The sequence below is a fragment of the Schistocerca cancellata genome, chromosome 7, assembly GCF_023864275.1.
Source record: "Schistocerca cancellata isolate TAMUIC-IGC-003103 chromosome 7, iqSchCanc2.1, whole genome shotgun sequence".
Lineage (NCBI taxonomy): Eukaryota > Metazoa > Arthropoda > Insecta > Orthoptera > Acrididae > Schistocerca > Schistocerca cancellata.
This window is the reverse complement of record NC_064632.1, coordinates 221,603,161-221,891,518: the sequence shown is the minus strand read 5'-3', so window position 1 is coordinate 221,891,518 and position 288,358 is coordinate 221,603,161.

Here is a 288,358-nt window from a genome sequence, read left to right as displayed (position 1 = left end):
TCCTGGTGTGTCCGCTGTGCCGTGCGTGTGATCATTGCTTGTACAACCCTCTCGCAGTGTCCGGAGCAAGTATGGTGGGTCTGACACACCGGTGTCAATGTGTTCTTTTTTCCATTTCCAGGAGTGTACTTAAACCTAACTAACCTAAGGACGTCACACACATCCATCCCCGAGGCAGGATTCGAACCTGCGACCATAGCAGTCGGTCGGTTCCGGACTGAAGCGCCTAGAACCGCACGGCCACCGCGGCCGGCATCGTAACCAGAACAACGCTTTACACAAGAAGTAAAATACCACCAACAACAGGGGCAACACTGAACTAATTCGAAACGGTATACAGCAAAGAGATGATGTTCCGCCCTCTTAGCGCTTCATTTGTCACAGAAAACAATGTAGCCAACCCTTGCACACTCGCTGTATGCGTAACATAGGGCGCTGTATGCGTAACAGGCCGAGAAAATCCCAAGCAGTTCGCCAGGAAGTCACGAGAGGGTGTTAGATGCATTCAGCGGCCGCCCATTTCCTCTGCAGGCGTGGGGGAAAATGGTAATAACTCCACTTCTAGGGCAAGTAGAGCAATAATTCAAAGTTTACATTAAAGAGGAATGTTCCAATTAATTTTCAGTAGCAAAAAAAAAAGATCGTAATTTTTTGGATTTGACCATCTCCGGCTCCCCTTAAACGTACGTTGAAAACTGTGTTCTTTACTTTTACGTCCGTCATAATAGTCATTACTATACGACGCATCGCGATTGTAGTTGAAATGATGTGTTTTCTGTACGTAGTGATTTCCTTGTCGTTGTGCATTACTATTTGGTGGAGCCAACGCTATACGTGTAGGCGGCGAAACATTAAAGCTTGGTTGACCTTGCACATTATATTGTTGGTTAGGTATGCTAACCGGCTGGTTTTGTTGCTGTTGTGGGGAAAGACCTTATTGTTACCAAAATGTGTCTGCGATTGCTGAAAATTTTGTACATACTGATGATTAAACTTTTGTCTGTTGTTAAACTTCTCGTGGTTGTCATTTCTGGAGCGTATAATGATAACTGTCGCTTTCAGGCAAAACTTGTTGTATCAGGTTTTCTTTAACCATTCTTAATCCTAGATAGATCCATAGCTGAAGAGTTGTTTTGAAAGATGTAAAGGATAGTAAAAGAGAAGGCAGCAGAGCAGAAAACTAAAGATGAAATAGCACTACTACGGCTCGGGGCCCCGTGCACGCTACGGCACATATTCATCAAAGTGTAATGAATACCCTGAGGTCAGTTACGCGCTGCAAATAAATTTTAGTTTCTGCGTTACAGGCCAAGCCGGTGCAAAAACAAAACTTAATTTTTGTATCCAATTCAAAGGGTGAATCTGTGTTGTGTCATTTTTAAATACCTTAAATTTCCTAACAGATAGATAGTGCTTGTAATCAAAATTATCGTCTCTGAATGTCTGAGCAGGCTCAGGATCGTATGATAATCTGTTTGTCTGTGATTGTGTGGAATCTAAGTCACGTACTCTCTGTAAATTACCTAAGTTACACTGGCTGTGTGAGTGTGACAAATGTTCGGAAAGTGGCGTATGCTGTGACGTGTTTAAGGCTGAAACATTTTTCATTTCTGTCATTTCTTTCTGTAAAGATGACAATTTTCTAAGCAATGTATTGTTGGACGAACCTAGCTCACTGATTGTCCGCTGTAAATTTTGGAATTCGTGTGTTTGATTGAAAGAAATTGGTGACGTATCGTCTGATTTGGTGTCATTGTTATTTTCGATAACATCAATACGACTGGCCAAATCATCATAATTTTCAGTCAGTGCTTTTATCTGATCGTCATTTTTAGTGTCACAGGCATCGATTTGTTTTTGCATTTTACGTGTGGTTTTATTCAAATTCTTAACGTCTGCTTTAATGACATCGGGATCCTGTATTAGTTCCAACTTTTCAAGTCTGCTGGTCATTGTCTGAAAGTCTACTGTGTGAGTGTCTGCTTTTGTTTTAAGAGTGGAGATTTCATCATGCAATTCAGTGTTCAACTGTTTGATAGTATTAATTTCGTCTGATACTGTCGCAATGTTGGTGTCCACGTATGTTTTTGCTTTCGTAAACAACTTACGCTTATCTTCCTGTCTCTGTGCCGTAACTGTTTCCATGACTTGTTTCCTTACTTTATTCTGTTCCGGTATAAATTTACGGTAACGCGTTTCACTGTTTTGTAGGTGGTGATTAAAATGTTCGTCAATTTGGCTGTTCTGTTGTTCGAATTTCTTGTCTACTTTCGCATCTAGTGTGCGTGAAAGTTCAGCTGACATCAATTTAAATTCGTCGCGTAACTGTGTTGCGTTTTCTGAACATTGTTTAGCAACTGTACTAATTTCATCTCTAAGTAATTTTGTTGTTGCTGCATGTGTATTACATATTTCTTGTGCAACGGATCTGATTTCTTCACTACTATTCCTAGCACTAGCCTTAATTTCCTCACGTATCTGTTTTTTAGATTAGTTACATTGCTCGGCAACGTCTGTAATCTGTTCAGTAAGCTGTTCAGTAGAGGTGTCAAGTTTTTCATTAATCTGAGATTTTCATTAAGTTGTTTGTAATTGTTGTCTTGTTTTTCATTCGACTGTTTGAGATTCTCATTAAGTTGTTTGTTCGATTCATTTAGTTGTTGTTTGAGATTTTCATTATTTTCATTAATTTGTTGTTAGAGATTTAAATTAAGTTGTTTGTTCGATTCATGAAGTTGTAGCAATAATCCCATAACTTGAGCCATGCCAATATTACCTACTCTATTCTTTGTGCTGTGTGATGGTGTATCTGCATTTGTTACGTTTTGTGTAACCATTTGGTCATGGATATGCACTGATGGTCACTACACCGCAATCAAATAAATCTGACGTACTTTGTGTACATTGTTCACCTTCGTTAGAAATATTTATCCGTTCGCTATGTAAATTTTCCAAATTAGGCGTGTCAAACTGGACAGCGTTCATTGTAACGGAACGTGCCGCGTCATCAATTGTCGTTAAATTAAATGTGGACAGAACTGAATTTGTTAGTTCATCATTTGGAATAAAATCATTGCTGGTGGTCGGCTTGCACTGAATGTCAGTAATTGGAGGATTACCATTAAGACAGTGAGTATCGCTAGTATTATCCGTCAAATTATTCAGGTCGGCTTTTTCGCTCATTGCACATCGCGATGTACTGTTAGCAGTTTTTCGCGGCATTTTCACAAATCAAAGGTAAGCACAAAATCAAACAAAGACAAAGCAAAAATGGAGCAAATACAGCGACAACAAAGAGCAATAAATTGCCGATTATCTGTGAAAGAAAGAGTAACAAATTAGTAAATGCGTTGTGCCAGATGCAAACTACATTTAACAATAGTGTAAATAAGACCAGATATATGACTACTTCTCAGAAATTCACAAAAATAGGATCCTAGCCGGTTGTCGACAAGTGTAACCTCCCCACAGTAAAATAATATAAATAATATTCACATTTTGTGTAACCTCCCAACAATAAAAGTTCCGAAACCTCCCAACAGTAAAAAATATAAAAATAACATTGACATTTAGCGTAACCTATCAACAGATAAATTCCGTAACCTACCAATAATACAATGTGACTAACCTCTCAATAAAATTGTCGCTCACTTATAACCTCTCAATAATGACTGTGAATTTAAACTAGTAAAGTTTGGACGTCAGCAATGCTGCTTCATGGCCCTGAAAGATCATTCTGAATAAATTGAAAATTCTTACCTCAATAAGGTCGCCGGATAACGCATATATATCTGCTCCTATAAGAAATTTTTCTGGCACAGCCGAGTGCAATGCTGGCCGATAGATTTGTCATGTATAAAATGAAACACCCTCCCCCCCCCCCCCCATGAACCATGGACCTTGCCGTTGGTGGGGAGGCTTGCGTGCCTCAGCGATACAGATAGCCGTACCGTTGGTGCAACCACAACGGAGGGGTATCTGTTGAGAGGCCAGACAAACGTGTGGTTCCTGAAAAGGGGCAGCAGCCTTTTCAGTAGTTGCAGGGGCAACAGCCTGGATGATTGACTGATCTGGCCTTGTAACACTAACCAAAACGGCCTTGCTGTGCTGGTACTGCGAACGGTTGAAAGCAAGGGGAAACTACAGCCGTAATTTTTCCCGAGGGCATGCAGCTCTATTGTACGGTTAATGATGATGGCGTCCTCTTGGGTAAAATATTCCGGAGGTAAAATAGTCCCCCATTCGGATCTCTGGGCGGGGACTACTCAAGAGGACGTCGTTATCAGGAGAAAGGAAACTGGCGTTCTACGGATCGGAGGGTGGAATGTCAGATCCCTTAATCGGGCAGGTAGGCTAGATAATTTAAAAAGGGAAATGGATAGTTTAAAGTTAGATATAGTGGGAATTAGTGAAGTTCGGTGGCAGGAGGAACAAGACTTTTGGTCAGGCCAATACAGGATTATAAATACAAAGTCAAATAGGGGTAATGCAGGAATAGGTTTAATAATGAATAAAAAAAAAAGGAATGCGGATAAGCTACTACAAACGGCATAGTGAACGCATTATTGTGGCCAAGATAGACTCGAAGCCCACGCCTACTACAGCAGTACAAGTTTATATGCCAACTAGCTCTGCAGATGACGAAGAAATTGAAGAAATGTATCATGAAATAAAAGAAATTATTCAGATAGTGAAGGGAGACGAAAATTTAATAGTCATGGGTGACTGGAATTCGGTAGTAGGAGAAGGGAGAGAAGGAAACGTAGTAGGTGAATATGGATTGGGGGTAAGAAATGAAAGAGGAAGCCGCCTGGTAGAATTTTACACAGAGCACAACTTAATCATAGCTAACACTTGGTTCAAGAATCATAAAAGAAGGTTGTATACATGGAAGAAGCGTGGAGATACTGACAGGTTTCAGATAGATTATATAATGGTAAGACAGAGCTTTAGGAACCAGGTTTTAAATTGTAAGACACTTCCAGGGGCAGATGTGGACTTTGACCACAATCTATTGGTTATGACCTGCAGATTAAAACTGAAGAAACTGCAAAAAGGTGGGAATTTAAGGAGATGGGACCTGGATAAACTGACTAAACCAGAGGTTGTACAGAGTTTCAGGGAGAGCATAAGGGAACAATTGACAGGAATGGGGGAAAGAAATACAGTAGAAGAAGAATGGTTAGCTTTGCCGGATGAAGTAGTGAAGGCAGCAGAGGATCAAGTAGGTAAAAAGACGAGGGCTAGTAGAAATCCTTGGGTAACAGAAGACATATTGAATTTAATTGATGAAAGGAGAAAATATAAAAATGCAGTAAATGAATCAGAAAAAAAGGAATACAAACGTCTCAAAAATGAGATCGACAGGAAGTGCAAAATGGCTAAGCAGGGATGGCTAGAGGACAAATGTAAGGATGTAGAGGCACATATCACTAGGGGGTAAGATAGATACTGCCTATAGGAAAATTAAAGAGACCTTTGGAGAAAAGAGAACCACTTGTATGAATATCAAGAGCTCAGATGGAAACCCACTTCTAATCAAAGAAGGGAAAGCAGGAAGGTGGAAGGAGTATATAGAGGGTCTACACAAGGGCGATGTATTTGAGGACAATATTATGGAAATGGAAGAGGATGTAGATGAAGATAAAATGGGAGATACGATACTGAGTGAAGAGTTTGACAGAGCACTGAAAGACCTGAGTCGAAACAAGGCCCCGGGAGTAGACAACATTCCATTAGAACAACTGATGGCCTTGGGAGATCCAGTCCTGACAAAACTCTATCATCTGGTGAGCAAGATGTATGAAACAGGCGAAATACCCTCAGACTTCAAGAAGAATATAATAATTCCAATCCCAAAGAAAGCAGGTGTTGACAGTTATGAAAATTACCCAACTATCAGTTTAATAAGTCACGGCTGCAAAATACTAACGCGAATTCTTTACAGACGAATGGAAAAAACTAGTAGAAGCCGACCTCGTGGAAGATCAGTTTGGATTCCGTAGAAATATTGGAACACGTGAGGCAATACTGACCCTACGACTTATCTTGGAAGCTAGACTAAGGAAAGGCAAACCTACATTTCTAGCATTTGTAGACTTAGAGAAAGCTTTTGACAATGTTGAGTGGAATACTCTTCTTTCAGATTCTGGAGGTGGCAGGGGTAAAATACAGGGAACGAAAGGTTATTTACAATTTGTGCAGAAACCAGATGGCAGTTATAAGAGTCTAGGGGCCTGAAAGGGAAGCAGTGGTTGGGAAGGGAGTGAGACAGGGTTGTAGCTTCTCCCCGATGTTATTCAATCTGTATATTGAGCAAGCAGTGAAGGAAACAAAAGAAAAATTCGGAGTAGGTATTAAAATCCATGGAGAAAAAATAAAAACCTTGAGGTTCGCCGATGACATTGTAATTTTGTCAGAGACAGCAAAGGACTTGGAAGTGCAGTTGAACGGAATGGAAAGCGTCTTGGAAGGAGGACATAAGATGAACATCAACAAAAGCAAAACGAGGATAATGGAATGTAGTCGAATTAAGTCGGGAGATGCTGAGGGTATTAGATAAGGAAATGAAACACTTAAAGTAGTAAAGGAGTTTTGCTATTTGGGGAGCAAAATAACTGATGACGGTCGAAGTAGAGAGGATATAAAATGTAGACTGGCAATGGCAAGGAAAGCGTTTCTGAAGAAGAGAAATTTGTTAACATCGAGTATATATTTAAGTCATTTCTGAAAGTAATTGTATGGAGTGTAGCCATGTATGGCAGTGAAACATGGACGATAAATAGTTTGGACAAGAAGAGAATAGAAGCTTTCGAAATGTGGTGCTACAGAAGAATGCTGAAGATAAGATGGGTAGATCACATAACTAATGAGGAAGTATTGAATAGGATTGGGGAGAAGAGAAGTTTGTGGCAAAACTTGACTAGAAGAAGGGATCGATTCTTAGGACATGTTCTGAGGCATCAAGGGATCACAAATTTAGTATTGGAGGGCAGCGTGGAGGGTAAAAATCATAGGGGGAGACCAAGAGATGAATACACTAAGCAGATACAGAAGGATGTAGGTTGCAGTAGGTAATGGGAGATGAAGAAGCTTGCACAGGATAGAGTAGCATGGAGAGCTGCATCAAACCAGTCTCAGGACTGAAGACCACAACAACAAAAAGAAACATCTGATTTTTCTTATCAATAATCGGGATGACCATGGATTGGACAAATTAGTAAAATCTTTAAATTCAGTTGAATGATTGTCAAAAGTTAATTTTTGTAAGAAAGATTATTATTAAGAGATTTCTTTTTAAAAGCATTTACATGAGACTTGATATAAAAATACTACATATACGCGCGGCTGCTTTTACCTTACATTACAATGCTCAGGCACCGCCACCGCTTCCCCACGACCGGCCCAGCTAACTCCACACACACAACTGCTAGCTACTACTTACTCCTACTGCTACACGGTTCCTACTGCTGACAACACTCTCTGGTCTGAGATTTTCTTATACCTTACATATCGCAGGCAGTGCGTGAGCAATCCATCGAAATTACATCTGCTCGAGTGCGCTAGCAACAAATTCTTTAATCATGGACCTCTTACAAGCTGTATAATGATACAACAAAATAGGTCACAAAGTTTCACGTAAATATCGAAAGTAGTTTTGGACATACAACGACGGAACAAGAAACCGCAAGACCAAGGAGTTGTGCGCCGTAAACGATAACTAGTTGGTAGTTTTTACATCTGCACGAGGACAAATATTCAAATTTCGCACCAGTTGCGTAAGAGTCGCGCTAGTAGCGCCAATGTGAGAATGTAAATCTGGTTGGTTTGAAACAGACGTTGTGGTGGTCGTGAGCGTTAGTTAACTTTGAGGCTGGACGTAAAATGTCGTGTGACTAGGGCCTCCCGTCGGGTAGACCGTTCTCCGGGTGCAAGTCTTTCCATTTGACGCCACTTTGGCGACTTGGTGCGTCGATGGGGGATGAGATTATGATGATTAGGACAACACAACACCCAGTCCCTGAACGGAGAAAATCTCCGACCCAGCCGGGAATCGAACCCGGGCCATTAGGATTGACATTCTGTCTCACTGAACACTCAGCTACTGGGGGCGGACAGGCTGGACGTTATGAGTTATTAGTTAATAATTCCGTTAACTCGACATAGACACCATTATCAAAACCTCACTGAGTTCGAACGAGGTCATGTAATCGGGCTATTAGGAGATGGATTTCCCTTCCGCGATACTGCGGCAAGGCTTGGCAGGAATGTAGCCACTGTGCATGATTGTTGGCAGCTTTGGTCACAAGAATGTACGGTCGCAAGAGTAACGAGCTCCGCACTGACATGTGGCATTATCGAGAGGGAAAACCATCGTGTTTGGCTTATGTCTCTGGGGAATCGTACTGCATGCGCTGCAGCAATTTGGCCAGCAATTCGTACCACAGTGACACAACGAACTGTTACAAACCGGTTACTTTAAGGACAGCACTCAGCCAGACATCCTGTAGCGTGCATTCCGCTGACACCAAACCACCGCCATTTCCAACTTCAGTGGTGTCAAGCGAGAGCTCATTGGACAGCAGGGTGGGGTTTGTTGCGTTTTCCGGTGAAAGTTCGTTCTGCCTTATTGCCACTGAAGGCGTTGTGTTGGTTAGAAGTGCGCCAGATGATGACCTGCAACCGACTTGTCTGCGAGCTAGACGCACTACACCTAACCTAGGCCTGAAGTTTTGTTCGAGGGTGCGACCTCGTTTGACGGCGGCAGCAATCTCGTGGTTAACGCATGCACCCTGGCTGCAGATCTGTACTTTAGCCGGATGATTCGACCTGTCGTGCTACCATTCAGGAACAGCATTCCAGGTTTTTCTCTCCAACAGAATAACTTTCGCCCACATATTGCTGTTGTAACCCAACATGCTATAGAGTGTCGACACGTTGCCGTGGCCTGCTCGATCACAAGATCTCCAATCGAGCACGAATGGGAAATCTTTAAACAACAACTTCAGTGTCATCAACAACCAGCATTAACCGTCCCTGTGTTGGCCGGCAAAGTGCAACAGGCATGGAACTCCATCCTAAACACTAGCATCCAGCACCTATACAACAAAACTCATGCACGTTTGCAAAGGCTAATCTCGCACTGTGCTCTCGCAGTGTTAATGACTTAAATATGTTAGCTAGACAAATGTATTTCCCAAATTTCATTGCTCTAAATTGAAGATTTTTTGCTGTCGCTATTTTTTTCGTCAGTGTATATAGGGTGGTCCATTGATAGTGACCGGGCCAAATATCTCACGAAATAAGCATCAAACGAAAAAACTACAAAGAACGAAACTCGTCTAGCTTGCAGGGGGAAATCAGGTGCCGCTATGGTTGGTACGCTAGATGGCCCTGCCATAGGTCAAACGGATATCAACTGCGTTTTTTAAAATAGGAACCCTCATTTTTTATTACATATTCGTGTAGTACGTAAAGAAATATGAATGTTTTAGTTGGACCACTTACTTTGGTTTGTGATAGGCGCTGTAATAGTCACAAACGTATAAGTACGTGGTATCACGTAACATTCAGCCAGTGCGGACGGTATTTGCTTCGTGATACATTACCCGTGTTAAAATGGGCCGTTTACCAATTGCGGAAAAGGTCGATATCGTGTTGATGTATGGCTATTGTGATCAAAATGCCCAACGGGCGTGTGCTATGTATGCTGCTCGGTATCCTGAACGACATCATCCAAGTGTCCGGACCGTTCGCCGGATAGTTACGTTATTTAAGGAAACAGGAAGTGTTCAGCCACATGTGAAACGTCAACCACGACCTGCAGCAAATGAAGATACCCAAGTAGGTATTTTAGCTGCTGTCGCGGCTAATCCGCACATCAGTAGCAGACAAATTGCGCGAGAATCGGGAATCTCAAAAACGTCGGTGTTGAGAATGCTACATCAACATCGATTGCACCCGTACCATATTTCTATGCACCAGGAATTGCATGGCGACGACTTTGAACGTCGTGTACAGTTCGGCCACTGGGCACAAGAGAAATTATGGGACGAAGACAGATTTTTTGCACGCGTTCTATTATCGACGACGCGTCATTCACCAACAGTGTTGACCGCATCTCGTGGTCGTGCGGTAGCGTTCACGCTTCCCACGCACGGGTTCCCGGGTTCGATTCCCGGCGGGATCAGGGATTTTCTCTGCCTCGTGATGGCTGGGTGTTGTGTGCTGTCCTTAGGTTAGTTAGGTTTAAGTAGTTCTAAGTTCTAGGGGACTGATGACCATAGATGTTAAGTCCCATAGTGCTCAGAGCCATTTGAACCCACCAACAGTGTTAACGTAAACGGGCAAAATATGCACTATTGGGCAACAGAAAATCCACGATGGCTGCGACAAGTGGAACATCAGAGACCTTGGCGGCTTAATGTATGGTGCGGAATTATGGGAGGAAGGATAACTGGCCACCATTTTATCGGTGGCAATCTAAATGGTGCAATGTGTGCTGATTTCCTACGTAATGTTCTACCGATGTTACTACAAGACGTTTCACTGCATGACAGAATGGCGATGTACTTTCAACATGTTGGTTCTCCGGCACATAGCTCGCATGCGGTTGAAGCGGTATTGAATAGCATATTTCATGACAGGTGGATCGGTCGTCGAAGCACCATGGCCCGATCGTTCACCGGATCTGACGTCCCCAGGTTTATTTTTATGGGGAAAGTTGAAGGATGTTTGCTATCGTGATCCACTGACAACGCCTGACAACATGCGTCAGCGCATTGTCAGTGCATGTGCGAACATTACGGAAGACGAACTACTCTCTGTTGAGAGGAATGTCTGTACACGTATTGCCAAATGCATTGAGGTTGACGGACATCATTTTGAGAATTTATTGCATTAATATGGTATTTGCAGGTAATCAGGCTGTAACTGTATGCGTTCTCTGAAATGATAAGTTCACAGAGTTACATGTATCACATTGGAACAACCGAAATAAAATGTTGAAATGTACCTACGTTATGTACTTTAATTTAAAAAACGTACCTGTTACCTACTGTTCGTCTAAAATTGTGAGCCATATGTTTGTGACTATTACAGCGCCATCTATCACAAAGCGAAAAAAGTGGTCCATCTAAAACATTCATATTTCTTTACGTACCACACGAATATGTAATAAAAAATGGGGGTTCGTGTTTAAAAAAACTCAGTTGATATCCGACTGACGTATGGCAGCGCATCTAGCGGACCAACCATAGCACCATCTGGTTTCCCCCTTCAAGCTAGACAAGTTTCATTCTTTGTTGTTTTTTCGTTTGACGCTTATTTCGTGAGATATTTGGCCCGGTCACGATCAATGAACTACCCTGTATATACAAAAAGCATAAAGAAGTAATTTTGTGAAAATCACAATTGAAGTTTAAAGTGACAAGAAAGAACTCACATTTCTAAATTAATGTTGAAAAACATCATCTTTGCAAACCTTCGTCTCTGAATAAACCTTCCCTCTGGATGATGTTCCATCTTTGGTGGTCAACACAGCTGCACCCGCTGACTTGGCAAGACTCAGCTTCTCTTTTAATTTCAACCGATTTAAAGAATGATAGCCTGGGTTGATGTTGTATTTCCATCATTGAATATTAATACAGCATCAGTGACTCCCTATTTCAAGGTACTCAGTCCTACAAACACATTATTTGCCACTCGTGTCCAGATGTTATTGAAAGACTCATTGGGTTTCTGAGTTCATCCATGTATACGCTACTGGAGGAGCTCTGGATGAGGTAGGTCCGTAAAAATTGGATTGGTGGCTTCCAAACCAGCTTCAGAAATAGAGTTCTTGTGTTAAAAACCCACTCCTGAAACTTCAGCCCCACGGAATTTACACCGTGATTCAGGTCCAGGTGATCGCAGCGGAAGTATCGGTTTTCTGTCAGTTGAGAGTTTTTGGAAATCTGACGCCAAAATTGCGTTCTTTGTACTATCTAAATCACTTCTATTATTTCTGATGGTCGTTTCATAGCACTGCTGTAGCTGACCTATTGTTTTATCAGTCAGGTCGCATCTCAGGGGCTTGCCATCCGACAATATTATGGTGCGAATAGTTTAATTTTTCTGTGGCACGGGCCTATCCTCTTTTGCAAATATCCAACATGTATTTTCTGTCGATTGGTGAAATCACAGTTTTCTCTATGGCATAATGTTCAAGATATCCACCTATACAAAGATGTATATCCGGAATTACGTAGATTCAGAGATTCGCAAGTAATATAATAAAATGAATAACAAAATACTTTTAGCCATGTCACGAATGTAATTTATATACCATTTCTATCAGGAAAGACTGAAGATTATTGTACGCCTTTTTTCGAAAATTTCGGTTTGTTGCCTGCAAAATCTTCTTAATACAAAGAAATGAGAAATACACTACTCGCCACTCATACTGGAACACTATGATGATGGAATGCAGCATGGTAGCCTATCTCAAAATTGTCACGTAGCTTATTTGATCATTACTGGTTTTTACATGTCTGAGTGGAAAAAAAAGAAACATAGGTAGCGACTCCACATTTGTACCTCACAGTATACAAGATTGTCACAAGGTGCACTGTATCAAAAACAACTCTGTAAACCTTCATACAGTGAGTGGCCGTGCGGTTCTAGGCGCTGCAGTCTGAAACCGAGCGACCGCTACGGTCGCAGGTTCGAATCCTGCCTCGGGCATGGATGTGTGTGATGTCCTTAGGTTAGTTAGGTTTAATTAGTTCTAAGTTCTAGGCGACTGATGACCTCAGAAGTTAAGTCGCATAGTGCTCAGAGCCATTTTGAACCTTCATACAATGACGAAGGGCTAGTTTACTAACATTTATGCAGAGACATAAATTTACGCTCAGGAAAAGTCAATTAACGAACAATGCACATTGGGAAGCACCAGTGTTTTGAAAATTTGCCGTCCCGTTACTGAGAACACCTTTCCCGTAAGTTCGCAGTTGTAACTAGCTGTTTGTGAACATACTTTTGTAAGCACTCAACGGTTCGCCCAAGTTGGAGGTCGTATCATTTACGTTCGACTTGGACACTTCACCCATTGCAATTATTTTACACTTTTATTAATTCCATGTACTTTTTCGTACGTTTTCTTTTTAAAACGCAATTATAATTATTAAATACGCCAGAATATAACTCCTTTAACGTAAATCATGCCAACATTTTGCGTATTGTACATGTTTATAATTACGACATGCTCGTTTTCTCATGACGTCATTTGGCGCAGAACTTTTTAAATAAACTTGACTTTGTTTTACCGTTTACGTTTAGTATCTGAAATGAAAAGCATGCTATGTGCTTTTGAAACGCTTCAGATAACTCATTTTAGGCTAAACCGTGTTAACAGTTGTAAAGTATCGGATTGTACAGTTTTTATGATTACGACACCCCTATTCTCTTCATGACGTCATTGGGCATAAACCTTTTTTAAATCTGCTTGACTTTTCTTGTTTTTATCATTTGACGTTGCTACTCTGCAGCTTAACGTAAGTTGTGTATTATTTCTGCACTTGTACTGTCCATGTAAAAGCATCGTCTCTTAACTCTTTTTATAAGAAACAATAATGCCTGCAAGAATCAATAATATCTATACGTATTGACATTTGGCAGTATCAGATGCACTTGTAATGGCCTAACATAAGGACCGAAATCGGTCATGTAAACTTAAGAGGGTTCTAAAAAAAGGAACTGGACAGGCGTTTCATCTAATTTGTGATACTATGTGTCCATCCCCATGGCCGATGTAGTCTTTTGACATTATATCACAACTACAGACCATGTTGAATACTGCCAGTGACTGCCCAGCTAATTACTTCTTCTCTCCCACTCTTTTTATTAAGGTGAGGGTCCTGTGATTTTCTGTAGCCTTGGTGAGATCTTTCTAGTTGGCTCGGACAACATATAAATCTACTTAAAACCAGTAGAGGTAATAATTGGTCCAGGGACGAAAGATGTCCTTCAGAGCAGGAAGACAAAGCAGAATTCGCGTTGTCTCATCTCCGCACACCGGGCTGCCAAAGCTTCGTGAAGCCAGACGGAGATTCCAGAACGGAAGAATCGTGGCTCCTGCCGTTTCTCTGCGGTCTTGCCGTAAAAGAACGTCCTTCCAATAGGCACTCTCACTAGCTGACGATAATTATTTCAGTAGAGCGTGTACATTCCCAGTTGTGTCTATGTGTAAGCCATTTGATAGGCCGGGGGGCCAGAAACATATTACGGAGTAAGAGAGGTTTCCTGCCTTCCTCCCAACACCAGGGCATCGTTGGTTAACCGCCAAAAAATCCGTGAAAGTAGGTGTTTGTTTAACTTCTTTACAAAATTATTATTGGTCAGTACTCGCAATCTGTGTTGCAATTTGACCAGCACGACTCCCACACTGGCAGAAACAGCCGTTTCAGGTAATTAAGTGAGAGAACACTTACTGGCAGACGTTTGATGAGGCGAGAGCTGCTTGCAGGCGATTGTCTAGACGAGACTTGCTATCATAAAGAAGGATGTCTCCAGTTTAATAGTGAGTAGAGAGGATGAGGCGGACTTAGAATTGGTAGCCAGTGATGCAACTGCCTTCCAAATTCACTCGGTATAAGAGTGGTAAAAAGGTGCCGACGATGCAATCGCGTAATAGAGGGTTGTGGAAGGCTAGTTAACTTTCATCAGGATTTAGTTGCATACTTCTAATGTTCGCAGCCAGCTAGTTCCTGCCATCATGCAGTTTGGCGTTTCTACTGGTGGTTCTTCTTATTTGCCGAGTTCTTTCTTTAATCCATTAATCATTCTTGCCATCATTCACTGTACCTGTGATTTAGTTTCATGATTATGGTTTTGTTGCCTTCACACTCCTGTACCAAGTTTAGATTTCGAAATTCAAATCCATCGACTATTTCAGTATTCACATATGTATCTCAGTGGGTACTTCATATGTCTGATGTTTTATTGTAATAAATCAAATTGTTACAGCAACCACCAATTTCCTTTTCTTAGACAAATCAACCCCACTGTTAAAATGTCCATGTGTGGTGTGATACCCTAATTTTAATGATTAATAGTGCCACATCAAATAATTTTTCTTCAATAAGAAGTTCCCATTGTGGGACATTGATTTTTCTTCAATTTCTATGGTCTTATGGAGAGCTTCCCCTCTCCGTAGGTTACCAGGGATGGAACACACAGCATCTTAGCGGTATGATAAACAGCTCAATGAGCACCTCACAAAACGTGAAATTAGCATGAAACGCCAATTGAAGTAAAAGTCGACTACATAATCGAGTAAATGTTTTGATAAAGACACACAAATACGCATTCTAAGAAAAGAGAAGAAAAGAAAAGAATGTCCAAATGTGTGTGAAATCTTGTGGGACTTAACTGCTAAGGTCATCAGTCCCTAAGCTTACACACTACTTAACCTAAATTATCCTAAGGTCAAACACACACACCCATGACCGAGGGAGGACTCGTACCTCCGTCGATACAAGTGGACTCGAACCTCCGCCGGGACCAGTGGCACAGTCCGTGACTGCAGCGCCTTAGACCGCTTGGCTAATCCCACGCGGCCAAAGAAAAGAAAAAAATACAACACACCGAGAAACAATTCTCGAAATGAGACCGAAATCGGTAGAAATATGTACATTTACAGACAACCAAATGATTTTGGGAAAAACGACATTTTGTCTATGGAGTGCGTGATTGATACTTTCGTAAATTTATTTTTGTTTATTCATAGACACAATCACATGTTTATGACACGGTCATAACCGGTTTCGGCCATACAATTACCATCTTCAGATGCTAAAGGTGGCATACACTGAACATAGGTTCATATGTTGTCAAAACCCACAACGCATGAACCTGTGTTCAGTGTATGCCGCCTTTAGCATCTGAAGATGGTCATTGTCTGGCCGAAACCGGTTATGACCGTGTCATAAACGTGTGATTGTGTCTATGAATTTAAAAAAAAAATGATTACAATTTCAGAAAAATGGGATGATTTATTCAAGACTAAGAGCTTCACACACTGAGCAAGTGACTAATGCGTTGTCCCACATCTGGCGGTTATGGAAGCAGTTATTCGACTTAGAATTGATTAACAGAGTTTATAGATGTCCGCACGTTAGCTCGTCAAAATCCCGAGCTGGTTGAAGGAACCTGCCCATAATGCTAAAAATGTTCTCAGTTGGGGAGAGACCCTGCGACCTTGTTAGCCAAGGTAGGGTTTGAAAATGAAAGACAGGCAATAGAAACCCTCGCCGTGTGCGGGCGGACATTATCTTGCGGAAATGTAAGCCCAGGATTACGTGTCACGTAGGGCAACAAAACGGGGCGTCGAATATCGTCGACGTACCGCTGTGCAGTGCGGACGACAGCCAAAGGAGTCGTGTTATGACAGGAAATGGCATCCAGACCATCATTTCTGGTTGTCCGGTTGCACGGCAGGAGACATTCAGGCTGCAATCGCACCGCCGTCCAGGACCTCCCCAGACACGTCTTCGGCCTGTAATGCCTTTGACTGGAGTATAAATGTCTTCAGTGATGAGTCTCGCTTCGAATTGACCCCGATGACCAGCGATGACGTCTGGAGATGCCCCAGATAGCAGTGAGACACCAACCTGACTGTCGCCTTTTGTGCGGTCACCAGCCGGCAGTGATGGCCGGGAGTTCCATTTAATTTCACTGCAGGGCCCGTTTGGTTATCATCCGTGGCACCCCTACAGCACAGTAATACGTCGACGCCATTCTGCGCCTCGTTTTTTGCCCTCCGTGGCAAACCATCCTGAGCTTACATTTCGGTACGATAATGTCCGTCCTCACATGACGAGAGTTCCTACTGATTCTCTTGATCACTGTCTAGCCCTATCTTGGTTAGCAAGGTCACCGGATCTCTCCCCAATTGAGGCATTTGGAGCATTAAGGGCAGAGCCCGCCAACCATTTTGGGATTTTGACAATTTAACGAACCAATTGGTCAGAATTTTGCACGATATCCCTTAGGAGGATATCCAACAAATCTATCAATCAGTGTCAGTTCGCCCCCGGTAGCTGAGTGGCCAGCGCGACAGACTGTCAATCCTAAGGACCGGGTTCGATTCCCGGCTGGGTCGGAGATTTTCTCCGCTCATGGACTGGGTGTTGTGTTGTCCTAATCATCATCATTTCATCGCCATCGACGCGCAAGTCGCCGAAGTGGCGTCAAATCCAAAGACTTGCACCAGGCGAGTGGTCTACCCGACGGGAAGCCCTCGTCACACGCCATTATTATTATTATTGATAAGTGACAAGCCGAATAACTTCCTGCATAGGGGACAGAGGTGAACCAACGCGTTATTGACACGTTCAATACGTTAAGCTTTTACTTATCCAGTTTTTCTGAAATTTTAATAATGTGTTTGTATGTTTGTGTACGTCACATCTAACGATTTTCGTCTGTTTCGAATAACTGCGTCGAAGTGTGTCCTTACCTTTTTTCCTTAGAGTGTGTTATCAATGAAACTGCATGATTGAACAAGGTGAAATAAGTGGAAAAAGTGCATACATATAAGATAGGTATTGTTGGACCGGGACACAATGCTACGACAATGAAAGCGCAAAATGATGAAGCAAAACTCGTAATTAAGGCGCACATGTGGTCTGTAGGAGCCGGCACGGTAGCACAGCGGGTGGGCTCAGAGACTTAGCTGCCATCTGCAATTAAAAAAAATTGAGTGACTGGATCACTATAAACTTGAAAGGGTCTCGTGGGACGTCCGTGCCGAACAATAAGTGCAACGGACAAATTCAGATAAAAAAAGTAGCGTCTTTGATCAATAATCAAACAGTTCTAGGTCCCGGGTTCGAACCCAGCAACCGCTTAAATTCTGAATAAAAATCATGAGCATTGGCGGCCGAAGACTTCCGGCAAAAGAAGTCACCCTCATTCTGCCGACGGCCTTGTCAAATAGGGCAGCAGTGAACAACGGTATGAGGACGCTGAGGACACTTCAAAGCACTGTATTAAAGACACATAATGTGTATCCACAGTAAATGTGGCCTGTAATGGAAAAGTTTCATGATGATCTCTCCATTCGGATCTTCGGCAGGAGACTGCCAAGGACGAGATGGCCCTGAAAGAAAGACTGATTAAGCAGCGAAATGATAACGTTATACGAGCCGGGGCGTAGAATGTCAGTAGTTTGAACGTGACAGGGAAGCTAGAATATCTGAAAAGGGAAATGCAAAGCCTCAGACTATAGACAGTGGGGTCCACAGACGTGAAATGGAATAAGACAAGGATTTCTGGTAAGATAAGATGGGGTCGTATCAACAGCAGCAGAAAACGGTATAATGGGAGTAAGATTCGTTATGAATGGGAAGGTAGGGCAGAGAGTGTGTTACTGCGAACAGATCAGTGCTCTTATCAGCAAACCAACATCGACAATGATAGTTCTGGTACACATGCCGACTTCGCAAGCTGACAATAAAGAGATAAAGTATATGAGGATATTGATCGAATAAGTGAGTACGTAAAGACAGATGAAACTCTAGTAGTCATGGGGGATTGGAAAGCGGTTGTAGAGGAAGAAATAGAAGGAAGGGTTACGGTAGAATATGGGTTTGTTCTAGAAATGAGATAGGAGAAAGGCTAATTGAGTTCTGTTATAAGTTTCAGGTTGTAATAGAGAATACTCCGTTCAAGAAACACAAGAGGAGTAGGTATACCTGGCAGAGACCGGGAGGTATGGGAAGATTCCCATTAGATTACGTCATGGTCAGACAGAGATTGTGAAATTAGATGCTGGATTGTAAGGTATATTCAGGAGCAGATACAGACTCAGATCACAATTTAGTAGTGATGGAGAGTAGGCCAAACTAAGAGACTAGTCGGGAAGAATCAGTGCTCAAAGAAGTACATTACGCAAGTATTAGGAAAAAAGAGTTAACTTGAAGTTCTCTGAGGCTATAGATGCTGCGATAATGAATAGCGCAGTAGGCAGTTCGCTCGAAGAGGAAAGGACATCTCGGAAAAGGGAAATCACAGAAGTTGAAAAGAAACACATAGGTACCAAGGAGGTAACAGTGAAGAAACCATGGGTAACTGAAGAAATACTTCAGTTGATCGATGAAAAAGGAAGTACAAAAACGTTCAGAGAAATTCAGGAGTGCGGATGTACAAAACGCTGACGAGTGATATAAATAGTCAGTGCATGGAAGCTGAGGTGAAATGGCTGCATGAAAAATGTGAAAAAATCGAAAAATAAATGACTGTCGGAAGGTCTGAGTCAGTATATATAAAAGTCAAAACTACTTTCTGTGAAATTAATAGCAAGGATGGTGACATTAATAGTGCAACAGGAATTCCATTGTTAAATTCAGAGGTGAGAGCGGATAGCTGAAAATAGTACATTGAACACCTCTATAAGGGGGAAGATTTGTTTGATGTAGAGAAAAAGAAACAGGAGACGATAATTATAGAATCGATAAGAGATCCAGCACCAGAATCAGAATTTAAAAGAGCTTTGGAAGACTTAATAGATAACATCCCATCAGAATTTCTAAAATCATTGTAAATTTCTAGCCCAGCGCGAAGTCCCATGCGACGAGAAAAGTGCAGGTGACTCCTGTGTACAAGAAGGTCGAAAGAACGGATCCACAAATTTATAGGCCAATATCCATAAAATCGGTTTGCGTGCAGAATCCTTGAATATATTCACAGTTAACACATAATGAATTTTATTGTGACCGAGAAGCTTATGTCCACGAATCAGCATGCTTTTCGAAAGCATCGCTCGTGCGAAATTCAGCTTGCTCTTTTCTCACATGGTATACTGCGAATTGTCAGTGAAGGGCAACAGGCAGATTACATATTGCTAGATTGCCGGAAAGCGTTTGACACGGTGCCCCATTGCAAGCTGTTAAAGAAGATACTAGCATATGGAATAATTTCACAGATATGACTTCTTAAATTGTGGAAGGCAGTGTGTTGTCCTCGATGGCGAGTGTTCATCAGGGACAAGAGTATCGTCAGGATTTCACCATGGAAGTGTGGTAGGACTGCTGTTATTTTCTATATACATAAAACGGTCTTACGGACAAGGTGGGAAGCTATCTGCAGTTTTTGGTGATGATGCTGTGGTGTAAGGCAAGCTGTCGAAGTTGAGTGACTGTAGGATGACAGAAGATGACGTCAACAAAATTTCGAGTTGGTGTGATGAATAGCAGCTATCTAAATGTAGAAAAACTTATTTTAATTCTGATGATTGGGAAAAACAAACACGTAATATTCGGATACAGCATTAGTAGTGTCCTGATTATTACAGTAAAGTTTTATCCCTCAGTGAGACTCGACGATGAATTCTTTCATAGGAAGACGTTTGCAGTTGGCTACGGAGGTGTGGCCGTGCCCAGGCGTGCACCTCTTTGTCTGAAGTAAATTGACGGCCACGTATGTCTTTCTTAATGGATCCACTTCTGCAGCGTAGTGCAAACAAACTTGCCAACAAGTGGGCCCGTCTACGCGCCTGGGTGGTTACAATAATAGTTCCGCAGTCAAACGCAAACTTCTTTCTATGAAGACAGTCAGCGTCTTCTCTCACAGTGGAATATATGTATTAACAGTTATGGCGATTACTTTTGAAATAATAAACAGTTTACTTCCTTTGTCCCATCTTCACCGTTTTCATTTGACTTCCCCATATAATGTCGTCGTTAGCCTCATTGGTTATGAGAAAGAAAAAAATAATGGCTGTAGTCACCGCAGTGTCTTTGCATCATACTTTCCAACAACACAAGCACCGCAGTATAGTATGAAGGAAAAAAAAAATTTGTAACCGATAGTCAAATGTTAAGAAAGCATGTAAGATCAAATCTAAACTATGTTGTATTTGTTAGGTATAACTTGATACGTCGCATGTTTTCAGCAATATGCATTTGAGAAACTGGACACTGCCAGTACTTCTTTTAGTAAAGATTTTTATTTAACATTTGAATCTATCTGGAATAAGTTTTGTTTGACCCTGATGTTTCTTGCTTAGTGCTCCTACCTGTATGGTCGTCATATTTGCATGTCTTTTCCCTCCTTGCAGATTGGCTCTGCTATTCTGGATTTGAATTCTGTTAGATCATTTTGTTTATCATGGGGTATTTTCATAATGGCACAGTTCTTCTCCACAGGTGGTACAAGAGATTTGAAATCTCCATTTGCATTTCGTGGAGCATAAAAGGTCGGCGATCCATCGATAATAAAATATAAGCAGTTTGCTAGATTTTCCTCACAGCATTAAAAGTGTTGTGGTTGGATGTTCATACGAATGATTAGAAGCATAATAAATCAAAAAATACATATATCCGTAAATAATGAGTGCCATTGGTCACTGATGTATTCTGGTGTTAGAAATGAGCTGAAGTACCTACTTTCACCTTGCTTGATTTCCTCTCTCGCATGTGCCTTTAAAGGAACATAAACATCTAATGAAGCACATTTTACACAAACAGCGTTCTACAACTAACTGTCACTTGCAACTAATTTATTGCATCGAAGTGTGATATACGTCACGTCCAAGATACTATAGAGCAAAGAAATAATTTTAAGAACTAAACTTGCCTTTGTTACTAACTTTAATTGTTCAAACAATGGCGATAACTTCTCTAGTGTGTCGAACAAAGGACCGAACAGCTTGGTCGATGCAGTCGCACGTGAGAGGCTGTGGTCACTTCGTGAAGAACTTGCACCTACCGAGTATTTGCACTCGAAAGTTGTTAACCTTCAATGTCTTAACTTCGCTTTGATATGATGCGGATTTGCGAAGCACGGAGATAAGCAGTTAATATGGCTTTAATGTCTAATTAACATAATTCTGTATAACAGACTGCAACTACTGGAGACTGTGGCTACAGAAGTGCAACTGTACAAAGTAGTCAGGGGTAGCGACATATGTAAATCGTAGGGGCGATGGAGAAATGGTGGGCTCTTACGGAGAAATCAAAATTACGTCAAAAAATTGGTAGCTTATTTATTAGACTGCATTTTTATTGAAGTATTTAAATTTCATTGAAGTATATAAATTTCATTAAAGTAAATAAATTTCTTTGAAGTGTATAAATCCACTGAAGTATATAAATTTGGGAACAATTTGTTAGGACGCTCTCTTGTACTAAGTGAATCAAAAGAAAAATACTGTTTTGACTGACAGAACCTGCAGATGGGGGTAATAATGGTCACAGAAATATTTTATGGAATTGAGTTTAAGCAATAAATGTTATATTGTAACAAACAATGGAAAAACACAAGTATAACTTTATAATGAAGGAAACCAACTCTCAAATTAAGAGGAATGCATGCACAACCATATTTAAACTCCATATTATGGGATGAAAGAAATATGAAATTCAAAAAAATAATAGTATGGCGAAATTTGTAGAAGTGAATGTTTCCTACGTAGTTTACAATCTTCCACACAAAAATCACTCTTATAGTAGTCTGGTCCATCCCACCCTGAGCTACCAGAATGTGCCATTGACCACAGATTGTACAGCTATACCATATTTCGCCATCCTTTTCATAGTTGCACAAACTAGCTCTTTTCCTTGCCAATTTCAAAGTCGTTGTCAAAATTATCATCGCACAGGTCTCAATGCCCCTCCAGACACCACATGAAGGAGCTAGATTCCTTCTCGGCCCTACAATTTTCTTCGGAAGGAATGGTTTCCCCTTCTGTAAAGCCTTTGCTATCTCTTTCTTTATCTATATCACCTTATTTGCACTTCCTTCTTCAGAATTATTTTCATGAGGGACTCAGGATTAGTGACTGCTGCCATTTCTGTCCTTGTCCGTTCTTCAGGGCGTTTCTAGGACCTGGAATTGGTGGATGATATTTCTGCAAATGGCTTTCTTTTACTGAAAGATATTGCATCTTGAGTTTCATTTACGTTACTGGATCTTTCGGCCAGAAGATCATAGAATATGTATATTCTGCCTTACTGAAGCTTCCAATCCGGCTGATTAATTCTGGCTTCCTTACAGAAATGGTGGGATTCCTCTCCAGAAAACTCTCTAATCAGTCTCTTCGAGGTATATGCCCAAAAGGGTTGAAATTTTTACCTATTTTGTTCCTTTTCGCAAATTCATATGCTTGTATCGTTACAGACGCCGTTTTGAAGACTACGCCATCAATTGGAGCTTCATTAAATTATAGGCTGAAGTGGGAGTGTTCCACAGAGTTCCACAACAAATTCCACATTATTTCAACCCAATGTGGCCGAGCAAAAAAAAGTGCTGCATTGCTTGTGGAATACCCCTCGTAAAAGAAAGTAATGCAAAGTCGTTTAGTTTAATTTTATCGACTAAAATCATTTTTTACATATTTAACTATCTACAGTTGGATCAAAACATGGACCAAGATATCGACTCATTACATCTCCAGTGCAAGAGAGGCACACGTTGCCAGGATATCAGTTCCATCTATTCACTTTCTACCGAAACAATAAACTTCTAAAATAATGTTTTGCACCATATTCCGTGAATTTGTATGGGCTTAATTAAAAGGCGGCAGAGAATGAAAAATTGAATTTGAAATAAAAACAAACAATAACTGAAATATGACAAGTTGTAACACGCCCGGAGGTACAGTGGGGGTGGGGGACCCTTAAAACTTGTTGTCGTTTCGTGACCGTTTCTTGACCATTCGCCCTGTCCACACCACGTACCTGGTAATCCAGCGGCGGTTGTACTGTTCTGCTCCACACTGCTGCTGGCTTGCCTGAAATTATTTATCGAAATATGCAAGCGAATAAGAGGAGCCACTCAACGTTAAGCACAACACTGTTCTACGTCTGGTATGAACATCTATATTCTGAGACGATATGGAAATCACAGCTTGCACTGTTTACAATATAAGTCGTAATTGTTTATCTCAACTGACCGTCTTGATGATTATCTGTCCACTTGGACGAGCGTACGCGTACCGAACACGGGGCGGATGATTGTTGATGATGCGGAAGCCGAATGGTCGCACGAAGATTCATACGCTCGTGACGCATACACAGATATTTGGCACCAGTAATCCTTGACACTAGTAATAAATTTTATCACTCTTCACAAGGTTAAATTTACAGTTCACAGTTCTTCAGTTGTACGAGCGTGCGCGTAACCGTCGCGGCGCGGCTGATTGTTGATGATGCGGAACGCGATGATCGAACGGACGTTTTCACGCTCGCTACAAGACACTGGCACTTAAATGTTTTCTTTTGTAAAAAATAGTATTACTGATTCACATTAGTTCATTCTGGGAGACCGAACACGGCGCGGATGATTGATACAGTACGGTACGACACGCATCGAGAGGATACTCAAATACGTTATCAGCAGCACTGCTCATTTTAAATTACTTCTTGACACACTTTCCTCTGAATCATTTACTTATTTTATCACTTTACTGTAATAACACTAGTAAAAACACTTCAACTTCCATAGTAACAAAGGACACTTCAACTTCCATAGTAACAAAGGCTGTCACATGCAGAGCTACACACTACACAACATCACAGTTCCGTGTCCGGTGCTCGACTCTCTACAGACGCGGCTACCCGCAAAGATACTCCACAACTAAGCCAGCGATATGACAATACGCTTACAAAGTCAATTTGAAAGTGCACAGCTTCGAAAGTCTGGGGTATATTCAACTCCTTTGTTGCACAATCCCGTGTAGTGCAAGACACTTCGATTCTCCTCGGATTTCTGCTCGAGGCTTCCATGCGAATCTTTAGGTTTCATGTGGTCAGTGTGGAAGATTACTGTGACGACGCACTGCAAGTATGAACAGGTCCCAAGCATTAAAATCCCCTTGCTCGCAGTTGGTTACGGACATCGCTCCAGTCGCCTGATCCCTGCCTTGTGGACGAAAGAGTTCATGAAGTTGTGTAACGAACCAGTGTGACAACACAATGGTAAACCTGCATTTTCATCTAGTTGGCTAGACCTCGTCATTTTTTGGTCTTCCTGTCAGGTTTGTTGTAAATTTAGCATCCATTACTAGCTTCGTTACATTGCCGCGCCTTTGATATTTGGGTAGACTGGTAAATACATTTTCAGCTATAAAACAAGTGAATTTTTTGCAATACTATTAAATAACTTCAATAACCTGCGTTTTAGGTGACAAGAATAAATATGGTCACGTATTTTTTTCTGTCTTTTAGAAGAATAAGCTTGTATTACGAAAAAGAAGTTACCTGCTATACCAACTTGAAAGTGACTACTACCAGCCACTAGAGTACATCATGTATACACCGCAAAGACCACAGTTGTTATATCCGTTGTAATTACATACCTTAGGTCGTTCGCTATTGTATTCCTTCTTGAGACATACATATTCTTCCTTTCCAGAATTTCTTTTAACCAGGTAATATGTATTAGACATTTGTCAAAATTTTATGATTAATTATTTTTTGTACCAACCCATTAATTACTTACGTAATTCTAATTTGGTTGGGAAGTTAACTGGTTAAGGCGTTTTATGCTATCGATAGTATTTGTACGTTAATGTAAATGAGTTGCATTATACCTAGTTTTGCGTTAATAGGTTTTTATTCTTGGCTGAATAAAATAAACAAATTATAACAATATTTAAATTCTTCTTACTGAAAGTAACTAAAGAATTAATTATATTTATTATATCATAAATGATAAAAAGTACTGGAATTGAGTATGAAGCAAATGCTACTACATGAGTGTGTAATCAGTAAGCACGATCGAAGTACCAGCGAAACATTTCACAGCTATGCTAGTGAAACATTCATACTATGATTTTAACACCTCATTACGATGTCTGTGAGTATACAGAGTTTTCAGTCACTAATGTGACAGACTTAGGGTGTGCAGTACAATTTATTCATGGATATAGGACTCATTAAAGATTCTTACCAGTTTGTAACTTAGCGAAATTAAATCATTTTAAGAAGGCGATTGTGAGTTTTAGATTTGCCAACCAAAATTCCGAGGTTACGAATAGCTACTTACGAATATTGGAGCACATTATTTTTAAAAAAAGTGTTATTCTTACCTGAACTTAATTTTAAAACTCAAATTCGATGAACTGAATTTCCACAAAGAATGATACTATTTTAAAGTTAACTTGAAACGGAAGCATATGATTAATACCATCAATGTTATTGCCAATTTCGTATGGTTCAAATGGCACTAAGCACTATGGGACTTAACATCTGAGGTCATAAGTCTCCTAGACTTAGAACTACTTAAACTTAACTAACCTAACGACATCACACACATCTATGCCCGAGGCAGGATTCGAACCTGCGACCAAAGCAGCAGTGCGGTTCCGTACTGAAGCACCTAGAACCGCTCGGCCACAGAGGCCGGCCTGTCTTATGGGAACATTCATTTCCCATTGAGGCTCCTCGTTATTATTTGATTTCAGAATATATGTAGCAGTGTGTGCTGGAGAAGTACTTCTAGCTGAGGTGCATTTCTGTAACACAGGATCTGATTTTGGCTATTGGTTGAAGAGTTATGACGTTTTTCACGTAGAAGAAACACCACATCTTAGCCATATATTTCACAGATTATTTGTGATGGTATTATAAAGTGTTAGGCACATTCACTCGGGGGAGATTTGTCATGCTGGTCGACTTTGGTGTTGCTAACAGAAAAAGGTTATTGCATTTAGATTTCTTTAAAGTAATACCTAAGTTGACGCTGGAACAAAGCTAACTGTGTACGTTTCCTTTCCGTTTCTCATGTATAGTGAATTCACAAAATCAGAACGAGAGACATTGTGCGCGTATGAGGCTAAAACCTAACGATCTAGGCGCACAGTACGAGATGGGATGCATTAAAACCTCGCTGTAGACGCTACTTAGTTGTGTGTTATCTTCTTGGACACATTTTCTACATGCTGTTTGTACTGCTGGACAGTAGATGCTGTCCAGACACGGCACTGTCATCAGATTACTCTCGGCAGCGATGAGAGACGTCATCCTCACAGGGTACCACCCCAGTACGTAAATGAATGGCCTTTCAGCTGAACCCATAGGAGTGCTTGCCTGAGACGGGCATTGACCATGAATATAAGTTTTGTATGACAGCTTCAGGCACAATGCTCTCGTCAGAGAAGAGAATCCTCTCCTCAGATTCCATTCCAGGTGATCTCTTGCCCAAATTCTCCGCGTACCTTTTTGGCTGAGGGTGTTTGTGCTGTCGTCGATAATGGATTCCTAGAGACGAAATCGATACTGTGGAGATGCTTGCCTACTGTTCAATGTCTTGCGTATCGCGACAACGGCTAAATGTTTGAATGGTTTTGCAACTGTGAACACTAAATTCGGTGGGCAGCTTCCTTGCGCCAGCAGATCTTACTGTCGTAAAGTCGGATTTCGTGCACTATCCAAGCTTGAAACGATCCTCAGAGACATGTTGATAGACTGAAAACGAGAAACGTTCTCCCGTCGATAGGTGGATACCAGAGGTGTACAAATATTCTTCCCAGCCTTCCTCCCCCTATCTCCGCCGCAACCATTAAAGAAGTTCAACCTGCCGCAAAGAGACACAAGAGTACACGTATACTGAAGCACAGTGGCTAAAGCAGATCAGTTAGGTTTCCTTCAAGCTTGACAAACTTTAAGGGACTCGTGCAGGCTACTTCACCTGACAACACATTGCGCTGTCGATCCATCGTGACTAGAATGGTATTTGTCTTTGTAGATACATTCACTATAACTCATTTATCATTACGGTAGGAGCAGCAAAATGAACAAATCTAATTTAAAGGAGACTGAAGAGCAGAACTGAGAAATATATACCAGTAACGAAACAGAGGCCGAGTCTAAATCGGTAGCTGTCTCGCAAAGCAAATTGTGTAGAATTTACTGAACACTGTTTCCAGAACTTCCCGTTTGTTATATGTTTGTGAATTAGACCAGCAGTTTCTTCTGTCCGTAAATAATTTAAACGAGGACAGACTTCGTGGATGACAGGTGTGTGGAAATTTGTACTAAGGGCTTGCCATTTAGCGTTGTCTAGGCATTCTGAGTCTAGGGCAATCATTGATTGATACAGGAAAAAGCACGGCTCAGTGGATATTCAAAATGACATCCTAGTGATATGTAAAAGAGTGTGAAGGAAGCTTAGTATGAAGGAAAAGTTTCTTCTTTCAGACATGTACTTTTAAGATTAACACCATTTGAAAAACGAGCTTTGTGGATTTGGGAATTTAGAATGAACTACTCTGGCCACTTACAAGGAATTCTGCGATCCTGCAAAAATTGACGGTGGTATAACTTGGGATATTTTTAGCTGAAATACACTAAGGTTACAGATACTAGTCTTCCAAAACTTTATATTAGCTGCCGTTGCAGTGTAATAGACTGCTCTGCGTCGGCTCGTATCGATTGCAGCCTGCAGATCGAACCTCTAGCCGTTTTTCCCTCCGGTCACTGGGCGGAGCTCTTGCGCCGCATCATCCGGTTTGAAATGTTTGCGAGGCTGGCGAGTGCGGAATGAACAGTCACCGGGGACGAGGAGGAAAGAAGTCGATTGGATGAATTGTGTGTTGACACACACTGGTAGTCGGTGTCTTGACCGATTCGATCTGGGTCAACCGTTGCAACGGGAACGAGTTTGATTTTGATTAGCTGAATTCGGTGCGCTGAAAAGGCTGCAGTCAGGCAGTGTTGCGTGGTCTACTTTGCGGCCTTATTGGGCTATGTTGTTACTGCTCTGCCCTTTGTGATTCTGTCCTGAGTTACGAATCAGTGCTTTTCTGGAAGTATGGCTCGGGCCTTGGTGTAGTCTGTGTCGCTTATTCACTGTGTCCAAAATTAAAGCAACAAAAGCAGATATTGCAAGGTAGCCTTTATTTTGCCACAAAACAATGTGAACTGGTGACAGTAAAGTAGATACAATGTAATTAATACATAACGAAAACAACTGCAACATGCGTAACGGTAGACAAAAATGCTCTTCGTTCTTCCAACTTAACAGAGTTGGACACACACTCCGACAACTGGTTAAGTTGCTCAGTATAGGATATGACCGCCTATGGCAGCAGTACAGGCCTGACAATGACGGAGCATGCTGTGAATGAAGTCATCAGTCTCATATTGAGGCACTGACGCCCAGTCTAACTGCAGAACTTTTCACAGTCATGGAGTGGTTGGTGGACACTGAGGTGGTGGAAGCAAACTTCCTAGCGCATCCCAGACATGCTCTGTGGGATTGAAATCAGGAGAGCGAGCAGGCCACGCCATGCGTGCAGTATTTTCCAGGAAAACATCAACCACCCTTGTTCAGTGAGATCGAGCATTATCGTCCGTCAGTACCACGTCTGCACCCATAGCACCTCGCAACCCCCGCAGATGAGGTCCCAAGATCTCTTCACGATGCCCGACAGCAGTTAAGCCTTGCCGATACACCTGTACAATTTGAAGAAGCGGGGTTCATTTGGATTTCAAGAAGAGGGGTTCGTGAGGTAAATATGATCCCCACCCACACCATTAGGGATCCCTCTCGATATCGGTCTCTTTTCGCAATGTCTGGGTTCCGCGTTCCCTCTAGAAGCGAATCCATCGAGAATCACTCTTCAGACTAAGTCGAAACTCCTCTGTGTAAGAAACATTGGCTCACAGTTCGACCTTCCAGGTGGCATGCTGATGACTCCCGTCTAGACGTTTCCTTCCGTGAAGATGCAGCAAAGGTAGACATATAGCATGTCTCCGACAGTAACGGTCACTCCCCCAAAGCCTTCTGCACACCGTTTGTCTCGATACAACACACACAGCGGATGCTGCGAGCTCACATGCTACTTTCCGTGCAGTACTAAGGCGTAATGTCGTCCCCTTACAGCCAAATACAGCTCCTCTCTTCAGAAGGCACAAGTGGCCGGCCCTGGTCTTCCGTATACAGTTTCCATCTCTATAAACTAACGCCACGTCAGTGAAACAACAAAATGATACTCTTTAAGCCTCGGGCCAAATCAGTTTGCTACTGTCCTGCTTCCTTTCTTTCAACGGCTCTCCGCAGCAGAGAGCGTAGGCAACAACTTCTCTGTGCCGTATTGTACCATCTGTGATTGTGTTCACAGCGATTGTGGGTGTGGAGCTAGCCTGCAAACACTAACTCGCTTCATAGCTGCCCTGACGTCATTTTGCCACGGTTATCCGTTGATTGGAATGCCACCTTCCGTGCAGAACACGATCGTAAGGACATCTCGTTGACAATTAGTATTATCATCTGGTTGACAGTATTATTATATCGTGGATTAGACACATGACGGGGCCGGCCAGGTAGCCGAGCGGTTCTAGGCGCTTCAGTCTGGAACCGCGCGACCGCTACGGTCGCAGGTTCGAATCCTGCCTCGGGCATGGATATGTGTGATGTCCTTAGGTTAGTTAGGTTTAAGTAGTTCTAAGTTCTAGGGGATGACCTCAGATGTTGAGTCCCATAGTGCTCAGAGCCATTTGAATCACAAGACGGGGAAACAGCGGTTTGTTGCTTTAATTTTGGACACCAGTGTAGAAACAGTTTGATCCTGCCTATCGCGGTGTTTGCTGAGTGCCGAATGTTGCTTTCCTGAAAAGTAACTAAGTTTTATTCCCCGGGTGTGACGATTGTGGTGACACTTCTTTACCGTTTGGTTTTAAGATATCTCGAGTAATGGAGTTGTTTTCACCATGGTGAAGTTTCTCCCTTAATAGCGTTTCTTGTATACCGGGTGCGCTGCCGGAGAGCTGCGAAATTTTGTATGTTAGCACCCTTGGATGTTATAAAGCGAGATTTCTTACGTGGTCCTTGAAGCCTGATTGGATCTGTCGGCCGTCTTGTACTGCTATCTGACAATTACATTATTAACAGTACCAGGACTTCGACCCAGAAGGGTTGGTTATACTTTCTCTTGGATTTCGCCAGTGTTAAAACTGTACTATTCTTGAAATTCTTAGTTTAGTCCGCTAATCGTCGTCTTCTGTCTAATGTTGTACCCTATTCTCGATTGCTTGTTCAGGCAGCTGTTTACTCAAAGTATGTTACCATGCTAATGGACCTTTTGGTGTCTCTAGGCATCGTCTTTGACGCTTATTTTACGAGTGCCCTGCTGTTGCCTGATGGGTCAGCTACTTGTTCTGCAGTCTATTCGTAACACTCTATCTAATCAAAAAAATCGAAGATGGGGGAACTATCTCCATTGTACTTACGCTGCACCCCACCAGATCCCTCTTCTTTTTTTCCAATCAGAGCAGAGTGTGTCCGAGAGAGTAGATGCCACGCATTCATATAACTGATTCGTCTCGATGGGCGACTAATCCGCAACCTTCAGTGTGGATACACAATCACGTTCGACTTCTTGCATTAATTTAAAATTGGCGTCTATGGAAGACATGGACGGAGATTGCGGATAGGTGGCTCTGGGTGGGAATGTCCGTTGGCTAGGGAGTGTATCGAGATTGTCCGTGTTTTCACGATAAACACTGTGTCCGGGTAGTACAGTGTTTAACGCAACCGCCTAGTAAATAGGATATCTGGGGTTTGAGTCCCAGTTCGGCACATATTTTGACTCGTCACCGGCGATTCCGCACAAAGTCCCGATGCAGCTGTTATCACAGTACATTTTATTTCCTTTCCTTTCTCACCTCTCCACCTACAATTTACATAATACTTTGTGGTGTACTTTGGTGAGAAGAGTGTATGATCCCTATTAATCTCCAACGTCGTACCATGCACTTCATTTATCCACTCCGAAATGACTGGAAGCTGTTTTGAAGGCCAACGGTTTTCCTGCACTTCATTAGACGTGGTAATGTGTTACGCTTTTGGTGTTTGCATATTTTTGCCCAGCCCGTGAATGCAACAAATATACTTGTCAGTAAGCTGATTTCTCCATAGAGTGTTTCACAATTCATGTTATACACTCCTAGAGATCGTACAGGGGACTTATTAGATCAAGTTTTACATAGGAGTCCTGTCCAGAAACGGTTTGTTTCCACGTTAGAAGGAAAACAAGATGTACAGATTTCACTCCGATTTATTGTGATATAACAATAGCTGTTCGATATGACGATCACCAGATTCGGTGCATACAATGTACATGAGCAGTAAGTTTACATAAACTGTGTCCAGCATGGGTGGTTTATGGTTAATCATTTCTGCTGTAGCCATGATCCATGCAACCAGATCTTTCTCCAACTCGTAAAGAAGACTCTTCATATTAAATCTCGGGCTCTTGATGGCCAAGCATGTGGTCCACCTCGACCGATCTATCTACCTCTGTAGACTATGTTCAAATGGCTTTGGACGTGAACTGCAACATGTATTGACATGCTATCCTGCTGGGTCCACAATTAATGCTGAATGACCAATGGCACATCTTCCAAAATCTTTGCCAGCACTTACAGGAATATCAAGTACCTGCCACCTATTAGGTGGGGAGAAAGGATGTGTGATGCAGTCACATAACAATGACAGATACTTGCCCAGAAATAGTGGCTGAAGTTCGTCCTGGGCCATACTGCATTGTTGCGAAATTTTTTCAAGATTGTGGCACCCACCCCTTCTCCCTGGGGCTAGATGTGGCAATGTCGCACTGATGACATCACCACCTCCACTCCATCCCCCTTCCCCACTTTCCCTCCATTCCCTCACATCCCCCCTCCCAACTACCACTTTCGATCCACCACTTTTGATATGCTGGAAAATTACTCACTTTCTGTGCTAAGCTGCTGGAGAGGAAGGATGTAAGGTTAAGTCTTTTAATTATCTACTTTATTTACTTATGTGTGTTATCCTGCTGCTGCTCCTTTGTCCTACAACTGCCTCCAGACTCCGCCACTTTCGCTGCCCCCCCCCGGTCCCACTTATTTCGATCGGGTGTGTATACGTTCATCCTGATATGTGCCCTAGCCGACAAAATCGCTCGAAATTGAGAGGACATTGCTCAAATGATAACTGAACTAATCCCGTAAACTAGTTTACACATCTAAAATTACTTTGTAAACGGGCTGAGCGTAACCGTATAACGCGAAAAAAACTTCGAAGTACATCTACATCTACATGGATACTCTGCAAATCACATTTAAGTGCCTGGCAGAGGGCTCATCGAACCACCTTCACAATTCTCTATTATTCCAATCTCGTACAGCGCGCGGAATGAATGAACACCTATAACTTTCCGTACGAGCTCTGATTTCCCTTATTTTTTCGTGGTGATCGTTCCTCCCTATATAGGTCGGTGTCAACAAAATATTTTCGCTTTCGGAGGAGACAGTTGGTGATTGGAATTTCGTGAGAAGATTCCATAGCAACGAAAAACGCCTTTTTTTAATGATGTCCAGTCCAAATCCTATATCATTTCTGTGACACTCTCTCCCATATTTCGCGATAATACAGAACGCGCTGCCTTTCTTTGAGCTTTTTCGATGTACTCCGTCAGTCCTATGTGGTACGGATCCCACAACGCGCAGCAGTATTCTGAAAGAGGACGGACAAGCGTAGTGTAGGCAGTCTCCTTAGTAGGTCAGTTACTTTTTCTAAGTGTCCTGTCAATGAAACACAGTCTTTGGTTAGCCTTACCCACAACATTTTCTGTGTGTTCCTTCCAATTTAAGTTGTTCGTAATCGTAATACCTAGGTATTTAGTTGAATTTACGGCTTTTAGATTAGAGTGATATATCGTGTAACCGAAGTTTAAGGAGTTCCTTTTAGCACTCATGTGGATGACCTCACACTTTTCGTTATTTAGGATCTACTGCCAGTTTTCGCACCATTCATATATCTTTTCTAAATCGATTTGCAGTTTCTTTTGATCTTCTGATGACTTTATTAGTCGATAAACGTCAGCGTCATCTGCAAACAACCGAAGACGGCTGATCATATTGTCTTCCAAACCGTTTATATAGGTATGGAATAGCAAAGGGCCTAAACACTACCTTGGGGAAAGCCAGAAATCACTTTCCTTTTACTCGATGACTTTCCGTCAGTTACTACGAACTGTGACGTCTCTGACAGGAAATCAGAAATCCAGTCACATAACTGAGACGATATTCCATAAGCACGCAATTTCACTACGAGCCGCTTGTGTGGTACAGTGTCAAAAGCCTTTCGGGAATCCAAAAATACGAAATCGATCTGAAATCCCTTGTCAATAGCACTCAACACTTCACGCGAATAAAAAACTAATTGTCTTTCACAGGAACGATGTTTTCTAAACTCATGTTGACTGTGTGTCAATAGACTGTTTTCTTCGAGGTAATTCATAATGTTCTAACACAATATATGTTCCAAAATACTGCTGCATATCGACGTTAACGATATGAGCCTGTAATTTAGTGGATTAAACCTACTACCTTTCTTGAATATTGGTGTGACCTGTGCAACTTTCCAGTCTTTGGGTACGGATCTTTCGTCGAGCGAACGGCTGTATATGATTGTTAATCATGGAGCTAATGCATCAGCATACTCCGAAAGGAACCTAATTGGTATACAGTCTGGACCGGAAGACTTGCTTTTGTGAAGTGATTTAAGTTGCTTCTCTACTCCGAGAATATTTACTTCTACGTTACTCATGTTGGCAGCTGTTCTCCATTCGAATTCTGGAATATTTACTTTGTCTTCTTCTGTGAAGTCGTTTAGGAAGGCTGTGTTTAGTAACTCTGCTTTGGCAGCACTGTCTTCGTTAGTATCTCCACTGCTGTCACGCAGAGAAGGCATTGATTGTTTCTTGCCGCTAACATACTTCAAATACGACCAGGATATCTTTGGATTTTATAGCTGCAATCTCGGTTTATGAGTCCGTCCCTGGTACGAACTTCGATAGTCTCTGTAATGACGGTGTCCCAGTATTTAGATGTCTGTGCCATGACCCTGCTATGTTGATAGTCCATTTCGTGATTTTGTGACTCTGCGACCGCCATCTTGTTGGGGTACCTAAGTCGAGTGTGCCTCTGATCTTCTTGGCAACGGTCTTCGACGGTGCGCACTGTCCCGAATAATTATGACAAATAATTAAGCAGGTATGTAAAGCTTTTCCTTTCAAAATAAATCAAATTAATACAAAAATAAACTATTAAGCTCATTGGTTACATCCGTTAAAAACAATATTAAAAAAATATATACAATACATGTCTTATGATTTCGTCGTGGTCACGCGCTGTAGTGCAACGTGCTGTCCTTCAGGACCACATGCGGGACGGGAAAGATTTTCCACTATGTACACAACGTTAACAGGGCGCAAGCAACTTGCACAAATTGCATACTGGGATTATATGTCGATGTGCATGCGGCTCGCAAATCTTAAAACGGGCGAGGGAGTAGATGCGGTACTACCGAACACTTAGATTATACCACACCACACCAAACAGCAGTACGGTGGAATATATAAGAAACAAATCAACAACAGTTGCAAGGCAACCTCACCAAGGCAGTAACAAAATATTTGGGACTTAAAAATCTTTGTGTGGGCCACACAAACCACAGAATGACGTCCCAAGCTAAACTATGAAAGTACTGTCGCTGATTTCGCCATGACAAGTAGGACCGCAAAATACCATAAGAAATGAACTACATTTAACACGATTCATAAGCGTCCGACTGAAACGCTCCCCAATCAACCGTTCCATTACTACAAACACGTAACAGTACCACCGAGGTTCACTCGTGGACACTACCAGAATGTAAAATTACTCGTTATAACTGTAGATAATAGAGTTTAACACGCTTGAAGGCGACTTAGGTTTCATTACACAAGCAATGATTCGGTCCCTCACTTGGATCCACCGCCGATTCAAAACAGTCATTTACTTTAAGGCAGCTAAATACATGACAACGCCGATATCAACACTTTCCTTCAAAGCAGCGCTCTAACTGGAGACTGCAGTACCGAATCAAAGCTTACACCAATGACAAGTCTGATATACCCGCCACCAACATGCACTTTTTAGAATTATTATCTTCACCTTGTACCCTAAACTTGCCATAATTCTTCGTCAGAAACAAGGGCAGAACCAAGAAATCACTTCGCAGTCCTTGAATGACCACATGACGACCGGCATCGGGATAACACCAGCCCTCCGCACTAGGGTCTCCAAGTCCACGGTGTTCCGTCTCCAACCGATCTCTTCCGCGGGACCCACCGACCAAGCGGCCTTGCTCTCGACACCGAGGTCGCTACTCATGCACAGTCCAGAGCTACAGAGCTACCTCCCAGCAGCCGTCTTCTTCCTCGTTCTGTCGCCTTGTGGCGCGCCGGAAGCCAACTCGCTAAAGATATGCGGTGACCAGAGACTCCAGTCCGATCTCCTGGAACGTCTCATACCAGACGAGTGTAACCTAAAATGCTTGCGTGGTAGAGTAATTATCCTTGTGACGGAATAATCGAAGTGACGTCACCATATATTTATAGGGTACACCAGGCTCCTCCCACTGAATTCCATGGTAGAAACGTGTTAATCATTTTCTGTCCTATGTGTTTTAGCACACTTAACATACGTGAAAGACCTCGATGATGCAATGTTTATTGAGAATGCCTGTATTACAAGTAAACTGGTATCTTCTGCGTACGCTATGTATGCAACTTCTTTAATTATGAACCTGAGCAACTGCGCTGATGTTTATACCTTCAGATAACATTGTGGAATGCTCTGTGCATGGCGCATCATATGTTCATTCATACAGTTCGTTGCACGACACCAGTGAGTGGGCAGTAATTATTCACACAGTCGTGTAGAACTAGAGCACACGCTTCAGTGTACTCTGGGAAATTTGCCAAACATTCAACTTCAAATCGTACATCTATAGCTCCAGATTTAATTATCTCGTTCTGTTTTGAGCATCTTTTACGAAGATTGACACCAACTCCTTGAATTTTTGTGGACTTGGCAGGCATCCTCCCTCCTCACAGTAAGAAGCACTGTCTTCGTTGATAATGCAAGGACGCTAGGAAGCTGGTGGCTGCTGCGAATCCCGGCTGGTTAGCGGTAATCACCGCTTCTGGCCCCCACAGATTTCAGCAAATTGAAGGTCGTCGTCATTGCTTCCCCCTTCGAAAGGTCCTGGGTAGTTGAAGGTCACCGTTGCTTCTGGGTCTCTGCACGATCGAGGTTAGTGCTGATTCCTCTTTAGATGTAGTCGTACAATGATTTCCTCACTATGGAAGTCAACAAGTTGTTTACCGTGTTCCACAATATGCAGCTCTAGATAGTCCAATGTCTGAGCTGTTACTAGGTGGTATATACTGTTGGTAGGGATCTTAACGATCTTATACCATATTCCAACTGATCAGGAGAATACTTAAATTGTATGATCAATCAATTGTTGAGATAATATCTGTAATGTTTCATTCTACATGGACGGTACTGACAGGAAGTATATCCACTGACTGGTCAGATATGTAAAATTTATTGGGAAACTTTTTCAAAAGTGTTTTGATTTTATTAAATTTTATTTTCACGTCAGGTTCTGTAGGACCAAATTGAGTAGCAAATCTCCAAGGTCACGGAACGTGTCAGTACATGAAATTACAATGTAAAGGTAATAACAGATAAAAATTAAATGTTTATGAACCTAAAAAAGTCAATCCACAAGTTAAAGTACACGCAATCAACAATACAACAAGAATCAGCCTAATTTTTCAAGGAATTTCTCGACGGAATAGAGGGAGTGACCCATGAGGAAACTCTTCAGTTTCGATTTGAAACCGCGTGGATTACTGCTAAGATTTTGGAATTCTTGTGGTAGCTTATTGAAAATTGATGCACCAGTATACTGCACATCTTTCTGCACGAGAGTTACGGAAGTTCGATCCAAATGCAGGTTTGATTTCTGCCGAGTATTAACTGAGTGAAAACTGCTTATTCTTGGGACTAAGCTGATATTGTTAACAAGAAATGACAGTAAAGAATATATATATTGAGAAGCCATTGTCAAAATACCCAGACTCGTGAAAAGGGGTCGACAAGAGGTTCGTGAACTGACACCACTTATTTCCCGAACCGCTCATTTCCAAGCCAAAAATATCCTCTTAGAATGAGAAGAGGAATAACATACCATACAAGTGAATGAAAATAAGCAAAGTAGACTAAATTTCACGTCGAACTATCATCTACTTCAGATACCTTTCGAATAGTAAAAATGGCAGCATTAAGTATTTGATCAAGGTCCTGAATGTGGGCTTTCCACAACAGTTTACTATCTACCTGGAAACTTGAACTGCTCAGTTTCACTAAATATGCCCATTATGTGAAATTAAAACGTCAAGTGACATTAAATTGTTTGTTAGAAACTGAAAAAACTGATTATTACAGTGTTTTAGCGTTAATTTATATTCTACAAGTCATGAACTTGTAGTAAACTGCACTATTTGAAACTAAGCCAATGTTGCACACAACATCGTTTACTGCCAAGCTAGTGTCTTCAGCAAACAGAAATATTTTAGAGTTACCCACAATACTACAGGGCATATCATTTATATAAATAAGAAACAGGAGTGGCCCCAACACTTATCCTTCGGGCACCCGTCATTTGACTGTACTCACTCAGACCCCAGATCAGAGCCATTCTCAACACACCCTTTGCTGTCTGTTGCTAAAGTAAGAAATGAAACAATTGTGAGCTACTCCCCGTATTCTGAAATGATCTGACTCCTGGAGCAATATTTTGACATCCACATAGTCAAACGCCTAAGTTAAATCAAAAAATACGCCTAGCATTCGAAACCCGTCCAGTACCTCACAGAGAAAAGAGAATATAGCTTTTTCAGTTGTTAAACGACTTCTAAAGCCGAACTGTACATTTGATAGCAAACTGTGTGATATAAAATGATCAATTATCCTTACATATGCAGCCTTTTCAATAACTTTACCTGCACGGGGTAGCCGTGCGGTCTGAGGCACCTAGCCACAGTTCACGCGGCTGCCCCCATCGGAGGTTCGAGTCCTCCCTCGGACATGGGAGTGTGTGTGTGTGTGTGTGTGTGTGTGTGTGTGTGTGTGTGTGGGTGGGTGGGTGTGTTGTCCTTAGCCTAAGTTAGTTTACTTTACATTAAGTAGTGTGTAAGGCTAGGGACCGATGACCTCAGCAGTTAGGTCCCATGAGAACTTACCACAAATTTCCAATAACTTTAGCAAACACTGATGGCATAGAAGTAGGTCTAAAATTTTCTACATTATCCCCTTCTTCCTTTTTATAGAGCAGCCTTACTACTGAGCACTTTAATCGTTCAGCACATTGTCCATTCTCAAAGGAAAATTACAAATATGGCTAAATACAAGGCTAACATGTGCAGCCCAGTACTTTAATATTCTGCTAGGCAATCCATCATATCCATGAGAGTCCGTAGTTTTCTGTGATTTAATTATTGACTCAACCTCCCCCTTGTCTGTTTCACAGAGGTGTATTTCAGTCATCAATCTTGGAAAGGCATTTTCCAAGAGAGTTGTATGATTCCCTATGGAGACTAAATTTTCATTTAATTCAGCAACAGTGCTAAGAAAATGATTGTTGAATATTGTACATATATCTGATTTACCAGTAACAGAAATATTTTTACTACGAACTGACTTTATTTTGTCAACTTTGTGCTGCTGACCAGACTCTTCCTTCACAACTGATCATATGGTTTTAATTTTATCATGTGAATTAGCTATTGTATTTGGGTACCACATACTCTTTGCCTTCCTAATAATATTTTCAAGCACCTTACACTACTGTTTGTAATGGGCTACTGTAGCTGTATTGTGACTAATTCTTACATTCTGATATAGTTCACACTTGGTTCTACATTATATCCTTATCCCACTAGTCACCCACCCAGCTGCATTTTACTGCTAGTACCCCGTTTAGAAAGATCTAATGGAAAGCAACTCTCAGAGAGCATGAGAAATGTGCTAAGGAAAGCATTATATTTGTCATCTATGTTATTGGCACTGTAAACATACTGCCACTCATGTTCCTTGACAAGGTTTAAAAAACTCTCTATTATCATAGAATTAGCATTCCTACATAATTTGTAATTAAATGTGACATTTGCTTGAGCACAAAAGTCTTTTATGTTAAAATTCATGAATCATGGTGTGAAAGGCCATTCACCATTTTACTGACAGAGCGCCCATCTAGTAATGAAGAATGAATAAAAATATTATCTATGGCTGTGCTACTGTTCCTGTGCACCCTAGTTGGTAAAAACGTAGTCTGCATCAGATCATATGTATTTATGAGATCTACCAAGATCTTTTCTCTTGCACCATCATATACAAAATTAATATTGAAGTCACCACATATAACTAAATTCTGGTACTTCCTATAAAGTGAATCAAGAATCTTCTATAGCTTGAGCAGAAATGCTATAAACAACAAATTCAGCTGCCCCTGCACAACATTCAAATATCTGTTCAGTTCAGTGTAGTATCCTGATATGTATATGGACTCAAATTGAATATTGTTTTTTTTTACATACATGGCCACTCCCCCACTCCTCAAGGAACTCCTTTAAAAATTGCCAGCTAATCTGTATCCTGGTAAAGGAAGACTCTGCATTGTCAAATCATTTAAGTGGTGCTACGATATACCAATACTTTCAGAGTCAACATCTGTAAGTAGTTCACTAACTTTATCTCTAATAATTCTTATAATTTGATGAAACATGCTAATTCCTTCTCTACTTGGAAACATGACGTCCTCTGAAGCTGACTCCTTAGTTAGAGGGACTTCCTTTAAGGAGATATACCTATCAGCTGACTTCAATCTAAAAATGGTTTAGCTTTAACACCAACTATTACAGGAATTTTTCCATGAGTGATCCCACCATCACCCCCTACAGTATCACCTATAATCTTTGCCAGCCTCCCCTTCCTACATCTATTGAGGTGCTGCACTTATCGCAACACTTCTTCAGATCGTTTTAAAACGTCGCTTAAATCACCAGTATCGTATGCACTAGGTCCTGCTTCCACAATTTATTCTCTACCATTAATTTCCGGATGAAGTTTGTTGTTAGCCTCTGTGATATTTGGAAACCTGTTGTATTTTCCAGTCCAATCTGTCCAATACTCCGTTCTCCACTGCTTAAATCAATTGGTTGGAATTAATTCGCACATAATACTGACGATCGTTCTTCTACAGTCAAAGTATACGACCTCAACTGAGGGGTGGACGTTTACTGCACCTCATTATATACATGCTTCTTCGTAAACGTTAGGAGGAATATAGTGCGCAGATGCCGACACCAGTACGTATTGAAGTCTTGACAGTGATGAAAGTTGTAAAACATACGTCTTCTGTCAGTGAAATATCGTTGTAACACTTCGGGCAGCTGCAAGTCTCCAAATGAATCGAAACAGTAGACATTATTTTTATTTTTCTTAACATACGCCACCCATTGGTTTCCTGGTACCCCAGCAACTTCTAATTTCACATTTCTACATTCTCTGAATTTCCACGTAGTCTTCGGTAATGTACCCCTTATGAACACACCACGGGACCTCGGAATGCTGAATTTTTGCCTAACAAACTTGAGCAGACCTGTATATGTAAGCGGCCTATCCGGTAGGATGGCTAAAGAGCTTTTTGTTTTTATGAAGAAACCTAGTCTTTCTTGTATGGTTTCAGGTATAGTCCTTCTGTGATGGCTGCTGCTTCTATCATGCGGTTACATCTTCGTGCTTCCTCTAGCTGTTCCTGGGTATTTTGTTCTGGCAATAGCTGCAGCATCGCCGGCCAGAGAACCCATCACTGAGAGCCCCACGACAGCAGGTATGAGGAAGGAGATAATTCCTAAATATAAAATAAAAATAGTCTAGATACCGTTTGCAAATTTTTTATTTGTTAGCAGCCTTTTCCTCAGACCATCTTCAGGCTTTTATCCTACCTTATTCCTCCTGATGTCGTAGGTATCACTGGAACGCCCAGTGCTTTAATTGGCCCTTTAAGCTCCAGAGCGCTTTTGTCTGCATACATCGCTGTTAGGGTACAGTTTTTTTCAACACCGCTGCCTTGGCTTCTTCTTCTTCATCGCCTTCTTCTTCTTCCTCTTCTTCTTCTTCTGTGCACGAAGTGTGGTGTTCATAACTTGGTTGAAATTCACACCCAAGAACAACTTAATTTTATCGCCCATCGTTTCATCAAATAAAAATGCTGAATTGGGCTGCCCTATACCAATATCCTATCTTGCACCTATTGCTTTGGCCTTTTCAGATAAAATTCTGTCTGCAGCGTGACATACTATGAGATGTTTGCGTTTTGCATATGCAATATCGTGCTTCAAAACGTCTCGACAAGCAGGTTAATCCCCATATCACCACAGCTCAAAAGTCTTTGAAGCTTTGCACCAGGTCCATAGTAGTTATGCCCCAGAATGTGCAAATCAATTGGAGGTTTGTTGAGAAAATGACCACTTCTCTTTATCATGCATGTTATGCTACTGTGCTGGTTGTCCTCTGTTCACCCAGTTATACTGTTTTATGATGCAGGAAAAATTCCTTTTACTTGTGCTCTATTCACTCGACGTCTTACGACACATACTGTGAGAAACGTGTATGGTTCTGAGCTCTTCTGCATTTCCTCGGTGTAAAGGATCCTGAAATTTCAGTGCCGTAGTTATCCTTTAAGACTGTGATTTTACTCTGCAGTTCGGATACTAAATAACTCACTCTACCAATTTGGGAGGTATGACTTCTCAGATGCTGTCTTGTGTTTTGAGGTACGGACCAACACTAAAATTATGTTTAAACGAATCTAGCATTTTTATAAGAAATATATATATATATATATATATATATATATATATATGAAAGAGGCTGGAACTTTAGCATATATAAGCAGTGGACATGTAGGTCAAGCACTTCACCCAATAGGATGGGGCCACATAGACAGGTAATTCGTCTATGCACAGATGTAAAGTTTCGACCTCTCGAACGTCGAGTTAATGATCTAGAGACGTGTTTCCTACAGCAACATCATTAAATATTGTGTTTGGCTTTACTTTTTCTGGCGGGAGGATTTCACTACATTGACCGAATGTTTTGGATGTTACACCATCAACACCTTGTAGTATCTTTTGCAGCAGTTAGTACTTGGACTGAAACAGTGTTTTTGGAAACATGCATGATTGCTCAAATCAGACTCCATCCAGGTGTCTTAGCAGTGACATGAGAACATTTGTCTTGCCACAAGTGGATGGACCTACAACTATCACACGTATATTATCGGGGAGGAGCGTCCCATTCTTCTACTATTTCTTCTGGTCTTCTTCTGCGCTGTTACAGGACTAGTCACTCACAACAGATTCCTTGTGTTTTGGATGCTTACTGACTACACAAAGTGTCGGTGTGCAATGGGCTTTTATAGGAAACGTATGTCCTCAAATAAGCTACAGGGTGTATGTGCACCTAGACATGTCGTCTGTTATTCAGTTTAATAACGACTGAAGAAGCTGGCGAGGTTCACACAGCTTGCTGCTGTTGCTGTATTCTAGACAGCGCATTGAAAATACTGATAGCTGCAACATTATTATTATAAAACACAGTTTATATAGTCGTGTACAAGATGCACAACAACAACAAAAACAATTGGTTCCTTCTTCATTTTCACACCTGCACAGAATTTGGTAACTAAACCTTTCTTGCAAGCACAGAATTCAGCATATATTTCCCTCAAAGTGATGGCATTCCTTTAGCCTCCTCTTTTGGCATGGTATTGATGCAGTGTTCTAGATCGTCTACATGGGCACTAAGCTTATGGAGATAGTTCACAATGTCTTTATACACAGTTTGAACATACGGCAACCATCTGTTAAGTCTTCCCAGCACAATGGATGGCACCAGCTGTAGACCAAACAAGCCTGTAAGGGTGAAGTGCTACAAAAAAATGACCAACTACCTGATCTCAGCATGAGAGGAGCACCATTGTACAGTGATGTTATAGATACATTTAGGCAAGCAAAGCAAATTTCTGGGGCGAGAATGGGCTTTATTATACTCAGTGGTCGTCTGTTTGTTGATGTAGGGTTCCGCATTACACAGTTCATCCCATTCTAACTCTCTAAACTACACCTTAACACTTATCAGTGCATTTTCGGTCTCTAACACAACATGACAGTTACTGTCCACTGATGGTTCTATATCAATATTAAAGTTATTTGAAGACCTAGCTGTTAAATTATAACTTGAAGTGAATATCGTTAGGCCACTGGGAGGAATTGGCATCTTCTCATGCATCACATCTACACTCTGTCCTTGCAGTAATTCTGGAATGTTTTGTGATGGTGCATATGTTAGAGATCAATGTTGGCCAGCATCATGTGGATTAGGACCTAATGCACACTACTAGTGGGGGTCAGGAGCTGGATGAGTATCTTCATTACACAGATCAATGTGTGGGATGAATAATAGAAGCTCACTTCCTGCTTCAGTATGCTAGTGAAGTGCACTAATGGATCCCATAGTGCTGCATCTCTGGTGCACCTGAGGTCAATGGAGGTCCCAATAAGCTGGCAGCAGCTGCTGCTGCCAGTCTGGACACATGGGAGGCTGCTGAACAAAGAAGAGGAAGCCATAAGCATCCAAAGACAAACATATGGAGTTTACAAAAAAAAATGGAACTTGATAAAGAAGAGGAAGAACTGCTGTGTGTGGTAATAGTAGCAAAGACAATAAATGAGTACTTGCTCTTCTGCATCATCCTAATCTGCTGGGAGGCGCAGGATGACCTCAGTTGCTGCTGCTGTTGATGCTTCATGACCACTTCTCCACTGATGGAGGTCATTAGGCTACTGTGTTCACTTATAGCCTCTACATCACTACCACATGACAGCACATAGGGTACCTGCATTCCTATTGGAAGAAGGAATGGGTAGGGAGGGGAAAGTGGTGGAGGGGAGGGGAAGGGGTGAAGGGAGATGAGTGGGAGTTGTTGTATCATCAGTGCATTGTTGTCACATCTACCCCCCCAGGGTGTGTAGGTGGAGGAGGGGCCGCCATCTTGAATAAGTTTGGTAACAATGCATAGAAGCTCAGGACGAAGTTTACCCTACTTCCAGAAATTGATGCTAAAGGTGTCCTGAAATCTTCGTGTATATGTTTTCCGGTTTTCTTGATCCCAATGCGGCTATTTCGAGCTTTCCTACTGAAATGTTCTTAGTTGACGGACAAAATTCGCCGTGGAAACCGAGGGAAATCTACAGAACAGTGTATAAATCATGTATAGAAATTGGCACATTAAAAAAAAAAAAAACGCTGGGAGCATGGGGTGTACATTCTGAGGGTGATTTGAGTGGAGTTGCTATTCTGGGATGTACATTCTGAGGGTGATTTGAGTGGAGTTGCTATTCATGTAGAACACGGCAGGGAGACGCGTGAGACGCATACAACTAACATGTAATCCCTGGAATTCTTGTCCGTAGGTTCTCTTCAACTTGATGAAGCATTTACTCTTAAAATACGACAATGCGCCGCCTTCTTGGAGCATCACAGTTTGTTCTGTCGCTTCTGAATTTCCCACTATCTCGCAAATGATATTCTACTCTAGGAAACGTGGGATGAATTGAAGTCACAAGATTTGGTATGTGCCTGTCGTATGGACGTTGAGCTTCTCTTCTACTACGGCGAGCTTCACCGTAATTTAATAACACGTCAGTGTACTCTGCGAAAGTGTACTCAGGCATCCTGTTACTGCAGAATTAGTCACTGTAATGTCGACTTACTCATCACCAGGAAGCATGAAAACAAGGCACATGGAAACAGAGGACATCACGTAAGATCGCGTCATCGTACCTTTCATGAATGTCGGTAGCCTATCATTCCAGAAGAACTGCGTAAGAAACATCTAGCTCGCAATTGATTAGCTCTTGTTTTCCTTGTGACGTGGAAACGAACCGTTTCTGGAGGCGGGTTCCTATGTAGAAGGTGATCTAACAAGTCCCCTCTACAACCTACAGTAGTGGGTAACATGAATTTTGAAATTTCCGGTATCGTTGTAAAATGTCAACCTTCACGGCCGGAAATGTCATAGGTAATACACTCCTGGAAATGGAAAAAAGAACACATTGACACCGGTGTGTCAGACCCACCATACTTGCTCCGGACACTGCGAGAGGGCTGTACAAGCAATGATCACACGCACGGCACAGCGGACACACCAGGAACCGCGGTGTTGGCCGTCGAATGGCGCTAGCTGCGCAGCATTTGTGCACCGCCGCCGTCAGTGTCAGCCAGTTTGCCGTGGCATACGGAGCTCCATCGCAGTCTTTAACACTGGTAGCATGCCGCGACAGCGTGGACGTGGACCGTATGTGCAGTTGACGGACTTTGAGCGAGGGCGTATAGTGGGCATGCGGGAGGCCGGGTGGACGTACCGCCGAATTGCTCAACACGTGGGGCGTGAGGTCTCCACAGTACATCGATGTTGTCGCCAGTGGTCGGCGGAAGGTGCACGTGCCCGTCGACCTGGGACCGGACCGCAGCGACGCACGGATGCACGCCAAGACCGTAGGATCCTACGCAGTGCCGTAGGGGACCGCACCGCCACTTCCCAGCAAATTAGGGACACTGTTGCTCCTGGAGTATCGGCGAAGACTATTCGCAACCGTCTCCATGAAGCTGGGCTACGGTCCCGCACACCGTTAGGCCGTCTTCCGCTCACGCCCCAACATCGTGCAGCCCGCCTCCAGTGGTGTCGCGACAGGCGTGAATGGAGGGACGAATGGAGACGTGTCGTCTTCAGCGATGAGAGTCGCTTCTGCCTTGGTGCCAATGAAGGTCGTATGCGTGTGTGGCGCCGTGCAGGTGAGCGCCACAATCAGGACTGCATACTACCGAGGCACACAGGGCCAACACCCGGCATCATGGTGTGGGGAGCGATCTCCTACACTGGCCGTACACCACTGTGATCGTCGAGGGGACACTGAATAGTGCACGGTACATCCAAACCGTCATCGAACCCATCGTTCTACCATTCCTAGACCGGCAAGGGAACTTGCTGTTCCAACAGGACAATGCACGTCCGCATGTATCCCGTGCCACCCAACGTGCTCTAGAAGGTGTAAGTCAACTACCCTGGCCAGCAAGATCTCCGGATCTGTCCCCCATTGAGCATGTTTGGGACTGGATGAAGCGTCGTCTCACGCGGTCTCCACGCCCAGCACGAACGCTGGTCCAACTGAGGCGCCAGGTGGAAATGGCATGGCAAGCCGTTCCACAGGACTACATCCAGCATCTCTACGATCGTCTCCATGGGAGAATAGCAGCCTGCATTGCTGCGAAAGGTGGATATACACTGTACTAGTGCCGACATTGTGCATGCTCTGTTGCCTGTGTCTATGTGCCTGTGGTTCTGTCAGTGTGATCATGTGATGTATCTGACCCCAGGAATGTGTCAATAAAGTTTCCCCTTCCTGGGACAATGAATTCACGGTGTTCTTATTTCAATTTCCAGGAGTGTAATATGTTCAGGACCATTATGCCGTGGTCGAATGGATTTCACCTCAAAACCAAACGTTTCGTCCCCATCTGCTGAGGAGATTTTCAAAGGGGATTGTAGCTTCTTTGAATGTAAGATTGACATCATGACTCGCTACTGACTACTTCTGAGTGCTTCCGAGCAGTGGCGTGACGTCGCATGTTTTAATATACGAGCGCAATTGGCTGTTGACGACTCCGTCGTCGCTTTGCTGTCACCCCATGGCGGAAGACTGGTGCACATCTTCTTCAGCATCGGAATCCAGATGTCATTCAGTTTCACGCTCTCCTCCTTCCCACTGAAATTCCTGGGGTGCTTTAGAGTCTTTGTGGCCCCTCTGTATAGTCTTTCATAGTATCCGCCTGTGGCTGCTATTACTTGAGTCCTGTCAAAATGAATGTTGTTGTCTCCTGGCTACAAACGTTCCGCAACAGCTATTCTGTCAATGTCCCTTCTTCTGCAGTTGCCCTTACGCTCTTTTAGTCTTTTCTTGGCCGTTCTTTTTGTAGTACCCACGTACACCTACCCACAACTACACGTATTCCTATCAATTCCTGCTTTTTCCAGCGGTTGGCGAGCATCCTTGACCGATTTTTGATGATGTTGTTTCTTCCAGGTGGGTTCGTAGATTACAGCGATGTTCCGCTTTTTCAAGATTTTTCCCATGCGATCAGGAAAGTCCTTTATGAAACGGAGGATAACTATCGATTTCACCGGCACTTGAGGATCGCTATGATTTCTACGCCGTTGTCTTAACGCCGTTTTCACCTCAACGAGGGAATAACCATTCTTGAGCAATGCCTTGGTGAGATGTTTTAATTCTGTGTCAAGCTGCTCTTGTTCGCAGATTTTTCTTTCTCTATTCGCCAACAGTTTTATGATGCCGCTTTTGTTGTTGGATTGTAAGGTGAAATTTATTCGACCACGGCATAATAGCCCGGAACATTTTATTAATTGTCAAATCGTATCATTCTCTCAGTTATCACGGTTTCCTTTTTTAAACTATGTTATTACCTTTGCTTGTAGCCATGCCTATGGGATAGCTCCATTTCTCCCTACTTAAAGTAATAATAGTGTCAGCTATAGTAATTTGAGGTAGATCATTTTTATTATTCCGCCATCTGCGTGGTTAAAGCGTCGTTTTGTCAGAACGGAGAACCGTCTGGTGGTCCGCGACGTGTTCGCAGCTCTGGACAGTTGCTCCCCGACCGTCGTACAAAAAGGGAGGACCAGTCGTGTCCCCACACTGCGCTATACGTGACCGGCCGGCCGGCTGGCTCCCGCTCGGTAGCACCGCTTATTGTTGTTTATCGGCGAGCTGCGAGCTGCGGGGGCGGCTTAGTTCCCGCTGGGGGCGGCGGGGGCGGAATTTATGAGCGGCACGTCGCACAGCGCTGGCCCGGCCGCAACTGCGCCGCAACTTGCGCCCCCGGGGGCGGCCGGAGGAGGATTTTTGCTTCCGCAGAAGTGTTAGCAGGGGCGCGCGATTCCCAGCACGCGTGCGGCTGTCTGCTATCGGGCGGGGCGTGGCCGCGACTGCGATGGCCAGAAAGCGAGCAGTCTGGACGAACAGCGGAAGGGTGGAGGTGCCGACGTTTTGAAATACTCTATTTGAGCTGAAGTATCCACATACCCGTATGTAATGCGTAACTGACCACTAGATGTCACGACAAATGGAGACTCCAGTATAAAACAGTTCGTTGAACAACAGTAAGAGCAGAATGGGCCGGTCAGCAGAGGTCAGACACTTCGAAAGTGGATTAGCCATTGGATGTCTACAGCTAAATCAAGACTAGACAGACCTCATGAACTGACGGATAAGGTCCGTCGATCATTAGGGAGGGCGGTTATAAAAAAATTGCATGAATCAGCATAAGGACTCTTTCGTGAGTGCTAAAGTGCTACCGGCATTCCAGCTAACGCAATGAACGTGCGTAGGGAGGTAAAAAAGAATAGGATACAATAGTCGAGCAGGTCCTTAGAAGCGACACATTTCTGTACTAGATGCTAAGCAATGCTTTAAATCATGTGAAGAGATGCGGCGGCATGGTTCTTTCGTTCTTTTTCCTGCACCTACGGCCGGCCAGGGTGGCCGAGCGGTTCTAGGCGCTACAGTCTGGAACCGCCCGAGCGCTACGGTCGCAGGTTCGAATCCTGCCTCGGGCATGGATGTGTGTGATGTCCTTAGGTTAGTTAGGTTTAAGTAGTTCTAAGTTCTAGGGGACTGATGACCTCAGAAGTTAAGTCTCATAGTGCTCAGAGTCATTTGAACCATTTGAACCTGCACCTAGCAGTGAACCCGCTGCAGCAGATAGCCAGTAGGAAAGCCAAACAGAAACCTACCGCACCGCAACTCGCACCAGATGCATACAAACTATTCTAAGAATCGGGAAAAGATCTTAATTTGGAATGAAAGGTGAAAGTACTGGAAAAACTTCGGTGTATTCTGAAGTCGAGAATCACACAAACTATTCTAAGAATCGGGAAAAGATCTTAATTTGGAATGAAAGGTGAAAATACTGGAAAAACTTCGGCGTATTCTGAAGTCGAGAATCACACGTTCACTGACAAGCCCGTGCTAATCTTAACACAGTCATGGGCAAACTCTTTCATTCACGTTAGCAAGTTTATGGTAACGTATTTCCCGAAATCTAAACAGCTACTAAGCACGGATTGTTTATAAATGGAAATGCTCGCCATACTATTATCGGTGTCTAACGAACTCAAGTTCTTAGTCACCGAACTGCTCAATATGCCACGCGGAATTACTGTCTTTTCTGATACACAAAATTACTTAAAAAATCCGTACTTTCTAAAAAAAACACGCTTTAAAACATTTTTGAGGCATGTAGCACAATTAAAACCGGCAAGTTATAACTTCATTCGGAGCTCATAGTACACATGACCATACCGTTGAATGGCTGTGCTCCGACTACTGAGACTGCTATGAGCATTCTACAGGGTGAAAAGTATTTAAACCGACAAACTCGGGGAGGTTGTAGGGGACATCAAAACAAATATTTTTCCCTAATGTAATTTTTTCCTACGAGGAGTATTTAAACCGGTGGAGGCCGTATTACGCTCTTCAGTTGTTAGAGGCCGTATTACGATCTTCAGTTGTTAGAGGGCGTATTACGCTCTTCAGTTGTAGGCAAATGCTGTCCACCATTGTAGTAGTGCATTGTCTCTGTTTACTAATGGAGCGAAACACCTGGAGTGAGTACACTGACATGCTTGGTGCGTACTACGTAGCGCACCTCAACGGACGAGCTGCACAGCGGGTTTATCAACAACAATATCCTAATCGCCGTATCCCTCATTATGCGACCTTTGCTGCTGTGTACCAACGTCTGCGTGAGACCGGGTCATTTAGCAGATTACCTGGACAGGGACGCAGTCGCATGGTAAGAACGCTGCAATTTGAGGAAGCTGTCTTGCAGCATGTGGAGAGGGATCCTTCAATCAGCACTCGTTCAATTGTACTTAACATGGGGACGAATCAGATGAATGTAAGAACAGCCGTTCGAGAGCAGTTGTTACGTCCATTTCACTTACAGCGTGTCCACAACCTGGAACCAGTTGATTATCCACCTAGAGCACAGTTTTCCAAGTGGTACCTGGGACACTGTGAAATGCATCCTACATTTCCATCCTCTGTGTTGTTTACCGATGAAGCAACGTTCGGGCGTGATGGGGTCTTCAACAGGCACAATTCGCACGTTTGGAGTGAGGATAACCCACATGCCACAGTTAATGTGTGGGTCGGTGTTGTTGGGGACTGTTTAACTGGGCTGTATCTGCTACCTAGGCCATTATATGGCAGGCACTATTGCAATTTTCACCCCAGAGCATTGCCAGAATTGCTGGAAAACGTCCCGCTCCCTACAAGACAACGCATGTAGTTCCAACATGATGGGGCACCGGCACATTTCAGTCGTCGTGTGCGTCGATTCCTCGACCGACGGTTCCCAGAAACGTGGAGTGGCAGAGGTGGTCCCGTACCAAGGCCAGCTCGATCCCCAGATATCTCCTCCCTGGACTTTTTTGTTGTTTTAATTAATTTGTCGCCAGAGAAATCTTCCTCTACCGGTTTAAATACTCCTCATAGGAAAAAATAACATTAGTGAAAAATATTTGTTTTGATGCCCCCTACAACCTCCCAGAGTTTGTCGGTTTAAATACTTTTCACCCTGTATATCTCCAAGAGAAAAGACGCTCGAAGAATACTCCGTTCTGATTGATCAGTTTTCTTTAAGGCCAATAGAAAACCATTATTTTCCCGCGTTAGTCCGCACTTTTCGTGACTAACCAATCAACAAATAACACACTTTCGAGCTGTACCTTTTCCCGGAATAAATATTTAACAGTTCGAAATTTTGTTTATACTTAACTATTTTCATTTGCACTCGAATTAACTTTCCTTTTACTATAAACTTACTTTACATATTATGATAAAATATTCCCGCTCGTCTGCATTTGCACTGTCTTAAAACTTTCTCACACTAGTTCCTACTGCATTCATTTACTTCAGACCACATTCACGCATCATTCACACTACTAAAAGCACATGCAAAACTGTACAAACAAAAATAAACAAAAAAGCCTTCAAGAAATAAACAGAACAATTCACAAAAACGTTCTGTTGACCTGTATCTTGAAAGTCTCTGTGCACTACTGTACTCCGGTGGATGAAAATTAGAACTACGTACTCGACCAAACCCGGTTCAGACAATCTGTCACTGTGCATGCATGAGTCATTTTCCCGATACACATTCTCTAGACAGGAGCGATTTAACGCGCCACACCTCAAGCGACTCCACTCAGCAGTGGAGGTGTGGTAAGCGCCATTGAGGAGCCGCAAGATGGCGGGTTAATAATAACTCAGACATCCATTACAACAAATTTATTTACAAGCAATTCTTTCTCAACAGTTGTTGAAAAGGAACGTATTGCTCTACCCCTTTTAGTTTTTTCTTCTTTTAAAGGGTAACCATTAAAATGCTTACCCTTCATTAATAAATTTACTCTGATCCAATATCAAGGGGAAAATACCGGTGATACAGTAACATCAAATCTGAGTCCAAAGCGATTATAGCATCGATGAAAATTTTCAACTGAAGCTCAATAACTTCTTGTGATAAAAATTTAAATTTCCTAATGGTATCTTAAAAATGAATGTAGTAGCCCTTAAACAAATTTATAATAAGGAATCGGCAGGAATTCGAATGTATAAACAGTATTCAAATAAATCAAGGTTTAACAAAAGCACTTGAAATTCACAGCAACAAATTATAGAAGGACCGCTTTATCATTAGTTCTGTACATACTAGTTTTCTCAGGCCACAATCTAAAATTTGCTCATTTACTGTACAAGAGTACCGAACAATTTCAAAACAAGTTTAGGTACAAAACTCCTTCAGGTGAACTCCAAATTAACAGCTGTGAACTGTTCAGTTAAAAATGGCAATTAATTAACTCAAGAACAAAACTACATCATTAGAGTTCATCTACTGCTACATCAGTAGATCTATGGAGCTGTAATTTTGCGGTCTTACGTTATTTAAAACGTCAGTCTTGCGCACACTTCCTGGCAATACATTACACATATCATGAAAGTCGTGCGATAAGACCTAAAACAGATATCAGTTACCGCTGGTCCACACTTGTATAATGCCCCCCACAGAGCCAACTCAATGACAACCTCTAAACATGAAGAGTTAAAACAAATGAACAACAAAACAGTGGAAGTAGTGGAGCTCCACAAGGGTAGACTCAATTACAAATTTGGAAGACGTACGACTAAAACACACAGAAGGACGAGTACTCAATAATGAAGTTACTCAGCTCTACGTGGAGTTATCCAGTACTCTTGTGTAAATGAAACTTGGGCGCAGCAACAGGGTAGTGAAGGCTGTACTGACCTTCAACCGTTTCTTTAATCGTCGATCTCCTTTGGGTGACATCAGTATTGTGTAACTCAAGCGCTTCTTGCATGCAAGAGGGGTGCTCCTTTCCAAATTACAGCTTTCCAAACAACGGCTCGAAACTACAAGTAAGCCGATCTATGATCCAGGTGCGGCCAAGTCGTTTTCTGGCACATACACGGTCCGCTCCTAGTATAGTACTCAAAGGCTCCTTCGCTGCTCGAGCCACGTCACTTCGCGCACCACATTTGCACTACAAACCTCTCTGGTAAAGAGATTCTACACAACCAGCGATTCCTTCAGACAGACACAAACTCGAACAATACCAAAACTTCGCGGAATGTTTCGACACACCGCGCAAGTGGATAAGTGGAAACATGTGGTTTGAGTGACGAATTACGCAATATGTTGTGGCAATCTGATGGAAGCGTCAATGTTTTTGAATGGCTCGAGAACTTTACCTTCTATCATCGGTAATGCCAACAATAAAATACGGAGTAGGTGGTGTAACAGTATGGTGGTATTTTTTTGCGGTTAGTTCGTGTTCCTTTATTGTAAGGAAGGAAACGCTAAATGCAGGACAGTGCATTTTGCGGACAGTGGAGGAATAGTTCTGAGCGATAACTGCGCATATCAACATGGAAATGCAGCCTGTCATAAAGTGGGGCAATGGTTCGTGCACAATAACACTCCTGACACCTTTTAAATGAGTTAGAACGTCGACTTCGTTCCAGTTCCCAGGGCCCTACATCACTAGGTTATTCTAGATCACGTAAATTTCCTTTTACAATTCACTATTATCGGTTTCTACAGACTTTGTCTTCATTTCAAGACTAGCTCCTTTGGTTTCAGCTTTTGAAGAAGAGCAGGCCACCATTCCACCACGATGTACATGCTACTGAAAGTTGAGTAGTATTCAAAGAACTGCGACTGACGCCCGAACAACAGGGAACTAATATGCATAGAGATTAGAAAATGTTGCATTGGTAATGGCTAGGCACTAGCCGAAATCTGGATTTGCGTAATAAAACCTACAAAAAAGGACGACTGATTACTGTGGTCTAGAATTTATGAACAAAGATTATGTGAAATTAATTTTGTTATTTATTGGCGTCAAACATCTAATAAGCCATGGACTTGCACTTATGCAGAAACAAAAATGTACCCATGAGAATTGTGGATTTATGAAACTACAAATATGCAACTGTGAGATCTTCTCGATTTGTCTTAAATATACATTAGGTTGTTCTCAATGTCTCTAGAGTGTTGGTGCACGCATGGGTTCTTTATGTCATCCTGATCCACATATTCTATCTTCTAGTGTTATGCTGAAAATATTACGGTCGAATTCCCTCTACATATATGTAATATTTTCCTGTTTGTATGTGACAGACCAGATCTGGGGGCATATGCGTAGGAAAGGTTAATGCACAAAGATCTTTCTTTTTACACAGAATACTATGTCACCCATCATAAGAAATCTCAGGCTTCAATATGCTTTTCATACACTACTAGCACAGGTCAGTTGCTAAACTTGATGTTGGTGAATGAAAGGAAAATGAACGAATAGTGCTGCATATATTCCAGCCGACTTATCGGTATGAATGATTCATTCAGGTCAACAGTCCTGATCTTTGTCACTGAGAGATTAATATATAGTCCAGCCTAGTTACTGATTTCGTTGAGTTCCCTAGCATTCGTGATCGAACACTCAGAACTGTAAATGTCGACAATCTTCAGCAATATCGCGCCGAGTCTTACAACTGACTAGTAGCATCAACCATCCCTGATCGACAGCAGCATCGGGAAGCAAACCCAGCCCAAAGTTTAGAGTGTAAAGTGCATGAAGAAAGATTGTGATGCGTGTGACAAGGTAATTGTAACATTTCAAAGAGTGGAAAATATAATCACTTCAGCAAGGAGTTGAGACACATGTAAATATTCAGTCGCACCTCTACCACTGAGAATGTGCACTTTATGGGTTTCATTTGTATTTTGTAATTCAATTTCTAAGTCATTGAAGTATGTTCATAAATGAACCATGTTTGATATTTTGTATTTCATGTGTAATTTGTAAATGTCCATACAAACTAAATAAGGATTTGTGTATATTTTGGAAACATGATTTGTAAAGATTAACAATGTCAGTGAATACAAAGGATGTCTTATATAAAAATATTAGCTAGTTTACATATATAAATACATGTCTGTTTATGAGGATAAATTGTAATATTTGTGTAGTATTTCCATGTTCAGAATAGAAATAAGACAAACAAACAATCCCTTAACTTCACTCATCTTTCATAATCATCAATATAATGGATGTTTGAGAAATTGTGGAATGCCCGAAGTTATTGTAAAATGACAATCTAAAGGGTGAATGAAACATTGTAATAAAAGTTAATCACAAATATTAGAGAGAAAAATGTTGTAAGATCAGTCAAAGAGCCGCTATAAAGTACTGTAAAGCCATATAATTATAATCTAAATAGAAAATACCATGTAAAGCAGTACATTTCAAATTAAAAAAATAGCACATTCAAAAGTCATCATCTACCATAACACAGACCAGTAGCTGGACAATAACTAAAATTAATTGAGCTTATGATTTTGCACTGCAATGAGCCATGTCTCAGTCATTGATCACAGCAGCATATTATTCGGAATGGGTGGCATGTGTAAGGCGTCCAGATTTTATGGACCTTACATGAGCATGGTCCATAACAACAGTATGATACAGTATGAGATCCTCAGAAAAATATATTATCAACAAAAAGCAATTGCAGTTAACAAAACAATATCTACCAATATAAGGGCAGAGGTGTGAATAAATAAGTTAAAGTGAAATGCATTTGGGAGGCGAACCGAGCAGGTGGTTAATGTCATTGGAAAACCCCACTTAACAAGAGAACATCGAACTTCAGTACAGAAAGGGATAAATCCAGAACAACACATTATTCCTTTTAACGTAAATACGACCGCGACAGAGGGTAGGTGGCTGCACGTCTTTAACAGGTCTAGTGGAGACCCTGCAAGAAAAATAAAAATTCACCTCTAATGAGATGGTGGTTGGCTGAAGCAATACTGGGCAATGCAAACGCGACATGGTGGCAAGATCTCCGTTACATAAAAGCATTTTGAGAACTGCAAGTATCTCTCATCACATGGGAGACCACACAAGTGTGTGGAAAATAGTGAGGGCATTAAGAGCTTTGCAGCTGCGAAGTGTGGGTGATATGCTTCCCATATTGTGGCGACAGATAGCAAAGAGGTAGTTAAACTTCTGCGGGCAGTGAATTTGTGTACGTCGCTCTAACCCTTAGCGAGTGTGCAATGGCCATTATTTCGACTAGGGAAGCATTTACATTCCACAGAATGCAGGAAAGTTGAGACTGACTGGATTCAGTCAAGGCCAGAGTAGGGAATTAGTGTTTCAGATCCAGCATGGATACAATGCTGTTGCAGATCTCGATTGGTAAAGTACCATCGCACATTAGGCCACAGTAAATGCTGACTTGAGATTTTGCTCACTCCAACCTGCATATGCTTTGACCATTGAATATCAAAAGTTAGAATACTAACCTAACCTCACATTGAGTACATGAAAGTTTTTCATTGGTTTAAAAGGTATATTTATTCTCCACCAGCTTAGTGTATTGATCAGCTATGATGTCGTAGAAGTAAATTAAATAGAGGAAGATTTTTGATTATTCTTGCCTATGATAACATTTTCATTTGTAGAGATTACGATTTAATAATGCCACTTCAATGTCCAAAAGTTAAAATTTGGTTATTGAGTGTTGAAAGTAATTGAACATGATTGTTTTGTATCACTTGACCCCTGAAAGCACAGTTGATAAATTATATGTGGAATGAAAAAGGGAACAGCTGTTTAGTCTTTCTAGACTAGATCACAAACTTTCATTTCTATTCATTCATGCATTCTAGTTACGTGACAGCAGCATTTCTAATTAATATGTTATGATCGCACCTAATATTAGTTGCCTTACAGGGCGAGCTTCATATTTCTGTAGAATGTCTGTTTAACACCCTAGGCTTGAGAAGCCAATTCAGATGCATTTGTGCACATATCGCACAACCATATTACCATCTCTTCACCGTACATAAAATATGAAATAAATCTGACATGAAAATAACTTAAGACAGTGCAGTTAGTTGTTGAGGATATTATCCAGTTGGATAACTTATGTGAAATAAGTTATTTGAACATTCAGTAGGGTGAGAGCAGCTCAGACTCAAATATCTATCATCCTATGCATGTGATCTAACAAAAAGTAAAAATTAGTAGTTTAAATAACACAGAACAAAAGCAACAGAATTCTAGATGAAAACCAGCCATCAAAACTGATGGATTCAGAAGATTTTCAGTAATGAATCACCTTCAAATTTTGAATTGAATCATGTATCAGACAAATAAGGTCCACAGATTATACAAAAGCTTTCAAATTTGTATTTCATAACATTATGTTGGAAGCCTTTAAAAGGAATACCTCCAAATTAAATTAGCACAATAAAACAAGCTTATATCTGCTAGTTCCAAACATAACTGGAGTAACTGTTTTGACGATAAACTGCTCACCTAAGGCAATGACATGATGTGATAACATATGTGGCCTTGTCCTTTATTAGCGTCGTTGCTGTTCGATTTTTGATGTCCCTATTATGCGTACTCTGTTTGATGGTTTGATGCCTTCGGTTGGTTTGAGGGCTAGAATTAAATAACTGCCACGGTTTTGTTGAATATTGCTTTTTGTGGTTTCTGCCCAATCCCATACTGGTTTAAGGTATAGGATTTAGAAAGGAATCTCGCTGTATTCTGCCCTCATCTTGCGACCCTTTCCACTCTTCATTTCTTGCTGTATCATCATGTCTTCTTTGGTGGAACTTGCAACTCCTCAGGCATAGGGATAGGATATGTTATTCACTGAAAGTTACTCGAAGGATTACCAATTATGTTGTTACGAGATACAGCCAAGCTTGAATATATATCTTAAGAAGTGATATGTCTGTTTTCAGTTATCAGCTTCTCCATTTGGTATTCGAGTTCTCTGAGTTTATTTTTATCCTCCCACTGTTGAGGTGAGGCGTGGGACAATATTCTTCAAAATATACGTGGCTCGGTCTCGGCTCTAATGTGAAGTGTGAGTCAGTAAATTCCTTACTTCGATCTCTGGTTTGTCGCCAGTGCTATATTGTGCAATCATATAACCTCTCACACTCAGACGCATAGATTCCTTTCGACTTTCTGCTTTTGTCATCACCTTGTCTTCCTTCCCCAGACGATTGTAGTGACGTGGCTCTGTGTGTGTTCTCTGTTTCACCTACCACTACTTACAAGTTTCTTTGTCTAAATTTACAATGAATTTTACATCGAATGACACAGTTAATATTTATATATGTGTGTCTCAGTACTTTACACAAAATTTATCATTTTATTTTCTAACGGTTCCTTTTCTTCATGAATGAGTGTGGATTGATGATGTGTAGATTAGTTAGTACATCATGCCATTATTTTTCTTTTACTTTTTTGATCTACCTTAATGATTAGTATTATTTTAATTATTTTTGAATAATTACGTTTTTGTCGCTCGTTGTCTGCCTCTTGAGATCAGCTGTTACCTGAAACATATCTACATTTGTTTTGTGTTATCTGTGATCCATTTATATTTTTGTTTTCATGGCTAACTGCTGTATGACCACTGCAAGAATTCTCATTCATTATAAGCCTTAAGGTGGCTGACATGATGTAGATCTCTTTTTTCCCCATTCTTGGGTTCACCTATTCTACTACATTTGCATGAACCACGTGACTAATTATCATGGGTCCCTTATAAACGGGATAAAATTTATGACAAACCTGTTTTCCTTTATTAGATAATAAGTGAGTTCTAACAAGAACCAATTGCCCCACAGTGAATACGTATATGGACACATCTCTGTCTGCTCTGAGCTTTCTTTTTGGAGCTGCTTGTTCAATGTTTTCTTGTGTTAATTTTATTATCTGCTGGTGTGATGGTCTTCTAGATTGAGGGGGGGGGAGGGGGGGGGAGGGGGGACTGTACAACATCTCTTACCCTATCCACTTGTCTTTTATTTTTGAGCACTGTGACTGGTGGTAAGCGTGTAGTGCTGTGCGGCATTTCATTAATAATCGTCTGTAAATTATGTAAATTGGCATCCCATGTGGCATGTCGTGAACTACAGTACAGATGACACCATGCCCCAATATCCTTCATCGTTTGTTCTGCACAACTGGCGCTTGGTTTGTACCTGGATCTGAAGATGGGTTTAAATTTATGTCTTTTTAAAGTTTCCAACCAAGGTTTAGATCTATATTGGGACCCATAACCTGAAACCAACCTTTCTACATGCCCTAACTGCTTGAGGAAATTACGTTGTAGTGCCTTACTGATCGTAACACCAGTTGCACGTTTCAAAGGGGTCAAAGTGACATACTTAGATGTTAACTCTAAAACTACAAAGATAACGTGTTCCCATTCCTTGTCCATGGTAACGGTCCCATCAAATCTGTTGCTGCTAGATGTTTTAGTTTTCTCGGTATTATGGGTGATAATGGTGGTCTAGACTGAAATGTAACGTGTCTGGTTCGTTGGCAAGCCTTACATTTTCTGAATACTTGCCAAATAAATCTTTCCATGTTTGGGGAAATGTGCGATCTCTTTAAGTTTCATAAAACATGTCTTCACCTCAAAGTGGCCATTACTTAAGTGAGCGTACCATATATACTTGTTTACGAGTTCATCAGGAACATATACTGTCCATAAACTTGTACTTGGGTCTCGTCTGTAGAACAGCACACCATTCTTCAGCAAATAATGCTGACGAATGTCAACCGAGTTCTTGTCTTTCCAATTATGCTTGACCCTTAACACTTCTCGATCTTTGTTCTGACGTTTGAACTGTTTGAGAAAGCTGTTGTTTTGTAGTTTTCAAAAGGAACTCTTCTTAAATAATATATGCAAATTTGGTCTTCATCTGCACCGCCGCGCGGGATTAGCTGAGCGGTCTCGGGCGTTGCAGTCATGGACTGTGCGGCTGGTCCGGGCGGAGGTTCGAGTCCTCCCTGGGGCATGGGTGTGTGTGTTGTCCTTAAGATAATTTAGGTTAAGTAGTGTGTAAGCTTAGGGACTGATGACCTTAGCAGTTAAGTCCCGTAAGATTTCACACACGTTTGAACATTTTTTTTCATCTGCACCGAACTTCGTGTTACTAGGGGTTGTACCATGTGGACACCGGGAAAGAAAATTTGCTGAAGCGGTTGCCGGTCCTGGGATATGTTTTACACGGAAATCATACTCTCGTAAGCTGTGAGTAAAAACTCAAGAGTTTTATGATCTGTATGTACAATGGTTTTCCTCACGAATAGAAAATATCTAAACTTTCTGACTACCGCTAATGCTTCCACCTCCGTAATGGAATAATTTATCTCGCTTTTTGACAAGACCCGACTCCTAAATGCAATGGTTTTATGCGTTATCCGTCCATAGTGTTCGTAGTGTTGGAATAATACCACGCCTAACCCAATCTTGGCGTTGTCCGGTGTCATACAAAAATCTTGCGTAAGATCTGGGTGTGACAGTATCGGTGCTTCCGCTAACGCCTTTTTCAACTTCTGAAATTTTTGTTCTGGTGGTCTATACAGATGAACATTTTAAAAAGCGTTACTAATCCCAGGAAGCTTATGAGTGTCTTCCTATTATATGGTGTTTCAAAATTTCTTGTTGCCTCTAATTTTTCTGGGTTCGGTTTCATTCCCTGTGCAGATATGACATGTTCTAGAAAGTTTATGTGCTGTGTTCCAAATTTGGATTTTTCCAAGTTTACCGTTACTCCATGTTCTTTAAGTGTTTTCAGTAAAGTATTCAAAATTTCAGTATGTTTCTCCCATGATGACTCTGCTATGAGGATGTCATCCACATAAATTGTCAGTCGCTCCTGAAACTCCTTAGGTAAAATACTTCCTAGACCTAGAATAAAAGCTGTGGATGAAATGTTCAATCCTAAGAGGAGTCTTTTAAACCTATAACACCTTCCAAAAGCAATAAACGCAGTAAATTTCCTGCATTCTGGAGCTAATTCAATTTGCCAAAAGCTATATCGTAAATCGAGGGATGAGAATACTTTTACATTATGAAATTTTTGGAGCAAATCTTCTAGTCTCTTGGGATGATCTGTTTCTGGAACTATATTTGTGTTAATTTGTCTTGAATCCAACATCAAATGTATCGTTCCATCCTTCTTTTCCACAACATATAACGGGCTGTTATAAGTTGAAGGTGCCTGTTCCGTCACACCATCTTGTTCCATCTTATGTAACTCCAAGAACACAGCAAATCGGTAACTCAATGGGATGTTATATGGAGCTACTCTAAAAGGCTTATGGTTCCTAACCTCGAATCTGTATTGTAGATCTTTAAATGCTCCAGATTTCGGTTCAAATACAATCGCATGCTTGCGTAATATTCCAACCTTTACTGATCTGTTAACCCCTCTAGACTTCGTATTTTTTTCTCGATATCTGTGTAAATATCTTCGAGTATTCCCAAATCCATTGGCCCTGATTCGGTCGTCCTTGGATATCGCGGATCATCCTCACAAGCAATATCTCCATCTACGTACATTTGCAACTGTGTATAATTTCCACAGATTTCTTCATGTCTCAGGTTTTCCTCGAATTTTAAGGTGATTTCTCCTAAAGTGACACTTCCTCTGCCCATAACCAACACAGCCTTATGTTGATTGATGAAGTCAGCTCTGATAATCATATCGACTGACATCTTTGGTACTATGACAAAATTTGCTTTTATTACATGAACCTGGCAGTCAAATGCAAGTCTTGTCTGCCTTGTGACGTTCGACGAACGTCCCATAGTTGGTCCGGGTACTTTGACCTTTCGTGCTTTTAACACTAATAAATCATTGTCCTATTGCAACGATTGAATAACGGCTCTTATATCTCCGTTAATTCACTCCAACTATCTACTATTGCGTTAACGACAATACCCTTGACTGTTGCACGAAGTATCGGACTTATCTCTGAAGCACTCTCGCCTTAGACTTCCTCCATTAATATGTTCTCAATTACTTCGTAATTTTACCGATGTATGTAAATTTGTTCCGTCACAGCTAGATGTTTATGGGCATCCATAGTTGCCTCATTTTCCATCAACATTTGATGGTCTTCATCGAGAGGTTGTGGCGAAGTATTTCCCTTTTTTAAATTGTCCAACTTTAGTCTCTCTGCTTCTAGCTCAGCTTCTACTGTAGCCAATCTAGATTTTAAATCCTCATTTTCACACCTTGCTACTTCCTTTGTCTCCTCTTCACACACCCCAGTGATCATGTTTAATTTGGATTTTAGAACCTGGCAAGTATTCTTTAAGTGTGACAATACTTCACACATAGATTCTGGGGATTTGTCAGATTTTACATCAATTGTGTCTGTACTCGCACCCTGGTTAAACTCGTTATCATATATGTTCTCTGCCACTGAGAGTTGCAGATTACAATTTTCAGCTGTGTCGTTATTATGCGACGCTGTTTTCTGTGTCTGGTGTGATGATTACATAGTCTCGGTAATACTTCCGTACTATGTCCTCATATGTGCCAGAACTCTATACCTTTGAATATATCAGACTGTTCACATACTTTATTATCTAGTTCGTTTTCCGATCCGTAGGAAATATTTGCCCTGTTATTTTCCTCTCCATTATCGACTTGTTTTTCCCGATTTTGTTCGATTCCCTCTATTCACAACGCCTCAGACTCTTTCTGCTTTTCTTCCAAAGTTTTGTGGAAGGATTTTAATAGATCTTGTATCGTGTCAAACTTTTGATCAGGTGTACTTATCCGTACTTCCCTCTTTTTTCTATGACCCATATTAGCCGTATTTTGTTGGTTAATCCTATCGTCTTGATCAATCGTAGCGTTACCGGTTACAGTGGGATTTCTATTATCCTGCTGAAAATCACTTTTCGTCTGTGCAGAACCAAATATCTGTACCATATACATTAATGTTTCGTCGTAATCAAATGGTTCATTACTGGCTAATGCTGGGAGTTCATCCTCATCGTCAGTGTTAATCCACTCTCTCTCGTCCCAGCACTTCAGTTGTGGCTTCCTCCCTATTCGTAGTATCTGTGCGAATACCTTTGATGATCTTTCTGTCGTTCCTGTTCCCAATTCCGGTTCTTGTACATCACACCTTAACGTATTTATTGCTGCGGTCGCCTTGTTATTCGTTTCTGCAGAAAGTGTATTATCTGCTGAACTCCTGCAATACCTAAAGTCAGTCACTCCTCACGCTTCTCAGGATTTGGTGGTCGTAATTAAACCTCCGTCTGAGGTTTGTTTCTCCGGTAATTACCCAAAGTATTTGCCTGTGGCTGCGTTCTCGCACCACCTCCTCATCTGCTTTCTCTCCATGGACCTGGCGATCACTAATTAAAATCAGTCTGTCGGTTATCCCGAGTTCTCCAGCTTTCTTTCCTATTTTCATCTATATTCCGCCTGTTCCAACCATTATTAAAACCATATCCATTACGCTGTGGTCCAGCATTTCCACTGCTCCCATTTCCGTAATTATTTCCATTTCGTCCAAAATTCAATCCCAATATCGGCCCACCACTGCTACCGTTATACTTTACTATTACGTGTTCTTTCAAAATTATTCTGTCCTGAAACGCGTCGTATGTGAGCGTCGTTTTCATACATGAATTCTACTTCTCTCGAAACACCTTTCAAAGTTTCTACATTATCGCCCCCACGTCCTATCAATTCTTGTTGATACTTCATTGGCAGTTTCGTTTTGCATATTTGAATCAATTACCCGTCGCTATATGGGTTATCTAAGTATTGGTTCCTTTTAGCCATATTCTCAAAGAGTTTGACTGCTGTTTTCTCGAGTGAATTTTCGGATGAGACATTTTGTAATATTCCATATTTTATTCTCATTTGAGCCTCCGGTGACCAATATCTTGATATAAAGGCAGCTCTAAACGAATTATACGAATCGCAAGTTTCCGCTATCTTCTGCATGGTTTCAGCAACACTTCCCTCCATATGTGCACAAATGAAATCTAACTTTTGTTTCAATGACCAATGTGTCGGTGTTCCTACTTTAAATTGGTCAATGAATGTGCGGGGTGGAGAATATTTGATCTTCCTTACAGTGCTCGCATTTCCGCATTGTAAGAAAGTGGTTATGATTAAAACCTCTCGCTTCTCTCTGCAATTTATCTGCCGCGTTTTGAAGACTGGAATTCTGTCCTTTGATTGCGTCAAGTTTACGCAAACCTGTGTAACTCGGTTCATTCCGTGATATTTGTGCTGTACAGTCACTTGCAGGTCTCATTGCGCAATATACGTTCATAACGCCCGCTGCCGGCTCTGTAATCTTGACGTGCAAGCAATTCCTGCTCTTTAAACGCCGTACTGTAACCCGTCGGTATTCGTCCTACAGGTTGTGGCGTTGCGTAACGCGTCTCTATGGTTTGATCAACATATGTCACGCTTTGTGCTTGACGTACTGAACCTTGTTGCAAACCACACTCTTGTATTCCGGATTGACCTGTTATTCTTTCTTGAACAAGTGGTCGCAACCCACACCGTCCCTACGGTTACCGTGATGTTCTGGCATACGCTGTTTTGGACTAATTTCCCGTTAGCAGTCTGCGGTTTCGGACTGGCATCCACATGTGCCTTTCCGTCTTACATCACACATAATTTCGCATACCCTTTCTGTCGTATTACCGACAACTGGTGATTTTGCAGTATTCCCAGTAGTATCTACTGACACTAAAGTGGATTCTGCCGTCGTCTGCGACTCCTCACTAACGCTTTATACGTCACCTCTACTTTCGATCGAACGTAAGACTTCCGATCTCAACCGTTGAAATTGATGTTCGTCTTCCTCCTGTATTTTTAAAATACGAGCATCGATTTTCTTTAATGCTGCTTTTGTCGTCCTTTTGTGAGACGTCGTCTCAGCAATAAAATGTTTCGCTTTCTTCGTCGCTTTGATGGCAAAAGTTTGGCCTGTTGTTTAAACTTCTTAACAATTTGTTGCGTAACTTTACGTTCCGTAATAATGTCTGTTTGGACAGTGTTAATGTCTGGTCTCCTTAGCTTCAGTTCGTGTTTGATCTAATTGGTCTTGAATATTATCACGCGTTTTTTGTATTTCCTTGTTAGTTTCTTTCAGCCCCAATGTTACGCGCCCATTTAACCCTTTTTGCCCTTGTGTTATGCGCCCTTCTTTATGCCTTTCTTGTTCCTGAGATTGTTTTAATAAACGTTGCAACATTCCAAATATGTTGGCGTTTTCATCCACACCATTTTCGCCTGTTGCCATCTGATGTAATCGTTCCCTATCTCGTTTTTCGTGAACCATTTCCTTCACTTCCGAACATATTGTTGGAGCACTAACATTTGTTCTTTAATGCAATTGCAAGCCTGACTGAATCAATATGATTACTTTTCGTTCAATATACTGTAAATCACTATCTACAGACTCAGCGTCTGATTCATCAATAACCCCGTTCTCATGTCCATTCTTTGGACCACACTGAACATCATGTGTTGCATTTTCAGTCTCATTTGGTATTTCTACGTATTCTGTCTTGTGTTGTTCACGCTGATCTACCAGTCACGTGTCCAGCTCGATCCTATCAAGATCTTCCTTAACTTCTCTTTGTCTTAATCTATTATTTTCTGCCATTTTTGAGTGTTCCTCTAAGCAAATTAATTAAAAATGCTGCTGTCACGTAACTAGAATGCATGAACTAGTAAAAATGAAAGTATGGGATCTATTCTAGAAAGACAAAGCAGCTGTTCCCTTTTTCATTCTACATAAAATTTATCAACTGTGCTTTCAGGGGTCAAGTGACACACAACAATCATGTTCAGTTACTTTCAACACCCAATAACAAAATATTTAACTCTTGGGCATTGAATTGGCAATTATTAAGTCGTTATCTCTATAAATGAAAATGTTATCATGGGCAAGAATGATCAAAGATCTTCCTCTATTAAATTTACTTCTATGACGTCATAGCTGGTTAATGCACTAAGCTGGTGGAGAATAAATTTACCTTTTAAACTAATGAAAAAACTCTCATGTACTCAATGTGAGGGTAGGTTAGTATCCTAGCTTTTGGTATTCAATGGAAAAAGCATACGCAGGTTGCAGTGAGCAAAATTTCGACTCAGCATTTACTGGGGCCTAATGCATGGTGGTACTTTACCAATCGGGATCTGCAAACGGCATTGTATCCATGCCAGATCTGAAACGCTGATTCCCTACTCTGGCCTTGACTGAATTCAGTCAGTCTCAACTTTCCTGCATTCCATAGAAATTTAATGTTTCCCTAGTCGAAATAATGGCTATTGCATACTCGCTAAGCGTTGGAGCAAAGTGCACAATTTGATTGCCCGCAAAAATGTAACTGCGTCTTGGCTATTGTCACCACAATACATGAAGCATATCGTCCAAACTTTGCAGATGCAAAGCTTTCAATGCCCTTACTATTTTCCACACACTTGTGCCGTCCGCCATGTGATGAGACAGATCTAGAAATTTTTAATTCTCAAAATGCTTTTATGTAAGGGAGATCTCCCCACCATGTCGCGTTTGCATCACTCAGTATGGCTTCAGCCAACCGCCATCTCATTAGAGGTGAATTTTTATTTTTCTTGCCGGGTTGCTGCTAGCCCTGTTATGCTGTGCAGCCACTTACCCTCACTCCCAGCCATATTCACAGTAAAAGGAATGATGTATTGTTCTGGTCTTATCTTTTTCTGCACTGAAGTTCAATGTTCTCTTGCTAAGTGGGGTATTCCAATGCCATTAACCATCTGCTCGGTTCATCTCCCAAATGCGTTTCACTTTAACTTATTTATTCATGCCTCTTTCCTTATATTGGTAGATATTGATTTCTTAGTTTTCGGTACATGAGATTACTGCAATTGCTTTTTGTTGATAATATAGTTTTCTGAGGATCTCATTCTGTATCGTACTGTCATTATGGACCAAGCTCATGTATGGTGCATAAAATCTAGATGCCTTACATGGTATAATTAGCTTTGTTATATTGAATTTTAGATGGGGAGCGCTGTTATGTGGCACACTTCAATCACTTGCAATGTCTTACCATCTGCCCAGAGACCTTGTTATTTTTTAAATTGTGGGTGCTGTTTTGCTTTCATTGTTATTGGTGGATTAATAGTAGACTGTGTTGCTGTTTCCTTGTCTTTTTGCAATTATGAACCGACACATTTGATTTTACATTTCACCTTTGTGTTGGAACAGCTGATATTTGTGTTAGAACTTTACTTTAGTGTTGCAAATATAATTGTAGATTATAATGTGGTTAGCCATTTCAGTATCTGCTAAGACTCCATAATACACATGATCCAGGAACAACATAGTTGTTGTAATAGTTTCCTGTTCCCTCCAGGATGCACAGTATTGTTGAGTTCCTGTTTTCTTTCACCATTTGGTTGCTTGGTTTCAGTGCGTCCCCTAGCCTCTCACAATTCGGATTCTTAATTTTGATGATTATCCGTGGTAGCTGCGCCTTTTAGTATCGCTTCACAGATATTTTACCTTATTACAATGCTTATGGTTTTCATTATGGCAATTGGATGGAAGCACACACCGAAATGAGTTACTCTGATGGCAGGGTTCGAGGGCAGCCACCGAAATCAAGCATTCCGATGGTTTCGAGACGCACAACAATAAAATCTTTAGGGCACAGAAAACTACAGTACCACACAAGTAGCTTTTTTGTCAGAATTTTCGGTTTCTAGCCTAATTATTTGTGCTTTACGATCACATTTGCAACAGTCAAGTAACGTTTGAATATTAGTATCAACCGTAAGAAGGCAGAGAATGTAGAATCAAATACATCGGTTCTTATCAGAAAAAAGAGGGACACTTGATATTTGTCGATTACAGTGCCATCTACACGAATAGAAAACAATGGATTGAGTAAACCGTACGTGTTTCTGGCGTAGAATCCTACTATGGGAGAGGAAGTTTCCGTATGAAAATACGAAGTTGGTCCTGTCATCGCAGGAGGTATGGTTAGGAGGTGGTCATCTGTAGCACAGACAGGTATCCCCTTTACTGATGCTATCTTTTCACTTAGAACAATTTTTTCATACACTTCCTCGTTTTCGAGATATTTAGTTTTCTCTAGTTAAAACGAACACCTTTTATATTACACACAGTTGAGCCCGCAATTGCACGAGGGGACACAGGCTCTTCAACATTCATTAAATGCTTAAAAAATTAGCATATTTATTTACTCTGATTAGAATATATAAAGAGGAATAAGATAAATGCATAACTTTCTTCTTCTATCCCAGTCTGACAATTCGATACTACTGTGGACCACTGATTGTCAATACAGTTTTCAACCACTTGCCGAATTAGTATCAGATGCTAGATGCATCCATTCCCACTGCGACATTTGCGAGATCTGGGAAGAATCCCAGTGCACAGCGACTGAAAAAGATGCGTGAAGGATTATATTTGGTTGTAGTGTCGAAGCGATGAAGATGTACCCTATTGGCGTACGTGGGCCCCCTGTCGGAGGGCAATAAGCTCTGCATAGTGGTCCGCGGCGGCACGCTGGAGACTATTTTAAAACTCTTCTTCCGAGGTAATATGTGCAGCGCATGTTCACGCCTTGTGCGACTGACCAAGACACCATCGATACCGCATTCCTCCCTCCTCTCCCCCACCCCCTCCTCCGAGAAAAGGATAAACAAAAAATGCATATGGGCTCAGGCAACGACCTGAGGTGCTGCTGAAGGAGTTAGGTGTGGCGTCATGACAATTGGTGTTAACCAATTTGCGTCCCAAGATTCGCCTCACGAACCGCCGGAAACATCTGCAACAAGCTGAAGGTAGGACCTCCATCTAGCGGCACAAGTGCGTGTTGCATTGGCGTTGCTGCGGACGTCGAAGGATGAACGGTTGACGTGAGCTTAATGTCCGTGACTGACGCTCAGAACGGTTGCGTAGGTGGGCAGGAGTTGAGCTCCCTGGCAGTTTCGTCCATTGACTCATGTGGCACTGGGAAAGCCTGCTCGGCCATAGCAGGCTAGGTGGCAGCTGGGGTTGCTGAAACACGATAATCTTCGGCAGGATCACTATAATCGCGTAAACGTAACTGGTTTTGGTGTCATGGATTGGTGCCTGTTTGGCAGCACACTTTGCACGCAGTTTGGCCAGTCATGATGATGTCGGATTCGAAGTCGCGAAGAATTTTACAGACATGGTAGAAAACTTCTTTCTTCATGTGGAACTTCCTTGCGATGGTGGAGCGTGAAACAAGGTATCGAGGGTTAAATACATGCTGCAGAGAGCGGTGGCGGTAACGCTGTAACAATCCTGGTAACTAAACATCGTGAAAAGTACTAGTACTTGTACATGACTGAGTTAGACTGCAACATGTGTTATTATAAATATGCTCAGTCTAACTGACTACTTATAACACACTGATGTTACTGTACTGTCAGATGAAATCTAAATCTGCCGTGCATTACGATCGATGCCGACCTTTTTTCTGTCCTGGTTTACATCAAAGATGTGGGGCACTATCATTCCAATGGAATCGAACACGACGAAGAAGTGTTGTGTGGCTGCTTTCGCTGCATCTACAGTGTGGAAGAACATCAGGACCACGTGCTACAAACATTGGGAAGAGTCCCGTCAGTGAACACGTGAGAAAGACACCAGTTCCCGGGTCACGCAAAAACCCACGCAAGACAGAAAATTTCCACCTGCACTGGGAGGCATGATCACCAAACGGCGATCAGTCATTGAGTAGCATTGAAAATCTAGTCCACCAATGACAACACCTAGAGGAGAAAACATTTGAGAAGTCCGTGATCTAAGGAGAGTGATAGGAAGCGGACAGACGACGAGACAAAGCGGAAGCAAGGCGACACTGAGGTTTTCTGGTCATCGTCTGCATGGTCTGCCTATTTTGGACCCGTTCCTTACTCCCATCCTAATGCTCATCGTAACTTCGTGATTCTTTCGCTAATACTTGTTAAATGGATGAATCCTTACGCTCCAGTGCTTCGGAATGAAGCACTCGACTGAGTACTGCAATTCCTTGCTTAAAATCCGCTCTCGAGACCGTGATGTCAGTATTGGGACAGGGCCGGCACCATTCCAAAATACCGAATGTATCCGGCACGTGTTGCCTCTCTAGTCGTTATTACCATAGCGGGTTGCGACATAGAGAGAGTCCATTCCAAAGCATCGTTAGTAGACAACAACAAGGTCGCACGCAGTGTATCCGGCAAGTGTTGACTCTCTAGTCGTAATTACCGGCGCGGGGTTGTGACATAGAGAGAGAAACCCTTTCTGGAACTCGAACCCTGCTCCTCCTGGGTGGAAAGGCCAAGTGCTCGCACCTAACACAATTAAACCACCAGACACACATGGAATTGATGGGAAATTAAAAATGCCGGAGCCCTTTCTGGGACTCGAACCCTGGTGCTCCTGGACGGAATGCTCAAGTGCACCCCCAACACATGAAACCTGTCTAGATGCGGGAGACGAAGGTTAGGTTAGTGTACTTTATTTATTTTGGTCGAGAAACTGACGCAATGATCGATCCTAATTGCGTAATTAATCACAAAGATAGGTCCTAATTACACAACTATATGCAAAGCACTACAGAAGGACGGCATAAAATCGCAATACGCCGCGAAAACTGACGATACCATACAACTGGTGTTATCCTGCCAAGAAAAAAATTCGCAGAACCACTCGAAACCAGCGACAGAAACATCGAAACTCTACCCTACACCTACAAGCTGCCAGAGTCGATATTAGCTAACTTTGAGACGAGTGTATTTCCTGCTTTTCATGTATGCGTGTTTCTACTGCATTACAGAGAAGTTATTATCAGAGTTTTTTTTTCTTTGTATACGTCTACGGCATTGCATGTTTCGAATTCTTTAAGTTCAATGGGCTCCATGTACAATTAATCTTAAATAGAGTGATGGTAGTACTGCTGTCTGGACGCTTCCATATGAGGTCTACTTTTTTCGTATTTGGTCTTCGTGGTCCTTATGCGCAATTAATGTTAGTTGCAGTAGAGTCGTTTGGTAGTTACCTTGAAATGAGGGTCTCTAAATTTTGTGTTTACAGTTCCTAGGAAAGAACACCGTCCTCCAAGGACTTCCGTTTGAGTTCTGAAAGCAGCTCCATGGCACTTACAGGTAACAAATCTAGAAGCCATTCGCCGAAATTCTTCAACATGACCTAGAACGGATCAATCCTACCAGTGAAGTAAGCAGGACGATAGTAATACTTCACCTGAAAGTTACTGGTTTATTATTCCTACTCATCAGCATTAACTTGCATTTTTTCCGCATTTAAGGCTAGCGACCATTCATCACACCAAATGGAAATTTTGTCTAAATCGTCTTGTGTCCTCCTACAGTCACTCAGCTTTGATGACTTATCGTAGACCGCTGCATCGTCGGCAGACTACTGACCCGCCAAATCATTTAAGTATAAAGAGAACAGCAGCTATCCAATTGCACTGGGCTGCATATTGGATATAGCCACTCTCTTATCTCTGAGCCTGTTACATATGCTCGTGCCTTCGTTAACGGGCTGCGATGGGAGATCGTGTCATATACCTTCCTGAAATCTAGAATATGTAATCCACCTGTTACCTTCCTTTATAGTTCTAGATATATCACGTGAAATAAAGGGATGCCGAGTTTTGAACGAATGATGCTTTCTAAAATCAGGCTGATTCATCAACATAAACAGCTTAGCCTCAAGAATGTTTATTATATTCGAACTGAGAATACGTACAAAGATTCGGGAGCAGTCCGAAGTTAGGGATATTGGTCTGTAATTTTGCGGTCTGTTCCTTCATCTTTCTTGTATACTGGAGTGACCCGCGCTTTCTTTCTTTCCTTTATACCATTCGTTTCGATCTTCGTGTTGGACGAGAAAGAAAGAGAGAGGGAGAGAGAGAGAGGCGGGGTGATGGACCAATTCCCTGGAGTACTCCTTCTAAAATCTAACAGGAATGCCATCCGGACCAGATGATTTGTCTGTTTTTCAAATCTTGACGGTGCTTCCTTATGTCAGTTACACATCTTCCATACGGGGGTCCGTCCGAAGGTCAAGAGACTGCATGTTTGTACGGTTTTCATGCTTGAACGATGTCTTAAACGTGAAATTTTAAACTTAGGTTTGGCTTTTGCTATCTTCAACTGCCGCACCAGACGTGTCAACAAGGAACTGAATGGAATCCTTAGACTCGCTTACCGATTTTACACACGGCCTGAAAGTTCTCGGCTCCCTGCCAAATCTTTTGCTAAGTTGTGACGGTGGCAGTTACGTGCTTCACGCATTAATATTTCGGCAGCAGGCTAATGACTTACGAGGCCTCGATTCAATCTATTAAACGTGCTTGATTCGATTATTCTATTCCCTACAGCTTACAGCCATGAAATATCGGTCAAATTATACATCATCTTCGTTTTCCATTAATGTCGATGGTACTTCATTCCTAAATATACGGCTTACAAGTAGTATTGCTTAGTGCTCGTCGCAGTTATGAGTACCGGTAACTACAAGCGAGGTTCATTACAAAAGCGATTCATTACAAAAGTGATACTGTCTGACTCGAAATAGCCAGGTATCTATGACAGGGTATGCTAATACACAGAAAATTCGGTGCATAACTGATTCTTTGTCTATGTGATGCACAAAACTAATTTCATTTTGTTTTGATGTTATTTACTTATTTATTGATTTTAGTTTCAGAAGCTATCCCCGATAGCTCCGCATCGCCGTCACCACTACCATCACTGCCAAGATGGTACTTACTTCCGGAGGAGGGGTATGGAAAAGATGATAATGATGACGATGATGATGATGTAATATTTCTCTGTGAAATAATAAATATCGACTAAAAGCACTACATATTTTGGAACACAACCTACGAGCAGCTTAGAGACAGACGTGATGACACTTTCTGCGGGACCTGACCATCATTTTGCAGAACAATGCTCAAGCACGTAGAGTGCAAACTGTTACTGATTTGTTTGACTGATGGGAGTGCTGAGTGCTGTACCACCTACTGAGGTCCCCTGACGTAAGTCCTCGTGAGTTCAACTCGATTTCTGACTGAAGGAAACACTTCACGGCATTTGCTTGACGACTGCTGCAACTCATCTATTAACAGACCGCTCCACTCGAACTGTCGACACATGTGACACTGCTAAGAGCATCACTGGCAAGGGTTATACACTATGCTGGAGACTACTTTGAAGGTCAATAAAACTTTGAAAGACATATTTATTTTGTACGAGCTGTAAGTAAATAGTTTCCACTGTTAAATTTACAATCCTCGTATATAAACTCTCTCCTAGTATCCACCATCTTCTACAAGACGAGTCCCTTACAACAGAGTATACCACAGACGTGCATGTGTGTTTGATGCTTTAGAAATACGCAGTGTGTTGCCTCTACAGTTGCTAAATTCATCATAGCATCCACAGTGAGTAAATGATACACTGACACTGTTGCGGCCAAAGATGCCAATACAGAGATAGAATGTATTGTACTTAAACTGCCAACAGCCTTGTTCAGTCTATTTCAGTAATGTCCAGCCTCGTACCTATCCATATATCCTCAATTTACACTATAACTTTGATGCCACTGGCTGATCTCCATGACAGCAGCAATATCTCCCTCCCTGTAATACTATTACTTGGAGTGCAATAAGACTCTCTTCACCAACTGTTCGGTGTTGTAATCAAGGAAGAAATTAACCGCATATTTACCTTCTCAGAGGAACCGAAAGTATAGGACCACTCGGATTACGTTTCGCAGACTCATCCATCATTCAATTTGATTTCGTTTGGCTCCCATACAGCTCAGCTGATGACGCCATTCTTACGTGCTCTCCGTCCCACTCAGCAACTTGTGTGATGAAGACGCTCGATCTGCTCACCACACAACGAATTCAACCACTGATGGTGTTAAAGATTAATATGTTTTAGAACAGTTAGTCTAATTCTGAAGACGACGCTAGTTTGACTGATTATGGCATTGGTCTTCCGCTCCTAGTCTGCTTCTGTCTGTAACGGCAGGCTCAATTCAACGTCATGCTTATCTGTTGAACAAAACAAGAGTTAGTTTTACACGTTACAACAAGTAAAAATCAGTGATAGTGGTCAAGGTTCATGGATGGACTTGAGAGCATCTATCTTTTGTGATGACCTTCATTATCATCCTTTAAACTGACTGGCGTGTTGTTTTAGCGTCTCTGCTTAACTCAAATAGTTAAGCCTAGACTCGGCTAGCGTCGCTAATACGTCTCTACAACACTCCTACTGCCCAAATCATCAATAAGCTCTGTCGATCACGCTATTGCGTGCGACCAGCCACCTGATTTACGTCTTTCTATGACGGCTCAAAACTCGTCTTTTCACACAACATCCTCATCGCACCGATTACGAATTATCCATGTTTGATGCGTCCCTATCGCCTAATTTCGATTGACTGGCCACCGGATAGTCGTTTTGATCACCGTACTCACACTATCAACACAATTGAGATAACAGGTGCGTCTCGAACACTACTGCGTCGGACAGACCACCTCATAATTATCACCCGAAACACCCACAATCGCCATACGCCGATAACGCAACGGTTGGGTCCTGAACACTACCGCATCGGACGTCATACCCTGCACTCGTCTCAAGAAACGCAACACATTCGGTGGGACGCAATATCCACCTACCACATCACAACACGCTCAACACACCCCAAATCCATCCACCACAGAGCCAGATTTTATCCTGAAAGCTCTCCTGTCCAATAGCCTTGCCATAAAATTTTGTATAGGAAGTTATCTACATAAGATAACCCCTTCTATAATTAATCTAATACTTCTAAATATTGTTTGTGTCATAGCTGAAGCAAATTTTCTATACTAAGCGACCCAGTGCTCCCCATACAACAAAATTTAACATCAAACACATAATATACACACAATCCATACCAAAATAAGACAAGCACATGAAAATAGGAAAATAAATACACACAACATAAAACAAATAATCACAAAACACAAATAAAACACTGCCTATACTAATACAAATAAACATCGCCAACAAATCACAAAATCTAATCTAATTATACACTACTTTGTTCCCGGCCGCGTTCTTCCGCTGCCGAGTGTGCCGCCCTAGTCATTATTGTCTGTTTTGCGCAGGGTTCGCCGGACGTATTTTGATTATTTGTGTAGGTTCTGGATTGCGGTCTTCACTCGCTCTCCAGTTCTGCACTGGTTGATCCCTTCCATTTTTATTGGTTGGTTTCCAGTTATTATTACCCTGGTTCCACCTACGTTCCTGTGACGGACAATGTTTGTCCTCTATTATCGCGTCACTGTGGATTGTTTCTTCAAGTTGCATGCTTTGTGGGCTGCACTGCGGAACTTACCCGTAAGATGACAATGGTCTCTACGAGGAGTCTCAGCTTTTCTATCTAAGGCCAGCCCGCAAATATGACAATTAACAGCCTTTTCATACAAGTCATCATTTTCCTTTGATTTGGTCATGGGAATATTGATGCTGTAGAGCTTGTGAACTTGCCATGAAAGTTTTCCAAGCTCAGTGAGAAGCCAAACCGCCGGATCGCCCCCTACATAAGACTGATAGCTATTAAGTTTTACAATCATATGCGCATACAACTTGGAACACAGCCGCATAAGGTACGTGTTTTTGTGTGAAGGTTGTGTGTGAGGCTAAGGGGTTCCCTTCACAACGAGTAATAGGAGCCAGCAAGCATCAAAATCGGCGTACACAACAAAAGGACAACGCTGCTGGTGGTGAGCATTTTTAAATTTAATGAAGTTATTTTCCTCAGTGGGCATAACAACATGTACCGGGTCCATGCATGCACAATCTAATAGATGTGTCGCTAATAACTCTTGAGATGAAAAAGAATTCAAACAACGTATACAAATATGTTGTTTATGTTCATTTTTACTTAACTGGGAGGAAATGAGTCGGGACATGTCTTTGATCCAGACGTAGTGATTATCACGTTTGGAGAAGAGCAGCATGTTGACATGCAACTCTCGCTCACATGCAAATTTTGAGAAATGGAGGGGGCCTACTACTGTATGCTTGTTCTGCTCATCTGACTTGCTTTTCCTCTCCAAGCCACAAACGTGGACCGATCTTGCGGTATTCTGAGCTTAAAACTTAGGTATGTCCTGGATTCTTAAAGGGAACTCTATTCCATCAAAGTCTTAATATCTTTGACTTTGTAACTGCTGGGACGCTCGGGATGATGTTTGTAATTGTAATTTCTCTCGCAAGCTAGGACTGACCATGCAAAACACGCATTATCATACTTATTTTGAACATTAATGCACGCCTGCTTTTTCTCAATATCTATAGGGAGTTTAATATAACTGAACCCTCCATTCATTGGATCATAGACATGTATATGGATGTCGAGGTGTGGTATACTGCTGAGCGCTTTAGCGGATCCACGTACTTCCATCTCGGAAAATCGGGCCATAATAGCGCTCAAGGTGGATTCTCGGTACAACTCAGCAATCGATGTGCTCCGAGAAACAACACCATTTTCACCCCATATATAATGCAGAGTAGCCGTCTCCGCGTCACCTTGATGTTTAGGGGGGGTGACTCAGTTCACTGCATAATACCGCACTGCATTTAAAGTCGTTAAATTCCGGATCTTCTAAGAGTTTGAGGAGCTCGGTCTCCAAGACGGGGAGGCACGCCTCCAAAAACCTTACAGGATCGCGATACCTCCCGCATGGATTCTCAATTCTGGTGAAAGAGATTCGCCCATCAAACGCTCTAGCAACTGCTGAGTATTCTAAGGGAGTCATTACGCCGTTATTCTGATCGAATTCGTTATCGATAGGACGGGGGAGAGAACTACCGCTAGCCATAAGGAAATTACTATTATTACTGTTGCTACAACTAGGAGTCCATCCGATAGATGAATGGACTGGTGATGGGTGATCGTAATCATCAACATTTGCGGGGTAAGGTATACGTCTCGGAACGCATACCTTGCGTGGGCGGCGAGCTGCTGCTTCTAGAGGAGGACGGGGTGACAGCCGGTTTGAAGGGCCAGGCTGTGGCGACGGCGGACGGGCTGCGCAGCCAAACGGTTGCGACAGCGCTGGGGGAGGAGATGGCGCTAACTCCTCCCCCAGCGCTGTCGCAACCGTTTGGCTGCGCAGCCCGTCCGCCGTCGCCACAGCCTGGCCCTTCAAACCGGCTGTCACCCCGTCCTCCTCTAGAAGCAGCAGCTCGCCGCCCACGCAAGGTATGCGTTCCGAGACGTATACCTTACCCCGCAAATGTTGATGATTACGATCACCCATCACCAGTCCATTCATCTATCGGATGGACTCCTAGTTGTAGCCACAGTAATAATAGTAATTTTCTTATGGCTAGCGGTAGTTCTCTCCCCCGTCCTATCGATAACGAATTCGATCAGAATAACGGCGTAATGACTCCCTTAGAATACTCAGCAGTTGCTAGAGCGTTTGATGGGCGAATCTCTTTCACCAGAATTGAGAATCCATGCGGGAGGTATCGCGATCCTGTAAGGTTTTTGGAGGCGTGCCTCCCCGTCTTGGAGACCGAGCTCCTCAAACTCTTAGAAGATCCGGAATTTAACGCCTTTAAATGCAGTGCGGTATTATGCAGTGAACTGAGTCACCCCCCTAAACATCAAGGTGAGGCGGAGACGGCTACTCTGCATTATATATGGGGTGAAAATGGTGTTATTTCTCGGAGCACATCGATTGCTGAGTTGTACCGAGAATCCACCTTGAGCGCTATTATGGCCCGATTTTCCGAGATGGAAGTACGTGGATCCGCTAAAGCGCTCAGCAGTATACCACACCTCGACATCCATATACATGTCTATGATCCAATGAATGGAGGGTTCAGTTATATTAAACTCCCTATAGATATTGAGAAAAAGCAGGCGTGCATTAATGTTCAAAATAAGTATGATAATGCGTGTTTTGCATGGTCAGTCCTAGCTTGCGAGAGAAATTACAATTACAAACATCATCCCGAGCGTCCCAGCAGTTACAAAGTCAAAGATATTAAGACTTTGATGGAATAGAGTTCCCTTTAAGAATCCAGGACATACCTAAGTTTTAAGCTCAGAATACCGCAAGATCGGTCCACGTTTGTGGCTTGGAGAGGAAAAGCAAGTCAGATGAGCAGAACAAGCATATAGTAGTAGGCCCCCTCCATTTCTCAAAATTTGCATGTGAGCGAGAGTTGCATGTCAACATGCTGCTCTTCTCCAAACGTGATAATCACTACGTCTGGATCAAAGACATATCCCGACTCATTTCCTCCCAGTTAAGTAAAAATGAACATAAACAACATATTTGTATACGTTGTTTGAATTCTTTTTCATCTCAAGAGTTATTAGCGACACATCTATTAGATTGTGCATGCATGGACCCGGTACATGTTGTTATGCCCACTGAGGAAAATAACTTCATTAAATTTAAAAATGCTCACCACCAGCAGCGTTGTCCTTTTGTTGTGTACGCCGATTTTGATGCTTGCTGGCTCCTATTACTCGTTGTGAAGGGAACCCCTTAGCCTCACACACAACCTTCACACAAAAACACGTACCTTATGCGGCTGTGTTCCAAGTTGTATGCGCATATGATTGTAAAACTTAATAGCTATCAGTCTTATGTAGGGGGCGATCCGGCGGTTTGGCTTCTCACTGAGCTTGGAAAACTTTCATGGCAAGTTCACAAGCTCTACAGCATCAATATTCCCATGACCAAATCAAAGGAAAATGATGACTTGTATGAAAAGGCTGTTAATTGTCATATTTGCGGGCTGGCCTTAGATAGAAAAGCTGAGACTCCTCGTAGAGACCATTGTCATCTTACGGGTAAGTTCCGCAGTGCAGCCCACAAAGCATGCAACTTGAAGAAACAATCCACAGTGACGCGATAATAGAGGACAAACATTGTCCGTCACAGGAACGTAGGTGGAACCAGGGTAATAATAACTGGAAACCAACCAATAAAAATGGAAGGGATCAACCAGTGCAGAACTGGAGAGCGAGTGAAGACCGCAATCCAGAACCTACACAAATAATCAAAATACGTCCGGCGAACCCTGCGCAAAACAGACAATAATGACTAGGGCGGCACACTCGGCAGCGGAAGAACGCGGCCGGGAACAAAGTAGTGTATAATTAGATTAGATTTTGTGATTTGTTGGCGATGTTTATTTGTATTAGTATAGGCAGTGTTTTATTTGTGTTTTGTGATTATTTGTTTTATGTTGTGTGTATTTATTTTCCTATTTTCATGTGCTTGTCTTATTTTGGTATGGATTGTGTGTATATTATGTGTTTGATGTTAAATTTTGTTGTATGGGGAGCACTGGGTCGCTTAGTATAGAAAATTTGCTTCAGCTATGACACAAACAATATTTAGAAGTATTAGATTAATTATAGAAGGGGTTATCTTATGTAGATAACTTCCTATACAAAATTTTATGGCAAGGCTATTGGACAGGAGAGCTTTCAGGATAAAATCTGGCTCTGTGGTGGATGGATTTGGGGTGTGTTGAGCGTGTTGTGATGTGGTAGGTGGATATTGCGTCCCACCGAATGTGTTGCGTTTCTTGAGACGAGTGCAGGGTATGACGTCCGATGCGGTAGTGTTCAGGACCCACCCGTTGCGTTATCGGCGTATGGCGATTGTGGGTGTTTCGGGTGATAATTATGAGGTGGTCTGTCCGACGCAGTAGTGTTCGAGACGCACCTGTTATCTCAATTGTGTTGATAGTGTGAGTACGGTGATCAAAACGACTATCCGGTGGCCAGTCAATCGAAATTAGGCGATAGGGACGCATCAAACATGGATAATTCGTAATCGGTGCGATGAGGATGTTGTGTGAAAAGACGAGTTTTGAGCCGTCATAGAAAGACGTAAATCAGGTGGCTGGTCGCACGCAATAGCGTGATCGACAGAGCTTATTGATGATTTGGGCAGTAGGAGTGTTGTAGAGACGTATTAGCGACGCTAGCCGAGTCTAGGCTTAACTATTTGAGTTAAGCAGAGACGCTAAAACAACACGCCAGTCAGTTTAAAGGATGATAATGAAGGTCATCACAAAAGATAGATGCTCTCAAGTCCATCCATGAACCTTGACCACTATCACTGATTTTTACTTGTTGTAACGTGTAAAACTAACTCTTGTTTTGTTCAACAGATAAGCATGACGTTGAATTGAGCCTGCCGTTACAGACAGAAGCAGACTAGGAGCGGAAGACCAATGCCATAATCAGTCAAACTAGCGTCGTCTTCAGAATTAGACTAACTGTTCTAAAACATATTAATCTTTAACACCATCAGTGGTTGAATTCGTTGTGTGGTGAGCAGATCGAGCGTCTTCATCACACAAGTTGCTGAGTGGGACGGAGAGCACGTAAGAATGGCGTCATCAGCTGAGCTGTATGGGAGCCAAACGAAATCAAATTGAATGATGGATGAGTCTGCGAAACGTAATCCGAGTGGTCCTATACTTTCGGTTCCTCTGAGAAGGTAAATATGCGGTTAATTTCTTCCTTGATTACAACACCGAACAGTTGGTGAAGAGAGTCTTATTGCACTCCAAGTAATAGTATTACAGGGAGGGAGATATTGCTGCTGTCATGGAGATCAGCCAGTGGCATCAAAGTTATAGTGTAAATTGAGGATATATGGATAGGTACGAGGCTGGACATTACTGAAATAGACTGAACAAGGCTGTTGGCAGTTTAAGTACAATACATTCTATCTCTGTATTGGCATCTTTGGCCGCAACAGTGTCAGTGTATCATTTACTCACTGTGGATGCTATGATGAATTTAGCAACTGTAGAGGCAACACACTGCGTATTTCTAAAGCATCAAACACACATGCACGTCTGTGGTATACTCTGTTGTAAGGGACTCGTCTTGTAGAAGATGGTGGATACTAGGAGAGAGTTTATATACGAGGATTGTAAATTTAACAGTGGAAACTATTTACTTACAGCTCGTACAAAATAAATATGTCTTTCAAAGTTTTATTGACCTTCAAAGTAGTCTCCAGCATAGTGTATAACCCTTGCCAGTGATGCTCTTAGCAGTGTCACATGTGTCGACAGTTCGAGTGGAGCGGTCTGTTAATAGATGAGTTGCAGCAGTCGTCAAGCAAATGCCGTGAAGTGTTTCCTTCAGTCAGAAATCGAGTTGAACTCACGAGGACTTACGTCAGGGGACCTCAGTAGGTGGTACAGCACTCAGCACTCCCATCAGTCAAACAAATCAGTAACAGTTTGCACTCTACGTGCTTGAGCATTGTTCTGCAAAATGATGGTCAGGTCCCGCAGAAAGTGTCATCACGTCTGTCTCTAAGCTGCTCGTAGGTTGTGTTCCAAAATATGTAGTGCTTTTAGTCGATATTTATTATTTCACAGAGAAATATTACATCATCATCATCGTCATCATTATCATCTTTTCCATACCCCTCCTCCGGAAGTAAGTACCATCTTGGCAGTGATGGTAGTGGTGACGGCGATGCGGAGCTATCGGGGATAGCTTCTGAAACTAAAATCAATAAATAAGTAAATAACATCAAAACAAAATGAAATTAGTTTTGTGCATCACATAGACAAAGAATCAGTTATGCACCGAATTTTCTGTGTATTAGCATACCCTGTCATAGATACCTGGCTATTTCGAGTCAGACAGTATCACTTTTGTAATGAATCGCTTTTGTAATGAACCTCGCTTGTAGTTACCGGTACTCATAACTGCGACGAGCACTAAGCAATACTACTTGTAAGCCGTATATTTAGGAATGAAGTACCATCGACATTAATGGAAAACGAAGATGATGTATAATTTGACCGATATTTCATGGCTGTAAGCTGTAGGGAATAGAATAATCGAATCAAGCACGTTTAATAGATTGAATCGAGGCCTCGTAAGTCATTAGCCTGCTGCCGAAATATTAATGCGTGAAGCACGTAACTGCCACCGTCACAACTTAGCAAAAGATTTGGCAGGGAGCCGAGAACTTTCAGGCCGTGTGTAAAATCGGTAAGCGAGTCTAAGGATTCCATTCAGTTCCTTGTTGACACGTCTGGTGCGGCAGTTGAAGATAGCAAAAGCCAAACCTAAGTTTAAAATTTCACGTTTAAGACATCGTTCAAGCATGAAAACCGTACAAACATGCAGTCTCTTGACCTTCGGACGGACCCCCGTATGGAAGATGTGTAACTGACATAAGGAAGCACCGTCAAGATTTGAAAAACAGACAAATCATCTGGTCCGGATGGCATTCCTGTTAGATTTTAGAAGGAGTACTCCAGGGAATTGGTCCATCACCCCGCCTCTCTCTCTCTCCCTCTCTCTTTCTTTCTCGTCCAACACGAAGATCGAAACGAATGGTATAAAGGAAAGAAAGAAAGCGCGGGTCACTCCAGTATACAAGAAAGATGAAGGAACAGACCGCAAAATTACAGACCAATATCCCTAACTTCGGACTGCTCCCGAATCTTTGTACGTATTCTCAGTTCGAATATAATAAACATTCTTGAGGCTAAGCTGTTTATGTTGATGAATCAGCCTGATTTTAGAAAGCATCATTCGTTCAAAACTCGGCATCCCTTTATTTCACGTGATATATCTAGAACTATAAAGGAAGGTAACAGGTGGATTACATATTCTAGATTTCAGGAAGGTATATGACACGATCTCCCATCGCAGCCCGTTAACGAAGGCACGAGCATATGTAACAGGCTCAGAGATAAGAGAGTGGCTATATCCAATATGCAGCCCAGTGCAATTGGATAGCTGCTGTTCTCTTTATACTTAAATGATTTGGCGGGTCAGTAGTCTGCCGACGATGCAGCGGTCTACGATAAGTCATCAAAGCTGAGTGACTGTAGGAGGACACAAGACGATTTAGACAAAATTTCCATTTGGTGTGATGAATGGTCGCTAGCCTTAAATGCGGAAAAAATGCAAGTTAATGCTGATGAGTAGGAATAATAAACCAGTAACTTTCAGGTGAAGTATTACTATCGTCCTGCTTACTTCACTGGTAGGATTGATCCGTTCTAGGTCATGTTGAAGAATTTCGGCGAATGGCTTCTAGATTTGTTACCTGTAAGTGCCATGGAGCTGCTTTCAGAACTCAAACGGAAGTCCTTGGAGGACGGTGTTCTTTCCTAGGAACTGTAAACACAAAATTTAGAGACCCTCATTTCAAGGTAACTACCAAACGACTCTACTGCAACTAACATTAATTGCGCATAAGGACCACGAAGACCAAATACGAAAAAAGTAGACCTCATATGGAAGCGTCCAGACAGCAGTACTACCATCACTCTATTTAAGATTAATTGTACATGGAGCCCATTGAACTTAAAGAATTCGAAACATGCAATGCCGTAGACGTATACAAAGAAAAAAAAACTCTGATAATAACTTCTCTGTAATGCAGTAGAAACACGCATACATGAAAAGCAGGAAATACACTCGTCTCAAAGTTAGCTAATATCGACTCTGGCAGCTTGTAGGTGTAGGGTAGAGTTTCGATGTTTCTGTCGCTGGTTTCGAGTGGTTCTGCGAATTTTTTTCTTGGCAGGATAACACCAGTTGTATGGTATCGTCAGTTTTCGCGGCGTATTGCGATTTTATGCCGTCCTTCTGTAGTGCTTTGCATATAGTTGTGTAATTAGGACCTATCTTTGTGATTAATTACGCAATTAGGATCGATCATTGCGTCAGTTTCTCGACCAAAATAAATAAAGTACACTAACCTAACCTTCGTCTCCCGCATCTAGACAGGTTTCATGTGTTGGGGGTGCACTTGAGCATTCCGTCCAGGAGCACCAGGGTTCGAGTCCCAGAAAGGGCTCCGGCATTTTTAATTTCCCATCAATTCCATGTGTGTCTGGTGGTTTAATTGTGTTAGGTGCGAGCACTTGGCCTTTCCACCCAGGAGGAGCAGGGTTCGAGTTCCAGAAAGGGTTTCTCTCTCTATGTCACAACCCCGCGCCGGTAATTACGACTAGAGAGTCAACACTTGCCGGATACACTGCGTGCGACCTTGTTGTTGTCTACTAACGATGCTTTGGAATGGACTCTCTCTATGTCGCAACCCGCTATGGTAATAACGACTAGAGAGGCAACACGTGCCGGATACATTCGGTATTTTGGAATGGTGCCGGCCCTGTCCCAATACTGATGTCGCTGCTTCGGCTGTGGCAACACATGGCGAGCATGTAATCAATTCCATGTAATCCATTCGATGTAAACGCAGCCCACACCTTTATAGAGCCAACAACTGCTTGAACAGTGCCTTGTTGACAACTTGTGTCCGTGGCTTGATGAGGTCTGCGCCACACTCGAAACCTACCATCTGTTCTTACCAACTGAAATCGGGACTCTTCTGTCCGCACCACGGTTTTCCATCCGTCTAGTGTCTAGCCGATATGGTCACTAACCCAGGAGACATGCTGCGAGCGACGTTGCCCTGTTAGCAAAGCCACTGGCTGCAGTCGTCTGTTGCTGTAGCCCACTAACGCCAAATTTCACAGCACTGTCCCAATGATACGTTCGTCCTACATCATCTACATCTACATTTACATCTACATACATACTCCGCAATCCACCATACGGTGCGTGGCGGAGAGTACCACGTACCACAACTAGCATCTTCTCTCCCTGTTCCACTCCCAAACAGAACGACGGAAAAAATGACTGCCTATATGCCACTGTACGAGCCCTAATCTCTCTTATCTTTGTGGTCTTTCCGCGAAATATAAGTTGGCTGCAGTAAAATTGTACTGCAGTCAGCCTCAAATGTCGGTTCTCTAAACTTCCTCAGTAGCGATTCACGAAAAGAACGCCTTTCCTCCAGAGACTCCCACCCGAGTTCCTGAAGCATTTCCGTATCACTCGCGTGACGATCAAACCTACCAATAACAAATCTAGCAGCCCGCCTCTGAATTGCTTCTATGTCCTCCCTCAATACGACCTTATAGGTATCCCTATTCTTGAGTAGTACTCAAGAATAGGTCGCATTAGTGTTTTACATGCGGTCTCCTTTACATCCCACATTGATGTGTTTATTTCACGCGTTGTTGCTTGTCTATTAACACTGACCAACTCTACGCGAACGCTGCTGCTCTCGGCCGGCCGGAGTGGCCGAGCGGTTCTAGGTGCTACAGTCTGCAACCGCGAGACCGCTACGGTCGCAGGTGCGAATCCTGTCTCGGGCATGGATGTGTGTGATGGCCTTAGATTAGTTAGGTTTAAGTAGTTCTAAGTTCTAGGGGACTGATGACCTCAGAAGTTAAGTCCCATAGTGCTCAAAGCCATTTGGACCATTTTGCTGCTCCCGGTCATTAAGTGAAGGCCATCGGCCTCTGCGTTGTTTGTGGCGAGGGATAATGCCTGAAATGTGATATTCTTGGCACACTCTTGACGCTGTGTATCTCGAAATACTGAATTTCCTAGCGATTTCCGAAATGTAATGTCCCATTCGTCTAGCTCCAAAGTCTGTCAATTGCAGTTGTGCGGCCATAATCACGTGAGAAAACTTTTCACATGAATCAGCTGCCTGCAAATGAGAGCTTTACCAAGGCACTGACTTTTTATATTATGTGTACGTGACACTACCGCCCTCTGTATATGTTCATATCGCTATTGCATGACCTTCGTCAGCTCATTGTAATGTAGAAGAAATTGATATATCAACTCCAATAATGATCAAAACAGAGAAGACATAGATTATAAGATTATACAGGGTGGTCCATTGATCGTGACCGAGCCAAATATCTCACGAAATCAGCGTGAAACGAAAAAACTATAAAGAACGAAACTTGTCTAGCTTGAAGGGGGAAACCAGATGGCGCTATGGTTGGCCCGCTAGATGGCGCTGCCATAGGTCAAACGGATGCAACTGCGGTTTATTTAAATAGGAACCCCCATTTTTATTACATATTCGTGTAGTACGTAAAGAATATGAATGTTTTAGTTGGACCACTTTTTTCGCTTTCTGATAGATGACGCTGTAATAATCACAAACATATGGCTCAGAATTTTAGACAAACAGTTGCTAACAGGTAGGTTTTTAAAATTAAAATACAGGACATAGGTACGTTCGAACATTTTATTTCGGTTGTTCCAATGTGATACATGTACCTTTGTGAACCTATCATTTCTGAGAACTCATGCTGTTACAGCGTGATTATCTTTAAATACCACATTAATGCAGTAAATGCTCAAAATGATGTCCGTCGACCTCACTGCATTTGGCAATAAGTGTAACGACATTCCTCTCAACAGCGAGTAGTTCGCCTTCCGTAATGTTCGCACATGCATTGACGCATTTTGTCAGGCGTTGTCGGTGGATCACGATAGCAAATATCCTTCAACTTTTCCCACAGAAATAAATCCGGGCACGTCAGATTCGGCGAACGTGCGGGCCTCGGTATGGTGATTCGAAGACCAATCCACCTGTCATGAAATATGCTATTCAATACAGCTTCAACTGCACTGGAGATATGTGCCGGACATCAATCTTGTTGGAAGTACATCGCCATTCTGTCATGCAGTAAAACATTTTTTAGTAACATCGGTAGAACATTACGTAGAAAATAAGCATACATTGCACCATTTAGATTGCCATCGTTAAATTGGGGGCCAATTATCCTTCCATCCATAATGCCGCACCATACATTAACCCGCCAAGGTCACTGATGTTCCACTTGTCGCAGCCATCGTGGATTTTCCGTTGCCCAATAGTGCATATTATGCTGGTTTACGTTAGCGCTGTTGGTGAATGACGCGTCGTCGCTAAATAGAACGCGTGCAAAAAATCTGCCATCGTCCCGTAATTTCTCTTGTACCCAGTGGCAGAACTGTACACGACGTTCAAAGTCGTCGCCATGCATTTCCGGATACATAGAAATATGGTACGGGTGCAATCGATGTTGATGTAGCATTCTCGACACCGACGTTTTTGAAATTCCCGATTCTCGCGCAGTTTATCTGCTACTGATTTGCGGATTAGCCGCGACAGCAGCTAAAACACCTACTTGGACATCATAATTTGTTGCAGATCGTGGTTGACGTTTCACATGTGGCAGAACACTTCCCGTTTCCTGAAATAACGTAACTATCCGGTGAATGGACCGGGCACTTGAATGATGCCGTCCAGGATACCGAGGAGCAAACATAGCACACGCCGTTGGGCATTTTGATCACAATAGCCATACATCAACACGATATCGACCTTTCCCGCAATTGGTAAACGGTCCATTTTAACACGGGTAATGCATCACGAAGAAAATACCGTCCGCACTGGCGGAACGTTACGTGATATCACGTACTTATACGTTTGTGACTATTACAGCGCCGTCTATCAAAAAGCGGAAACAGTGGTCCAACTAATTGATGTTTCTTTACGTACTACACGAATATGTAATAAAAATGGGGGTGCCTATTTAAAAAAAACGCTGTTGATATCCGTTTGACCTATGGCAGCGCCACCTAGCGGGCCAACCATAGCGCCATATGGTTTCCCCCTTCAAGCTAGACGAGTTTCGTTCTTTGAAGTTTTTTCGTTTGATGCTCGCTTCGTGAGATATTTGGCCCGGTCATTATCAGTGGACCATCCGTGGAGTCCGAAGATTTCCAGCTGAAGTACTGCTCAGAAACGCTCATTTTCGCCAATGTAAACAAATGGTCGTCGAGAACCGGATACTTCCACCGTCACTGGTGAATGTATGAGAAAGGCGCGAACGAGACAAACGAACCGAGAGTAGGCGATAACCCGTGGCGGCGCGGCATCTGTCACTTCCGCTACATAAAGGCGGGCCGGATCGCTCGCGCGGCCTGGGATGGGCGGTCCGGCGCTGGCGGGTGCGGCGCTGCGACCGGTGTTGATGGAGACCGCGAGCCCTGGCCCGGCCTGCCTAATTTATGGGCGGGCGTGCTTTATTAGCTGCCGCCGTAATTAATATTCAGGGCGGCGCGGCGCCGGGCGCCGCATTAAGGCACGGTGCAGACGCCGCCCCGCACTTGTCGCCACCCACTGCCAACACAGCGCCGCGCGGCAGCTGTCGGGGCTGCCAACGTTACAGAACGCGACGCACCAGAGATCGACGGGCTCTCCGAAACTGTTTGCCGGCACGTCCCGTACGGCTCGATACGAGGACCGTCGGAATCTGCTTATCCGAGGCTTTTCCCTGTAATGGTTTAGCCATTTACGAGGGGCGTTCAATAAATAATGGAACACTTTTTTTTCTCTCCGTCAGTTTCTGTTGTAAAAATGCTGATTCGTTGTGCAACATTGCGGAATATTCCCACTTCAGCGTCTGTAGTTTCACGAAGTTCCGATTGGTGGCGGTGCTCTAAGTAGCGTCTGTAACAGAAGTGTGTTCCAAGCAGGGAGCTGTCATTGAGTTTCTTTCGGCGGAAAGTCAGAACACGGCAGATATTCATAAGAACTTCTAGAATGCGTATGAAGACCTAACGTCAATAAAAACACGGTGAGTCGTTGGACAGCTATGACTCGAGTAATTTTGAAACGTGTGTGCACTAATTGAGATGAGGGACGGGTCACAATCAAACACCTCGTTGCACAGCTCGACGTCTTTTTTGGTAGTGCTGACACGTTCGTACACCAGTTAGGGTATTCAAGGGTGTATGTCGACTGGGTTCATCGCCTCCTAGCAGAAGACCGTAAAGAGCAATGAGTATGGCGCAATGAAGGATGCACTCCGCAAGAAGCAGTCCTTGATGATGGGGAAGACGTTGGTTCTGTCGTCGAGCAGTGGAGTGGTACCATGCGGGCATATAGGCCCTTCCATTAAGTTGGAGTAAGGCCATCGCATTGAACAGATTTTAATCTGCCAGGAAGTTTCGTATCAGCGCACACTCCGCTGCCGAGTGAAAATCTCATTCTGGAACCATCCCCCAGGCTGTGGCTACGCCATGTCTCCGCAGTATCCTTTCTTTCAGGAGTGCTAGTTCTGCAGGGTTCGCAGGAGAGCTTCTGTAAAGTTTGGAAGGTAGGAGACGAGGTACTGGCAGAAGTAAAGCTGTGAGGAGGGGTGTGCGTCGTGCTTGGGTAGCTCAGTCAGTAGAGCACTTTCCCGCGAAAGGCAAAGGTCCCGAGTTCGAGACTCGGTCCGGAACACAGTTTTAATCTTCCAGGAAGTTTCGGAGGTTATACAGGTTTGCGACATAAAAAAATGTTTCAAATTTATTAAGTTCAAATGGTTCAAATGGCTCTGAGCACTATGGGACTTAACTTCTAAGGTCGTCAGTCCCCTAGAACTTAGAACTACTTAAACCTAACTAACCTAAGGACATCACACACATCCATGCCCGAGGCAGGATTCGAACCTGCGACCGTAGCGGCCGCGCGATTCCAGACTGTAGCGCCTTTAACCGCTTGGCCACCACGGCCGGCTCAAATTTATTAAGTGATTTTTATAGTGTTTTCAACGCTGATTTCAGGAAAAATAGCGAAAAAATTCCATTAAGTACAGTTATTTCACAAACTACTTGTCAAATTTGTCTTTTTTCGATATTTCAGCACTCTAGCGAATTTGAATTTTGGTTTTTAGGATCTCCTTAAACTGTTATTTAGCCGTTTTTATACTACATATACGTAAAATAAAGCGTAATTAGGTGAAACCAGCAGTATTTTCGTGTCAGTGCCTGTCTGTCGCGCTGCCCCTTCCCCCGCCATCGCCTGTTGTCGTTCAGTTCACAGTACCTCTTCACTCTGTGCTGTTCGCGTGTTGTTGCTAGTGCTTTAAAGTAGTGACTGTTTTCTTGTGTTGTGAAGAGGATGTATAAACTCTGCTACATTTGTGGTAACTATGCAGTTAAATAGCAATAAAGAAACATTTCCGATTTTGTTGATAAAGTATATTCCGTCCATTTGGTATAAAGTCAGGCGCTCAAGTTAAGCCTTGGCCCTACAAAAAGTTTGTTCAGTGTGTGTTGAAGAACTGAGGCAATGGTTTCAACGTAAAAAGTAGTCCTTACGTTTTGGAATACCAATGGTTTGGAGGGAGCCCGAAAATCATAGTGATGACTGGTAGTTTTGTTCTTGCAACGTATGAGGTTTCAATTTGAAAAACAAAAAGGATATTTCTTACCCTAATATTCAATCAGCCATTCCACATGTTCCTCATCGACCTGAAATACCAATACCCTCTCCTCCTAATTCTTTGGATGATATATATGATCACGAGCCTTTGGCTCAGCAAGGTGATAGTGAAGAAGACAGAGATTGCTACTATCCTAGCACAACCGATCCCATTCCATTCTCACAATCTGAACTGAACGATTTAGTTAGAGACCTAGGCGTTTCTGAAGAATCGGCAGAGGTTTTAGGATCTAGATTGAAAGATAAACATATGTCGGCTCCAGGTTTCTTGGTATCGATCACGGGAAAAGGAGTTTGTATCTTTCTTCTCTCAAGAAGGTGACCTGCTGTTTTGCAGTGATGTTCCTGGACTTATGGCACGTTTCAAAATAGAATATGCTCCTGATGAGTGGAGACTTTTTATTGATTCTTCAAAAAGAAGCCTGAAAGCAGTACTTCTACACAGTGGCAATAAGTATGCTTCTATACCAGTTGGACACTCGGTTCACTTAAATGAATGTTACGAAAACCCTGAACTGGTTTTAAGCAAACTCTGCTATTCAGACCACAGACACTATGTGGTGATTTAAAAGTTATTTCAAAGCTGTTGGTCAACAAAGTGGCTATACAAAGTTCCCTTGCTTTCACTGTTAATGGGACAGTAGAGACAGAAAGCAACACTACATGAAAGAAGCTTGGCCTTTGAGAAAAGCCTTACAGGTAGGGGTTAAAAATGTTGAGAGGAAAAGCCTTGTGGATCCCAAAAAGGTGTTACTTCCACCACTTCACATTACGTGGGGGCTGATGAAACAATTTATGGCATTGCCGAAAGAAGGGGAGTGTTTCAGATATCTTTGTGGACAGTTTCCTGGTTAATCCAGGGCAAAGCTAAAGGAAAGAATCTTTGTCGGACCAGACCTTAGAAAACTGATGACAGATCCAACTTTGTGGACAAAATGGAAACAAAAGAAAAGGCAGCATGGACATAAATTAGTTGTTACCCCTTTCCTAGGAAACAAAAGAGATCCACACTACAAGACAATCGTCGCAGACATGCTCGACAACTTTAAGGAGCTTGGGTGTAACATGAGCTTTAAAGTTCATTTTCTCCACTCAAATCTTAACTACTTCCCTGCAAACCTTCGTGATGTAACTGAAGAGCAAGGCGAAAGATTCTACCAAGACATCAAAGAAATGGAAAGAAGATATCAAGGAAGATGGAACATCAACATGATAGCGGACTACTGCTGGATTATAAAAAGAGATGATCCTCAACGAGTCTACAGCCGGAATAGCAACAAAAGAAGCTTCGACGAAAGCGAAAGCGTTATTACCAGGACTTATGAGCTTAAAGAGAAATTGGAGTGTACTGGAAATGTAGTTTAGAGCATGATTTATAAATAAAATAATATTTTATATCATTGGAAAAAATGTGGCAAATTGCTTAAATATGGTTATTATACCCAAAAATACTCACTTTTTTGTGAGAAAATCTGACCTGCTACAGAAAAAAGGATTGAATTTTTGAACTCTGCGCTGAAACTTACATGGAAGTCAGTTATCAAATTTCAAACAACTTTCAAAAAATATTTTTTGCAGACCTGTGTTATTTATGTTGTAAAATAGGATTTTGTAAAGAAATCCTCCCAGAAAAAAAATACCTTGCATTACAATAACCAGCGATTACACGAGATAAATCTACATTTCACGCCACGACTGAAAGAAAAAGAAAAAGGTAATAGAATGTTGGGTAAAGTGGCTTCAGTTTTTGATGTACAAGTGTTGGAAAAGAAGATTTTAACACAAAAATCGCAATATAATACCATGCCTAACCCGCTGACATTCAAAACAGCTTCCAGTCGTCTCGGAATGTGTGGTTTCCTTCCCACAAGAGTGTAGCATATTGAGGTAACATTCTTCCCGCAAAATTGTGCCAAGATCAGGAAACGAAGAAGAAGATGGATAGCGATCACTCATTATTCTCCCAAAAATAGACCACAGAGGCTCAATAATATTGTTATGTGTTGACTGTGGTGGTCAGGGGAGATGCGACATGTGAACAGGGACCGTGTCTTCTTGGAGCACAGCGTCATGTTGCGGAACAAACTTCATATCACGGTATGTTCGTGATCAGCCAAAATCATCAACAATACTTCGCAGTGATGCGAACTTGCTGAGTAACGGTGGGGCCCAAGGAACATCACGATGTAGCTGCCAAAATCATCACCAAACCCCCGCCAAGTTTCACTTTCGGGATGTAAAATCGGAAAAAGTGTGAAACAAGACTTAGCCACTCCACAGTTCAGGTTTTATGGCGTCCGCACCATATTTTGTTTTCTGAGGTATTTGCATCACTGTCAGTGATTTTGAAATCCCATGGGGCACCCTTCCCGTTGCTTTGGCGCTGAGAGAATTTGCGAGTGCGACGGTCAGTTCTGCGGTGACTTTTGCATCTATCGACCTCTCCTATTTTCGTCACAACCCCTTTCAATGACCGTCTGTCACCATCACACAACACACACTTTCGCACGCGTTGTGACATAACGGACGATGTCTTTCCATTTTCCCCACTTGCGGTACAAATCTTCGATTCGGTGACTTTTGAAACACCAAACACGTCGGCTGCCTTGGTTAGGGAAGCGCCTGTCACAAGAGCATCGAACTGACTTACATCCGGCATAACGCACTCTCGAGTACACACACATTGTGAGACTTTAGTTTGTCCTGGCACATACAATGTACAGACAACTCACGGGAATGTAGCCGGATGACGTCCTCGACAATTCTCGATATTTCGACCGGAGCCTTGAAAATGGCAGGGATGTGCTCCCGTCGAAATATCGGTGGTTGTCGACGACGCCACCCTGATACGTTCACGTAAGATATCTGAACACACAGAATACTGTTCTATCAACGACTGACAGTTGCAACGTACTGAGGCATTGCACGAGTGCCATTTATTGCCAGATACAATGGCACACCTTGCATGTATGGTTACCATCTACATTTATGTTGAAGCATCCGTTGCTAGCATTGGTTCCACATTACCGTTGAATCCTTGTGACAATCGCAAATGTCTCTAGTTATCAACGGTAATAGCAATGGTTAAACGAGTGCTCTAAAAAATTTTGCTTAAATTCAGTGTATTTGGCAGTATCTCTGAGTGCGTCTCGGTTTGTTTTCTTTTTAGTTAGTGAATTCAGGTTTTACGTTTGATGCGGTGAATTTCCTATCCACCCATGTATGTTGAGTATAGGCGAAGGAGGTGGTGATTTCGATGCCCCTACAGTACAACACCGACCTGCGGTTGCATAAGATTCTGTTCCCATCCAAGCATCTCCATCTCCAGGAACTATGTTGGACTCCCATTCCCATTCGTTAGCGGTTGTTAGGAGTCAATCTGCAATACACGCTGAAGAGGAGACTACTGAGGTGTCACAACGGGAGCCCTCCAGCTTTCACAGCACGAGAAACAAGCGACAAAGTGAGGCTAGTCTGAATTTAAGGAATCCAAAAACCATCACTGCAGTAGGTACCATCTATCACTATGGTTTCAAATGTATCTCGCCCCCACGTAAACGCAGTTTCTCCCTCTGATTCTTGTCAACCAAATATTAAAAACATACTTCCTGTAGAGTCTCTAACGACTCAGAAGCTTTGTAATTTCTACAGACGAACAGATAATGGCCCGTATGTAGTTTGTATGGAAATTTTGGATAAACACTTAGACCGCTTGCATCCTATACTGAGCGAGGTGAGCAGTGGTTAGCACACTGGACTCGCATCCTAAATTAGGTTTTTCGCGATTTCCCTAAATCCTAAATCGCTTCAAGCAAATGCCGGGATGGTTCCTTTGAAAGGGCACGGCCGACTTCCTTGCCATCCTTCCATAATACGATGGAAGCGATTATCTCGCTGTTCGGTCCCATCCCCCAAATCAATCAACCAATCGGCCATCCGATGGCTCTAGAGAAAATTTTGCATCTCTCTCAAAAGAGCTTAAGAATGCTATAATTAGCACACATTGATCAGACAGAACATTATGACCACTGATCTGCTACCGATATAAATCCATCCAGGCGACAGCAGCGTCACCTGGTGAGATGTAAGGCACACGCACGGGGCATCAGTAAAAGTGCTCTCCGTATGTAGAATGGGGAAGGCGCGCGAATTATCTGACTCTGACCTTGGGCAGAGTGTGATGGCCCGAGGTTCGCCACGAGCATTTCGCAAACTACACGACTTGTCGCGTGTTCGAGGAGTGCTGTGGTGAGTGTCTTCAGCATATGGTGAAAATAAGGCGAAACCACGTGCAGAGGTCGAGATGTTCGGCGGCCACCCCTCATTACAGATGCGACACCGTGAGCTGGGTTGACTAGTAAAACAGGATAGGCAGTGAACTCTTGCGGAACCAACATCAGACTTTAATGCTTGGCAAAGTACAAGTGTGCCTGAACAAACAGTGCACCGAACACTCCTGACGATGGGCCTCCGCAGTCGGCCAATGTTAACACCACGACGTTGGTAACTGAAATAGGCGCGTGATCATCGGCACTGGACGCTTGCACAATGCCAAGCGTTGCGTGGTCTCATGAATCGCGATACCCTCTTTATCATGCTAACAGGAGGGTGCGAATCTGTCGTCTTCCAGGGGAACAACTCCCTGACACCTTTACTGCGGGACGGAGACAAGCTGGCGATGACTCCATTATGCTTTGGGGACCATGTACGTTGGCATCCACTGGTCCAATGGAGCTCGTGGAAGGCACCATGACGGCCAAGAAATATCACATAATGGTTTGGTACCTCGTACACCCCTTCATGGTGATCAGATTCACAACGGCGGTAGTATTTTTCGACCCGTTAATGCGCTATGTTACGAACCTTGGAGTCAGATGGAGTGTTTCGAGGAGAACAGTGGGGATCACCAGTTGATGTGCTGGCCCCCCAACACGCCAAATCTGAACCATATCGAACGCATCTGGGCTGGAATTGAACGTGGCGCCAGAGCTCAGCCCCCTCCCCCCGCCACCCCCTGCCCCCCCCGCCCCCCCCCCCCCCCCGGAATTTACGGGTATTAGGTGCCTTGTGTGTGCAGGTGTGGTGCCAACTCCCTCCAGCTACCTACCAAGGCCTCATTGCTTCCATGCCGCGACGAATCACCGCCGTTATCCGTGCCAAACCCACGTTACCAGGTATTAGGTAGGTAATTATAATGTTATGGCTGATCAGTATATCTTCTGTGGGAAAACCAAAGTGAAGGTAGAAATAAAAACTCTAGGTAAGGCCAGTTGCTTAGTGAACAGCGAATTATTAAAATCTGAAAATGTAGAACCTTGCATTCCTTATATCTTTGTCCACAAACATGGAGTAATAAGCAAAGTTGACACAATTCTTGAAGTAGCAGAGATTTTGGAAGTCGTCTAATCAATTGTCCCTGCTACAGGTATGAGTACATTGAAGGCCTCTTTGAGGGGGCAAAGTTTGTATAATGTGATGAAGGAAGAAACAGGAGTCAATTTAGAAGACACACGGGATCCAGTATTAGAATCAGAATTTAAGAGAACTTTGGAGGACTTAAGATCAAGTAAGGCAGGAGGGATAGATAACATTCCATCAGAATTCCTAAAATCATGGGGGGAAGTGGCCACAAAACGACTAGAATGTATGAGTCTAGTGACATACCATCTGATTCTCGGAAAAATATGATCCACATAATTCCGAAGACTGCAAGAGCTGACAAGTGCGAGAGCTGTCGCACAATCGGCTTAACAGCTCGTGCATCCAAGCTGCTTACAATATACAGAAGAATAGAAAATAAAATTGAGAGTGTGTTAGATGACGATCAGTTTGGCTTTGGGAAAGGTAAAGGCACCAGAGAAGCAATTCTGACGTTGCGGTTGATAATGGAAACAAGACTCAAGAAAAATGAAGACACTTTCATAGGATTTGTCGACCTGAAAAAAAAGTTCGACATTGTAAAATGGTGCAAGATATTCGATATTCCGAGAAAAATAGGGGTACGCTAAAGGGAGAGACGTGTAATATGCAATATGTACAAGAGCCAAGAGGGAATAGTAAGAGAGGACGGCCAAGAACGAAGTGATCGGGTTAAAAGGGGTGTATGTCAGGGATGTAGTCTTTCGCCCCTAATGTTCAATTTGTTCGGTGAAGAAGCAATGATGGAAATGAAAGGAAAGTTCAGGATATCAATGATGCGATTCGCTGATGAAATTGCTATCCTGAGTGACAGTCAAGAAGAATTACACGATGTGCTGAATGGAATGAACAGTCTAATGAGTATAGAATATGGGTTGACATTAAATCGAAGAAAGACGAAAGTAATGAGAAGTACCAGAAATGAGAACAGCGAGAAACTTAACATCAGGACTGATGGTCACGAAAAGCACTGGCAAAAAGGCGTTACTGGCCAAGAGAAGTCTGTTAGTATCAAACATAGGGCTTGATTTGAGGAAGATATTTCTGAGAATGTACGTTTGGAACACGGCACTGTATGGATGTGAAACATGGACTGTTGGAATTAAGTGCTACAGACGAAAGTCCAGAGTTAGGAGGACTGATAAGGTAAGGAATAAGGAGGTTCTGCGCAGAATTGGAGAGGAAAGGAATATGTGGAAAACACTGTCAAGGAGAAGGGACAAGATGATAGGACATCTGTTAAGACATCAGATTATAACTTCAATGGCACTAGAGGGAGCTGTTGAGGGTAAAAACTTCAGAGGAGGACAGAGATTGGAGGACATAAAGCAAATAATTGAGGACGTAGGTTGCAAGTGCTACTCTGAGATGAAGAGGTTACCACAGGAGAGCAATTCGTGGCGGGGCGCATCAAACCAGTCGGAATATTGATGACTTAAGAAAAAAACGAAAGAAAAAAGGCGTTATACAGCTTGTAAGTAATATGTAATGGACGGTAAACGACAAACTGTGAAACTGTAGACCTTCGACTCTCAGACTTTACCAGGCCCTGTGTCTGCCCATGGAACAAGATGTCCTATAGATCCCTATGTGGCAGCTGTCAGGAAGTGCTTTAAATGCCTCCGATACGGTCACGTCAGCAAACAATGTCCGTCTCAGGTGAGATGCATTAAATGTAGTGGGCCCCATTATTTAGAATTCTGCGCCTCACCTGCTGCTATTTGTGCTCCCTGTGGCGGTCAACACTCATCCAAAGATCGATCCTTTCCTGAATATCATAAACAGTGCAAAGCTTTGGAACTAATTACATTTAATAACTCAGACTTTAGGGATGCGCTGAACTTGACTCGCTTGCCAACCTTCCCTTCCGTTACAGGGTGGACAATAAGTTTTCTATCCTGGGTTGATTATTTCTTTTCAAATAAACAACCGTGTGACAGATCACCAAAAAAAGAACTTTACCTGGCACTGCCCTCGGAAAGCTTGCATCATTATCAGCGTGCAAATCGAATTGGTGCTAAAAGGATGGACTGGCCTCTTCAGTCAAACATTGGTCATCGACCTTACCGCCGACAAGCCAAAGTAAGTGAACGCCAATGTATATGAGTGGTCTCAGTACCGAAACCTGCTATACCCCATGCAACATGCAATCATTCCTGTATGTCAGAATCCCTATGTGCCTACTGCCCACAGAGTAACAACTGCCCAAGTGCCAAATCAAGAATAGCCTCTAGCTCACAATGAACTAATCGATAAGATAATAAATGTTATAGCCATTATCAATCAAAATCAGCGACGAAACACTGCTATAAACGATAACGGTATCAGGATTCTCGTAACAGGTATCTTTGATTGTCTCCCAGCCTAAATTATGGAGCTTATAAAAGTACTGCAGCTGAGAACGCAAGATCAGTTAACTTCGATGTTTAAAGCTTTCCCGGCGTACTGATTGTTCCATAAAAACACGGGAGAACTGCCGGATATCAGTAACTTCCTGCCACGATATTTCGGCGCAGAGTCTTCTGGCCATCTTCAGGTGAATGCCACTGTAGTAGTACTGGCGAGTACTATGTGTACTATTGTACACATAAAGAAAATGTACTATTGATTCAATAGTACATTTTCTTTATGAATTTTGGGCAATCTATAAAGCCTCGGTGGTAGCGCTACAATTTACAATGGAGGAGGAGGTAGACGGCAAATTACATTTCCTCGATGTGCTTGTTTTTAGAAACGAAAATGGTAGTTTGGGCCACTCAGTGTATCGCAAACCCACGCACACGGACCGTTATTTGCACCGGGATTCGAACCACCATTCACAACAGAAGCGGGGTGTTATCAAGACGTTAGCGGACAGAGCTAGAAATATTTGTGAACCTGAGTTGCTCGACGCTGAGATGGAACATCTCCACAATGCACTAATGAAGAACGGATATTCGTCCGCCGAAATAAAACGTGCGCTGAGGCAGCCACGCAGAAATCATACTGACGTACAGGCTACTGCAAAATCTAAGGTTTTCCTGCCGTTTGTTAAAAATGTAACGGAAAGAATAGGGAGGATCTTGACGAAGCGGAATATTACCGTAATTTACAAGCCCACCAGGAAGATACAGGAATACCTTAAGCCTGCCAAAGACGCTCGCAAACCATTGGAGAAATCTGGAGTGTATAGGATCCCATGCAGCTGTGGTGATGTTTATGTGGGTACCACTAAAAGAACTGTTTCTAAACGTTTGGAAGAGCACAAGGGAAATTGTAGAAGAGGAGAAACGGAACGATCAGCTGTTGCGGAGCATGCTTTCCAGCCAGGGAACCACAATATTCGTTTCGAGGAGACGCAAGTACTAGTGGCCACGAGCGGATATTACGAAAGGCTCTACAGGGAGGCAATCGAAATCGCTAAACACCCAAATAACCTTCCATCGAGCTACGGACCCCCTTGAAGATGTCTCCCGCAGTCGGAGACGAAACGTTGGGAATCACCACAGAATTCATCAACCGACCACGGCATAACAGCCCGGATAATTATAATGGACATGATATTTCCGGCCGTGAAAGTCTACATTTTAGTATCTGACTTACACTTTCTTCTACACTTTGCGCGAATCGCTCACTATTAGAGGTGCTCGATTAGCGCGGTTCGAATGTAATGATATATATATATATATATATATATATATATATATACTGGCGGAGCGGATGCCAGGCATGTCTGACCCGTTACCGCGGGCCAGATTGTTGGTGTTGGCTCATGGACCGTAGATTGAACACCTATGCTCTAGAGAAGTTCCAAAACGTCGACTTACTCTGAAAACCTATCGCCAGGATGGATGCTAATTTGGATAACTACTTGGAAGTGAGAATAGTAAGTGCCCGTGTATACAAATTCCTGGAAAAAATGAAAAAGGAAAACTGGATTAAATTTTGTTCTTCACTCAGCAGAAAACAACTGACACGAAACAATTGCTTTTAGAAACAGCCGTCTGGCATCCACTCTTTCTGGATAGAGGGATTCATCGATTCGTTCGCTGATGTATCGATTCGCTCGCTCCTCCAACGGTCCCATTCTAGCATTATGCACCTCCAGTTGAAGATGACTGTCATCATATCTTGCTCCATCCATTTCTCTATAGAAGAAATAAACAATGCAATTAACACATCGTGTGACAGCTGTTCTGGTACTGATTATATACATTATTCTGTGCTTGAGAATGTGCCCATGGAAGGAAAAAATTGGCTTTTGTTCATTTTTAATCAGTATTGGATGAAGTAGGACCTATTGGAAACTTTGAAGCCGCAGGGTATAATTCCAGTTCTGAAAATTTGGAATGATTCAAATATTTCCTCTAACAATCGCTTCGCTCTATGTGGACACCGTCTCAACCTTTCATACGAAAAAAATGAACGGTCGTCGCCGCTTTTTTTGACGTGAATGGAACTTACGATCACGTGCAGATACCGATGTTCTTGAACAAGCTGATGGATCTTGGTATTCCTTCGAGGATGATATATGGCGTCATTTGTCTGGTCGCATCAGATTTAAAGTAACGCGCTCGTCCGTTTCTTGTCTCTCAGGACCTGCCCCAGAGTACAATTTTACGCCCCCTCTTGTATGCTCTGTATACTTGTGATTTAGAGTGAATAATCTCTTTCTCGACAAAATTTTTACAATATGCAGATATTATGTTCGTGTTTATTCAACTGTAGACTCAACCTCAAATTTCTACGAGCCAGTGGTTTACCAGAGCGCATTTGGACCGATCTACGATTTCCATCGTCACTACACTCCGCTACAACCGTGCGTCGCTTCCTTTACATCTGTATAGAATCAACATTTAAGATTTCCCTGCATGTGAGTGTTAATCGAACTCACAAGCTCATGTAAACTACATCTTGTTTTCGTGTTCCAAATTTGACAATGTATGATAGTAATTTCTGAAGACTTTGATGAGTATGGGTTACCTGCTCCCTCAATCAGTTAAAATGGCTCTGAGCACTATGGGACTTAACATCTGAGGTCATCAGCCCCCTACAATTTTGAACTACTTAAACCTAAGTAACGTAAGGACATCACATACAGCCATGCCCCAGGCAGGATTCGAACCTGCGACCGTAGCACTCACGCGGTTCCGGAATGAAGCGCCTAGAACCGCTCGGCCACCGCGGCCGGCTCCTCAATCAGTATCCTCTGTTTTGGTTTCTAAAGACTTTCGCCTGTGTAAAGTGATTGTCACTTTTCTTAAGAGTGTAAGGTAAAATCTCGAGCACTCACATTTTCATTTATCTGTATCAGTTGTTATTAAATTTTAGTAGTGTGAACTGATTCATAAATGTGACTAGTTTAGTTCACATTCTATATGTTGAACATTACCGTGGTAACACTTACTTGAGCTTTCAGTTGTCTAAATAGCCGTTTTCCTATTTTCTACATGCAGTTACGTAATCTATATAAGCATGTGTTATCGACGGCTAAATAGAGTGCAAACTCTGGAGGCATGAATAAAACAAAACAAAATAATACCCTATAACAATCAATATTTTCTTCTTGGTCTGAGGATATAGTTATTTATAAAGTGATCGAGTTTTTGAACGAGTAGCAAGATATTTATCGAAAAAGGAGTAAACTTTACTGGTAACAAATTACCAATATATTGTAGTACCTCTTCCATTACCAACCGTTTTTTATTAATCATTTTGTACCATGTCTTAAGGTAGACCGCTGACAATCCAATTTAGAAAATTAGGACTAATTCGTAGGGCAGCAGTACATAATCAGTTTTTAATTGCAATATTGCATGCCTGTGCAATGGCTGTGTAGAGCTATACCCGTGTGGCCTGTTCCCACGCTAAGCATGCGTCAACTGGCGTAATCCATAATGCGGTACGAGTGTGTAGACGCTTCAATGAACCAATTTTAATGACACGGCAATATTTCACCCATGTGGGAAACGTAAGGATGAAAGGAGCTTGCGAATGATATGTCACTGCGAAGAAAAATAGAAAGTTGCATGATACACAGAAAGAAATGCTACAGTATAGTACAGAAGATAACTAAAAGAAGCAGGCAATAAAACGTACAGAAATTACACCTTTATTCGAAGACAATAATTACATCGAAGTCAGCGGGAGTTCCCTGGGACAACGTTCGTAATAGAATGTTTGATCATCACGGACGGAAGTTCTTTCTGTGTGTGGTGCAATTTTCCGTCTTTCTTGGCAGTGACACCTCATTCGCGAACTACTTTCGTCCTTAAGTTTTCCACATCGGTGAATTATTGCCATACATGTCCGCCCCCTGGTAGTTGAGTAGTCAGCGCCTCGGAATGTCATACCTAACGGCCCGGGTTCGATTCCCGGCTGGATCGGAGATCTTCTGCGCTCAGGGACTGGGTGTTGTGTTGTCCTTATCATCATCATTTCATCCCCATCGACAAGCAAGTCGCCGAAGTGGCGTCAACTCGAGAGACTTGCACCAGGCGAAATGTATACCCGACGAGAGGTCCTAGCTATAAGACATTTCCATTTCCTTTGCCATATATCACTGTCGTGTCATTAAAATTGGTTCACTGAAGTGGATAGAAGTACAATCACAAGTTGACATTTGCAACCTCCTCCGATCTAAATCTACATCTACATTCACACTCCGCAAGCCACCTGACGGTGGCGGAGGGTACCTTGAGTAACCTCTATCCGTTCTCCCTTCTATTCCAGTCTCGTATTGTTCGTGGAAAGAAACATTGTCGGTACACCTCTGTGTGGGCTCTAATCTCTCTAATTTTATCCTCATGGTCTCTTCGCGAGATATACGTAGGAGGGAGCACTATACAGCTTGACTCCTCGGTGAAGGTACGTTCTCGAAACTTCAACAAAAGCCCGTACCGAGCTACTGAGATTCTCTCTTGCAGAGTCTTCCACTGGAGTTTATCTATCATCTCCGTAACGCTTTCGCGATTACTAAATGATCCTGTAACGAAGCGCGCTGCTCTCCGTTGGATCTTCTCTATCTCTTCTATCAACCCTATCTGGTACGGATCCAACAACGGTGAGCAGTGTTCAAGCAGTGGGCGAACAAGTGTACTGTAACCTACTTCCTTTGTTTTCGGATTGCATTTAATTAGGATTCTTCCAATGAATCTCAGTCTGGCATCTGCTTTACCGACGATCAACTTTATATGATCATTCCATTTTAAATCACTCCTAATGCCTACTCCCAGATAATTTATGGAATTAACTGCTTCCAGTTGCTGACCTGCTATATTATAGCTAAATGATAAACGATCTTTCTTTCTATGTATTCGCAGCACATTACACTTGTCTACATCGAAATTCAATGCCATTCCCTGCTCCATGTTTCAATTCGTTGCAGATGCTCCTGCATTTCAGTACAATTTTCCATTGTTAGAACCTCTCGATATACTACAGCATCATCCGCAAAAAACCTCAGTGAACTTCCGATTTTATCATTTATATATATTGTGGATAGCTACGGTCCTACGACACTCCCCTGCGGCACACCTGAAATCACGGTTACTTCGGAAGACGACTTCTCTCCATTGAGAGATGCTAGCCCCAAGATTAATAAAGTAATAAAGTGGTGGGGTCGCTGGTCCATGTGGACGTGCTGTAATACGCCTCCTAACGCATCCCAAACGTGATCGATGGGATTTAAGTCGGGGAGGGGGGGGGGGGTGGAGAGGCAAGTCTATGCGTGGAGTATCCTCTCATCCAAAAACTCCTCTACATGCGCAGTTCGATGCTGTCGTACGTCGTCAGCCATAAAACTGAAGTCAGTACAGAACACACGTCTGAACCGACGTACATCGGAGAGTATTACAGCGTCACAATAACGGTGACAGGTGGGTGAACTATGTTCAAATATTTGGATGTGAGAACGCCAATGCAACATCATAATTCTCCATAACAAAACAAGTGGACCGCCAAAACGGTCACGTTCTACAATGTTCTCGGACGCATTGCGTATCCTCATATGGTGAGAGGTGCGAACACATAATGCAGCCAGGAACTTAGTGCAGCACGTGCGAACACACCAATGATCATCCAGCAGTTCAACCGCGCTGGCTGAGGAATGGAACGCGCTACCACAAAAACGCTTTAACAACCTTGTGGCGAGCATGAGAACACGTAGCGGGGCGTGCACTGCTCTCTCTGGTGATCACACATCCCATTAAGGACAATGTTCCGCCTTTTGCAATGTCCGGGGACCATCATAACTTCTGGTGATTTCAGTATAACAGTTGTCCCTGAATTAAAGTATCATTTCTGTTCTTCTCACTGCTCATTTCTTTCGTTTACCTTCTATACTGAACTGTAGCAGCTCTTTATATGTATGGTCCACTCTTTATAGAGCTATGTTACTTACCAGTGACACATGATGCGAAAGCTACTTCAGCCGTGGCAGCTGGCGCTAGGGTGTTCTACTTGTATCGCTGATATCGATATTCGGCTGTCTTGCTATCTTTGACTGCTCCCCCCGGTGGTTTTCCGGGTGAAAGTGTGACGGGAGAGTCTCCGGTCGGCGTCCAACGAGCCAACTTCTGTTGAAAACTAGCCGGCGTCCCTCACCGTGGTGCTTGGGCCTCGCCGTGCTCGCCGCCCCGTATGTACGGTGCCGATCCTTGGGCGCTTTGACGTGCAAAATTGTGGTGGGTTCGTCGTCTCACGCTGAACAGCTTCCAGTTCGTAATTGTAAGCTCCAAGTTACGTATGACCTTATTCTGTGTTTAACTAAGAAGACTGTGGCATGGGTAGCTGCAGGAGATGGTTCTGAACTTGGTTCCACAGTTGCTACTTTAAGGAGGCTGGTGTTCCTCATTTAGTTTCTCATTATCTGTGGAGTGTGTGTTTTTAGTTGTTTTCATGCAGGTTTTAGCTTGTTTGAGGACATATTGACCGCTTGGGGACTTGTTGCAGTTCTGTATGCGCCCGGCAGCCGTAGAGTTAATGGTTTAATCATTTGTCACGGCAGCATTTAGTATGCTTATTTAATGTTGAAAGTGCCTTAAGGCAACTGGAAGCGATCTCTAAGTTTCCTGCTAATTTACTCGGAGACGGGTAACGTTAGAGTATTGCACCATAAGAATTTGGGGTCATGCTTATTATATACACTCTTGGAAATGGAAAAAAGAACACATTGACACCGGTGTGTCAGACCCACCATACTTGCTCCGGACACTGCGAGAGGGCTGTACAAGCAATGATCACACGCACGGCACAGCGGACACACCAGGAACCGCGGTGTTGGCCGTCGAATGGCGCTAGCTGCGCAGCGTTTGTGCACCGCCGCCGTCAGTGTCAGCCAGTTTGCCATGGCATACGGAGCTCCATCGCTGTCTTTAACACTGGTAGCATGCCGCGACAGCGTGGACGTGAACCGTATGTGCAGTTGACGGACTTTGAGCGAGGGCGTATACTGGGCATGCGGGAGGCCGGGTGGACGTACCGCCGAATTGCTCAATACGTGGGGCGTGAGGTCTCCACAGTACATCGATGTTGTCGCCAGTGGTCGGCGGAAGGTGCACGTGCCCGTCGACCTGGGACCGGACCGCAGCGACGCACGGATACACGCCAAGACCGTAGGATCCTACGCAGTGCCGTAGGGGACCGCACCGCCACTTCCCAGCAAATTAGGGACACTTGCTCCTGGGGTATCGGCGAGGACCATTCGCAACCGTCTCCATGAAGCTGGGCTACGGTCCCGCACACCGTTAGGCCGTCTTCCGCTCACGCCCCAACATCGTGCAGCCCGCCTCCAGTGGTGTCGCGACAGGCGTGAATGGAGGGACGAATGGAGACGTGTCGTCTTCAGCGATGAGAGTCGCTTCTGCCTTAGTGCCAATGATGGTCGTATGCGTGTTTGGCGCCGTGCAGGTGAGCGCCACAATCAGGACTGCATACGACCAAGGCACACAGGGCCAACACCCGGCATCATGGTGTGGGGAGCAATGTCCTACACTGGCCGTACACCACTGGTGATCGTCGAGGGGACACTGAATAGTGCACGGTACATCCAAACCGTCATCGAACCCATCGTTCTACCATTCCTAGACCGGCAAGGGAACTTGCTGTTCCAACAGGACAATGCACGTCCGCATGTATCCCGTGCCACCCAACGTGCTCTAGAAGGTGTAAGTCAAGTACCCTGGCCAGCTAGATCTCCGGATCTGTCCCCCATTGAGCATGTTCGGGACTGGATGAAGCGTCGTCTCACGCGGTCTGCACGTCCAGCACGAACGCTGGTCCAACTGAGGCGCCAGGTGGAAATGGCATGGCAAGCCGTTCCACAGGACTACATCCAGCATCTCTACGATCGTCTCCATGGGAGAATAGCAGCCTGCATTGCTGCGAAAGGTGGATATACACTGTACTAGTGCCGACACTGTGCATGCTCTGTTGCCTGTGTCTATGTGCTTGTGGTTCTGTCAGTGTGATCATGTGATGTATCTGACCCCAGGAATGTGTCAATAAAGTTTCCCCTTCCTGGGACAATGAATTCACGGTGTTCTTATTTCAATTTCCAGGAGTGTATATACCGCCTGCTAGTGAGCCTGTGAACAAACCGTGGTGAGTGAACGCTGTTATTACTTGCTGGTCGTAGCGTTATTGCTTCCAAATACTGCTGTGGGTCTTAACGCTGTTCTCTAAAGTTAAGTGAGGCCACTTTGTTAATATTAGCGTTTCTGTAAGTTATTTTACTGGTTGAGTTATTACTAGCCATTCTTATTTAACACCTATGTTAATCACTTGTGTATCTTTAATGGATGTGCAAGTTGTTATTTTTCCTGTGTCCCAGTTTTGCGACCTTGGTTGGCCGACTTTGCATTTTTAGTATAAGCATGTTTCACTGTGGACCTTTATGTGGGCAGTTCAGTTTTATTAAGCTTTAAGATCTTAGATTTTTAATGAAGTTGTGGTATTATGTATCTGTGTAGCTTTGGGTTGGAATTGTATAGTGTTACTAGTCTTTTGAGATATGGTTAAACAAGTACGATTGTTCATGATTGATTATTCACCGTGCCTACTACCTAAGATTTCGGTTGCTGACGCAAAATATGATTCTCATTCGTGTTCATGTAATTCAGTTAAAGTGAAGACTTGTATATTGCATCAGTAAGCTGGCAAATGTCCCAACTGAAGTTTATTATAAAGTCTGTTTTGAGTCAAATTAAAATTGTAAAACAGTCACAAGCTTGTCCATCACGGTGATCCCAGGCTTCCTATTTCCTTTAAATAATTTTTGATTTTCTGAAGAATTGAATGGTACCACGGTTCACTACTTCCAACCTTAAGTTTTGCACACCAGTGTAGTTTACTAATTCAATTTCAAGTCAGTATCTTTGATAGTATCTGAAGTATTTAAAATTACCTAAAACCGAAAATATCTCGTAGTAAATAATAAGACGCAGTCTATGTATTATTGGGATGTGCGTGGAGGAAATGGGAAGTGAGGTGTGCGGAGAGAATGGGAAGTACACCTGAAGAAAGATTCTTGAATTTGTGAGCGATTAAGAATGTCAGGAAGCACGTGTATAAGGTTTCACAGCAGCAGGAGGTTTACATGCGCTAAGTGTAATGCATAACGTAAAAACCAGCTGGTATTTATAGATGCAGAATAATATGTTTACGACTTATGCGTCTGGTTAATTAAATGTTTTTGGAATTTTTGAAAATATATTTTGACTTTAGACGTAAATTTGATTTAAGACATATACTAGTCACATAGGGCAGTTACATAGTTATATGAAAACAGATACGATAATCGTTGGACCTAGTCGCATCAGGCATTCAGAAGAGATCCAGTTCCACGCTCTGCAGCTGCTGCACGGGCTAGCGTATCGAGGAGTTGTAAACTCATCAGTAGACAATAACGTTGTGTATTGGCGGCTATGACAATCCTGGCTCTGACAATTTTGGTAACGTGATAAAAAATCGCATTTGGTAAGGCACAATGTGATTACGTACAGTATAAAGTTGTTATGTGTAATCGTTTCTAAAAATTTATTTTGATGAGTTAGATGTTGGACTTCTTACTAAATCTAGTAATACCACTTGGCATGTTACACACACATCGTTTAGATCATAAAAAACTATTGAATACCGTGCGAAATTCTGTCTATTAGTAAACTGACTTTCATGATTCAGTAACAGAAGGTCTTGAGTCCGAAACTTTCTAATAGATCAAACCTGTCTGCTGCACCGGGGTCGAACCCGCGATCAATTCCTTTCGTGGGCAAGTGCTTAACAAAATCAGCTATGCAAGCTCTGGCCGAAGTGAAACTGCGAGGGCGTGTCGTGAGCCGCGCTTGGATAGCTCAGACGGTACAGCACTGGCCAGTTTAAGACAAAGGTGCAGATCTGTGTCTCGATCCGGCATACAAGTGTTATCTGATCTGAGGAGTGGAATAAATTGCACGCCATGAACTATTCGCCGGAAACTAGTAGTCATACTGCGGATTTGTTAAGAGTTCTTGTGACTTTCCCATTTGAAAATAAAAATCAGATACTCCTCAAAGAACAGATCAGTTAGTGGAGAACCTAATCCCTGAGTGTAGAACAAACTTTGTGGAAATATACTCAAACATGATGCAGTCTAGGGACTGATGTAATGAAATCAGTATTCGCAACTTTTCCTGGCTGAAGTTCTTAGGCAATACTAACAACAACGTCGCCGAATGCTTACGTGAGGGATAACTGTCTAATTAGGAAACACGTACATCAAAAGTACGTATACACGCTGAGACAAAGAAGAAGAAAAAGTAGCTAAGGACGCACCACGAAAGAATTATCCAAATGGGTCGAAGTGGTGTATATGTGCAGACTAAATAATGATAACAATTTTGGATGATATGTTCAACAGAAAGCTTCAAAAATTGAGAAAAGTATCACGTTGTACCACCTCTACGTATGTCTCTCGTATACGTAAGTACAATGAGTAAAGGTTTCTCTATGGCTAAAAAGAATCTACTAGGAAACCCATGGACATCAGTGTGAGAGAACTCAAATTCATTATGTTAATATCTCATTTTTTTACAAATAGAAGACAATTTTAAAGAAATTATAGCAGTTATGAACCAGGTATCTTAAAAGCAGCACCATGCAGTGTCATTTTGATATGAAGTGAATTTAGATCGCTGCGCGAAATATGCTACTAATGGTGGAGCAATCACCATATCCTGTCTTGTATAATAACACTTAATATAGTTATAAATGGATACTGTATCTGCGTTGATTATTCATTATCCAGCTGTGACATTGTTTTATCACTGTCCGTCTCATGTCACTTCTGAGATGTGAATGATGTGAATGATATTCTCAACATTTCCGAGAATGAACGATACGGTGCTGACTCTGTTCAGAGTAGGGTTAACCATGACACCGAAATCGACACCATTTATCATGGCAAGATGAACGGTATCACTTGGAGTTCGAGAGGACCCAACAGTGGTACTAATACAGCAAATCAAAACACAACAAAGATATAGCTTAATCAGAGGACATATGCAAAGAAGGCTCCAGATTCCGAACATACCGGTTAACCTCAGGAGAACTATTTAGACATTGTGGGTGAAGAGCAGAAAGATGTTGACACAACAAAAAGAAAAAGAAGCGACTAACTAAAAAAAAGAAAATCTGTCGTTATTTTTGCTTCACACCGAACAGAATGACGACATACAAATCCTTCAAATGTTATAAACCCAACTAATTACACTGCGCCTTGAAAATATGTAAATGAGTGTAGAAGGTTTTCAATTCTCCCTTTATTTGCCTATATCTCAAGATATTCGAGAAAATACATGCCAGCTTTATAAACCATTTCATTTGAAACACGAATACAGGGCTGATCAAAAAGAAGGAACAGATTTCAAACATTTATAGCTTCCAAATTACAAAACATAGAAAAACAGTTCCAAGGTTCCTGGACAGAGAAAAGTTCAAATTTTATGCATTCAACGTCGGCAACATGTGTTACACGACAGATATCAAAACGGTGGCTCATTTTCTGCATTACACGAAGCAACTTGTCTCTTGGTACCGAATTCACGGCTTAAAGAATGTGATGTCGGAGACTTTCAAGAGTATCAGGCATAGCGCGGATAAAAAACGCGATCTTTTGCGTAACCCCACAGACAAAAGTGGCAAGGTGTAAGGTCTGGAGACCGGGCAGGCCACCGGCGATGAAGTTCACTTTCTGCATCTCCTCTTCCAATTCAGCGACTTGGAATGGTGTCAATCAGGCAGCGTCGGAAGTGCTTAGAGATATTTAATATGAAAAACTTAATTTTGTAACTCTTGCACACTGCATTGCAAAACACAATAAATATGTTAGTATTAATATTACATTAAGCTCTATTTATTTTCAGTACTCATTGAAGTGGACATAAACTGCAAAATTCGGTGATCTTATTCCTCCAGACGGCTGTTAACGTTAGAGCCAATTTTTCAAATGTTACCACCTAAGGGTTAATAATAATCTTATAATTTCTTTGGGAAGCCGTAAATAATTACAGGTGAAATTTGCCGTCGAGTACTGAGAGTTCATTATTATATTTAATATGATAGCATCAGCGTCATAAAACACCACTTACACTACTACTACGCACAAAAGTATACACAAAGTTTGCAATAAAATCGCAAGAGTAAGAAAGGTAAAGCGAGGCCGCAGTAAACCGCAAAAGAACGAGCAAATAGATGAAAACTGGTTGTCGGAGACGTGTGACAACTAGAAAAGAAAATCTTGGAGTGCGAGTGAGAACTAAGAGGGCTCGTATATGTACGAAATCAGGCAAGCTGATGGTTACTTTCAGAAAAGGCGTTCGCCTTCCACTATCGACGAAAGTGTAGAAATTATTCCCAACTCAGTTTGTCATCCAAGACTTCCAAATTTATCATCAAAACTGAATACAAAATAAAACAAATATAAGATGTGTTGGAATTCAGGAACGGAGGAAGGAATTCTGATCTTACGTTTATTAATGGAAAGATCCTAGAATTTAGAAGTGGTCAAGGTACAGAAATAATGTTGAACGTAGGTTTAATAACGGACTGCCAAATAGAACACCAAACCAAAATCTAAAATACATTAATTGACTTCGTAAACTTGGTAAAATGTGTGTGAAGATTGTGTAAAATGAAATAGTGCGACCAGTATCGTGAGATGGATAAGAACGAATCAGGGAGCAGTACGAATAATTGACAGCGCATACAAATAATTAACGAAACAATAATCTACGGAACAGAAGCCGATGACAAAAAGGATGTAAGACAGGTTTCTAGCTTTTCAGCTTGATTATCACTTCCATAGTTTCACCATAGGACTGTTATTTTGATGCTTTATATAACTATTATTATTGTGAATGTACATTTACACAATGAAAACGCGCTTGTGGAAAGAATTACTAGATACAAAAGAAAGGTGGTACGAGAAAATGGAAGGGAGGCAATATGAATAAATGCTATTTCCTCTGGCTCTTAGAAACACCACTTATCAGACAATTTGAAATACGAACAGTGCGCAGTCGCCGTGGCAGGTAATGCGGTACTGAAGCCTTAACAATGTTTGCAACAGAAAGTACCAGAACACATTAAAATTCAGGAACGCTAGTTGCTTTTTCTGGAGTTTCCTCAGATCACTCCAGATTAACGCAACCGTTCACACGCCATCGGCCCACTGCCTTTTATCATTTTTGCGCTGTAACATCCATTACAGTGGTCATTCACCGCCTTCATTGTAAAACTAAGCCACCTCATGTGCTGCGGCGTTGTTGAGGATGCCTAGTTTTCAGGGGTTACGTGCCTGAAATGTCTCCGCAAAAGTTTGGTGAATTCGTGCAGCGTTGACACGAATTCACTCATGTTCTTGATGGTTTAACTCCAGCTTATGCACCTAGAGAAAATAAAACCAGTACAAAAAGACATACAAAGTACTTTTAAGTATCCTAACGATTATATTAAATAAAATGCCTTGCATCAACAATAACATGCAGATTTTGCACAGTCGAAGCAAGGGGCGATATCTTGACTTGCTTGAAGAACTTAAAATATTACCAAAAGAAACGAACCCGACCGGAATCTTAATGGACAGAGTAAGTTTTCCCGTAATGCTTGTTCTAACATTCACGGTGGCGTTTATCTGTAAATACAAAGAGCTTAATGTTCTCCCTAGTTCCGCCAACATGGATGCGTTTATCGTGTTATTTGGCTTTAGATGGAAGATTGTCGGTGCACTATGAGGCCTATGATATACATAAACACACTAGTGCATAGCTCATCAATCAGTTTGCTGTGGTAGGAGGCGCATTCTGGTGGCCACATAACTGAATGTCCGTGAAAAATTCCACAGAATCTTGCCATTATGAAAATTCCCTCTTAACACAAGCAAAGTTAATTAGTGCAACTGTTAATTGGGAATTACAAATTATTTATAATTTAATAGTGCACAAATTCCCTATCACATTAGCTAACACGTGATCCTCTAAAGGTTTCTTACCTTATATCCCAGAGGGAAGGCATGTGTAAGGAGGGTGCTTGGCTCTTGCTTGTTCCTAGAATGAAGCTCAGAACACGAGCTTACTACACAGGTTACACAGAACAAGAGACCGTCATTCCTGCTTTAAAGTTCTCGACGTAAACTTACCTTCTGGAACGTGTAATAGATATACTGGAATACTGCAAGTAATCTCTCACTTTTGAAAAATATATTTAGTTTGAGAAACATTCTGGTGGAAATAATGGTCGTGCAGGTTAAACGAAATCATAATTAATCGTTACACTAAGATTCGAGTGCTCCTAGCCTCATGACTTTCACAAATTTTATAAGTACGTGTTTTCGTATCTCATTTCCCTAGAGATCAACATGTAAATAAATGGAAGAGACTTTGTAGCAGTGAATGATTACTGAAAAGCCACAAGACATAAATTCTTTTACAGGTAACTTCATAGTTAATAACGCGAATGACACGTGGTACCCAAAGCCGAATCAAAGACTTTATCCACAGAGTAGTTGTGAAACTAACTAAATGCAAGAAACCTCCGCTGAATGGAAATCCTGTTTCCTCAACTCGATTATGAATTAAATAACACGTGTAAATAGAACGGAAACAGATCCACATTAATCTCAATTGCTAGCTTTACTCAGCTATTCATATTGCTCCAGCACTCCAAAGAGATTACTTTTCCACTATGCGTCGGCTAGTTGTATTATAGAAATTTAGAAAAATATTACCGTAGTATCCAGAGTAGATGCACAGAGAAAAATTATGTGCAGTTCTCAGTAGAGCCTCATGTATACAAACCCGTGGTTTAGTTCGTAACCACTCTCCTTCCTTCTTAAAATAATTCAAGGCAATACATAACACACACAAAGGAAATGCACATCCCCAACCGCCAGAACAGACTAGAACAGAACGAAGAAAGCTTATTTCCTCTGAATATGCAAGCCATGTGAACGGTAACCACGCTTTCACTTCTCATTGAGAGAGCGTTTGCTCACCTCTAAGATCTTAAACACCAGCGCCACAGGAGGAGAAGTGACAACACGGATAATCGACCAACGTCGAGGATAGTATGGCAAAGGCTGCTCACGAGTAACAGACGCATAAAACAGGATACACGAACGTTGGCAGATCATAACAGACAACTTTCAACTTGGAGGTAGTTTAGAGAGCCGACACTTAGGACGGATGAATAACGATGCCACTGCCACCACCATAAAGAAAACACAAACCATACGGAGTACGAAACATGTTGACATTCAAAACAGCTTTCCGGTCGTCTCTGAATGAATAAATACAGGTCCTGTACGGTTCTCATGGGAATTTTATACTACACTACTGGCCATTAAAATTGCTACACCACGAAGATGACATGCTACAGACGCAAAATTTAACCGACAGGAAGAAGATGCTGTGATATGCAAATGATTACCTTTTCACATCATTCACACAAGGTTGGCGCCGGTGGCGACACCTACAACGTGCTGCCATGAGGAAAGTTTCCAACCGATTTCTCATACACAAAAAGCAGTTGATTGGCGTTGCCTGGTGAAACGTTGCTGTGATGCCTCGTGTAAGGAGGAGAAATGCATACCATCACGTTTCTGACTTTGATAAAGGTCGGATTGTCGCCTATTGCGATTGCGGTTTATCGTATCGCGTCATTGCAGCTCGCATTGGTCGAGATCCAATGACTGTTAGCAGAATATGGAATCGGTGGGTTCAGGAGGGTAATACGGAACTCCGTGCTGGATCCCAACGGCCTCGTATCACTAGCAGTAGAGATGACAGGCGCCTTATCCACATGGCTGTAACGGATCGTGGAGCCACCTCTCGGTCCCTGAGTCAACAGATGGGGACGTTTGCAATACAACAACCATCTGCACGAACAGTTCGACGACGTTTGCAGCAGCATGTACTTCAGCTCGGAGACCGTGGCTGCGGTTACCCTTGACGCTGCATCACAGACAGGAGCGCCTGCGATGGTGTACTCAACGAAAAACCTAGGTGCACGAATGGCAAAACGTCATTTTTTCGGATGAATCCAGGTTCTGTTTACAGCATCGTGATGGTCGCATCCGTGTTTGGCGACATCGGTGAACGCACATTGGAAGCGTGTATTCGTCATCGCCATACTGGCGTGCCACCCGGTATGATGGTACGGGGTGCCATTGGTTACACGTCTCGGTCACCTCTAGTTCACACTGACGACACTTAGAACAGTGGACGTAACATTTCAGATGTTTTACGACCCGTGGGTCTACCCTTCATTCGATCCCTGCGAAACATTTTAGCTGGATAATGCATACCGCATGTTGCAGGTCCTGTACGGGCCTTTCTGGATACAGAAAATGTTCGACTGCTGCCCTGGCCAGCACATTCTCCAGATGTCTCACCATTTTAAAACTTCTGGTCAATGGTGGCCGAACAACTGGCTCGTCACAATACGCCAGTCACTACTCTTGATAAACTGTGATATCGTGCTGAAGGTGCATGGGCAGCTGTACCTGTACACGCTATCCAAGCTCAGTTTGAGTCAATGCCAAGGCGTATCAAGGCCGTTATTACAGCCAGAGGTGGTTGTTCTGGTTACTGCTTTCTCAGGATCTATGCACCCAAATTGCGTGAAAATGTAATCACATGTTAGTGCTAGTATAATAAATTTGTCCAATGAATACCCGTTTACCATCAGCATTTCTTCTTGGTGTAGCAATTTTAATGGCCATCAATGTACTTTCCAGCTAAACAGTGGCATGTTCAGGTAACGATGATGTAGGTGGAAAGACTTTTTCTCCAAATTAGACCACGGAAGCTCAATAATATTCAGATGTGTAGACTATGGTGGCCAAGGGTACACAATTCATCCTCATGCTTTCAAAATTAGTCCTGTACGATGCGAGTCGTGTGAACTGTACCATGTCTTCTTGGAACACAGTATCATAGTTTGGAAACAAACATTATACCGCAGGATGGGCCTGATCAGCTAAAATGGTGACGTAACCTTTGGTAGTAAGGCGACCTTGTAGAGTAACCATATAACCTACAGACTACGAAGGTATGGTTGCTTAGATCATCATCGCACCCTCGACATATTTCACTCATGAGCCGGAAACTCGGGCAGAAGTTGGAAACAGTGTGAAACAAGACTCATCCGACCAAATGACGTCATTCCACCACTCGATAGTCCAGTTTTCACGTTTTCCCGTTAAGGGCGTTAGCATCGCTATTGGGTTGTTTTGGAATTCCAGCTCCATCTGGAATGCCCTGCTTATGGAGCTGGTTTGTGCTGCTTTGGTGCTGACAGAGATCTCGAGTGTGACATTTAGTTCTGCTTTGACTTGTACAGCTGTCGTCTTCGTACTTTCCGTCACAATCCTCTCCAGTGAAACACTATCACCATCTCTCAACACGCACTTTCGTCCTCGTTGTGAGTTAACGGACAATATTATTTCACTTACCCTTTACGGGACATAGATCGTACAGTGCGTCTATGAATAGGAAACACTTATGCTCCCTTGGTTGTGGAAGCACTCACCATACGTCACCAACAATTTGCCCAGGTTCGAATTAACTTAGCTTCAAAACATGCACTCACCACTCTACAGGAAACAGTTCTGACCAGGAATTGACCCTTGCAACAAGCTGAGGACATTGTATAGGAGTCACTCGTAGTCAAATACAACAGAGCAATCTGCAAGCTTGGCTAGCGTCTGCATTTATTTTGAACCATGCTTTTCTCGTGGTGTTTCGAAATGTTTGTTCAACTCTGTACAACTCGCGTATGGACTGTGAAGACAAAGTACCAGTGCTCGTGTTGAAACATACAGACAGTCGTTTTTCTCTCGCTACATCTGCTGACGGAACAGGAAGGGAATAATGACCAGCCGTGGTAGAAGGTAAGCTCCGTCATGCACCATGTATTGGCTCGAGTGCGTCGACACAGAAATTAGATGACGCCACTCTTGCCTCCTTTGTGTCGTAATAAAATGCTGACCATTTGCCACTGAAAGACCTAGGGTCGAAACAAGGCCCCGGGAGTAGACAACATCCCATTAGAACTAATGACAGCCGTGGGAGAGCCAGGCCTAACAAAACTCTACCTTTTAGTAAGCAAGATGTATGAGACATGCGAAACACCCACAGACTTCAAGGAGAATATAATAATTGCAATCCCAAAGGAAGCAGGTGTTGACAGATGTGAAAATTACTGAACTATCAGTTTAATAAGCCACGGCTGTAAAATACTAACACGAATTCTTTACAGACGAATGGAAAAACTGGTAGAAGCAGACCTTGGGGAAGATCAGTTTGGATTCCGCAGAAATGTTGGAACACGTGAGGCAATATTGACCCTACGACTTATCTTAGAAAACAGATTAAAGAAAGGCAAACCTACGTTTCTAGCATTTGTAGACTTAGAGAAAGCTTTTGACAATGTTGAGTGGAATACTCTCTTTCAAATTGTGAAGGTGGCAGGGGTAAAATACAGGGAGCGAAAGACTATTTACAATTTGTACAGAAACCAGAAGGCAGTTATAAGAGTCGAGGGGCATGAAAGGGAAGCAGTGGTTGGGAAGGGAGTGAGACAGGGTTGTAGCCTATCCCCGATGTTATTCAATCTCTATATTGAGCAAGCAGTAGAGGGAACAAAAGAAAAATACGGAGTAGGTACTAAAATCCATGGAGAAGAAATAAAAACTTTGAGGTTCGCCGATGACATTTTAATTCTGTCAGCAAGGGACTTGGGAGAGCAGTTGAACGGAATGAACAGTTTCTTGAAAGGAGGATATAAGATGAACATCAACGAAAGCAAAACGAGGATAATGGAATGTAGTCGAATTAAATCGGGTAATGCTATCGGAATTAGATTAGGAAATGAGACACTTATAGTAGTTAAGGAGTTTTGCTATTGGGGGGGGGGGGGGGAGGCAAAATAACTGATGATAGTCGAGGTAGAGAGGATATAAAATGTGGACTGGCAACAGCAGAAGAAGAGAAATTTGTTAACATAGAGTATAGATTTAAATGTCATGAAGTCGTTTCTGAAAGTATTTGTATGGAGTGTAGCCATGTATGGAAGTGAAAGGTGGACGGTAAATAGTTTAGACAAGAAGAGAATAGAAGCTTACGAAATCTGGTGCTACAGAAGTCCGGTGCTACAGAAGAATGCTGAAGATTAGACGGGTAGATCACATAACTAATGTGGAGGTATTGAGGAGAATTGGAGAGAAGAGAAATATGTGGCACAACTTGACTAGAAGAAGGGATCGGTTGGTAGGGCATATTCTGAGGCATCAAGGGATCACCAACTGAGTATTGGAGGGCAGCGTGGAGGGTAAAAATCGTAGAGGGAGACCAAGAGATGATTACACTAAGCAGATTCAGAAGGATGTAAGCTGCAGTAGGTACTGGGAGATGAAGAAGCTTGCACAGGATAGAGTAGCATGGAGAGCTGCATCAAACCAGTCTCTGGACTGAAGACCACAACAACATTGCCTATATAAGTGTGTAATACACTTCATGCGAATTTTAGATTTGTTGGATGCCGCAGACATGGTGTGTTATTACGAAGTGTATCAGTGACGTCCCACGTGCGGACAGATATCATTTACAAACGCCGAGCTTATCTGGCGCTAGGAAAGTGCCGGCTGTGAGCGGTAAGTAATGGGCTGCGAGGAGAACGGCGCCGCCCGGAAGACGCGTGGAGCGGGACCATCGCCGATGCACAGCTTCCATTAGTCACGGCGCCGGCCGCGGCCGCTAATTACGCCTTCGCTTAAAACACATGTGCCCGGACTCTCGCCTCCTGAAATAATCGCCAACATTTACACTCGTACCGCCCGCGCCGAGGATTAGTCTGGTCCGAGCCGCAATAACTTACGGCACGATTAACGTCCTGCCGTATGATACGCGAGCTTAAGATAATGTAATTAAACTGCACTCGTTGATACATTTGTGAGCCTCTGAACCGCTGCGAGCTTTCGCGAGAAATTAATTTCGACTCGTTCGATTAGAGGAGAGAGATGTGGAAACATCAGAGGCTCTGATTTTACCTTAATTTTGTCTAAGTGCTACAGAACTAATAATTATGAACAAGTAATGGGTTTGATTGTAAAATAACTCTTTCTGCTAGCAGTCACGGTTTGACAAACTGCCTATACGCTTCTGTCCCGGGTTCTTCGGCCGACGTTCATATAATAATTTTTCTGACGTTTCGCCAGCACGAGTGGCTGGCATTGTCAAAGCTTCACCCTCCATTGCCGGTGGTGAACTGGAGCCGAGCTCGCGGCCGCAGACTATATGTACCTGGCGCGCCAACGTCCGAGGGCTTCTCCGCGGTCATTTCCGGTGCGGTTCTCCTCTTGCTACCTGCGACGGTCGTTCGCTGCAGTACGGGAAGCCAGGATCCGTTTACCTTAGGGCTTTCCTCTTTCTTGTTCAAACTGTTCGCGTGTTTTTGTATTTCTACAGCTTCTCTGAACAAGCGCGTGTGATAGTGCTTCTCTACAGCCAGAACTTCCGTGTCGGCGAATTTTATTACGTGGTCGGTCTCATTCAGTGCGTGCTCTGCGACGGCCGATTTCTCCACCTGCCCCAACCTGCAATGTCGTTTATGCTCTTTGATCCTGGTGTTAATGGATCGTCCAGTCATTCCGACATAAACTTTTCCGCATGTGCATGGTATACGGTATATTCCCGACATTGCAAGTGGGTTTCTTTTCTCCTTCGCCGATCTAAGACACTCTTTGATCTTCCTTGTCGGTTTGAAAATCGTCTTTACGCCATGTTTGCGCAATATACGGCCGATTCTGTCCGTCACTCTGGGAATGTATGGCAGAAAGGCCGTACCCGACATTTCTTTTTCTGGTTCCTTACTTCGCCGAGTGTTTGGCTCTGTTACGCTTCTAATATAATTTGTGGAGTACCCATTGCTCCTCAGGACAATTTCCAGGTGTTGCATTTCTCGTTTGAGGTGTTGCGGCTCACATATTCGTCCTGCTCTCGTTACGAGCGTACTAATCATGCCTCTTTTCTGGCTCGGGTGGTGGTTTGACAGTTTGTGCAGGTATCGGTCCGTGTGTGTCGGTTTTCGATACACGCTGTGTCCCAGGTTTTCGCCATCCCTTGTGACCAGCACATCTAGCACATCTAGTAATGGCAGTTTGAACAAGAAAGAGGAAAGTCTTAAGGTAAACGGATCATGGCTTCCCGTACTGCAGCGAACGACCGTCGCAGGTAGCAAGAGGAGAACCGCACCGGAAATGACCGCGGAGAAGCCCTCGGACGTTGGCGCGCCAGGTACATATAGCCTGCGGCTGCGAGCTCGGCTCCAGTTCACCACCGGCAATGGAGGGTGAAGCTTTGATAATGCCAGCCACTCGTGCTGGCGAAACGTCAGAAAAATCATTAGATGAACGTCGGCCGAAGAACCCGAGACAGTTTGTCAACAAGTGGCCACGAAAGCCTTAACAATTTTGTAGTCACGGTTTGCTATTTATTTGTATTTTGGACGACGCGTTTCGGGAAATGACTCGCATTTTCCAGTGCATTTTTTGTGTGCTATGTCATTTATTACGTTGACCTCGATGGTGAGGGTATCATCTGGAGTGCCCCAGGGAAGCGTGGTAGGTCCGCTGTTTTCTATCTACATAAATGATCTTTTGGATAGGGTGGATAGCAATATGCGGCTGTTTGCTGATGCTGTGGTGTACGGGAAGGTGTCGTCGTTGGGTGACTGTAGGAAGAATGGCAGCTAACTCTAAATATAGATAAGTGTAAATTAATGCAGATGAATAGGAAAAAGACTTCCGTAATGTTTGAATAGTCCATTATTAGTGTAACGCTTGACACAGTCACGTCGATTAAATATTTGGGCGTAACATTGCAGAGCGATATGAAGTGGGACAAGCATGTAATGGCAGTTGTGGAGAAGGCGGATAGTCGTCTTCGGTTCTTTGGTAGAATTTTGGGAAGATGTGGTTCATCTGTAAAGGAGACCGCCTATAAAACACTAATAGACCTATTCTTGAGTATTGCTCGAGCGTTGGGATCCCTATCAGGTCGGATTGAGGGAGGACATAGAAGGAATTCAGAGGCGGGCTGCTAGATTTGTTACTAGTAGGTTTAAGCATCACGCTCTTGTTACGGAAATGCTTCAGGAACGCGGGTGGGAGTCTCTAGAGGAAAGGAGGCGTTCTTTTCGTGAATCGGTACTGAGGAAATTTAGAGAAGAAGCATTTGAGGCTGACTGCAGTACAATTTTACTGCCCCAACTTATACTTCGCGGGAAGACCACGAAGATAAGATAAAAGAGATTACGGCTTGTATGGAGGCATATAGGCAGTCATTTTTCCCTCGTTCTGTTTGGGAGTGGAACAGGGAGAGAAGATGCTAGTTGAGGTACGAGGTACCCTCCGCCACGCACCGTATGGTGGATTGCGGAGTATGTATGTAGATGTAGATGTAGATGTAGATTCTTCATGTTTTCGATGTGGGAGATGCTGCATCGTTCGTCTTTACTGTAAAATGCGAAATATGCTCAGTTCTTAATTATTGATCGATTTTGATGTTGAGTTGACGGCGATTTTCCAAAGAACTCTTACCCGTGCGAATGCGTGGGATCGATAGTATACATCAAAGTACCTTTTCTTATCTGGTGAGTACGTGTTTACTTTCGGCGTCCACGGAGGGCAGCTGGCGTACCGCCGGCTTTAGCGGATCGTCGAGTTCGCAGAGTCAGCAGTGTGCTGGAGTGAGTTGTGACATTATCAGCGGTGATGAGCGTGGAACATTGCCACATTACCCTGTGTTGCTGGCGATTGAGGAAGTTATTCTCGGTGACTTTCTACATACAGTGCGTTACCTCCAGTCCAAGCCTGGCTGTTAACTTGGTGAAGAGCCTTGAGAAGGAAGTGAGCCTGAGTTGATTAACACTTTCCCCACCGGTGACACCACAGTGGTGTCGTGCGCGAAATAGCGGTCAACGACCGGCGACACCAGAGTGGTGTCGTGTGCATTGTATCGCTTAGTGGATGGCGCAGTGGCCGGTGACAGCACTTTAGTATCGTTTTCATTCTGTTGGTGTTTTGTTTAGATAACAATAAGTTACACACGTCAACAAGTTCTTTGTTTTATAAGTACTTGTGCACTCTCATGATGGCAGACAAAAGAGACGTTAAGATTATTTACGATGAATGCGCCGAAGTCTTGTCTGACATTCCGGACGACTTGGCCGATTGGGAAGAAGACATTGGGTATCAAAACAATGAAAGTGAAGCAGAATCGTCGGAAGATAGTAAGATACGTCCAAGAATAATTCGGCGAACGCTACGGTTGCCAACAGATTCGGATAAATCAGACGAAGAAGACAGACTATGATTTACTGAGGACCAATAATAAATTTGAAGGATCTCCGGGTCCACACATATTTCCTAAAGATATACAGAGTGTAGTAGATATCGTAGAATTATATATTGGGAACGATCTATCTGAATGTATTAATAACGAAAACAACAAGTATTACAGTCAAAATTGTAATAGAAGGATACTGGATAAAAAAGAAATGCCAAATTTGTCGACGTTACGGGATCCGAACTTAGAAAATTATTTGTGCTTGATATCCTTATGAGAATCGTAATAAAAGCAAGGATCGATGATTACTGGTCAACGAATCCGTTGATAGACACAGCGATATTTCGCAACACGATGTCCTGCAACCGATTCAGACAAATATTATAATTTTTACATTTTTTCGACAACAACAATAAACCGACGGGCTTTGATAATTTTTCCAAAAACTTTAAGAAACGTTTATGCTAAGTCAAAACATCTTAATTGATGAAGAAATGATACCGTGGCGAGGACAGTTAAATTTTAAAGTTTACAATCCGTCGAAAATTACGAAATATGGTATACTCATTCGGATGCTGTATGATTCTAGTACGGGATACATTTCCTCATTCAAGATATATTCCGGCGCTGGACAACCTTTAGCAAAAACAGTGATAGGTCTATTGACACCTTCTTATGGAAAGTGGTATCACGTCTACATGGATAACTATTATAACAATGTAGAATTTGCAGATAAGTTACCTGAAAAGAAAATTCCAGTTTTTGGAACGATACGGCAAGTATTTCCAGAAAAAGCGCAAAAGTCAATGTGTTTGAAGCTTGTCATCAACGGAAAGGTGACAAGCGGCCGGCGGCAAGCCAAGTAATCCGAATTAGCGTTGCCGGCGCCAAGCGAATAAATTTGTGCGAGAAGTGCGGACGGCAAAGGCTAGGAATCAGTTAGCCCAGGCCGACCACAGAGGGAAATTACAACTGCACGAACACTGTTCTCATCACAACTGTCACTTCGGATCTCATTCGAAAAGTGCCGCTGCATCCTTAACTCTCCTGCTTGCCGTTGTTAGCATTTTACTTGTGTTTTTATCAATATCATCTAAATGTTAGAGTGAATCAAGATAATTATCGATGTTTGTATAACACGCCTTATCTTCCTCTTGGTCGGTTGCTGTTATGTACAGTGTTTAATGTTACTGATTTGTTTTCTCAGCTAGGAGCCCATTTATACTGATCAACCAAAATATTATGACCACTGCCCACTGCAAGATTGGACGCTTCCTGGTGGCGTTGTGGGCACAGCACGCACTAAGAAAAGCATGTAAGCCGAGGAGAGACGGATGGGGGATCACCCTATTGAAGGTACGCGCTGCAAATGGAGAAATTCACCGAGATAAGCAACAGCGCAGATTGTTATTACGCAGAGCCTGGTCGAATGTTCACGTGCTACTATCGTGAGCAATTAAAGACCGTGGTAGAAGGGAGTGAAACTGCCATTACGTCCACTATTCTTCACAGAACGAGAGGAGTGGAGGCTAGTCTGCTGTGGAAAGCAGGATAGATGAGGGCCTGTGGCACTCTGACGGAAGAGCACAATTGCGTTGGATGCACATGTGTTTCGGAACACACCATTCACACCATTTTTGAACTACGGGCTCCACAAGAAAAGGACCCCTGCATGTTCACATGTTGGCCCAACGACACATCCATTACAAAGACTGGACCGAGTATTACCGGAAACATGTCAGCTCGTCGGATGAATCAAGTTTTTGCTACACTAGATCGATAGTCGTCTCCACAAACGTTGTCATCGGGGTGAACAGCTGGTCGAAGCGTGTAGTGCCCCACGGACGCTGGCTGTTGGAAACGGTGTTATGCTATGATAGACATTCTCCTGCGTTTGCGTGGCACCTGTTGTGTCTAGACAAGACAGCCTAGACACAATGAGAGGAAGCCGAAAGGCACGCGCTTAAACTCACGCAAGCTGGCGTGAGGTCTGAAACAGGATACGTAATGAATGCTATAAAGAAAAGTACGTAGCTTCTGGAATACTTAACTTTAATCCACATTTGTAGAACATCGCTCTAGATGATACATTAATAGAATCTCAATATCAATTGAATACGGCGCCTTGCTAGGTCGTACCAAATGTAGCTGAAGGCTATGCTAACTATCGTCTCGGCAAATGAGAGCGTAAATCTCAGTGAACCATGGCTAGCAATGTCGGCTGTACAACTGGGGCTGAGTGCTAGGATCCGTCTCTAGACCTGCCGTGTGGCGGCGCTCGGTCTGCAATTACTGTGGCGACACGCGGGTCCGTCGTATACTAGCGGACCGCGGCCGATTTAAAAGCTACCACCTAGCAAGTGTGGTGTCTGGCGGTGACACCACAGCACCTGTGGTAGTAATCGAGGACACCACTCAGCTGAGGACCACCTGCAACATTTCGTGCTTGATTTCTTCCCTGACGACGATGTCATTATTCAGCAGTATAATTGTCAGTGTCTCGAAGCCAGAATCGTGCTACAGTGGTTCGAGAAGCATGATAGTAAAATCATATTAATGTCGTAGCCACGAAATTCGCCTGATATGAACCTGATGGTTCCCATGTGGGTCGCTATCGAGCGCCGTCACCACGTACCCAAATCAGCGGCCAGTTTTTTTAAATGGAAATTGCACGTCTTCTGCGTAAACATCTGATGTCGCATAGCTCCATATATCTACCAAAGAACTGTAGAATAGATGATGCGCTGAATCGGTGATATATTGCGTTATAAAGAGGGTCCAACAAGATTTTAAGCAGGTAGTCACAACATTTTGGCTCGTCAATGTGACTACTGTTTATTCCCAAAGTTATTGTGATATTCCGGGAAATACCAGAACACAGTGTAAGCAGCACTTAACCGCTATTATATTTTATTTATATTCTATTGTAACCTCTTTAAACGTTTTTAAAGTGCATCTGGGAAGTTCAAGAACGGGATTAAGTGTGGGACTAAAATTCAGTGTAAAAAGAATATCAGTGATACGATTCGCCTGTGACATTGCTCTCCTCATGCAAAGTGAAGAAGAAATACGGGATTTGTTGAATGGAATGGACAATATAATGAGTACAGATTATGTACTGAGAATAAACTGAAGAAAGACGAATGTAATTAGAAGTAGCTGAAATGAGAACAGCGAGAAACTTAACATCACAATTGATAGTCACGAAGAAGATGAAGTTAAGGAATTCTGCGACCTAGACAGTAAAATAAACTATGGTACATCCAGTTAGGAGGACATGAAAAGGAGATTAGCAATGATAAAATGGGCATTCCTAGCCAGGAGAACTCTACTAGTATCAAACATAGGCCTTAATTTAAATAAGAAATTTCTGAGACTGTATGTTTGGAACACAGCATTGTTTGGTAGTGAAACATGGACTGTAGGAAATCCGGAACGGAAGAAAATCGAAGCTTTTAAGATGTGGTGCTAAAGAAGAAGGCTGGAAATTAGGTGAGCTGATAAGGAATGAGGAGGTTCTCTGCAAAATCGGTGGAAAAATTAATAAGAAGAAGGTACACAATGATAGGACATCTTTTGAGACACCAAGGAATAACTATTATGGTACTGGAGGGAGCTGTTGATGCTAAAACTTTCGAGGAAGATAGAGATAGGAATACAATCTACAAAAAATTTAAGATGTAGATTGCCAATGTTACGTTAAGATAAAATGATTTACACAGAAGACGAATTCGAGACGGTTCGTGTCAAAATGTTCAGACCACTGATGACAAAAAATGTTCAAATGTGTGTGAATTCCTATGGGACCAAACTGCTGAGGTCATCGGTCCCTAGAATTACACACTATTTAAACTGACTGATGCTAAGAACAACACACACACATCGATGCCCGAGAGAGGACTCGAAACTCCGGCGGGAGGGACCACGCAATCCGTGACGTGGCGCCTCAAACCACGCGGCCACTCATGCTACACTGATGACAAAATAGTCTGTGATGTAAATATTTTGCTTATTTAATCATTAATGGCATCTCACTTGTTTTTCTATAGCCAAATCTAACTAGCTGTCTAAATAGGTGTTTTAAAGTTGCAAATGCTCCTTTCAGTTCTGTTTCTCCGTTATAATTCTGCATCATTTTTTATCCTATTTGTTATTGGTATTCTAAGGTACCAGTGGGCTTGTTATGTCACCGTCCGTGAATCAAATCGTTTCAGAAGTATATGTCTTTAATTGTGCTGAAGTAAAAATGATTTAGTTATTTGTACTAGTGATGCGAAGGCCTCCATTGCTTACTAATTTCACAAACACTACGTATAATAAATGAGTAAATGTTGTTCTCTTATTAAATGATGAAATCTGTTTTTCAGAATATCCTGTGTTGAGATATTCTGTAAGAGGTCCGAGCAGATGTAATTTCGATGTATTGCTCATGCGCTGCCTACGATATGCAAGGTATAAGAGAATCTCTGACCAGAGAGCTGTGTTGACTGCAGTACGAACTGTGTAGCTGTAGCATAAGTTGTTGCTACTCTTTGCAGTCTGCTCTGTTCTGGTCTAGTGTATCGTGTTGTCTGGGCCGGTCGCGGTGCAGCGATGCCGGAGCCTGAGTATTATTGTATAAGGTAAAAAGCAGCCTCGCGCATATGTAGTAATGTCATCTCAAGTCCCATGTAAATGTTTTAAAAATCTCGTAATAATAATCTTTCTCATAAAAAGTAACTTTTAACAACCATTCATTTCAATTTAAAGAATTTACTAATTTCTCCAATCCATGATCATCCCGATTGCTGCAAAAGAAAAATCAGTTGCTTCCTTTCATAAATGACGAATCTATCGGCCAGCATTGCACAGGACTGTGTCAGAAAACATTATTTTAAGAGCAGATATATATGCGTTATCCGGCGACTTCATTGAGGTAACAATTTTTCTCTTTTTTATTCAGAATGATCTTTCAGGGCCATGACGCAGCACTGCTGACGTCCAAAATTTACCAGGTTAAATTCACAGTCAATTATTGAAAGGTTATAAGCGAGTGACAATTTAATTGAGAGGCTAGTTACATTGTATTATCACCAGGTTACTGAATTTTTTTTTTTTTTTTGTTGGGACGTTACACTGAATGTGAACGACATAATTATAATTTTTTACCGTTGAGAGATTTAGGAATTTTTCTTGTTTGAGGTTACGCTAAATGTGAATGAAGTTTGTAGGGAGGTTAAATGGGAAAGAATTTTGTGGTGAGGTTACATTAAACGTGAATATTATTTATGTTAATATCTTGTGTTGAGAGGTTGCGGTGAATTATTTTGTGGGGAGGTTACACTTGGCGACAACCGGCCAGGATCGTATTTCTTTGTGAATTTCTGAGAAGTAGTCATATATCTGCTCGTATTTACTGAAATGTAGTTTGCTTCTGGCGCAACGCATTTACTAATTTGTCACTCTTTCTTTCACAGATCATCGTCAATTTGTTGCTCTTTGTTGTAATTGTATTTGTTCCATTTTTGCTTTGACTTTGTTTCATTTTGTGCTTAATTTTGATTTGTGAAAAATGCCGCGAAAAACTGTTAACAGTACATCGCGATGTGCAATGAGTGAAGTAGCCGACTCGAATAATTTGACCGATAATATTTGCGACACTCAGTGTAATAGTGATATTCCCGTAATTATAGATAATCAGAGCGTACCGACCACTAGTAATGATTTTAATCTTAATGATCAGCAAACAAATTCAACTGTGTCGACTGTTAATTTAACGACAATTGATGACGTGTCACTTTCCATTACAATGAAGGCTGCCCAGTTTGACACACCTGACTTGCAAAATTTACGTAGTGAACAGATACATGTTTCTAACGAAGATGAACAATGTACTCAAAGTACGTCAAACTTATTTGATTCCGATTTAGTGACCAACAGTGCACATCTGATTAGGAAACATTTTCAAGAATCAGAGGATGACCTGATGGTTACACAAAACGTGACAAATGCACATACACCATCACACAGCACAGAATATACAGCAGCTAATTTTGGCATGGATCAAGTTATGGCATTATTACTAAAACTCAATGAAAAATACGACAACCAGCACAAACAACTTAGCGAAAATCTCAAACAACAAATTAATGAAAATAATGAAAATCTCAAACAACAACTTAATGAAAAACTAGACAGCAATTCCAAACAGTCGAATGATAAACAAGACAACAATTTCAAACAACTTAGTGAACAGATTGCAGCCGTTGCCGCGCAATGTCATGATACTAAAGAACAATTACGTGAGGAGATTGAGGCTTGTGCTAGGAATAGTAGTGAAGAAATTAGATCTGTGGCACAAGAATTAAGTAATACACATGCAGCCACGGCTAAATTACTTAGAGATGAAATTAGTCCAGTCGCTAAACAATGTTCCGAAAACGCAACACAGTTACGCGACGAGTTTAAATTAATGTCAGCGAACTTTCACGCACGCTGGATGCGAAAGTAGACGCGAAATTTGACCAACAGAACAGACAAATTGACGAACGTTTTAATCACCACTTACAAAGCAGTGAAACGCGTTACCGTGATTTTTACAGGAACAGAATAAAGTAAAGCAACAAATCATGGAAACAATTACTGCACAGAGACAGGAAGATAAGCGTAAATTGTTTACGAAAGCAAAAACATACGTAGACAACAATATTGCTACAGTATCGGACGAAATCAAACAGTTGAACACCGAATTGCATGATGAAATCTCCGATCTTAAAACAAAATCAGACACACACATTAGACTTTCAGACAATGACCAACAGACTTGAAAAGTTGGAACTAATACAGGATCCCGATGCCATCAAAGCAGACGTTAAAAAATTGAACAAAACCACACGTAAAATACAAAAACAAATTAATGCTTGTGATACTAAGAACGATGATCAGGTAAAAGCACTGACCGAAAAATATGATGAATTGGCCAGTGGTATTGACGTTATCGAAAGTAATAATGACACCAAATCAGACGATACGTCACCAGTTTCGTTTAATCAAACACCCGAATTCCAAAATTTACAGCAGACGATCAGTAAGATAGGTTCGTCCAGTAATACATTTCGTAGAAAATTGTCATCTTTACAGCAAGAAGTGATGGAGATGAAAAATATTTCAGCCTTTAACACATCACAGCATACGCCACTTTGCGAACATTTGTCAGACTCACACAGCCAGTGTAATTTAGGTAATTTACAGAGTGTACGTGAGTTAGATTCCGAACAGTCACAGATAAACAGATTATCATTCAATCCTGAAACTGCTCAGACATACAGAGACGATAATTTTTATTACAAACACTTTCTACCTGTTAGGAAATTTAAAGTGCTTAATAATGACAGAAGACAGATTCACGGTTTAGACTGGATACGAAAATTTGCTTTTGTATTTTCATCAGCTTGGCCTGTAACGCAGAAACTAGAATTGGATTGGATACAACAACTTGTTTTTGAATTTTCACCGGCATTGCCTGTAACGCGTAATTGACCTCAGGGGATTCATTACACTTCGATGAATATGTGCCGTAGCGTGCACAGGGCCCCGAGCCGTAGTAGTGCTATTTCATCTTTAGTTTTCTGCACTACTGCCTTCTCTTTTACTATCCTTTATATCTATCAAAACAGCTCTTCAACTATCGATCTATCTAGGATTAAGAATAAGTGAAGAAAACCCGGTATGACAAGTTTAATGAAAGTGACAATTTTCATTAGACACTCCAGAACTATCAGCGTAATTTTAATGAAAGACAGAAGTGTAATCATCAGTATGTACAAAATTTTCAGCTATCGCAGACGCATTTTGGCAACAACAGAGGTTTTTCCCCACAACAGCAACAAAACCAGCCGGTTATCATACCTAACCAACAATGTAATGTGCAAGGTCAACCAAACTTTAATGTTTCGCCGCCTACACGTATAGCGTCGGCTCCACCAAACAGTAACGCACAGCAACAAGGAAATAACTACGTACAGAAAACACAAAATTTCAATTCCTATCGCAACGCGGAGTATAGAAATGGCTATCATGACAGACGTAAAAGTAATGAGCACAATTTTCAGCGTACGTTTAATAACAGTCGGTCTTACCAGCAACAGAATCATCCGCAACAGCAGATTATCATTAATGAACCAGACAGTAGATATCGTCCCGAACGTAATACGTCAGGAAGAAATACAAATAGTCGAAATGCCACTGCATCCTCCCGCAAATAACAGCACGTCAGAAAGAATTTGACTAGATACAGTACAGGTTGCATCTTCCAGCAACGCAAGCAATACTTTTGACACACAGACCCGGAAAAACTTCAAGCTTTACGTGACATTACTGTACCTACGACGAAGAAAGAATTATGCAGCTTTCTGGGATTAATTAATTTTTTTCGTAAATTTATTCATTACTCTACTTTAGACACCCCTAGATTATGCCAATTGACGGGTGAAAACGCTATTTGGCCTTGGGATAGAGAAGAACAGTCTGAATTTGTTAATCTGGAACATGCCTTGTTGAATGCACCACTTTTATCACACACAGATCCTACCAGAAATTTTTCCATTGGCACCGACAGTTCTAACACAGCTTTAGGTGTACTTATTTTTCAGGAAATTGGAGAACACGGTACTTCAGTAACTAAAAACATCATCTTTGCAAGTCGAATTCTGTCCCTTGCTGAACGCAATTAGTCTGTTACAGAACTTGAAACATTATGTGTTGTATGGGCATTTACCAGATTTAGGCATTTTCTTTATGGAAGACATACTACGTATATACAGACCATAGAGCTACACAGTTTTTACTTTCAGCTAAATTTACACATGACAGATTAAGCAGATGGAAACTTTATTTACAGGAATTTAATTTTACAATTGTTCACATTGCCGGTACACAAAGTATTGTAGCAGACGCACTATCCCGTTCTCTCAGCAACAATCAGCAAGACATCGCAACCAACTTCTGCCAAGAAAATTCTAGCGTCATGTATATTCAACAAGTTGCATTTAAAAATTTCATTTCGTCGTCATTACGAGATATAGCACAAGAGGAGAGTAAAGACAACGTATGGAAAGAAATTAAACTCCTTTGGCAAGATAGGAATAATGTTACCATCAGAAACCATTACACTGTACGCAATAACATTCTGTTTCGCCGCTCTCACCCTAGACAGCAACAACTGGTTACTATGCATTCCTGACGAACTTGTTAACAAATTAATTTGGTATTCTCATTTAAGTTACGCACATTATAGAGCCAGAAAATGTTTTCTTATACTGAGACAGAACAGTTATTTTGCCAACATGGAGAAACGTATACAACGAGTTTTAGCGTCATGTAAAATCTGCCAGAAAGCTAAGTCACACACGACTTCACATATTCCTCCGTTACATCCCATTGTACCTGTTAAATTGAGACACATGGCCGCTGTAGACATTTTTGGTCCGATTCCCAGAACTAATAGAGGTTTTTGCTACATCTTTGTCGCTGTTGAACTCACTTCAAAATTTGTAACCTTCACTCCGTTACGCAAAGCTACTGCTAAATCGATTTCTAATGCATTTGTAAAACATTTTTTATTTCATGCAGGGCATGTATTGAATTTAATTTCCGACAATGGACCACAGTTTCGATCTGCTATATGGACACGTATGTTACGAGCAAGAAACATTTCTCCGATCTATATATCCAGGTACCACGCTTCTTCGAACCCTTGTGAACGTCTAATGAAAGAAATTGGTAAACTATGTAGAATATACTGCCATAAAAAACATATTGATTGGGACACACATGTACTCTCATTCCAGGACGTAATTAACTACATACCAAATGAATCTACTATGCTATCTCCGACTGTTATACTGAAAAATGTTGAACCACCTAACAAACTTAAAGAATTAGTATCCTTTCCTACCTCTCGTCGACTACGACACCATGAAATAATTGACATTGCACTCAACAACATCAAACGTGCCGCAGAGCGCCAAAGAAGACAGCAAAAACAGGTTTGTACACGCCGTAACTTTCACATTGGACAGAAGATATTAGTACGCACACATTATTTATCCAACAGAGGAAAGAGTAGATGCAGTAAAGTTGAGCTTCTTTACGCAGGTCCATATCGAATTCGCAGCATTTCTCACCCCAATGTAGTACACGTCGAAACTTTGAGAATCAGAAAAAGCAAGGGCAATCGCCATGTCTCCAATATTAAACCCTTTATAGAATGAACACACTTTATGATTTATCACACTGTAATGTCATTTCCTGACTTTTATATGACCACTTATGCAATTATATTTATATGAACACTTACTGATGATTATCATATTTTTTCTTGGCAAGTGTCCGGCAAGGTAAGGTTAGCAGGTCGCTTTTCTTTTCGTTATATATCAGACCGTGCACATTTTCCATTTTTCGTATATGTATGATTGTTTTCCTGTTTTGTCTGTATGCACTATGAAGTGTTTAAGATGTAACCAACACCAGTTGACTTTGACATTTTTCCTTATGATATCTCAATACCTTGACTATTTTACATTTTTTTTGCTACTACATTATGATACTCTGTGTACTTTTTTTTGCACTTGAAAACTGTCTATGTTTTTGACAATACGTTTTCTGTCATGCTATGCTGTATGCTTAATTATATCACTAGAAACAAGTTTTTATTTAATGGGTATATGATTTAAATGCAAGATATTAATCCTTATTCATCATTTTCAGAAAGCAATAACGTTTAAAAGAAATAAGTTAATCAAACCACAGTGGATTACTATGAAATGGGAATTTCACCTTCGGAATGAACGAAAGGAAATGCAATACCATGTCATGAAGAGTAAATGGATCAGAATTAACAAGCATTAACAAGAATATACCATACACATCGTATGATAGCAGCCTTAACTAATTATTTTTCTTTCGGAATACGAGGCGTTTGATGCAGGCTGTCAGACAGAACTACACATCTTAGTTTTAGTGATGAAATATGCTATAAATAAGAAACTCTATACTATGAATAGTTGTATGAAGTAAATGGTAATATGAATAATGAATAATGAAGTGTCTTATTTGCAGATGATAATAAATGATGACGAATAATTATATGAAGAATATGCTAATATGAATAATGAAGTTTTTCTTTGCAGGTGATGATAGTAATGAAGTTATGGTAATATGAATAAAGAAGTTTTTCTTTGCAGATGAGGATAATGATGTAGTTTATATATTTACTGTTAGTTAAGAAATGCTATGTAGTTATTTAAGTATTTGTTGCAGTTCGTTTTGACAGTATGTCTTACGTCACATGGTATAATGACTGAATGTTTTGGAAAGGACAGCTAGAGTACATACATATTGGGTACACGTTTCATTACCTGTTGATTCGAAGTTCACTACTTTTCAGCATAATATGCGTTTCTTCTTTCAGATCAATAATCAATTTTGTATTTTTTCTAGGAGAAGCTATTCATGAAATTAATGTGCTATAAGCAGTTACTCATTAAACCTGTTCTAGTACTTGCATTTTTGTACCCATTTGTGTGTGTCATTCATGAATGTGATCGCATATACTCTACTTGTTTCATAACCTTGCTACAGCTGACTCATGACGAATGACGTTACTAATCCTTATATCCAGCAATAAGTCAAAAGCAAATATTTTCATGCCCCAGCAATTAATTATCGATCCCAACGCAATGCATTGCTACCACAAAAAAAAAAATTTTTTTTTTTTACCAGTCCCAGCTATTACCGGTATACAACCAAATATTGCTACTAGTTTAAGAGATATTTCTAGTTCTAAATATAATGCAAATTTCTCAGATGTATTGAATCGATTATATCTATGTATTATTGGACCACAGACCTTGAGAAATAGTTACAGTGTGTTACATTTTAAATATGTCCTATGTCACTTGAATGATGAGTTCTGAGTAATACTGAATGATTTTTTGTAATAATGCATAAATGCTATGCCAATAAGTTCTGTAAATAATATTTTTGTTATGTCACTTGAATGACGACTTCTGAATAATACTGAATAATGTTTTATAAAACGATATGAATACTTTGTAACTGGCCAATGAGTGCCAATAATTATTTTAAATATGTCGTATGTCACTTGAATGATGAAAAATGCTTTGTAATATGCAGTACTTGCTATATGTTTAGTAACTGGCCAATGAATGCCACTGTTTCTTATATTTTAAATTTGTCTTATGTCACTCACATGATATCATATATGAATACCAGTTGCTTGATACTACACTCATTAGCTCCTGTTTTGAATGATGACTTCTGAATTATGCATAAAAATGGTTTGTAACTGGTCAATGAGTGCCAATGATTACTATAATTAGATGAATTATGTAAATGCTATGCCATTAATTAACTCTTGCTTTGAATGATCACTTCTGAACAATGCAAAAAAATGGTTTGTAACTGGCCAATGAATGCCAATGATTACTATAATCCGATGAATTATGTAAATGCTATGCCATTAATTAACTCTTGCTTTGAATGATCACTTCCGAATAATGCATAAAATGGTTTGTAACTGGCCAATGAGTGCCAATATTTACTGTAATTAGATGACTTATGAATAATGTTCTGTAATACTTCATACATAGTACAGAAATGTTTAGTAACTAGGCAATGAGTGCCAACAATTACTCAAATCGGTTGATAGACTAGTGTAATTCTCAATGATGACTAGCATAAGACTTAATGTCCTTCACCTTCTGACCTAATTACCAGAAATTACTGCAATATTCGTTTGTCCTGTCCATCCTCATGATCATGGAGCACTATATTTGGTTTTTGCACTAATTTTACGTTGGTGGAAGAGTATGGATTCTACAAGAATGTGCTGTTGACACATCATACTGTCCACCACCTTGAACGACGGAGATGTTATTATGGTCACACTGTTTGGTGTACCTAACGTACTACCAAAATGATAACATTGAATATTAATACGACATTTCAGTGTCTTGGCTACACAGATTAATACTTCAGGGAAGAGAACTTCAGATTGTCTCACTTGGTGTTGTGCTTCTGTAGAAAGATATGGACTTTCAGTGCAGCTACGTGCAACCTACTGTGCTACAACCATGATGCAATCCTTCCCTTTCCTTTCCTAGTTCTTGTAAAATGGTAAAAAATATATACAGTGCATGTGCACTTTATGTCACAAATACACTAAACGTGAATATTATTTATGTTAATAATTTGTGTTGAGAGGTTGTGGTGAATTATTTTGTGGGGAGGTTACAATTCTGTTATTTTTTCAGAAGGCCAACCTAATAAAATTGTCTGCGCAAACATGCTGGTACAAAATTGTGCTCATTCATGGCCTGAGAACATACAGCTCAATTGTATCTCCCTGATATCTATCAAACTTCTCTTTAAGGCTTTCCTGTGGCGACTTACGCAGAATCTTAAAATGTGGGAGTTTCTGCACAAGTTAACTACAAGAAAACTCCAAGTAGCAATTCTTTCCAAATTCGCCAATAACTCAATATAATGATCAATCATTACTTAAAAGTTGACCGTTTTATATATTCGAGTACGCACAAAAGAACACATCAGTAATAAACGGCGTAGAACATACAAAAAAAAACCACTTCAAAATGGGAATCATTTCTTGCACCGCGTCCTGCGAAATACAAATAAAAAGAAAATTTTACATTAACGTGTATTTTGTAGTGTATTTACTTTGTTTCAGTACAGTGGACTAGATAATACGACAATAGTATTTCGTAAAATACATATCCTAAGAGATTAATATGTTTTCTTTTTACAGTTGTATGTTAATATGCCATTAAATTATTTAAGAAATCCAGTACAACAGTCTTGGGATTTCCAAGCTATGCAACAGGTACTGGTCGTGTAAGAAAAGGTAAGATGCTGTCTGTTACAACAGCGAAATTATTCAGTATCTCAAGAAACACAGTTAAAAGAAGAGTTCTTGAAAGAAACCGTAATGCTACTGAAGACAAGAAGATTCTTGGGACCTTCAAATACGCATTCAACTAAGAACAAGGTGAATGATGCGTTAACCATATTTTTGACACTGAAGGAAGGTGTTACAGCATGTGTTAGTAACTGATTTACCTCACATTCATTTCAGCTTGTTGAACGGAATGTTTACCACACCCATTCAACAAAGACAGGAAGATGGCAGGAAAGAATTGAGTAGGACAGTTTAGTAAGAGCGGTACAGGCATAAGCCTTAGAAAACCAGATTATACTTTTCTGAGTCTTATTTTTCCTTTTCTTTCTCTGTGGGCACTTTGCCATACCTGCAGGACAAAGAGGCCATTTTGCAGGCTTCCACTTAAGCTCACATTTCTACTGCAAAAGGAGGAGTTGAATAACAATAGAATTGTTTTATAGTTACACTATGCATACAGTTTGTACAGATATAATTCACATGATTATCTATGACGTGATGTCACAGAAACACATTTTCGTTATGGTAGCCACTTTACCCATTTTTCCGTATTGCAATTATACATAATTCTGTATACGAGGGTTGTTCAGTAAGTAAGTTCCGATGGGTCACGAAATGGAAACCACAGTGAAAAGCAGAAACGTTTTATTTGCAGCAGTTAGTCATAGAAAGCAGCCACCTGTGCTTTCGGCCAGTTATCTGCACTGGTCTGCAGCTCGTTGTCTGTGGAAAAATTTTGTCTTCATAGCCAGCGGTTCTTGTGAGTAGAGATGAGACTCTGGGGGAGCCAAATGCGGAGTGTATTGTTTGTGATGAAACACTACTCATCGGACAGACTGCAGGAGCGTCTTCAATGACCTAGCAGTGTGCGGCCGAGAATTGGCATGAAGAAGGAACTGCTCGACATTTGTGTTATGTCTGCTGCATGACACAGGCAAAATCTCTAACCAGGCCCTCATACTTGGTGGGAGACGCCTCTTCCCTACGCATCTTTATGTGCTCACTGTTCACTCAAAAGTGAAAAGAGCGACGTGACACGATCGACGGGTATACTGGAGACACTGCCCAAAACATCTTTGCAAATCTTTACCGGATTTTCTCAGTGGTTTCCATTTCGCGACCGATCGGAACTTACTTTCTGGACAACCGTCGTATTCTGGCCTAAGAGTGCTAGCTAAAATAAACTCTACAGAAGACCTCCTGAATATTCTACCGTCTTGTACGCCATCTATCACATTCAGTTAACTTACAGCGCATCATACATAGTGGAGTACGCAAAGTTGTCAGTGTTTTGAAAAGGTATACATATATCACACCAAGTGAAACAAATGCATTGCAAAGTAAATGGAGGATAGTGAACTTGGGAACACATGATGTTTCTTGATCGGTGACTGTTTTTAGAATCACTAGAATGTGCACTAGAAACCACCATAAGCAGTTTATGGCCTTCTCTACAGTTTTTATTGTGAGAGATGAGCTTGTGTTTCCGGAGCGTTTGTAAATATTACGAGTTCTGCATGTGTAAGTGCTGTGTAAAATACACTGTCGAGTCTCGTTAGTGTGACCACCTAACAAAAGTCTAAATAACCATCCTTTGCAACGCGGACTCATGCGAAATGTTCTGGAAGAGAGACGCGGAGCCATGCCAGCTGCAATGCCGTGGCCAGTTGCGCTACGTTTGTCGGTTGAGCATCCATGGCGCGTACAGCCCGACCAAGGGTGTCCCACAGATTCTAGATTGGGCTTAAATCCAGGGGTTTTGGTGGCTAGGGCTCAAAAATGGTTCAAATGGCTCTGAGCACTATGGGACTCAACATCTGCGGTCAGCAGTCCCCTAGAACGTAGAACTACTTAAACCTAACTCACCTAAGGACATCACACACATCCATGCCCGAGGCAGGATTCGAACCTGCGACCGTAGCAGTCGCGCGGCTCCAGACTGAAGCGCCTAGAACCGCTCGGCCACTCCTGCCGGCGGTGGCTAGGGGAACATGGTAAATTCATCCTGGTGTTCTTGAACCACACACGTTCATTGCGACCTATGTGAAAGTAGCATTGTCCTGCTGGTAGATGCCACTGTGGCGTGGAAAAACAAACTGCCTGTAAGGGTCAATTTGGTCCGAAGGATAGATGAATTGTGTCCTCCAGGATAACGAGATCACTCAGGAAATGCCACGATAACATTCCTCAGATCGTAATACTTCCTCATTGTTTGCTTTCAGACATTCCAAGTCGTACATCTGTCAGATGAAGCACGAAACGTGATTCATCTGAAAAGCCCTGAGATCCCCTGCTATACCTGGAGGACAGGACAGATAGTTTAATTTGTCGAAAGGAGCCAAAATGAGTGGCTGACAGTTGCACTCGAACATACTACTTTATTCATTTGACAAAAATTACAACAATAAAGCAAACATTAACAACAGAGAAAGCCTAAATGCGCCATTCAGTCTCACGCCTCAAGAGCAAAACTACTTTAATTTAAAACTGGCTGAAGGCCAATCACTTAAGACCCAAAACTGGAATTTGAATTTTAAAAGGCAGAAAGCCTTATCCTAAATTTCTTTAAATGAGGTTGAAGGCCCACCCAATCTCACACCTTAATGGCAAAACAGCCTTAATTTAAAATCGGCTAGAAGCAATACATAAACAAGCAACAAGGTCAGATAAGAAAAGGCAGCACAACAAACGGCGCTCAGAAGTTTCCAAGGGTCGGCCTGGAATTCAAACACTAAAGCTCTCTTAGGTGAGACAGGCAGTTGGCTCAACCATTCTCGATCCGACGATAACCTAACCGACAGACAATCAACAGACCACACGACAGGATAACTTCCGCTCCACCCAACCAGCACTCAACAGGGAGTTCAATGGAACAACGCTGAAGGTATCGGCGCCCACAACGAATTACACATTCAGCTGTCAAAATACACGCTGTGGTGTGACAGCGACAACTCGACGAGGGAAATACACTGCCTGAATTTACTTCAACGGCCAGGGCAGGTAACTGGAACGTTAACGGTCACAAGGCAGAAGATGCCGCTGGTGCACTTCAAAAAAAATAATCAGGTTTAGTTAAACTCCACAGGAGGGCGGCTAGAATTTCACCAACTTGAAAACACACGTTGATGCTTGCGGGAATGTCCCAACAGCCCACAACTAAATTGAAACGACACAATGTGAGGCCGACTGGTGTGGTCTAGGCGCTTCAGTCTGGAACCGCGTGACCACTGCGGTCGTAGGTTCGAATCCTGCCTCGGGCATGGATGTGTGTGATGTCGTTAGGTTAGTTAGGTTTAAATAGTTCTAAGCTCTAGGGGACTGATGACCACAGATGTTAAGTCCCATAGTGCTCAGAGCCATTTGACACAATGTGAACAGTTGGGGCTGTCTGATAGATTAACTAAAGACTCAACGTTCGTGTCCTGGATCGGTGAGCCACGGACCTCGTAGCAATGGGAACAGCCCCTCACACTCCGACCGCGCATGGACGCCGCCAGCTGCCTCGGCCAGACACGCGTCATGGAGACTCCCTCGCTGCTCCACGCCAACCGACCAACTGCCCAGGCCCGGAAACGGTGAAAGGACCAAATATACGTCGGGCGATGAGACGACCAACCGAAAGACCAACCAACGGTCGTCCCGCTCCAATCTCCCTCCGTTGGACAGTTCTAGTGTGTCGCCAGCGATCGGCGAGCACTGGCTGTCGGCGCCTCACCGGCGCTCCGTCCCCGACTTCACTGCCGCTGCGGCCCGACTGCACTGTTGGTCGCGTCTCCACCTGACTGCCAGACACACGACGAACCAGAAATACTATCGGTCGCTCCAGAGATGATACGACAGTACACTTATCGATACGCGCTTCTGCTGCCGCTTACGGGCAAGTGAGGCAGGAAGTTAGTGACGCCAGTAAATGGAATAAGAAAACGAGGCGGTGGTACGGTAATAGAAGATGACAAACAATAAATGGCATGAAAACTAGCCGTGCACGGCTCAAGCCCACCTGCCGTCACTGGATTTCGTCGCCGATGAACAGCAGTGAGCATGGTTGTATGAATCAGGCGCCTGCTACAGAGGCCAATACGCAGCAACGTTCGCTGAATGGTCGTTGAGGAGACGCTGTTGGTAGACCTTGGTTCATGTGGGCAGCCAGTTGCTCAACAGATGCACGTCTATTCGCCGGCACACATCTCTGCAGCCTTCGTGGATTCCTGTCATCTATAACCCGTGGTGCACCGTAGTTGCCTTTGCACCTGTTGCGGATTGCGCCATCATGCCACGCACGGTATATTACATTGCGACCGCGATGTACGAAGTGTGTTCATTTTTAACCACGGCTGTTCGAAAACAATTTACAAACTTAGCTGTTTTGGAAATGCTTCCACCTTTGACCCGAAAGCCAATTATGACTCCCTTTTAGACGTCAGATAAATCGCTGCGTTTCCGCGTTACGACAACGATTGCGCTGTTGTCTTTGTCCGCCCAATACGCTTTATATAGCATCCACTGCTAATGCTGCTACCTGCCGTCTGTGAGCGTTTACTGCACGTTGACGACGAGCGCAGGAGATGGTCACATTAATGTGACACGACTTGTATTAAAGGTATTTGGAAGATATTGTTAATTCTTTAGTTACACAGTGCTGCGGTGAGTAAAATCATACACACTTTTGAAATTAGTTGCATAACGTGTGAGTGGCTAAGCCATACGTCGTCGTTTTTTAACGATCTAGGGCTTTGAAAAAGAGGATGGTCTTCTACCATGGGAAACGTGAAGTTTGTAAGTGAACTTACTTTCTTTAACGTACTGACAATATTCCACGTTTTCAAACTGGAAGTTTGTGTTAGTTGCCAATAGCTTCTGTTTTAAAATACTTTTGACTTGTACCTGGATTATTATAGGACTTCTGGTTAATTTGATTTCACTTGCTGCTTATTTGTTTGTAGCAGAATAACGAAGTAATACACTATTAACTACAGTATTGCAAGGATTTTCTCAACTGCAACACTTTTCAATGTGAACGGAACATTTGTTTCTATTTGCGTGACCATATGGTACCTTCGAATAGATTTTTACATCAGTAGAAACTTTTTTTTGCCGGACTAATTCTCGTCATTTCAAAAAACGTATTCAGCGCACAGAATGTGAATGCCATCATTTCAAAATGGAATAAGAAAGTATATTAAATGGCCTGCCAGAAGCCAACAACATTCTCCGGTACTGGTTGGGGGACAAAAGAAGAAAGAAAAGATTTAATTTGCCAGTGTATCACTCAGCTGTTGCGTCCCACTCAGTAAGATATTGGAATGTTCTGAATATATCAGTAAAAGAATTAAATTGACTTGTACTGATCCGCCGTGGACAATACTCGAATTGTGTTATCTGAGAGATGAAGTCGAGAATGATGTGGAAAAATACCTTAGAAAATGCCTCAAGTTCAAGCATCTGGGGGATAGCAAATGTAGCTGTGGAAAATGTTAAATACGGGCTGATTTCAGTTTTCCGGTTTTGGTATCTGTAAGGGTCAGTCAAATTAAAAAGAAATGGATGGAAAAAATTAAGTAAACTGTTTATAATTTCAAACTCAATTGCCATAAATGTTAATACATTTAGGCCACTCTGAGACAACATATTTGCGGTTGACTTAGGAGCCACGATTGTACCCAGGGGTGAACCTCTTCGTGCGAACTAAATCGACGGCTACGAATGCCTTTCTTCGGGGCTCCAAAAATAAGGATATCGCAGGGGAGAGATCGGGACTATAAGGAGAATGAGTAAGTGCTTCTCAGCGTAACTTCTGCAGCGTAGTAGCAAGAATATCTGAGAGTGCGTTAACCTGTAATAGAATGAAGCTCTTAGTGAAATTGCGTGCTTGTGGAATATCGTGTCAGTTATGTGACTGGATTTGTGCTTTCCTGTCAGAGAATTGACAGTTCGTAGTAACTGACGAAAGTCTTCGAGTAAAACAGAAGTGATTTCTGGCGTTCCTCAAGGTAGTGTTACAGGCCTTTTGCTGTTCCATATCTACTTAAACGATTTGAGAGACAATCTGAGCAGCCGTCTTAGGTTGTTTGCAGATGACGCTGTCTTTTATCGGCTAATAAAGTCACCAGAAGATCAAAACAAACTGCAAAACGATTTACAAAAAATACCTGAATGGTGCGAAAAGTGGCAGTTGACCCTAAATAACGAAAAGTGTGAGGTCATCCACATGAGTGCTAAAAGGAACTCGTTAAACTTCAGCTACATGATAAATCAGTCGAATCTAAAAGCCGTAAATTCAACTAAATACCTAGGTATTACAATTACGAACAACTTAAATTGGGAGGAACACATAGAAAATGTTGTGGTGAAGGCTAACCAAACACTGCGTTTTATTGGTAGGACACTTAGAAAATGTAACAGACCTACTAAGGAGACTGCCTACACTACGCTTGTCCGTCCTCTTTTAGAATACTGCTGCGCGGTGTGGGATTCTTACCACATAGGACCGACGGAGTACATTGAAATAGTTCAAAGAAAGGCAAAATGTTTGTATTATCGCGAAATATGGATGAGTGTCACAGAAATGATACAGGATTTGGGCTCGAAATAATTAAAAGAAAGACATTTTTCGTTGTGGCGGAATCTTCTCACGAAATTCCAATCACCAACTTTCTCCTCAGAATGCGAAAATATTTTCTTGACACCAACTTACATAGGGAGAAACGATCACCGCGATAAAATAAGGGAAATCAGAGCTCGTACGGAAAGATATAGGTGTCCGTTCTTTCCGCGCTCTATACGAGATTGGAATAACAGAGACTTGTGAAGGTGGTTCGATGAACCCTCTGCCAGGCACTTAAACGTGATTTGCAGAGTATCCGTGTAGATGCAGATGTAGAGGCTCTCCGTCAACATTCCTGGGCGTTTAGACTTCATGGCATGTTTCAGTTTTTGCACGCGTGGGGCCTGCCGGAGTGGCCGAGCGGTTCTAGGCGCTACAGTCTGGATCCGCGCGACCGCTGCGGTCGCAGGTTCGAATCCTGCCTCGGGCATGGGTGTGTGTGATGTCCCTTAGGTTAGTTAGGTTTAAGTAGTTCTAAGTCCTAGGGGACTGATGACCTCAGAAGTTAAGTCCCATAGTGCTCAGAGCCATTTTTTTTGCACGTGTGGAAAAACAGAATAACTGCAAATGCAGGTACACAGACTTGCCCACATAATTTTGAGATCTCCACAAGCAAAACCAAAGTGATTACATTCTTGGGAAAACATCTAAGAAGAAGTAAGATTGTCACTATTGGAAAAATAATAGACCAAAGAAATCATTCTATGTGTGTAGTCTGTAGAGGTGTTGAAACTATGGAAATGTTACGTACAGACTATTGTGCTGAATAATAAGGACATTAGGGAATAAAGTTCTTCAATGAATTTTTATAGAAATTAAGGCAGTTCTTAGTGGAATATATGGAGGCGATGCATGGCTGACGGGGAAAAAATAACTAAAGCAGCAGAAATGAGATTTTTAAGACCAGTAGGGGGCGTACAAGACGGGACAGATTAAGGAATGAATCTATTCGTCAGGAGCTAAACATCTTATGCTGTGTAAGACAGTATAACCGTCTAAAGGAAAAAAGTAGGAAAATTATGTGGGCAAGATGGAGGAACATTGAAAATCCTACAGACCTGGGGGAAGAAAAGATGTCGGCGGACCAAGGAAAAGATGGAAGGAGTGCGGAACGAGTCGAAGCTACAAACCTTGAAGGAAAGAAGAAGAAGAACAAGAAGAAGACGAAGAAGACAAAACGTAACGAACGTAGCGTTAGGTGAAGTGTGAAACTTCACAAAACTATTTTTTACCGTTGCAAAGTAAAATAAAACATCACATTCAGAACATCCTTCCCCTGACATTAACAGTAGACATTTACAGTAGACATTTTTAGCCTGTGCAGAGCACACTTATAATTACCGTCCAAAGACAGTAGTGACTGAACTGACTTTCTCTTGTTCCTGTAATTCGTCACTTTTCTCGTCCTCAATACCTGATTTTCTTAAAATGATGTTCACCTCATTCAGTGTTATTGTATCTGGGGCGATCAAAATTTTTCAGTTTGAGGGTGTTGCCACTGCGTATAGCCAACGTAGTGTGACTCTGATGCGAGTATATAAGCACCGACGCACAGGAGGGATTAGTGTGGCATTTGTTTCTTTCCGACTTACATGCGGTCAATGCGGAATCGTGAACTATGGCGAAGTTATTATCAAACTCGTACAGACGGGACCAACGTGCTGTTATTCTTTTCTTGGCTGCCAATGGACAAACACCAGTAGACATTCACTAGCGAATGAAGAATGTATATGGGGCAACATATGTGTCAAAAAGAAGCGTTATGTACAGGGAATGCTGCTGCTTTATGATAACTAATGTCCTGATTTTGAAAATGTAACAGAATCTTTGTAAAGACATAATCAATCCACTTTTGACTGGGTCCCCTGACACGTAGCGATTAATCTGACAGTAAGAAATACCTGACGCAGTCGCTCTGCAGAGCATATCTGAGAAAATACAGTTGGCGTTCATCCCAACTACAGAGAAATTTTCGAACAATTCCAGCTACACGTGGCGGACTCTAACGCCGTCTGACAACAGGAGGTAGCTACCCCTGGAATGTTATTGACAGCTGACACTAACACCTCTAGGACTGATTTTTTGGCCGTTAAAAGCGTATTAGTCGCTTACGTAGAATACAACGGCATTTAATCATACTTTCAGTTTGACCAATACGGTTCACGTTGCTCCTGCAGGTGATCACTCACTTTACGATCAGTTTTCTTGAAATACGTAGGGGGACTCAGCACATAAGGGAAGTGTGCTGTTTTCCAGACTGGAGAGTGCTGAAACCTGTTTTAGAGACATGTAACTATGTATCTGAATGAAGGTGTAAGGGTACAGTACCCTTATGTAGTATCGATTATGCACTATGAAGAGATCGTACATGGTTTAAGCAAAGACTGCAGTGCAGTCAACAATGTGCGAGTGGGTAAGCAGTAGTCGAGTGTTGGAGTCCGTGGGTGGAAGTCGGGTGTGAGAGGCTAGAGAGAGAGGTTGCTCGGTAGCGAGGCCGGAGGTGAGTGGCAGAATGGCACACAGTGTTTAATGTTCATAAATGTTTATAAATTGAGTGATTTAATTAATAAATTTCAGCATTTAAGAAAGGAGATGTTATCACTTATTTGTTTAAACAATGACGGAAGTGGACAACAATGGGTCTCATGACAAGGAGGAAAGATATATATTATGCTAAAATAATTAAAATATAACTTCACCTACAGCATATGCGAATAATATAGTTTGGTGCGAAATTGGGGGGGGGGGGGGAAATTACATATGGCGACGCGTGTGTCGGACTTCGACTCCACGGCAATCTTCGGAAACGACGGAGAAGACAATACAGCAAACGGTGAGTCCGCAGCATTTCAGCACAGCAGCGCTTCTAAATTAAGTGAACTCAACGTTGTGTGGGAATGAACAGGAACTGGAATAATCAATAGTGTTACTGACTTTTAAGTTGCGAGTGAACTTTTCAATTTAGAGCAACCATAAGTTATAACGAACAGTGATTGTTGTGAACAGTGTTAATATGGCTAATTCAGAACAAAACGTTAGTGTTACTAAAGACGAGGGAGGACAATTTTAATAACGTGGTTGACGGAGAACAAATTAATGTGATGGAAAACACTACAGTTAATTCGACCGAAGAGAGTGGTATTCTTAGTTTTGATTTGCCTAACAGAAGTTCAACACCGATGGTATCCAGCAAACAGAAACTGCTATTGTCAGTAAAGATTGTATATCTCAATTGTTAGAAGCAATCAAAAATGTTCATGAGGAAAATAGACAGGCGCGTGTAGAAATAAAAGCCTTTCATGAAGAAAATAGACAGGCGCATGTAGAAACAAGAGCGTTTCATGAGGAAAATAAAAAGGTGCGTGAGGAAATAACAAAATTTTATGTGGAAACAAGAAATTTCCATCAGGAAATCAAAATTGATTATCAGAAACTAACTAATGCGATTAGCAATTTGCGAACGGAACGCACCAGCTCATTTGTACAAAAGCATGATGAGCTCTGAAAAGAATGTCAAGACAAACATGAGGCCATTGGCAGCAAAATTACAGATCTTGAAATTCGAGTTAACGGTCGGTGTAGGCAAATGGAAGATTTTATTTGGAAAGTTAATGACAAAGTTAAGGCTCAAGATGACGAAGTCGTGAAAATTAAAAGTTCTTGTAAAGCCAACAAAGAGTCGATAATTAAGATGGTTAACGGCGTACAAACGCGATGTGATGAACTAAGTGATGAGGTACATGAGATACGACAAAAGGTAACGAACAACGACACAATGTCAAATGAAATTAATAAAGAAATTTTGCGCGATGAAATTAATGCAGTATTACGTGAACCAGATAACAATATCGTTGGTTTGCTGCAAGTAATTGTTGACAATGGACTGAGCGGTCGAAAATTTCATGAATATGAACCGAAACAAGGCATCCACGCAGTTGCTTTCATTAGACAATTCAGACATGCGTTTCCGAGGCATTATACGGAACGTGCTAAAATTGATACTTGTGTCAGTCACATGAAAATTGGTTCAAATGGCTCTGAGTACTATGGGACTTAAAATCTCAGGTCATCAGTCCCCTAGAACTTAGAACTACTTAAACCTAACCAACCTAAGGACATCACATACATCCATGCCCGAGGCAGGATTCGAACCTGTGACCGTAGCGGTCGCGCGGGTCCAGACTCAAGAGCCTAAAAGCGCTCGGCCACTTCGGCCGGCTCAGTCACATGAAGGGTGAGGCACATATTTGGGGTATAAGTGTATCCGACAATTACACCAAGTACGAAGAATTTGAAACAGAATTAAAAAAAAAAAAAACAGTGGGACGTAAAATTAAAAATTCTCACCTCCCAAATTATGCAAGACATCACGGTACAATGCGTGAGTTTATGCAAAGGTACTGGAACGACAATGCATACTTGGACGATCCGGTTAAAGAAGAAGAGCTAATGCTTATATTAATCCAGAAATTACCATTTTTGGTGCGTGAGAAGTTAGCACTCACACCACAGTTAACAACGGAGCAAGTGTGTTTCCTAACCGACCGAATGGAAATGCTCAATGCCGAACGCGATCAACGTGAGCGACATAGTAACAACAATTACCCGAATCGTCATAACGGCCCAGCGCAGGAAGGAATCCCAAGTTACGAACAACCGAAAGTATTTGATCACCGAGACGATGATACAGGAGAAACGAAAACAGTGTACAAGACGGATTCAGGCCAAATCATCTGCCGAACCGGCCACACAATGACAGAGACAGAGGACAGTATCGATCGCCAGAACGTGCAAGAAGCCGCGATCGCAATCAGCGAGATTCTGAACAGTTAAACTAAGCAAAGTTTCGGAGACGACCCGCTCCGGAACTCTGTCACAAGGGACAAGGGTCGGATATTATGATAAATGCCATAAAGTGTGAACATGTAAATGATGTCAACGAAGATTTGTGTCGAGAAAATGAAGAAACTAATAAAGAAATTCTGATGCTATTTGTGGAAGTCAAAGTATGTGGTATTGTTATGGATGCATTAATTGATTCAGCTAGCGGGGCAAGAGCTATTTCTGAAAATCTATTTTCGCAATTAAACAATCTTGTCGCTATTCTCACATTTCCTGTTAACGGCATACGTATTGTCAGTGCAGTTGTAAACCGAAGCAAACCAATTAAAGGACAAGCATTACTAAAAATTTCGTATTCAAGGGGACGAATATGAGCAGAGTGTGTTAACCGTTGGTTCTATCAATGTTGGGCTTGTTCTCGGAGTTGATTGGTTGTCAGAGATGAGATGCTGTATTAATTTTGAGGAGAATTGTCTGCGGACGTTGAGAGATAATAAAGAAAGAAGAATTGTATTCAAAGGGTTTATTATGGATAATAAGGGCGCTGCGGGCGTGAAAATAGTGATGATGCGTTATAGAGGAGAATATGAATCTGTTACTTTAAACAATTCAGAGAACTGCGCTAAGCTGCAAGAGAGGAAGGAGGAGGATACTCTAAATTGTATTCAAACCACGATTCGAGCGTTAGTGGACTTGACTGAAGCAGAGCGAGAAGAACTGAGGGAACTACTGAGATGCTACGTCGATATATTTTCAAAGATACCAGGATTAATTAAAGGACCGTGAACCATTTCGCAGTAAGTCATACGCAGTAGCATTAGCAAAAAGGGAAGCTGTTAACAAGGAAATACAGAGGATGTTAAATAATCAAATAATTGAGCGCTCAGATAGCGAATATTAAAACCCAATACCTGCTGTAGCAAAGAAGGATGGCACAGTTCGCATTGTTCTTGACGCCCGTGCAATCAATCGCATAATTTTACCACAGCGTGATCAGCCAGAAAACCTGGAGTTTTTGTTACAAAGATTCAAAGGAGTCAAATATCTAAGTAGCCTTGATTTGACTAGTATTTACTGTCAATTAATGCTAGAAGAGAATAGTAGAAATTATACAGCATTTCTTTATGATGGTAGAAGTTACCAATTTCATAGAATGCCTTTTGGCCTCTCGATTTCTTCAGCGGCTTTTATGAGAGCACTGGATAAAGCTTTAGGCGAAGATTTGTTGAAACATGCAACGCTTTATGTTGACGATATCTTGATTAGCACAGCTTCATGGGAAGAACATTTGGAAACCATTCATCGGATACTTGAAGCATTTAGGAAAGCTGGAGTGACTGTTAACCTGGAAAAATCGGAATTCGCCAAGTCGCAAATTAAATTCCTTGGGCATATTATTTCGTCACGAGGGATTAAACTGGATCAAAAAAAAAAAAAAAAAAAAAAAAATGGACACAGTAAGAAATTTTCCGTCACCTAAATGCTGTAAGCAACTTAAGTAGTATTTTGGTTTCTGTAATTTTTGTCGTCGTTTTCTTTATGGATGCTGCCTACCTTCTCCTGTCTTAATGGGCTTGCTGAAAAGGGATGCTATATGGAAATGGACTCATAAACATCAGGAAGCGCTTGATTCAATAAAAAACCAACTGTGTGAAGCATCTATCTTTCACCACCCTGATTTAAGTGAAAAGTTTTACTTTGGCACCGATTCAAGTGATTATGCGCTTGGCGCAGAATTATATCAATTAAATGAAGTCGATGGAGTTATTGAACATCATACTATCGCATTTGCGAGCCACGCACTCACAAGCCGGGAGCCAAAATATACTGTCACGGAAAGAGAAGCACTTGCCATCGTTTGGAGCTTCGAAAAGTTTCGTTTTTATCTATTTGGAAGGAACACTGTCGTAGTGACATATCTCAATGCATTATCATTCTTGATGAATTGCAAATTGATGCACAATAGGTTAACCCGGTGGTCGCTAATGCTTCAGCAATACAGTTTTGAGATTCAGTACATACCAGGAAAGCAGAACGTCGTACCGGATGCGCTGTCAAGGCTATCAGAAGGACAAGATTCAGTTAATGTTGGGTATCCACGCCAGAAAGATAAAAGAATCCGTTTTATGCGAGGTGTCGAAGGCGAGCGTCATATACGCAAGATTCTGCGGAACATCAAACAGGAACAGGACGCAGACGAAATATTGAGGATGGTTAAAGAAAAATATGATGATCCGAATGCCGAGAGTAGTGGCAAATTACGTCAATATTATTTAAAACAAGATGGTATCCTTTACCGGTGAAGCAACTTGAATTCTGATCGTTGGAGGCTATGTATACCCAAGCATGTAGTGGATGAATTAATAAGAGACGTTCACGTGAGCTATGCTCATTTTTGGCCACGTAAATGTATACTAAAATTGCAAGAGAACGTCATCTTCGATAACATGACACGAAAAGTACGATCAATTGCGATATCTGTCAAAAAACTAAAGTGTCTACGATTCAGCACAAAGGTTTCATGCATAGCATTATACCTCAAAATCCTGCTGAAATTTCAGCTCTCGATCTCTATGGATCGCTACCCAGATCAAAAGGGAATTTTAATCAAACTTTAGTTGTGATGGATGTCTTTTCGAAATTTGTACACCTTTACCCACTCAGGAAAGCCAACAGTAAGATCATAATCAAGAAACTCAGGGAAGAATACTTCGTAGATACTGTCAAGACAGAGTGCATTTTATCGGACAATGGCCCACAATTTCGGTCACACTTATGGAAAGATTTTATTAATGATGAAGGTATTCGGCACATTGCAATTTCGTCTTTCAGGCCCGCGTCCAACCCGACTGAACGTTAAACGCGTGAACTCAGACGTTTATTTCGTGCACATTGTAGGAAGAAACATAAAAGATGGATAGAATGATTGACATATTTTGAAACAGTAATTAATAGTTTGTCGCATGATTCAACGGGATTGCCGCCATGTACAGTTATCTTTGGAAAGAAACCTGACAGTATCTTTCATGAATACATTTCCTTTCCGCAAGAAAAGGAAGTTACGCAAGAGGAGCGCTTTAAAATCGCGTTGGAGACGATGAAGAAACGAGCAGAAGAACGGAAGCTGGCACATTACAAGATAGTGAAGCACATTACGCACAAAGTCGGTGATTTAGTACTTATTTGAACTCATACGAAATCATAAAGTGCAAATGAAGAGATAAGAAAGTTTCATCACTACTACAGAGGACAATTCAAAATTAGAAAACTTGTTCACCCTAATTCGGTTGAAATTGAAATGGTGGCCGTCCGGTCAGTATCATAGCCTACAACATGTAGAAAACATTAAACAGAGTCATCTATAAGAAGTGTAGCAAGACAAGAGATGCTCTGTAAAAAAAATGAACATTGTGTTATTTGTGTACGTATCATTTTGCCTGTGTGAAAATAAATGGACAATAGTCGGTAGCTATTGTGAGTTAGTTATAGTGGACAGTAGTAGGTAGCTACTGTGAGCTAGATGCAATCAGTTTTAAGCATTTTATGCCGTCATGTAAACATTGTGCAGTGCTTGCGTCAGAGACACGTCTATAAGTAACAATAGGAACGCGTGGTGCGAGTTTTGTGGTTACTACAGACTGATTGACGTGCCCGCGCAGTTTATTTTGTTTCCCCACTGCCGTAATTCCGTTTTGTGTTTGTATGTTGGCGAGCCGATGTGGAGCCACCGTCGTGAAGCGGTGCGCGCACAGCGCGGTCGTCACATGTTACAGCTGCAGTAGGGGATGTACCAACCCCTACGAGGACCTAGCACGCAGCGTGACTGTCGCCTGTTCCAGCGCTGCGCTAGCCTGTCAGGTTGGAACGCGGAACCATGGGATGCTGACGTCGGCTGCCAGCTGATCAACAACAACAACAAGCTTCACGGCGCGGGAGTCGCTGTTATGACGCTGTTATTACAATTCCACCAATTTGCAGAGACAACGAGTCTACAGTCCCCGGCGGCTTCAATGCCACAGCCCTATAATTCATTGAAAGCTACGAATGCGTATGTTTTGTGTCGCATCATATAGGGAAGTGAAAAAGCAGAGTAAACAGTGAAAGTGTTATTGTTATTGTGGTGGTATATCCCCGGTGGCCTAGATGCCACAAGCCCAGTGCGTAGTGAACCAGCATGTTTGCGTGTGATTTACGACTCAACATATAGGCAGGGACCTAATGCGGAGTAATTAGATAGGAAGTGCTATGTAAAAAAAAAAAGTGTTTTCCAAGGTCATTATATTTGTTTAAGGATTACTTTCCAAGGTATGTGCCTTTTGTCAAATTTCTTGTATTACTAACCCTGTAAACTGTGTGCCATAGATATAACAGTATCGCATTTTTAAAATATGCTGCCACTTGGAGTGTTAATTTATGTGGGGTAGTAACAGAATATTTTCCTGTGAATATTGTGTAGTAGTTAGAGTTGTCTGTTTATTATTTTGTTTATTTTTTGATCACATTCATTCAGTTAGGCCTATGTTTCTATTCATTCAATACAGTGACTATCTGATGATTAGTATTTAACTCATTACAAAAAAAAAATCATGAACAAGCTAATAGATACTTGTTATTCATGTATCATAGTTAGCCATACTATTTATTTGGGACGTTACAGCATTGTGTTTCATGTTGCTATGTTAATTCAATGACATTATGCAGTGTGCACAAGCACAAATGTAATTTTACATTTTTTTCTTTTTTGTCTTTCTATATATTTTTCTACTTTGATTTTCAAATCTAATATCACTATTACATTTTTTCATATTAAAGTGTTATTTTGGTGGGGATATGTAAGGGTACAGTACCCTTACGTAGTATCGATTATGCGCTATGCAGAGATCATACATGTTTTAAGCAAAGACTGCAGTGCAGTCAACAATGTGTGAGTGGGTGAGCAGTAATCGAGTGTTGGAGTCCGTGGGTGGAAGTCGGGTGTGAGAGGCGAGAGAGAGAGAGGTTGCTCGGTAGCGAGGCCGGAGTTGAGTGACAGAATGGCACACAGTGTTTGATGTTCATAAATGTTTATAAATTGAGTGATTTAATTAATAAATTCCAGCATTTAAGAAAGGAGATGTTATCATTTAGTAGTTTTCACAATAACGGAAGTGGGCAACAATGAGTCTCATGACAAGGAGGAAAGATATATATTATGCTAAAATAATTAAAATATAACTTCACCTACAGCATATGCAAATAATATAGTTCGGTGCGAAACTGGGGGGAGGTTACAAAGGGAAAGTGCGGGACCCATTTTGACTTGGTTTGGAGAGTGATTTGTGAGTGAACGATTCTGCTTCACATTTCTGGTTCTATCTTTATAACTTTTGGTGAATTTAGACGCAAGAGAAGCCGTTGCTTGTTAATTGAACATCATTAAATGACGTGTAATACATAGCACGTTTAAATCCGTCAGTTATTACGCCCCATAAATGTTGTTAACCCGAAATGTGTTCCTGGGGCGGAATGGGACTGGACGGACTTGGATGGTATATCATATGGCGTTAACATACACTAGAAAGATTAATAAAACAACAAATGGAAACTAAATTAATGGAAATGGCATTTTCAGCAGTTTTGTCTTGGGAGTTTTAAAAGCATCTGAGGAGTTTAACGTACCGAAATCAACGCTGGGGAGACAGAGTCGTAAAGATAACAATCCCAACTAAGGAACTGACAAATCTGATGGAAATTGAAAAATGTGTTCATTGTAGGACAAAAAAGATGAGCTGGAAGCATACCAGAAGTCAATAGACAGCAGAAGTTCTAGTATGACGATGAAACATATCGTCTTCAAAATATAAATAGGCAGCGCAAAGACTTTGGCCACACAGGTTTCACAGAAAACTTTAAGTGGGCAGAATTGGGTTATAAGATTTATTAGAAGGCATCCTATTTGCAAGACATACAATACCTCTGCTGCACAAGCGACGGGATTCAGTAAAGTAACAGTAGTACAAAATTCGTGCTAAGCATTAAAAATAACAAAATTTTTCAAAGCGACAAAACATTTTCATATTTTCAACGATTTTGTTGAAGTTTCGATATTCCTTAAAGTAAATTGTTCATTAACCAACTTTATGTTAGTTTTAAGATCTAATATCTAATAGTCCTAACGTTTCTGCAACAATGTCACCACTCTACCCTTAACCGATTCTGCTCTGTGGGTGGCGCAGAACTGAAAATATGTAAGTATTTCTTTGACAAAATGTAAAAAATACATAACATACAGTTTTAAGTAATTTTCAAGTAAGGTACATTAGTTCATACGACAAGGTGATTTTTTATATTTTTAAGAAGTGTTTTCTTTCTATCCTTTATTTTACAAAAATTCTTAAATAACTATCCCTTTCGGCCCTGTGTTCCTCTGCCATCTTGCTGCTCCCTAGTCTTAACCACCGTCTGTGCTTACAACTAGTCGCAAGTTCAGAGAGCGTCCAGTCTCACATTGTAGTCGTTCTGGCGAGAGGTACGCTTGAGGTGAGCAAACAAAGCTTACACGTTTTCAGTATTTGTGACGGCATGGACCCTGTGCACAAATGTACAGAGTAACCGTTCATGTTCAGACGGCTAGGAACAGCTACTAGAATGGAAGTACAACACCGAGTTTTAACTTTCTATAAACAGCATGTCATCACTCATCCTCATGACCAACACTTCAAGGAAGAGAAGACTGGCTTCACTTCTTCCTCCACACTAAAAATGTTCAGATGTATGGAGGTAACATGTGGCAAAATGATGTGCAGGCTTTCACTGATGCAAAGCCAGATGACAAGGTAATCATCCTCACAAATAAATAAGCAATTATGTTTTAATGCCACAGACCAGTGGGTGTGCTCTCCAGAATTCTCTGTGATTAGCTACAATAGTGGAGAATAGATTCTTCAAAGCTGCACCACATGTCTATTCAAAGAATAAACTGATTTGTATCATTCTTCCAGGACAAAATCCCATCAACAATTCCAACTACATTAACACTAGATTCGCTGATATTTGGACATATCTAGAACCACAGATGGGTCACTAATGACCTGCGATCTTTTCCTTTATTTCCCCTATGTCAATGGGTTATTGTTACTGCCAATGAATCTATTGTTAAAAGCACTAGGAAATTTAGAATGAAATTAACAAAAATAAACAAGGTTTACACAAATTATAGCTTTATATTTTAAAACTTACTTTCTGAGTGTTTGTACTGGCTGCCATTATATAATCAACACAAATAATGGTCTTTTGATGTACATTTGTTGCACACAGTTTTCTTGCAGATGTGGCACTTTACAAATTATTTGTTTCCTTCACAGTTACACTTTACAAGGCATTGTGTTCGCTTTTTTTGTCTGTCAGGAATATCTTCAGGTCTGACAGGGACGCTAGTCTTTCTAGTCGCTGCATATTTCTCAACAAGCTCCACCCCCAGCTGCAGGATGAAATCCCTGTGTTTCAATTTTTTATCATTTAGAGAATTGAACTATACCCATGCATTTATCCCAGCCAAATCCATCAGATTGTAAAATGTGTGAACAGGCCAACGTTTCGATGGTGCTTTGACAGAGTATTTGCGAGCCATTTGGTCGACCACATCCATTCCATATGTAGAGCAGTTGCCGGCCGCGTGGTCTAGCGGTTCTAATAAGGGAACATCCCAATCGCACCCCCCTCAGATTTAGTTATAAGTTGGCACAATGGATAGGCCTTGAAAAACTGAACACAGATCAATCGAGAAAACAGGAAGAAGTTGTGTGGAACTATGAAAAAATAAGCAAAATACACAAACTTGGTCGTCCATGCGTAAGATAGGCAATATTAAGGCCAATGTGAGGCGAGGAGCTCCGTGGTCCCGTGGTTAGCGTGAACAGCTGCGGAACGAGAGGTCCTTGGTTCAAATCTGCCCTCCACTGAAAATTTTGCTTTCTTTATTTTCGCAAAGTTATGATCTGTCCGTTCGTTCATTGACGTCTCTGTTCACTGTAATAAGTTTAGTGTCTGTGTTTTGCGACCGCACCACAAAACCATGTGATTAGTTGACGAAAGGACGTGCCTCTCCAATGGGAACCGAAAACATTTGATCACAAGGTCATAGGTCAACCGATTCCTCCACAGGAAAACACGTCTGATATTTTGTATACGACACTGGTGACAGCATGTGCGTCACATGACAAGAATATGTTGTCGACCCACCTAACTAGTACACTTGGCGAATGGGTGAAAAGTTTCTTCTACCTTGCCCGATTTAGGTTTTCTTGTGGATGTAATAATCATTCCAAAAAAAGTGATGAAAACGTAAGAGTTTTTCACATAAACTGAAAATAAAAAATTAAAATTTTCGGTCGAGGGAAGATTTGAAACAAGGGCCTCTCGTTCCGCAGCTGTTCACACTAACCACGGGACCACGGAGCTCCTCGCCTTACAATGCCCTTAATATTGGCTATGATACCCATGGACGACCCAGTTTGCATATTTTGCTTATTTTTTCATAGTTCCACACAACTTCTTCCTGTTTTCTCGATCGATCTGTGTTCAGTTTTTCAAGGCCTATCCACTGTGCCAACTTATAACTAAATCTGAGGGGGGTGCGATTGGGATGTTCCCTTGTAAGCGCGCAGTCCGGAACCGCGCGACTGCTACGGTCGCAGGTTCGAATCCTGCCTCGGGCATGGATGTGTGTGATGTCCTTAGGTTAGTTAGGTTTAAGTAGTTCTAAGTTCTAGGGGACTGATAACCTCAGATGTTAAGTCCCATAGTGCTCAGAGCCATTTGAACCATTTTTGTAGAGCAGTTATAAAACGTAACTGTATATGGCTTCTTTTTTATACCATCCTCAATCGTCACGTAAGGATGCATAGTGCTCAGAATCAGGACATTCTTGTTGCTCTTACCCTGATAAACAGTCAGTGTGGTATGATCTTTTTTTAACAATACTGTGCTGTATAACTGTTCGATTGCCTTCTTGATACAGACTGGAATTTCCCTGCGAGATCGATTTATTGTGCCAACAAGACTCGTAGAATTAGCTTTCAGTGTCTCAGAGAGCGCTAAGGAGGTGAAAAAATTGTCACATGTGACATTTATTACTTTGTTGAGGTAAGGGTGCGTGAATTCTTTTACAACAAAGTCGCCAAGACGCTCATCACTCCGCCTAGTGTCATCCTTTCCTAGATAAGGGATAAGATTCACAATACATTTTGAGTTTTTATCTACCGTCATCCAATACTTTAGCCCGTATTTGTCCGGTTTTGAGGCCATAAACTGTGTGAATCTGCAATGGCACTTTCAAGGAAATAGCTGTTCGTCGATTGTTATACACTCCTGGAAATTGAAATGAGAACACCGTGAATTCATTTTCCCAGGAAGGGGAAACTTTATTGACACATTCCTGGGGTCAGATACATCACATGATCACACTGACAGAACCACAGGCACACAGACACAGGCAACAGAGCATGCACAATGTCGGCACTAGTACAGTGTATATCCACCTTCCGCAGCAATGCAGGCTGCTATTCTCCCATGGAGACGATCGTAGAGATGCTGGATGTAGTCCTGTGGAACGGCTTGCCATGCCATTTCCACCTGGCGCCTCAGTTGGACCAGCGTTCGTGCTGGACGTGCAGACCGCGTGAGACGACGCTTCATCCAGTCCCAAACATGCTCAATGGGGGACAGATCCGGAGATCTTGCTGGCCAGGGTAGTTGACTTACACCTTCTAGAGCACGTTGGGTGGCACGGGATACATGCGGACGTGCATTGTCCTGTTGGAACAGCAAGTTCCCTTGCCGGTCTAGGAATGGTAGAACGATGGATTCGATGACGGTTTGGATGTACCGTGCACTATTCAGTGTCCCCTCGACGATCACCAGTGGTGTACGGCCAGTGTAGGAGATCGCTCCCCACACCATGATGCCGGGTGTTGGCCCTGTGTGCCTCGGTCGTATGCAGTCCTGATTGTGGCGCTCACCTGCACGGCGCCAAACACGCATACGACCATCATTGGCACCAAGGCAGAAGCGACTCTCATCGCTGAAGACGACACGTCTCCATTCGTCCCTCCATTCACGCCTGTCGCGACACCACTGGAGGCGGGCTGTACGATGTTGGGGCGTGAGCGGAAGACGGCCTAACGGTGTGCGGGACCGTAGCCCAGCTTCATGGAGACGGTTGCGAATGGTCCTCGCCGATACCCCAGGAGCAACAGTGTCCCTAATTTGCTGGGAAGTGGCGGTGCGGTCCCCTACGGCACTGCGTAGGATCCTACGGTCTTGGCGTGCATCCGTGCGTCGCTGCGGTCCGGTCCCAGGTCGACGGGCACGTGCACCTTCCGCCGACCACTGGCGACAACATCGATGTACTGTGGAGACCTCACGCCCCACGTGTTGAGCAATTCGGCGGTACGTCCACCCGGCCTCCCGCATGCCCACTATACGCCCTCGCTCAAAGTCCGTCAACTGCAGATACGGTTCACGTCCACGCTGTCGCGGCATGCTACCAGTGTTAAAGACTGCGATGGAGCTCCGTATGCCACGGCAAACTGGGTGACACTGACGGCGGCGGTGCACAAATGCTGCGCAGCTAGCGCCATTCGACGGCCAACACCGCGGTTCCTGGTGTGTCCGCTGTGCCGTGCGTGTGATCATTGCTTGTACAGCCCTCTCGCAGTGTCCGGAGCAAGTATGGTGGGTCCGACACACCGGTGTCAATGTGTTCTTTTTTCCATTTCCAGGAGTGTATATGGACCTGGTATGTAGCTAGACTGTGCATTCGTAATGAACTCATTCCAGATTTCTGATACCAAAGCAAACTTGTCTTCTCTTAGTCGCTCTGATCTTGTGGATCTAATGTCAAATCTGAGATAACGCATTATCTCTTTCAATCTGTCACGAGCCATTGTTGATTTCACACAATTATTTCCCCACTTCACTGACCACAATGTGTCTAGTTCTAAGCTCTTAGCCCCAATAGCACCACGGACGTACAATATAGGTATAAAAGCTTCCAGTTATTCAGTTTTTATAGTCCACTCATCTGAGCTCAGTACACGACGTGCTTTAGTTTTTGTACATTTTACATTATGTTTCAAAATTTTATCCGTTATCATTAGATGCCATGCACTGTAACAGGTCTCATTCTCACGTTTCGTTTTGCATGCGGAGATGGTCCTGTTCTATCTTTGAAAACATTCTGTTGTCCATATCTTCCAGCTGAACAGTCACCTATTACTCCAACTTTGTCCGCAGCTCGTGCTCGTGCGGTAGCGTTCTCGCTTCCCACGCCCGGGTTCCCGGGTTCGATTCCCGGCGGGGTCAGGGATTTTCTGTGCTTCGTGATGACTTGGTATTGTGTGCTGTCCTTAGGTTAGTTAGGTTTAAGTAGTTCTAAGTTCTAGGGGACTGATGACCATAGCTGTTAAGTCCCATAGTGCTCAGAGCCATTTGAACTCCAACTTTTCCAGGTTGTTGCATCGTGTGCTACAATATCGCTACATGAAGGAAACTGAAGTAGTCGAGAACCCTGGGCGTTTTGTTGTCCACGCCGACCTTGAGGACGTCCACTTCCTCGAGTTGACTTAGTCTTTGTGGCAGCTGTTCCTGTAATAGTAGTTATGCGTATTTAATATTGAATATATTGTGTAATATAGTAGAACCTTCTCAGGAGTAACATCGTCTTCTGATGAAGAATCCGGAACTATTGGCGATGGAAATTCTTCCTCAGATAAAGACTCCAGCGCTTTCCGTCAGATTCATTATCTAAAATCTCATTTAGAGCATGTATAATGTCCTCTTCTGTGCATAGAAATTTGGCCATAATATATTCGTAAGTTACAAGCACTATCTACGCAGACAGAATGCACTACTAAACCCGTTTTCGTGGTACAAAACTCTGGGTGCGCAATATCTGCATACAAGGTCAGACTTGTTTGAACCTCTCTCCCTCTCGTCCCCTGCTGAAAACTGGAACTTCAGCCGGAAGTGAAGTAAAAACGAGATTTGCGATTGTTGACCAAACAGACAATAATAATAGGCGTGAAGCTACATGGAAAATGCGATTGTTCTCTTTTATGTTTTTGCCATAGAATGTGAAATGAAGTATAATCACTAATTACCTTATTTCATAAAAATTCACAGAAATGTAACACTCTAGGCAATAATACAATAGAGTGACAAACAAAAGAATTATCAAGTGGGTCACGAGTGACCCAGCCACGGTTCTAGTGTTAAATGAACAAACTACGCCCAAAGGAATTACAGGGGAAACACTCTCATGGAAGGACTTGACCCCAAGGTTTTTCAGTTGCATTTACCGTTTAATTTGAACATACCCACACACATTATATAAGGAAGGTTACTTTAAGCCATTCTGAGCACAAGTGGTTGTAGAAAAAAATTGCAACCTTCAATAAAATTAACTGGATGAAAGTGACAAGAAAAATAAACATTTCATCAACAACATCGCCTTGGAGACATAAGTCAGAACAACACATACTTAAGAGAAGACTAGACCCATCAAACTAATAATCATTATAATAACAGACTAAATGCGAAAACATTTGACAGTACAGTAAGCAACTTCTTGGAACGTTAAATACAAATCAGTTTCAGTTATGAAATGAAGTATTAAAGGCCCAATGTCAATTTCTAACCAGAATGAAAAAGAACTTAACTTTGGCAATTAGTTAAGTGGACTAGTTGCAACAGGTACAATGTATAGATGAGTCCCTGTGGAATAGTTACAACAACAAGGTGTGTCGCCCTACGTCTAGGTGTCTCTTTCGGATCGCAGATGTGCGGACTGGCCAGGGCGACCCTCTCAACGACTCAAGCAAATTAGCTTAAAGCAAGCAAGCAAGATATCCCCACGCAAGCAAGTACATTAACAAAATGGATGTGAGGCACACCTAGGATGTAAGAACTTATTAGTGGAGATAGAAGAGAGTAAACTAGCGTTAAATTCACAGAGGGGTAGGAAAAATTTGAGTATTAAACTTGCTTTAGCTAAGCCTTGCACCAGGCCACTACACTTGGGAATGACACAAATTTAAGCAGTCGTCCTAAATGCCTAGGCCTTACTGCCTTGAAACATCAAGAACATGAACAAGCTTACAAACACCATAAAATGCAATTAATCTGCTGATTAGACAGAACGAGAAATTTATAGAAATCTTAAATATATAAATTTCAATAAAATATTGGCTAGTTCACAAATTTACATCACGAAGACTTGCAGTGCTGTGCAGTTTGCTACAAGTAAAATGCCATAACTTAAAACAACTAAAATTAAGCGTAAGTAGCTGACAGTTTATCACAGGTTTAGCAATGAGTCCAAGAGTAAATAACAAGTCGTGCACACCCAGCGGAACAATCGTTCAATGTCGTAAACATAGTTTAAACTTAGCAGTCCACATTGGCAATACTGGAACACACCAAGATCCATCGATTTTTCTGTACAAATAATTGCATGAATTTAAAACAAATAGCTCACATGCAAACCTAAGCAATGTCACATTACTCATGAACCAAAGCAAGTGGAGACAGTCATTTAAAATAGAAGCTCTCAGCCACGCTGGCAATACAAATGCAGAAGGAAGCAGTTACAATGCTCGGATCCAGAGTTCGGGTCAGTAATACTTTCGTTTCCAGGAGATCGGCTTCGTTCTCCGCAAATGTGGCTTCATTAGACAAACGGAAGGCGCCAAAAATCAGTTCCACCCGTCGACCAACGTCGACGTGCAATCAAAATACGTCATGACCACCAGGATAGCGACCCACACTTCGTCGTAAACAGCCTTGACTAGCTCGTTGCACTCGCCTCACTAACGCCACGCAACTCCCTCCCGCTTCGCTTATCTCCCTGCCCCAGAGCGCCACCTAACCAAACGGCGAGCAACGAATCAAAGATGGATCAGCGTTGGATCGACTCGAAACGTGCTGCCAAAGCTTACAGTACAACTCGCTAATAACAGTCAACTGATAACTTTTCTCATTGGTAACAGGAAGTATGTGAATTCACCTCAAAGAATACGTCATAGAAGCCACCACTTGAGGTATAGTAATGGGCGCTAACCAATCAAAAAGCTGCATGGCTTCACACGATGAGGGTTTCCCTCTATCCAGTTTGCTGACTTTCACAGTTTAACTAAACGATGAAACGGAGCTCATCCGAAGCTGAGAAGTTGATACAACATTATTCATTTCCCCAATGAATTCTTCATTCGCCCATTTATGATTCCTCATATCTGATGTTGCCAGAAGGCCAGACTTACCAAATAATCGAGCTATCTCAATCAGGAGGAGGTTAAAGTTGATTCAGACATCTCGTTCCACACCCAGAAAGACATTATAACTGAAATGAATCCATTACAATTCTGGGATGAAAACATGGACTACTTTTCAAAAACGTTGATTGGAGAAAGGTGATTCCAGATTCATATTTCACAAACCAAATGCTATAGTCTGATATGCATAATAAATACGTTAGCAGACAGAAAATAATAACATATGTGCATTTAAACCTAGCTATTTCCACTTAAAAAATTTTCTACAGGGTCTCTGGGGCAGAACTATGGATTACTTCGTGTTGGATTTTGAGGAGAGAACCTTGTTAGATACAATTGTAAATTAGTTGTTTCAAATACGATTATCTTGAATAATTTTTTCTGCTATTTGCCTCCTATCTCTATGAATTTTTTAGGTGATGATGCAAGATTTATTTGGGCACATATTCTTAATCTCCTATTTATTGACATTGTATTTAACTTTCAGTTTTGTAATTTTTTTTTCTATCTCTGGAACTCTCGTGCCAGCAGGTTCAGTCAAAATCTTGCACGGTTGGTGTGAATAAACAAGAGGTACTCTGTGATGAACTGTCTTTCATATTTTGAATCGCTGAAATACACAGTAAAATGAACTTTACCGTAAATTAACGATCTGTAGCTAATAACTGACCTATATATCACATAATTGGGACACATATTTAACCTGTGACTTGTACACTGTACACAATCACTGATTTAGGTCTGTCTTATCTGAGTTTGGAGCAGGAGCATTTAAAGGTTGAGGCTCTATATGTGCGACACGTGTTACTTGTGTAGCTGTCAAGATGTGTATATGACAGGTGTTTTGTCTTGGCAACACTGATCTTAGCCATGTTTACTTCTAAGCCAACGTCTGTTTTCTTACAAAGCAGTAAACAAACAACACTTATATTATGGAAAGATATGTCATACATTAAACTTGCTAGTTACATATGGTAACATTGTTCAGAGCCTGAAAAGTAAGTGGCGATCTCTGCCTGTCAACATCACAGCGAAGCTAAACAGAAGCTTGTGATATCCACCAAGGTCACTCAGAGCTGGTTTCTCAGGATGGGGCAGGATAATGTTACGAATGTGAATGGGGCCGTAATCAGTTACTCTCAGTTGCACAACAAATACGTAAACTTTATTTAAAGATATTAAAATTTTACAACAATCTCTTAAAAACACAATTGACTGTGTGACGGCTGAAGGCCTTATCACAGCAAAAAAATTCCACAATTTTGGGGCCGAAGGCTACCAATAATAACCTCAAACAACAACCGGCTGAAGGTCTGAATTAGAAGTCAGTAGAACAATTCAAAATAGCACACATTTCAACAAATATTTTGCTTTTAAAACAGGTTTGCTTTAAAAAGAAAACTTATTGTAACACGGCTGAAGGAATTATTATGAAGGAAGTGAAATTATTGCTCCGCTGAAGGCCACACACAACTTCAAAGCACTAACGGCAGAAGTCCTGATTTACAAGCCAGAAGAACAATTCCAAATAGCACATATTAAGATAAATACTTCGTTTTAAATCAAACTGTAACATGGCTGAAGGCCGTATTATAAAAGAAGTGAAATTATGACTCGGCTGAAGGCCACAAACTATTACAAATAGCAAAGAGCTGAAGGACTGAATTAGAAGTCAGGAAAACAGTGCCAAATAGTACTTTTAAAATAAATACCTTGCTTTAAAACAAGTTGCTTAAAGGTACTTACTGTAACACGGCTGAAAGCCTTATCACTAAAGAAGTGAAATTATTGCTCGGCTGAAAGCCACACCAACGATAATTAGAAAATTACAAATATTCTTACAACAAACATCACAGTCTAAGGAATCAGGACAAGCAGTTCTCAGCAAGTGTTCCAAGGGTCGCCCTGGAAAGGTAACTCAAACGTAAGGTAAGGTGAGACAGGCAGCAAGGGTTGTACTCACGTAACAGGATGGCAACTCAAACCAGGGGCAGCTTAAGCGCCGCCCGAGCGACTAACTAATCTGCCTAACGTCCGATCACCGGCACAACGATGGAATATTTTTTGGCAAGGGCGAAGAGTAAGACAGCACTACGTCTTCAGAAAACACTCAAGGCCGAAGGAAACACTAAAGAGAAGGTAGACCTCCCAAATAAAAAAAAATGCACGATACAATACAATACAAGAGGCTGTCAAACTACAGGCCGTGTTGGACAGCATAAACATGACGAGGGAAGATACACTGCTGGAAAAGTACGCTAATCTCCAGGGGAGGTAACTGGGGCGTTATCGGCCACAAGCGGAAAATACCGCTGGTTGCACTTCACTAATAAGAATAATACTAAATTCAATGATGAGTAACAAACAGAGAAAGACGGCTGCAAAACTTCACCGCCTCGAAGCACTTCACTCGTTGCCGCTAGGCTCAGTGGCCCTGGGAGCAACAACCTGCCGACTAAAGGCGAGGTCTCAGAATAGTCGAGGCTGCATTAGCAGTTAACTCTTCACTGAACTTAAACGTCCAGGGGTCGGTGTGCAACGAAGTCGCTCTTCGGCAGTAGCAGCACGCTACCAGCGGCCCTGGCTTTCGCGCTGCACGGACCAGCTCGCTGCTGCGCCCCCAACCGACCTGATGTTCAAAAATGTCTCTGAGCACTATGGGACTCAACTTCTGAGGTCATCAGTCCCCTACAACTTAGAACTACTTAAACCTAACTAACCTAAGGACAACACACACACATCCATGCCCGAGGCAGGATTCGAACCTGCGACCGTAGCGGTCTCGCGGTTCCAGACAGTAGCGCCTAGAACCGCACAGCCACTCCGGCCGGCCCGACCTGATGTGATTCGCAACTCCCCACCAAATCCAGTACGCAAACAGCATTAAAATAACTGCTAATTCAAGACCACAAGATACACACGGATCCGGGAAAACAATTCTATCAACAACTTACAATACTAAAACCAGTCACTGTGACACAACACGGATGAATTATGAGTCGACACAGACACAGAGCAGCCAGAAGCGATCGGAAGACCAAATGCACGTCTTCCGCTGCGACGACCGACCGAACGACCAACCAGCGGTCGTCCCCACTCAAGTCAGGCACGGGAAAGATCCCAGTATAAATCGTCGACTGACCACTTATTGCCTTGAGGTCACTTCGAATGGCGGACACACACACAAGTGAAAGCTGCACTACTCGAATTCCCACGCTCGGGTTCCCGGGTTCGATTCCCGGCGGGGTCAGGGATTTTCTCTGCCTCGTGATGACTGGGTGTTGTGTGATGTCCTTAGGTTAGTTAGGTTTAAGTAGTTCTAAGTTCTAGGGGACTGATGACCATAGCTGTTAAGTCCCATAGTGCTCAGAGCCATTTGAACCATTTTGAACTACTCGAATATCACGGTCCATTCAACTAAAACTCGCTGAATACGGTCCCTGACGTGGACTTTCACTCTCGCGACGACATCCTTGTGTCGCCAGCGGTCGGACCTCACTGCTGTTCCATCCCAACTCTCCTCGACCGGGAAATATTAGAGGCCCCTCCAAAGATGGTACGACAGTACGCGCTATCGATAAGCGCTGCTGCTGCCACTCGCGGACAGACAAGGCAAGCAAACGTAGTGGCGCCAGTGAACACACTAAGTAAACGCTATAACAAGATGCCAAGCTATGGACGGGATCATCACGAGCCGCACACGGCTCAGTCTCGGATTTGATGATCTATTTTGTTTACATTCATGAAAGCTTCTATAACTAATGACCTAAAAAAATATCGCAGCATTCATGTTCGCCAACTGTCTGAAATCTTAACAGCTTTTATCTGGCTGCAGTTGTCGAACATGTAGTCGGTACGCATAGTCATACATACCAGTATGAAGATATAATTATTGCTTTTATCTTGGCATCGAAAGCCAATCGTAAATTAACTACAGTACTGTTCTGTATTAAGTCTACAGTATGAATCTGGCATTTCTACTATTTAAATCACATTATTCCTTTTTTCTATAGCAGTTTTATTTTTCTCACGTTTTGAGTATGTAATATTACAAAAAGAATCCGTAATATGCTGTGCTCATTATTGGATAACGAGTACCCCTGTTATCATGTTATTTTATTTATTAGTATCAGAAGAAGCACCATTATCATCTTATTTTATTTATTAGTGTCAGAAGTAGCACCATGGTACATATTATAGTGTGTAGAACGTTCACAGATAAAATACATGCAGAGAAATACAACATAGAATTGTAGATATGGTGGTGGTGATTAGTGTTCAACGTCCCGTCAACAACGAGGTCATTAGAGACGGAGCGCAAGCTCGGGTTAGGGAAGGATTGGGAAGGAAATCGGCCGTGCCCTTTCAAAGGATCCATCCCGGCATTTGCCTGAAACGATTTAGGGAAATCACGGAAAACCTAAATCAGGATGGCCGGAGACGGGATTGAACCGTCGTCCTCCCGAATGCGAGTCCAGTGTGCTAACCACTGCGCCACCTAACTCGGTAATTGTAGATATAAAGCCATGTAAAGATTATAGTACATCAAATATAAAAGTAGGAATACATGTCGTGGTTTCAAGCTAGAGTTAAACATTTCTTGTCCATAAAGTGCCGACTACAGTTGCATTTTGCTTTGCTGCCTTAAGGTCCTATAATGCATTTCGCCGGACACAGTGCGCAGGTGTTCATGAAGCGTGTTTCCGTAAGAGCGTGAAAAACTTCAACACGACATAGAGGATGCTCCACTGAACTATTTGAGGAAGGGAACCTGGGGTCGGAGAATCCAGCTTAAGAAGGTAGTAGGAATAAAATAGGATTATTGTGGACTTCTACATTTACAACTATAGTTAACTGCAAATACCACCATTGACACAATGAACGTATCATCTCACAAAATGTGCTGGAATTGATGGTCATCAAAGTCAGTGCAACCATGACATTGGGCGAACAAGATTCTGACGCATTCTGACAAATACCTCTGTTTGGAATCACATCATATTCAGCTAAATTTCCGGCAAGTAATACCATCTCCATATTCAGTGGAGTCTCCCACACAAGTGACCTTAGATATCCCCTTACGAAATAATCAAGTGGATACAGGTCAGCTGACCTCAGAGGCCATCGAATATGACCTCCCCTTCCAATCCGGAGACGAGGAAATACGGCTCTGAGATAGTTGCGAACATCCACACTGAAGTGAGGCAGTGTATCGTCTGTCGTTGATTCATAGCAAGTTCTTTCATGGGACAATGTAAATTCGATACAATAGAGCCACCTTACGGACAAGTAAACAAAACCTGCGACTTGCTAGTAATCAGGTTCGTCCTCCTTGTTTCCTTGCAGGAAACAAAATGGCTCAAATAGCTCTGGGCACTATGGTGCTTAACATCTGAGGTCATCACTCCCCTAGAACTCAGAACTACTTAAACCTAACTAACCTAAGGACAGCACACACATCCATGCCCGAGGCAGGATTCGAATCTGCGACCGTAGTGGTCGCGCGGTTCCGGACTGAAGCGTCTAGAACCTCTGGACCATTCGGCAGGTAGCAGGAAATAAAGAATGTACTTATAAATAAACATCACAGTACGTGTAAACTTGTACACATGTTAGTTATAAATAATCTCGAAAACAGTAATGTTAGACAAAGCGGTAGACGACTTTACTTCCATATCTCTTTAAGCTGGTTCTCCGACCCCAGGATTCCAACCTCAAATTGTTGAGTGGAGCATTGTCTATATCTTGTTATATCTTTGCCCGCCCTTATGGAAATGCCCTGTATGAAGCTTGGTTTGTAGTATTCCACATTCGCAGAGGTCAGAGTCTACCGGGTAGGCCCATTTACCAACAGTATCTCTTGCTCTTGCGGTGCCCGTACATGTTCAGTTTAGCGCCTCTCAGGTGTCCCAGTTTTCATCGCAGTCTGCTGCTAGTTCCTCTTTCGACTCCGTGTAATGTTGATTTGAGTTCTTGCTCCGAAGGTCCACTCGTGTTTTAGGTTCTTCATAATACTCTGTCTATCTCAGGAAACTTTGCTCTGATTTTAATCGCTGATGAGCAGGTTGGAGACCGCCGAGGCTGTGGCGTTCCGACGCTGCTGATTTAAATAGCACTTCAAATGCTGCTGTCTCTCTAAGGAAGGCTAGACAAAGCGACAGACAAGTTTACTTCCATATTTCCTTAAGCTGGCTTCCTCGACCCCAGGTTTCTTACCAGAAATTGTGGAGTGGAGCAGATAGGTGGTGCATCTTGTCCAGTAGTGTGGGCTTCAGACATTCGGTGATGATTCTGCTAGTCTCGTTGAGGGTGACATTAACGAGCTTTGCGTATGCTGATGCGTACCAAATCAATCATGCATACTTGCCGACACAGCAACAGAGTGAGAGTTGGTTTGGCTCCTCATTTGAGCTTATCGGCTTGCGAATGATATTATTTCTTCTGCTTTTAGTTTGGTACTAAGGCAGTGCTGTTTGTGTATTAGGGCTCTACCTACTGTTACGACGAGGTATTTAGGGCTGGGACAACCCTCTAATAGTATCAATTTCCATTCGATCTGTAGTTTTCTATCGGTATGATTGTTTCGAAGGTGGAAGGCACATGCTTGTGTTTTAATTGGATTGGGCTTGAACTGTGTAGCTCCAGCTCCTTGAATGTTTCCCCTAGTGCTGTAACGGCCCTGACGTCTACCTCTACATCTAAATCTACATACATACTCCGCAATCCACCATACGGTGCGTGGCGGAGGGTACCTCGTACCACAACTAGCATCTTCTCTCCCTGTTCCACTCCCAAACAGAACGAGGGAAAAATGACTGCTTATATGCCTCTGTACTAACCCTAATCTCTCTTATCTTATCTTTGCGGTCTTTACGCGAAATATAAGTTGACGGCAGTAAAATTTCACTGCAGTCAGCCTCAAATGCTGGTTCTCTAAATTTCCTCAGTAGCGATCCACGAAAAGAACGCCTCCTTTCCTCTAGAGACTCTCACCCGAGTTCCTGAAGCATTTCCGTAGCACTCACGTGATGATAAAACCTACCAGTAACAAATCTAGCAGCCCGCCTCTGAATTGCTTTTATGTCCTCCCTCTATCCGACCTGATAGGGATCCCAAACGCTCGAGCAGTACTCAAGAATAGGTGGTATTAGTGTTTCATAAGCGGTGTCCTTTACAGGTGAACCACATGTTCCCAAAATTCTACCAATGAACCGAAGACGACTATCCGCCTTCCCCACAACTGCCATTACATGCTTGTCCCACTTCATATCGTTCTGCAATGTTACGCCCAAATATTTAATCGACGTGACAGTGTCAAGCGCTACACTACTAATAGAGTATTCAAACATTACGGGATTCTTTTTCCTATTCATCTGCATCAATTTACATTTATCTATATTTAGAGTTAGGTGCCGTTCTTTGCACCAATCACAAATCCTGTCCAAGTCATTTTGTATCCTCTTACAGTCAGTCAACGACGACGCCTTCCCGTACACCACAGCATGATCAGCAAACAGCCGCACATTGCTATCCACCCTATCCAAAAGATCACTTATGTAGATAGAAAACAACAGCGAACCAACACACTTCCCTGGGGCACTCCAGATGATACCCCTCTCCTCCGATGAACACTCACCATCGAGGACAACGTACTGGATTCTTTTACTTAAGAAGTCTTCGAGCCACTCTCATATTTGGGAACCAATCCCATATGCTCGTACCTTAGTTAGGAGTTTGCAGTGGGTCACCGAGCCAAACGCTTACCGGAAGTCAAGGTTCAAAAATGGCTCTGAGCACTATGGGACTTAACAGCTAGCCGTACCTTGGAGCACATTTACAGGATCTTTAACTGACAGACTTGTTAGCAGAGGTAAGTCTCGTCAAGGCCCTTAGCTGGCAAGCCAGATCACCTGATCTATCAGCGCGCAGGAGCCCTGAAGTCTAAAGTGTATGGCAACAACGCTCATGGTTTGCAGGAGAACATTTTGGATGAGATTGTAGCAATTCCAGCAGTCCAGCTTCGATCCGCCTTCAGCAGTTTGTTGACTAGAGCCCAGACGTGCTAAGAGATGAATGATGGTCACTTTTAGAATCTGCTATAGCGAACGTAGTACTGTATTTCCTTTCATCTGTTGTGTTTCTGTGTAACCGGGAACTCTGGTCTCCGGGCCAATTTTATTTGATCCACCCTGTACCTGCAGGGAAGGGTTGATCATTGGTAAATGTTGATCAGTAACAGTGACAACACACTTGCCTCTGGCAGGCCATTCCCATTGTTTCTCCATCTGCTACTTTTTCCTGAAGCTCCAAAAGGAAGCTCCGATTGTGGTGCATGTTTCTGATGATGTTTGTAAGGTTAATGCCTCTTTTTGAAGCATGTGCCTTCTGCTTCAGGAGTGGGAGATCGTTGGTATCTTACGTAGTCACAATCTCGATGAAAACGGAATTCATTACATAGCGAGGAAACCATCCTCAAGATACGAGTTAGATTAAGAACTCGTGCGGTACAGCTTTTTTCAGAATGGAATCCAGCCTGTTGCGGTATGAGGATAGGTTTCGCGGCCAATGTGAGGCGGTTTTGTATCAGTCTTTCGAAAATTGGGTGGCGGCTCCTTGTGTTGCCCGCTCCTTTACCCTGTTTAGCTACGATCTTGGCTTTTCGCCAGATGCTAGGAATTTTGCACTGTTGTAGGCTGGCGATGAACGTGTACAATAGCCACTGTTTAGGAAACTGCCCCTAAAGGCGGAAGAATGAGCAGTGATCAACGGCATTCGGATGCAAAAGACAATGGAAACCAGTGCATTAAAGACTCATAATGCGTATCCTCAGGACATGTGGCCTGTTATCGAAAAAGTGTCATGAAAATCATCCCATTTCCAAACAGTCGGATCCCCCAGGAGGGCTCTGCCAAAGGGGAGGTGACCATGAGAAAACGATTGAATAACCAACCAAGGGATAGCGTTCTACGAGTCAGGGTGTGGAATGAGAGAAGCGGTAGGGAAACTAGAACATCTGAAAAGGGAAATGCTAATGCACAACGTAGATGTAGTGAGGGTCAGTGAAGTGAAATGGAAAGAAGGCAGGGATTTCTGGTTAGATGAGTATAGGGTAACATAAACAGCAGCAGGAAATGGTATAACGCGAGTAGGATCCATTGTGAATAGTAAGGTAGGACAAAGAGTGAGTGACTGTACACAGTGGAACGTTAGAGTTATTCTCATCAGAATCGTCAGCAGACCAACACCGACACCGATAGCTCAGGTATACATTCCGACGCAGCAAAACCAAACATGAAGAGATAAAGAAAGTATATGAGGTTATTGAACGGTATAAGGGAGATGAAAATCTCATTGTCATGAGGGATGGGAATGCGCTCGTAGGTTAAGTAGTAGAAGAACGTGTTGCGGGAGAATATTGGCTTGGTACTATAAGTGACAAAGGAGAAAGACTGATTGAGGTCTGAAATAAATTTCAGATATTAATAGCAAATACTCTGCTCAAGAATCACAAGAGGAGAGGTATACATGGAAAAGGCCGGTAGATACGGGAAGATTTTAGTTAGATTACATCATGGTCCGGCAGAGATTCCGAAATGGATTGTAAGGCATACCCAGGGGCAGACCACAGTTTAGAATTGATGAGGAGTAGACTGCAGTGTAAGAGACGAGCTAGTATGAATCAGTGCGCAAAGAAGTGTGATACGGAAGTACCAAAGAATGAAGAGATGTGGATGAAATTCTCTGAGGTTATAGATACTGTGATAAGAAATAGCTCAGTAGGACGTTCAGCTGAAGTCGAATGGCTATCTCTATAGAGGACAATCACAGAATTGGGAAAGAGAAAATTACGAATGTATATCTCTATAGACGACAATCACAGAATTGGGAAAGAGAAAATTACGTACAAAGAAGGTAACTTCGAGCAGCCATGGGTAACTGAAGAAATACTTCCGTTGATCGATGAAAGAAGACAGTACAGACATGTTTAGGGAAATTCAGGAGTAGAGAAATACAAGTTACAGGGGAATGAAATAAATAGTAAGTGCAGGGAAGCTAAGACGATGTGGTTGCATGAAAAATGGAAGAAACGGCAAAGAAATGGTTGTTGGAACGACTGACTCAGCATATAGGAAAGACAAAAACTTAAAAGTAAGGGTGATAACATGAAGAGTGTAACGGGAATTACTCTATTTTATGCAGAGGAGAGAGCGGATATGGGGGAAGAGTACATTGAAGGCCTGTATGAGAATTAAAATAAAATTGAGAATCTGTTGGATGACGATCAGTTTGGCTTTAGAAGAGGTAAGGCGCCATAAGTAATTGTGACGCTGTGTTTGATAATGGAAAGAGGACTGAAGAAAAATAAAGACTCGCTGATAGGATCTGTCGATCTAAAGAGAGCGTACGGCAGTGTAAAATAGTGCAAGAGGTTCAAAATTCTGAGAAAAGTAGGGGTAAATTATAGGGAAAGACGGGTAAGATCAATAAGTATATGAGCAAAGAGTCAATAATTAGAGTGGAAGTGCAAGAACGAAGTGCTCGGATTAAAAATGGTGTAAGAGAGCGATGTAGTCTTTCGCCCACACTGTTCAGTCCCTGCGTCGAAGAAGGGACTACTCTCAAAAACGGCATTCCTAGCCAAGAGAAGTCCATTGGTGTCAAACACAGGCCTTAAATTGGCGAAGAAATTTCTGAGAATTTACGTCTGGAGCACAGCACTCTATGGTTGTGAAACAGGGACTGTGGGAAAACCGAAAAAAAGAGAATCGAAGCATTTGAGATGTGGTACTACAGACGAATGTTGAGAATTGAGTGGACTGATCAGGTGAGGAATGTGGAGGTGCTCCAGAAAATCGACGAGGAGAGGAATATATGAAAGACACTGAAACGACTGAGGGACATGGCGCAGTGGTTAGCACACTGGACTGGAATTGGGGAGGACGACGGTTCAAATCCGAGTCTGGCCACCCTGGTTTAGGTTTTCCGTGATTTCCTTACATCGTTTCAGACAAATTCCGGGACGGTTTCTTTGAAAGGGAACGGCCGACTTCCTTCCCCATGCTTCCCTAATCTGATGGGACCAATGAATTCGCTGTTTTGTCCCCTTTCCCAAATCAACCACCTACCAAACACTGGCAAGAAGAAGGGACCGGATGTTAGCGCATTTCTTAAGACCTGAGGTACCTGTAGAGAGTAATCACTGTAGAAGTAAATAGAGAATGGGAGTACATCCAGCAAATAATTGAGGACGTAGGTTGCAAGTGCGATTCTGAAATGAAGAGGTTGGCACAGGAGAGGAATTCATGGCGAGCAGCATCAAACCAATCAGAAGACTGATGACTCAAAAACAAGAAAGTCCCTGGTATCAGGCATGAAGTTTGGCGAATGTTTAAGTTTCGTAGGCAGTCTGAGGCTTTTCTCTTTCCGTGTTGGCGAATTTTATTGCATGCTGTGCCCCACGCTTGTCTTAGTCTGCTATACCGTTTACATTCGGTGATTGTGGTGTTGATGGACCATTCACTCACTTCAAGACAGATTTTTCCTTAGGGACAAGGTATGCGGTACATGGGCGACGTATGCAAGTGATTTTCTTTTCTGCCTTGCTGATCTAAGACACACTTTAATCTTCTCGGTCAATTTGTTAATAGTTTTTACCCAGATTTTGTGTACATCACCCTGGGGATGTACGCCGGAAGGCTGCAGTCGACATTTCTTATTCCAACGTGTCGCTACTCACAATGCTTTCAATGTGCTACATCTCGCTTCCTAAATGTCGTGGTTTAAATATTCATCTTGTGCGCCTTATGACGTATTCATTATCCCTTTTTTCTGGCTCGGATGATGATCTTGATGATCTGACAGTTTCTGCAGATACTGGTCCGTATGTGTCGGTTTTCTATACACGCTATGCCCCAGGTTCTTACATCTAGAAATGGTAGCTGTTGGTCCTTTTCTATCTTCATAGTAAATTTTATGTTAGCAGAGACACTGCTACATTGTCCAGACGTCTGGGGGAGTCACTGAGCTGTTCATCACTGTGGTCCCACATGTCGAATATGTCGTCGTGGTACCTGTAGAACACCTCAAGTTTACTATGTGCCAAGTCCAGCATTGTTTGTCGAAGTAGTCCATGAACTAACTGGCCACCACTGGACGAAGTGGAACGCCCATGGCGATGCTTTCCAGCTCTCCGCACGAGGGGCGTTCAAATAACAAAGGTGTGTGCCAAGCAGAGAGGTGTCAGTGGTTTTCTTTTTTTTGTGGGAACCAGAACGTCACAGATATTCATTGTCACTGGTAGAAAGTATACAGAGCTCTGTTAATGAACAAAAGCTTTGTGAGTCGTTGGGTGAATCGTTTGTCATCATGGCAACCAGTCCGATGTCGCGCGTGACAGCTGGCCGTACACAGCTGTGACTCCTGCAGAGTTTGAAACGTGCGGACACTCTCATTCGGGACGATCTACGTATGCCAATCAGACCATGAAGGGGTTATTCTGTTTGATCTCTTCACTCATAGGAGGATCAACCCTGAAGCGTATTGTGCTACCCACAGGAAACTGAAGAAACGACTTCAGTGTGTCCATAGCCACCAAAATTAAAACAAACTTCTCCTTTTCCATGACAATGCAAGGGCTCATGCAAGTCTCTGCACGCGAAAGGAGCTCACAAAACATCTTTCTAGAATTCTTCCTCATCCATCCTACATCCCACATCTCGCACTTCCCGACGTCGAACTGTCTGGATCAGTCAAGGATGTGGGAAGCAGAACGTGGAGGATGGGAAGGTTATTGATGCAGTAAAACGTTGGCTTCGACGTCGACTAGCATACTGGTACCTTGCAGGTCTACAGTAAGGTTCGTAAGGACGTCGCTTTGAACGGAGATTACGTAAAAAAATAGGATTTTCAACCAAAAACCAACCTGTTTTGAGAGAAAAAGTGAAGCTTTATTTATCGAACGCCCCTTTTAGAAATCATCATTGCGCATGAAATAGATCGTGGTAAGAGATACTTGAAAGACGCTGGTAATGCCATGTGGGAGAATACAACCGATATGCTTCAGAGAATCACTGAATGCGCTTTGGTAAACAAAGAAACAAAATGAAATCTGAACAGGATGTCGTTTGGTCCAAGTTTTTATTTCAACTTCCCAATGAATAAGGTCTCGAGACGGCAGGCGACTTGTCAACAAGCGGTCTCGAATGCCTCAACAATTTTGTAGAAAAGTACCAGTTTCTGAGAGCACCTCCCAACACTTCTAGCGACTTTGCCTTTCTAGAAATTTGAGTGGCTTGTACTACGAATGAGATGTGGAAAGAGTTACGCGCCCTGTGACTTCGGTTACAAGGTGAGAGGCGAGAAGCTGAAGCAGGGCTTCTCCTGGCGGCAGCCCCACTGTATGATAAGGGCGACACTTGTGAGAGGCGGCAACCCCCAGCTAATTAGCTGGTTACGCCGCCGGTAACGGGCCGTTACTGTAGGCGCGGCCCGCCGTACGCACCAGCCCCGACGGTTCCGCGACCGTCCCGTAAACAAGGCATAATTAGCAAGGCCGTGCGCTCGGAGGCGGCAGGATAACTTATTTCATTAGCACTAACTCGTTAAGCTGCTTCCTGAATTCGGACAACGGTCGCTAGGACTCTGACTCTCATCCAGGAGGGTGACGGCGTGGTTGGAGGGGAAGGGGGGGGGGGAGAGTTGTCGCTCCGTGAACCTCGGGTGACGCCCCGGCCATTCAGCGCCGCCTCTCGGCTGTTCATTGCACGCGGCGCCACACCCATAGTGGCAGAACGCCAGGCGACGGTATCAAGTTCGCAAGGGACTACACCCGCGTTATCACGGGGCCGTCTTATGAACTGCACGTGCTGGCGAATAGTAAAGTTATTCAATCAGGTGCTTGGCAAGGATTCGATTCTTGAGGAAGTCTAAATTTATCACAGTCTCTCCCCCACTCCATAGCAAATATAAAACCCACTCAAAAGCATCTGGATACAGTGGACAGTAATACGGGGCTCGTCTATAATTCGCCTTTATCAGGGCTTGGGATCTGCTGGGGAAAGTGTCAGGAAGGTGTCTGAATGTCTTTGGAGGAATGGCAGCCTATTCTTCCTCAGGAGCCGAAAACAAAGAAGTTCGTGGTACGGACGCTGGCGTGAAGTCGACGTCCTAACTCATCCCAAAAACGTTCTATTGGGCTCAAGTGGAGACTCTAGGCTGGTAAGCCCATTCAGAAATGCTGTTGTCTACAAGCCAATGGCTCACAAATGCAGGTTTATGGCACGGTGTCTTATCATGCTGATACACACTGTGAAACTATCCGAACTGTTCCTCTTCTGCCAGCCGGAGTGGCTGAGCGGTTCTAGACGCTTCAGTCCGGAACCGCGCTGCTGCTACGGTCGCCGGTTCGAATCCTGCCTCGGGCATGGATGTGTGTGATGTCCTTAGGTTAGTTAGGTTTAAATAGTTCTAAGTTCTAGGGGACTGATGACCTTAGAAGTTAAGTCCCATAGTGCTCAGAGCCATTTGAACCATTTTGTTCCTCTTCTGTACGCAATACAGCCTGTCCGTATCCCTCCGTGTTTAGCGTTTTCTTAACCGAAATAAGGAATCACACGCTAACCATGAAGAACATCCCCATACCGTAACACCACCTCCTCTGCACTTCACTGTTGGCACTGAATATGATGGCAGGCAACGTTTCCAGGTGTTCGGCAAACTCAGACCCATCCCTTGGATTTCCACGGGATATAGTTTCAGGGGTAAGACAAGTCTGCAACCTCTCTCCATTGTTGTTCCTATTATTTATGGATCATATGTTGAAAACAATAGAACTGGCTGGGTGAGATTAAGATATGTGAACACAAAATTAGCAGTCTCTCATATGTGGATGACTTAGTTGTGATGGCAGATTCGATTGAAAGTTTGAAAAGTAATATTTCAGAGCTAGATCAGAAATGTAAGGACTATGGTATGAAGATTAGCATTTACAAAACGAAAGTAATGTTAGTAATATCAGTGGGAAAGAGATATAAACGGATTGAGTGCCAAATAGGAGGAACAACGTTAAAACAGGTGGACGGTTTCAAGTACTTAGGATGCATATTCTCACAGGATGACAACATAGTGAAAGAACTGGAAGCGAGGTGTAGCAAAGCTAATGCAGTGAGCGCTCAGCTACGATCTACTCTCTTCTGCAAGAAGGAAGTCAGTACCAAGACTAAGTTATCTGTGCACCGTTCAATCTTTCGACCAACTTTGCTGTATGGGAGCGAAAGCTGGGTGGATTCAGATTACCTTATCAGTAAGGTTGAGGTTACGGATATGAAAGTAGCTAGGATGATTGCAGGTACTAGTAGATGGGAACAATGGCAGGAGGGTGTCCACAATGGGGAAATCAAAGAAAAACTGGGAATGAACTCTATAGATGTAGCAGTCAGGGTGAACAGGCTTAGATGGTGGGGGCATGTTACACGCATGGCAGAAGCAACGTTACCCAATGGGGTTCAGCAGTAGAGGGTAGGAGGAGTCGGGGTAGACCAAGGAGAAGGTACCTGGATTCGGTTAAGAATGATTTTGAAGTAATAGGCCTAACATCAGAAGAGGCACCAATGTTAGCACTGAATACGGGATCATGGAGGAATTTTATAAGGGGGACTATGCTCCAGACTGAACGCTGAAAGGCATAATCAGTCTTAAATGATGATGATGATGATGATGATAGTTTCCGTATAACTCGTTTCCACTCATCCATTGTCCACTGGCGTCGTTATTTACACCGCATCAAATGTCGCTTAGCACTGACTCCAAAAATGTGTGGCTTATGAGAAGCTTTTCCACCATTAACAGAATGAAATTTTAACTCTGCAGTGAAGTGTGAGCTGATATGAAACTTCCTGGCGGATCAAAACTGTGTGCCGGACCCAGACTCGAACTCGGGACCTTTGCCTATCGCAGACAAGGTCCCGAGTTCGAGTGTCGGTCCGGCACACGGTTTGAATCTGCCAGGAAGTTTCTGGTTACCATTGTACACCGTTCTTTTTAATTCCCTAAGTCCAATGTGCTATTTGGACTGCTGGTACCACTTTGCAACTCACGAGGGATTCCTTCCGCTGATTTCATGCGACTTTTTAACAACTGACCTGCGCTATGCTCGATGATGCCTGTTCGTCAGTACATTGCATCTCCCTGGTTTTGGTGTAGCTGTGGCTGTCACTTTGCATTTCCACTTCAAAGTCATGTCACCAGCAGCTGACTGGGGCAGTTTCAGAAAGGTTGAAATGCCTCTGACGGATTTGTTACTCAGACGATATCCAATCAATCGTCCGCCTTCGAAGTTACTGAGCTCACCTGGCAGACCCATTCTGTTGTTCCTGCTTCTCTACTAATAACAGTACACTCCACGACGCCTTTTATACTGGCGTATCCGCCTGTCGTAAGATCTATTGGTCAGTTCCGCACTACACAATGTTCCATTTTTTTTTTTTTTTGATCAGACAGGAAGTGAAACTTGCCGTCACTTAAACGTCACCATTCAGTTTTAATTAACCTGTTACGCTGTTGTTTTCCCCTTATCTGGGGTGGACGGTCGGCTACGTGGGCTTTCCCAAAGTGGTGTTCCCGAACTTTTTGTAGATACCGTGAAACTTCCGATCAAGCAATTTTGCACCACACGTTTTCCAACTAGAACCTCCTCCAATGAAGATTTTTGCAAGTCACTGACCAGCAGAGAATGTATTATCATCGCTAGTCAGCAGCGCCCTCGCTGACAGCCTTCGTTTCCGTAAGTTTCCTAGTCCTAAGCTACTTGAGTTCTATAAGCTGAGTTGTGTGCCCATCCGGGGACGTTCGGCTGCTAAGTGCAAGTCTTAATTCAGTCGATGCCACATTGGGTGACTTGCGCGCCGTTGATGCGGATGAAATGATGATGAGGACAACACAACACCCAGACCCCGAGCGGAGAAAATCTCTAACCCGGCCGGGTATCGAACCAGGGCCCGCTAGCATGGGAGGCTAGTACGTTACCACCCAGCTAAGCAGGCGGACTATAAATACAATGATGTAAAGGAACCTGTATTTTCTCAAAGGCTGTCATCGCTACAGGGTGTACAGAAAATGTAATGAGTAAGAACTAGTTTTGCTTGAATTATGAACATAGTAAGTCTTGTGGGCGTATAAAAATTACAAATGACAGAATCCTGTCTAAAAAGCGACATTCTTGCCCAACGGGCGAAAGAGATGTGCACAATAAAATACCAACGCAGAACTGCAGGAAAAGAGTCCGTGAAAGAAGACAGTACCTGGTTCTGAAATTTTTAGAGAGGAAATTCAACACTTGAAAGCTAGTAATTTACATTTCGCCACAAATGTGCCACAATTTCCAAGACTGCATTGTATGAAGAAAGAAGGGATGCTGTTGGAACGACACAAACCCTGTCACTAACCCAGATATTCAACAGAGGAGAGACGTTTCGAAATTAATGGCAGGTAATATTTTTATGAAAACTGACTGAATTTGTTCCTGCCAAAAGAATCCTTGTGTTCGGTTGTGAAGAAGCAGAGAAAATGCTGGGTGAAAATAGAAATGTTCTTACGGACGGAACGTTTTACTGTTGTTCGAGACAATTCGAACAATTGAACAGCATATACGCTAACGTCGGAAGCAAAGAAGGAGAGAGGAACATATCTATTTGCTTTGTTCCCAGAGAAAAGGCAAAACACATTTTCTGGGTTGAGAAATAAAACGCTTGGGTGGTCACCGAAAACTGCAGCGCTACACTTTGAAAAGGCTACAATTACGGCTACGAAGAAAGTGTCCCCCGGAACGTTCCTCTGTAGCTGCAGTCTCTAACTAAATTGCGTTGATGAAGGGTTGATGGTAATGGTGCACGAAATACCCAGTGGAGAAAAGGTCATGAAATTCGCAGACTATGTAGTTAATCAGTGGATGCAAAATCCTAGTACACCAATTGAAATGAGGATTGTAATTAACCACTGGCACAGGACCATGAATGCTGTCGAAGGGTGTCATAAATCAAAAAACACCCGAGTTTATACTGTCTGATAAATAAGCTGAAGAAGGAAGCAGTAAATGCTGTATTTGAAATTAAAAAGATTCCATTGGCTATGCGCTTCTAAAAAAAAAGGCAATAGATACATTGATTTGCTTGCTCCTTTGCGCCACATCGGCTCAGGGTCGTCATTGTTATGTACGGATTCGGCGTAATTATGTTAAGGAGTGGTCGGATGACGTTCCTCTTGTAGTGTTAATCACGTGTTTATGTATCATGTAACTGAGGAGGGAATTGGGTACCAGTCGGACTGAATCGTCGCACGATCGATACCTCGCGCCACATTTCCTAGAACAGAAGGTGTGACGTGAACGGGGCATGGGACTCTTCCCAGGAGTGACGTTCAGGCGTTTTCCGGGAGAGGCAGTCAGTGAAGCAGCAGGAACAGTGCAGGTTTGCGGGGCAGCGGACCAGCTGTTTGTTCCAACGTCCGTCTGACTTCCAGGTTGGTCTGGTTCAGCATATTCCGGACACAAGGAACGTGGACGGGAAATGGGGGTGGACACATTATTCCGTTGGTCGACCAGATCTGGAGGAGAGTGGTGGGTCGTCGTCATCCACACATCTGACAGCACCAAGTTTTCCACTGTTTGTCATCGCACAGCGGCTTTGTGTGCTCGGTAAACTGCTTTTAGTGCGTTGCTTTGATGCCGAGGTCACGCGGCTTTTATAATGACTGCTGAGCGGTCAGCGTGACAGACTGTCAATCCTAAGGGCCCGGGCTCGATTCCCGGCTGGGTTGGAAATTTTCTCCGCTCAGGGACTAGGTTTGTGTTGTCCTAATCATCGTTAATTCATCCTCATCGCCGGCCGGAGTGGCCGAGCGGTTAAAGGCGCTACAGTCTGGAACCGCATGAGCGCTACGGTCGCAGGTTCGAATCCTGCCTCGGGCATGGATGTGTGTGATGTCCTTAGGTTAGTTAGGCTTATGTAGTTCTACGTTCTAGGGGACTTATGACCACAGCAGTTGAGTCCCATAGTGCTCAGAGCCATTTGAACCATTTTTTTCATCCTCATCGACGCGCAAGCCGCCGAAGTGGCGTCAAATCGAAAGACTTGCATCCGGCGAACGGTCTACCCGACAGGAGACCCTACTCAAACGACATTGATTTATTTATCTTTCTCCCCGCTGTGAGCGTCATAATTGTGACTGGTTCCTTACCGAGGCGTGTTTGTGCCCTACTGCTTCTATACCGGACTCGATTCAGCCTCCTGTTGTTGTTGCTCTTTGTTCCTTTGTCTGGTCAGGCGATATGAGGAGCATGTTGCTCGTATCAACATATAATAGGCTTCATTTGGTAATTGTCTTACAGTTGTGATTTGATTATGTGGTTTGAAATTACTGGGGTTTCCTACATTTGCTTTATGTTCTATTGTCGTTGTTCATGACGCACAACTTTTGTTTTCTCGCGCGTTGTGCTCTAAATCACTAAGTGGTTTTCAAATGGTTCAAATGGCTCTAAGCACTATGGGACTTAACATCTGTGGTCATCAGTCCCCTAGAACTTAGAACTACTTAAACCTAACTAACCGAAGGAAATCACACACATCCATGCCCGAGGCAGGATTCGAACCTGCGACCGTAGCAGCAGCGCGGTTCCGGACTGAAGCGCATAGAACCGCTCGGCCACCGCGGCCGCCCAAGTGCCTTCCTTAAGTTGTTTGGAGGCGACAATCTTATGAGCCTAACAGGTTCAAACACTGTTGCATGTATTTTGGTGGATTATAGTTCCAAGCCAAGCTTGTGTTTATGTAGGCGATTGTCGTCAGCCAACCGTTCGCGACTTCCTTCCACCTACGTTTCCAGTCCCACGCGACGGTTATGTATATGCCGTTTGCGCCTCGTGGCGTGATTAGAAGCTGAATCTCGGTTAGCCTCTGATCTTCTTTACTTTCAGGTGTGAGTGGGAGATGCTGCCTTGGCAGTTACCCTATTATCTTTTAGTGACTTCTCGCAACTGTTTTCTCTACGCTGCCAGAGTGTAATCTGATGACTTAAGGTTTTACGCGTCTTACTTAGAAGTTGTTCATCACGCTATTATTGCGTGTTGGTGCCTTGGAGCGCGTACACACTGGTCACTTAGAAAGGGAGTGGTGTTCTGAGCAGCGTATCGGATCTCCCTTAAGTAATTTCGAGTCAGTTCGGGCTTCAGTTGTTTTTATTTCATTTTAATGAACTCCTTTTTAGGTAAACCTGAATTATTTGTTGTATTTTAGTCAAAAGTATTGAAAATTGTTTCCCTAGAACCTCCGAAGAGATTGTTATGTAACTTCAATTTATGAAATATTATCCTACTTCTCTTACTGGAATTGGCTGTAAATATTGGAACAACTTTAAACAGTGGCACACAAAATTAGTATATTTTGGGAAAGAGAATAAAATTTCTTTTAAATTTAAACTTTCATACTTTATGTTCCCACGAATGGCTTTTGGAGAGTGGGGAGCAGGCATTTGAATTAAGACTGATTTTTTTATTATTTGATCTCAGTGAAACATTTGATAACGTTGCCGATCGATTATAAGTAATTATTATTTAATTGTTTTATCTAATCGCATAGTCTTGTAGTAATACGGCAAGGTCCTCTTGACCTAATTGGTACAGTTATTATTCCTGAGGACTGTTAAAACTCTTGATATGAATGATGTTCATTCTTGTTTTTGTCCGGTATTTCCTTTCCTAGGCAACGTTACACCAGTAGTGCGTACCACCGGCATTCATCTAGTGGGATGTAGAAAACCACCTAAAAACCGCACCCAGGCTGGCCGGCACACCGATCCTCGTCGTTAATCCGCCAGGCAAATACGATTCCGAAGCGGTGCCTCAAAATGCACTGCTATCAAGCGGGTCCATTCCACAAAACATTGAAAGACTGCTTGCCAATTGAAAATGATCAACTGATACTAGCTAAGGAACAACTGCCGACTGTTGCGGACTAACCGCCAACTGCTATGGAACATTGGACCAATGACAGTAAACGGAAATGTAGAGGGTAGGAGGTCTTAACTTCACCATAGCCTGTGCACGAACACTCTGTACGCATTCGACAGTTCATGCAGTACGAATGTTGCTGTGGAAATGATTAATACGACATTTCTATGTGGTATGGCAACACTTCTGCAAAAAGTCATTAGAGCGCATACGAGCAGTTGGTGGCTCGAAGCTGGTCAAATTGTCACCATTGTGGTTACGCTTAGGGTACGTCCAAAAGAGTCATCTCATTGTTCAAAACCGCCGCTGAAGGCGGAAATACTATGCGAAAGATGACGATGTTCGTAGATGGACCACCACACCGTAAGAGGATCGACACGTAGTGATACGTGATTACTCAGTCGTACCACACTTGCACAGTATATCTTAAATACCATAAAAGAGGAAGCGGAATGTAATCATGGTTGGTAGTCACACTTTGTAATTAAGACACTTTATTGGCATTACACCTTTAAAAAATTGAGAATTACAAATTGTGGACGAGCCACTATATAAAACTTTGCAAAAACAATTAGAAACCCAACGTACTCAGACGTGTTAATAAAAAAATTACTAGAAAAAGTGGCAGATGCAGGTCAGCGGATGCTATGCAGTTTACGTTAATATCACTTGAGCACTAGTGCCAAACTAAAATGCCATTACGTAATATGATAGAATCACTTAATTTAAAAAAAGCTACAACAGAGACACTGATCTTAAAAAAAATAAATGTTTACGTACTCAGACGCGTTAGTAAAAAAAATTACTAGAAAAAGCTGCACAAGGAACTCAGAGGATGGCATGCAGTTTAAGGTTTAGCCAGTTGCCAGTCCGTAATACTTAAGAAAACAAGTTCATATACAAACAGGTTACATACAAAATATATATCTACCAGCTTAACCAGCCTTGACGGAAGGAAGATAAATACTAAACTTTGGAAGGGGATATGTGACCAACTCAGGTAGTGGACAGGTTCTTAAACACTGCCAGGCCTACCCCTCGGCCAAGGCGCAGGCACAATTAAAGGTTTCAGTCCGAATGACAAAGACATTCCAATAACTCTGAAACATAGAAACACTGGACATTACCTTTGACTCACTTATAGATGGACAACTGTATTAATAGAGTACAGGCTTTCAAAACAGCAACATAAAATCATTTCACTGCAAGAGACACCAAAATCACTTCTGAGAAAATTTTCAAATAACGGCCACCATTCAACTAGAAAGTCTCCCATAATATTAATAAAGTCTAAAATCTCTGAGTACGTCGGTGAACAAACAATTACGACGATTTACTCCATATCAGGTACACAATATGAGGGAGCGGGCTCCACAGCTTGAAACGTCCCCTTTGAACATTTATACAAGACTGTGCTTAAACTGACACACAATATTTTTAGCGCAACGCAATCTGACTATCAAAGATCCCTGCAAAAGAATGACCCTGAGTAACATTAAACTATACCTTTCAGAAATCACTTACCTCACAAAAATCTTCATTACTCGAACTACTGCAATACAGCGAGCGCCAACACTGCCAGCTAAATAAAAGATTCAAACTACGGAAGGCACTAACTACTGATAGGGATAGTTAGCAAATGAAAGATATTAATAGAGAGCAAACAATGTATTTACCTTAATAGTCATAATATATATAGCAGTTCATGACAAATTACAAAACTCCGCCATCTCTCTCCCCACATCCACCACTGCTGGCGGCTCACCTCCAACTGCGCAACGCTACCCGCTGTTCACATCCAGCTGCCGCTGCCCAACACTACAATGGCAGACAACAATGCAAACTAGCCACAGACTGCACACAGCACAGCCAGTGATTTTCGTACAGAGCGCTACGTAACGTTGCCAATAAGAAAACATAAACAGCCTACTTACAAGCTTCATCGCTTCCCTTCAAATTTTCTTCCCAGCGAAGTCACAGAACTTGTATCTCCAAGATGCCCATGTCGGCAAAACGCCCAACCAATTTCACACCACAAAAAACGCCCAACCAATTTCACACCACAACGTGTAACGGTCATCACACTCGTTCGGCAGCCGTTGACACTCGTCTCTCCCGCGAATGACACGAGATCTCGAGGGTTCCCGTCGAAGGCTAACAACCAACTCGATTCGCCGGCGAAGCCGCAAGATAAGACATGTGAAAAGCAAAGATAGCTTACCTCAGCCACAATCGATCTCAACGATACATGAACAAAATAGACTGGCCCCAGCTCGCCACGGCTCACGTAGCGATAAGGAACTGATATCTCACTCGAAGGCAGATCGCTTCACACCTTTCAACACCTACCGGTACACGTCTCTCTGCCGGAACCATTTCGCAGTGATTAAATCAGGTCGGGTTCATGCTGAGAATGCTTTGGTATGCACCCCACTTGAATCAAGCCATCGTCGAAAAAAGAGTTCGTTGGAGTACGGAGCATATTAGCTGGGGTCAGCAACAGTGGACCAGAATGATGTTGTCTGACGAATTCCGGTTCGCTGTGGCAAGTGATTCCGGTCAACAATTGGTGTGGAGAGAGAGAGGAACGTGGAACATACAACAGATCGTTCATCAACGTAAACGGTTTGGTGTTGACGTTAAAGTTTGGGCCTGCATTATCGCAATGGCCGTTGCAGCACAGTGGTTTTGCGGGGAGATTATTTTGGATCAGGTTCCTCTGCACTTACACACAGGACCGCTGAGGTGTCGGAGATACTGCAAAGGGAAGATACTGAACATACGGCACGGCCTGCCTATTTCGCGGGCCTAAATCCAATAGCGCATGCCTGGGATGCTCCTGGCAGACATATTTCTCAACGAACATCCCCTCTCCATACCATGCAATAACTGACTTCTCAAAGTTTGGTAGCCGGGCATTAACAACAGGTAAAAAAAATGTGCATTGGTGACCAAGGAGGTCACATTCCATACTGAAAGTCCGATATCGACCCGTACACTCGGAGTCTGACCTGTGTCTAAAATGAACGTTATTAACGTCTATTATCCTGTTTTCCCATGTTATGAAATCTGTACCATGTTTCATTGTAAGTATACAACTCTACCTCTATTATGTACGTCCTGCATTTCATGTCGTCTATCATTGCCTGTAATTATTCCTGTCCAACAATGTCCCTGTTCCTTAGCAAATCTCAGGCAGTATATTAAAACGCTATTTAAAATCTCCGGCTTTCTTATAAAAAAACATGTGGGACATTATTTGCTGAAATAATGTTCTGTAAAGGAAAAAGGTGAAAATAAATAATAAAAATAAAAAGATACAAATAAAAAATTTAAAAACAAAACACTTGAATATTGCTATGTACTACGTACATAGTCCTAAGCCTGGCTTAATGCCCGACTGTTGCGATTTCCTTTGACGATCGGAAAACCCACAATTAAAATATTTGTGGTAGGAAACGACACGTTGACGTCACATGTCATAAACCCCACGTGAGGAAAATCCACCTTACCGGAGGGATACGAGCTGCACGAGTGGGATCTTCCGCGGGAACTTGACCGAACAGCAACCACACGATCGGAGTACCCCAGCAGCCGTCTTCGCATTGGTGTGCGGGACACCGAGTGAGTCGGTGACGCAGCCATAGAATGTTGTTTAATTCCTCCCAAAGGAGTAACGTGTATTTCAGCTGTTCATCTTGATCATCTCTTCGCTGATATTTTTAGGTAACAAGCTGATTCCCTAGGTCATCCCCTGAATAATGCTTTTTGTATCATGAAACATTATTAAGTAGGGTTACCAATTACTGAGCCAAGTCGTCAACTCTTAGGCAATGGTGTAATTCTGTATTTTAGACTTTGCAAAGTTAATTTCCAGCCTATGAAGGCTTTCACGACCGGATGTTTCAGCTGCTGAGAATTCTTCCGGGTTGTATGGCCGTGTTCCAGGGAACTCTTCTATCCCTGACGTTTCATCCAAAGCTACGTTGGACATCTTCGAGGTGCTCCTGGTTGTGCTGAGTCCTGCCGACGGACGAGTCGGAAATCGAAGAACGGCCTAAGTACAGGGTGGCACAGGGAAACGGGAAATTTCGAAATAACGTCATTTCCATGAATAAATTCATAAAAGTAGTAATTTATTAACGAAAGTGAATGTATTCAGTATGCCATTATTCAGTATGTCTTTACAATCAAAATGTCCAAAAGTGTCTCTTTACTTTTTAAAGACGACATCGAAAAGATGTGCTCCCATTCGGCGTTCACACTCTAACAGCCTGTTATGAAAACTCTGGAATGCGCGGTGTAGCAAATTTTGGGGAATGGCAGTGATTTCGTTTTCGATGTTCTCCTTCAGTTCATGGATTGTCATAGTGTAACGTCTACGCTCGGGCATACGTTAACTCTTTAAAGCCTGTACTATGGTAAGTTGACGGATTCACCTTATAAGAAAGGATTTTAGTAAATATGTTGACCGCGTGTACCTGAATGGAGGCAAAATCAGACTTACACCCACTCAGTAACAACAATGATACGTCAAGCAAGTCTAAAGTGCAACTACACGTTAGGACGGGCAAGAAACATACACAGCAGATGCTACCAATTGTTAATAATACGGTCGCCAGCCTAATTAGGCACTAAGTGAGTTTTTTCCTTGTACAAGTGGATGTACGTACAAGCATAACAACACGTAGTAATACTGCATTATATGGTAAACTTTAGAACCAGAAAAATCTACTGAACTAATATTTTCACTTTCTGTACTAATTTGGACAAGTTATAAATACACAACATTATACTATAATGATTACTACAAACTGCGTTTTGTCTATTGATCCTACTGAAATCGGGCATAGGTTACCCTAGAAACAGCACTTTTGAAACACACATACAATGTCAATTTTAAGAAGGGTAAAACACTGATAAATTTAGGTTTTATATTGACTTTAACTTTGCTGGTCAAAGCAGTACAGTACACTTCAGGATTAAAATGAATAGAAAAGAAAGAAAGGAGAAGGGGGGGGGGGACCCTGAAACTGTTATGATCACTGTAGTGAAAGTTTGATCATTGAGAGCCTTAAGCATTCTAGATTTCCAATATATGATTTACCACTCTTTTTGTCTTACTTCCTGCTCATTTAACTACCGTTATTTTTGTCTCAATTTAAATAAACTTCCTTACTAAACCAATTTCAATATTATCTTTCAACTTGGTCAGACCTATATTATTCGTCCAGTATTTCGTTAACAACAAAGTTCTTTAAACATCATTCTAACATAGATAGGTCTGCAGGTAATTATTATTAACATAAACTTTAAATCTTCATCTTGGGATACTCGGATTGCACAACATGTGGAAAGGACCCTGTCTAGGTTAGTTGTGAGGATAATTAATTCATAGGACAGCTCTGGTAAAATTTAAGTTATTATTGAACAGTATGTAGCAAAAGTGACACTGGTCCACACGAATACAGTACTGAAAGTTTCAACCTGTTCGTATCGATGAGGCGGTCGGCAGGTGGCGAGATGGCGAGGTACAAAGCACACGTGCAATTACAGCAATGGCTCATGAAATATCGGCACTTTACTTCTTCATGGCGTCGCAATGATTTTCCATTTAGTGCCTATGGAATATTGTCATGTTGTATAGACGTCGGAAACAGCGCATCCGAGGCTCAACGAAACCACTTTTTCCAGGAGAGCCTCCTCGATCCAGCACGTGTTTCTCAGATCGATGCCCAATTCTGACTAACTCTGCTGAGCCTGTTATGCCGTGCAGCGCCCGTGTGCATTTTCCCGCGCTCGCCTGCCTCCACCTTTTACCGCTCCCCTACAGACAGGGTATTCACCAAAGGTTTTACATTCCACATATTCTAATACATTGCCTATGTATGGACCAGGCGTACAAATACAACTTTGACATCTTACAATAGTTTCAACATTAGGTACCATTCCCTTCGATTACAACATTGCTTGAAATTTGACATATATATTAAAATTTACATCGAAAATTGTTTATAGCTTCTTCAACATAATGGCATGAAACAAAAAAAAAAAAAAAAAAAATCGGAACATCGATTATACTAATTTATCGAAATTCAAAAGAAAAAAAATTATTACATATACAGTAGGATAACGTTAGTGTTGTTACAACAGGACGTGTACGGTACACCTTGCCTTTAAGATATCCCCACAGGAAGAAGTCGCACACACTAAGATCAGGGGATCTCGCAGGCCATGCAATGTCACTGTTACGTGAAATAATGCGGCTTCCAAACAATTGACGAACTGCTGCCATCGATTGTCGAGCAGTGAGTGACGTGACTCTGTCCTGCTGAAACCACAAGTTTTCGACGTTAAGATTAAGCTCGTGCAGTATCGGTGTAAAGAATGTTTGAAGCATTTCAACACATTGAGCGGATGTTACTGTCACTGCACTACCATCCTCACGTTCAAAAAAATAAGGGCCGTTAACACCATGGCATGGTACAGCACACCATATTGTGACCTTGGCGCTATGTAGTGGTCGCTGGTGAAACTCACAAGGATTGTCCTGTGCCCAATAACTAAAATTCTGTTTTTTCACGAATCCGTACAGGTGGAAATGGGCTTCGTCTGATATCCATAAGTTACCAAGGAAATTCGCGTCCTCCTTGATTTTAGCCAATATCTGGCTACTAAACTCCATACTTGATGCTGGGTCTCGTTCATGTAAGTGTTGCACAATCTGCAACTTATAGGGATGGAAGTCTAATTCGTGCAGTATTCTTTGTAAGCTTCGTCGCTTAATCCCTAGCGAAGATGCATGCTATCGAACGGAGCGGCGAGGACTTCTCTCGGTTGCAGCTCTAGCAGCTGCAATGTTCTCTGGGGTACGTACCGTTGGAATGCCACCTGGAGGTTTCTTTTTCAAGGCATATCCTGTTTCTTCAAAATTACGCACCCACGTTGTAATTGCATGCGCAGATGGGACACGTCCATGACGTCCAAGCTGGTAATGCTGTCGAAATTTTCTCTGCGCGGCAGTCGCACTATCACCAGTTTTGTAAAACGCTCTCAGAGCTACTACACGTTCCGGATCAGTCCAATTCTCCATGATTACTAAATGGCAATGCGTTCACATCAATTGCGCAAAGTTTCGAACATCTGCCGGCGCTACAGTGCTGCCAACTGTAACGTTCAAAATTTCCCGTTTCCTTGCTTGCGCCACCCTGTACAAGTGACCTGCAAGTGGTGTATACAACAATTCGTGTACATGTGGTAGGGCCTACATTGGAACTACAAAGAGAAGTGTGAATACACGGCTGAAGGAACATAAAAGTCTGTGCCGACTAGGGAAAACAGACAAGTGAGTCGTGGTGGAACATGCTCTTCGGTCGGATGACCACGTAGTGAAAATTTCGGAAACTGAAGTTTTATGTACTATGACGAACAATTATTCACGGCTATATAGAGAAGCCATCGAAATATATAAACATGGGGATAATTTTAACAGAAAAGAAGAAGCTTTGAAACTCAGCGATGTATGGACAGTGGAGCTACAGAATCAATGAGAAGTTTTTATCTTTGACATACTATGATCCATAGTTATATTTATCCTTGACAAGGTTTATCTCTGCTATCACGTGAAATCCAGACCACGCCCACTTTCACAGTATTTAGGCCGTTCTTCGACGTCCGACTCCTCAGTCGGTAAGACTCAGCAAACCAGGAGCACCTCCGAAGATTCCAACGTAGCTTTCGACGAAAGGTCAGGGATAGAAGAGTTCCATGAACCACGGCCATACAATCCGGAAGAATTCTCGGCCGCTTTATTTCCAGATTTTCAAGATAGTTTGTTGTTTTAAAATATAAAAGATTGTTTTACAAAAACCTTTTAATGCCTGGATCACGCTTTCGTAACAATGTAGAAACATGATGACGAGCTAGTAAATGGTTATTGATGGGTGAATGGTAATCTGGAGTGTAATCTGCAACTAGAAACTGGGGGGAAGTTAGCCAACGTGAAACTCTACCGTCTACTGTAAGATTCATGTGTCACAAAAATTTTCTGAGTCTCCACCCAATTTAATTAAAATTTGGAAAATATAGGAACTGAATTCATCACTGAATCGGAAATATAGCTAACGTGTCAATATTAATAAAAAGATCCAAGTGAATAAATGGGGCGCTTCAGAAACGCCAGGTGGGATGCATTGAAAATAATCTTAGAAAATGGGACGGGTTTGTCAGAGAAACAGTCATCACACTTTAACATAGTTTATTAATATAAAACATCACATTAAAAATTCAGAAAGTAATTGTAAACTATGATCTGTCGTTGTCTGTTCTTAAATTAATTAATTCACTTGTATTATGATGTTGAGTGCTGTGGCACATTGCGGTACAAGTGAAAAGGAAATCTTAGGCGCGCATGCGAAAAGCTCACACGAACATGCCCGATTCATACACACGAGAATAGAGATAAAAAGAATTTTGCCCATCACAGTAAGTCACAGGCTCAGAGGTTCATCCCTATCGCTATGACTGAATTAATGTGAATGCGAATTCTATGGAGCACTTTCCGACAAAGAAACTTATCTACATCACCTTGCACATGAAAATAAGCTACGGTGGCGTGAAACATTCGCTAATGCCCTTAAACATTCGTGAACAAAGTAAAATTATTAAGATCCGTGGAAACTTCAAGAACACAAATGTAAATCGTGTAGACACAAATAGTAATAAAACATCACGCGGAATTAAGCATAAAAAAGGATAAAACTTATTCAAGATGATACTGAAATTACATACAGTGAAATGACCACCAAATGTTTTGAAAAAATCTACGCGATCTTAAAACTGAAACGAAATGAAAAGTAGAAGAGACAGAACATATACACACGAGGAAAGTTTACACATACATTACTATCAAGTCAGAAAACTGTATTTTAAACCTGTGCTGGAGTAAAAAACTTCCTACACCACGTGTTTTTCTTACACAAAGCGAGCACCGAAAAAACTTACTACATACAGAAAAATATACTCTGAAAAATGTAAGATTCGACTACCGAACTTAAAACTGAACTAGCAGAACAAACGTGTACACCAGTTGGAACAGGTACACACCATCCCTCTACAACACATTCAGCAGCGCCAAGTCGCTGTTGAGAGTCCCGTCTTCACTCACCAAAGATCCAACCCTTCTTGCCGAGATCTTGCTCTCCCTGCAGCGAACTTCTCTCAGGTAGCCAGAAGAGGCCAGAGGGGTCCTTTCCGCCACCAACTTAACTACTATCGAATGACTGCCTAAAGGATACAAATTTCTTTTGCTTTGACGGAGAAAAGCTGCTTTGGCTACACTGTTGCTACCAAAAAACACAGCCAGATGCTGCTCTGTATCATATACAAGACATATTCAACATTCACACTCACTCACTCGTTCACACAAATAGTGAAGAGAGAAAGAAATTTGGGAGAGCAAAATGTAGGTAATGTACACAGGATTAGATGCCCGTTTGAATATTTGATACGTTAATGTAATTGTGTACAACTATATGGGGACAGACACGAAATTAGAAATAATTGAGCGTGATAGCACGAAATACAAATTAAGTAGTATGAAACAAATCTAAAAGAGACATTTCTCTAGTTTCGGTTGTACGTAAACATTTGAAATACAGAAATTCACCTCAGAGAAACATCTTAATGTCCAAGGCAAAAATGTTTGAAGAAAACGCAAATAACAAATATGACGCCTATTACTCTACTAAAAAATGGTAGTGTATGACATCGTAGGTAAAAAAAACCTCGTATATATAAATAAAAATGAACGAGAATCACAATCCACTTTACAGTGCTACACCAACAAATAAATTTTATATATATACATTTTTTTTGTTGTAACCTGCCATCCATGTATTAAATGGGAGTTGAACACAACCTGTACCAGTAATAATCATGCACTGACATGCATTTGTGTAGAAAGGAACATGAATAAAAAATTTGGAGCTAAAAGAAACAAGAAAACTGAGTCAGGCTGTACAACTGTTTGAATACACACGAAAAAAGATAAAAAACAAATATCTTAACAAAAAATTTTCCGTACCAAATAATCTTAAAAATTTTAAAATGACTGAAGGAGAGACCATTACAAAGTTAAAATTGTTGAAATGGCTCTAAGCACTGTGGGTCTTAACATCTGAGGTCATCAGCCCCCTAGACTTAGAACTACTTAAACCTAACTAACCTAAGGACATCACACACATCCATGCCCGAGGCAGGATTCGAACCTGCGACCATAGCAGCAGCGCGGATCCGGACTGAAGCGCCTAGAACCGCTCGCCCACAGTGTCCGGCACAAATTTAAAACTGTCGTTTATGGTAAAGATGTCATCACAGCACACAGGGAAAAAATATCCTATATAACAGTCATTTGAAAGTAAAAATACAAGCTTGCAGTCAGTCGGCGATCATTTGAGAACATACGATACTCGAGCGAGAAACTGGTTGTATCAGAAAAACCACATCAGCCATTAACGTGCAATTATACGAAAGGCAAGCACGGCAGAGAAAAACTTTTATGCAACGGAACGTAAATTGGGAATAGTTCTGTACCCGTAGGAAACGACCCATACAATACATCGTAAACACAGGGTGATTCAAAAGTCTGGGAAAATATGGAACGTGTTGTGGTGCTGAATGACACATAGAATGTTTCTCGCACTGTCTTTTCCTTAAGTAAACAGTAAATATGGAGGAATGGAACGGTTTGCTGCGTGCCTTTGCAGTAAAAGCCTACTACAAGAATGAAAGCGCGGAGGCCGCACGACGAGAATTTCGGCGTCATTTCAGCATAGGTCGTGTTCCCTCGGCGCATAGAATCAACACCTGGTTCCGCGTTCCTAAAGGAACGGGTTCTGCATTGAGGAACCCATCTGCACGGAGACCCCAATCCGCTCGTACGGGGGACGATATCGAGGCTGCGCGAACTGCTTTTGTAAGAAGCCAGCAGCGCTTTGTTCAACATCACGCAGTCTCTCTACCTTTACACCGCTCCAGTGTTCAACGAAAACAAGTGGATTTGAAGTTCCATCCCTACAAACCCCAGATCGTCCAGCGATTTCACTCAAATGATCTGCTAATTCGTGGACAATATGCTGAACGCATGTCAGCAAAAGTGTACGACAACGACAATTTCGTTAACAATCCGTACGTGTCGGACGAAACTCATTACCACCTCGGCGGCTTTGTCAGTAGACAGAAATTTCCGTAACTGGTCTTCTCAAAATCAACGTGAGCTACACGTGCGTCCATTGTACAGCACCAAGGTTACTGTTTGGTGCACAGTGTCAGCGAATTGCTTTATAGGATCCTACTTTTTTGAAGATGATGATGGATGTTCAACCACTGTACCGTCTATTCGGTATGTCGCTATGCTGGAAACTTTTGTTGGCCATGAACTCCCCTATGTTCCTGCCAACAGATGACGGAGCAACGGCAAATTCGGCACGGATATCTACTGGAGCTGTGCGACGATTGTTTCGTAACTGTGTCATTTCAATGCACGCTGGCAGCGCATGGCCCCCAACATCGCCTGACCAGACAGCACTCGATATTTTTCTTGTGGAACCATCTTAGAGCGCGGTTTACCGTACTCGACCTCCTACCACCGAAGAACTTAAAGCAAGAATACGAGAGGAAATCTCCAGGATTCCTTTGAAATGTTAGATCGAATCACGCATTATGTTCCTATCAGGTTGCAGCAGTGTGTACGCCGCGGGGGAACTCATCTGTCGGTTGTGATATCCAAAAAATAAAAATGCTTGCTACATTCAGTAATGGCACACTCTCTACTTCACATTGACATAATTAAATATGTGTAAAGAAACTGGGCTCATTCACTAATCTACATTCCATTTTATTTTGAGTCATCCTGTAGTAGAAAATGAAATAAGCAGTAATAAAACTTAGGGTATGGACAAACCCCGGTCGATAAAATCTTAGTCATAAAACATAAAGTGGTCATCTTTACTTCATGTAACACGTCAGCAACGAAACAAGATGCTTGTCTGTCCACCAGGACTGACTTGACTACACCTATTCAAAGCTGAAAATAACTGGCAGGACAAGTAGGTGGCGAACAAGTACACGTTTTTACATAGATTTACATGTATAAGAATAAAAGTTGACATATGTACATTTGTGTGTCAAGACGACTTTGCGATGCTTAATAAAATTGGTTTTTTTTTTTTACCAAGCAAGGTATGTTCTTCTACTTAGTTTTGTTACTGCTTATAACTTCAGATTTCATATTCTATTATTTGCTATGTATTGTCTGGTTCGTTTCCTACAAGTGCAGAACCCTTCTCAATTTTCGCGCCGTTTCTGAAAGTGCCTTTCATACAGTTGCAAGTTTATGACCGATATTATTTTTACTAATATAACCAGTTTGCTCAACCTGTGTCCAGCTCGAGTATGATATGTTTCCTAACTATCGGGGTAATAGTATAAAAAGAGATTTTTCTAAGGCGAATTTCCGAATTTGGCTCGTTTACAGATCTGAAGATGGTTGTTACGTACAACAGAAACTAGTTCGTAATCATATTTCAATTGTGTTGTGCAAATGCGAAACCTATTATATTTTAACATACCAAACTATCCTAGAAAGCATTGTACGGTAATGAAACATGGACTGTGGTACAGCCGGAACAGAAAAGAAGCTAAGAATTTAAGATGTGGTGCTACAGAAGAATGTTTAAAATTAAGTGGACTGGTAATGTACGGAAGGAGGAGGTTCTCCGCAGAATCGGTGAGGAAAAAATATTTGGAAAACACCGACAGCAAGAAGGGACAGGATGGTAGGACGTATGTTAAGATATCTCCGAATACTTCAATGGTACTAGAGGGGGATGTTGATGATAATAATTGAGGACGTAGGCTGGAAGTGCTATTCTGAGATGAAGAGGTTGGCTCAGGAGAGGAATTCGAGGCGGGCCGCATCAGACCAGTCAGAAGAGTTATGCCTTCAAAAAAAAAAAAAAAAAAAAAAAAAAAAAAAAAAAAAAAAAAAAAAACCTGAAACCAATGAAACCAACGTGCAAGGTCACTTAATTGAATAGAAATGAGGTACTTCGTTTAGCGATTAAGTTATTAGCTGATTAGTGTCTTTATTTGAATTACGATTTTCTTGTGTGTCTCAGAGACGACAGATTTTATGGAGCAGCCATATGCAACCTCCACATCTTGTAGCGAGTGTCCACCAGAGTGGACGAGCCAGATGGCAAATAGGTGAGCCCAAACACCAAGAAACTTGGCGTTTACAGCTCGCGAGGCACAAATTATCTTCATGACTGACGCGATCGGAAGATTAAAAGCTGAGGTGCATCTTGGAGTTCCACGTTTAGATGCTGCCGACTATTGGCGATACAGAACTAAACAACTAAAACTTGGTGTCGGAAACCTAGGATGAGGAAGCACATCGAGATCGGTTTGAAAAGCATCCACTTAATAAGGAGCGTCTTTCCATTCCTCCTGAATGTATAATACGCATTTTTTCTCAGTTATATGATCAGGCTTTCGATCAGAATGTCGATTCCAAAATGCGGGAGCAATGATTCTCTGCTGGTGCGAGAATGCGGTGGTCTCTCCTGAGATTCTAAGATGTTTGAACCCCTAGTAAACCAGTAGGAATGCTAGGCACTAATTTCACTTGTTCCCATCACTAGGCTCGGAAGAGAGAAGCACTCTACTTCCTGGCTACTCTTAAATCGTCAACGTATGGAGAACGCCGTATCACGCAGTTATTTCGATATTTGTCTAGTGCACGCGATGGAAATTTTTGAGTAGCACACTTCGATGTAATGTGCTGAGATTCATATGGTAGCACGCAATGGGCTTCGTTTCAAATGAAATTTATTGGATTATCGAGTCGTGATAAAATCGTCAGTCGCTCGGGCTGAGTTCCATGTGGTACCTTCGGGAAGCTCTGTTCGACGTAGCGCTTGTGTAACACCTGTGAGGCGAAATCAATTTCAGTGATAAGCACCCTAAACCTGAAGTGACGTACACACTCCTTATCTCAATCTGCATATTATTTTTACAATGTTTTCGAAGATGCAGAACTGGAGACTTTTCTGAGTGAAGACTCGCGTCAAACTCAAGACGAATTGACACGGTTAGTGGGAGTGACATAGCAAGCCAGTTTGAAAATGTCTCAAGGCTATGGGCATGATTCAGAAAGAAGGAACTTGGGTCCCGTGTGAGCTGAAACCAAGAAACGTTGAACGGCGTTTGTTTGTTTGTGAACAGATGCTTCAGGGGCAAAAACGGAAGGGATTTCTGCATCACATTGTGACCGGGGGCGAAAAATTGCTTCAATACGATAACCCTAAACGAAAAAACCATGGGGATATCCCGTCCATGCTTCCACGTCGACGGCCAAACCGAATATTCACGGCTCCAAGATCATGCTCTGCATTTGGTGGGACCAACTCGGCGTCGTGTACTATGAGGTGTTAAAACCAAGTGAAACAATCATAAGTGCTCGTTATGGAACACAGTTAATGCGTTTGAGCAGAGCATTAAAAGACAAACGGCCGCAATACAGCGAGAGGCACGATCAAGTGATTTTGCAGCACGACAACGCTCGACCCCACGTTGCAAAAAAGGTCAAAACGTACTTGGAAACGTTAAAATAGGAAGCGCTACCCCACCCGCCGTATTCTCCAGACATTGCTCCTTCTATCACCTGCTTAGGTCAATGGCGCATCGTCTGGCTGATTAACACTTCTGATCTCATGAAGAAGTCACAAATTGGATCGATACGTGGATCGCTTCAAAAGGTGAACAATTTTTTCGACTTGGGATTCGTACACTGCCCGAAAGATGGGAGAAAGTAGTGGCCAGCGATGGAATCTACTTCGAATGATACATGCGTAACTAATTTGTTTCATTAAAGCCTAAAATGTTGGGGGAAAAACGGCGGAAGCAAGGTTCTACACCTTGTATTTTTCTTTATTTTTGTCTTTTTTCTACGCAACGCTTTTGACGCGAATAAGTAAAGGACTTTAATCCTTAGAACCTGATATGTAAGGGATGCAGTGCGCTAGCGTGTTCCCTTTGAACCAATTTTTAGTAAGAGATTTTCAGATTGTAAGATAAGTTTGACGCTGATGCAGTTTCTCCGAAAGCTTCAGACGGGGAAGACCAACGACTTTCACTTATTACTGTTGGTGAAACAGCTGTGATTTTCAGGTTGTTAAACACTAATGGGTAACGGAAGATTATGCACCTTTTAGAAATTTACAGAACCCATTTAGTCGGCCGGAGTGGCCGAGCGGTTCTAGGCGCTTCAGTCTGGAACCACGCGACCGCTACGGCCGCAGGTTCGAATCCTGCCTCGGGCATGGATGTGTGTGATGTCCTTAGGTTAGTTAGGTTTAAGCAGTTCTAAGTTCTAGGGGACTGATGACCTCAGATGTTAAGTCCCATAGTGCTCAGAGTCATTTGAACGATTCTTTTTTAGAACCCATTTAGGTGTTACTTGTTACGCTTTGAGATAGTGAAAATACGATCTCACACTTCACAATTCATCTTTAATTATCAGGAAGGCTTTGCTGCTAAATGAATTTTCAGCCACTGGAGATAGGACATTTCTAAATGTTTAATACCAAAGCTGATAATTATTTAATGGCCGACTAGTTTCGAGCTTTGCTCATTTTCACAAGGCGCATATTCTGTATTTAGGATACGTTTCTGTGGACTATTTATGTCATCGCACTTACATGTAGCTCAAGTTGTATCACGCCCGGGGTACAGATGGGTGGGGGACCCTTAAACTGGTTGTCGTTTCTGCTTTTCTTGACAGTGCGCCCTGTCCACACCACGTACGTGATAATCCCTCGGCGGTCGTATTGTCCTGCTCCACACTGCTGTTGGCTTGCCTGAAATTATGTATCGAAATATACAAGCGGGTTTAGGGGAGCCACTCAACGTTAAAACACAACACTGTCCTATGTCTAATATGAACAACTATATTCTCATACGATTAAAGAAAATCGCAGGTTGCACTGTTTACATTCTAATTCATAAGAGTTTATCCCAATTAACAATCTTGATGATTATCTGTCCACAATATCAATCAGACGAGCGTACCCGTAACCGACGCGGGTGATTGTTGATGATGCGGAAGCCGAATGATCGAACGAAAGTTCTGACGCTCGTCACGCATACTGATATCTGGTAATAGTCCTACTTGACACTAGTACTGATGTAACACTGATTATAGAGTTAATTATTCAGTTCTCAGTTGTCACTTGTACGTGCGTGCGCGTAACCGTCGCGGCGCGGCTGATTGTTGATAATGCGAAACGCGATGATCGAACGCGCGTTCTCACGCTCGCTACAAGACACTGGCACTTGACTGCACTCTTTTATGGTAACCAATTTCTACTGATTCACATCAGTTCCCTCTGGAAGACCGAACACGGCGAGGATGATTGATACAGTACTGTACGACACGCAAGGAGAGGATACACAAATACGTTATCAGCAGCGCTTCTCATTTTTAAATTACTTCTTGACGCACTTTCCTCTGAATCATTTACTTATTTTATCACTTTACTGTAATAGCACGTCTAGCAACACTTCAGCTTCCATACTAACAATGCCTCTCACTTGCAGAGCTACGCACTACACAACATAACAGTTCCGTGTCCCATGCTCGACACTCTACAGACGCGGATGCTCACAAAGATACTCCACAACTAAACCAGCGATATGACAGTACGCTTACAAAGTCTTCATTAATCAACAAGATCTGCTCCACGTGACAACGATATACCGGTATTATATACAATGGACAACTTCTTCTCATTGGAATATACTGAGTGTCATGCTCGTTTATTTTTCTTAGGTGTTATCGTGAACAGAACTGTCTGCTCTAAACACATAAGAAAAACAATACATGTGTGTTGTGAAAATGAGCGAAGTCAGAAACTAGGCAGCTAATAACAATTAGCAACTTCGGTGTTAAACATTTAAAAATATTTTTTTTTCAGTATTTGAGGGATGCAAGACACGATGCGCTAAAAATCAGAATTTCTCCTCCCTGTTGTTACACTTTTGCGTAAGCTCCCGCTCCTTACGACTACTCAACTCAGATCGTGTTATTCTTTAAAATTCTGTTATCTAGATTGATTTCTTTAGTTGGAAGCGCATATTTGTTCTGTGGCATTGGGGAAAGAACACTTAAACGATATAATGTGAACCAATAGTAATAACGTAACAGCATCGTAAACGCTTGTGTCGCCGTGAGGAAAGGAGGTCCAAAAAAGTCTGGCCTGCTGTGCTAAATGTAATCAAACACGTAACTCAGGTACTGTTCGTGTGTTTAGCGGTGTGATAGAAGGGCTTCTACATGCTCTGCCGTTGTAGCGATCCGATAACTTTCTCGTGTCGCTATTGAGGCTTTCACAGTGTTTACGTCAACCGAAAAGTGGATACGGTTTTCGTTTGCGAGCGATTGCCCTCGAACTGTTAGAGCAGCATGTGCGGTTGTGTACTTAACGGTATTCTCTCATCGTGCCAAGCCCTCATAATACTTCTTTACAAACATAGATAAATCGAGAAACTGGTCATGTTATGAACAAAATACGTCAACGAAAAATAACCACAAGTGACGAGAGAAATACAACTAACAGTTTAACAGTGGTAACACACAGTCCTGATATGACCATGACGCAAGTGTGCAAGGGAGATCAGACAAAGGATAGTTCTGCGATTACTACATTCCGATGCGTTTCACTCCATCAACAGTTTCATAACAATGACTTTCTTAATCAGTTACTACTCTAGAGACTATTACAGCTCTTTATTTGTGGCAGATCCACAGATTTTCTGCACTCACAGCTGTAAATTTGTTTTGACCGAAGTCTTACACGACAAAAGTCACTATATGCCACGGCTTCAGATATATCTGAAATAAGAAGTAAACCAACATTCGTAGCCCACTCCATTAAACAATTAAGAAATGGATTATCATTCAGAAACCGAAAAATCGGGTGAAATAATTAAAAAAAGTAGCCTACCTCGCAGTAATTTGACGTCACGTCCATGACCAGATGACAGGTAGACAAACATCTCTCGTAGGTGGACAGTCAAATAACATTGCAAATTGCGGGTGCAAAGAATTCCACCTTTCAGCCGCGCCCTGTGAAAATGCTCCTTTCCCAAAGTTAACGCCATGAGTAAAAAAAAAAAAAAAAAATAAACCCACCATGAGACGTTAAGTGGTAGTCACGCACTATACCAATGTAAACTAAGTAACGACCCTGTGCTGACGTGTAAGATTTCGATCAATAAAAATATTTGACAAATGTGGCGAATTTGTTTACCGTGAAATCTGAATACTGTCTACAACTGTCATGCCACGTGTCTGTGCACGATTTTGTTTACGCGTGAAGTATCTTTAACAGGTAAACGAAAACTCTGTGGCGCGAACCTCTCGATCAATTGGCCTGCGTGCAGGTGGAGTGCAGCCTTCATATTCAGCGAGACAAGAGGAGGGCGAAAGTGGCGGGTCCATCGTTTTGCTTTCACGCCGGGAACAGCGGGCAGAGTGAACCTGGGGACGTCCTGGAGGGACTGGGACGATGAAAGATCCTCGCCCCTAACCGGTACTGAAATCGGACCTGAAGGATCAGAGTCTCCTACTATAGTCGTTAGGCCAACACGGATCCCTATCGCTAGCAGACCAGGAAAGAATCAGCCTTCGCCGTATCCACGAATGATAACTCAAAATCCACGCCAGCTGAGAGAAGTGGATAAATAACGATGTTAGTCTGTCAACAGGTCGTGTTGGCTGTTCAAGACAAGTACTGCTGTTCTTATACGTATTCTGCCGCAGTCATTGGCAGAAAGGCCATTGGACAGGCGGTACCAAAATGATGGACGTCCCATTCCTTGTTCACAGAATATTTGGACATCATTGACTCGGTCGTTAGGGAATTAAAGATCTCTTATACGCTCAGCACACTTAACACGCCTGGCATATTTTTGGGAGGAAATTTAAAATGCCTACAAGGAAACATTGATGGCTCAAGATGACATGAAAGGCCTTACAATGCAGGCCTATGGTGCGATAATTCTGGATGAAATTCGGTGAGCAGTATTGTATACCCTGGATCGATTAATTGCATGTATCGGCGTCCAAGGTTAATATTTCCAGCACTTAATATAATTACAACAGACTTAGGAACAGGACCTGAATTCAGTGTTTTTAGAATGTGGCACAGTAGGCAGGCGTTTATTGGACCTCTTTTTCAGACGCGACGCTGTCATCATGTCACTATTCGACAAGTTTCACACATGTTATGTTTTTGAAATCCCTTCCCTCGACTCTTTCCAGTGCCTCAGAAAAAGTAGATGAATTAAAAAAAGCAAAGTTGGTCTCATGATTCAGCAATATTTAAACACTAAAAATTGCTTTGAAATGCAGTAAGAAGCCATAGGAAGCATGCAACTACATTATATAACTGGTGTACTGTACAAATTCTTAGTAGGTCACTTAGTTAAACGTCATCAGCTGGTGAAAGAATGACTAAATGTTACGCGTTTCAAATAACCCATCATCAGATACCAGACACATCGAGCTGTACAGATGAACGGAAGTTATATATTACCTGGATAACTGTCAGACGCAGACTGCAGGGTATGCTGCCTCTGACAGTTATACAGGGCGAGCCACGTGCCCCTACCGATGTAGTTTTATGCAACCCGCAATGTTTTCTCTGGCCTTCAAAAACTATTCATGAGATTTTCATGTCCTCGCTCTCTATGCGCAAACTGTTAGTCCTACAGAAGAAATGATCATGAAGTTTTTGTAGGAAGTTTGATTTAATTAAATTTTGTAACTTCGTAAGTTTTTGCTACAGGTCCTACTACAAACGTGAGATTCAAACACACCCCCATCCCACACTCACGTCCGACCGGTCACGATTTCTGGTATGTTGTTCATGGCACTCCCTCCTACCACTGCATACAAATTTGTGACTGCACGAATTATTTCCGATATTAGGACATCTTCAATGACTGGTCTTATTACGCCATCGGCTTAGTCGAGCAATAGCAAATCCTTATTTGTTTGTGTAAATGTTACCTAACAATGTAGCGAATTGTAATAGCATGAAATGAAGAATCACGTAGTTGTGTTCGTCAGGTCTTCTGATTACGAAATTACTGTGCTTTTAAGGGTTAAGTATGGATCGAATTATCAACGTAAATACTTTTACGTGACATTTGAAAAACTCGTTCTTCTTTGATTTCCTTCAGGGGCACATTTAAATTAATAATGTCAATAGCCCAAACAGCAGAGACCGAAAAAGGTTGAATATCTGGGATAGTTCGTGTAGTCGGAAATTTTTGTACACTGGTAGGAGGGAGTGCCATGAATAACATGTTACAAATATTGACTGGTGAGGAATGAGTGTGGGGATAGAGGTGAGTTTGAGGGTAATTTTTGTATGTTTGTCTTGGCTAACTCGGAAAGCTTGACCACCAGCGGAAACTTATCCAAGCACAAAACTTAACTACATTAAATTTCCTGTAATAAGATCCTGTCCATTTCTTCTGCGATTCTAATAGTTTACACGTAGGGAGCAAGAGAATTTCGAGCGTTGTTTTTGATAGCCAGATAAAACATTGTGTGTTGCTTAGAGCTACATCGTTAGGGGCAGCTGAATAACCCTGTACATGTAACATACAGCTTGAGTTCGTTCGATAACTGATGACGAGTTATTCCGAAATGCGTAATATTAATCTCATTTATTCACCAGCTGATGACGTTTTAGTGAGTGATCTATTCCAATTGTTATAAATTACGTCAAAATATTCACCACGCTGGTCGCCGTAAGGTAGTGAAATCACATCGCCCTGCAGGGTCTTTATGAATTCTATACGGTCCCCATTTCAACGTTTAAAATTTCGACGTTGTTGCATTTAATGTAAAGGAATGTACAAAATAGATGAAATAACAGCTGTTGTTGCTGACTGACTTCATACAGGATACTTAAATGCCACTTTTCCTAGGAGATCGACTGGCCTTGCATCGCCAAAAAAATTGGGTTCCCCACTCGCCAGTTTTGACCCCAGTGGACTTTTTCATCTGGATATATTTATCTGGTCTGAGGTGCATCAAGTAATAATCAATAATTTTCAACAAGTTTTGCAGATGTGGAAAAAAGTAACACCAAGTATGTTAGCAAGGCTTTTTCGGGTGCACGGGAAATAAGCTTAAATTAATCAGTTCATCACATTGAAATGCCTCAATGTATGTTCATGTTGTTTATTGTCCATAATGAAATGTTCAAGAGTGAACTAAGCGAATTTATGAACATCTTTTATTTACTTCTTCTAGTTATATATTGGCTTGGTCTGTGTTAGCTGCCTCTCTCCATGTTTTGCATGGTTTCTCATTATTTGAACAGCACTCTCTCTCTCTTACACTCGTCTCAAGTCCGTAAAAATACAGATATTTCTCAAAAAGATAGGTCTGTTAAGCAATGAAACCAGATTTTGGGGCAAAATTTTTCCCTGTTGTAATAAACGTAAGTTCTTGATATCAGTCTACTACAGTTAGCTGATAATATAGCAATAGTCGCTGAAAATGAGGAATAGAATCGGTGTTTTACGGAAATGGGTAAAATGTTAACAGATGACTCTGATGTACATACACTCTCGGAAAAGAATGGCTGTGTTCAGTGGCACCTGGCGTAAAGTCAAGCGCCGGCACGACGGGCAGGGACGTTAGAGCAGAGAAGGCTGTGAGACGACGTCAGCCAATAGTACGCAGGCCGATCCCACTCTATGACGACAACGATGTAGTAGCGCCATCAACAGCAAGAAGACATAAGCGCCGCACTGCCTGGTCGTGGCCCAATTGAAGACGAGCCGTTCTACGAATGCTACAGCAGTGACGTAGGAACAATACACTTCAAGAAACGTTTTGTATCACCCCGGGTCCCAGATAGACGTTGACTGTGGATATTGCTTCACTGACACAGTCCCTTTGACTGTTCAGAGATGTCACTAAACCCTCCCAAAGATGAAAACAATCATGCGTGAGCAGCGCCTATTAGACGGAGAGGGTCCGACAGCCGAACAGTTCCAGTCTTTTCACCAGGAATGAGGTACAAGGATCGTGTCGCCTGTAGTTCAACCATGCCTAGACGGTCAATACCACGGTTCGGTCGCGTCCGCATTGTTACTTTGTGCCAGGAAGGGCTCTCAACAAGGGAAGTGTCTAGGCGTGACGGAGTGATCCAAAGCGATGTTGTTCGAACATGGAGGAGATACAGAGAGACAGGAACTGTCGACGAAATGCCTTGCTCAATCCGTCCAAGGGCTACTCCTGCAGTGGATGACCGCTACCTATGGATTATGACTCGGGAGAACGCTGACAGCAACGCCACCATGTTGAATAATGATCCTAGTGCAGCCACAGGACGTCGTGTTACGACTGAAACTGTGCACAATAGGCTGCATGATGCGCAACTTCACTCCCGACGTCCATGGCGAGGTCCATATTTGCAAACACGACACCATGCAACGCGGTACAGATGGGCCAACAACATGCCGAATCGACCGCTCAGGATTGGCATCACATTCTCTTCACCGATGGGTGTCGCATATGCCTTCAATCAGACAATCGTCGGAGACATGTTTGGAGGCAACCCAGTAAGGCTGAACGCCTTAGACACATTCCACAGCGAGTGCAACAAGGTGGATGTTCCCTGCTATTGTTGGGTTGCATTATGTGGCGCCGACGTACGCCGCTGGTGGTCATGGAAGGCCCCGTAACGGCTTTACGATACGTGAATGCGATTCTCCAATGGATAGTGCAACCATATTGGCAGCATATTGGCGAGGCATTCGTCTTCATGGACGACAGTTCACACCCCATCATGCACATCTTGTGAATGACTTCCTTCAGGATAATGACATCGATCGATTGGAGTGGCCAGCATGTTCTCCAGACATGAACCCTGTTGGAATGCCTGGGATGGATTGAAAAGGGCTGTTTATGGACGACATGACCCACCAATCACTCTGAAGGGTCTACACCGAATCGTCGTTGAGGAGTGGGACAATCTGGACCAACAGTGCCTTGATGAACTTGTGGATAGTATGCCACGACGAATACAGGCATGCAAGAGGACGTGCTACTGGGTATTAGAGGTATCGGAATGTACAGCAGTCTGGACCACCACCTCTGAAGGTCTCGCTGTATCGTGATACAACATGCAATGTGTGGTTTTCATGAGCAGTAGAAAGGGCGGAAATGATGTTTATATTGATCTCTATTCCAGTTTTCTGTACATGTTCCAGAACTCTCGAAACCGAGGCGATGCAAAACTTTTTTTGATGTGTGTATATTGTTTCACTTGTATTACGAATTGTGTATACTGAAGAGACTTCTTAATTGTCTCTCACCCATTGCTTGCGACACTTCTGTATTTCACAAAAGTTAAGTTCTATCAGTTATCTTACTGCACTAAAAATTCAGTAATACAACTTGCTTGAATTGTTGTCTAGCGATCCGAGAAATCAGGTTTCCTTTTTTTTTGGTCATCAGTCTACTGGCTGAATTCCTTTCCTGTGCTAACCTCTTCATCTCAGAGTAGCACTTGCAACCTACGTCCTCAATTATTTGCTGACATATTCCAGTCTCTGTCTTCCTCTACAGTTTTTACCCTACACAGCTCCCTCTAGTACCATGGAAGTCATTCCCTCATGTCTTAGCAGATGTCCTATCATCCTGTCCCTTCTCCTTATCAGTGTTTTCCACATATTCCTTTCCTCTCCAATTCTGCATAGAACCTCCTCATTCCTTACCTTATCAGTCCACATAATTTTCAACATTCGTCTATAGGTTTCCTAGGAAGCGTATATTAGAAGAGTGGGCAGGACTCAGCAGGTATAATATGTGCATTCAGAGGGGTTGTAATGTTACTCATGTTTATCGGTGATTAAATAATTCTCGGGAGGACTGTCTGTGGACCCACTGTTTAGACTCTGCATGCAGTAACATTGCAGAGTCTAGAGGCGAACAGTAGTTACAACATTCATTCCAGGCTACAACTGCGCCCCACCGACGAGTACGTACTCCTGTTGAAGAGCTTCAGCCATTTGAACGGGGTTACATTGTGGGCCTGCAACCAGATGGACAGGCGTATTGACTGACTGCTGCACATTTTGGCCAAAAAGTTTCAGCGCTCCATTCAGGAGTGATCTGTGGAACATTCGCACACCTATAGACTAAGTTCTGGACGCCCGCGTGGTACTAGCACGTCAAAATCGACGCAATATGCGAGCGATGGTGTCCCACTGAACATCATCCAGGGACGAAATCTAGGCAACTGTTGCAGCTGTTGCGTCATCAGGGACCATTGGGAACCGTCTACTTGCAGCTGGACTAAGGTCATGTGTGCCTCTTGCCGCACTAGCACTGACGGCACAACATTGCCAAGCATGCCTTCTTTGGTGTCATGGAATAGTCGACTGAAGAACGAATTAGCGCTCTGTTCGTAAGTGATGAGAGTTCGTCTTTTCAGTATTAGAGTGACGGACTGCACATGTATGGCGTATATATGGTCAGTTGTCTATTCCGTAGCGCATTCGCCTGGACATACAGGTACCATCCCACCCTTCATTGTGTGGGAGGCCGTAAGTTACAATACGCGGACACTTTTGCTGTTTCTGCAGGGTAAAGTAATCAGGGTCCGCTGTATCGTACGCTGTTATCCCATCCACAAACGTCTGCTGCGACGCAGTGTGCTCTTCGTTGTCTAAAACAACTGTCGTGGCCAGCAAGATGCGCAAAAAGATAGGCCTGTACCTCTGACATCGATCTGGAATTTTAAAACATGTTTTTTTGCTCGCGTATCAGGTCATTTCTGGAAACCCAGATCTACTCTGTAGGAATCAACATGGATTCCGGAAACAGCGATCGTGTGAGACCCAACTCACTTTATTTGTTCATGAGACCCAGAAAATATTAGATACAGGCTCCCAGGTAGACGCCATTTTCCTTGACTTCCGGAAGGCGTTCGATACAGTTCTGCACTGTCACCTGATGAGCAAAGTAAGAGCCTACGGAATATCAGACCAGCTGTGTGGCTGGATTGAAGAGTTTTTAGCAAACAGAACACAACATGTTGTTATCAATGGAGAGACGTCTACAGACGTTAAAGTAACCTCTGGCGTGCCACAGGGGAGTGTTATGGGACCACTGCTTTTCACAATATATATAAATGGCCTAGTAGATAGTGTCGGAAGTTCCATGCGGCTTTTCGCGGATGATGCTGTAGTATATAGAGAAGTTGCAGCATTAGAAAATTGCAGCGAAATGCAGGATGACCTGCAGCGGATAGGCACTTGGTGCAGGGAGTGGCAACTGACCCTTAACATAGACAAATGTAATGTGTTTCGAATACATAGAAAGAAGGAACCTTTATTGTATGATTATATGATAGCAGAACAAACACTGGTAGCAGTTACTTCTGTAAAATATCTGGGAGTATGCGTACGGAACGATCTGAAGTGGAATTATCATATAAAATTAATTGTCGGTAAGGCGGGTGCCAGGTTGAGAATCATTGGGAGAGTCTTTAGAAAATGTAGTCCATCAACAAAGGAGGTGGCTTACAAAACACTCGTTCGATCTATACTTGGGTATTGCTCATCAGTGTGGGATCCGTACCAGGTCGGGTTGACAGAGGAGAAAGAGAAGATCCAAAGAAGAGCGGCGCGTATCGTTACAGGGTTATTTGGTAAGCGTGAAAGCGTTACGAAGATGTTTAGCAAACTCAAGTGGCAGACTCTGCAAGAGAGGCGCTCTGCATCGCGGTGTAGCTTGCTCGCCAGGTTTCGAGAGGGTGCGTTTCTGGATGAGGTATCGAACATATTGCTTCCCCCTACTTATACCTCCCGAGGAGATCACTAATGTAAAATTAGAGAGATTCGAGTGCGCACGGAGGCTTTCCGGCAGTCGTTCTTTCCGCGAAACATGCGCGACTGGAACAGGAAAGGGAGGTAATGACAGTGGCACGTAAAGTGCCCTCTGCCACACATCATTGGGTGGCTTGCGGAGTATAAATGTATATGTAGATGTAGAAGATCACCAGATCGCTAGCCAATTGAACTCGTATGGGGAGTGGTGAATCGGGAACTCCAGCGTCTGCAACAAAATGCTCTAGGTGATTGGAACAGTCTATCGCAGAATGCAATTCGACGCCTTTACGATAATTGGCATGTGAGAGTAAACACTTGCGGTCCTGCCAGAGCAGGGTACACTGTGCATTGATGCGACTGTTTGAGCAGCCTTTATTGTAACATGTGTGTTTCATTTGGTCTGCATCTGTCATTATATACTCGTACAACGATCACTGTCGCATCATTTATCAGTAAAATGACCTTGTCCTTGAGGGTTTTGCATTTTTATTTCCAGCAGTGTACGAACAACAAGAATCCTGGCATAATGGAGTTTACACCAACTAGACATGCTGGATTGAAAAAAAAAAGAATGATCTTCACCTTCTGCACTTCAAGGTTTAGGCAATACGCTGGTTCCGACTTCGCGTAATTAACTCCACTTCTTTCCCGGGCGTCCTACACTTCCTCTCCTGGGCTTGTACTTATTTACAGCGACCGGAATCCTGTCCTCATCTATTCTTCTCTGTATATGTCGCTCCTTTCATTTACATTATAAATTCCCAGATGCGTCCGGATGCCATCACTTTTTATGTGGTCTCTCTTTGAGCACCCCCTGTGACTTCTTAAAAAGCTCATTACTGCTGACCATATAGTATTTTCATCCCACTGTCTTTCAATCCAGCATTCGCCGCCATCAAGTAACGCAGGCACTGCCATTGTTTTATACAGTTTTAATTTCGTGGCTTTATTTATAATAATAAATAACAATAAATTGGGTATAGGCCTGTTCAAGAGATTAACGAATTTAACTATTTCGGAAACAGAGTTTGTGGGAGAAATGGAAACGGCAAGGATTACACAAGGATAATAGGTCTTCTATAAAAAGAAACAGCAGCTGCCAAACGGAATTATCAAACCTTGAAACAAGAGATGTAGTTGTTACGATCTTCAGTCTGGAGACAGGTAGGAGGTAGCTCTAGTTGGTAGTCCAACCGGTGCAACGCTCTACATACCTGCAGCAACCCACATCCACTTGAACTTGCTTCCACAGTCGACCTATGTCTTGACTGTCTGCAGTGCCCACGTTTCCTCCATAAGAAATTAAGATTTCCTTGAAGCCTCTGGATATGTTCAATTGGTCCTATCACTCGTTTTAGTTAAGTTATCCATGATCTTGACGCCACGATTCCATTCTGTACTTCTTCATTGGTTAACTGAGCTACGCAGTTATTCTTCAGGACTTCCCTGTAGCACCACATTTCAAGACCTCTTAGTTCCATCTCATCTGTACTACTTATCGACCACGAATCACTTCCATTGAAGGGTACGCCGCAAACACAATCAGTAAAGATTAACCAAAACAAATATTTATGTTCTGTCTTTCAGAATAGCCTTTCATCTTATTGCCAGTCTGGATTTTATATCATCTTTATTTTTGCCATCGTCATTTGTTTTACTTCCAAAACGGCAAAACTCCCTGCTCCCTGCCGCCGTTGGATAAGCAGCTGCAGCAGCAAGTCGTATACTCCTAGCTCACTCATTTGTTACATAGTTTAATTCTTAATTTCTTTGCGTGTTTTTGGTACTTGCATTGTTTAATTCATAAATTTCTGGCGTATTATAGTATTTGAGAGTTGTAGCATCGCGTTTTAGTACCTGAATAGTTAAATTCGCGTAGTCGTTTGTCTTCTGTTTTTGTTTTGAACGGCCAGTGTCGAATGGTCAGAGTCAGTGTGCTCCCTGCCGCCGTTGGATAAGCAGCTGCAGCAGCAAGTCGTATACCCCTGGCTCATTCATTTGTTACATAGTTTAATTCTTAATTTCTTTGCGTGTTTTTGGTACTTGCATTGTTTAATTCATAAATTTCTGGCGTATTATAGTATTTGAGAGTTGTAGCATCGCGTTTTAGTACCTAAATAGTGTAAATTCGCGTAGTCGTTTGTCTTCTGTTTTTGTTTTGAACGGCCAGTGTCGGTTGGTCACAGCCAGTGTGCTCCCTGCCGCCGTTGGATAAGCAGCTGCAGCAGCAAGTCGTATACTCCTAGCTCACTCATTTGTTACATAGTTTAATTCTTAATTTCTTTGCGTGTTTTTGGTACTTGCATTGTTTAATTCATAAATTTCTGGCGTATTATAGTATTTGAGAGTTGTAGCATCGCGTTTTAGTACCTGAATAGTGTAAATTCGCGTACTCGTCTGTCTTCTGTTTTTGTTTTGAACGTCCAGTGTCGGTTGGTCACAGCCAGTGTGCTCCCTGCCGCCGTTTGATAAGCAGCTGCAGCAGCAAGTCGTATACTCCTAGCTCACTCATTTGTTACATAGTTTAATTCTTAATTTCTTTGCGTGTTTTTGGTACTTGCATTGTTTAATTCATAAATTTCTGGCGTATTATAGTATTTTAGAGTTGTAGCATCGCGTTTTAGTACCCGAATAGTGTAAAATCGCGTAGTCTCCTTCCGCCGCCAAGCAGTGTGTCAGCAGTGCGCAAGTAGCAGCATTACTGCATTTACTAGGCAATCTTGTATTTTAATAACCTTTTAAATTTTGTGTCGATTTGTTTGCGCTCTCTGTAGATTAGTTCAGACGTTCCTTGCACAACAGTTTTTAGCATGGATAGGGACTGCAACTGCTGTGATCGGATGCAGGCTGAGTTGGCATCCCTTCGCTCCCAGCTTCAGGCAGTGTTGGCTTCGGTCACACAGCTTGAGGCTGTTGCCAATGGGCATCACTGTGGGGGCCCGGATGGGGGTTTGTCGGAGACGGCCAGCTCGTCCCACGCATCCCCCGATCGGACTACGACTGTGGTTGCCCTGGATACTGCCCGCATTGAGGCTGATCCCTCACCTGTGGTAGAGTGGGAGGTCGTCTCAAGGTGTGGCAGGGGGCGAAAGACATTCCGGAGGGCTGAACGGAAGGCCTCTCCAGTTTGTCTGACGAACCAGTTTCAGGCTCTGTCTCAGCCTGATACTGATCTTCGGCCTGACATGGCTGCTTGTCCTGTTCCAGAGGTTGCCCCTCAGTCTGCAAGATCCGGGCGGTCGCAGAGGGTGGGCTTGCTGGTAGTTGGGAGCTCCAACGTCAGGCGCGTAATGGGGCCCCTTAGGGATATGGCAGCAAGAGAGGGGAAGAAAACCAATGTGCACTCCGTGTGCATACCGGGGGGAGTCATTCCAGATGTGGAAAGGGTCCTTCCGGATGCCATGAAGGGTACAGGGTGCACCCATCTGCAGGTGGTCGCTCATGTCGGCACCAATGATGTGTGTCGCTATGGATCGGAGGAAATCCTCTCTGGCTTCCGGCGGCTATCTGATTTGGTGAAGACTGCCAGTCTCGCCAGCGGCATGAAAGCAGAGCTCACCATCTGCAGCATCGTCGACAGGACTGACTGCGGACCTTTGGTACAGAGCCGAGTGGAGGGTCTGAATCAGAGGCTGAGACAGTTCTGCGACCGTGTGGGCTGCAGATTCCTCGACTTGCGCCATAGGGTGGTGGGGTTTCGGGTTCCGCTGGATAGGTCAGGAGTCCACTACACGCAACAAGCGGCTACACGGGTAGCAGGGGTTGTGTGGCGTGGGCTGGGCGGTTTTTTAGGTTAGATGGCCTTGGGAAAGTACAGAAAGGGCAACAGCCTCAACGGGTGCGGGGCAAAGTCAGGACATGCGGAGACCAAGCAGCATTCGGTATTGTAATTGTAAACTGTCGAAGCTGCGTTGGTAAAGTACCGGAACTTCAAGCGCTGATAGAAAGCACCGAAGCTGAAATCGTTATAGGTACAGAAAGCTGGCTGAAGCCAGAGATAAATCCTGCCGAAATTCTTACAAAGGTGCAGACGGTGTTTGGAAAGGATAGTTTGCATGCAACAGGTGGTGGAGTGTTTGTCGCTGTTAGTAGTAGTTTATCCTGTAGTGAGGTAGAGGTGGATAGTTCCTGTGAATTATTATGGGTGGAGGTTACACTCAACAACCGAGCTAGGTTAATAGTTGGCTCCTTTTACCGACCTCCCGACTCAGCAGCATTAGTGGCAGAACAACTGAGAGAAAATTTGGAATACATTTCACATAAATTTTCTCAGCATGTTATAGTCATAGGTGGAGATTTCAATTTACCAGATATAGACCGGGACACTCAGATGTTTAGGACGGGTGGTAGGGACAGAGCATCGAGTGACATTATACTGAGTGCACTATCCGAAAATTACCTCGAGCAATTAAACAGAGAACCGACTCGTGGAGATAACATCTTGGACCTACTGATAACAAACAGACCCGAACTTTTCGACTCTGTAAGCGCAGAACAGGGAATCAGTGATCATAAGGCCGTTGCAGCATCCCTGAATATGGAAGTAAATAGGAATATAAAAAAAGGGAGGAAGGTTTATCTGTTTAGCAAGAGTAATAGAACGCAGATTTCAGACTACCTAACAGATCAAAACGAAAATTTCTGTTCCGACACTGACAATGTTGAGTGTTTATGGAAAAAGTTCATGGCAATCGTAAAATGCGTTTTAGACAGGTACGTGCCGAGTAAAACTGTGAGGGACGGGAAAAACCCACCATGGTACAACAACAAAGTTAGGAAACTACTGCGAAAGCAAAGAGAGCTTCACTCCAAGTTTAAACGCAGCCAAAACCTCTCAGACAAACAGAAGCTAAACGATGTCAAAGTTAGCGTAAGGAGGGCTATGCGTGAAGCGTTCAGTGAATTCGGAAGTAAAATTCTATGTACCGACTTGACAGAAAACCCTAGGAAATTCTGGTCTTACGTTAAATCAGTAAGTGGATCGAAACAGCATATCCAGACACTCCGGGATGATGAAGGCATTGAAACAGAGGATCACACGCGTAAAGCTGAAATACTAAACACCTTTTTCCAAAGCTGTTTCACAGAGGAAGACCGCACTGCAGTTCCTTCTCTAAATCCTCGCACAAACGAAAAAATGGCTGACATCGAAATAAGTGTCCAAGGAATAGAAAAGCAACTGGAATCACTCAACAGAGGAAAGTCCACTGGACCTGACGGGATACCAATTCGATTCTACACAGAGTACGCGAAAGAACTTGCCCCCCTTCTAACAGCCGTGTACCGCAAGTCTCTAGAGGAACGGGGGGTTCCAAATGATTGGAAAAGAGCACAGGTAGTCCCAGTCTTCAAAAAGGGTCGTCGAGCAGATGCGCAGAACTATAGACCTATATCTCTGAGGTCGATCTGTCGTAGAATTTTAGAACATGTTTTTTGCTCGAGTATCATGTCGTTTTTGGAAACCCAGAATCTACTATGTAGGAATCAACATGGATTCCGGAAGCAGCGATCGTGTGAGACCCAACTCGCTTTATTTGTTCATGAGACCCAGAAAAAATTAGATACAGGCTCCCAGGTAGATGCTATTTTCCTTGACTTCCGGAAGGCATTCGATACAGTTCCGCACTGTCGCCTGATAAACAAAGTAAGAGCCTACGGAATATCAGACCAGCTGTGTGGCTGGATTGAAGAGTTTTTAGCAAACAGAACACAACATGTTGTTATCAATGGAGAGACGTCTACAGACGTTGAAGTAACCTCTGGCGTGCCACAGGGGAGTGTTATGGGACCATTGCTTTTCACAATATATATAAATGACCTAGTAGATAGTGTCGGAAGTTCCATGCGGCTTTTCGCGGATGATGCTGTAATATACAGAGAAGTTGCAGCATTAGAAAATTGTAGCGAAATGCAGGAAGATCTGCAGCGGATAGGCACTTGGTGCAGGGAGTGGCAACTGACCCTTAACATAGACAAATGTAATGTATTGCGAATACATAGAAAGAAGGATCCTTTATTGTATGATTATATGATAGCAGAACAAACACTGGTAGCAGTTACTTCTGTAAAATATCTGGGAGTATGCGTGCGGAACGATTTGAAGTGGAATGATCATATAAAATTAATTGTTGGTAAGGCGGGTACCAGGCTGAGATTCATTGGGAGAGTCCTTAGAAAATGTAGTCCATCAACAAAGGAGGTGGCTTACAAAACACTCGTTCGACCTATACTTGAGTATTGCGCATCAGTGTGGGATCCGTACCAGATCGGGTTGACGGAGGAGATAGAGAGGATCCAAAGAAGAGCGGCGCGTTTTGTCACAGGGTTATTTGGTAACCGTGATAACGTTACGGAGATGTTTAACAAACTCAAGTGGCAGACTCTGCAAGAGAGTCGCTCTGCATCGCGGTGTAGCTTGCTGTCCAGGTTTCGAGAGGGTGCGTTTCTGGATGAGGTATCGAATATATTGCTTCCCCCTACTTATACCTCCCGAGGAGATCACGAATGTAAAATTAGAGAGATTCGAGCGCGCACGGAGGGTTTCAGACAGTCGTTCTTCCCGCGAACCATACGCGACTGGAACAGGAATGGGAGGTAATGACAGTGGCACGTAAAGTGCCCTCCGCCACACACCGTTGGATGGCTTGCGGAGTATAAATGTAGATGTAGATGTAGATGTAGATTTTAATGTCGTATTTCAAGGTCTAAATATCTCAGAATCTGATCTTATTGAAGTATATTTCATTAGTCTACTTTTGCTGATGATTATTTTATTACCTCTTTTCAAGACGATATTCATTCTATCTTCCACGTTCTTAGCTGCCACTGAAATACAACATCATCACCAAACATTACAGTTTATATTTTCTATCCCTAAGCTTTAATTCCTTGTCTTTGCTTTCCTTTACTGCTTGTTCAGCGTACTGGTGAAATGACTAGGGGGGATAGGCTGCAACCCCGTATGAAGGCTTCATAAAAATTTATAGTTGGAGCACAGTTGCCTTTGGTTCTGAAACATCTAAAATCGGCAAGACATCAGAAAGTTTGGAAAGTGGTGTTTCAGGCGACTGTTGAAAATCAGATGAATTGATCGAGCAAAAAATGAAAATGTTCTGCAAGGAGTGGACGGTAAAGAATGCCTAATTAACAATATATTGTATTGAATATATTATGAGGTAAGTGATTTCTGAAAACTGTATTTGATGTACTGGGCAAGACTGGATATGAGTGCATAGGACATATAAATATTTGAGAATATCTATTAAAAGACTACAGAAACTAAAACACAATGTCTGCTGAAAAAGTGCGAAGAAATCGAATCAAAGATTACAACAGTGAACATCATGATTGATAAAGGAATTTGTTTGTTGAACGCAAAGAGATAGAGCCGATAACTGAAAGGGTGGAGGTCAAATAGTTGTAAAAGTCATAAGAAAGAATTCCATATAGATTTGGAAGGCATGATGGTTTGAAAAGACTGCATTAAAACAAGATGAAAAATTTCGGAAATCAATGCGCAAACATAACGAAACGGTTATTCGAGTTAGTCAGAATCCGTGAGACTGAATATGTGCCACCGAACTTTGGGAAAAATATTGTCGAGACAATACCGAAGACAGAAAGGGAAGATAAGTGCGAGAATTGTCACGAAGTCTGTCTATCGGCTCATGTATCAAAATTGTTGATGAGAATAATACACACAGATTAAAAAGAAAATTGAGGGTCTGTTGGATGGTGATTTGTTTGGCTTTCGGAAAGGTAAGGGCAGAAAGGCAGTTCTGAGGTTGAGGCTGATAATGAAAACAAGACAACCCATTAGCGCCCAGCTTCCTAGTTGTAGAACATTTGCTTTCCATTGTTAAATCATAAAACAATATACGCCGCATAATTTCTGTCTGCATTCATCGTTACATCCTTGATTTCAGCTACAACTACAGTCGATTTGGAAACCAAGTGTCTTAGTATGTGTTTGTATGTCTTTAAGTCAACATTACTGAATTTTTTCCTGTGCGTATTATCTGCTTTCTGTTTCGCTAGATGTCTTCTGAAACGGGTAAGTACGTTTGAATGTTGAAAGTCTATTTATGCCAGCTGTATAAGATACCTGATGAAAACTAAGAATTTCGTTCTAAAAAATTTGAGCTGAAAATCGAGTTGTATAAATAGGACACTTACGGCCAATTTCCTCTTCTGTCAAGAATTCTAATATGCATTGGCAGAAAATATTCAAATCAGCAGAAGAGGATGTAGAATACTTGTCTTCTGAGGATATAGAGGAAGATATGATTGTGTTACCAGCTGATATTGTTGAAATGACAAATGAGGGGAATTTCGATGATGATGAAACAGTGTGGCCTAAGTAGCTGGATATTTTAGGGACTGTAGAAATCAAGCTATTTCAAAACATTTTCATGTCGTGCCAAGGAAACTGAAGATCAGGCACAACCTCAGAATTCTTCCTGTAAAAAGAAAAAGTGTGAACAAACAGCAATATGGTCTAAGACAAATCCTAATTACAGTTTCGGCAATGTAGGTGATCTGACACAAATTAAACACGAAATTATTGCGAGCGCTCTAGAGAGTTATATGCCACTGGACATTTTTGAGCAGTTGCGTACTTCTGAGTTGCTAAATAGCATTATGGAAGAAACTGAAAAGTGTACGAACAGTGGAAAAACGAGCCACCGTATTCTACCTAAGTAGATGAACTGCAAGCTTTCATTAGTTTCTTAAGTAGCAAAAGGAAGAGAAGGAAAAGTAGTTGGTGAATATGGACTGTGGGTAAGGAATGAAAGAGGAAGTAAGTCGCCTGGTAGAAGACAGAGATTTCGGAATCAGGTTTTAAATTGTAAGACATTTCCAGGGGCAGATGTGAACTCTGATCACAATTCTTTGGTTCTGAACTGTAGACTAAAACTGAAGAAAACGCAAAAAGGTGCGAATATGAGATGGACAAGAAGTGCAAAATGGCTAAGCAGATATGGCTAAATGACAAATGTAAGGATGTAGAGGCATGTATCATTACGGGTAAGATAGATACTGTAGATACTGCCTACAGGAAAATAAAAGAGACATTTGGGAAAAAGAGGAACACCTGTATGAATAACAATAAGACTTATCTTAGAAGGTAGGTTGAGGAAAGGCAAACCCATGTTACTAACATTTATAGACTTAGAGAAAGCTTTTGATAAGGTTAACTCGAATACTCTCTTACAAATTCTGAAGGTGGCAGGGATAAAATACAGGGAGCGTAAGGCTTTTTAGAATTTGTACAGGAATCAGATGGCAGTTATAACAGTCGAAGGTCACGAGAGGGAAGCAGTGGTTGAGAAGGGAATGAGAAAGGACTGTAGCATAACTCCGATGATATTCAATCTGTATATTAAGCAAGCAGTAAAGAAAACAAAACAAAAATTTGGGGTAGGAATTAAAACCCATGGAGAAGAAATAAAATCTTTGAGGTTTGCCGACGACATTGTAATTCTGTCAGATGATATTCAATCTGTATATTAAGCAAGCAGTAAAGAAAACGAAACAAAAATTTGGAGTAGGAATTAAAACCCATGGAGAAGAAATAAAATCTTTGAGGTTTGCCGACGACATTGTAATTCTGTCAGAGCACCTGGAAGAGCAGCTTAACGGAATGGACAGTGTCTTGAAAGGAGGATATAAGATGAAGAACAACAAATGCAAAATGAGGATAATGGAATGTAGTCGAATTAAATCAGTTGATCCTGAGGGAATTAGATTAGGAAATGAGATACGTAAAGTAGTAAATGAGTTTTGCTGTTTGGGGAGCAAAATAACTGATGATGGTCGAAGTAGAGAGGAAATAAAATGTAGACTGGCAATGGCAAGGAAAGCGTTTTTGAAGAAGAGAAATTAATTGATATCGATTAGATTTAAGTGTCAGGAAGTCTTTTCTGAAAGTATTTGTATGAAGTGTAGCCATGCATGGAAGTGAAACATGGACGATAACTAGTTTAGACAAGAAGAGAATAAAAGCTACAGAAGAATGTTGATTATTAGATCGGTAGATCACGTAACTAATGAGGAGGAACTCAATAGAATTGGGGAGAAGCGTGAAGGGTAAAAATCGTAGAGGGAAACCAAGAGAGGAATATACTAAGAAAGCAGATTAAGAATGAGATAGGTTGCAGTAGTTACTCGGAATGAAGAGGCTTGCACAGGATAGAGTAGCATGGGGAGCTGAATCAAATCAGACTCTTGACCGAAGACCACAACAACCACACATTGCCACATTTGTCTGAAGATGATAATCTGAAGATGCCCCTTGCAAAAATTGCCATACAGCGTAATAAATACCTTGAACTAAAAGCAATGCTCCAAATTGTAAATAATAATGAAGCGAATGCTAACAAAAGGAATCTAGGTTTCAAGGTCAGAAATTTGATTGTCACCACGAATAAAAGTTTCCAGAAGTCCGAAAGAACGTGTACCATCATCATATATACATATATAGTTAAGGCTCACCGGCCATTTGACCATCTTCTTCTGTGCGGATGCACAAACAGTGCCCGAACTCGAGAATCGGCAGTAAAGCCGCGAGTAATGAGTATAATGGGCAGGGGAACTATGAATATAATGCGGGAAAATAAGTTGCGAATGTGGGTCTCACGGGAGGCGTGCCAGAGAGAAGTCCCTGCAGTCGCACCATCCTCTGTGTCCTCGGTAGCTCAGATGGAGCAGGCACGGTAACTCAGCGTGTTCGGTCAGAGGGTTAGCTGGCCTCTGCAATAAAAAAAACTCAGTTAATGGATCAACGACCAACTGGAACGAATGTCTTACGACGTCCGCCACGAGCAGATGCAACGAACAAAATGAGATAAAAAAAAAAGGATAGAGCGACTGCCATGTAAGCAGGAGGTCCCGGTCGGGGCACACATTTTCATCTGTCCCTATTGATTTATATCAACGCCTGTATGTAGCTATGGGTATCCGTTTCATTGTAATTTCACAATAATTCTAATTCTAATTCCACTTTCACTTGAAAAAAGTCTTGCGCCATGCGCCAGCTAACCAAATGGACGTCGGAAGAGTCACAGCAATCACATCTACCACTTGTCTCTGAATATCATGTCTAGGGCGCATGAGATCCATCACGAGTATCGCAAAAGTAGTTCTTAGTTCAGCACTACGACTTGCAGCTTTTCCATTGCAGAAAAGCGAACTGCGGGAAGAACTTCTATGTCTCCGGAAAGTAGGAGAATGATTAATAATAAAAATTTCCTTTTTCACTTTTCATTTCCAGAACTGCTTTGGATAAACGACGCTTACCTAACATACGCGGCATGTAGGCCCCTGTCATGCCACTGTCCATCGAAAAGAAATGGTGAGTAGCGGGATCAAATATCGGGGTGAAAGGAATGGATTCGTTGATGACGTTCCTATCGTCAATAAAAATCAATAGTTGCAGAAGCTCATGAATGGAGCGGCATAGTGTGCGAGGCCGCGATAGGATTCCACATTCCCCACAGAACTGCCGTGCCGCGTGTACTCGCTGGCTGGCCACAGTGCTCTGTGCTGTGAGCTGCAGCGGTGGCAACAGATGGCGGTGTCCGCCCCCAGGGCTGGCCGGCGGCTGCGCGGAATACAAACTGGCGGAGCGGAGCGCCGGGCCGCCTCCCTGGGGGAACCCCCTCTCACCTTGCAGCGCACGTTCCCTCCCTCCGCCCGACCACAGCGGCTGACCCTAAATTAATTCATCTCGTAAATCCGGAGCGACCACGCAGCTCCGACGTCTGGGGACCCCCACCTGCAGCGACGTGGTGCTGCCTCGGTCAGATGTGTATCTAAGGCCAACAACAGTCCACGGTGGGTTTATTCTCCTTGCAGTTGATGTTGGCGCTACACAACCATCATTTGGGCATTATGTTTCATGCCCATCAAGGATGTTACCTGTAGTCTCAATTTCATGACAAATGTGGAGGTGCAAACAAGTTCCGCATTGTGGACAGCGTTAAGTTGCGAGGTTCTGTTCCACCTGAGCATCCACAAACATATGCAGTTGTCGATAAAATTGCGCTATTAAAAACCATAACTTGGAAACTATTAGAGATGGAGATTCACGGTTTGTTGCAAAACTTGTAGGTCTCTAAGTAAATTTTTTGCCTTTGTCCTTTGGCCATTTGAATTGTTCAGTATGAAAAAGGTGACACATAAGAAGAAGGTGCTATGTGTCATGTGCTATACTAAATCCAAATCAGAGACAATTACTGGTGTCACTATGGTAGGGCACCACAGGGAAGAACTAGGTATTTAAAAACTTTAATGAGAAAGGCAATGTCAAAGACCTTCTTTGAAGTGAATGTACCCTTGTATCTCAAACATGTGTTGACAGAATGCAAGCTGTATTTTATGCAGGCCTCAGAAGTCAATTCTTCGTGCATCACACGGATTGCAGGATGCAAGATCGGCTGTCCATAAAGTGTTCCACAAGCCGCTAGGCTTTTTTATGTACAAAGTCTGAAAGGTCCAAGAATAGGAGTCGAGCCTTCATCCAATGCTGTACATGTTTAAGTCCTCCATACTAGCCTCAATACGTGCTACTACGTGAAAAGTTCCTCTTTCAAGATGATGCATCATTTCACGTTTGTGGCCATGTGAACCGCCTCAGCACTACGATATGGCCTGAGAGTTAGTGTTTCCTGTAGCCTAATCCTAAATATGATCGTGTACCAATCTTTCTTTGCAGAGAAACTCATAAAAAGAAATTTACAGATGAGAGTGTTTTTTGTCTGCCATTGCAACTACAAAAATGCGCGGATTTTTCACCAGACGCGTTTCGCTTTATTGAGGTAAAGCATCATCAGTGGTGATGGGTTTTAGGCTGATTTCTCGCTTACATCGGGAAATGCTGTCACTCTGGCCACACAAATGAAGAATTTACAGATGAATTGACGATTAGCAACTGTATGAAATACTATTCCAAATTATTCACTGAATGTTTTAGTTGCAGTAGGTACAGATGAATTACCCAACTGTGCCAGGCCAGGACATGATCCCAGACTTATCACTTTATCTTAAGTGGTCGACTTAACTACTTCGACTACCCGGGCACGCCTCCAGGCCAAACCTAAGCCTCCATACGTCGTAATCAATGTCGTTATATCCTAGTATTATCTACATCTCCCTTTTAAGTTGGCCACATAAGCCGAAGCAAGGGCATTTGACAATAAAAAATGTATCGATTCCTTGTGGGGATGTCAGTCTCCATAAGCGAAAATCAAGCAATGTTGCAAGCTGAAAAGAGAGACTTCCATTAAATTAGGACGTAAGGACGTGGACCGCGAATGGTTCAAATGGCACTGGGCACTATGGGACTTAACATCTGAGGTCATCAGTCCCTAGAACTTGGAACTACTTAAACCTAACTAACATAAGGAATCACACACATCCATGCTTGAGGCAGGATTCGAACCTGCGACCGTAGCGGTCGCGCGGTTCCAGACTGAAGCGCCTAGAACCGGTGGACCGCGACGTATGGAGGTTTGTGTCGAGCCGGTTGAGGCGACTTCTCCATAACTGAAAAATCCGAGTTCAGCCCTCGGTCTGGCACAAATTTTTATGTGTCACAACTGGGTAATACATTTATACCCACTGCAGCTGATTTCATGAAATTAGTATTCAGTAAATAATTTGGAACAGTAAATAGAAATGTTTACCTGGACATGCTCGATTATTTCCTGATAGATCGAAGAACTGCAGCACTCCATCATCTTCCAGCTTGACTATGCTCAACCACTTTAGAGTTTCAACGAGCGGGATGTGCTGAATGACACATTTCCTGAGAGGTAGATGGGCCTTGGTGGTCGTATCGCACACTTTTCTGATGACAACCCAATTACACTACTTTTGGTTGTGTTACATAACCATGAACCATGGACCTTGCCGTTGGTGGGGAGGCTTGCGTGCCTCAGCGATACAGATGGCCGTACCGTAGGTACAACCACAACGGAGGGGTATCTGTTGAGAGGCCAGACAAACGTGTGGTTCCTGAAGAGGGGCAGCAGCCTTTTCAGTAGTTGCAAGGGCAACAGTCTGGATGATTGACTGATCTGGCCTTGTAACAATAACCAAAATGGCATTGCTGTGCTGGTACTGCGAACGGCTGAAAGCAAGGGGAAACTACGGCCGTAATTTTTCCTGAGGGCATGCAGCTTTACTGTATGATTAAATGATGATGGCGTCCTCTTGGGTAAAATATTCCGGAGGTAAAATAGTCCCTCATTCGGATCTCCGGGCGGGGACTACTCAAGAGGATGTCGTTATCAGGAGAAAGAAAACTGGCGTGCTACGGATCGGAGCGTGGAATGTCAGATCCCTTAATCGGGCAGGTAGGTTAGAAAATTTAAAAAGGGAAATGGATAGGTTAAAGTTAGATATAGTGGGAATGAGTGAAATTCGGTGGCAGGAGGAACAAGACTTCTGGTCAGGTGACTACAGGGTTATAAACACAAAGTCAAATAGGGGCAATGCAGGAGTAGGTTTAATAATGAATAGGAAAATAGGAAAGCGGGTAAGCTGCTACAAACAGCATAGTGAACGCATTATTGTGGCCAAGATAGACACGAAGCCCACGCCTACTACAGTAGTACAAGTTTATATGCCAACTAGCTCTGCAGATGAAGAAAAAAATTGAAGAAATGTATGATGATATAAAAGAAATTTTTCAGGTAGTGAAGGGAGACGAAAATTTAATAGTCATGAGTGACTGGAATTCGAGTGTAGGAAAAGGGAGAGAAGGAAACGTAGTAGGTGAATATGGATTGGGGCTAAGAAATGAAAGAGGAAGCCGCCTGGTAGAATTTTGCACAGAGCACAACTTAATTATAGCTAACACTTGGTTTAAGAATCATGATAGAAGGTTGTATACATGGAAGAACCCTGGAGACACTAAAAGGTATCAGATAGATTATATAATGGTAAGACAGAGATTTAGGAACGAGGTTTTAAATTGTAAGACATTTCCAGGGGCAGATGTGGACTCTGACCACAATCTATTGGTTATGAGCTGTAGATTAAAACTGAAGAAATTGCAAAAAGTTGGGAATTTAAGGAGATGGGACCTGGATAAACTGAAAGAACCAGAGGTTGTACAGAGTTTCAGGGAGAGCATAAGGGAACAATTGACAGGAATGGGGGAAAGAAATACAGTAGAAGAAGAATGGGTAGCTTAGAGGGATGAAGTAGTGAAGGCAGCAGAGGATCAAGTAGGTAAAAAGACCAGGGCTCTTAGAAATCCTTGGGTAACAAAAGAAATATTGAATTTAATTGATGAAAGGAGAATATATAAAAATGCAGTTAATGAAGCAGGCAAAAAGGAATACAAACGTCTCAAAAATGAGATCGACAGGAAGTGCAAAATGGCTGAGCAGGGATGGCTAGAGGACAAATGTAAGGATATAGAGGCTTATTTCACTAGGGGTAAGATAGATACTGCCTACAGGAAAATTAAAGAGACCTTTGGAGAAAAGAGAACCACTTGCATGAACATCAAGAGCTCAGATGGAAACCCAGTTCTAAGCAAAGAAGGGAAAGCAGAAAGGTGGAAGGAGTATATAGAGGGTCTATACAAGGGCAATGTACTTGAGGACAATATTATGGAAATGGAAGAGGATGTAGATGAAGATGAAATGGGCGATACGATACTGCGTGAAGTATTTGACAGAGCACTGAAAGACCTGAGTCGAAACAAGGCCCCCGGAGCAGACAACATTCCATTGGAACTACTGACGGCCTTGGGAGAGCCAGTCCTGACAAAACTCTATCATCTGGTGAGCAAGATGTATGAAACAGGCGAAATACCCTCAGACTTCAAGAAGAATATAATAATTCCAATCCCAAAGAAAGCAGGTGTTGACAGATGTGAAAATTACCGAACAATCAGTTTAATAAGTCACAGCTGCAAAATACTAACACGAATTCTTTACAGACGAATGGAAAAGCTAGTAGAAGCTGACCTCGGGGAAGATCAGTTTGGATTCCGTAGAAATACTGGAACACGTGAGGCAATACTGACCTTACGACTTATCTTAGAAGATAGATTAAGGAAAGGCAAACCTACATTTCTAGCATTTGTAGACTTAGAGAAAGCTTTTGACAATGTTGACTGGAATACTCTCTTTCAAATTCTAAAGGTGGCAGGGGTAAAATACAGGGAGCGAAAGGCTATTTACAATTTGTATAGAAACCAGATGGCAGTTATAAGAGTCGAGGGACATGAAAGGGAAGCAGTGGTTGGGAAGGGAGTAAGACAGGGTTGTAGTCTCTCCCCGATGTTATTCAATCTGTATATTGAGCAATCAGTAAAGGAAAAAAAAGAAAAATTCGGAGTAGGTATTAAAATCCATGGAGAAGAAATAAAAACCTTGAGGTTTGCCGATGACATTGTAATTCTGTCAGAGACAGCAAAGGACCTGGAAGTGCAGTTGAACGGAATGGACAGTTTCTTGAAAGGAGGATATAAGATGAACATCAACAAAATCAAAACGAGGATAATGGAATGTAGTCGAATTAAGTCGGGTGATGCTGAGGGAATTAGATTAGGAACTGAGACACTTAAAGTAGTAAAGGAGTTTTGCTATTTGGGGAGCAAAATAACTGATGATGGTCGAAGTAGAGAGGATATAAAATGTAGACTGGCAATGGCAAGGAAAGCGTTTCTGAAGAAGAGAAATTTGTTAACATCGAGTATAGATTTAAGTGTCAGGAAGTCATTTCTGAAAGTATTTTTATGGAGTGTAGCCATGTATGGAAGTGAAACATGGACGGTAAATAGTTTGGACAAGAAGAGAATAGAAGCTTTCGAAATGTGGTGCTACAGAAGAATGCTGAAGATTAGATGGGTAGATCACATAACTAATGAGGAAGTATTGAATAGGATTGGGGAGAAGAGAAGTTTGTGGCACAACTTGACCAGAAGAAGTGATCGGTTGGTAGGACATGTTCTGAGGCATCAAGGGATCACCAATTTAGTATTGGAGGGCAGCGTGGAGGGTAAAAATCGTAGTAGGAGACCAAGAGATGAATACACTAAGCAGATTCAGAAGGATGTAGGTTGCAGTAGGTACTGGGAGATGAAGAAGCTTGCACAGGATAGAGTAGCATGGAGAGCTGCATCAAACCAGTCTCAGGACTGAAGACCACAACAACAACAACATAAAGGATCACGTGTACACAACACAGTCATTGGTACTACGTCCCTTAGTGCAGAGATCAATGAAGCAGTCGGAGCTGCTGATGTTGCAATACTGACCTGTATATGGGCAGAACTTGAATATCGCCTTGATGTTTTACGAGCGACGAACGGTGTACACACTGAAATCCTGGCATAACAGACAAAAAATTCTAAAAGGTGCTAGACGTTTTATGACAAACCACGGTGTTCTTTAGCTAATAATTTCCTAGTTACGACCTCTTGAAATGGTAGAACGAGTGTACAGACGCCCTCGATAACACAATTCTATAGTTAAAGCGGTCTGTCCATCCATAAACACGTACAGCACAATTATACATAAAATCAAAGAATTCTTCTGCCAGTTACCGCTCATTTCCCCTCTTGCAATAATTCGGTAATGTATCTGTAAGGCAGTTAGTGTGAACTCAGAGTAATTGCGTGTGTGTAGATGCAGATATAAAAAATAAAAAAGTCGCACTGTAACTTGGAAACCACGTCAAACTGGAGGTTCCCCTATTACTGGCACTGTATGTGTAGCGGCTAGAGGAAGGCAAGGGAATGCCACACCGATTAGAGGCACTTCTGTACTCTGTATGATAAAAGATCACTGACAGCTAGTGGCGCTGTTGATAGCTTCAACCGTAAAGTGCAAACGTCCGCCGCAAAGCCGAAAGCGACAGTTGCCAGAAACACGTAAACAAAAAAAATCGCGTTATGTGATTGATTGTGGCAGATGCGCAAAGCAGCAATGCCAGGGCCAATTTCACACTCACGTTCCTTCTCTCTCTCTCTCTCTCTGTATGGACTACGATAAACCACCACACTACTCAAAGCAGTTTACAAAAGCCGTCACCTGAGAGAGTGGACAAACAAATTTTGTTATAATTTTTTTTTCAAACCGCGGGCCCACAATCATAATATGTTCCTTAAAGTCAGTACCGCCATTAGACTGTTGTTTATTTACAGTGTTACATTACACTTACACAATCATGATTTCGGCTTGAAAGTGCCATTATCCGGTGTTATGTGTTATAAATTGACTAAGATGGCATACTGTCGTATTAACGTACAATATTAGACACACTGTCTCTGCCAGAAGTATCGACTCTTAGACAATGTGTCTAATAGTGTATTTTAATACGACAGTATGCCATCTTAGGCAATTTATAACACTTCAAACACTTGATAATGGTACTTTGAAGCACAAATCATGATTGTGTTGTAAGGTAACACGGTAAGTAAACAACAGTCTAATGGCGGTACTGATTTTAAAGAAATTTTGTTATTTTGCACTAAAAAGTGGTAACTTATTCTAGGTGTGAATAGTAAAACGGGTTTGTTGCAACTAACAATCGGATTTAACTCATCTACCTTTAGCCACTGCTGGCTGTTGTGGTCTAGCAGGTAGAGCGTTCTGGATTCAGACCCCAAAGATCATGGATTCGACCCTAGACAGCAGTGGGTACTTTTCTCGTTCCAGTCACTCCTGGACGGCCCTTGGTCCACTGAGGCTGCTATCAAGTGAGTACTGGGACGAGAGATCTCCTCTGGCTGCAGTCACTTCAGCACCTGGTAATAGGCTACTAATACGTATCTTATTTACTTTTACCTTGTCACTGGAGTTACGTGTTCAATAGAGATGATTATTTTCAGTGGTAAAGCATTATTTCTAATGTTTTAGCTGAAGACTCACGACTGGGAGTTGATTGTGGTCTACAGGACGAACACTGATTCAGTGCAGCTCTCCAAGCTAGTCTATCCTCGGCAAGCCTCTTCAGATCTGCATAACAACGAGCTAGCAGATTCGAAGAAATTTACACCACCAGTATGTGACCATTCAGGGGAAGAGAGTTGGTGGCATATAGTTCCTAATTAGCAGGTCTACATCCACTGTCGTATATTAAACTTGTCCTCGCAGCGTGTCGTCGTACTGTGACAGCATGTTTATAGTGATCTGTCCATTGATGAAAACATAAAACGGTTTGCTACACATCCCACTCATCAATGTGACTACTGCCTTTGTTTGACGTCAGTATGCAATAACCACTCTCAGACGGCAGGTGGTAGCACAAGCATTGTCGTGGAATCTGGCAAGCAGTACAGTCGCCGTAATGCGGAGACGGAGTGATTTATCAGACGTCCAAAAGGACATGATCATTGGCTTTCGGGCAAGGTTGCAATCATTTCCGAAACGGCTCAATTTGTAAACGGTTTGCGTGCCGCCATGTTTAAAGTATACCGTACATGGGAAAATACCGCCACCCAAAATAGGCGCTAAGGCAATTTTGGTCCACCATTGGCCATTGATGGCAGAAGTATGTTGACAGCAGCGAGCTTGTTGTATTGAGGTTTTATTTTAGTGGCTTCATTTTCAGTTTTCGTGGTGTAACTGCTGCTGTGGCCGACCACTTCATACATCGTAGCGCCTACTGCATCTGCATCCCGCTTCACGTACAACCAACACGGGATGCCTGCAGCACAGGTGGTATATTTACCACGAAAATCTACGTTGTCACACAAATATTTACCGGCCGCCACAACACAACACAATACCAGGTCTCCACCAGCGGCCACCAGGGACCACTACCTGTTCGCAGAGCCTGCAGAACAGCTTCACCAGAGATCGTAGCAAGCCCAAGAACTACTTTGATACGCCAGGCACGTGATCGCAAATAGATCCGGCAGGTATATCCGCCAAACGGGCTTTATAGGGCGGTGCACTGCCGGCAAAGGTCAGTTAGATACCCCGCTTGGAAGTTTACAGATCTGCCACGCCGGCAGCCACGGGCAGACGCCTCTTCTAGCTGGCCGATCTCTTGCGGATGGACTTGGTATTGCATTATTGTTTCGTTTGGTGAGTACAATAAATTGTTTCCGGACCTGTGTTTTCCGCATTTCTATTCTGCTAGTGCAGATACTTAAAGTGCGCCAGATATTTATGTTAGTTCTGTGCGTGGCCGTGTTCCGTGACATTGTAAAATTATATATCTGTTTTTTGTTTTGTTTTCTTGTTACGGTGTAGTTTTAGGTTCTCCTCTGTATCAACCAGTGCTTTGTATCCAATGAACTCGGTGAAAATCGGACAGTGGACTTTACCATCCTTACTAAATTTTTCTGTAATGGAGTTTAACAAACCGACAGACAGAACGCCTCAAAGAATTATTCAGTTACAAACGCGAGAAAGCGTCAGAATTTTTGCCTTTAATTAACGGCTCTCGCTCACCAATTGTGATACCCTTTGACATGAAATTATGCGCATCTTATTAAATATTACGGTTACATGAGGTATGATATTTCGTCATTACAATATTTCCTCGTTTTTTTCACTTTTTAGTTTTAGTGCTAAACGCACCGCAGTCTCATTCGGTTCTCATTAATACTGGGAGAAATGGAACAGTAGGTAACGCAATTGACTTGAATTTGGAACGACGGCGCTTAAATTTCGGTCTCGCCATCCCGATTTATGAATTTCGTGGTTCCCTACGTGATTTAAAGGGCATTTACAGGTTGATGACCAACGTATGTGTAGATTTTGTGCCGTTAAGAATGATATGCAGAGTTCTATCTACTAAGAAGTCCTTAACCGGGTCACAAATTCGGACCGATATTCCATAAAGTAGTCTCTTAGTCACCAAGCTCCAGCCTAAAACTGAATGAGATATCTTTCGGAAGTCAAAGAATTCAGCTGGGTGCGCTTCTCCAGGTCATCCTGTTTTTCATGGAACGAACAGAGCGTGCTGACTACCACAACATCCCTGTCTGCGCAATACATGACGGTTTTATGGAAGGGATTTTCTTTCTGCAAGAACGTCGTAGCGCATAAAACGTGTTCCACCCCCCTATACCATCCATTCGACTATACATGTAAATGGAAATGACCCATGTTTTTCTTGTCAACCGCTTCGTATGCTTCTTGCTCCAGTAACTACGATAAACTGACCTGGAAAGTGAGCAAAATCGTACGGCATTCTCCCTGCATCATAACTGTCTAAATGACTCCACTTCTCATATACATTCAATTTTGTTTGTAAGTTGATAGGTTGGTTGGTTGTGGATTAAGGAACTTAACGACGAGGTCTCCAGTCACTCGATCAAGAGATAGTTCAACTGGAGTTGTCATCCACAAATTGGAATGAATTAAGACAGTATTTATGAGTGATAGAAGTCAAGACATCGCTAGTAATGTTGATGCCAGAGCTGGGAAATAATTTAAAGAGAAGTAAAAGTTTGTATATGGGCCGTTACATAGATCATAGAAGGTGAGACATCTTTCACTTTTCATTTGCCGTGACAGAAAACCCACCTGCCTCTTTTTCCCCGCTTAACCGGTTAAGGGCGAAGACAGTTAAATAGTAAAGAATGACTTCGAGCTGAGAGACTCGTAATAGTAAAAGAAGAATGAAGGCGCAACGGACAGGAGTTTGACTGGCAATAATAAAGATGAAAGGAATAATCAGGCCAGTAACAGGGTGGAGTTTGCCAAGTGTACCCTACGGCTCTGTATGTGATGAGGGCTGTCTCTCCTACATTGGTCCCACTCCTGTTCCTTTTTAGGTCCAAGTAGTCCGTAAGGCTCAGTGAGGAAGACAGCACCCACTATTCACTGGAGCGCTATCCCTAAAAAGAAAAATAGGGTTCGGCGTAAAACTGGAGCTAACTACATCTAATAGAAACAGACTAAAATGGGATGACTATGACACTGGAAAAGCAAGTAGGTTCGAGGGTCTTCCAGACCCAGCATACAGCAGGAGATGCCCCAATGCAGGAAATGCCCAGCAGCTCTGATCCCGTTCCGCAAGTATCTTGAAGCCTTAATATCAGAATAAAAACCACTTTTACAGAGATAATGAAAAACCAGTTAAACTGTCCGTGAGTCTTTTGCCAGTATTGGAGACAACGAATCCGGAAGATAGTGTTAGTATGGAGATTAAGGAGGAGGTGGCATTCCACCAGGACGTGAGGTAATGTCTACAGATTCAGAGGACAGGATCAGAAAGAAAGTAATCAGCACAACATACCACAGGGTGAGCAGACTGCTCATCGTATCACTACAGATTAAAAGGTCAATAGAGGTGTGGTAAAAAAAAAAGAAAGGTTTTCTGAAAGGCTGTCATATCAGCCGTGAAAATAGTATATTCTTCCAGCAAAAAAATTGTACCTGATTGGCAGGAGTTGTTCAAGCCTATCCTGTCTTATTTATCTGTGGCTTTAGCACCCTCAGTGTAATTGAAAGGAGGACCCACATACTATTGAATAACTGAGAGGAACAGATGCCGAAAGGTCAGATGGTGGGGGGTGGGGGGTGAGGGCGGGGGCTGAAACTTTAGATCCTCGAAATATATCAGTCCTAATTCGTGGTCTGGGTATTAACGAGGAAGGGAGGGGGGGTTATGTGAGGCTCAGGAAACCATGGAGAGCACATTCTAAGGAGGTTATATGGAGATCGTTGCAGGGGACCTTGAGAAACTCATCCCAACTGCAAATCCCATCTGAGGACAGTGTCAGAGGGTTGATGCTATTACATGACAAGCTGTCAGTGTTTGCTTGGGGAGTGTAAGAACTCGGCAGTTGGGAATCTGAACATCATTCATAACAATAACACAATTTATTAAATTTACCGGAGCTGTGATAATTATATAACAATACTACTAGAGAAACTAGAAAATATGAAAACCAAATTTGCTAACGCTCACTCTAGATATAGCTGGAGTAGTGAAGTGAAATGGAAGGACGACGAGGATTCTGGCCAGACAAGTATAGGATAATGTCAACAGCAGCAGAAAATGATGTGACAGTAGTAAGATTCGTTATGAATAGGAAGGTAGGGCAGGGTTTGAGTTAATGTAAACATTTCTGTGTCATGGTTGTTTTCGTCAGAATCAACAGCGAACCATCACTGAGAACAATAGCTCAGGTATACGTCCCGACGTAGCAAGCAGAAGTTCAAGAGATAGAGAAGGTGTATATGGATATTGAAAGGGCAATTCAGTACGTAAAGGGAGATGAAAATCTAATACTCATGGGGGACTGACACGCGGTTGCAGGGGAGAACATGGGCTTCGAAGTAGAAAGGAAAGAGCAGAAAGACTAATTCAGTTTTGTAATAAATAATGATTACACCAAGTTCAGGTAGAGTTACAGAAATCATATATTTGACTGTAAGGCGTACCCGGGAGGAAACATAGACTCAAATCACAATTTACTAATAATAGAGATGAGGCTGAAGTTTAAGAGGCTACTCAGGATGAGTCAATGCATAAAGAAGTAGTATAGGGAAGCATTTAGGAATGAGGATATACGCTTGAAATTCTCTGAGGCTATAGATGATGTGGTAACGACTAGCTGAGTAGTCAGTTCAGTTGCAGAGGAGCGGACATGTCTAAACAGGGCAAGCACAGAAGATGGAAAGAAAAATATAGGCATAAGGAAGGTAACTGCGAAGGCATCAGGGGGAACAGAAGAAATAATTCAGTTGATCGACGAAAGACGGAAGCAGAAAATGTGGAGGAAAATTCAGGAATGACAAGAATGATATCAGAAGAGTGGAAAAGAAAGCTCAGGATCCATTAGATAACGATCAGTTTGGCGTTAGGAAAGGTAAGACACCAGAGAGGCAGTTCTGGCATTCGGAATGATACTGTTAGCATGAATCAATAAAAACCAAGACACACTCATAGGATCTGTCGCTCTGGAAAAAACGTTTGACAATGTCAAATGGTGCAAGATACTCGAACTTCTAAGAAAAATAGGGGCAGGCCGTATGGAAAGATGGGTGATATACAATATGTACAGGAACGAAGGGAGAACAATAGGAGTGGAAGATAAAAGAACGAAGTGTTCGGATTAAAATGAATGTAAGACAGGGACATAGTCTTTCGGCCTATTGCTCATTTTATATATCGAAGAAGCAAAGAAGGAAATAAAAGAAAGGTTCCGGGTGGGGTCAAATTAACGGTGAAAGTACGTCAGTGATAAGTTTCGCTAATGACATTGCAATCATCAGTGAAAGTGTGTCGTGTGCTGACATATGTGGGAGAGGGAGAAAAGGGGTTACTGGTCAGTCTGCGCTCCCGAGCGGTACAAAGCAAAAGGCAGGAGGACACAGTGAAGGCACTTGATTGTTTTCTCCTATGTGAGCCAACACTGGTACAGACATTTACTAGAAATGCACGTGGTGAGACTTGGTAGGGAACTCGTTGTGGAGACTCTTGGACAAAGACGGTTTTTCAATAGTTATTTATTCCAGACAGGACTAACTAATACACTGGAGGCTAGTTCTAAAAGTATGAATAACACTGTTACAACAGAAGTCAGTGCAGAAGTCCCAGGAGTGGGTGCTTACCACAGTTGCAAACACTAGCAGCATCTTAATGCAACGTCTTAGTTGCAGAACAAAACATACTCAATGTGACACTGTTCACTGAGGCACTCCAAGTGAGAGAGCAGACTTACGCGGAGCTGGAACGAGGCTGGAGTCTACGGACGCGGATTCGGCGCCCAGATCGTCTGACTGAGAACTCCGCCAAAATGTGGAATATAGGGGTTTTAAAGAGTCTCGTGGGGGCACTGTTTTTCCAACTTAAAGCCACCCATACAATCCCACAGGTCTCTTGCAGGCGCCTCCAATCACGGTTTAGTCACGTCCCCTCTACGGCTCCTAAGGCGGGGATGTTAATGCAGTTGCGCCAAGTCTGTATTTGGTATCAACATTGTTCAGCTGAAAGCTAAACGTAACTGCTCTGCCAAATAAGGCTTGCAACATTATTGTTATACGTCTTTTAGCCCCGTCCCTCAGGTTCCCTGGAGTAGGGACTGTTAGGTCAACAGTTTGTTGGCGCTTTCGCTCTCTTTCCAACCCTTGTGAGCCTACTGACGTTGCTGTTCTCAGGGCTGGTACCAAGCTGGCTTTATACGCTAGTCCGTGCCTGTTGGTTACAAAGTTCTACAGCGGCAATATACCACAGCGTCTAGACGACATATGAAGTTACATGTTAATTCCTTTAAAAGTAACTAACGCGCTGGGACCGTGTGTGGGGGCATCGGCATTTTCGCAAGGCTCCCCCCTTACAGTTTACTTCATGTAACAATATCTCTCCTAGTTTCGTCTGCCCTTAGCATCGTCTCTGCTTCCGCGCCTTGGAGCGCATGTCCTCCTTTCTCACAGCTTCAAGATAACACTACTGTAGCAAGGAATAATGAATATATACTACAAGCGAAGAAGAATTACAGGATTTGTTGAATGGAATGAACAGTCTAATGAATAAATAATATGGACTGAGAGTAAATCGAAAAAGACGAAGTAAGGAGGAGTAACAAAATGAGTACAGCGAGAAACTCAACATCTGTATTGGGGTTCACAAAGCAGACGAAGTTAAGGAATTCTGTTACTTTGGCAGCAAAATAACCAATGATGGTTGGAGCAAGGGGGACATAAAAAGCACTGGCAGAAGGGCATTCCTGATCAATAGATATCTGCTAGTACATGGTACATGTACGTTGACTGTGAAACGTGGACTGTGGAGAAATCGGATCTTAGGATAATCACAACATTTGCTATATGGTGCTACAGAAGAATGTTGAAAATTAGGTGGAGTGATGAGGCAAGAAGTGAGGAAATTTTCTGCAGAATCGTCGAGGTGAGGAAAGGAATATCTTGAAAGCACTGACAAGAAGAATCGACAAGATAGTAAGACATCTGTTGAGACAAGAGTTGCCAAGAGCTCGACTCACGGGCCATGTCAGGGATCGAGTGCCAAAGCGCTCAGCCTCGCTTCACATTTCCTCCTTCGCCATACTGGGCTGCCTGAGAACGAGGAATGGGAAGAGGTGAAAACAGCAAATGCTCCGAATTTAAATCGCAGAACAGTGGTACTGCTTATGATTTGATTTTCTATTTCACATTGCTCAGCAATACAGACCACAAGCAGAACAAGTTTTCAGTATTAATTATTTTTGCATTGTCGGCATACAGACTCAATTATCCATGTGCTCGTCACTTACTTAGTTTCGTAATCGAAAAAAGATATTTCACACAAATATGTCGATCGAAATATAGTAGCACTTTTGCAGTTTCGCTGTGAAGACTTGGAAAATCTACCTGAGAAAAGCAGTGAAGACATCACAGTCTGGCTCCTCCCCCTTCGTGGGTCCAACATTTTAGTTTATTAAGTTGGTGGGAGACGATGTCCTCGTTCTCCAGGGTCGTGTTCAGTTTATTTTTATCTAAAGCTGAGAGGACAAGTGACAAACTTCATTAAAATCTCTTGAAACAGTAATAACGGACGTAACGTAGCTTAACATCGTCGTAAATTGTTCATTCCTGTTATTAAACGAGCTCAGTCTGATTCAGTGAACAAACGATATTTGTTTTTAATTAGAACGAATTTCAAGCACTCAGAATTGCCGTAATTAATTTTCACGTCAGATTAGACGCTGAAAGTCAGAGAGGTTGCTGGAATGGGGTCGGTGAAATTTTTCAAATAAATAAGTCAGCTGATCGCTCTGTGTTGCAGTCGGAAGTTAACTTTTTTATGAAAATTGAAACTTCAAAATTAAAGTGAGTGCAGTCCTAGTATTTTTAAACCAATCAGCCTCAGATGTAAAATAGAAACACTTCAATAATTAATTGCACATATAAAAATCCAATATTCTATCGTAAATCAAATCGTAACACTTCAATAATTAATTACACATATAAAAATCCAATATTTTATCGTAAATCGTACGAAACGAGACTTCACACATAACAGTTTTCAACAACAAACATAAATGTAACCGAGATTCTAACTGCAAGATAGCTAACAGAACACAAGAAGATATCGCTACGGTTTAAAACATATACCACCAAAAACAAAACATTGAACAATGGAACGCCTACTTGTTATTCTGAAACCTTTATCTTCCTTGAAAAATATAAAATTATTTTATTATATTAATAAAGTTATAAATTTCAAACTAAAATTGACAAAACAACTCACCTAAAAACACAAATTAAGCAAAAATAAATATTTCGATTAATATACTACGAAAGAGTGGCTTCAGTGGACAGTTTTAATGAAAAAAGATTTGTAATTAAAGATGGAATATGTTACAGGTCAGTCAGTTACATCTGCACGTGCACAGGCAAGCTTTCAACTGAAACGGTAAACGGTCCCGAAAACAGATGTAAAACTTTATAAAACTGTTGCTGTAGTCCTTGAAACACCACAATGATTTCTTCAAACCTCGCGCTTTCCTTAATGCCAGTGAACGTAGAGCATTGGATTTTCTTTGTCAGAGTGCGTCCCTTCTACAACGCGATTGTATTTTTAAATGCCTCTCGATCAAATCAGAAAGAAGTTATCTTGCAGTTACTTACTGTGAGCAGCGTTCAGCCAAGTCCTCTTAAAATGCAAAGTCTGCAATCCATTCCAGATTTTCTAATTTTGCTTTCCTTATAAATTCAACAACAGCGGGATTTAAATCGAAAAATCGGTACAGGTGAGCCGCTTGACTAAACCAGTGTACTTTGTAGTCATATCAAGCCGCCACATTCTTTGTTGACTTCCAGTGAAAATTGTTGCAACTGAAAATGGAATGATGGGTGGTATTTCAGAAATTTTACCATGCGCACCACCGATTTCTTCAGGTGCTCCATGCCCGTAAATTTAACAAAAGTGCTTCTTGATGCACATAACGGTGAATCCCGTCTATCGATTGTTTTAATTTTTTGCCTATATAAAAAGGAGGAAACGTGAGTTGCTCACTGACGCCCCACCATTACGTTTAAGTTGATTAACAATAATCAATCCGGGACAATTTACAAGTGAAGCACAAATTCTTAATGCGACCAAAGAGACACGTAATTGGAGGAAAAACTATAATGGCACACAAATTACTCGTGATCCAAAATTATTATTACTGAAGAAAATACAATTAATATTTGGCATATAATAATAACACAATTTGAATAAACCTCAGAACCAATTGATAAACACTGGAAACAAGAATGAAATTCATTACAAATGTACACAGCGCGAGACGGAGCCCTACTATAGATCAAAATATTGATTTTTAGAATCCTTTGAAAATGATACTTGTTTGGTTTAACAGCACTTACAGTTGGAGACTAACATGGTTGACACAAGGGTACGTTTCTCAAAAGTTATTAAATGTCAGTCTCACAACATGTTGGCCAACACTTGATGCCAAGCTATAATTACTTCTTCTGGTTGACTCAAAAGAGCCGAGTGACCATGATGTAACATTTCGAGACCTGGTGCAGTCTCTTGGCTGCGGGATGCCGGTGGTATCATATCAGCGTAGATTTGTAGACCGTACCCTCAGAGTCGATGGTTCCCTTCTCTGAGGGCTGCTCCCCACGTCCTCCAGGCCGCGCTTCGACTGACAGTGCATTGCTGATATGATTTACTCTGTGTGCCGGTGTAATCTGCCATGATCCAGTGCAGGCTGTGTATCCTTGGCCAGACGGAAAACCTCCTGTCTCGGCTGCTAAAGGCAGACTGCCGCCACAACCGTCGATCCCGCACTGCTCTACTCGACCAAACTGCCCTCTCCTCTCTCTTTCCATACGACCAGCCTGCTCCCTGAATATGGGCAATAAACCTTGGACTCAGTCGGAAGAAACGACCTCAGACAATGGCAGACTCCTCTTCAAGCGATCATGTCCTACCATATTCTGACTCGCTCCTCCGTATCCAGTCAAGGAAGAGAACTCGGTGCGTCTCTTCCGCACCACCTGTCGGCGAACGATTTCGAGAGCAAAATTTGTGCGACTAAGATGTGTAGCGTGAGATATTGATCCTCGAAGAATAGCTCAGATGCATATTGTATGCTAAAATAATTTTTTAAGTTGGATAATTAGGAAGGAAGAAAAGAGAAAGAGTGGGGTTTAACACCCCATCAACATCGAGGTAATTAGAGATGATGTAGAAGCTCGGATGGTTTCAAAGACGAGGCAGGAAATCGACCGTGACGTTTCAAAGAAACCATCCCGTCATTTACCTGGAGCGAGTTAAGGGCAATCACGGAGAATCTACAATATGTTGTAAGAGGTCCATGACTGAGGAATTTATTGCTAGCGCACTCGAGCGGATGTAATTTCGATGGACTGCTCACGCGCTGAATGCGATATTTAAGCAATAAGAGAATCTCAGACCAGAGAGCAGTGTCGGCTGCAGTAAGAGTAGTGTCAGTAGGAGTCAGTAGTAGCTAGCAGTCGTGTGTATGGAGTTGGCTTTTAATAATAATCCTTTTTATAAAATTAACTTTTGACGATCATTCATTCAGCTGAATTTAAAGAATTTATTAATTTCTCCAATTCATGGTCATCCCGATTATCGTAAAGAAAAATCAGTCGTTTGCTTTTATACATGACAAATCTAGCGGCCAGCATTACACCGGGCTGTGACAGAAACATTTCTTATACGAGCAGATATATACGAGCTATCCGGCGACTTCATTGAGGTAAAAATTTTCAATTCATTTAGAATGATCTTTCAGGGCCTTGACGCAGCACTGCTGACGTCCAAAATTTCCCAGTTTAGATTCACAGTCGGTTAATTATTGAAAGGTTATATACGAGTCACATTTTTTATTTGGAGGTTAGTCACGTTATTATTGCGAGGTTACGGAACAATATACTGTTGGGAGGTTACACTAAATGTAAATGCTATACTTATACATATTTTTACTGTTGGGAGGTTACACTGATTGTGAATGCTACATACATATTTTTAGTGGGAAGGTTACGATGTGATCAAAAGCATCCGGACACCTGGCTGAAAATGACTTACAAGGTCGTAGCCCCCTCCATTGATAATGGTGGAATTCAATATGGTGCTGGCCCACTCTTAGCCTTGATGACTGCTTCCACTCTTGCAGGCATACGTTCAATCAGATGGTGAGAGGTTTCTTGGGGAATGACAGCCCATACTTCACGGAGTGCTGAGAAGAGGTATCGATGTCTGTCGGTGAGGCCTGGCACGAAGTCGGTGTTCCAAAACACACCTAAGGTGTTCTATAGACTTCAGGTCAGTACTCTGCACCGGCTAGTCCATTACAGGGATATTCCTATCGTGTAACCACTCCGCCACAGGCCGTGCATTATGAACAGGTGCTCGATCGTGTTGGAAGATGCAGTCGGCATCCCCGAATTGCTCTTCAACAGTGGCAAGAAAGGTGCTTAAAGGTGCTTAAAACATCATTGTAGTCCTGTGCTATGATAGTGCCTCGCAAAACCAAGGGTGCAAGCCCCCTCCGTGAGAAACACGACACACGATAACACCATCGCCTCCGTATTTTACTGTTGGCACTGCACACGCTGGCAGATGATGTTCACCCGGGATTTACCATACCCACACCCTGCCATCGGATCGCCACATTGGGTACCGTGATTCGTCACTCCACACAACGTTTTCCCACTGTTCAATTGTCCAAAGTTTGTGCTGCTTACACCACGCGAGGCGTCGTTTGGCATTTACCGGAGTGATGTATGGCTTATGAGCAACCGCTCGACCGTGAATTCCAAGTTTTCTCACGGCCCGCCTAACTGTCATAGTACTTCCAGTGGGTCCTGATGCAGTTTGGAAAGCCTGTATGATGCTCTGGATAGATGTCTGCCTATTACACGTTATGACCCTTTTCAACTGTCGGCGGTCTCTGTCAGTCAACAGGCGAGCTCGGCCTGTACACATTTGTGCTGTACGTTTCCGTTCACGTTTCCACTTCACTATCACTTGGGGAACAGTGGACCTAGGGATGTTCAGAAGCATGGAAATCTCACGTAGAGACGTGTGTCGCAAGTGACACCCAATCACCTGACTACGTTCGATGTCCGTGAGTTTCGCAGAGCGCCCCATTCTGCTCTCTCACGATGCCTAATGACTACTGAGGTCGCTGATATGGAGTACCTGGCAATAGGTGGCAGCACAGTGCACCTAATATGAAAAACGTATGTTATTGGGTGTGTCCGGATACTTTTGATCACATATTTTAAATCTGGAAGACCGGACGCGCAGTGGAACCGTCGTCCTCCCGAGTGAGAGTCCTATATGCTAACCAGTGCCCCACCTCGCTCAGCGGATGATAATTAAATCGTCGGATGGCGATTGCATAAATGAGCAAGAGTTGATACCGGTGGAAGCGAAGGCGGAAGAACGCATTTCAACAAAGCGACTGTCTGTGGGACTAGTCTGGAATGCTACCGTGGCCAGTCTTACTCGATGTTCAGAGTTGCCGCCTCGCAAATATCGACCACTTAGAATAAGAGCAGGGCTCGGCAAACATAGAGAGGCACGATCCGTACCACATGTGGGCAAGGAGGCAGAGAGAATTAAGCTTTCGCATGCAGTCGACGAAGTGTCCACAGTACGTGAAATAGCCCATATCATTCTTGTATTTTTTCCGAGCTTCCAAATATGAGAGAGTCTCCATTCCTGAATTTTACATTCCTTGGTCCGGATTGCAACAATGGGGTTCGAGGACGGTGGTCGATCCCGCAGCTGACACAGGTACCTGGTAGTGCATATGGTGAATTTTCGTGAAGTGGCTATTTATAGTCTTCACAGACCGGGTCGGATATACGTCAGGAAGAAATATGACCGATGCAGTGGCATTTAAAGCACCGCATTGGGACTGGGAGATACCTCCTGATGTTGCAGTGTCAAACAAGATTTTCACCTACTCTGAAAACGAATCCCCTAAAAAGTGAGAATAAGCGCAATGGAGTCAACTTATTTATGTGGCGGATCTCGGCATACACGAGGTACGAAGTGAATCCCTCGCGTCTCCCGGTGTCCGCGTAGTTTACATCCGTCTGTAGCGACAGGTTCTGATGAAAAATTAATATCGGAACAGTATTTAGTTTCTTATGCAGTCTTGCGGTTACAGGTTCACCACCAAGTTGTTACAAGAGTTCAGATAGAAACACTACGCAGTGACTCAAGGGAGTTCGCCAAATGTGTGTTCAGTAATCTCTGTAAAGGACACTGGCTTAGCAGAAAGTAAGGACCATAAAGGATAAGAGATCGTCTAATGTGTTTTCAGCAATCTACGAGAAGAACGCTGGATTAGTAGGAAGTAAGGAACATCATCTGTTTGGGCAAAAACCAGGAAGCGACAGTTTAACAGTAACACCGACCACATCAAACGGCAATCAATGGTAACGTTAAACCTCTGCGGGGAATTTTTGAGAACGTTGTGACCGAGAGGTAACCTATTGAGAATAGAACAATCAGACTGGTATTCGTTTTCGAAACACTTCAGCAGAATATAACCAACAGTAAACAGCAGGGTCGAGAACAGACGTTCTCCCAGCACAAAAACAAGTTGCAGTATTACGTGTTAATATAGGTCGCCAGCCCAAGTAGGCATTCTTGTGTAAAGCAATATAATAAAGCAGGAGGCAGTGCTAAGGCTAAACTACCCTCCCTTGACACACTAAACTCTTTCCTTATATCTGTTCACACTACAGAACAATAACCTAACCTTACAGATACATGTACTACGAACCTGGAAGTTAGACAAACAAATAGCCAATGAGATAGAGCAAACAGTAACATATGCCTCTCAACAATACATACCTTATATGAGTTAGATGCAGCATTTTATAGGACCAATCACCAACATGAAACTAATAGCAATACTAAACAGGGAAGAGCATGCAATGATTCTGACTTAAATCAGGGGGTCTATTAATAATTATACTTTATAATATCGTTACTTAGTGCACGGTCTCTGTGCCTGTGTATTAACCAACTTGCAAAAGAATAGCTAACACAGAAAATATTTCTTTCTTAAGCTCTGTTTGAAGCAGTTAAGCAGAATGCAAATCTAGCTACACTTTGCTTCATCAACTATCCTAGCCTAGCACATGAGGGCCTTTAAACCTTCATTGTCTGAAGAAACTTGCTCATTAACAAAACTACACACGTACGTATGAGAAATGGTGAGTATTCTCATTAATATTTATTATTTAATTAAAGCACAAGAACCTATAACTCTTTAAATAACAAATGAGCTTTGATAAGCAATGTTTTAGCTTACTGAAAATATAGTTGCCTGTGAAAATGCCAACACAACATTAAATTCAAGTTCAAACACTTTCTCAAGAACGCTGATAAAACTTTGTAATTCTGATGAAAGTGCATAAAGCAACAATTAATAATCTTTTTCACGTCAAATCAATATTACTGTTCTTTAAACTAACAGCTATACTATTTTCAGTCAGCTTTTCAAGTAAGGCAAATTATTTAGGAAAATAACTGCACATTGATTTAAAAATGCACTGGAAGTAGAGTAATTCTCAAATTATAAAACTAAACTTTAAACACTATGACTCACATATTAGAAAGCAATCACAACTATTTTCACAGCTGCCAAATACGTCTTTCCATTATACATTAGGACACTCGGAATTAAATTCACTAGTATAGGATTCCTGCCCAGGTTTGTTATTTGGAATAATCATGGATTTAAGATAAAGCCCTTAGCAACACCACGATTGTTATTAAAATCAGCCAGATTTCACAAATACAGAGTGCCAAATGTAAACAGTCTAGTGGAAGGCTGTTGGCACTGGTGGCGTAATTTGCTATGGCTGTTAACATGGCGGCGATGCAGTCATGGCATTACTGTTGGCGTCGCCTTGTTACAGATCTTCTTGACGTTGGAATTATATTTTTACAGGGCCAAAAACCATGCCGTGATAATAGTATCACCAAATGCACCACCCTGAGGCCCATACATAGTGCACTTAAGATCCTCTGGCCTCAAAACACCAAGAATATGAACCACAATGCTAGTGAGATGTTAACCGCAGCATGATTAGTCCTGACTCCTTATCTGTCAAAAAGGACGAGTTGCCACTTGCGCGCAAACCACACATTTTCCCCTCTGCCTGGCTTCCCCACATCTTTCACACTCGTCTCCACATTCCCTAACTATGGCCCATGTCATGTACAGTACATTATATAACAATCATTCCAGTAGCTATTTCAATCGATAAGCACAGTTAAAACAATATTGTTCAAAAAGTTCACATAACTAAAATAATTATACATAGTCAAAGAGTTTCCGTGACAGATACAACACTCCTCATAAGCAACACTACAAGTTGACATAGAGATAACGGTACAGATACAAAATAGGTCGAAAATAGGTTTCCTGTTAGGGAAACATCAATGAAACATCAATAACACCTAAAGTGTAGAGCAGTTAAAAAAATAATCAATCCAACGGGAGTTTGGCATGAAAACACTACATCACAAAACACATTAAAACACTATACACTTCATACACATCATTCCCAAAACAAGACTTAAGTATCGTTATTCAAATCTGTACACCTATAATAATTGACTCTCATTTTGTGAAGCAATAAGCTGAGTAGTAATCAAAATGTTTCTGTATTGCCAAGAACAATGAGTAGCATGTTGTAAGTGTTCAAAATAATGAAGCTACGCATATACAAGTATATACCTAACAATATCACAAGAGGTTTTAACACTGTACATGTAATACATCCTATAGTATAATTTTGGAGTTACTAACCAAGAAACTTTCAACGCTCTTCTAATAATAGCAGTCCATTCATTGATGCTTGCATAAACATACAAACATATCCAAATTGAACTCGGTATTCTTTACTCACTGCCCTGATTTGAAACAGACAGTCCATCTTTGAAAACCATAGCAATGCACATACAACACTAACCAAGATAATAATCAAATAATTTGGCTGCTTGCATTAGCATCTGGCAGTCCATGTTTGCAAACATTTGAACACTGTATACACACTATGTATTAGAGTATTAGACATTTGATTGCCCACATTGGGTTTTGGCAGTCTATTTCAGACATATTTTACTGTCCCATTTTGGGAATACTTTTATGCTGCCCACTATGTATTTCAGGCAGTACACATTTCTTTTCAGTTTGGCAACATTTGCCGTTAGTCATTTCAGTATATGGTTCCACATTTTTTACAACAATTTTTAGAATCTCAATCTTACAAGGAAGTATCAGCAATTTTACATAGGTAACATCATTTTTATAAAGAAATAGCATACAGTTAAACACAGTACAGTAGCTCATAAGATAGGTATATTTCTTTTAGAGCATAATATACATTTTTATTCCAGTATAATTTCTGAATATACTTCATTTACTCACTGCTAGGGACATACGGTTTGAGATCCGTTATGTTGCAGACACCAAGGGGCTCCATGGACCATGGATAGATTAAATAGTAGGCATTGTTGTGGGGTATTTCTTGTATAATGATTGGTCTATATATATCTATATATATCTATCAGAAATATATACAATTTTGAAATTTCGTAGTTATTACTTTTTCTTTTTCCAACCATTTACGCCTAGGATCATTTCAGTACTTAAATCTGGTACGACCAAGGCATCGTGTTGGAGCTCCTGGGCTTTCATACTGAACTCAGCCAATGTTTAGTTCTTTTTTGGCTTACTAGATTTACCTGTGGCATCTACAATCTTTACACCACTAACCGACATAATTACCAGTCCAGGTTTATCACAGACGTATTCAAAAAAATGATTGAAAAATGGTAAGTGCCATTTCTCAATCATTATCTGAGAGCCACTATCCTGAAATACTTGTATTCTGACATTATAAATATCAACAAGGATTAAGGTCTGTTTGGTTGTTAAATTATTTTCATTATATTGTTGCTCCCTCAATAGATCTTGGTCGACCATAATATCGCCCAAAGACGTGCCCTTCTCCTGCAAAACTTGCATATCAAGTGGCTTCTCCGGTCTCTGGAGTTCAAAGTTCGTTGAAATGGTACCATATCATCAGGTGGTTCTTTCCTTCTTTGCTCAGTAATGACATTAGGACTTTGTTTGGAAACATCGTCATTGATTGGTACAACATTGCACCTAGTTGTTGGTTGGTACAACATTGCAGCTAATTGCACCTTCATATGTTTCAGGTCTACCGAAATTTTCGTTATCTGAGCAGTCGTCCGAATCCGACAACTCTACTTCGCTTTCTGGATCTAACTTGAAAACTTTACTACGACAGGCGCAAAGTTCATTTTCTGATTTCTCACCAGAACTTAATTCAGGTTCGCAGTTTCCTTCTTCTGAGCTATCATCCTCATCAGCTCTAATAACGTCCACAGTTACTTCATACTTCGTATAATTTTCATGGTCTTCAAGAACACGTAGACAATTGTCTATATTTTCATTATTTTCAAATTCGTGCCTTTCGGTAGCAGTTTATATACACTCCTGGAAATGGAAAAAAGAACACATTGACACCGGTGTGTCAGACCCACCATACTTGCTCCGGACACTGCGAGAGGACTGTACAAGCAATGATCACACGCACGGCACAGCGGACACACCAGGAACCGCGGTGTTGGCCGTCGAATGGCGCTAGCTGCGCAGCATTTGTGCACCGCCGCCGTCAGTGTCAGCCAGTTTGCCGTGGCATACGGAGCTCCATCGCAGTCTTTAACACTGGTAGCATGCCACGACAGCGTGGACGTGAACCGTATGTGCAGTTGACGGACTTTGAGCGAGGGCGTATAGTGGGCATGCGGGAGGCCGGGTGGACGTACCGCCGAATTGCTCAACACGTCGGGCGTGAGGTCTCCACAGTACATCGATGTTGTCGCCAGTGGTCGGCGGAAGGTGCACGTGCCCGTCGACCTGGGACCGGACCGCAGCGACGCACGGATGCACGCCAAGACCGTAGGATCCTACGCAGTGCCGTACATCGTGCAGCCCGCCTCCAGTGGTGTCGCGACAGGCGTGAATGGAGGGACGAATGGAGACGTGTCGTCTTCAGCGATGAGAGTCGCTTCTGCCTTGGTGCCAATGATGGTCGTATGCGTGTTTGGCGCCGTGCAGGTGAGCGCCACAATCAGGACTGCATACGACCGAGGCACACAGGGCCAACACCCGGCATCATGGTGTGGGGAGCGATCTCCTACACTGGCCGTACACCACTGGTGATCGTCGAGGGGACACTGAATAGTGCACGGTACATCCAAACCGTCATCGAACCCATCGTTCTACCATTCCTAGACCGGCAAGGGAACTTGCTGTTCCAACAGGACAGTGCACGTCCGCATGTATCCCGTGCCACCCAACGTGCTCTAGAAGGTGTAAGTCAACTACCCTGGCCAGCAAGATCTCCGGATCTGTCCCCCATTGAGCATGTTTGGGACTGGATGAAGCGTCGTCTCACGCGGTCTGCACGTCCAGCACGAACGCTGGTCCAACTGAGGCACCAGATGGAAATGGCATGGCAAGCCGTTCCACAGAACTACATCCAGCATCTCTACGATCGTCTCCATGGGAGAATAGCAGCCTGCATTGCTGCGAAAGGTGGATATACACTGTACTAGTGCCGACATTGTGCATGCTCTGTTGCCTGTGTCTATGTGCCTGTGGTTCTGTCAGTGTGATCATGTGATGTATCTGACCCCAGGAATGTGTCAATAAAGTTTCCCCTTCCTGGGACAATGAATTCACGGTGTTCTTATTTCAATTTCCAGGAGTGTAGTTTGTGAATCGTTAACACAGGTAATTTCATCATTAATACTGAGGATTTCGACCTCCAGCATCCTTCTGTACATAACGACCTTTCTATTGGCTGAACATGAATGTTGCGTGGCGTTTTTTATCTTGTCCTCCTTATTTTCGGGCCATGTCACATTATCAGCGTTCCTATTATCTCTGCTAGCTTCAGTTAACTGTTTGATCGCATATGATTTCTTAAAATCATCCCATTCGCGTTTTGTGAGGGTCCTGTACAGATCGTCCATCTGCACACACCATTCTGTCACCTCTGAAAACTGATTTTCGCCAGTTACACTACTATTTCTCATCGTGACTTCTGTTATGTCTGTGAACCCTCCCAGTCTTTCCTCGTCTACGGAACTATTATTTTCCTAGTGGTTTTGCTGCTACCTGCTGAGATGTTTACGTTCTATTCCTCTGCCTCACATACGGCTTCTCTTGGAACAGCTGGAACATTCACATTGGTTGTTGCTCTCTGATAGCCGGGCCCGTTGCCTGCTATTAGGGAATCATCCGAGCACGCACCTATCCCTGTACATGTGGCGTCGCGCTGTGCAGTGTGACCGCTTTCCTGTTTCATTATTCTGTGACTATTTCGGTAAAAGCTACTTTGTCTTGGCCGGTAAATTCTGTCCGCGTCAGTTTGTCCTTTAACATCTACATCTACATTTATACTCCGCAAGCCATCCTACGGTGTGTGGCGGAGGGCACTTTACGTGCCTTTTGTCATTACCTCCCTTTCCTGTTCCAGTCGCGTATGGTTCGCGGGAAGAACGACTGTAGAAAAGCCTCCGTGCGCGCTCGAATCTCTTTAATTACACATTCGTGATCTCCTCGGGAGGTACAAGTAGGGGGAAGCATTATATTCGATACCTCATCCAGAAACGCACCCTCTCGAAACCTGGGCAGCAAGCTACACCGCCTCTCTTAAAGAGTCTGCCACTTGAGGTTGATAAACATCTTCGTAACGCTTTCACGCTTACCAAATAACCCTGTGACGAAACGCGCCGCTCTTCTTTGGATCTTCTCTATCTTCTCTGTCAACCCGACCAGGTACGGATCCCACACTGATGAGTAACACTCAAGGATAGGTCTAACGAGTGTTTTGTAACCCACCTCCTTTGTTGATGGACTACATTTTCTAAAGACTCTCCCAATGATTCTCAACCTGGCACCCGCCTTACCAACAATTAATTTTATATGATAATTCCACTTCAAATCGTTCCGTATGTATACTCCCACATATTGTACGGAAGTAACTGCTACCAGTGTTTGTTCCGTTATCATATAATCATACAATAAAGGATCCTTCTTTCTATGTATGCGCAATACATTACATCTGTCTATGTTAAGGGTCAGTTGCTACTCCCTGCACCAAGTGCCTATCCGCTGCATATTTTCTTGCATTTCGGTGCAATTTTCTAATGCTGCAACTTCTCTGTATACTACAGAATCATCCACGAAAAGCCGCATGGAACTTCCGACACTATCTAATAGGGCATCTATATATATTGTGAAAAGCAATGGCCCCATAACACTCCCCTGTGGCACGCCAGGGGTTACTTTAACGTGTGTAGACGTCTATCCATCGAGAACAACATGCTGTGTTCTGTTTTCCAAAACCTCTTCAATCCAGCCACACAGCTGGTCTGATATTCCGTAGGCTCTTACTTTGTTTATTAGGCGACAGTGCGGAACTGTATCGAATGCCTTCCGGAAGTCAGGGAGAATGGTATTTACTTGGGAGCCTGTATCTAATATTTTCTGGTTCTCATGAACAAATAAAGCGAGTTGGGTCTCACACGATCGCTGTTTCCGGAATTCATGTTGATTCTTACAGAGTAGATTCTGGTTTTCCTGAAATGACATGATACGCGAGCAAAAAAACATGTTCTAAAATTCTACAACAGATCGACGTCAGAGATATAGGCCAATAGTTTTGCGCATCTGCTCGACGACCCTTCTTGAAAACTGGAACTACCTGTGCTGTTTTCCAATCATTCGGAACCTTCTGTTCCTCTAGAGACTTGCGGTACACGGCTGTTAGAAGGGGGGGTAAGTTCTTTCGCGTACTCTGTGTAGAATCGAATTAGTATCCCGTCAGGTCCAGTGGACTTTCCTCTGTTGAGTGATTCCAGTTGCTTTTCTATTCCTTGGTCAATTAATTCGATGTCAGCCTTTTTTGTTCGTGCGAGAATTTAGAGAAGGAACTGCAGTGCGGTCTTCCTCTGTGAAACAGCTTTGGAAAAAGGTGTTTAGTATTTCAGCTTTACGCTTGTCATCCTCTGTTTCAATGCCACTATCATCCCAGAGTGTCTGGATATGCTGTTTCGATCCACTTATTGATTTAACGTGAGACCAGAACTTCCTAGGTTTTTCTGTCAAGTCGGTACATCGAATTTTACTTTCGAATTCACTGAACGCTTCAGGCATAGCCCTCCTTACCCTAACATTGACATCGTTTAGCTTCTGTTTGTCTGAGAGGTTTTGGCTGCGTTTAAATTTACAGTGAAGCTCTCTTTGTTTTCGCAGTAGTTTCCTTTCTTTGTTGTTGAAACACGGTCGGTTTTTCCCGTGCCTCACAGTTTTACTCGGCACGTACCTGTCTAAAACGTATTTTACGATTGCCTTGGACTTTTTCCATAAACGCCGAACATTGTCAGAGTCGGAACAGAAATTTAAGTTTTGATCTGTTTGGTAGTCTGAAATCTACCTCCTATTACTCTTGCTAAACGGATCAACCTTCCTCCCTTTTTTAATATTCTTATTTACTTCCATACTCAAGGATGCTGCAACGGCCTTATGATCACTGATTCCCTATTCTGCGCTTACAGAGTCGAAAAGTTCTGGTCTGTTTGTTATCAGTAGGTCCAAGATGTTATCTCCACGAGTCGGTTCTCTGTTTAATTGCTCGAGGTATTGCTCGGCGGTATTCAGTAATATTCGCTATGTTGTGCATTTTATGCGGGAAAACATCTACAGTGACCGGCAGAGTTTCCTCTTACTCTGCCCCTACCCATACCTGTTTGAATCACAGCCGTCGTTTTGTTCGTTACGATTACGTTTTTTTCTGTTAGTATTATTCTGGCAGTTATCCCTCTTTACTGTGCGGCTGGTCCCGGCGTAGGTTCGAGTTTTCCCTCGGGCATGAGTGTGTGTGTTTGTCCTTAGGGTAATTTAGGTTAAGTAGTGTGTAAGCTTAGAGACTGATGACCTTAGCAGGTAAGTCCCATAAGGTTTCACACACATTTGAACGTTTTTATCCCTCTTTCCTCGCCAGTGGTCTTCGACTTCCACCCTTTCTAAGAACGCTAAGAAGCTTTAGTGGTTGCTTCCTATGCATATTTCAGTATCTTCTGGGATCTTTTTCCATAGTTCCCAGATAATTTCGGTTTCTCATCATTTACTTTTTAAGTTCTCAACTTCCGGTACAAGTATTTGCAGAGAACTTTTAAAGAAGCCCTGCCCCTATTAAAGGAGTTTAGCCTTCGTAAATTCCCGTCATAAGTAATCCTGCTTTAGGTCAGACCAGTATTCTTCTGTGAATTTTTGTTAAAGTCGCAAAAGTCAACTACTCAATGTTCAGGTAAGTCCCCAGCGCTTGACATTGCCTGCCAAAGCGCTGGTCATCACATTTATCTTTTCCTAATCGTATAAATAATCAGGAAAATTTCTCTCACAATCCTTTACGAAGTCAAATTTAGTGGACTTTTGGGATCGCTAACCAGTGTTTTAAGCTGGCTTTCAAGATTGCTACCCTGGGTTGCAATTCGGTTATCAAGGTCACTGATTTGTGTATTCATTCGATCAGACAACATTTTTCAATAGTCAATCACACTCAACGGTGGTCTACTTTGTTGTTTTGCCGCATTTTCGTGCTCTGACTCTGCCTCATATACTTCTTACGGTTCTTTCATTATTCGTGGCGAATCGAACATGTCAACTAATTTGTTCACATAACGTTTTTGTCAACAAAGACTTCATCACTTACATCCTCTATTTTTTCTTGCTTTATTTGGGACGGTCCCAACATCTCTATCTGTTCATTTAAGTGTTCAAGATATTGCGTGTAGGCTAGCTGCCTATAACTTGCGCCGTATGTTATCTGTTCACGTGAACTAGTACCTCTGCCGGCAACACTTCCCATGGCGCCTGGAACAATTCCTTTTAGATCACTTGGTGAAGTTACTGCGCTCATACCTCTGTCCACCCTGAATTTATATTACAATTTACTTTTTTATGCAACGTCTACTGTTGTTCACTCTTCTGGACTTGATTGCAGCCGGCCGATGTGGCCGAGCGTTTCTAGGCGCTTCAGTCTGGAACCGCGTGATCGCTACGGTCGCAGGTTCGAATCCTGCCTCAGGCATGGATGTGTGTGATGTCCTTAGGTTAATTAGGTTTAAGTAGTTCTAAGTTCTAGGGGACTGATGACCTCAGATTTTAAGTCCCATGGTGCTCGGAACCATTTGAACCATTTGAACTTGATTGAACCCTCGCGCCAGTGGACGTTCACTGCTCCAACCACACTAGTTTTCCACTGGATACTTATTGTATTTTATGACAGAACACAATAAACGTCCTGTCACGCGGCGCGAAGTGTAACGGTAACACCGACCACCGTAAATGGCAACCGATGCTAACGTTAAACCTCTGTAAGGAATTTTTGAGAATGTTGTGACCATGAGATAACCTAATGGGAACAGAACAATTCGACTGGGATCCGTTTCCGAAACACTCCAGCAGAATGTGACTAATAGTAAACAGGTGCATCAGGAAGAGACGTTCTCCCAGCACAAAAGCGAGTTGTAATATTACGTATTAATATCGGTTGCCAGCCTAATTAGGCATTCTTTTGTCAAGCAATATAGTAAAGCAGAAGGCAATGCTAAGGTTAACCTAACCTTCCTCGACACAGACACTAAACTCTTTCTTTATGTCTGTTCACACAACTACACAGTAACCTGACGTTGCAGATAAATTTACTACGAACTTGGAAGTCAAAAAAACAAATGGCCTATGGGATAGCAAACAGTAACACATGCCTCTCAACAACACGTACCTTCAATGAGCTAGAAGAAGCAGTTTATAGAACCAATCACAACAAACATGAAACTAATAGCAATACTAAAAAGGAAGGAGCATGAAATGGTTTTGACTTAAGTCAGGAGCTCTAGTAATAATCATACTCTGTAACTTCATTGCATAATACAGGATCTCTATGCCTGTACATTAACCAGCTTGCGATAGAGTAGCTAACAGAGTAAATATTTCTTTCTTAAGCTCAGTTTGAAGCAATTCAACATAATGTAAATCTAACTACAATGTCTCTGAAGGAGTCTTTGCTTTGCTTTATTAATTAACAAGCCTAGCACATGAAAGCCCTTAAATTTTCATGATTTGAAGAACCATGCTCATTAACAAAACTACACAAGTATATATGAGAAATGGTAAGTTTCTCATCAATAAATAGAAATTAAGTAAGGCACAATAAACTATAACTGTTTAAATAAGAAATGTGCTTCGATAATCAGTCTTTTGACCTACTCAAAATATAGCTGGCTGTACAGATGGTAACACAACATTAAATTCCATTTCGAACACTTTCTGATCAAAGTGCATAAACGCAAAAATTGATCATCTTTTTCACCTCATATCAATAATATTGTTCTTTTAGCTAACAACCTTATTATTTACAGGCAGCTTTTCAAGTAAGGCAAATTATTTGAGAAAATAACCACGGTTTGGTTTAAAAATGGAAGTGGAGTATTTCTCAAACTATAAGACTGAACTTTAAGCACCATAACTCCACAGATTATAAAGTAATTACAACTGTTTTTACAGCTGCCGAATAAGTCTTTTCATAATAAATTAACACACTCGAAATTAAATTCAGTCTCAAAGGACTCATCTGCAAGCGAAGGCAATAATATAATTTTTCGTGCTGTCAAAGACATGATATGAAGCGCTATCGATAGTGGTAGTGAAAAAACAGCAATGTTTTAATATTGCACTTCAGCTGTGACTCCTCCCGCGCTACTTAGAGTGGTGAGATAATGTTGTTTCTGTGCGGACGCATTTAGTCATTGCTTCGTAACTCCAGACATTTTATTATATACTGAATATGGGCGGATTTAAAGAGGCGCATCGGCGTACTCATTTACATTAATATACTGCCAAGTAATAATTATTATTTATATATGAGTGTCTATTCATAATTTATGTGATTTCTTGAATATATATTCTATTAATCTCGTTTTAGTAGTTTTAACAATGATGTAAGCGGCTGCGACATGGCAGCGGTTTGCATGCAGTCTGATGGAAAATTATTATGTCCTAGCAGAAAAGAACCATAAGTCAATCTTCGCTATAATTTTCGTGCAAGAAGTCCGAGATTTTGTTTTGGGAAGTTGGAAGGCACATGGTGATACGAAAACAGTTAGCAAAATCACGACATCAGCCACCAATGCCATTGTTCGCACGCCAGACAATGTGTGAGGAAATAATATTATTTTAGAGTCCTGTCCAAGTTTGCGATTTGAGATAATCGCAGGTGTAAGACAGAGTTTTTAGCGACACCACGATTATTATTAAAATGAACCAAATTTCACAAATACCTTGTCCATTTACAGAGTGCCAAATATAAACAATTTAATGGAAGGCCGGTGGCACTGGTGGCGTTATTTGCTGTGGCTGTTAACATGACGGCGATGCAGTCATGGCAGTACTGTTGATCTCGTCCTCTTACATATCTTCTTGGTGTCGGAATTATATTTTTACAGAACCAAAAATCATGCCATAATAATTGTATCACCAAATGCAGCATCTAAGGCAAATAAATACTGCTCTTAAGCTCCTCTGGCCTCAAAACTCCAAGAATATCAGCCACAACGATCCGCTACTGTTAGTGAGATGTTAACTACAGCACTGCTCGGCCCAGGCACCTTACCCATCTCAAAGGACGAATTGCCACTTGCGCGCCAACCTCACCTATTTATCTCTGCCAGGCTACTTCCATAGCTGCGGGGCTTCCCCACATCTTTTACATTCAACTCTACGTTCCCTAACAATGGGCCAAGTCATGTACAGTACATTATATAACATTCATTCCAGTAGTTGTTTAAATCCACAAGCACGTTTCAAACAACCTCGTTCAAAAACTTCACCTGTATGTGTATACATAGTCAAAGAATTTCCGTTAAGGATACAGAACTCCACATAAGCAAAACTACAAATTGACATAGAAATATCGATACAGATGAAAAATAGGTCGCAAATAGGTGCTACAACAGGAGTAAGTGACTGCAAGTCTTACGGTTTTGTTTTTCTCCCTTGGTGTGGCCAAGGAGGGAACGTTCATTAGGATCTTTACGATTTGTCTGAAGAGAGTATCGGGACCTCGGCGTACCATCTGATAACTGCGTTGGTTTCTATCTCCGCAATGATACCATCGATTCCGAATGAGTGCTCTTACCGCAGCCTCCATACAGCCAGAAGAAAGTCCACCTGGCATAATGGCCACTGGCCAGAGTCCTCGACTACTTGACATGTGCATCTTGGATATCCCCATGTGGTCAGGGGTACCACCTTATGGTTACCTGCCTACTGGCCGATCTTCCCCGCATGATCCACTCATTCTATAAAAGAATGTTGAAAAGGTGGAGTTCAATACCACGTGTAGAACCAAACAAAAGTTAAACAAAGTATGTGGTGTACAATAAAGGTAATAAGGTGGCAAAGCCTTAATTGACATACTATGGGTGACTTAGGTTGTCAACAGGGAATCTGTCCCAGAGAATAAGTCCGAGAAAAGGTGTAGACGGAGAGTAAAACTGCACCACAGGATAGGAAGAAGTATGAATCACAGCAAATGAATAAGTACTACAGTGGCTTACGGCACTCACAAAATACTTTTGAGCGCTTTCGTGGGACACAGTTAATACAGTAATGGGAGTCATTGTAAACGACAGCTACATATAATGCACGTGTTGACTAAAAACACAAAGGAAGTTCTGTATTTTGTAGATAACGGATAGTAGCTTGTCGTAGTGACTAGTTCACGGTGGGACTAGCCTTAGCGTAATACTTAGCTGCATGCTATGTGAGTATCTTGATTCCGTCACAGTTTAGTTTTATATGTTTGAATAGAGAAGCTCTAATTATTGTCTTTTCCCGTCTGTGGCCAAGAGCCTTATGTTGTAATTACTGTTGTGGTTCCCCTATTCTGTGTGCTGTGGAAAGGTTGATTTTAATTCTGTTTCACTGCGTGGAAGGAATTCAGTTATACATCAGCCCTGTTTTTACGAATTCTATTGGACTGAAAATTAAGTTATGTTTGTTATTGTTCTGTCAAGAAGCTGTTATGTTTAATAAATTCCTTGTAAAATTGAGCCACGCCTGCTTATCCCACCCCTAACGTCACTCCATCCTAATCCTACGCTAGAGAATGAAAAATCTGTAGAATGTGAACTTCAACACAATCAGAATACGATGAAAAAGACTGAAATGTTTCTTTAGAAAACGTACAAATTCTTTTTTATATTAATAGTACAGTCTGGCTCTAGTGCGCATATGCACCTCCCTTCTGTAATTAAGTAAATACAAATTTCATTTGACTCGATACTGTAGAACGCATATATCCACGAAAGGTACCAGCAAACTGTATTTAAATTCAGAACTCCTCAAATGTTCAGAGATCACGGGCTTCGTTTGCTAAGACAAGAAAATATAAAGTTATTTAGTTTGCTTTTTGAGCGCTGCCTCACTTCTCTCCAGTCTTCCATTTCGGCGCTGCAGAGTTGACTTAACCTGAAAATGTCTACTCGTGTTCACATTTTTCGTCGACTTCGAGTAAGATTGAAGCTGTGTATGTAATTTACTCTATTCTTATCATTTACAGAAAAATTTCCTTTCCTCGAAATTTTACGTGTACAGGTATTTATTCACTATCTTTCAGAAAATTCAACGGCTAGAACAGAGAAGTCAGAAAGGAATTGTTGCGGATGGGAAATGACCAACCAAGTACTGTGTTCAGTCATCAGTTTGACTTTGAATACAATACAAAGCGGTCCTGAGATAATTCACCGTAATTCAAGCCACATTGCAGTAAATTTCGTGTAAGCTATGCTGACAATGATTCGATTATTGGTCTCCAATCAGGGACGTTGTTGATCTTCACTATCTGTCACACACGTGCCCCACTCTACTATTATAATCAATGGTGACAGAAAAAAAAAATTAATATTCTCATTCAGTACTCTGTTTTGGACGTACGTACTTATTCCCGAAGCACGAACTCAGTGCGATTACAGAATCACCACCATCAAATTAAATTTCCTTGCGTGACAGTTATTCTCTATCAGCTATTTACATGGCATTTAATTTAATTAGTGCACTCACCTCTGAAAATTTTTACTAATTCAGAGAAAGCGAAGGGAGGAAACTCTTCAAGATCTTGAATGAGGTTTTCACTCTGCAGCAGAGTGAGCGCTGATATGAAACTTCCTGGCAGATTAAAACTGTGTGCCGGACCGAGACTCGAACTCGGGACCTTTGCCTTTCGCGGGCAAGTGCTCTACCATCTGAGCTACCCAATCACGACTCACGCCCCTTCGTCACAGCTTCACTTCCGCCAGGAGGTAGGAGGCGAGGTACTGGCGGTAGTAATGCTATGACGAAGGGGCGTGAGTCGTGCTTGGGTAGCTCAGTTGGTAGAGCACTTGCCCGCGAAAGGCAAAGGTCCCGAGTTTGAGTCTCGGTCTGGCACACAGTTTTAATCTGCCAGGAAATTTCTTCAAGATCTTGCAAGACTCCCTCTACGGCTGGTTCTCTTACCTAGGCGTTTTCAGACCCTTCTGTTCAAAAACATTACCACATCTCTAACCTGATGGTTGGCTGGAGGAAGAATTACGACCACCGTTTTTGATCGTTATGAAAGTGATGCAGTACGCGATAAAATAAATAAATGTCGTGTGACTAGGGCCTCCCGTCGGGTGGACCTTTCGCCGGATGCAAGTCTTTCGATCTGACGCCACTTCGGCGACTTGCGCGTCGATGAGGATGAAATGATGATGATTAGGACAACACAACACCCAGGCCCTGAGCGGAGAAAATCTCCTACCCAGCTGGGAATCGTACCTGGGTCCTTAGGATTGACATTCTGTCGCGCTAACCGCGTTTTTTTTAATCTCATTTTGTTCTATACTGTTCCTTGAATTTGTTCGAGGCGGACATCGGGTAACACTCGTTCAGATTGTTCGTTGATCCGTTAACTCAGTTTTTGTATTACAGAGGGTAGCTAAACCCTCTGACCGAACACGCTGAGCTACCGTGCCGGTACCACTCAGCTACCGGAGGCGGACAGTACGCGATAGAAAAGTGTCAAACACTGCAAGCGACAGCCGCGTTGTGGGTCTATTGCACATGCCGTAGTGCTTACTCCATTGTGCCTCGGTATGTGCTAAATATACGAAAATACATCTAGAAAGTAAGCGCTACGTGGAACACTCTACATGTGAGCGTCAACTGGAAAACAATATTCTAATGGTGTGACAAGGACAGTCTCGTTGAATACCAAATGTTTGATTCCGAAAAAAAGGAAGGTGGTGGATAAAGCCGACGGTTATTGAAGAGATAGATATCGTCTAGTTACATTAATGAGCCACCTGTCAGAAGTCTGAACAGCCAGCTTTTACAGCACGAACCCCTGCGATATGTGCAGGAAGAGAGTCAGTCAGTTCCTGGAAGGTATAAACAGGAGTGTGGAGCGATGTCGACTCAAGCGCTGTAGCGAGCTGCCCAGCATTCTCGGCTGAGGATCCATGGCGCAAATAGTTTAATCGAGGTGTCCTACACATTCTGATTGGTTTTTTTAGTTTGGTTGGCATGTGAAGATAGTCAACTTATCCTAGAGATCTTCAAAACACTCACGTACAGTGCGAGCTGTGGGATGTGGGATACGTTGCAATGTCCTGCTGATAGAGGCCATCGTGCCGAGGAAAAACAGGTTTCATGTAGGGGTGGACGTCGTACATAAGGATAGATGAATACTTGTGTTGATCCAATGTGCCTTGCAGAATGACGAGATCACCCAGGAAAGACCCTCCGGACTGGACCCTACCGACGAGTGTTGCAGCGTGTTTGCTTCCAGACGTTTCACACCGTACACGACAACGGCGATCTGTCCGATGGAGATGAAGTGTGGTTCATCTGAAATAGCCACTCAGTGGACGTCCAGTTACGGTATTAGGTGCAAATTCCAGCATTCATCTCCGATGAACAGCAGTCAGCATGGATGCGTGAACCAGGTGCCTGCTGAGGAGGGTCCTAAGCTGCAATGCTTGCAGAACAGTTCTTGCGGAGACACTGTTGGTATCTTCTTGGCTCATCCGGCTGCTCTGTTGCTCAATAGCTGCAAGTCTGTTCTCCCATACACATCTCCACAGCCATTGTTCACCCCTGTCATCTATGGACCCTGGTGCACCACATGTGCGTCGGCGCCTGTTTTGGATAACATCATTTTGCCTTGGACGGTATACCTTAACAACTGGTACTTGAACTGTTTACAAATTTAGCCATTTCCGAAGTTCTTCCAGCCTTGGCCCGAAATCCAGTGATCACGCCCTTTTGGACGTCAGATGAATCGTCCCATTTCCGCATTACAACGACTGCACTGCTTCCGTCCCCCCCCCCCCCCCCCCCCCCCGACGGGTGCCGTATGTGAGTGATTATTGCGCGTTGACGTCGGACATAGAGCGGTGATCTCATTAATGTGAGTGGACCGTGTAGTAAAGCAGCCCGTAGAAATAAGGATGTAAGGCAGTTTCTCAGTGCTGAAGGGGATACCAGCTGAGGCTGACGTAGAGTCCCTTGTTGGCAGCCATTTGTGGAGAGGGTGGGTGATAAAGAATGCCCACACGATGAAAATAATGCAGCCTCCAGCTCCACCCTACCACATCCTTCTTCACCATCAGCTCGTGCAGGGACTGTCTCGTCTCACATGCAAACAGAATGACATCCGTGGTGCTTCGACGTTTTACCTTTCACCTCCCTCGCCATGAAACTGAAGTTTAATTATTGTCACTGAATAACATCTAGTTCCTTGAATGGAAACTTTTGTGCAGAGAAGTCGCTTCCCCAATATTTTTACATAATTATCTCCCGATCTTGAACGTAGAAATTTTGTTACTAATTTGAATTCTCAAGTCTATAAAACAAAATGATTAGAAATTACATTTCACTATCGTACTCTGTCTGACGCTCGTTCTCGAAATCAGCACCTGGTATGAAATCTCTGTGGCTCTGCGTAATTCCGGCGATTGTCGACACTGGAAATTCTTAAAAATATTCAGAGGCACACTCGTACGCCGTGCGGAAGCCGTCTTGCGTGCTACGATGTATTCACTCTGCAGCTTGGGAATCAATGTCCAAGTTGTATATCATTTTCGATAAAGTCCACAATTTAATCTCTTAAAATAGAGTATAAACGACGGTGTTGCAGGCTCTACTGATTTTCCAGAATATAAAGTTCGCTACGACCTGCGACGCACCAAATATTGCTCCGACACACAGACGAGGGAGAAGTTAAAATAACCTAAATATTTTCCACTCATGAAATTATATTTTTCCATAAGTGATCTTTCTAGCTACATTCCAGTATACAACATCCTATTGTATTATCATAATGCATCAAATTACGTTTGGTATTCAAAATGGCCGCTTACAACAATGCCACTAATTACAATTGCACTGCGATCCTACTCTCCGCAATTCTAAATCAGAATTAAGTAATTCCTTGTACACGCGATGTTCCGCATTACACCTACAGAGTCTTTATATCACGAGTCACAGATAATCTTTCTCTCTCAGTCATAATGAGTCTTTGATCCATATAAATAACTTGTGAGGTTGTAAATTTGTTGCGTTGAAAGATGATAGTTTCTGCCAGTATAGTCTACCATGATTCGTTAGAATTCTGACGGCTACTGCTGAAGAGATGTTTGTTACCAGCGACTGTATTGTTACGATTTTGAATAAAAGTTATTAGGTTTCCAGTTTTTAAGATGCTCCAAGCTATTGCCCTGTGTTTATTACAAAACTCTACAGTGGGTAACAAATGTGTTCCTGTGTGTATTGCAAGTGCGAAATTACCTGACAGTGGATATTGTTTGACACGAATATTATATGCAGACGAAGTAAGTGTTGGATCTAATTTGAAATACCACAGACTGTAAAACGTTTGCTCCTTTCAGCAAAGATAGTCTGATGTATAGCAAATCTAACGTTCTCTGATATGGAGAAACTATGCCTCGTAACAGGCCCAGTAATAACCGAACCAATTCATTAATGGAAGCAATATTATGAGAAAAGAAAGTGAAATTAGCAACACACGTTTACATTATGTCGCAAAACGGGAAATACCATGCATAGTGTTAAAAATTGAACAGCAGTGAACATGAATATCACCCATAAGATAGTATCAAGAGTGTAGCAGTGAACAGCTTATAATTGATCAATGTGCATTGGGGAAGTAGACCCAGTACTTTAATCATAATTGGCAAACATGAAACACTGAAGACCTACTGGGAATACGACTTAAAGTCGGTTGAATGATGATGCAGTTTCAAAGATCTGAATGTGCATGGTTTGGTAAGACGTGGTACACATCTCGGAATAATATCCTGTTCGAGATAGTTCGTGAAACATAAACAAACACACTTTTACAGGATCTTGCCCACTGTCCCTCCGATCAAAGTTTATAATTAAGTCGTACCTCCTTAGCTGAAAATGCGTATTGTTAAAAATAGGGATTAGTATCTGTATAATTTAATATTCGATGAAATTCATCAAATACAACCACTGGATCAGACAAAGGTTGCATCTCTTAATATGCAATCATGAAATGGTGGCAGACAAGGTTACACTAAAACGCTCAATAAATGATCAGGAATGTTGAATCAGAAATAGTATCTGAATTTGAATTACGTAACTTCTTCAAAACTAAATGAATGTAGTGACATGTGACCCCATGTGTTCCATTTGGTTCAGAACGTGACCCTGGGCAGCCTATGTTATTGTCCACAAATCAGTCTCACAGATGCTGCCTTGTAACAGGGAGCTTCACCATGCTGGTACAGTCATCGTCTCCGAACTGTTCCTCTAGTGTACAAAGTAGACAGTTCTGTAAAAGATGTTCCTATCGTTCCACATTTTGCGTTTTTTAAGCAGAATTAGGGGACCACACCTTAACCTCGAGAACCACGCCAATAAAATAGTACCACCTGCTCCGTTCTTCATTTTGACCCTTTCAACGAATTCCCACAGGAAATAGCGTGATTCATCTCTCCAAATCACTCCTTTTCATTCGCTCTTTGCGCCACTTGCAGCGTCGCTTACCACAGACTACATAAGCGTGTGGATTGTGGATTATCAAGAGCTGCTCTACCATTCTACCCTCATTCCTCTTAACTCGCTAAGCACAGTCATAGTGCTAGCTAAACTGCCGACTTCCACCGACTGCAAAAGATTTTTCAGAACCCACACTCCGCAGTTCTCGATGGTCCCCGTTACTATGAACATGAGGTTTACCTGGTCTTGTTTTATCTGTGGTTTTCCTTCGTATTTTGACTTCACAGTCACATCAATAACAATCAACCTACGCAGCTGTATAAGAATCGAAATCTACCTCATGAACAGGGGACAGCCAGTGTCTAGTCCACGTTCGAAGTCACTGAGCTCTTCTAACTGAGCTACTTTGCTGTTATTTCTTTCCTACTGACAAAACAAGACTATCCGCCTCATTTTACATTGGCGAGTCCGCTTCTCGTGACATCTAGCGGTCAATTCCGCTTTACGTACTGGTGTCAAAATACTTCGATCACATGGTATATATGTTTACACACAATTACCAGTCAGATCAGAGGTACATATGGAACAGCTGTAAAGCAGAACAGGTTCAACTTTACTGTGAATTTAGAAATGAAAAAACGCTTTAACAGTTTATTAATTTTGTTTCAATTAATGTTCACGCTTTGACGCAGCTGATCGCGTCGACAGTCAGTAGCCGATCACCGGTTTCCAGGAACGATGCTTCACTGCACGATCAACTGCCAGATAGGAACACGTCAAAATACAAAGTACACCCGTTCCAATTTTTTAACAGAAACTTTGTTCATGACAAATTGTTATCACTGAGTGATAAGAGGGCGAGTCAAATGAAAACCTTAAATATTTTTTTAAATATTATTTATTGTGTAGAACTGGTACAAAGCTGTATCACTTCTCAACATAATCTCCCCAACGCTCAATGCAAGTCCTCCAGCATTTACAAAGCGCATAAATTCCTTTAGAAAAAAATTCTTTTGGTAGTCCGCGGAACCACTCATGCACCGCGTGACGTACCTCTTCATAAGAACGGAACTTCTTTCCCCCCATTGCGTCTTTGAGTGGTCCAAACACATGGAAATCACTTGGGGCAAGGTCTGGTGAGTATGGTGGATGAGGAAGACACTCAAAATGCAGGTCTGTGATTGTTGCAGTTTGGGGCTTTGCATTGTCATGTTGCAAGGGGACACCTGCTGACAGCATTCCACGTCGCTTTGATTTGATTACATGCTGCAGATGATTTTTTGGAGATCTGTGTATGATGCACTGGTGACAGTGGTCCCTCTAGGTTTGTAATGCACCCAAACTACGCCTTTTTCGTCCCAAAAGAGAGTCATCATAGCCTTCCCTGCTGATGGTTGTGTTCGAAACTTCCTTGGTTTTGGTGATGAGGAATGGCGCCAATCCTTGCTCGCTCTTTTCGTTTCCGGTTGGTGGAAGTGAACCCAGGTTTCGTCCCCAGTAACGATTCTTGCAAGGAAGCCATCACCTTCTCGAGAACCACACCCATAAAATAGTTCTTCACAGGCATCAACACTTCTCTCATTTGAGTCAGCTGCCGTGACACCCATCTTGCGGACACTTTGTGAAACTGGAGCACATCATGCACAATGTGGTGTGGTGACCCATGACTAATCTGTAAACATGCTGCAGTGTCATTCAATGTCACTCGGCGGTTTTCCTTCACTATGGCTTAACTGTTGCAATGTTCTGTGGTGTCACAACTCGCTGTGCCTGACCTGGACGAGGAGCATCTTCCGCTGATGTCACACCATTTGCGAACTTCCTACTCCATTCGTAGACTTGCTGCTGTGACAGACATGCATCACCGTACTGAACCGTCATTCGTCGACGAATTTCAATAAGTTTCACACCTTCACTAAGCAAAAACCTAATAACAGACAGCTGTTCTTCCCTGGTGCAAGTCGCAAGTGGGGCGGCCATCTTGATACTGATACTGCGACGGTATGTGTGCATCTGCACTATGCTGCCACCTTCAGGCCATTCTGCACGCTGTTTGTAGCACTCTTACCAACTTACAGGATAGGCGTGTAATGTTGACTTGTTATTACAAATTTAAGGTTTTCATTTGACTCACCCTCGTATGTATCTTGCGTTGTCAGGCGAAAAGTGCTTTAATTTTTGAACATAACAGGATAAAAATTTACCCCATGTACAGAAGGCATTAAAATAAACAAACGTACACATCCCAACACACACAGTGGACAATTCTGTTACACGAACAAATTTAAAATAATTCTGCTTCCATTTGCGTTAGTTGAAAAATTTTTTGCAGAAACTAGAAAACTCGTTCCCAAATTTTTTCAATTCGGAATTTTCAGGCCCACCCATGCCACATAGGTTTTGGCTGAAAGAAACGGAGTTCTGAGACAGTCCACGCTGCCCTTATACGCAGGGAATGAAAGATTTAACAAGAAAAGGTGTGGGAGGAAAATTAACAAAATTCTCATACTATGTGAACGTTAGAGTCCTAAATATTCTTCTTCTTCTTTTTCTTCTTCATTTCTTCCTAGGCTTAAGCCTGTTACCTTCAGCATCTCTAAGTTGACACCAAGACTGTCGCTTCTTGGACAGCCAATATAACTTTTACCTATTGGCGATTTATTACTTACGATTTTGCTTTCACCCATTCTGTCTGTCTACTCGTTCCATTCATGGTTTCTTTTAAGTATTCATTCATTAACGTAGTCCACTTTACATTCTTTTCTAGCGCTTTCACTTCTCCCTATAACTCTCAGTCTTCACTGTAATCCTTTGCTGAATTTTCGTTTCCGTGGTCTCCGAATGCCTCCTTGTTTTTGTTCCGACGTAACCACAAACGCCGGAACGAAGATGCGGAACGCAAGACAAGAAAAGTCGGTGAGGGCGCCGGCCTATGGAGTGCGGAATTGGACCGCACCGCGGCGCGCCAGGCGCTCCCCTGCAACAAGTGCATATAAACGCCGCTCCTGCTAGCCTCGGCCGCGCAGGTCGACACCGGATCGCGGGTGGTACTTATCAGTGACCTGTGCCAACTTTCAGGAACTTCGTGTATAGCAAGAACTGTACTGTTTTCATGTCTCCTCTCGCTAGCGACATTTGCTGTAGTTACGTATTGTCAATTCGCTTTTCTAGAAATAAAACTAGAAACGTTATTTGTTTGAATTGTTGTATAGCATTCCGAGAACGCAACATCCCTTAAGCACCCTATTTGCGACGATTTGGCAAGACCCCTCAGTTTTTTATGTTTCGGGTCTTGTCTCATCTGTTGTTGTTGTTGTTGTTGTTGTGGTCTTCAGTCCTGAGACTGATTTGATGCAGCTCTCCATGCTACTCTATCCTGTGCAAGCTTCTTAATCTCCCAGTACCTACTGCAGCCTACATCATTCTGAATCTGCTTTGTGTATTCATCTCTTGGTCTCCCTCTACGATTTTTACCCTCCACGGTGCCCTCCTGTACCAAATTGGTGATCCCTTGATGCCTCAGAACATGTCCTACCAACCGATCCCTTCTTCTGGTCAAGTTGTGCCACAAACTCCTCTTCTCCCCATTTCTATTCAATACCTCCTCATTAGTTATGTGATCTACCCATCTAATCTTCAGCATTCATCTGTAGCACCACATTTCGAAAGCTTCTATTCTCTTCTTGTCTAAACTGTTTATCGTGCATGTTTCACTTCCATACATGGTTACACTCCATACAAATACTTTCAGAAACGACTTCCTGACACTTTAATCTATACTCAATGTTAACAAATTTCTCTTGTTCAGAAACGCTTTCCTTGCCATTACCAGTATACATTTTATTTCCTCTCTACTTCGACCATTTGTCTCATCCATGTTGTCATAATTGGTCTCATTAACTTTTTGTGTAGTTCTGTCTTTGCATCTTTTCCTATATGCTTGTTTTTCCAAATAGTATCTTTTAAACACCTTGTCACTTTGTTTGCTTTAGCTGCTTATTCTCTAACTTTCTTTTTGAGATTTACACTGCTGAACCATTCAGCACCCAGGTATTTAAATGTCATTACCTGTTGAATAATTTTTTAATTCACTTCCTGTCTGCATATAATTAGATCCATATATGTCGTCAAACATTCGGTTCTTTGAGTGGATATGACCATGACTGGGGCTTTGGCTGCCTCATTAAATGTATGTGAGCCTTGCATAACAAATGATTTTTATTTCTTCGTCCTCCATTCTACAACCACTACCAATGAAAGGTGGCTACACTGAGCCACAGCGCCAAAGATCGCGCCAGAGAGTATTGTTCCACCGCCTCCACTGGCAGTGCTTATTGAGACGTAGCGGCAAGCAATTCTGACCGAGAAGTTGTGGTGGACACTGCTTGTCGTGAAGTCAGAGTGAGATGTGGTAGTGGAGAGTGTTTGTTCCATGTTTTATGCAGCTATTTGATGGGAGAGATAGCAGATGTTATTCTAATGGAGACATTGTAATGATCAGAGTGCATTTCGTCAATATAAATTAAGGTAACAAACTACTTTTATTTTTCTCTCTCATTATTTCAGTGACCTAAATAATGCATCATTACAGGTTCAGTCAACAAAGCATCTGGCTTGTGTTCTTGTATTAGAGTGTAATTTTGGTTTTCTTGCACAATTATAGTATTTCTAATTTTCTTTTATCACGTCAGTATAATTGGTATTTAAAAATTCTTGTCTTGTTGAAGAAGAACCGTGCCAGATGTGTGTTGAGTCATACTACCACATACAGAACAGCTACACTTGTGCTTTGTTGGTTTCGTAGGTTTTATAGTTGCTGGGGACTTAATTAATTAATTGTATTAACTGAAATTTTCATTTCATTCTTTGTTGTTGTTCTATGCAGTCAGATTGCGTACTAATACTAGTCAGGGCCAGCCGTTTACGAGACTTGCGTAATCGGACTTACAGCTACAAAAAAAAAAAAAAAATATTTTCATTGATATTTATAAAAGCCCCCATGCACGTGGCGACTGATGCTTCGGATCGTCCCTTGGAATTCTTCTGATTGGAAAAATAGTAGACAGTAGTATTGTTGTAGTAATTTGTAGTTTAGTAATTGTAGTTTGTATTGCATGTGTAGATTTGGTGATTGTCATTCTTCTATTGTTCGTTAATCGTGTTTGACGGAAGCATTTCGTGTGATTGATATTGTTGGTGATAAAGTGTCATTGTGTATAAATTTCATATAGTGACGAGTTTTGTACATTTAGTAAATGATTACGCGATCAATGAAAAAGGCAAAAATGATGAATAGTGAGAATGACGAAATTGTTAACATGGCGAACTCGCCAACACAGGACAACAGTGTGATGAATAATGAAGTTGAAAACAATTTAATAAGTCGGGAGAATAGTCCGGAACCAATTCAAAACTTTTCACAACTAGAAAATTTTCAGAATTCGAGATTAACGACAGAAGATTCTGGAATAGTATCGAACACAGATAGTCTTACAGCTATGACAAAGGAAGCTGGTTTTGCGGGAAACGTTATGGGCGAAAAGAATTTCGAACCAGTTACTATGGAGCGGTTGATGAGTGCTATATTAAATATGGGATCACAGTTACGATCTGAAATTAAAACTGATATGGGAACAATGCAAACTCAGTTTAGATCTGAATTAGAAACAGATAGGGAAACAATGGAAACACAGTTAGACTCATTGGGATCACAGTTAGGATCTGAATTGAAAACGGTGGCAACACGGCTAGAAACAGAGATGGAAACAATGGAAACACGGTTAGATTCACGAATAGGGACATGTTTCAAAAATATGAAAGATGAATTAAAGAAAGAAATCAGAGAAGAAGTACAACCGATTTTGAATTCTCACAATAATAGATTAATTGCAGTAGAGATTAGACAAAGGGAACAGGATAGAGAACAGGAGGAAAGAGATCGCGTGATAGTACAGAAATTTTCAGAGTTAAATTTACAACGTGCACACGATAAGAAAGAAATATTTGAGAGAATCGAGGAATCCGTACCAAATGACAGATTAAATAACCTAACACAACAGTATGAACAGTTAACTACTAAATGTGTTAATACCGAAACCCGAGTCGCGACACTTACGGAAGACGTAAATAAACAGAGAGAAAAAATAGGTGATTTAGCGGAAAGAGTTGAGGAGATATCAGATAAATTGACAAATCTTAGTTTACATGGGGACAAAGATTCAGATGATACAGCACCATTGCCATTTGCAGAAACCGAAGAGTACCAGAACATAAATAAGCATGTTGAAAATCAGGGAAAATTTAATGAACGCGTGAAAAGGGAATTTGAGGCATTAAAAAGGCAAGTCAAACAGATTGAAGGCGAAATCGTAGGAAAAGACGGCACAAGAAATTTAGAATCACAGATACCAGAGGGGTTTGAAGAAAATAATTTGTTTCATTTACGGGATGCAACAAGAGAGCGCCAGGCGCGTGAATTTAACAATAATCGACATTGGGACTGGGACAGACGCGGTAGGTCTTTGTCGCCACGAGGCGAAAACTTTGACTATAAACATTTTTTGACTGTTCGGAAATTTAAGTTCTTCCGCAATTCTAAGAATGACATACATCCATGTGCATGGTTAGATCAATTTATGTACGCACTCCCACCAAATTGGCCACTAAGTCACAAACTGGAATTTATGTGTGGATATTTAGAAAACGAACCGGCGACGCGGATGCGCGCACTCATTAGAGATTGTAATAGCCTAAATGATTTTTATCATGCATTTCTATCGGCATATTGGTCCGAAAACACGCAAGACAGAGTCAAACACAGTCTTATTATGCAGCGTAATTTCAAACAGTCTGAGTTCCGCACGCCAGCGGAATATTTTGAAGACATGATTCGAAAGAATCAGTTCCTTTCCAACCCTTATAGCCCGACTGAATTAATTCGCATTTGTTTAACTAAGCTGCCACAATCCATAAGACAAATTGCTTTAGCCGGAAGATGTAAAGACGACATTGAGACCTTTAAGACTTTGTTGCAAGAACTTGAGTATGACAACGATGCGGGCACTTCTTGTAACTTTTTCAGTAACAGTAATTACAATAGATTTTCAGAGAAAAGGGATAGTGATCGGAACGGGCGTTATATGGGGAACTTTGAGAATGACAGACGTAACAGACAGGACAATAGATACCAGCCTTATGACAATAACAGACGTTCTAACAGAAATTACACAGACAATTATAGTAACGGTAATTCCTACCGGAATGATCAATCATACGGAAACAGTAATCGGTATCATCAAGACAGAAATTATTCATACAGTAATAGAAATTCTTACTACAGAAATAACCAGGGTAGTAGATACAACAATAATTTCAGAAGTGACAGTCGAAATTACACAAGAAGTAGTTATGCAGACAGACAGGAAAACAGAAATTTTAATAACAGACACAACCAAGAATTTGTATCTAACAGACAGGAGGGACCTAATTGGCATTCTCCACGTGACAGAACTTCAGAGAGACAAGTGCAAATCATAGAAATGGATCCGCGGAATGACGCGAATACTCAAAGACGTGACGCAAACAATCGACAATGACTTGCAGCTTCGGCTTCTGGCAGCAATATAGACGGTTCAGAAAGTAATGACACTACGACTTTACACTACGTACGCCTGGAAGACATGAGAGACATTTTGTTAGACGAAAAGGAAAATAATGTAGACGAATTTTTACATCCTGTTATTGAAGTATGTGTGGATAAGAATAAGTTCACTGCAGTTTTAGATTCTGGGAGCCCATTGAATGTCATTAGTGAATCAGTTTTTCGTATATGTGAAAGAACTATTGCCTGTCCTGTGTTACCTATTTCTAAAACTACAATTCGAGGAGCAATTTCTGGAAAAAGTGTAGAATTTAAACAACAGACCAACCTAAATTTCAATTGTCAAGGATACGAATTTTCTGCTAATTTTATTATTGTTCCATTACTCAGTACACAAATTATATTAGGTATGGAGTTTCTTAACGCACATAAGGCAATTTTGAACTTTAAAGAAGGAAGTGTGAATTTGACTGTTGCCGGAATGCCGAAATGTTTGAAATTTTTCGAGTGTTTAACAAGATCTGAGTCAGATACAAAATGTTTAAGGTTTCTTACTTCTGATGTTTTCGTTGAGCATTATGACGACAGTGTGTTTATTCATGACAATGACAATAGATACAGAGACGCGATGGATGATATAATTAATAGCGAAGATTTAATTAATGAAAAGGTTAAGAAAGCTGAAGTGCCAGATGACGTCGCAAGAGAAGAGTTGCACCACATTTTGACTTCACATGCTACAGTATTTAGTCATCACACAGGAACTATACAAAGCTTACAATATTTATTTAAAGTAAAAGAACACACACCATTTCGAGGGAAAACGTACGCTATTCCTTTGGCTTACAGAGACAAGGTTAAGAATGAACTTCAGTACATGTTAGATCAGGGCATTATTGAGCCTGCAGTCAGTCCTTATACTAGCCCATTACACGTTGTTCTTAAAAATGATGGGTCAATTCGTTTGGTTCTGGATTCCAGACAGATAAATAATATCATCATTCCTGAAACTGACCGCCCACAAAATTTAGATGAACTTCTTCAACATTTCCATGGAATTAAAGTTTTATCCACGATTGATATGCGCGCAAGTTTTTGGCAAATAGAACTCCACCCTGATTGTAGAAAATATACTGCCTTTTTAGCCTTTGGTAACTGTTACCAGTTTCGGAAATTACCGTTTGGACTTACTGTATCTTCAGCAGCATTCATTCGTAGCTTAAATGAAATTTTACCTGTTTATCTTCGTGACAACATTACTTCATACGTTGACGACATTCTTATTGCTAAACGTTCTTGGAGTGAGCACAACAAAATTTTGGATTCATTATTACGTATTTTTGAAGAGTTGGCATTACTGTGAACTTGGAGAAATCTGAATTTGGTCGTTCACAGGTGAAATTTCTCGGTCACATTATTTCTACAGAAGGTATTCTTCCTGATCCAGAAAAACTTGACGCTATTCGTAATTATGCTGTTCCTACCACAAAACGTGATGTTCGTAGTTTCCTTGGTGTCTGTAATTTCCTTAGACGCTTTGTTAGATTGGACAATTTGGCCACACCTCGTTTATGTGAACTATCTGGAAAGAAATCTAATTGGTGTTGGGATGAGGAAGCTCAATCAGAATTTGAACAACTTCGTGATGCTTTAGTTGCTGCTCCACTTCTTTCACACCCGGATTTATCTAAAGATTTTTGTTTGGCGACGGACTCATCATACAAAGGCCTAGGTGCACATTTATTTCAAGAGATAGAAGAAAACGGCGTTGTAGTTGAAAAGACTATTGCATTTGGAAGTCGTGTTCTTTCTAAATCAGAAAAGAATTATTCGATTACGGAACTTGAAGCTTTGGCTGTTGTTTGGGCTTTCACAAAATTTCGCACATTTTTGTTTGGTAGACATACTAAGGTTTATACCGATCATTGAGCTCTGGAATTTCTTATGTCAACAAAATTAACTCACGGCAGATTGTCACGATGGGCGTTGTACCTACAGGAATTTGATTTTAGTATTGTTTACATACAGGGTTCTTCAAATATTGTTGCTGATGCTTTATCACGTGCACCTATGGGTTTGAGACAAAGTGCTGAAGAGGACTGCAAGGAAAACAATTATTGTTTGATGTATATTCAAGGTGTTGCGTTTGAGAACTTTATTTCGTCTTCGCTCCAGGACATCGCTAAGGAGCAAAATAAGGATCCAATCTGGAAGGACATTAAGGAGAAGTGGAGGAGAAAGGAAAGCGTAGCTATTAGACAGCATTATTTAGTTCGCAATGACATTGTTTTCAAACGAAAATCGGTCGACAACTCTGTTTGGTTAGTTTGTATTCCTGATGAGTGGGTTAATAAGCTGATTTGGTATACACATTTCAGTTATGCACACTTTGGTCCCAGAAAATGCTTTCATAAATTGCGAGAAAATTGCTACTTCAATAATATGGAAAAACGTATTCGATTTGTTCTTGCCAAATGCAAATTATGTCAAAAGGCTAAGCCGCCAACAGTTTCTCACAGAACACCGTTGTTTCCTATCATTCCAGCGAAATTAAAGGACATGGCTGCAGTTGATTTGTTCGGTCCAGTGGTTCGTTCTACTAATGGTTTTGCGTACATTTTCGTAGCAGTGGAGTTGACATCAAAAAATGTGTGTTTTACACCGCTACGCAAAGCAACAGCTCGTTCAGTATCTAACGCTTTCATCAAACATTTTCTTAAAGAAGTGGGTCATGTTGATAAGGTTATATCAAATAATGGATCACAGTTTCGTTCTAAAATTTGGCTTCGTACTCTACGGCGTCATAAAATTAAACCAATTTTCATTTCACTTTTTCACCCTCAATCTAACGCTTCAGAGAGATGGATGAAGGAAATCAATAAATTGTGTCATCTTTATTGTCATCAGAATCACAGAACTTGGGATCAGTATCTTCATATTTTTCAAAACATTCTGAATGAACTTCCTAATGACTCAACTTCTTTACCACCTATACTGATATTAAAAAATAAAGCACCGACAAATCGCATTTCTGAAATCGTTCCTTTTCCGCCTTCATGGAAACTGCGGCATTCTGAAGTTGTGAATCTGGCTCTACAAAATATTGCATCTGTGGCTGCTAGAAGAGAGAAATCAGCTAAGAGTCCTGGTCGTTCAAAAATCTTGTCAGTTGGTCAGAAGGTGTTAATTAAGTCTCATCGTTTGTCTCACAAAGGAAAAGGCTTGTGTCGCAATTTTTTTCTGCTTTATAACGGTCCATATAGAATTCGCAAAATTTTTCATGATAACACTGTCGAAGTAGAAACTCTTAAATCACGACGCTCTAAGGGAATACATCATATATCAAACGTTAAAATTTTTGTGGAATGACATATTTTTGAGAGACTAACAGCTACTTGTAAACACGCAGAGTGTACAAGGACACCGCGCTGTGTTTTGGCGGCGGCATATTCTCAAAGCAACAGTCAAGTTTGCGCGCCGCACAAGGCAGTCGTTGACCGCAAACAATCACTTCCTACGTCACGCGCCTACAGCTGATCGAGCGCTCAGTGCGAATGCAATGACAGATGTAAACAAATACACAGTCTTTCTCTGAATAAAATCAGTATAAAGCTATAATGACTTGATGAATTATGTTATTAACATTCAGTATTTTTCAGGATACGGTTCTATAAGATATTTAAGAACTTCAGGTAAATTCTGTGCGTGTCCGACCTTAAGACGACTTGCTATCGAGAAAATTTCAGGAAAAATGTCATTTCGAAGAAGAAAGTAATAAACTAAAAAGGTAATTATTATTTGAGTTTATTTTTCAGGTAACATATTTCCACTTAGGTACGTACTTTAGACGTAATTTACTGCTCGCGATTACGTGATTCATACTTTGTGCTAATTATATGTTCTATGAAATTACTTGTGAAGCGACGTGCTTGCGTACGTTAACTGATTTTGACAATGATTATTAATGAACTGAGTTGTAACTTGTGTATATTATGCATCGCTTGGCTGCTATGCTTTTTCACTGATGTCATATTCTTTTTTTATTATGTGCCTGCTGTTTATTTAATTTATTTATTTAATTTATTTAAATTATAATTGTCACCTGATTAATTGTGCTGATGTGGTTAGGTATGTAAGTTATACTTCGTGATTTATCTGCTTGCGCCTTCATGTTTATTTATTAAGATTACATATGAACATTCATTTGCTTACGGTGATACGATGCTGATGACCTGTTTATTACGTAAGATATGTTTGCTGCTATGCGTATGGATTGCATATTTATACATTTCTGTTTGTTGTCACAACTATACTTTAATTTGGTATATAGAAATGCTGATATACTGTGTATGAACATAGAGTTTAGGTCACACTATGGTATTAGTTACAGATTGTTCGCTTGGCAGAGCCTCGTTGTAAGAAATTGTGCTGCATTCACTTGTTGACATTCTGTTCACTACTGGTATATTTACTCGCTATTGCTTGTTTTGCTTACGCTCAGTGCTTTATATTTTAACATAAGAAAATGAACTGCAGTAATTCGACGAGCGACTTTAGTACAAGAAACATCACAGAAGTCACATGAGCTGGAGGTTTTATGAAAGCTGTATAAATTTATGCTAATAGGAAGGAAGCTAACGATATGACATACCAAAACTAGGTTTAGACCATTGACAGTTATTACACTGCAATTTTCGTGAGCAACTGAAATAGGAAGTGACACTTGACACAAGAAATACTCCACATGTTTGCGTCTGTTTGCCATAATTCTTGAAGTGGTGTCCACACTGTAAAAAATTAGGATCATTCACACTCCGTAATCGTACTTAATTACTGAGAGTTATTCGAACTAAGTCTGTTAGAGGTCATGTATGCATTCTTTGTTTACAATTCATAATGAGTAGAAGATTTTGATCAGATGGATTACACAGAGGTTGTGTGTTGACAGTGTGTCTTTGGATTGTATGGGATGAGGAGGTTTGCATTAGGATTTTATCTGTACTTGTTCGAGGAGACTGACTAGAGGAAAGAGTTGTTATGGAAGTGAAATGATACTGGCAATAAGGTTTATATGTATCGATGTATTGAAGAGGTATTATTGAGGTATTGAGATTATATGAAGTTGATTGGAGTTTTAGTGTATAAGAGGTAAAATAAGTGAGGTGCATATTTTTTTTTTTTTGTTGGTCTATATGGAACAAGGAGGATGAAGATAGCAGACTAGAACACTAAAATGGAAGGAAGATTGTCTACACACACTTTGTTAAATCACTAAGCAGTATGTATTTTTTTTTGGAGAGAGGAAGTATTTGCATATCTTGGCACACTGACAGTTGTTCAGTAACAGTACATTTGATCTGGCTTGGCAAACATTGGTCTTGACATGATGACTATGACGTTGACTTAACTATTATTGACTGTTATACATTGCTGCCACTATTACTTGATACACATGATGAACATGAAATTTTGACAGAAGTGCATTTACACATTTAACACTATTCAATTACACAGTAGTACTTAATGTGGATGAAAGATGAGTGAGTGTGTTTTGTGTGTTTTCCTTTCCTAATTCTACCCACCTATCTCCTAAATATTATTTTATTTGTTTGTAGTGGCTTGCACTGACACCCATAAATATTATAGGTTTACTGATGTTGGTGTATTTGTAATAGTAATATGACAATTATCTGATATCATTTGTGTGTTTGTTATGATTTGTATGTTTAGTGTAAGAGCATTGTAAAAGCATTTGTATGTGCATTCAAACTATCATTCATGCTTGAACTGTCTGATCAGTGATAGTAAATATTATGGACTGTTACTTGTACTTTTTCTACATGATTTGTGCCACTAGGACATGTTTAATTTCTGCTGATGAACAGTGTGATCAGTGATAGTAAATATTATGGACTGTTACTTGTACTTTTTCTACATGATTGGTGCCACTAGGACAGGTTTAATTTCTGCTGATGAACAGTGTGATCAGTGATAGTGAATATTATGGACTGTTACTTGTACTTTCTCTACATGATTGGTGCCACTAGGACAGGTTTAATTTCTGCTGATGAACTGTGTGATCAGTGATAGTAAATATTATGGACTGTTACTTGTACTTTTTCTACATGATTGGTGCCACTAGGACATGTTTAATTTCTGCTGATGAACAGTGTGATTAGTGATAGTGAATATTATGGACTGCTGTCTGCACCTACTCGACATTTCTGGGTGCCACTGATGGACTGCTTCTACTGAAATGATGTCACCTGTTGGTGTCTGCACCTACTCCACAATGCTGGGTGCCACTGATGGACTGCTTCTACTGAAATGATGTCACCTGATGGTGTCTGCACCTGTTCCACAATGCTGGGTGCCACTGATGGACTGCTTCTACTGAAATGATGTCACCTGTTGGGAGTCTGCACCTGTTCCACAATGCTGGGTGTCACTGATGGACTGCTTCTACTGAAATGATGTCACTTGTTGGTATTTGCACCTGTTAACCATTGCTGGGTGCTACTGCTGGAACTATCAACTACTTGTTTTTTTTTTTTTTTTGAATAATTGAAAGCATTTTATGTGAACCTTTGTATAAACTGATTTTTTTGTGTATTGTGTAAACTATTATGTCAAGTCACATGTATGAAAGAATTTGTATTGCTTAGTGTATTTTATATATTAGGCTATTGGAAGGTCAGTGCAAAGCCAAAATTTTATCTAGTTATATGATATTTACGTATTAATATTATCTTTTATTTTTGTCTGTATTTTTTTGACGAATTTGGTGGTATTTTCACCACCAATGCTGGCAAAAATACCATCAAATTTTAGCCCATGGAGGAAGGGCATATGAAAGGTGGCTACACTGAGCCACAGCGCCAAAGATCGCGCCAGAGAGTATTGTTCCGCCGCCTCCACTGGCAGTGCTTATTGAGACGTAGCGGCAAGCAGTTCTGACCGAGAAGTTGTGGTGGACACTGCTTGTCGTGAAGTCAGAGTGAGATGTGGTAGTGGAGAGTGTTTGTTCCATGTTTTATGCAGCTATTTGATGGGAGAGATAGCAGATGTTATTCTAATGGAGACATTGTAATGATCAGAGTGCATTTCGTCAATATAAGTTAAGGTAACAAACTACTTTTATTTTTCTCTCTCATTATTTCAGTGACCTAAATAATGCATCATTACAGGTTCAGTCAACAAATCATCTGGCTTGTGTTCTTGTATTAGAGTGTAATTTTGGTTTTCTTGCACAATTATAGTATTTCTAATTTTCTTTTATCACGTCAGTATAATTGGTATTTAAAGGGCATATGAAAGGTGGCTACACTGAGCCACAGCGCCAAAGATCGCGCCAGAGAGTATTGTTCCGCCGCCTCCACTGGCAGTGCTTATTGAGACGTAGCGGCAAGCAGTTCTGACCGAGAAGTTGTGGTGGACACTGCTTGTCGTGAAGTCAGAGTGAGATGTGGTAGTGGAGAGTGTTTGTTCCATGTTTTATGCAGCTATTTGATGGGAGAGATAGCAGATGTTATTCTAATGGAGACATTGTAATGATCAGAGTGCATTTCGTCAATATAAATTAAGGTAACAAACTACTTTTATTTTTCTCTCTCATTATTTCAGTGACCTAAATAATGCATCATTACAGGTTCAGTCAACAAAGCATCTGGCTTGTGTTCTTGTATTAGAGTGTAATTTTGGTTTTCTTGCACAATTATAGTATTTCTAATTTTCTTTTATCACGTCAGTATAATTGGTATTTAAAAATTCTTGTCTTGTTGAAGAAGAACCGTGCCAGATGTGCGTTGAGTCATACTACCACATACAGAACAGCTACACTTGTGCTTTGTTGGTTTCGTAGGTTTTATAGTTGCTGGGGACTTAATTAATTAATTGTATTAACTGAAATTTTCATTTCATTCTTTGTTGTTGTTCTATGCAGTCAGATTGCGTACTAATACTAGTCAGGGCCAGCCGTTTACGAGACTTGCGTAATCGGACTTACAGCTACAAAAAAAAAAAAAAAATATGTTCATTGATATTTAAAAAAGCCCCCATGCACCAACCAATATCATCTTTATCTCCTCGTTCCTTGACTGCACTGAAAAGTTGCGTGCTCAAAGAGTTACCTTGAATGATACCACTATTAACCTGGATCCAATTTTCGTCTGGATGTAGTTATTAGAATTGTTTTTATTGAGATGGAAAGAGCGCCCCTATTGTAGAGCAGGATTAAAACACCTGTTTAGTGAATCCTATCGAAACCCTTCGGTAATCCAATAAAACAGCGACAAGCTGGACTGTTGTATTCCAGGGACCTCTACATTTCGTCTATGAATGAATACTACATTTGTGCATGACCTGTTAGATCTAAAACCATACTGCTCCTCGGCGATGATTGTAATGCTTTTTATATTATTTCGAATTATTTTTCTTGTGAGTTTAGTTTTATCCCTCTCTAGTTTGGTGTGTCTGTCTTATCACCATTTTTCTACATGAGAATAGTAGTACTAGTTTTCCGTTCTCATGAACATACCAGGAGATAAGAAGGACTCAAAGTAAGGTAGAAAATATTTAAGAATAAATAGAAACATCGTAAATGACAGTTTTCTTTTTTTTACTGGTGGTGATCGGTTTCCAGTGCTTTTCATAGCCACCATCTGTGTTCCGGCGTAACGTCAAGTGCCGGCACATCGGCCTCTAATGTAACAGCAGAGTGAGCTGTGAGACGACGTCAGCCAATAGTACGCTGACTAGGACCACATCACAACAGCAGCGGCCCCTATACAAAGAGAATATAAGCGCCGCTCCGCATATCCTCGGCTCCGGCCGGACGTGGGGTCTCGACCCCTCCACCATCCTCAACACCTATAAATCCCTCATCCGCCCTATCCTTTGTTACGCCCACCCGGCCTGGATCTCCGCTGCCCGCCCCCCTACCTTTTATAAATCCCTCCAAATCCTTGAACGCCATGCTCTCAGCCTCGCCTATTGCATCCGTCTCCCCTCCCCCACGTGGATCCGGTACGATCCAATCCCCTTCCCCAACCTCCTTCTTTTCCTTGAAAGGATACGAATCCTGTACACCTCCCGCAAACTCGATCCTCCTCATCCGATTGTCTCACCCATCCTCTCCCACCCCCGCCCACTGCCGCGCCTGTATTCCCATGTCCCACCCGGTCTCCATCTCTCCACCCTCCTTACCCTCTCCCAAGGTGGCTTCCGCCAGCTCCCCCTCCCTGATGATGTCCTCCTCCCCTCCATATACCCCTCCTATCCACTTTGATCCTCCCCCGCCACTTCCTGTGTCCTTTCCTTTCGGCACCCTCCCTCCCTTCCTTTTCCTTTTCCCCCATCCCCTCCCTCCACCACTCTTCCCCCGAGCTTCCCCTCCCCCTTCCTCCCTTCCCCCTGTCACCCTGCGCATGGCATCTGCTCTCCCCTCTCCCTCTCCCACCCCCCCTCCCCTCTGTTGGCAGGTCCCCAGACTCGTACACGGTTAGTGAACATTCGCGCGCCGGAGATCAACGCCTCGTGTTCTGTGTGTGCCGTCGTTTTTTGCTTAAGTGGTTCAGTGTTATTCGTTTTGTGCACCTACGTTCACGTGTGACAATTTTCGTTTCTGTCTGTGTCCAAGTGTCTGAACAATTTTATCTTGGACTCTACGCCCGTGAACGGCACCTTGTATTTTAAAAAGTGTTTGTCTCCGTTTATCTGTTCACCATCATTTTTCTCTAATTGTCTTCATTGTATCTTTGTGTTTCTCTGCGGCCAAAGAGCGGCGTAGTATGCTGCTGCAGGCCTGCCTGTATACAGGTTTAATAAATACAATAAAGAAAAAAAAATATCCTCGGCCGCACTAGAAGTCGAGCCGTGGCTTGTGAACAGTATTATCCGCTCGCATGGAAATTATATGTATTGAAGGTTCAAATGGTTCAAATGGCTGTGAGCACTATGGGGCTTAACATCTGAGGTCATCAGTCCCCTAGAACGTAGAACTACTTACACGTAACTAACCTAAGGACATCACACACATCCATGCTGTATAGAAGAACGTTGATTATTTGCATATCTCCATTTGCTTGCGATACCTCATTGTAAATTCGCTAAGTTAAGTATTGTCAATTCAGTTTACTGTAATAGCCTCCATTAATAAGATTTGTTTGAAAGAATTCTAGCTATCCTAGAAAAAAGCTTCCTAGGCACCCTATATTAGACGAGTGGGCAGCACACGACAAGCTGACCATAATGAATTTTCATAGACCATATGAGGAGCGACTACTCGTAGCCGCTGTGTGCTGTCAAAAGTTGGTTGTTGTCGTAGTCCTCAGTCCGAAGACTGGTTTGATGCACCTCTCTGGGTTACTTTATCCTCTGCAAGTCTCTACCACTCTGATTAACTGCTGTAACCTACATCCACTTGAATCTCCTTACTGTGTTATGCTTAGCTCTGCCTCTACAACTTCTGCTCCATCACAGTTGCCTCCCTTAGCAAACTGATTATGCCTTGATGCCTCAAGATGTGTCCTATCAACCGATCCTTCTTTTAGTTAACTTGTGCCAAAAATTTATTTTCTCCTAATTCGATACTGTACCGCCTCATAGGTTATTGAGCCGTGTGTACTTCCATCTTTCCACGGCTCGTTTCCTGAGCGTCGTGTGGATCCAATATTTTTGGTAATCGATAGTGTTTGGGCGCGATCGGGCTCCAGCATCTCGCTGCTGTCTTTTATTGCTTCGCTTCTATTTCGATTTTCCGCCGTTGATCAGGGTTGGTCTTTATGAAGCTCTTTCGTTTGAACTCCCGCCCGTTCTGTCTTTGGTGTACTTAGAAACCGTAGGTTGGTAACACGACCGAGTCACGTGTTTACTGCAGCAGACTCTTTGGCCTGTACTATTTATAGGCGAGCGCGGTCACGCTGGAAGAGGTTGTCCGTAGTGGCCATCGTGTCTGCTCTGGTGACGTCGACATCCTGCCTTCCGCGTACGGGTGTTATCGAACCCGCACTTCTACACGTGGAGGAACGTCGGCCTGGTTGAGGTCCCTCTGTCCGCTCTTCACTGGTTGTCCGCGGGAGGCGGATGGTAGTCTAATCATCGCCTGCGTCGACAAAGGCAAACAAACAGTAACCATAAAGGGGCGGTGGAGCCGCCGTTCGGCGAGGGTTTGAGTCCGGGAGCAGTTCGGCTGGGTCGGTGTCTGCCGGGACGACTGGGGACGGCTCAGAATTGTGCACAGCAGTCCCGGACAAACGACGAAGTGCGCCGAGGGAAAGGAGAAAAGAAGTGTGAATGTTTCAAGTTGATCGTCCTTTGGCACTGAGTTCATCCAGTCGTGTTTACCGCCTCGTCGCTGCCTCCGTGGCAATCCTCTGTTCTGTTCACTGGTGCAATTCTGACACTGCAGATTCCTCCACGCATCGTTGCTAACCGGTGTAGTGGTGGATTTTGGTAGTTATTTGTGTACGTTTGCACTTCTATGTTTTGGTAGTTCATCCTCCCGCCCTGTGGTTGCAGAGTTTCGGGTGGGGAGTTAGTTCCTTGTCTACCAAGATCTAGTGCTCTATTATTAAGGTTAATTGTAGTGTTATGTTAATCCCTGGGTATATGTGTCCGCGATACTATTTGCGCTGTATTTATTCTAAGTGAGTTGCACTGACAGTAGTTGGGGGTTCGAGTCCGGTCAAGGAGTTGATAAGGGGTCACATTGGTTTCGGCTTGTCAGTTGGAGGGTCTTGCCTTAGAGGTTTGTTAACATTGGCGTGTCAGCGTTGTCTAGCGCTACCGGGACCTAACGAAGAACATTGTGCTGATTAGGGAATGTTCTTACACGTTCTTGTTTTCATTTCGTTATCTGTATTTGTGGGCCGGCCGGTGTGGCCATGCGGTTCTAAGCACTTCAGTTTGGAACCGCGTGACCGCTACGGTTGCAGGTTCGAATCCTGCCTCGGGCATGGATGTGTGTGATGTCCTTAGGTTAGTTAGGTTTAATTAGTTCTAAGTTCTAGGGGACTGATGACCTCAGAAGTTAAGTCCCACAGTGCTCAGAGCCATATCTGTATTTGTGAAGGCAACCGCATGAAGTAAGATCTGTTCTGAAGCTATGCTGGATCTTGCGCTCTTGGTACTTTTGGTTTTGTTTTGATCCCGACTATTTGGGTGTCAGGAATATGGAACTGTGTTATTAATGTTTGGCTTGAACAGCGGACACGCGGCTAGTTTGGTACGTGTGTAGTGGCACGGCGTCCTCGTGAAGGCGTGCCCGCTAGATTGCTATTGCGTCTCCTCAAAGTGTAACTTACACCTTACTAAAACCCTCTTGTTAAAAGGAAGGAAAAAAAACTTTAGAAATACCTTCTATTTGCATTAACTATCTTACCTGTCGCTTAAGTAAATGTCTGCTTAGTGATTAAGCTAATGGGAGCACCTATCCTAAAAGCAACTTTCGCAATTCTGTTATGGTGGCCCTCGTGCCTATTTTGGTCCGAAAGATTGTATAAACAGGCTAACATGCTCCGTATCGAACTTTTGATGTTGTTTTTTGAGTGATTGTGGATTATTAAAATTCATTATAGTGCAAACGTTTGTATTTTACCAACCGTGTTTATAAGTTATTAATGTGATTGGCTGGAATGTAATACCAAGTTTTAGGACCATAGGTTGTCCAGGTAGAAATTTTAAGCCATGCTGTGTTGTGAATTCATGTATTTATGTTTTATATTGCAATGAGAATTTAAATGTGGTAAACCCCCGCTTTGTGATTAATAATTAAAGATTTAATAGTACGTTCACTTAGCGCTTACTTATGTGTGTATTATTATTTAAAAAAATTTTATTAGGCGTCTTAAATTCTTAAATGAAAGCCTTTCCCATTCGAAAGTGGTGGCCCTCCCATTTTGGGTAATTGTAAGCATCGAAGCCGTTTACGTAGTTGGTGTTATGTATTGTATGTTATGAATAAATTATTTATGTGTTAAATCACGTCTCATATGTCAATTCCTTAGCCCCGTCCACACCGTGGTAGTAGTCTTTTAATATTAAATGATCAGACCACCGTTCCAGTTATACGTTTTACTCACATAACCTTCAGCATTCTTCTTACGGGTACATTTCAAAAGCTTCTCCTGTTGTCTGAACTGCTTGTCGTCTACATTTCACTTTCGTACAAGGCTACATTCCTAATAAATACCTCCAGAAAAGATTTCCTAGGTCTTAAATTTCTGTTAAATGTCAACGAAATTTAGTTCCCCAGAATTCTTTTCTTGCTGTAGCCAGCCTGCATTTTGTATCCTCTATACATCGTCGTCACCAATTATGTGGCTGTCCAAAAAGCAAAACACATTCATTATCTTTAGTGTCTCAGTTCATAATTTAGTTGGATATGTGTGGTGTCTATTCTTTAGGACACATATAACTAGGGCGAGACGGTCAAACACGTCTGACCTCCTACGGGAATCAGCGATCGCAGCGAGTAGTGAGGGTAATTGGCAGGGGTATTACGTCAGTGGTGTGTGGATAAGGTGGAATGTTTGGTCACTCAGGGACCGAATCCGGATGGTCGAGGCGGTCAAGGCGACTGTTCGCGAGAAACGAGAAACCCGAGTTCGAGTCTCGATCCGGCATTGTTCAACCTTCACCACCGATTTGAATGCCACCTAGCAGCTAATGTTATTCCTTGGATTAACCTAATAATTCACTGAGCATCGCGTGTTTTAGTTCGTTTACGTTTACTCTTGTCCCACTTTTGTTGGTGTTCATCTTATAATCTTTTTCCAAGATGCTACGCTGTCCGTTCAATTGCTCCTCCAAGTTCTTTCCAATGTAATCGGGAAAACTCAAAGCTGAACGTCACAAAAACTATTCTACTTACAGTAGCGCACCGTAGGTCACTGGAGGAGAGAAGCAGTTCCTGGCATTAAGAAAAAAGCACAGGAGAGTCTCGTTTTCAGGAACGGTCGTCGAACAGACACACAAAACTATAGTTCTTCATTGCTGAAAGCAATATGTTGTAGAATTTGCATCATGTTTTATGCTCACTTGTTATGACATGCGTGGGAACCGACAATCTCCTGTATGGTGTTCAGCAAACAGCTCCTTGAGTTCCGGAAGGCGTTCGGTACTGCTCCACATTGCTACGTAATGAACGAAATCAGGGCTCTGTTGACTGAAGAGTTTCTACCAAACAGAGAACAGAGCTAGCGGTATTTTCAGCCGATAGGAACCTTGAGGCAAAAAAAAAAAAAGAGGAAAAAATGTTCGGCGGTGCCCCGAGGGAGTGTTATTACTTAAATATGAAATTGTCAGGATTTTCAGGAAAGGACACAACGATGAAATATAAATATGTTAAAATTATAAATTTTAAAATTTTGTTATAATTGTGGGCATTTAACGACGCAAAATATCGTGATTAAACAACCATTTTGATATCGATCACGGTAAAATCTATGTAAGCATATGGCGTATTGAAAACCCTGCATCGTGTGTATAGCTGTATGGGTAACACGGACATGCTACCAACTGTACAGGCGACGAAGGGTTTTCAGTACACTATACGCTGGCGTATACTTTCGGTGAGTGGTCTAATGATTGTCGCTTACTCAACTGAAACTAGTTATCACATCGCCGGCCGAAGTGGCCGTGCGGTTAAAGGCGCTGCAGTCTGGAACCGCAAGACCGCTACGGTCGCAGGTTCGAATCCTGCCTCGGGCATGGATGTTTGTGATGTCCTTAGGTTAGTTAGGTTTAACTAGTTCTAAGTTCTAGGGGACTGATGACCTCAGATGTTAAGTCCCATAGTGTTCAGAGCCATTTGAACCATTTGAGTTATCACATCCTAATGTTCGCCGGAAGTTCCATGCTGGTTCTTCCCATGACGCTGTTGACACTGAAACAAAGGTAATGTATTGAGCAGAAACAGGCAGGAAAACCAGTTTTCTTACGACTATACGATTGCAGAACAATCACTGGAAGAAGCCACATCGATTAAATATCTAGTATTATGTGTACTTAGCGATTTAAATTGGTGCAACTACATAAAGCTAATCGCATGTAAGGCAGATACTGGACATAGGTACATTGGATGATGATGATGATGATGTTTGGTTTGTGGAGCGCTCAACTGCGCGGTTATCAGCGCCCGTACAAGTTTCCAACCTTTGCTCAGCCCAATCTCGCCAGTTTCATGAATGATGATGAAAGGATGAGGACCACACAAACACCCAGTCATCTCGAGGCGGGTGAAAATCTCTGACCCCACCGGGAATCAAATCCGGGTCCCGTGTTCGGGAAGCGAGAACGTGACCGCGAGACCACGAGCTGCTGGCATACATTGGAAGTCCACCCTCAACGAAGGTAACTTTCAGAAACCCTCTTTGGAGCAATACTTCACTATTGGTCTAGAGCTGTGCCGTCATTTCGCGACTCAAAAGGCGAGGCTACGACGTTCGGATCACGATTTACTTCAAACTTTGTCCATTAGGACAATATAATGTGCAAGCAGCAAAGCGTACTGCTTAGGCGATTTCAAGTTAATTACAAGAGATGTTTTACACATCAGTGATGTGCCGGTGAATTGCGACCCTTAGCCAGAAATGGTAGCAGCCATGTGGTTAGCGTTCAAGCTCCGTCATGGGTGGATTGCTGGACCCAGCACCGAATTTTTTTAATTTATATTTCTTCATATAATTTCATACAAATTACATTTTAATGATAATATGATGAAAAGATACGGGTGTTTGCATCAACTTTTATTGAATTTCCGATGTTGTTCGGCAGTTCGCTAATTTTTACTGTCGCCACAAATATATAACTATTGAAAAGCAATTGACTAAATACATAACGTTTTCATGAAAATGTATGCCTGACGTGATTTCAGAAATTCCTTATAGTTGCCATCGGTTAAGGTACCGAGAACTGCTTTGTATCTGGATGATTTGGTCTTTTAGACACGTTTCAAAAACGTGGAGCTTGAAATGACAAAGACAAACATCGATAAATAAAATTGAATACAGCTTCGTTCAATAATACAATGAGTTTCATATACAAGAGTATGAAAGTACTATACGATTAATCGTCGCCGGCCACTGTGGCGTTTCAGTCCAGAATCGCACTGCTGCTACGGTCGCAGGATGTGTGTGATGTCCTTACGTTAGTTAGGTTTAAGTAGTTCTAAGTCTAGGGGGTCTGATAACCTTAGCTGTTAAGTCCCATAGTGCTCAGAGCCATTTGAACCATTTGATTATTCGTCGGATGTGCTTTCGACATTACAAGCTGCATTACATTTTTCATATAGACATAGAGAACATTAATTAAAACCTCATCTGCTACATTTAATCAACGCAGTTTTCCCACATGCACAAGTAATCTTCAGAGTTTCTAAGGAATATCAATTGCTTGTCAAAATTTGCATGCGAACCACGCGAACGCAACATTTTCCTAAATATTTGTGCCACAAATTGGTAATGTACGACTAAACGTATTTTAATAGGCTCTTCACGAGAAGCAATTTCTCAGTCATTGTCAATCAGATACGAAAAACCTGAAGGCACTTGATGTTGGTTATAGAAAAAAAACTTGATACTTGTGGTATTAATGAATATTAGTGGACAGCGAAACAGATTGGGAATTAACTAAAAGTTCATGGAAATACACGTGTCTTTTCGTGATATTACCTTTCAGATATAATATGTACGAAATAACATGAATAGTGTTGGGAAAAATACACTCCTGGAAATGGAAAAAAGAACACATTGACACCGGTGTGTCAGACCCACCATACTTGCTCCGGACACTGTGAGAGGGCTGTACAAGCAATGATCACACGCACGGCACAGCGGACACACCAGGAACCGCGGTGTTGGCCGTCGAATGGCGCTAGCTGCGCAGCATTTGTGCACCGCCGCCGTCAGTGTCAGCCAGTTTGCCGTGGCATACGGAGCTCCATCGCAGTCTTTAACACTGGTAGCATGCCACGACAGCGTGGACGTGAACCATATGTGCAGTTGACGGACTTTGAGCGAGGGCGTATAGTGGGCATGCGGGAGGCCGGGTGGACGTACCGCCGAATTGCTCATCACGTGGGGCGTGAGGTCTCCACAGTACATCGATGTTGTCGCCAGTGGTCGGCGGAAGGTGCACGTGCCCGTCGACCTGGGACCGGACCGCAGCGACGCACGGTTGCACGCCAAGACCGTAGGATCCTACGCAGTGCCGTAGGGGACCGCACCGCCACTTCCCAGCAAATTAGGGACACTGTTGCTCCTGGGGTATCGGCGAGGACCATTCGCAACCGTCTCCATGAAGCTGGGCTACGGTCCCGCACACCGTTAGGCCGTCTTCCGCTCACGCCCCAACATCGTGCAGCCCGCCTCCAGTGGTGTCGTGACAGGCGTGAATGGAGGGACGAATGGAGACGTGTCGTCTTCAGCGATGAGAGTCGCTTCTGCCTTGGTGCCAAATATGGTCGTATGCGTGTTTGGCGCCGTGCAGATGAGCGCCACAATCAGGACTGCATACGACCGAGGCACACAGGGCCAACACCCGGCATCATGGTGTGGGGAGCGATCTCCTACACTGGCCGTACACCACTGGTGATCGTCGAGGGGACACTGAATAGTGCACGGTACATCCAAACCGTCATCGAACCCATCGTTCTACCATTCCTAGACCGGCAAGGGAACTTGCTGTTCCAACAGGACAATGCACGTCCGCATGTATCCCGTGCCACCCAACGTGCTCTAGAAGGTGTAAGTCAACTACCCTGGCCAGCAAGATCTCCGGATCTGTCCCCCATTGAGCATGTTTGGGACTGGATGAAGCGTCGTCTCACGCGGTCTGCACGTCCAGCACGAACGCTGGTCCAAGTGAGGCGCCAGGTGGAAATGGCATGGCAAGCCGTTCCACAGGACTACATCCAGCATCTCTACGATCGTCTCCATGGGAGAATAGCAGCCTGCATTGCTGCGAAAGGTGGATATACACTGTACTAGTGCCGACATTGTGCATGGTCTGTTGCCTGTGTCTATGTGCCTGTGGTTCTGTCAGTGTGATCATGTGATGTATCTGACCCCAGGAATGTGTCAATAAAGTTTCCCCTTCCTGGGACAATGAATTCACGGTGTTCTTATTTCAATTTCCAGGAGTGTATAAATTAAAAAAAATGAAAGATGAGCCGGTTTTGGTCCAGCGATCCACCGATTACTGAACTTGAACACTTGGCACAAAATCGCTGCCAGTTCGTGCTTAGTGTCGCAGCTTACTGGTACGTCACTGATGGGTAAACCTTCTCTTACGATTTTTTCTAAATCACCTGAGCAGACGTCTTAGTACACTATAGAGTAGCACATTATATTGTTCTAATGGACTATGGAAGGTGTGCACAAGTTGAAGTAAATTTGTGACCCTACCGTCGTGGCCTCTCCTCGTCAGTTCCATTTCTGCACAGCGCTGCAGGTGGCACCAAGGCTAGCGGCGTCTGCTCTCTGTCCTAGAGCGTGCACCGAGCAAGAAATCAGCCGTCAGTGTGGACTACCGAAGACTGCAGCAACGGTGAGGGGTCTCATATAAGGCACCTGGCCATCGGAATTCTGAGCCAGCGCCGGGGAAGTCGACGGACGTCTGGTGGCCGAGAAAACACCGAGAGTGGCGTCAGATGCATGTCGTTGGTGTTGTCTTTGTTCTTGAGTTGGGCGCCAGACTACTCGGAGATTGAAGCCAATATCTGGAATGACGATGAGTGTCTGCTGACTGACTAAACTCAGAGAGTGGGGTTCAGTGCACCAGCTGGCCGGCCGTAGTGGCCGAGCGGTTCTAGGCGCTACAGTCTGGAACCGCGCGACCGCTACGGTCGCAGGTTCGAATCCTGCCTCGGGCATGGATGTGTGTGATGTTCTTAGGTTAGTTAGGTTTAAGTAGTTCTAAGTTCTAGGGGACTGGTGACCTCAGCAGTTAAGTCCGATAGTGCTCAGAGCCATTTGAACCATTTTTTTTTTCCTGCACCAGCTGGACGAGCCGTTCCGAGTAGTCCGCTTCCCAAGGGGTTGGTTCCCGAGTCTTGTGTTGGGACGAGCTGGAACTTGGTGCCAACACCGGGAAGATGAAGGATGGCTGCTGGTAGTCACTCAGAGAGCAACGTCGAATGCACGGGGGTGCGATATCTGAACGTGTGTGTGTGTGTGTGTGTGTGTGTGTGTGTGTGTGTGTGTGTGTGTGTTTCCAGATGGTCTGTTCCTGGAGTCTTGCCGTGAGCAATGGAACAGCAAAAGGTTAGAGCTGTGACTGTGGGAAGCTGCTGGCTAGGAACATTCGGATAGTACACAGCAGATGGGCTGTTCGGTGTCCCCTTGGTTCCGAGAAATCCATTCCAAGGCTGCTGGAGAACGGTGAAACAGCCTGGAATTAAGGTGCACGCCTGTAGAGCCGAATGACGGTTGGCAGGTAGACGACACGGGAGAGTGCGGCGCCTAGTGGTTGGAGAACGGGCCACCCGGTGTTTTTCTGGTGGCAGGAAGCGCGTGCACGGCAGCGACGGTGCTAGTATAGTGTGCCCCTACGCAGGACTACTCAAGGAAGGTCTCGTGTCTTCCAGTGTGCAATTGACGATTCCTTGATGCTAGTTATGCATGCCTTTGCCGTGTCGCTGTGATATCGCTCACATATGTGTTAGTTGTCTTCTTGAAACAATGCAGCTTACTGCAAACAACTACTCACAGTATGCAACACAGGCACTACGGTTAGCACAAAGTGACTTTGCTTACATTGACCGGTGTCATTTTAACCTGGACGTTGGGAAGTCCTACTGGTAGATTAACGTTGATACTTATGAAACAATGATTCTTAAATTCTCATGCATTGAGCCAAGTGTCGCATTTCGTTCCTTGATTGGTACTTACCTGCTTAGTTTCTTGTTATGGGCTTGCTGACTGATATTATTCTGTTAGGTTAGATGGCACATGTGTTTTC